Source organism: Eptesicus fuscus, chromosome 15, assembly GCF_027574615.1.
Source record: "Eptesicus fuscus isolate TK198812 chromosome 15, DD_ASM_mEF_20220401, whole genome shotgun sequence".
NCBI lineage: Eukaryota > Metazoa > Chordata > Mammalia > Chiroptera > Vespertilionidae > Eptesicus > Eptesicus fuscus.
In genome coordinates this window covers 59,759,927-60,006,331 of record NC_072487.1, presented here as the reverse complement: position 1 = coordinate 60,006,331, position 246,405 = coordinate 59,759,927, and the positions used below count along the sequence as shown (strand labels likewise).

General features: G+C 42.0%; 7 protein-coding genes across 8 annotated transcripts; 5 read left to right on the top strand and 2 right to left on the bottom strand.

Moving 5' to 3' along the window:
* Positions 1 to 5,145: 5,145 nt before the first annotated feature.
* FRRS1L (ferric chelate reductase 1 like) lies at positions 5,146 to 25,011 on the top strand. The gene is made up of 5 exons (XM_054727360.1): positions 5,146 to 5,401; positions 15,075 to 15,159; positions 17,705 to 17,843; positions 21,007 to 21,253; positions 24,799 to 25,011. Exons 1-5 carry the CDS (start codon positions 5,161 to 5,163, stop codon positions 24,969 to 24,971), a joined length of 885 nt encoding a protein of 294 aa, XP_054583335.1. The 5' UTR covers positions 5,146 to 5,160; the 3' UTR covers positions 24,972 to 25,011.
* Positions 25,012 to 37,767: 12,756 nt separating this feature from the next.
* Positions 37,768 to 104,287, top strand: TMEM245 (transmembrane protein 245). The gene is made up of 17 exons (XM_054726992.1): positions 37,768 to 38,403; positions 46,210 to 46,327; positions 47,792 to 47,893; positions 53,108 to 53,224; positions 56,034 to 56,249; positions 58,123 to 58,292; positions 66,371 to 66,475; positions 68,434 to 68,516; positions 70,990 to 71,080; positions 73,608 to 73,706; positions 75,630 to 75,761; positions 78,526 to 78,648; positions 78,777 to 78,922; positions 85,580 to 85,680; positions 87,260 to 87,434; positions 89,967 to 90,161; positions 99,875 to 104,287. Exons 1-17 carry the CDS (start codon positions 37,804 to 37,806, stop codon positions 99,918 to 99,920), a joined length of 2,619 nt encoding a protein of 872 aa, XP_054582967.1. The 5' UTR covers positions 37,768 to 37,803; the 3' UTR covers positions 99,921 to 104,287.
* A 2,605-nt stretch (positions 104,288 to 106,892) lies between these two features.
* CTNNAL1 (catenin alpha like 1) lies at positions 106,893 to 164,001 on the top strand. Of its 2 annotated transcripts, XM_054727382.1 has the most exons (21): positions 106,893 to 107,110; positions 119,323 to 119,512; positions 123,979 to 124,166; positions 125,937 to 126,056; positions 128,157 to 128,246; positions 129,299 to 129,469; positions 133,521 to 133,721; positions 135,806 to 135,892; positions 138,370 to 138,528; positions 140,600 to 140,692; positions 143,821 to 143,971; positions 149,905 to 149,942; positions 152,220 to 152,270; positions 152,371 to 152,525; positions 157,350 to 157,398; positions 160,079 to 160,135; positions 160,547 to 160,660; positions 161,291 to 161,374; positions 161,508 to 161,562; positions 163,545 to 163,614; positions 163,937 to 163,996. In XM_054727382.1, exons 1-20 carry the CDS (start codon positions 106,964 to 106,966, stop codon positions 163,607 to 163,609), a joined length of 2,265 nt encoding a protein of 754 aa, XP_054583357.1. In that variant the 5' UTR covers positions 106,893 to 106,963; the 3' UTR covers positions 163,610 to 163,614; positions 163,937 to 163,996. The 2 variants fall into 2 exon arrangements, with proteins under 2 accessions (XP_054583357.1, XP_008140042.2); XM_008141820.3 differs by lacking the exon at positions 163,545 to 163,614 and having other exon boundaries at positions 163,937 to 164,001.
* Positions 163,270 to 169,368, bottom strand: ABITRAM (actin binding transcription modulator). The gene is made up of 6 exons (XM_008141821.3): positions 169,203 to 169,368; positions 167,732 to 167,783; positions 166,711 to 166,840; positions 164,531 to 164,607; positions 164,380 to 164,449; positions 163,270 to 164,291 (listed from the first exon to the last, which is right to left on the bottom strand). Exons 1-6 carry the CDS (start codon positions 169,279 to 169,281, stop codon positions 164,154 to 164,156), a joined length of 546 nt encoding a protein of 181 aa, XP_008140043.2. The 5' UTR covers positions 169,282 to 169,368; the 3' UTR covers positions 163,270 to 164,153.
* Positions 169,369 to 169,547: 179 nt separating this feature from the next.
* On the top strand, positions 169,548 to 230,066 carry ELP1 (elongator acetyltransferase complex subunit 1). Its single transcript, XM_008141822.3, has 37 exons — positions 169,548 to 169,804; positions 173,068 to 173,230; positions 181,099 to 181,251; positions 182,831 to 182,912; positions 183,257 to 183,337; positions 185,119 to 185,204; positions 186,924 to 187,020; positions 187,626 to 187,716; positions 188,955 to 189,078; positions 190,055 to 190,148; positions 193,977 to 194,207; positions 195,085 to 195,255; positions 198,788 to 198,887; positions 200,512 to 200,694; positions 203,085 to 203,191; positions 203,745 to 203,848; positions 205,014 to 205,067; positions 205,157 to 205,262; positions 206,318 to 206,433; positions 206,794 to 206,867; positions 207,617 to 207,695; positions 207,790 to 207,869; positions 209,048 to 209,185; positions 209,291 to 209,376; positions 209,654 to 209,802; positions 213,202 to 213,325; positions 214,192 to 214,289; positions 215,411 to 215,612; positions 217,874 to 217,935; positions 219,066 to 219,128; positions 219,520 to 219,580; positions 220,918 to 221,031; positions 221,555 to 221,666; positions 222,995 to 223,122; positions 223,542 to 223,693; positions 225,599 to 225,674; positions 228,492 to 230,066. Exons 2-37 carry the CDS (start codon positions 173,081 to 173,083, stop codon positions 228,557 to 228,559), a joined length of 3,996 nt encoding a protein of 1,331 aa, XP_008140044.2. The 5' UTR covers positions 169,548 to 169,804; positions 173,068 to 173,080; the 3' UTR covers positions 228,560 to 230,066.
* A 2,257-nt stretch (positions 230,067 to 232,323) lies between these two features.
* ACTL7A (actin like 7A) lies at positions 232,324 to 234,005 on the bottom strand. The gene has a single exon (XM_008141824.2). The coding sequence runs from the start codon at positions 233,988 to 233,990 to the stop codon at positions 232,443 to 232,445; it is 1,548 nt and encodes a 515-aa protein (XP_008140046.2). The 5' UTR covers positions 233,991 to 234,005; the 3' UTR covers positions 232,324 to 232,442.
* A 2,832-nt stretch (positions 234,006 to 236,837) lies between these two features.
* On the top strand, positions 236,838 to 238,932 carry ACTL7B (actin like 7B). The gene has a single exon (XM_008141825.3). It carries the CDS (start codon positions 237,601 to 237,603, stop codon positions 238,843 to 238,845), a length of 1,245 nt encoding a protein of 414 aa, XP_008140047.2. The 5' UTR covers positions 236,838 to 237,600; the 3' UTR covers positions 238,846 to 238,932.
* The last annotated feature ends 7,473 nt before the right edge of the window (positions 238,933 to 246,405 follow it).

Sequence of the window (246,405 nt, the reverse complement as noted above, 5' to 3'; positions counted from 1 at the left end):
TATGCACTTAAACAACTTTGCAGGAAAAAAAGGAACCCCCCTCGCCACAAACTAGCCCTCCAAATTGTTTCCCAAGCTTTCTCAATGAATATGCACACCTTTTTTACATAGGTATGATCGGTGTGTACACACTCTTTGGTTGTACTTCTCCACCTAACACATAACTTCTCTTTTCAATACAGATCCTGCTCTCACCCATTTAAATGTCTTTATATCCATATAACAATGGTTAACCTCACTTCTCCCCATTATTAGATAGTTGAGTTATATCCCAAGTTTTTCACTCTTATAAATAGTGCTGCTATGAATGTCTTTGTAAAAAAAATTATCCTTCCTTTGGATTCTCCCCCTGGGAATATCTCCAAAGAGGGATTGTAAGGTCAAAGAGCATGAAGTATTGTATAATTCTTGCTTTATTGCCAGATTGCTTTCTAGAAAGATCCAATCTTTGGGTTGGAAGGACCGTAAAGGTCACCCCCCTCGATCCCCTCTGAATGCTTGAACTCCTACAATTTATGATGCCACCAGCAATGTATAAGCATTTCTATTTACCAATAGCTCTGCCAGTGTTGGGTTTTGCCATTTTAATTTATTTTTGCTAGTTTAATAGGTGTGTACAATTGTTCTTGAAAGGTTGTTTTATTTCATTAATTGCTAGCAAGGCCGAGCACTTTTCCATGTGATGATTTACTAGCTCTATTTCCTTGTGTGTAAAATGTCCACCCATTTCTTAAGACCGCTTGTTAAGTGGACCTGATCTCATATGTTTGTATCAGAACTGTATTTTTATGTTGTGCTGTATAGTTTGCTCTCCTGTCCCTGTACTTAAAAACTGAATGGTGCCAATAATTTGATACTAATGATTATTTAAAAAGAGCAATGCCTCATTTACTAGCGTTGTTGTAAAGGGAGGCATGCAAGCAAATATTCAGATAACAGAGGATTAACCCCTGAAGTGCTGAATCTTTAAAATATTAATATTTTTTGAGGGAAATCTTTCTAAGATGTATTACACACGTCCCTGCCTTAGTAAACAGAGTACACTGGAGAGTATTTCACCTTTTCTTGATGAGTCACGGTCATCATTGTAAACATCAGCCCCTTTTGTACTTGGCGTGGTGCAGTGATGTCGTTAGAAGCTATCAGAATGTGTGGGGCTTGGCTCTGCCTTTCACAGGCTGTTGTGCTCATCTCATTGATGGCTTCTACTGCTGTCTGCTCTGCTGGTGAAGCCATCTGGGGCAATTGGGGTATCTGGGACCTTTTAATCCCTGTACTACATGACCCCTGGCTGTACCTTTAAAACAGCTTCCGCCGTTCTTTATCTCGTGCACACGATGATGCCAAATGTGTTTCTTTCTGTACAATACGGGGAGCTCTCTGTGTCTGGGCTGGTCAGCTCTTGCCAATCCAGCACCCTCCTCCTCCCCTAACCTGTTAGCTTTCTGGGTCTTTTGCTTTTCACCTCCTGCTCTCTGATGGGAACCTCCCGGGCAAAACAGGAAGTTCTCTTGCGGAGGCCAGGAACCCCAGTGTCACGTGGTGTCAGGTTGGCTCTGCTGCTGAGGAGGGATGCATGGGCTTTCCAGCCGCTGTTTTCAGGAGCCTCCGAGTCTCCTGCTTCTTCCGCCCCGCGTCCCCCTGGGTTCACAGATGTTTCAGAAGGTGGATGTCACAGATGTTTCAGAAGTCTGATCACAAACTAATTGGCTACTACTGTGTATGAAAACCCAGTACCTTTGGCAGCTCAACTCTAATCAGTAAAATCAAGAGGATTCCATTGTTTCAGCAGTTGTCCTGGTTATTCGCCTACGTAAATGTATGACGGGTGGCTGGCATTGGGGGCTGAGCAGAAGACATTGGCTTGGGTGGGCTCACAGGGGTAAAAGTGAATTGGTACAGTCACTTCATCTGCTTTATGTACTTAAAACCAAAGCAGCGGCATCATATGGTCACACAACACACATGTTATGTCCAGGGTGGGCAATCAGCAGCACACACGTTATGTCCAGGGTGGGGAAGTCAGCGTGCTGACATCATCACTCCAGGGCTCCAAACTGTGGGCCACTGACTCCTGATGGGCATGGGGGTGAGTGCAAGGGACCTGGGAAGCTGGCGACCCACAGGGCATGTGGACTGTAGACTGTGTAGGAGCATCTTTCTTATGTTTGAAGAATTTTAAAACGAGGTCTTAGAGCATTCAAAAGATCCCACCTGAATGCACCCCAGATTTCATATTCCCCAAATAGCACAGGAATATTCTAATATCTTTACCTTTCTTTCACCATCTCAAAGGTCACTATTTTTTTTAAATAATTCAAAATTCCATTACCATTTTTTAAAAGTGTACAAATTCAGTGGTTTTTAGTATATTTGCAACGTTGTGCCAACATCACCACTAAATCCAGAACATTTCCATCATTCCAAAAAAGAAACTCCATATCTAGAGTCACAGCCTGTCTCCCAGCCCCTAGCAACCACTGATTTACTCTCTGTTCCTAATTTCTGCCTAAGGATTTGCCTATTCTGTATACTTCGTATACATGGAATCACACAATATGTGGTCCCTTGTGTCTGGCTTATTTCACTTACCACAATGTTTTCAAGGTTTATTAGTATTTCATTCCTTTTCATGGCTGAGTAATATTCCATTGTATGAACATACCACCTTTTCATGGCTGAGTAATATTCCATTGTATGAACATCACACCTTTGTTTATCCATTTATCAATTGACAGACATTTGGGATGCCACCACTTTTTGGCTATTATGAATAATACAAACATTTGTGTACAAGTTTTTGGGTGAACATCTGTTTTCCATTCTCTTGGGTGTATAGCTGAGATTGGAATAGTTTGGCCACCTGGGAACTTTTGTTTAACTTTGGAGAAGCTGCCAGGATCACAGTTTTTACTCGTTAAGCCATCAAAAATGGAAAAATCACATTCATTACTAGACAGAGCATGGGCACATCCATTACTGGTCAGATACTGAGATGCAGCACTGATTTGGGAGAGTTTTTATAATGGGAGAAAAAGTTGTCGTAGTGACGTGGCTTTGATGAGAAGAGAAAATAAAGGTGGTTTCTTCTAAAAGTGAAATTAAGCTCAGGTTCATCTCCAGGTCCTTGTGTGAGTAGCTGGCTCTTGCTCAGACAGTGGTCTCAGAATATTCAGGGAAAGTTTCCTCCCAGAAAATGTGCACAAAAGAGAAAAAAAAGGGGGAATAAAACAGCAATAGATAACAAGCTCAGGTTCCCAAACCAGAGAATCAACACTGAAATCAGAAATGTGTGTGTTTTTGGTTTGCTGTGGGTTTTTTTTTTTTTCTAAATGTTGATCCATTTAAAACTGACTATACCTTCCCTGGTGAATAGGAGAAGAAAAGAAAGGAATTTCAATTTTTAAGAAGTAGGGTTTTCGTGTTCTTTTTTTTTTTTTTTTTTTTAGCATTACATGTTTATAGATTTTTTCCATCGATTGCCTCCTTTGTATTTTAGAATTTTATACATTACAAAGCTGTTGTTTTTTTTTTTTGGGGGGGGGGCGCAAAGTCTCTTTGTTTTGATTAAATAGTTGTAGTTCATCTTACCTTTTTTCAAGCAATAAATCTGACTTCTTGCAACAGCTGGTATATTGGGAGACCTCGCGAAGCCGAACGTGCTTCATGAATTACACCTGATTCACCCGTCGGGGTAAACATGTTTAAGTTCTAACTGAACATCCCCCCGACAATGTCAGCTGATACCCAAGAGCAAACACTTGATCCCTGAGTCTCACAGCACTTTTCACTATTTCTCCGCCAGCACTCTCTCCCGTCTCCCCTGCAGTCACTAGTTTCTTTTTGAATGTTTGTATTTCGCAACCTTGTGTATTCATCCATGCCACCAGTAGCCTCGAACCCTATTAATTCTTACCTATACCATCTTATTTAAACTTCCTGGTCATCATGGAGGTCACCACTCCACACAAGCTGACTTCTGGGTCTGCATTTGGAACCTCTCCATGCTTTTCTGTCTCCATCATTACTTTATTTGCTCATGCAAGAAAAATAACGAAAAAAAAAGAAAAAAAGAAAAGCAGACAAAAATGCTGACTCTGCAATACCAGCCTAAAAGGAACGGTGTCCATGTTTTCTAACGGAAGACAGCTTGCTTAGTTTGAATAGGCTGTCACTCCAAAACCACCCCTAGAGAAGAACTCGGGGGCCTGGCACGCAGTGAAGTGCTTGGTGGGAGTAAAGGGACGGCTGAGTAAACAACCAAAGTGAGTTGCAAGCGGCAGGAATGGATCTGAGAGAGCTGAGCGTTCAGCGTGGCCATCAGGCCTGGTACAAAGCTTGCTGCGGGCGAACCAGAGTACCGGCTGCCTCGCTTCGAAGGGGGCGGGTTATGCAGAGGCCCCAGCAGCCTCTGCTGATGCCACACTCCAACAGTCCGGAGAGGAAGCAGGTGCCTCCAGCCCAAAGAGCTGGGCTCCAGTGTCCCCCTGGCTCAGAGCCCCTCGGTTCACCTCGAGTGGGGATCTTGCTGTTTCAATCTCCTCCTGTGATGATGCCAGGGCATAATGGGTTCAGTAAGTGCTTTATCTAAACCAAAACGTGTCTGAACAAGGTGGGGGAGGCAGCAGTTCTGACAAGGTGTGTCCCAGGTAACCCTTCCGGGGGGGCACTTCTTACACCTGCGCGTGCATTTGGGGTCTTGGGGGGACCTGGGTGAAGTGCAGACCCTGACTGCCGAAGCCTGCAGTGCGGCGAGGTTAGTGCCGCTCACACACTGGGGGTGCTGAGCTGCTGAGCTGAGGACCACGTTCTGAAGAGCAAGTCCGGGAGGGCCACCCCTGCGTCCGTGGGAGCCACGCGCAGGGCGAGGAGGCAAAAGGGGGAGGCGGGGAGGAAGGACGGGGGAGGCTGGGAAGGAGAGTGCGGAGCGAGGAGGACGGGATGGTAGGGAAAAGGGGGAGGCTTCGGGCCCAGGCGAGGATGCGCAGACCGAGGCGGGGAGGCGGCGGGTGCAGGCGGTTCCGCGGCTGCGCGGGCTGCGGGCGGGGGACGGGCCGGCGCGTGCTGGCGGCGGCGGAGGCGGCGGCGAGGTCCCGGCCCCGCGCCCGCGGCGCCCCCGCAGCGGCCCGAGCGGCCAGGCTGAGGGTTCGGTGCGCAGCGATGGCGCGGCCGCCGCCGGGGCAGAGCCGGGGGGTCTGGGCGCCGCTGTTCTTGCTGCTGCTGGCGGGGCCCGCCGCCTGTGCCGCCAGCCCCGGGGACGACGGCGCGGGGCCGGGGGGCCGGGGACCCCGAGGCCGCGTGCGGGGCGACGCGGGCGCCGACGAAGCGGTGCGGCGCCACGACTCCTCCTACGGCACCTTCGCCGGGGAGTTCTACGACCTGCGCTACCTGTCGGAGGAAGGTGAGGCTGGGGGGGGGGGGTGCAGGGGGGCGGGAGGGGAGACCCGGGTGCGGGGCGGGGGCGGCGGCGGCGGGAGCGAGGGTGGGGAGTTGGAAAGGATGCGAATGGAGGCAGCTCTAGCGCAGCCGAGGCCGGGCAGAGAGCGCAGCGCGCAGACCCCCATCCGCCTGGCGAAGGGGCCCCACGAGCTAGCTGTCCGCTTAGCAGGTGGGGAGACTGAGGCCGGGCGGGGGAGGGTGCCAGCCAAGTCCTGCGAAGCTGCGGACAGGTGGGCTCCCCCCCGCCCGCCCCCGTGTTCAGCACCTGGCCTCCACCCTCTCGGTCAGGTGGCGGGGGGCGGGGGGGGGGGGGGGGGACGTTAGGCGGGGAGGCTGCCTTCTGGCCCGGGCTGTGTGAGATTGGAGCAGCCGGCGGAAAGCAGAAATCCAGACTTCAAAGAGATGCTGCCTTATTTCCTCCCCGAATCTAGTACTGACCTAGATTCGCAAAGGCGAGCGCCCTGACCTCTCCGTGTTCTGTGCGCGCTCACTGCCCCGCCGCCAGCGCTGGGTCACTTCTCCCTCCCCGCCTCCACCCACTCCTTTTCTACCCGGCCTGTTAGGGTCCCCTGGTGTGAGCCACCATTGTGGGGCCTGCTGGGCCCGGAGACTGGGGTTTGTCAGCCATAGACCTCCCCGCGGGGATGCTTCAGTGAGCACAAAGCCGGTGATTCTGCTCGGAAGGAAGGGAAGCTGGCCTCTTTTCCTGCCATTTGGAAAGTAGTCGTTTTCATTTTCTTCTGCTAGGAGGAATAGTAAAAAAATAAATAAATAAAATAAAAAGTAAATAAATAAATAACTATAATTATATATGTGTGTGTGTGTGTGTGTGTGTGTATAAAGTTAGGATTTGAAATGTGTATCCCAGCAACTAATATGTACTGAATATTGCTGAGGATTAGGTTTAGCTACCTACACCAAATAAAGATTAATAGCTTAAATAAGATAGAAGTTTCTCTGTCATATACAGAAATCTGGAAGTAGGCATCCCAGAACCGGTCATCAGAGACCCTGGATCTCTCTTTTTTTTTAATTTTTATTGATTTTTTTACAGAAAGGAAGGGAGAGGGATAGAGAGTTAGAAACATTGATGAAAGAGAAACATCAACCAGCTGCCTCCTGCACACCCCTAAGGTACATGCCCTTGACCTGGAATTGAACCTGGGACCCTTGAGTCCACAGGCCGACGCACTATCCGCTGAGCCAAACCGGTTAGGGCTTCTTCACAATTCTTAGCGTGTGACTTCATGGGCCAAAATGGCTGCATGATCTCCAGCCATTACATTCACTTTCCAGACAGTAGGAAAGAGGAAGTGGGAAGAAGATCACTGACTATAAGGAGATTATGCAGAAGTCCCATATAACAATCCTACTTAGCCACAACTTAGTCATGTGGTCACTCATAGTTGCAAAGGAGGCTGGGATGTGTAGCCTTTTAGCTGGGAAGTAATAAGTCCAATTAAAAAATTGGAATTATTGTATTAAGGAAGATGGAGAGAATGGATTTGGGAAAATAGTTGGGCAGAGGCTTAACTGCTGAAACAGAGTCCTCAATATACAGTGGCTTAAGTAAGATGGTTTGTTTTTGTCTCACATGAGTCAGGCTGGTCTGAGCTGGTGGGACAGCTCTGATCCACAAGATCATTCATGGACTCAGGTTCCTTCCATCTGATTGCTCCATCATCTCCTAAGACTTGGTCCTCATCTGTGTGGAAGTTGAGTTGCATGTCCTTGTTCAAGCTTGAGGAAAGGAGAAGAAAGGAAGTTCGGGGCAAGCAGTTTCCTCTTAAGCTGGCTGTACAGATCACTGCTGCTCACATTCCTTTGGTCAAGAACATAATTATATGACCTAGCTGCAAAGGAGGCTGGGAAATGTAGTCTTCTAGCTGGGTAGCCATGTGGCTAGGGAGAAGGAGAGAATAGGGGGGAGGGAGGCAGGGGGAGCACAACAAGCAGATGCAGAATCTTTTACTCTGGAAAAGAACAAGTATCCCAAAGTCCATCTGCTTCTGAAAGCATCTAAAACATATTTATTCTGTTCATAGTCAGCCTATCCCACTGCCAGGTAACTCAGATGTGGCACATGAAAGCTTATATTCTCATTGGGCACATGGACCTAACAAATGCAGAACAAGATCAGATGTATCTCCAGAGAGAATAAGGTTAGTTGTATAACCCAGACAGTTTTATGAACGTGGACATCAGGTGGGCGGCAGCCATAGGAAGGCTTTATAGAGTTAGCTGGGAAGTATGAAAGACTTGGGTGAGACAGAAGAGGGAGGACATTTAGGTGAGGTGACTGCACAGGAGCAGCAGGGCATGCAGTGTGTATTCAGATCCTCAGTTTGCTTGTCCCTCTCACCCATTCTGCACGTGCAGCCAGAAGTTTGAATAGGATCTTAGGACTTGAATCTTACCAAGCATCCCTCTTTATCTTGAGGTTCTTAGCCCAGAATCTATGTAGTATTTAGAACAACAGTAGAATGTAAAACAAATTACCACATGATTATGGCTAAATAGCCTATTCTGGTTGTTCTCTCAAAAACAAACAAACAAACAAACAACAAGTGTTGGCGAGGATGCGGAGAAAAAGGAACCCTCGTGCACTGCTGGTGGGAATGCAGACTGGTGCAGCCACTGTGGAGAACAGTATGGAGTTTCCTCAAAAAACTGAAAATGGAACTCCCATTTGACCCAGTAATCCCACTCCTGGGAATATATCCGAAGAAACTAGAAAAACCAATCAGAAAGGATATATGCACCCCTATGTTCATAGCAGCACAATTTACAATAGCTAAGATTTGGAAACAGCCTAGGTGCCCGTCAGCAGATGAGTGGATCGGAAAACTGTGGTACATCTACACAATGGAATACTATGCTGCCATAAAAAAGAAGGAATTCTCATCATTTGCAGCAACCTGGATGGAATTGGAGAACATTATGCTAAGTGAAATAAGCCAGTCAATGAAAGAAAAATACCACATGATCTCACTCATTTAGGGATAGTAAAGAACATTATAAAGTGGTGAACAAAAAGATAGATACAGAGACAGTAAAGCATCAAACAGACTTTCAAAGTACAGGGGGAAAGTTTGGGAAAGGTGGGGGAGTTATGAAATCAAACGAAGGACTTGTATGCATGCATATAAGCATAAACAATGGACGAAAAACTCTGGGGGGGGAGGGCATGTGTGGGTGTGGGGTGGGGGGGTAATAGTAAGATATGTACACATATAATACCTCAATAAAAAATATTTTTAAAAAAAGAAAAAATAAAAAAAAATAAATAAAATAAAAAACAAACAAAATGAAAAAGGAGAACAGAAACAAAACAAACAAAAAAAACAACAAACAAACAAAAACAGGAACTGAGCTGGGTGTTGGCTTAGGGTTAAGTCCCAAGTAAAGCAAGCCTCCTGCTCTCTTCTCCCAGCTGCTAAGACCCATAGGCCAGGCCTGAGGAACAGACCCTGAGTCTTTCCACAGCCACACGGGTGATGGTGGCTGGCCTGTCCTTGGGCCCATGCCCTGTATAGGAAGGAAAAGGGGATAACACCATACTTGGTTGCTATCTTTCAGGCACAGTGACCTGACCACTTGTAAGACATGGCCCCGTCAATGCACTCCTGACCACCGAGTTCAGATCACAATTTTTCCTATCTTGGGAAAGAGCTGGTGGGGCAGTAGAGAGAAGAGCAGGGCCTGGGAGGGCAGAGTTCCCTTTATCTGCTTATATTCTTCCTACATCGACTGCATATTGTATGCAGCTACATAACTCATCGCCCTACACACAAACATATGGGATGCAAATGTTACCTCCATGCTTTCCCCCTTTGAGATGCATAGACAGTTACCATCTGAGAATAAAAAGACCACACACACACACACACACTTTTTCATTTATAGTATCTCTTCATTTGTTCTTTGGTTTGAACAAATATACACTGAGTGGCCAGATTATTATGATCTCTGAACGCATAATAATCTGGCCACTCAGTGTATATCCTCTATAATAAAAGGCTAATATGCAAATTGTCCCCTTGACCAGGAGTTCGACCAGCAGGCAGGCCGGCCAACCATCCATGTCCCCTCCCCCTGGCCAGGCTGGCCAGACCCCACCCATGCACGAATTCATGCACGGGGCCACACACACACACACACACACACATATATATATACACATACACACACGCACACACACACACACTGAGTGGCCAGATTATTATGCGTTCAGAGATCATAATAATCTGGCCACTCAGTGTAGTATCACCTTGCTCAGTGAAAAAGAAAAAGTAGAAACACTATATATATATATATATATATATATATATACACACACACACACACCGTACTTTCCGGCGTATAAGACGACTGGGCGTATAAGATTTTCCTGGGTTAAAAAGTCGTTTTATACGCCGGAAAATACGGTATATTGGACTATATTGATGGGATTAGATATAATGGATTAGACATATTTTCTACCGTATTTTCCGGCATATAAGATGACTTTTTAACCCAGGAAAATCTTATACGCCCAGTCGTCTTATACGCCGGAAAATACGGTACTTTTTATGGGCAGGAGATAGCTTATGATCTCTGAATCTTTTACTGAAACCGAGATAGAAAAATAAAACAAAGCACAAAAAGCTAAGTAACTTATAAAAACCATCTATATCTTTAAAGATAATCTATATCTAATTTATCTTTGTATCCACCATGAATCTAGCCCAATAATAACACTAATTAGAGCTAATTGTTAATAAGTGCTTCCTACGTGCCAGGCACTGTTTTAAGTACCTTTTACATATTAACTTTCATCTTTACAGCAATACTCTGACTTAGATACTACAGTTTTCTCCACTTTACAGTGAAGAAAACTGACCCACAGAAAATTTAGATATTTTAGCTAAAGCCACACAGCCAGGAATTAGCAGAGAGCTGTATGGGATTGTTGAGTGACTTTAAGGAAAAGGTGTGCAAGCTGTCCGGCCCGCCTGGAACGGAGGGTCCCTAGGAAATGCAGAGGGACAGACGGGATGGGATACTTTTCTGAGTGGACTTGAGAAGAGGTGTTTGGAATTGGTAGGTAGGCAGTTGAGAACTGCAGGTTGCTGAGTGGAGGAGTGCCTTGGCGAACACTTTGCTAAACAGGCTCCGTGTGTGCGTGTGTGTGTGTGTGTGTGTGTGTGTGTGTGTGTGTAGCTTTCCATTTTCCAAAGTCCCAGGACAGCTTTACTTCATGATGTGGCTCCGCTGAGCGGAAACGATGACTCACGCAGTCCAGAAAGAGACAGATGCTGGTGCAGGGGCTCTCAGAGATCTGCACAGATAATTTCTGGTTAAAATATCAAGGACTCAAGGACTACATTAATACCTGAGGGCTGTGATCCAAGCAGTTAATTAGAGGCAATAAATAGCAAACCAGAAGCCATTAACCACTCAGTGGAGGATGGCAAAACGGGCTCAAGGGATTGCAGGAAAGGAATAGATGGTATCTGTGAATAAGACAGGGATGGAAACCACAAAACCATATTGAGAACCTGAAAAAAAAAATCAACCACGAAAATAAGTACCTCTTGTATTACAGGGAGAAAAAGTGGCTTCGTTGGTCTCCACAACAGAATAGTTATTGGAAGTTTTTCAGGGCACATGTGAGAAGAAGGAAAGGTGGGGGGAGTTTTTTGCCCTAAACCAGTGGTCGGCAAACTGCGGCTCGAGAGCCACATGCGGCTCTTTGGCCCCTTGAGTGTTCTAACGCCACTTCTTCAAAATAGACTCGCCCAGGCCGAAAACCGACTTCTGCGCATGGGACACGAAGTTTCAATCGCACTGTACGTGCGCGCCCGCATGTGGTATTTGTGGAAGAGCCACACTCAAGGGGCCAAAGAGCCGCATGTGGCTCGTGAGCTGCTGTTTGCCAACCACTGCCCTAAACCAATATTATTTGGTCTCAATCTAAGTTTTTATTTTAGCAAAAAAGAAAACAAATAGCACCAAGCCCAGCCGGTGTGGTTCAGTGGTTGAGCATTGACCCATGAACCAAGAGGTCACTGGTTCAATTTCCAGTCAGGGCACATGCTTGGGTTTCGGATTTGAGCCGGTGTGGTTCAGTGGTTGAGCATTGACCCATGAACCAAGAGGTCACTGGTTCAATTTCCAGTCAGGGCACATGCTTGGGGACATACAGGAGGCAGCCAATCAATGATGTTTCTCATCTATGTTTCTATGTCTCTATCCTTCTCCCTTCCTCTCTCTCCAAAAATCGATAAAAACATTAAAAAAAAAATAGCCATCAAAATGGAGGGAAAGGAACAAGCAAAAACAAACAAACAAAACCCCAAAACCAGTAGTAAAAAATGGGGGGTGGACAATGTAAGGGGAGAAGGAAGAGCTGGCCGTGTCTGGGGGCTCTAACCCATGTATCTCAAGACCAAGGCAGACAAGTAAGTGTAGGAAAGAGAGAATGGTGGGGACGGGGCAGGGGCGGCCAATAAAGGTCTTTAAACAGTGTTGTGACAAGATCAGTTTCCCATTTTAGAAAGCTGGCAGGTGGTGGAAGAAGTGGGAGGGCGGTGGGGGGATCGGAGAGGCGATGGCACAGTGTGAAAGGGCAGGCTCGGGTTTCTAGGGTGGGAATACTCGTAAAAGAATGGTGGGTGAGTGTGTATAGCAGGTGGAGAGACCCAGGACTACGGTTTCAGGGTTGGAAGGCTGTGGTGGGCAGTGGCATTCTTCACCGCCATAGGAAACGTAGGAGGAAGAGCATTTGGGAGGTGGGGGAGCTTAGTGCTGGGCTATGGGATTGAGGTGCTTGTGGACTATCCAGGTAGGAACCCCATGTCGATGGTGGGCAAAGGTCTAACGGCCACCCAAACGAGAAGGCGTCTTTAGACCGCCAGGCAACTCCATCGACCAGAGATGGCGAACCTATGACACGCGTGTCGGCACTGACACGCGTAGCCATTTCTGATGACACGTGGCTGCTGAGGCAGCCGCATGCCGAGGATGAAACATTTGCTGCTCCTGAGGATGAAACATTTGCGAAATAATGTTTTTTTCCTCAAAGTGACACACTACCCGAGTTATGCTCAGCTTTTTGGCGAAGTTTGACACACCAAGCTCAAAAGGTTGCCCATCACTGCCATAGACTGTAACAGAATGTATTATAGGGTAATTTCCCTCGGGGAAGATTGAGCCAGAGGGGACAGACGGCCCAGCACTGGGCACAAATTATTCTCTGCTACCGGACACCTGTTGCAGTACTTTTTGCAATAGTATAACTCGGGGACTAATGATTGACAAGACAAAGGGATGAAGAATGCAGTCGCTCCCAGGGTCGTACCTCCTGGTGGTCTTGTGATAGATGATTGCTTATAATCAATACTTTTTCCAGTTGGATATTTATCTCTGTTGTCATGCCATTCCAATCGTTACTAATAAAAATATTTATGGCTACATTTTATGGAGCACAGATAATCATCAACTAGAAGGCTTCAATATGCTTGCTAAGGACAGGGAGGTTGGTCAAAGGTCACAGCATGAAACTTAAAAATGAAATGAAATCCAGAACACGCAAGGTACATACCCTTGACCAGAATCGAACCCGGGACCCTTCAGTCCGCAGGCCGATGCTCAGCCATTGAGCCAAACCGGCTAGGGCTGGAACCTGAACTTGAGATCCAGGTTCTGCTGCAGGTACTTTTGGTAATTATCTTACCAGGTAGTCATGCTGGAGTTTTAGGATAATGGTCTTGGGGACATAAAAGACTTTTTGCAACCTAGCAGGATCTTAGATGCTGGCATATAGTCCCAACTTATTTTATGCCAAATAGATCATTTAACTCCAGGGAAAATTGTAATATTGAAAAACCTGCTTATATTCTGATGCCAGCCCCAACGAGTATACTGAAGTTTTATTTCTGGCATTAATGACCCAGAGTTATCACAAGTGAAAGGGGTGGCCCACAAAAAGACTGTCTTCAGTTCAGACCAACCGGCTACCAATTCAGGGGCACCCACTAGAATGTCTCATAGAACTCAGGAAGGCACCGCACCTACAGTTAGTATAGTTTTGTTATAAAGGAAGCAGCTCAGGAGCAGCCGGTGTAGACTCACGTAGGGCGAGTCCAGGGGACTCCCGAATGCAGTTGCCGAGCCTTCCTCGTGGAATCGGGGCCTGTCACCCTCCTGGGACAGCACCGTAGTGAGAAATACCAGGAAGAACGTTATATGAAGAGGCTCAGCATAGTTTGTAGCATTCAGCAGTTGTTCAATATAAAGAGAAAAACAAAAATCTCCTCTAAGGCAGGCCTTGCCAAGGTACTAGGGGTGAGTTCATTACATGTCTGACCAAATAGAGCAGGCTAATTTTTTAAGTTGATAATTTTGTATGGCCCGCAAATGGTGTTATAAATATCCAAATGGCCCTTGGCAGGAAAAAGGTTCCCCACCCCTGCCCAAAATACACAGATGTGTGCCAGGAAAATGCAGTCCAGTGGTTTTTTTTTTTTCCTTAAAGGATAATTCATAGAACAAAATAAACAGAATCTCACTTAAAAAAAACAACATTACAAATAAAAAAGAAACGACATCAAAATAATGGGAAAAGAAAAACTAATAAGACAGTCATTTTTTAAAATGGGTATTTATTTTCCTAATGCTATAGGGTGATTTTACTTATTCATTTGTCAATCATTTATTCAGTGGCCAGTGCTAGGCTTGATGCTGGGCAGAGAATACAAGATGAATCACAATTGGCTCCTTCGTACACCGAGGAAACAGTCCAGGAGAAAATTATTTTTGTTACAAACTGGAAGCATAATGCAGGCTTGCCCTTCAGTGTATGTTTTAATGCGTTATGATGCCAAGCAATGTTACAAGAAAAATACACAGCTGTTAGAAATGATGTGTGTGAAGAATTTAGTGAGATATGAAAATGGTATATGCCCCTTAATGAAAAATGGAAGTTCGCAGTGGTGGAAAAATTCTATTATCACATATATAAATGGAAAACCTCTAGTACTGAATATATAAGTGGGTCATTGTTAATTTTTTAAATATGTTTTTATTGATTTTAGAGAGAGAGAGAGAAAGGGAGAGGGAGAGACAGAGAGAATCATCGATGTGAGAGAGAAACATCAGTGGGTTGCCACACCCTGACTAGGGATCAAACCTGCAACCTGGGCACGTGCCTTGACCAGGAATCAAACCAGTGACCTTTAGGTGCACAGGATGATGCCCAACCAACTGAGCCACACTGGCCAGGGCTATTTTTTTTTTCTCTTGGGGCATGTGTATTGAATTAAAACTGTGATTTTTTAAGCTCCCAGGTCACAGTGGTGAGCCAGTGTTCATGTGAACTTACTCCCCCTCTCAGTGCTTCAGTTTCCTTGCCTGTAAAATGAGGGAAAAGTCACTTATTCTCAGCTAACATGTAAGGCTCAGTTCAAAGATGTGTACCCTGTATTCTCCTCTCACGAAGAGGGTGATTAGGCTTACACAGGGCCCTTTTCTGAGGCCTTATATCTACATCTAGATGGGTGTGATAGAAAATAGTAAATGTATTATTTTTTTTTAATTCTCATTGAAAAACTTGTTACTGGACTTTCTAACCATTATTTATTCTCACTGTCCAGGTTACCCTTTCCCTACTGCTCCTCCTGTGGATCCATTTGCCAAAATCAAAGTGGATGACTGTGGTAAAACTAAGGGATGCTTTAGGTTGGTAGACCTGTGAGTTGGGTAACTTTAAGACTGAGATGTTGCTGTATTTCTCAGGATAGAATTGAAATTGCACGCAGCCCATTCTTACCAGGGGCCTGTACTCCTTCAGACCCTCGGCAGGGATATGGCCTGTTTCTGATAGCCACCCCAGTTTTCAGTCTTAAAGGCCTGGAACACTGGAACATGCTTCATTTTGACTGTGCTGCCATTGGCATCACTGTCTATTCCTAACCAATTGGCTGTATGAAGAAGAATCACACAGAATATGTCCACGTTTATTAGGAGGGACATGGCCAAGACAGACAAGGATAAACATGTCTAATACCCAATTCCTTTTCAAATAAATAGTCATGATGTATTGACATTTGTATGATATTAACTAGTCATTAAGCACATGTTATTGTAGCTAGCACTGGTTATTGTAGTGAGGCCTTCCATGATTACTAATAGTATTCTATCATGACATGATGGGCTAGAGCTAGAAAACAGTAGTAGAGACAGTGGGTCTCCCACAAAGTTAGCTCTGGTTTGTTGCAAAACTTCCTTCTCTTTGAGTTTTTTTTTTCTGAAACAAATTGTCCTTAAGTAAAGATTTGGTTGATCACTGTTCTAAAGTTCTGATTTATATTTTTTTGGTCCATTGCTCAAGATCTATGGGGGAGGGGGGGAGCGGGACTGAATTATAGGGGTTTTGAGCTTTTCTTTGGATTACCAGAACATTCTAAGGAATAAAAATAATCCAATAATACTAATATTAAGGATAATGGCCTTTAATGAATAATTCTGGTGACTAAGGGGTATTTTTGAGAAGTGAAGGAATTTTAGTACCCTGCTGGCTTCAGGGTGACCTCTTTTCTGGCCCATTCACTCCTCCTCTAGCTGTTCTTAACCTTTTCCACCCAAGTTCCTTCCTGTCTGGAGCTTATACCTCACCCTGGCTGCTAGAGTCCCTGCCTAGTCCTTGCCTCCCTCCTCAGTCAGCACTTAGTAGGTTTGTGTCTTGTTCCTTCAGATAGCTTCCATCCGAGTTTCGATGGTCACGCCCATTGCTACAATTTTCTGTCACCCTAAAAAGGGTGTAAAAGAGTGTTCGTCAAACTAGGGCTTGTCAGTTCTTAAAGGACCCACAAGTCCTCTGTAAGAAAATTTACATTTCTGTTCTCAAAAAAGAAACAGATCATATATACAAAGGACAGACGAATGGCTGCCAGATGGGAAGGGAGTGGGTGAAAAAGGTGAAGGGATTAAGAAGTACAAATTGGCAGTTACGAAATAGCCATAAGGATGTAAAGTACAGCATAGGAAATACAGTCAATAATATTGTAATAACTCTGCAAGGTGCCAGGTGGGCACTAGATTTATCAGGGACATCACTTTGGAAGTTATATAACTGTCTAACCACTATGCTTACACTGAAAACTAATATATATTGAGTATCAATTGTAATTGGAAAAAAATTTTTTTAATTAAAAACATTGCTCAGGTAAATTAAAAATAAATAAAAAAATAAATTTGTGTCTTTATTTCAATGGTGCTTCTTTAAAAGATCAATGTATGCATAATCTGATTCTGTGGAGAAACACCTTATATTGCTGTATGCTTTAGTGTCTGGATTTGTGATTGTATTAGAACCTATACAGCAAAGGCAAATTCTATAAATAGATGATGCATACATGCTCAGTGAATACCAGATGAAGTATTCAGTGGGCGCATTGTACATGCCAGGGTTTTGCAGTCATTCAGATAAAAGTGCAGGAGAGTGAGTCATGTTTAATAGAACGTGCTCAGTTAAAAGACCCTGCACAGTACAGTCAGACATACCATATGTATGTGAGCGGAATTTTACTTTAAGAGAAACTGCATCATCCAGCACATGAACGCTGTCAGTTTAAATGTTCCTGGTTTTGTAGTTTAATTTATATTTAATTTGCAACTTGGTGTTCATGTAATTGCAAAATTTAAAGTAGAAAGAATTGGTATACATCTAATTAACAAAAATAATTTAAATTATTAACTCGGAGAATTTTCTCATTTAAAAGGGATTCAGAAATAATTCAGTAATAACTAATATTTGAGAGACACTAATATAGTGTAGAGAACACTGGCTGGGAGTTTGGAGGCGCAGGTTCAAGTCCTGTTGCAGCTACTGACTCACTATGCAACCTCCCCATCTCTGGGCTCCTATTAATATGTAGATAAAGTGAAGCAGCTCATCTATGAGGTCCCTCCCAACTGAGTGAAACTGTTTTTTGAAGCAAAGATCTAATTTATTCAGCAATGTCGCTTAGCATCCTGCCTGATCCATCGATGCCCTTTTAATGTATTTTAAATAAGAATACGAAGGAGTCATGTCTGTTTTTTTATTAAATTTATTGGGGGGGTAACACTAATTAATAACATTACATAAGTTTCAGGGGTATATTGTGTAATTACCATCATATTCCATTGTGTGCTCACCACTCAAAGTCTAACCTCTTTCCATCACCATATATTTGACCCCCTTTACCCTCTTGAGTCATGTCTGTTTTGATGTCCCTTGTAGATATGGAAAACCAGGCTGTAATGCAGAGACCTGTGACTACTTCCTCAGCTACCGGATTATAGGGGCCGATGTGGAATTTGAGCTGAGTGCGGACACAGATGGCTGGGTGGCAGTTGGATTCTCTTCAGACAGGAAAATGGTGAGACGCACAGCACGGTAGAAGCTTATTTTTCTCTTTCGTTTGCTGTGTGACTTGAGAGTTTAGAGAGCTCTAGAGTTTAGCGAATGGGCATGGTGACGCTACCATTGCCACTTTTTAAATCCAAGAAGCTAATTTCTGGCATTTGGTTGCTTTTGCAAAGCATCACAAAGCAAAGAAACTCATCAAAGCAGTCTAATGAGTATATTAGTATGGCTCTCTGGGTGCAAGTTAAAATAAATTCACGCTAGCTTAAACAACCAAGGCAGGGTTGGTTTTGAGAACACAAGATGTTTCGTGGTACCTCTCTTTATCAGCCATTTCCACAGACATCCTGCCAGGAAAGCCTCCAAAGCTCCATGGATTTAATAGATGTATTTGTTGCTCATGTGTGCACATTGGCTGGGGCTCAGCTGGGCTTGGCTCCTGCCCGTGTGTTGGATTTAGGTTTTTTTCCCTGATCGTTCTGCAACCGGCAACTACCAAGGCATGCTGTTTTCGTGGCAGAGACAGGAGTGCAAGGGCAACCCAAACTTATTTCAAACCTCTGCTCGTGTTACAGCCGCTAACACTCCATTGCCCAAAGCAAGTCACACAGCCAAGCCCAGAAGGAAGGGGCCTCGATAAACACAGCCCCTACCGAGAGGCCCTGCAAAAGGTATGGGTGTGTAATATAACGACAGGGGGCTGAAGAATTGGGTCTGACAATTCAGTCTTCCACAGTTCTGCTGGGCGAGCACACATCTGGACCGCAGAAAGGACGGTGACCAGGCACAGGCAGGCCACCAGGGACCCAGGCAGCTGCCCATCTCCTGCCTGTGCTCCTCTCTGTGCCTCTGCTGCCGCCTTCCCTCCTTTCTCTGTAGCCCCATCATTTGCCACTTCACTGAGCCAGGGTGCTTTCCAAACAACTGGACTTCCTTAGGCCTCTGCACCCTGGCGCATGCACTTCTCTTTCCCCGGCCTGTTTGAGATCCAGGCAGTGAGAAGAGGGCAGCCCAGACCAGGGTCACGGCAGTGGTGGTGGTGAGAGGTGCTCAGATTCTGGATACGTTTTGGAGGTCAGACAGGCTTCGCTAATGGATTGGACATGGGATGTAGATGGGTGGTAGGAGGAAACTGAGAGAACGGTCCAGGCAGTCAGAGCTCCCGGGGCGTTTTGTTCTTGGAGAGGTCACCAGGAGAGGTGACCTCAATTCCCAGTCCAGGCAGTAAGACAACAACGGGTCCAACTGGTAAGATTGCGCAACTATGAATCTACATCTCTTATCTCCGACTGGGGTGTCAATAGGAGAAACAGCAGGTGTGTGCCACACCAAGGGGCTGGCTTGGGTTGCAGCTGACCATTTCCTGTCCTGGACTGCATTTGCAGGCATGGTGCAGCTGTTAAGATTATGGGGTTCAGAGCTGGGAGGTTGAGTGAGGAGCATTCAAATTTTATGTTTGACATTATGCTGCCTAAAGGCTTTTACATTACCGATTTCTCTTTTCTTCTCCTATTATTTCAATAAGAAGCACAGGTTAATTTTTTTTTTCAAAACCTGATAGACAGGAAAAGCAAAATGGAACCCCTCTTAATAGCCTTTAACTTATTTTGAAATGGTGCATTATTTTTATTAGACTTTATTATTTTTTAATCTTCACCCACGTATATGTTTTTTTTTTCTCACTTTTATCCTCATCTGAGGATATGTTTATTGATGAGAGAGAGAGAGAGAGAAAGAGAGACATCGATGTGAGAGAGAGATATCAATCCGTCGCCTCCCATACACTCCCTGACTGGGGATTGAACTGTACCCTGGGTATATGCTCTGACCAGGAATCAGACCTGCAATCTTTTTGGTGTACAGGACAGTGCTCAACCAAATAAGCCATTGGCCAGGGTTAGGTTTTATTTTTACAGCAGTTTTATCTTCACAGCAAAATTGAATAGCGGGTACAGAAAATTTCCATTGACATACGTAGCCTCACCCATTATCAACATCCTGCACAAAGTAGAACATTTGTTAGAACTGATGAACACCTTTAATATTTTTTTACTTATTTTGAAAAGTTTTTAAACCTACACACAAGGATAGTACAATATAAGAATCACCAATTGATAACTTTTTTATTGTGGTAAAATGTACATTACATAAAATCTACCATTTTAACCATTTTAAAATATACAATTCAGTGGCATCAATTATATTCTCAGGGTGCAACCATTGCCACTGTCTAGTTCCAGAACTTCTTTACAAATGATAACATTTGCCACACATGCTTTATCTCTCTACTGCTACTACTATTATTGTTATTATTGTTGTTATTATTATTTTCTGGAAACTTTGGAGATTAAATCCATTTACTTATTAAATTCAGGAAGTTTAACATTGATCTGATGGTATTATCCAATATATGGTCCATTTTCAAACTGTTCTTTATGGAAATTTTTATTTTATGACCCAGGATACTGTCCAGGAACACCACACCATTAGTTGTCATGTATATTTCATCTTCTTTAATATTAAATAGTTCCTTAGCCTTTTAAAAAAATTTGGTCTTTTATGATTTTTTTGATGATTATAGGCCAATTTTTTCTTTGTAGAATGACCCTCAATTTGGATTTGTCTGATTGTATTTTTAATGATTAGTTTAGTTTCTGTGTTTTTGGCAAGAATACTATATAGCTGGTGACGTATTCCTTTCTCAATATCATATCAGGAGGCATTTGATGTCAGCCATTGTGATGTTAACTTTGGTCATTTAGTGAAAGCTTTTTAATGGCATTTAAAATGATTTTGGGGGTGGGATTTCAAATGACAGAGGTAATGGGATATCTACTTCTCAGTGAAATTTCTGTATTATTTTTTGTTAGTCCTCATCCGAGGATATTTTTCCATTGATTTTTTAGAGAGTAGAAGGGATCGGGAGCGACAGAGAGAGAGAAACATCAATGTGAGAGAGACACATCCATTGGTTGCCTCCCACAAGAGCCCTGACCAGGGCTGGGGATCAAGCCTGCAACTGAGGTACGTGCCCTTGACCGGATTCGAACCCAGGACCCTTCAGTCCACAGGCCGACGCTCTATCCACTGAGCCAAACAGCTGGGGCTGAAATTTTTTTTTTTAGCAGAGAAATTTGCAAAAGACTGACTTTTTTCTTCATTATTTTCCATGCCAGGGTGGTGACGACGTCATGGCCTGCGTCCATGATGACAATGGCAGGGTCCGCATACAGCACTTCTATAACGTAGGCCAGTGGGCAAAGGAGATCCAGAGGAATCCTGCCAGAGATGAAGAAGGCGTTTATGAGAACAATCGAGTCACCTGCAGATTTAAACGCCCCGTGAATGTTCCCAGAGATGAAACAATTGTCGACCTGCATCTGAGTTGGTATTATCTGTTTGCTTGGGGCCCAGCCATTCAGGGTAAGCTTGCATTTTGGCATCTGGATTAAACATTGGACACCGCTGTGCTGGTGTTCGTTATTTATTGGGCAAGAGAGTGATAAGCACTTGGGATAATATTGTAAAAAAAGGAGATATGATCTTGCCTTCAGGTTATAACGGATTTATCATTCACACGGACATGCAAATGGATAAGGTATACAACGTGCGTAGCTTGACTAATACAAGATAACATATGATGAGTTAAGTGCTGAATGAAAGAGATCACCTGACTACTATTTGTGGGGTGTGGCTGTGTTTAATTCTCACCTGCTCCCATTTATTCCTCACCACATCCTTGAGACGTAAAGATATTATATTCTGATTCTGTAGACTAAGGAACTTGCTCAGGGCACTACCATTAACTAACGGAAAACTAATATTCAACCCTAGGTCTGCCTGGCTCCAAAGTCAGTGATAACTCTTAGCCCTTATGCTCTAAATGCAAACAAACAAATACTGAGCAGGAAAGTGTCTCTGGAGATTGACAGGCATTTCAGTGTGCTCACTTTATGACTATCCTGATGGTCACAAATCCACCAAATTATCCTATAATTTAGCCCGTTACCCCTCACATTTTTAACGTGCACAGACATCGTCTGCCTTTATCGTTAAATATGCAATTCAGTGGCCTGGGGAGAGGCCTGAGATCCTGCATTTCTAACAAGCCCCCATGGATTTGATCCGTTGCTGACCTCCCTTTGGGGGGCAAGGCTCTTCCAGCATCTCCCCAACAAAGACCTGAGGATGTCCTGAGACCTTTTAGCAGCTGCTAAAACCAAGTCACGCTGTGTCTTCAGCATTTCCCAGCTGATCAGCCTAATGGCCTGAGAAGCCTGGGCATGTCTTGACTGCAGTCTTTTTTTTTTTTCTTCTTTATTGATTAAGGTATTACATATGTGTCCTTATCGCCCCATTGCCCCCCCCCCACTTATGCCCCCACCTCCCTGGTGTCTGTGTCCATTGGTTAGGCTTATATGGATGCATACAAGTCCTTTGGTTGATTTCTCCCCCTTACCCCCACCCTCCCCTACCTTCCCTCTGAGGTTTGATGGTCTGATCGATGCTTCTCTGTCTCTGGATCTATTTTTGTTCATCAGTTTATGCAGTCTTTGTGTGAGAACTCTTCTGGCTCCTGGGAGTTTCGTCTTCCTTTACTGTGTGCCTATCAACTATATATTGCCCAGTCTGATCTACCTCCCCCTCCCCCCCTTCAAATTGTTTCCATTGATTTGTCTGGAGCGTTCATAAACTTTTTTTTCTGTTTCTAATTGAAAAAACATTGAGATGCCTTCAGATAGATTTTGTGACAACTTTCCCATTTGCGTATGTCCCAGATTAACACCAGTGGATCTGCAATTATGTCTTCTTGTACTTTCAGTACCCTGGGAAATTAATCATATCTTAGCCTGGAGAAAGGAACTCGTTTCAAATGATGGGATTTGGTGTCTACAACGTTGGGTTTGTGCATTGGTTTTGTCCCTTGGTAGCCGTATCTAGCCTTTATCTAAATTCTGAACTCCAATTTATTTATATCTAAAATGGGGACAACAATAATTTCGACTTTATAGAATTATTGTAAGGATTAGATGAAAACAGTATTTGAAATCGCTTTACAAACTGGAAAGTGCTGTACTTCAGCAGTTCATCTTCTTACACATTTGGCATAGTAGCCAGCATGGCAGACCTTCCTGCCTTGCCAGGTAAGATCACTCAGGACTTCTGTTCTTCTCACTATCTCCAAACAAAACAGGCACATTCCTACCCTACAGCCAGGCTGTGCTTTTCCTGTCTCTTGGACGCCCTCCTAAAACCTCTCTATTTTTTAAAAAAAAATGTTTTAATTTATTGATTTCAGAAAGGAAGAGAGAGGGAGAGACAGATAGAAACATCAATGATGAGAGAATCATTGATTGGCTGCTCCTGCATGCCCCCTACTGGGGATCGAGCCCGCAACCTGGGCATGTGCCCTTGGTCGGAATCGAACCTGGGACCCTTTAGTCCACAGGCCGACGCTCTATCCACTGAGCCAAACCGGCTAGGGCCTAACACCTCTCTATTGATGAAAACTTCTCATGCTCTTAAGGTCTCTCAGAGGTGATAAACTTTGAGCTAAGGTTTGAAGAGGGGCATGGATTAGAGTTCTCTAAGGAAGGCATGAACTAGAACTGCTTAGTTAAGCCTAGGAGTCTGCAGGGGACATCAGGTAGGGGAGGGGAGGGATTTGCTGAGAGAAAAATCTCGTGCCAACCTGAGGAGTTTGATTTGTGCTAACAGGAGCCAGCATGGACACTGGAGCAAGGAAGTGACATGTCAAGTTCGGTGCAGCTTCTCTGGCAGATAGGACCTTTACCTGAGCCCTGTTTCCAGGGAGACATTTGCTCTGAAGTCATCATCTGCCTTAGTCTCCCTAACCCAGGTTTAATATGGATTATTCATAGGGCTTGCATACATATGGATTTCAAATGGGTTAGGAGGTCAGGCACTTCTAATCAGCTTATGAAGTAGCCTTTAAACACAGCCTTTTCCTCTTTCCACTTCTAACCAGGTCAAAAACAAGCTTTCTGTTCAAATATTTATTTGGGCCCTGGCCAGTGTTGTTCTATGGTTAGAGTGCTGGCCTACTCACCAAAGGGTTGTAGGTTTGATTTCCGATCAAGGGCATGAACCTGGGTTGCAGGTTCAATTCCCCGGCCCCAATCAGGGCACCTGTAGGAGGCAGCCAAATGATGTGTCTTTCTCACATTGATATTTCTTTCTCTCTCTTTCTCTCTCTCTCTCTCTCTCTCTCTCTCTCTCTCTCTCTCTCTCTCTCTCCCTCTCTCTCTCCCTCTCTCCCCCTCCCTCCCTCTCTCTCTCCCTCCCTCCCTCCCCCTCCTCTCTCTCTTTCTCCCTTCCTTCCACTCTCTCTAAAAATCAATGGGAAAAGTATCCTCAAATGAGAATTAACAAAAAACATTTTTTGGCATTTTAATCCTCCTACTTCCTGTACTGTTCCATCCAACTTGAGCAAGCTACCACTTTATGTTCCACAGACCATGTGAGAGAGGCTTCCACCTGTAAGGGAGTCTGGTGTACTCAGGGGTTGTTAATAATCCATATATAAAATATATATTTGAGGAAAGCAATTAGTAGCTCTTGCTCTTTGAAATCAAAGTATGGTTTTCCATTTGGTATTAATAATATAAAACTCATTAGAGACCTTAAAAGTAAGCATTCATACAATACTAGTAGCAGACTTAAAACTGGGGTGCTGTAGGCAGACCCATAGCATTGTTCTGGTAGTGGGTGTGCAGATTCACGAGAACTTGTCTTTTTGGATAAATTTAACTAACTTCTCTGTTCGTCATTACATGTGCAATTGTAAGGAATTCTGAGAGTTCTGATACCTGATTCCAGATCTTTATAATCACTGCTTATGTATTCAACACGAAAGATTTTTGTTTTGTTTTTCTGTTGTTAGAATATATCATTTTCAATATGTACTTTTCTTTAATTGCCCCTTCCTTTTCATTTCTTTTTTAAAGGCTCTATCACCCGACACGATATAGACTCACCACCTACTTCCGAGCGTGTTGTCAGTATTTACAAGTATGAAGACATTTTTATGCCGTCAGCTGCCTACCAGACCTTCTCCTCTCCATTTTGTTTGCTTCTCATTGTTGCCCTGACTTTCTACTTATTGATGGGAACCCCTTAATCACAGCTGCAACGCCAACACATTCCATGGATTAGAACGTCTTTAGTATATATATATATATTTTTAAAGAATATGTAGTATAATTTTAGCTTCTATTATTTTAAAAATAAAAGGACTCATGATTTCAGCTTTTTGGAAGAAAAAACAAACTTCTTTTCTAATCAAAGAGGATTGTTTAATAATGACCCCATACTTTTGGAAAATACTTAAAAACTTTTCTAAGTTTTCATATTTGAGCTTCACAATATCTCTGAGTTGGTTTGATGAATATTATTATTGCCTTCTTACTGAATGGGGTTTGAGACCCAGAAGGCTGCCTTTTTGTGACTTGGTCAGATAACAGGTAGCAAGGTAGATAAAGAGCTAGGCATGGGATCATGTCCCTAAAGCACCTCTCCTCTTCCAGCCACAGCTCAGGAGACTTACTTGGAATATTACTAAAGAGAACTTTACTGCATGGACATAGTTCACAGTCAGCCTTTTAGGCAAAAGAACTTTCAAATTTCCATGAAGCTTAAGTGCGTTTGGATAATTACACAGCTGATGGGAAGAATGGGGGAGATTACAATAATATGAAAATGGTTCATATTTCTTTGAAATTTCTTCTCAATTAGTGAGTAGCTACGAGAAACCATTTTTTTTTATTGCTGTTGGAAAGCTTAGAAACAGAGTTGACTGATCCTGAAGATGAAAATTATGTTAATGATAGAAAATATGGGCATTGTTAGCAGTTAGAATTTAACCACTGTTTTATAAATTAAGGTACTCATCTGTGGTTACAGCCTATTCTGTTGCCAGAGTAACATACAGTGAGAATAATTACCAGTAAACAGTAATATAACAGACAAATCATCTTAATAAAAATTTAAAGCATTTTGACAATAATCCAACATTTTGCAGATTGTGGAATTAGGGATAGAAACTTTTTTAAGATGAGATTTGTTTTTATTATTATTAGAAAACTAGAGGCCCGGTGCACAAAATTCATGCAAGGAGCTTGGCTCTCACAGCCCCGGCTTCATCCAGAAGGTCTTCCGGAAAGATGTCTGGTCTAATTAGCATATTATGCTTTTATTATTATAGATAAGAAATGACCCGTAAAGTGAATTCACCTAGATTATTCACTCAGACTTGTGAATTGGATTGGCAGTCAGCATAATTTATAATAATGCTTTGACTTAATGGAGTTCCTTTTTTCAAAGGAACGCAAAGGTTCCCTTTGTTCCAAATGTCTGTGTTAGCAGCGCATTTAGAAGAAAAGAATCCATGGATGTGGTTCTGCGGTTGAGGCATTTCCATTGTAGAGCTCTGGAGTCCTCTGGCTTGCCTCATTGCTTTAAAGCTGGCTCCAGCTTTGTGGGTTTTTTGATTAAACAACACTGGAGACTGTGGTTCTAATGCCATCCTTGGAATTCATGTCAGGCGAGAATCCACCTTTTGAGAGAGCTTTCAAATTCTTCTGAGCTGAACAGAAAGCAGAAAACCATCGAGATTTCTGTGACGTTGCACTGTTCACCAAGCTCATCTGAGGGACGTAGGAGAACTAATCCTTGTTGTAGGTGGGGAGAGGTTAAACGACATCAAGTGAGCAAAGGAACTGGGTAGGATTTATGAAGTTTAAGTCCCTGGTTCCACTTGACTACCACTGCCTAACTAAGCCCTCTGGTCATGGCCGAGGCTGGGTTGTAACATCACCTTCGCAGCTATGCTGGTTGTTGAGCAGTGAAGATACTGAGTGTGCAGGCACCCACATTGTAAATAAGAGAGCCAATATTTTTCTGTTTCATTCTCTTATGTGTATTATATCTCAGCTACAAATAGATTAAAACTAAAGAGAGACTTCAGCTAGTCTCTGTAGCTGGCAGGGAAGCAATAAATTAATGGATTTCCCTTCTGCTTACATTTCAAGTCAAGCTACTTATTTCACAAATTGTCTCTACCAGTTTTCACCAATTGGTTACCAGTTTTGCACATTTCTGCTTGGAACCTTCCATGATTGCTCACTGCTGTTAGTGTAAAATGCAAGCCACTTGGATCACCTCCAGTATCTTCTTTTGTCACCACTCCTCACTTGCTATGACCCAGCTCTCAGTTCTTCAGACCTGCTTTCTTACCTCTCATGTTCCCTGTGCCCAAACATTCTCCATCCACTTCCTGTTCTTGACGAACTCCTGCTCATCTTTCAGGCCACAGCTTAACTATTTCTTCTTCCTACCCCCTGGACTAAGTAGATTTAGGTCCCTGCCAAGTGCTCCTAATAGCACACTGGGCTTCCTCATCACACTTGACTGTAATTGCTGGCTCCTCCTCCCTATGCAGGAGTAGCCTTTTCTTGTTACTCATTTTAACACACACTACTACATGGTAGACACTCAGCCAACATGTGTTGAAGGAATAAATAAACTTCTGTGGCAAGTTTCTTTGGAACAGAAGACTTGTATTTCATATATATTGTCAAACTGGCTAACATTTTTATATTCTTCCACCAGTGATCAAACTATAAGTCATCTCTTTAGCAAACATTAAACTCATAATCCAACATTTTGCAGATTGTGGGATTAGGCATAGAAACTTTTTTAAGATGAGATTTTTTTTTTTGAAACATAAATAGAAAGATGGTTAGTGAGAATGCTGTTTTGCCCTGCAAACATAGTTGACATTCTTACCAATGATCATTGTTTAGAAATAAGAATTCACAGAGCTGGGTTGGAGAACAGCATTTAACATCATCTCAGAGAGTCGTCCATTTATAGACACACGGGAGTTAAACCCTGTAGACTCCAAGTTCATTCATTCTTACCTAATGTAAGAGAATCAACTTCTATTTTACCTCTGCATTCAACTTTCTAACATAGTACTTGGTACAGAGGAGATACCCACCTGTGTTTTTGTAGAATAATCTAGCTATTTATATTAAGTGCTGTTCTAAGCACTCTGTGTGGATTAACACATTTAATAGATTAAATTAATAGATTCTCTTAATCCAATTATACAGATGAAAAAACTGAGGCTAGTCATTTGGCACAAATTACCTGTGCTGGCAAGGACATTAGAGACCACTTAATCCAATGCACTTATTTTACAAAGGGGCAGCTGAGGCCTAGGGAGGTGGTACTGTTTCCTACCTATTCATGCCTTCATGCACATACATTAAAACTTATTAAGTGGAACCCACGATCCACGCTCAAATTAGCTAGGTACTTGGTTCCTGAGCTTTTAATCGTGGTTTTTTTTTTTTTTAATTAATACACAGATTGGACAAGACTAAAATGTATTTGTCTTGATTAATTTTTAAAAGTGGCTTGCCTAAAACCCGGGTCTTCTAACTTGGAGTCCAATGCCCTTTCATTGCTCCCCAGCCATCTCAAAGGTGAACTGGTAAACATGATTTCAGACAAAATGCAGGAGCCATGTTTAACTGTCTTAAGTTGGCTTTTGTCATTAAGGAAATCAGGAAGTTTGGACAACTCAAGTGGATTTCCATCCTGAGGGGTTTTTACTGCTATTTCTGTAATTAAGTTTACTGTCTACATAAAGGATATGTGTTTGAGAGAGATGACCACAGAAGTGGTGTATCATTCTTAGCTCTAGCCTAGGGCTCAGCAAGCTTTTTCTATAAAGGGCCAGATGGTAAAGATTTCAGGCTTTGCATTCTCTGTTTCAACTGTTCAACTCTGTCATAGACCGTGCATCAACCAATGAGCACAGATGGCTGTATTTCCATAAACCTTTGTTGACACTGAAATTGGAATTTCACCTAATTTTTACATGTCACAAATATTCTTCTTTAGATTACAAAAACATCTAGTTCTAGCTGGTTTGGCTCAGTGGATAGAGTATTGGCTATGCAAACTGAAGGGTCACAGATTTGATTCCAGTCAAAGGCACGTACCTTGGTTGCAGGCTCCATCCCAAGCCCCAGTTGGGTTGCATGCGGGAGGCAACCACTCAATGTGTCTCTCTCACATCAATGTTTCTCTCTCTCCATCTCCCAGCTCCTTTCCACTCTCTCTAAAAATCAATGGAAAAATGTCCTCCGGTGCAGATTAACAACAACAAAAACATCTAAAAATGTAAACACCATTCTTAGCTTGCAGACCATTCAAAATTAGGCAGCAGGTTGGGTTTGGCCCGTGGACTGTATGTTTCCCTTGCTCTCAGGAGACACGCCCATATATCAGGATCAATTGTCAAGGACACTGCTGGTAATGCATTACTGGTTAATTGCAAGAATATTGAAGTTAGTGAGTGATTTGTTTGTAAGACATAGTTGATGAATTGTTATCCTGATAATGGCTTTCCCCGGCACTTACATTCTGATAGACTTCCCAGAGTTGATGGGAAAGTGGTGGCAGTTAAGTCGGTGCTGGGTAAGCAGTCGTTTTATTTTACCTAAATTGTGGCAGCCATGAATGACTTTCACTGATGAATTGCTCTTCATGGTGGGGATTACCATGTTTCAGAGTAATTTATTTCCCTGCAGACATTTTTTTTTTTTACGTTTTATCACAATCTGCTGCAGCTGCCGGAATGTTTTACACATGTGACAATGTCATCTACCTTATGTATCATGATGGAAACATGTTTGAGAACCACCACAATAGGCCCAAGGCGGAGATGTGTATACTTCGTTGTATATAAATGTATGTCTTTTTGTTCCCTAAACAGAATTGGTTATGACCAGTGAACAGGTTATTCTCGGTGTTTGTATATAGATGTGTACATACAAGATGAGGTCTGTGTGTGTTTATACATAAATGCCCCTATGTACATACCATGCCCATCTGAAGGTCTTTGCCAAGATGGTTTCTGTTTCTGAACTCTTGGATGCTTTAAAACCCAAGAGGTAAAAAAAACATTGTATGTATTACAGGCAAAATGACCCTGGAGTTTATAGAAATTTAGTTTGTAGAGAGGATCCCTGGATCCTTTATTAAGCCTTGCCTCCTCCAATCAACATTGTACGAATTGTTAAGAACGTATAAAGTATCATTGTTGAGTCTGATGTTTCTATACTGTTACTTAAGAAACTGAGATGAGTGTTAACTGAGTACATGGCATGTTGATGCAACCCATACCCGTTTTGTATATAATTCGGTTCTTTCTCTAGTTCTCCAATTATTTAGTTTCAGGTTGGACTTCTTTGTTTCTATGTATAATAGATAACTTGAGTATAAGTTCCTTTTCATAAAAATAGTGGCTATGCTGATGTGATTTCAAATAGGGCTGCAAATTTAAGTGAATCATTCATCTCTGGAGTTTTTCACTTAAAATATACTGATTTTTTGACTAATACTTTCAGCCCACTCCCCCCTGCTCCCCAGATATTTGCTATTGGGCAAGTAGCTGTTCAGTTCCATTCTTCTGGAGAGTGAGCGATTCTCTCGGGTCTCGGGGTGCTGAATGGGGCTGTGGCCTTCACCCAGGTCACTAGAGCAGTTACCATTTCATCACATAGCAAGTCCTGGCCACCTGGAAGAGTGAATGCAGCTTCTCCACATGCCTTATTCCCACAGCTGCGCCAACATGCCGGAACAGTCTGGCTCCAGGAGTATTAATATACTTTTTTGAGATTGTCTATAAAATACTATTTTGTAAAAATGATGCCTTTCAATAGACATTGATGGGTTATATTTGTTTTATAATAATTATGTACCTCATGTTCGATTGTGATTGATTTTTGAGATTTATGTATATTTATAAGCCTGTCCCATGTGAATTTTTACTCTTTAAGATGTGAGGTACCTTACTAATAAATACATGGATTTCTATCTATGTCAAGTAACTGTAGCAATATTCCTAAATGCTACCTAAATGATTGTACTGTCCATTTGCCATCACAAATACTTTTATCCCCAGAGGATTATGTCACAGTTACAATATATTAACTAGATATAAACTTTAAAATATAAATTCTCAACATGGTTTGACATTCGTCCTGTTGATATAATTAAAGGTAGTTTATGATTCCTTATTGCTTTGCTCTCGGGCATTTTTGGTTTTCTGTGTGTTTGCTTTACATCCTTTCCATCAGTAAAGTCTCCCCAAAGTTATAGACGTTAAGAAGACGATAGCCCAGCCTTGTCTGACAAAGGGGAGATCATGTCGCAGCCATCAGGTGAAAAATCACTGTAGAGAAACAATTTGCAAAATAAGTCTGTATTTATAGCTTCAGCTTAATACCTTTCTCAAATAGTAAGTGGGTAATAATCCCACTTAAAGTGTGTTTCATAGTTGATAGCGCAGAACTAGCTGTAAGACTTTCAATGGTCAGCCATATTGGTAACTAGCTCATAGTGAGTTTGGTTGTAGAGCCTTATGAATCAGCAAAGAGGTACTGATATTTGCAGGATGTAATAGCTGAGCGGCTGGTACTCCCAGGGCTAGGTTGGGAAACTCAAGGAATGTTAAGAAAGCATTACCGGACTGGTGCAGCCACAGTGAAGAACAGTTTGGAGTTTCCTCAAAAAACTGAAAATGGAACTCCCATTTGACCCAGTAATTCCACTCCTGGGAATATATCCGAAGAAACTAGAAACACCAATCAGAAAGGATATATGCACCCCTATGTTCATAGCAGCACAAGTCACCATAGCTAGGATTTGGAAACAGCCTAGGTGCCTGTCAGCAGATGACTGGATCAGAAAACTGTGGTACATCTACACAATGGAATACTATGCTGCCATAAAAAAGAAGGAATTCTCATCATTTGCAGCAACCTGGATGGAATTGGAGAACATTATGTTAAGTGAAATAAGCCAGTCAATGAAAGAAAAATACCACATGATCTCACTCATTTATGGATAATAAAGAACATTATAAACTTGAACAAAAAGATAGATACAGAGACAATAAAGCATCAAACAGACTGTCAAATTACAGGGGGAAGGTTAGGGAGAGGTGGGGGAGATAAGAGATCAATCAAAGGACTTGTATGCATGCATATAAGCATAACCAATGGATGCAAAACTCTGGGGGGTGAGGGCATATATGGGAGTGGGGTGGGGGTGGCAATGGTAAGATATGTACACATATAATACCTTAATAAAAAAAAAAAAAATTGAAAAAAAAAAGAAAGCATTACCAGTAGACATTACCACATTCTGCGTTATGGGCTCTAATCCTCACCACCCCTCACGAAATACATTTTGTTGGTGTTTGTGTTTTGTGTGGTATATTAACTGTTCCCCTTGGATATTTATTTTGCAGTATTCTTAGTGGGTAGCCCAGATGTCTGTCTTGACCCTAGCTGATGCTTGACTTGGAAATTTCTCAGGGCTCAGTCCCAGGTGTAAGGGCCAGGGGATAGGCGATAAGAAGTGACAGCTGAGATGGAATGAATAAAAAAGCCACCTGTATCCAGGAAGTCAAGAAGCTTTAATCACTTGTTATTCATTCACTCAATACCCATTTACTGAGAACTCTTAGGTGCCAATTCCTATGGAGGACTCCAGAAAGAACAGCTCTGGATTTCTGCTGCTAAGAGGCTCACAGCCTCATTAGGGAATCAGACACATAAACGCCACGATAATACCCTTTGGTGACTGCAGCCATAAGAAAAAGCTCAGGTGTGGTGCAGACCTGGACTAGGGACCCTCACCCAGCCGGGGGCAGCCTGGAAAGCAGGAGGTGGTGCTGATGCTGAATCTGAAGGAAGGGCCAGGAAAGCAGACGAAGGGTGTGAAGAAGCATCGCCAAGAAAGGGGAGAGCAACCCCAGAAGAAAGACCAGCAGGATGTGTTTGGGGACCACTGTCATTTGGCAAGGTTTGTCTTAATTTCCTATTGCTGCTATAAAAACAACAGATGTGTTCTCTTGCAGTTCTGGGGGCCAAAAGTCAGAATTGAATCTTCTGGAGCTAAAATCAAGGTGTTGGCAGGGCTGCTTTCTTCTGGGAACGGCAGGGGAGAAGGTCCTTCCTCGCCCCTTCCAGCTTCTGGCAGCGGTGGGTCTTCCTTCACACCCATGTCCACCTCTGTGGTCAGATCACTTCTCTTCTGTAGTCTATCCTTAGAGGATTACACCCTCCCACCCCATAAAGATTCTTGTGATTACACTTGGGGCCCATCTGTATAATCCAGGATAATCTCCCCATCTCAAAATCTTAATCTTATCTGCAAAGTGCCTGTTACCGGGTCAAGTGACACATCTCACAGGTTCTGGGGATTATACCCTGGATATCTTTGGGGGCCACCACATTGCTGGGGGATAAAGGACAGGGAGGGAGCAGGGCGAAGGGAGGCAGGTCCCTCATCTTGGACTTTGGATGTTCTAGTCAAGGATTTGGACATCTTCCCACAGGGTATGGAGGCTTTGAAGGGATCAGATTATATTTTTGAGAGATCACGCTGGTTGCAATGCAGAGAATTGGAGTGACCGAAAGGGCAATGACATCAGAGTTGTCAAGAGGGTACAAATAAGTGACTCTTAGGATTGAAAGCCAGCAGGACTTGGTTCTCAGATGAACATAGTTCATTTATAAATAAAGAGGGATTGGTCTGGCCAATTTGAAATGTACCCACCATGCTCTGGTTTTCAGTCTTGCTCTGATTTGCAGCAGGAGGCTGGCTGTTTATAGATGACCTCAGCTTTGGTTGGAGTATTGTTTCGAGTTGAGCCGAGAAAGGGGAGGGCTAAGAATTCCAAATCCTCATTCCTAACTCTTACATTTCAACCATTCCAGATAAAATGTTCCCGATAAAAATCACCCCTGTGAAGATGAGGAGCCACCAGTAAAGGACACTTAAGGCCAGCCACTTTCCGGACCAGCAATTCTGGCTTTTAGCAATGATCTAATCACAAAATTTACCTTGCAAATGCCCTTCTCCCTGCTAACCTCCTCCCACTCTAGAAGAGGAAGGGGGAGTCACTTAGATTGCAGACTTTTTAGAAAAGTATTCCTCCCCTCTTCCTCCCACCAAAGAACTTCCCAAGCTTCTTTTTATTCATCTGGCCCTTTTCTGGGTGCATGGGTCTCAACTGGGTTGGTTGAACCAATTTGAAAATCTTTTCACTGACCCTTTAACACACTGATAGCATTATCCTTGTTGACGTGGGGTGGGAGGTTAGCTGCAGCTGGATGGCACAGACCAGAAGCACAGGAACCTGAGGGCAGGAACTATTCTCAATGTTGTGTCAGTTGCTGGGCAACGGAAATGCAGCAAAGCCATGTAAACCACCAGCTTTGGCTGCAGTGTGGTAAGTGCAATCAGAGGGTGAGCAACATCCTGTGGGAACACAGCCTCCTTGTGTTAGGCCATATAAACGTCAGCCCATTGTCTGGTGCTTCAATCTTCATTTCTGTTAGAGTTCGGTTCTCGACTAGAAATTCTGTCGGAGACGTGTCAGTTCTATTAGAACAGTTGAAATGTTCAGAAATGTTGCCTTTCATTGGGACTTGGAAGCAGACCACCAAGACAGGGCATTTTTGATTTGCTGAGCTGGGTTCCTAACACAATTTAGGCAACATCACCCCTCCTGTCCAATGCATATGTCTGTTTCTGTTTGCATGCACCCATAGATGCTTTTATGTGATACTAGTGGCCTGGTGCACGAATTCGTGCATGTGTAGGGTCCCTCAGGGTGGCCTGTGGGGATCAGGCCCCAGCTTGCACCCCCAGCTCGAGCCCCCAGCCTCACAGCCCCGCAGCCCCGCCTAGCACCCTGCCATGGCCTGGTGCTGCCCCCTCACCTGCTCCACCATCCCACCTGTGGGCGATTGATAGGGGCAGGACCCCTGCCCAGCTCCCTCAGCACCTGGGAGCTGGGAGGGACCCCTGCCCACCCCCCTGCTGGTCACCATCTGTGGGGTGATCTGCGGGGCGATCAGACCCCACTCACACCCACCTTGGCTAGGTGCCGCCCACTCACCTGCTCCACAGTCCCACTCTCATTGGGGCCCATTGGGGCCAGCAGTGCCTCCACTGCTGCCTGCTGCCAGCTCCGAGTTGCCAACGCTCACCATGTTCCGCACCGCCCCCCTGGTGGTCAGGGCACATCATAGCGAGCGGTCGAACTCCCTGTCGAATGACCGCCCCGAGGGGACAATCTGCATATCAGGCTTTTATTATATAGGATGGGATCTTTCAGTGATTAGAGGAAGAGAGCAGAGTCTTTGGTTGGAGGAGGACAGAGACGGGTGGTTTAGTCTTTGTTCCTTCACTAACCCCTTGGATGGGTTTTGAAACTCTGTGGTTAGAGGACTGAAAGTTAGACCTGGAAGGAATGCTTCATGACAGGAGATATAATACATTGGGCACAAGTGACCTGGTTTAGGACTTGGGTAACAAAAGAGCAAAGAGTATGCAAGTCTGGGAGAAGGACTTCCTCCCCACCTGTAAGTGGAACCCAGCTCTGCTTTGGAATCCTGAGGATTAGAAGTTTGGAAGTATCCAAGATCTGGGAATAATGACACAGGCTCTGACAATCTTATGACAGGCACTGAACCCGGCGAGGTGTGTGGGCAGCAGGGTGGACACAGGATGGCTGGTGGTTGACTCATGTTTCTGGATATATGTGAGGCATCCCTTTGAGACTCCTTAGAAATTTACTGAGGGTTTTTTGGGAGGGAGACTGAGGCACTATTGTTATATACATGGGAGTTTGAATCAGTGTAAAATGGATACTGAAAGCAAAGGTGACCATAAGTTGTAATCGTAATCTCAGCAGTGCTATGCAAAGTAGTTAAGAAGCAAAGCAAAATGTAGGACAACTGAAGCAAAATATTTACAGAATAAGTCAGAGTCCAAAGACCACTTGAAAAGCAAGGGCTGTGACCTGAAACCCAAAAATAAAATGGAAAGGAATTACTTTTTCTTTTACTTTAAAACTTATTGAAAACAGGAAAGGGTAAACTTGCAGGGTTTTGAAGCACTCACATATTGGGCACTCGGTAAAGGCTTCCTTCTTTGCGCTTCCTTCCTTCCCTCCTTTTTCTTTATAAATAAAAGTGCTGTTTGAGATAGGGCCAGTAGACTTGGATTGTAGAAGCACCTTGCTCTGCCCCAGAGCTTCCTTTTTCTCTTCTGAGACAAGAGCTTCTATTACCATTATACCCATTGGCGGGGGGGGGGGGAAGCGCTGGCGGGGAGGGGTCCGGGGAGGGACGAATGAGGTTGGGGGCTTACTTGACCCGACTTCAGGTCTCAAAAAGAAATAGTGGCAGTATGAGACTCTGATCTAAGCCCTTTCAGGAGTTTAGATTGCTCCCGCACTGACACCTGCACCAACAGTTATCAACAGTGGTTGCACAGTACAGTTCTCTGAGGAGCTTTAAAAAATATGCCAAAGGTGAGGCCATGCGCCCCTGGATCCGGGTGAGGCTGGGTCCCGGGTCCGGGTGAGGCCGCGCGCCCCTGGATCCGGGTGAGGCTGGGTTCCGGGTCCGGGTGAGGCTGTGCCCCTGGGTCCAGGAGAGGCCACGCGCCCCTGGGTCCAGATGAGGCTGGGTCCCAGGCCCGGGTGAGGCCACGTGCCCCTGGGTCCGGGTGAGGCTGGATCCCGGGTCCGGGTGAGGCCACGCGCCCCTGGGTCTGGGTGAGGCCATGCGCCCCGGGGCCTGGGTGATGCTGGGTCCCAGGTCCGGGTGAGGCCGCGCACCCCTGAGTCTGGGTGAAGCCGCACCCCTGGGTCCGGGCGAGACCAAACCAGAGGGAGTCGGACCTGCATTACCACCATTTGTCCACCATCCAGAGCTGAAAAGTCAGTGCCGACAAGTACACATAAGGAACTGGTGGACATTGAAATTGGGTCTCAAAAGAACTGTTGGTCCAGAAAGAAACTCACTACAGACTGATTCATTTGCCTGTCAGCATAACTATTATTGCTTGTCTCACATTTGGTTCTTATAAGTATATTTCTAGTAACACATGATCTCACTCATCTAGGGGAAATGATGAACAACATAGACTGATGAACAAGAACAGAACCAGAAACAAGGAGGCATCGATCGGACTGTCGGGCCTCAGAGGGAGGGGAGGGGAGGGCGGGGGTAGGGGGGAGAGATCAACCAAAGGACTTGTGTGCATGCATACAAGCCTAACCAATGGTTAAGGACAACAGGGGGATGGGGGCATGTGTGGGGAGGGGTGTGGGATGGGAATGGGGGGATGAGGACAAATATGTGACACCTTAATCAATAAAGAAATAATAAAAAAAAAAAATATGCCAAAGGATCCCTGTCAGACCAGTTAGCAAAATAGTTAAGATAATAGACGTAGGAGCCAGACCCTGAGTTCGAATCCTTCCTCTGTCACCTCCTGGCTGTGTGACCTCGGCAAGGTACTCAACTTCTCTGTGCTTGTGTTCCCCTTTGGAAGGTGTCAATAATAACACCACCTTTTTTTGTGGGGTTGTCCTAAGGATTGAGTTAATAGGAATGAGGCGCTTAAAACAGGGCCTGACATATGGTAATCGCTATGTAAAATCCTGCCAAATAGAACCTGGGGGTCGGTTTTTTATAAGTACTCCCCCTCGGGATTCTAATCTGCAACCTGGGTTTTCAATCTGCGAATAGAGTGCCACTTTTAGGATTCCGCTTCCCGAAAAGTTGACATTAACCAATCGGTGAAGGGAGCTTTTTTTTCCTTCTTCTTCTTCTTCCTTTTCCTCCAATAAGATTTTGAGCTCAGAAACCTGTTACCTGGATCCAGCGGAGCGAAGGGGTTTTCCCTGTACTTTCTGGGAGTTGTAGTTTTCCAAAGGTCCTGTAAGCGCTTGGTGGTCAGATCGGAACTACAACTCCCACAACGCCGCGCGCCGCCCGCCCTGCTTCTTGTTGGTGGCTCTCTCCGGCTTCCCTGTACCGCCTCTCGGCGGCCGCAGCAGAGGCACTATGGCCGACGGCGGCGGCACTCCTGCTGAGACGTCGGGTCCACCGGACTCCCCTGGCCGGACGCCAGCCCCACGCGCGGTCGAGCCGGGTGGTGGCGGTGGCGGCGGCGGCGGCGGCGGCGGGGAGACCCCGCGGACGGCGGTGCTGGCGCTCCGCTTCGACAAGCCCATCAAGCAGGCCTTCTACAACACCGGGGCCGTGCTGTTCGTGTGCCTGTGCTGCGGCGCCGCCGTGCTCGTCTACTTCATCCTGGAGGCCTTCCTGCGGCCGCTGCTGTGGGCCGTGCTGTGCGGCACCTTCCTGCACCCCTTCAAGAGCTCGCTGACGCGCCTGGGCCGCCACTGGCTGCAGCGCCTGCACCGCGCGCACACGCCCATCCTGCTGGCCGCGCTGCTGCTGCCGCTCTGCTTCGCCGACTACGGCGTCGAGGCGCTGGGCGAGCAGGCGCTGCGCCGCCGCCGCCTGCTGCTGCTGCTGGGCGCGGGCGGCCCGCTCCTCTACGGCCTCTACAGCCTCGGCAGCTACCTGGGCGTGCAGGTGCTGCTGGCGCACGCCGGCGTGCTCATCTGCCGCGGGCTGGACTACTTCAGCAGCCTGTGGGTGAGTGAGCCTCGGCCCGGGCCCTCCGGGGTTCCCGGCGGGCACACTGCACCCTTCTCTGCAGCCCCAGCGCCCTGGGGTGCGACTCTGCAACTCCTTCTCCAGGTGCAAGGGCGACCGGAGTTCCACACCTGTGCGGCAGCGGCAGCCTCCGCCTTCCTTCCCGAGCATCTGCGGAACTTGGCACACTTCCTTCCTACGGGAGGGCGGGTGTGGTTTGAAACAGCCTCCCAGCCCTTCCCTCCCCCGCGCCCATCCTAGCAGATTCTCTTGGGGGGACGCGCCCCCAGTTGGGAATCACTGTTCCGCTTTGCAGGTGGGGGCTCCAGAGCGTCAGCAGATGGACTTGGATTTACTCCTGGTCATGGGGATGGGGGCTGGTGGAAGGGACCTTAAGAGTTCTTCGTTTAGCATGTCATGATAGGAGAGGTGACTTCTAACCGGGTTAGGGCTAGTTAGGGACAAGCAGGGGACTAGTTGACTCTAGTTTCTCAAGTCCTGAAACAAAGGTTTCTTAGTAGTCCGGGGCTGCCTCTCAGTTCAGGTGATTTCTCTATACTTTGTGCCAGGCCCTGGGTGCTGAGCCACCTGGGCTCTTCCTGACCACTCTCTACTTCTTGGGAACTACTTACATTGTGCAAGAACAGCTGTACCACAGTACATCTCCTCCTGCTGGATTACTTAAGCAGACTGGGTGGGAGAAAGGTAGATTCCTGATTCTTGGATCACCCTGGGCTTATTCTTAGAAAATTGGGGAGCCTTAGAATTGGAAGGGACTTCAAAGATAATCAATTGACACAATTCCTAACTCAGATCAGATTGTAGACCAGTTAATTCAAATATTTAAAAAACAAGTGGATATTTAATGCACAAGAATGCCAATTTATCAATAAAGTACCATTAAAAAATTTAAAAATATATATTTTTTATTGATTTTTTTTACAGAGAGGAAGGGAAAGGGATAGAGAGTCAGAAACATCTATGAGAGAGAAACATGGATCAGCTGCCTCCTGCACACTCCCCACTGGATATGTGCCCGCAACCAAGGTACATGCCCTTGACCGAAATCGAACCTGGGACCCTTGAGTTCTCAGGTCGACGCTCTATCCACTGAGCCAAACCAGTTAGGGCCCATTAAAATTTTTTTATTCTCTTTTGTCAGTGTTCCTCAAGTTGCAAAACAATTCTCCTTATCTCCCCAGCAGGGTTTTGACTTGCTCTAAGTTATTGGTAGAGTGATGATTGATCCCAGAACTGCTGTCTTCTCTTGCTCTATCAATACCACTTCTCAGGTCAAGTTAAAAGTCGATTATGTTGGGTGCTGGGCTTTGTGAAGGATTTAAAAGCAGGAAGATGAAGGCTCTGACTTCAAGGTGCATATAATCATATGTGTACGTAATCTAATGGAGATGACAGACTCACGGGAATACATATGTTCATTACCCACCAGTTATGGGCCGGCAAGGTATTGGGGAGCACCTCATCCATAATTTTGCGATGCTGCCTGTGCGTGCAACGGCTAAGTGATCAGACAGAAGCCTTGGCCTCTAAGAGGCCTGGACTGTTTCAGTTGCAGGAGGGAGGGGTGTGCAACAACCCCCTCTAACTCTGGGGTCTTGTGGTTGTCGGGTAGAAGTGATCCCAGAGTTAAGTTACTCTTTCCTGCTGGGTGCCTCCTTCTCTTCAGGAGAGGTTTCTGGGGTCCAGAGAATGTGATTGTCCCAACGTCACTCATACTGGGAACAAATCCACGGTTCCCATTTATGGAGTCCCAGTTCAGTATTTTTTCTTCTTTACCTTGTTGTTTCACAGTTCAGTAGAAGTTCATTGAATGCTTCTTATACAGAAAGCAGAATACTATATGCTGTTAAGAAATAGAAAGACTATTTTGGCCTGATTCCTATATCCTCAAGAAATTCAATCCTGTCAAAAGTCAGACACGTTTATAGAGTCTGCTAACAGTTTTCGACTGTTGATATTACAACTTACTGTAAATTACTGTAGCCAAGGCCAAGTATCTTATCCACTGCACTGTAGGAAAGTAGAAAAGAAAGGCCTAACTAACGTATGTGGTGTGTTTTCATACTAGAGTAAGAAGTTAAATACATGGGTAAATGGGCATGATTAGTGGAAAATGAAGCATCTCTGTCAGTCACTCTCAGCAGAAAGAGATGAGGAACTAGATACTTGTAAAAAGGTGTTCTCAACTCAGTGTACTATACAGTATAGGTTTAAATATTGTTTTACTGAACATAAACCCTCATCTTTGTATTTTACTTAAATGCCCTTGTATGGTTTGTGGAGGAGGAGAAGAGAAGTAAGGGCCAAGGTTGATTAGGCTAGAGCAGTGGTCGGCAAACTCATTCGTCAACAGAGCCAAATATCAACAGTACAACGATTGAAATTTCTTTTGAGAGCCAAAATTTTTAAACTTTATATAGGTAGGTACATTGTTATTAACTTAATTAGGGTACTCCTAAGCTGTCCTTTGCTAAAAACTCAAGGGGCCAGCCGAAACCGGTTTGGCTCAGTGGCTAGAGCGTCGGCCTGCGGACTGAAAGGTCCCAGGTTTGATTCCGGTCAAGGGCATGTACCTTGGTTGCGGGCACATACCCAGTGGGGGGGGGGGGGGGGGTGCAGGAGGCAGCTGATCGATGTTTCTAACTCTCTATCCCTCTCCCTTCCTCTCTGTAAAAAAATCAATAAAATATATTAAAAAAACACACAAAAAAATTCAAGGGGCCAAAGAGCCGCATTGTGGCTCGAGAGCTGCGGTTTGCCGACCACTGGGCTACGGGTAGGGAGGAAGGTCAAGCCAATTAATGGTATAAAAAAAGGCTTGAAACTCAGCTGTTTGGCTATAGTAGTAGGGGCAAGGGAGAAGAGGAGGGGGTAAAAAGACCCCCGCCATTTTATAAAAGAGACAATATGAGATAAGAAGTGAGTAGGGAGTGGTAGAGGGACTAAATTGAAAGTAGAGCGGGAGGTTGATCTGAGTTTGAGAGAAACAGGCTTGCAGTTGTGTTTCAGCACTGGAGTGGGGGGTTGGATGCGGGTGAGGTGTACCTGGGAAGCAGAGATAAGGAGTTTTCAGCTCTCAGGCAGAAGTGCTGATTAAGGCCTGACATGACCTGAAAATAGGTCATGTGACTGGGCAGGGGTCCCACGCTGTAACTTTTCTGTCACATAGTTCACAGTCAGTTTGATTTTGTAATCCCAAGCAGGGCTGCCTGTTAAAGAAAAAGAGTCTTTATGCTTTTTGAACAACTTGTAAATTTGAGCCTGTTGCACGTATAGATGGGAGAGGCAGAGGGGAAAGTTACATTTACGCATATCTACATTTGGTGAGTTGACAATTCATACAGTTGAGATGCAATTTTTGAGCCATGACCCAGGCACTGGATTAGGTGCTTTTGTGTGTGTTATTTCATTCTCACAACAATCCTGTGCAGTAGGAGGGGATTTCACAGGTGAGAAGACTGACTAGAGAATAATTTGTTCTTTTTAAAAATCTATTTTTTTTTAATTGATTTCAGAGAGGCAGGGAGAGGGAGAGAAACATCAATGATGAGAGATAACCATTGATTGGCTGCCTCCTGCATGCCCTCTACCTGGGCAGTGCCCTGACAGAGAATTGAACCATGACCTTCTGGTTCATAGGTTGGTGCTCAACCACTGAGCCACACCGGCTGGGCTATTCTTTCTGCTAGTAAATGGTATTCAACAGACCTGTCAGCAATTGAAGTCCCTTTGTCATCAAGACATTCAATAAGGATTTTTAAAAGTTTTCCTCCAATACATTGTGTTTAAATTTTTAGTTTAATCTTTTAGTATGATTTGATTTTAGTTATTAGGGAAAAAATGGAAGAACATCAGGGATTGGACTAACCACATGTGTTCCCCAAAAGACCCCTGGATTCTAGTCATCTAGAAATCTTAGCCTATCTCTCTGTCCTTTGCTTTTATCCTTGTTCATTTATTTTCAATTCCTGTTCAGTTTTCCTTTGTGGTGTCTTCAGTGCCTTTATTTTTCTTTGTTCCCAGTTTATCTTTCTCGTTCTGTTCCTCTTTCCCTCACTTGTAGGCTCTTAGCTCTTTTTTTGTGTCTCCTAACATCTCATCCTGCTTACAAGTGAAGACTAATCATTTACGGTATGAGTAGTTCTTTTTGAACAGTTTCAAATATATTAGGATATTGCACTGATTCAGTAAGAGATTTCTAAACACTTAAAAGGAAATCATTTGTTGCACCATGCTCACATGTGACTCAGTCCTTCAGGTACTTGGCATCTCTCCTAGTGGTAGTGTGGGTTTGTCAAGGTAAATATGAAAAGCTCATGGCTTCCCCTGCTCCACCATGTTTCTTTGCTGGGAGTGTCTTGCGTTTATTCTCTCCATTAATTCAGACTTGTTGGAAAATTTGAAGACCGTTCACAGTGTTTACAGTAGTAATAGCTTTTTTTTTTTTCTTGGTGGTCTCTAATCGCATTATTCTCATTTTACTTCATAAAGAAGCATGTGGTGGAAAGAATAGTGGCTGAAAGATGAGAAGAGTGTAAATTCTACACTGAGCTCTGTCAGTAACTTGCTTCGCGACCTTGAACAGACCAGGGCTCTTCTCTGGTACTTGGAGGGTTTCTAAGGTTCCTTGGTGTTCAGTTTTACAGCTCCCGAGAGTTTGGCAGCATTGCAGGTGAGGCTCTTAGGAAGTGTAAATTAGCCATCCAGGCCTACTCGATTCCACTTCTGAGCCCCCGGTGCCTTTCTGCTTGTCTGGCAACAGTAAGGAGGAAGATTTCCAGTGCTTGCTTAGATTTCAGTGAAAGATTTCGATTTTATAAGATTCTTGACTCTTAAGTTCCCAGACCACAAAGAGAACAGTTTTCAAGTTAGCATTAAGCTGTCTTAAAAGAGAATGAAGTACTTGAAGCAAGAGTTGATTGGGGCTGTGATTAGGGCTGTGGCTCCATAACTTGGGAAGAAGTCTGTTGGTTTAGTCTTTCTTGTTCAAGACTTAGGAAAGGAAGAAGAAGAAAAAAACGATTTAGGAAAGTGTTTTGCAGAAACATGCAACAGAAGCAAGCCAAATTGTCTTTCTAGTTAATGCCCAGATGAAAATAAAGAAAACAATGACTTAGTTTAAAAGGCAGAATCTACTTACGGTTTATGCATTTACTATTTTTTAATCAGAGAAGTATATATGGATAATAAGTCAAGTGAAAGGCAAATGTGACTTTTTAGTTTGCTTTACTGGTAGTGCATTGCCAATTTTTATGCAGTCTTAGTATAGTATCTAGCACACATTATGCAGAGCCTTATATAGTGATTCAAAACAAGCATTGAATGTATATTTTGAAAAGGACATGTTGTTTTAAAGAAAATACATTTGGGAAGGTATGACCTCTTGTGTATACACTTTGCTCATTGATTTATGCTGGGAAGAAAATTCATAGTTGAACAGGTTTGCTCAGAAGCTAAGCATATCTCTTTGGGAGACAGAGAAATAAAAAACTCTCCTAAAGGCACACTTAGGAATCCATACTAGAAATTACATATGGAATTTGAATGTCCAAATCCTTATTTTGAGTTTAAGTTATTTTAAAGAATATTTAGCAAATTAAAAAGTTGACTCAAGTAAAACATGCTTATTATACTAAAAAAAAATTTAAGTCGCATAGAAGTTTTTATGGTAAAAGTGAATTGTTGTCTCTCTTTTCTGCTATCATTTCCACTGTACAAATGTTACTGTTGTTATTGACAAATAGTCTTCTAAATTTATTTCTATGCCTATGGATATATAAAGTTTAGGATTTTCGTTTTTTAAAACATAATGGGGATAACATATGTATAAAACTCTGCACCTTGGACTTTAATTTATCATTGTATTGTGGACATCTTTCCTTGTTAGTACTTACAGATTATACTTCTTTTTTTAAATAGTACTATAATATACAGACTTTTTTTTTTTCTAGATGCCTTTTAGAAAGTGTTCCTACCAGATTATATTAACTCTGAATCTGTATTAGGATAACCTGATAAACATTTTTAAACATCGGTCATTGTAAAGTAATGGTTTAATAAGAACTCTAAGTGTTTTTATAAATGGCCATACTTTTTGCACTAATAATATTCTATGACTCTTTTCTGAGGAAACACTTCAAAATATTGAAGGTAAAAAATCCAAAATAAGGCCAAAGTGTTTTTTGTTTTGTTTTTTAACATTTACTAGTTATAAAAGTAATAATCCTCTTAGGAGAAAATTCAGTATTTGAAGAAAAGCATAAAGGAGCAAATTAACCCCTGAAATCCAACCAGCCAGGGAGAACACATTTTTAGCATTTTGAGAGCATATTTGACCATCATAAATTTTGCACTTGCACAAATTTATAGTGTATCATTGAATATAGATATTCATCATGTTTTTGAAAGTCTGAATAATTGTTCCATTTTTGGAGATACCATTATTTAAATAGTTCTCTATAAAATGACATTTAGCTTGTTACCAATTTTTTAATAGTTTAAACTGCCACAGAATTTGTATATCTGTCTGCACAGTGTACAGTGCTTCTGTAGACAAAATTCCTAGAAGTGGAGCAGAGGTGTCTATTTCAGTGGTCACTTTAAACTGGAATGAGATGATCTGTGAGTTTCAGGTTTACTAGGTAAAAACACATGCTTCACTCTGGACCGTGAGTTTCCCTTAAAAAATCTGAAGTATGTAGTCTGGTTTTTTTTTTGTTTTTTTTTTTTCTCTCTCCCTAATAGTGATACTGATTCCTAAGTACAGATAAAGAACAAAAACTTATTGGAGATTGGTTTTAAAATATCATAGACTTAAAATCTGAAAGTTTGTACCTTTTGTGATCCTCTAGTCTAGTTCAACTTCTCACTGCTGAGGGGCAGATGTTCCTACTTTGTCATTCCTGACTGATGGTCAGCTCTGGCTCAAACACTTTTAGTGGTGGTAGCCTTATTCCAATTTTAGATTGCTGTAGTTTGTTAGAAAGACTTATCCTCAGATTAAGCTGAAGTGTGTTGCTTCCTAATCCTACCTAAATTTTCAGAAAATTGTCTAATGCTTTCCCCAGATGAATTTCCCCACCTATTTAAAGATAGCTGTTAAATCTTGACATTTCCTTTTCTTTTCTAAACTAAAAGTCCCCCTCCCCCCAGCTATATCCATATCTCCAATGTTGTCCTTTCCATTTCCCTCTCCTCTGTATTTATTTATTTTAGCACCACTCTTCTTTCTCCTGGTTAAGAAAGCAGACTCTGGAGCTAGATTTCTGGGTTCTGATCCCTGCTTTGTCACTTTTTAGCTGTGTGACCTTGGGCAAGTCACTTCCCCGAAGTCTCAGTTTCTTTCATCTGTAAAATGGGAATCATAGTACTTATTATTTTAACCTTTTCTTGTTTTTTTTTTTTTTAAACATACATTAATCTATAGAGAAAACTTGAAGAATTCCATAAACTCTATGGCTTAAAAATGAAATATTTTACCTTAAGGATCTTTATGCATATAATAGTTTTTGAACTTTAATATATCTTAAGTTAAAACTATATGTATTTTTGTTTTAAAATATTTAATCACTACATGGGATTTTAAATGCCTGTTTACCTTAAAACTAGACTTACCTGAACAGGGGAGGAACGCCTGCACACGCCCCTTGTAGCAGCATCTGCTTCACTTTATCTGTGTTGTGACCACAGCTCTCATGCGATATAGACACTTGCACATTTTGTACAATTGTATGTATTTTCATGTGTATATATTTTACAACTGTGTCTATATTTCATTTATTTAAGATCTGGACGTTGGTAGTTGGCTATCTGTTGACTGTTTCATTCAAGTGGAATGCAAGCACTGAGCGCTACTTGAGAGCAGTTTCAATTCCTGTCTGGATTATATTGCTTTTTCATTTAGGTGGGTCACTTTTTCTAAGAAAGTTTAGCTTAAGGTCAGCAACGGCAGACCACGCAAATCAAAGTGATTTTTTTTTTGTAGTGTTACATGTTACATTTAAAATTCTTTAATCTTTAGAAAATGTTCTGCTTTAATATTTTATTAATATTTAATGAAAATGTTATGCTTTAAAATGTCTATCTTTTAGTTAAATTGAATGCTCATTTACAAAAAGGCCCTTTTAAAAATAACCACATCTTAAAAAGTAGAGCACACTTGGACTATCATGGCTATTTCTGAGTGTCATACTGAAGAAGGATATAGATAAGCAGTCAGGTATGATAAGAGGTGCTCAGAATCATATGTGAGAAACAATGAAAGGAACCAGAGATGTTTACTCTGGATAAGAGAGGGGACTGGGCTGCAGGGGTGGGGAGAGGTGGAGGTAAGGGGGATATCAGACCTGGAAGCCTGTCCTGTGAAAGTGGTTTAAACATGTGGGAGAGAGTTATAGCAGTGAGGAGCTTCAGAGGGAAAAATCTCCGTTCAACAGAAGAAAGATCAGCGTCAGAGCTGCACAACATAATTCTGTTAATTGGGACTGCACTGTTAGCTGAGTGACTACTAGGTGTTATAAAGTGAGTTTTCAGGGACTCTTTTATTTCCAAGTCCAAGTCTGTGGAAATATTTAGTTCTAATTTTAAAACAACATTAGTAACCAAGAGCAGTAAGTAGCCTATTTAAAGTAGTTTTTAGAGCTACTTATTGTTAAAAGTTGGAAAAAAACTCAAGAGAGCTGATTGAGAAAATACGTCTCTGCTTAGAGCCCAGAGTTGAGGGAAGTGTTACTCTCTAACTTTGCTGACTTGGAATGCTGGAGGAGTTTATCAGCAAGACCCCCTAAAAATGACTTGACTCATTTTGAATTGGAGGAAGGCAGAGGAGGGAGGCAGGCAGGTCCATAAGGCTCTAGACAAACTCAGGGAACTCCAAATGGCTAATGGGTAGACACTTGTTAGCATTATGCACTAGGGAGGGTACGTGGAAGCTTTTTGCAGTGCTCTTTTGGGCCGTGCCCCCCCTTCTTGAGACAGTTCACATCTAGTAGTATTTTTAGGAAATCAAGTGAGGCCGCATGACTTTAGGATCCATGCCTTACGCAGATGCCTGATGCAGGTCATTCTGGGATTACTTGGGGTTTTGAGTTCGGAATAGTCTTAAAACGTGGATGTGCTCCAGAGAGGACTTGGTTCCTCAGGTGATACAAGCCTATTAAAGGTAGGCTGGTACAAGCTCAGTCCTTGGGACCAGGGGCCTCTTAGAGAAGTCCTGTGTTTAGGTTTCATCTGTCTGATGGCCTTTTTTTCTTTTTGTCATTTTCCCTGTGAAACACTTTTAACATATATGCCAAATTGTTCTTTTAAAGTGTTGGGTTCTTTTTTTTTTTTTTTTTAATTAAAAATGTTAACTCTTAATAATTTGCAGCATCTCTGGCTGGCTCATGGAGAATTCCAGTATTCCTGGTTATTGTTTTCCTGATGTCTGTGGGCACCCTCTATGAAAAACAGAATGGAAAAGAATCTTCTGGTAAGAAATAAGGCATCTATTAATATTACTCTTAAGAGTAGCTTTGTTTAAAAACATGCTATGATGACATAGCTTTAAATATACTTAAAAACCTATGGTGTTTTCTGAACAGTAAATTTATTTAAAATATTTTAGGTTGTTAGACTATACCTCATGCCCCCTTTTTGCATTTTTTATTGAGGTATAATTTATAAAATTAACCATTTTAAAGTAACATTTCGTACATTCACAGTGGGTGCAACCGTTACTTCTCCCTGATTCCAAGATACTGTCATCACCCCAAAAGGAAACCCTTACCCATTAAGCAACTAACTCTGTAGTTAGGTTATTTGAGATCTTCGTGTTTTCTTAATGTAGGCTTTTATAGATATAAATTGTCCTCTTAGAACTCCTTTTGCATCCCATAAATTTTGATATGTTGTGTTTCTATTTTCCCTGAGTAAAGATAGATACTATGTGATTTCCCTTTTGATTTCTTCTTTGACACATGGATTCAAGTGTGTTGTTAAATTTCCACCTATTTGTGAATTTTCCAATTTTGTTGCTTGCACTAATTGCCAAATCCATGGTCATGAATATTTACCTGTGTTGATCGTGTATCCTGCAACTCTGCTAAATTTATTAGCTTTAATAGTTTTTTTGGTGTGGATTCACTAGGGTTTTGTATATGTAAGAGCATGTCATCTGCAAAGAGTTTTACATCTTTGTGCTAATTTGGATGCCCTTTGTTTCTTTTTATTGCTTGATTTCTCTGGTTAAAACTTCTAGTACGATGTTCATTACACCAGGTTCTTTTAAAGATTATTTTTGGCTGTAAATGGTTTTATTCAAAAATAGTTTGTTAAAGATATGAATTTCTAATGAGTCGTAAGGGGACAGCTGAGGGTGGAGGAGCAGTAGTGCTCAGGTCATCGGACTGGACTTCCTAGGTGACCAGCCATGTGGAGGCAGCTGTGCCTGGAGAGGTAAATCTGAAGAGCACACAGTCATTCCGGTGACTGACATTTGTTCCTTGCTTCTTTCTGATGGTTATACATAAACTAAAAGAGCAAACAACTCTCATTCCAGCCTGCTTCGGAATAGGTTATTCTTGATCTAGAATCCTTTTATGGACTTCTAGTCTAGACAATCCTTATCATAAAATAAATCTTTCATACTTTTTTTTCCCTAAATTTCTGAGTATTTTTTCTCTCTTGTCCCTAGAACCTGTTTCTTTTAGGCATCAGAACTCAAACCACTTAATCTAGTGTTCCACAAACGGCGGCTCGCAAGCCACATGCGGCTCTTTGGCCCCTTGAGTGTTCTAACGCCACTTCTTCAAAATAGACTCGCCCAGGCCAAAAACCGACTTCTGCGCATGGGCCACGAAGTTTTGATCGCACTGTACGTGTGCGCCCACACGTGGTATTTTGTGGAAGAGCCACACTCAAGGGGCCAAAGAGCCGCATGTGGCACGCGAGCCACAGTTTGCCAACCACTAACCTAGTCCATACTGGGACACAGCCTTTTCCTTTGATTATGGTCCGTTCCCTCCTGTAGATGTCACTGTAGCGTAGTTAGGTACAGGACTGCTTCAGTGTACTGCCATGGCGTGCATGCATTTATTCCTCCCCTGTCATTTCCACTGCCCCATTCGTTGTAGGACCTGCTCTTGTATCCCAGTCACCTGTATAGGCATCTCTCTCAGTGTCTTCTGAGCTTTGAATCTTTTGCTGCTTTGGACGCTTTTATGATCTGTGGTTCACTGGATTCACAGAATTAATTAATCCTTTGGATTTCATCAGAATTCATTACGCCCAGAAAACTCCTCTTGTGAATCATTGCTGAGTTAGTTTTAGAGGCTCCTTCTGAATCCAGGGGCCTTACCAGTGTTTTCTCTTAGACCTCGGGAGCTCTTGGTATTTCCTGGAACCCCTAAGATAATGTAGAGAAAAAATGTTAAATGTGTACCATGCTTTTAAATGCACTGTCTTTTTTTAAGAGTGGTTATCTCCATTCTGCAGGTGAAGACACTTCATTCCAGAGATTAACTGGTGACTGGTGGAGCTAAGAGATAAACCCAGGTCTTTGACCCTAAGCTAGTGTTCTTTCCCTTCGCCAGGCTCTTTGAACAAGCACCAGTCACCCTGGAAAGGTACTGACTGCTGATCTTCTTGAACTCAGTCTTGATTGCCAGCTGCTTCAGTCTTTTATGTTGGCTCCCCTGGCTTACCACAGCGGCAGGACCTAGGTGCTCAGTCTCCTGGATCCCAAAGTCTCACTTGGTAGAAACCTGGAATCCAGCTTTGATGTGTTCCCTCTGCCTGTGAGAAAAGGGGAGCACTAGCATTATTGTTAGTAAGGACAGTATGGGCCAGGCCCTGGGAGACTCTTTAGGCATGCTGTCTCATGTCATTTTACTCATTTAAACTTTTACTCTGAATATGAGAAGTACTTCTTCAAAAGCCAGGCAAACACACCAGCTATATCTTTAATAGCCTGGACACCCAGCTTGAGAAGTACGGGCAAGTGAAGCTGGATCCGTTCCTCCTAACATTGCTAATTGTTTATAAATGACCTTCTACAAGTCTCTTTGCAGGAAGACTTGGTGGTTGCCTGAATTGTTTTAGGACTGCATGCAATATGAGTGAAAAAGTTTGGTCCAGTTAAGCCCAAATTGGAAAAAGAAAAGGAACAAACTGCATTTTTTTACTGTTCATCTTCCACTCCCCATTTCTGACACTGTCAGTTAAATAGACATAGAGAACCTCCTACTGGTACATATCCGCATCCTTGTTACTGGCTAATAGTACAATTAGATGATACTGGAAACCATTAAGAAGGAAATGTATTTTCCACATTAGTAACGGACACACAAGAATAAAGTGTCATTTAGATTGGTTGCAAAATATATTTTCCCTTGATTTAAAAAAAATGTTATTCTGCCCATTGCTTATTAACAGATGATATTTGAACATGTGATCTGTTATTCTTTGACATTTTGCTGATTATAAGTTTCTGTCCCCTGGAGCTAGGCTGCTAATGTCAGTGGCCTGCTTCTTTGGACTTGTGTAGATCCCTGTTATTTGGACCTCTGAATGCTCGCCCTATCCCTGGGTAGATGGACACTTGAAACCTTGGATGCTCTTTCCTTTTTTGTTTATAGTTCTTGGGCCCCAAGATTATGTTCCTTTGTCTGTATGTCTATTTTTGGCTGGGACTTTTTGCCAATACCATGACTTTGTCTAGATTCTCAGTCCTGGAGTTTTTCTGTCTACTTTGTCATCCTTCTGCCCAAACCCTTGGGGTTTTTGCAGTGCAGGTGGATATCACTAAGACAGAAGTCGTTAGAATGCTGTTTGAATAAGATCAGTTTCCTAATCTTACCTCGATAGTTTTCAGATATTCTATGTTGATTTTCTGTGTGCTCTTCTTTTCTTTTTATTTTTTTAAATTTAAATTCTTTATTGTTTAAAGTATTACGTAAGTCTCTTTCCCCCCCACCCCCAATTGACCTCTCCCCAGCTGCTCCCACCCCCCAGCATGTGTGCTCTTCTTTTCATTCCTTTATGAAGTTCAGGCGCTCTAAAAACTTATTAACTAGGATGGTATTGCATAGTTTTCTTTGATTTAGCTATGATTCACTGAATATTTACTGTGTATTTTAGTGACATCAGCAAGTTGGAGAAAGAGTATTTGTAAAGGTTAAATTTATTGGATATGTGTAGTCCATTTGGAGCTCAAATTCATTGGCTTGGCAGAATTCTACATTAATCACATTGAGTATTGGCCTACTAAAAGTAAGGTCCCAGCTGTATGAGTGTAGGTGTATGATTTGTTAACTAGGAATGGTCAGTGTTTTTAATTGTGGACAGTGGAATCTATGCTAGCTAGTCTAAATAGAAAGAGGTTCTGATTGGCATATAGAATTTTCGGGAAAACCAGATGATTAAGCTTACCATAGATTTGACACAGGCAGAAATAACGCAACCAGGAGAAATGCTCAGTGACACCCAAGGACTCTTTGAGGAGAAGTGCCATCCTGCTGCTGCCTGCCACAAAGTTAAAGACCAGATAGCAGAACCTCTGGAACTTCTGTTAAGGTCTGGTGGATAAGCCATGTATGCCTCTGTGACTGTGTTTGACGTGTATGTGGCTTTCAAATTACAGTGAGTTACTTTGGTCTTCAAAGTCTTACACAAGTGTGCCTGTGTGGTAGAAACTGCATCACATGTGGGACCTTAGCTGCCAGGGAGTCCAAGAAATAGTCTTTAGTTTTCTAGTCTCTACAGTGCAGGAAAGCATGCTAGAATCTGGTATGGTGTAACCTAATCTGTGTTGTCTGCCATAACAGATTAAAGGCTGACAATTATAGACAGACCTCATTGGCCAGTAAACCTTTTTAGTCTATTGCAAATTTAATCTTGATGTACTACCTGTTAGGAACTTAACATGGGCATATATAACATAAGACAGAGTAATGATATTCTTTTAGATTTTTAAGTGGTGCATTTTGACTCCTGATTTATGTGCTTTATAGATATATATATATGGTTTTACATAATGCCCATACATTAACATATTCATTTGTGGAATGTTATAATTGAGAGCATCAAGTATGGACTGTGCCATACTGTACTCCGAGCTAGTGATATAAAAGAGAGTGAGACAGTATGTATTCAGGAAGCTCACAGACTTGGCAGTATTTTTCAACAGAGATGTGCATTAAAATTTACCTGTGAAATTAAAAAACCACCTGCCACAGGTATCAATCATCAGCATGAAGTTCCCCAATGAGAAAGATAGAGTCCAGGAACCTGCATTTTTAGCAGACTTTCCTGTTCATTATTAAGTATTCTCCCTTGGCAAATAACCACTAGTCTGGTGGGTCATTAATAACCATTTTGTTTTGCCTGGCTGGTGTGGCTTAGTGATTGAGCGTCGACCTATGAACCAGGAGGTCATGGTTTGATTCCCTTTCAGGGCACATGCCTGGGATGCACCCAGTGGGGGACGTGTGGAAGGCAGCAGATGAGTGACTCTTTGTCATCATTGTTATTTCTCTCTCTCTCTCTCCCCTCCCCCTTCCTCTCTGAAATTAATAAAAATATATATTAAAAAATATTTTTTTTATTGCTAGTAAAAATTTAGGACTACTATGTTTCAATTTGCAAGTTAATTCCCACTTTGTTCATTTGCTTTAAAAAGTTTTAAAAATGCATGCTTGTTTTACAGGGGCAGAGTTACCAGGACAAGTTATCTCCATGGCTGCTTCTACTCTGGCAACCTTGGCCATCTCTATCACAGGGTATGAATCGAGCACTGAAGACCAACCCTCTACTCAGCCTGCAGGTGACTGACCTTATGAAGGAACTAGTGGCCTGGTGCACGAATCGTGCACATTAAAAGGAAATTAATTAGAAGAAATATTTTAATATTGCTATTCGCCCTTTCTCTGTAATAGAAGTGTCAACCAAATTCACGATTGACAATGACAGATGGAAGCACATGCATGCGATTGGTGCCAGCTAGAGCTTTATATGTATTGTACATGCGCGAGTCAACTTAGCCTTTTAAGGATATAGAGCAAACTTGCTTAATTAGACCTGCTTTCTGATTTAGCTAAACTTTTTCCAGCCCAGTGAAGCACCCCAACTTCTCTTTCAGGTAATTGTCAGCAACACAGCAGTAAATATCAATGGAAACAGATTATTATTGTAGATCACTCAGGGAGAACAAAGGGTAAAATATTTAACTGCGGCAGTGTTTGACTATATTCTGCACAGTGAGAAAACCTGAAGTCATTTTCAAGGTCTGCCATTTCTTCTTTTCAGTTGAGTCAAGTTTCTAAACTTTCTAAATCTCCGTTTTCCGGCTAGTGAAAAGAAAATAGGATTCCATCAAGTCTCCTATCTACCTACTCCAGGACTTCTGTGAGGATCAAGTGAGATGAGGCACGCTTCATCAGACGTTTGGTTAAAGTGTAAAATGTTTCCACCTGGCTAAAGTGTTCCTGGGCTGAAGAAACTGCAAGGAGGCTAGTCATTGCTAGGGAGAGGAAGCTGGGCATTGCTATGTGATGTCATTACCCAGACGGAGGGAAGAACACTTAGCATATTAGCCTTTTATATAGACAGATGCCTTCAAAATTATTCTGGAAAATGAAATACACATAGAATATAAAATTAAGAAAGACACTAGCATTACAAAATGCTACCTACTGGTCCTTCATTTTTCTCTCTGATTCCTATTTTTACATCCTGCCCCATCTTTGTTCTCACATGTCACTTTTTTCATATATTTAATTATTTACCTTCTTAGGTTTCTTATCTTGATTCTTCATTTTGTACTGTTTCTCTGGCATTTCTTGCTTTTCAACATTTGCTTTGCATGCCTCATGCTCTTAATATATTGGCCGTTTCTCTTAAAACAGACCCCTCTGGTTGTTCTGGGTTCAGTGCTCCCGAGAGACCCAGCTGGTAGATTTATATCAGCTTTAAAGTCACACCATGCTCACGTGGAGGTCAGGAATGTAAAAGGCCACCCTGCCTGTGCCAGGGGCCCATTAGAGCCAGAGATTTGAGAGTTTAGGGATAATTTTAGTAAGCTTTTCTTGAAGAATTGACTTTAGAAAAGCCTGGAATGAAAGGGTCAGCTAAGAAAAAGGCATTTGGGGTAGTAGGACAACTTATTTTTCTTGCACATTGAGTCATGTTTTCAAAGCGAGGATGGTGTTTTGATTACGGACTTATTATTCTAAATGTCTGCCACATCCACCAACATGAAGTTTCCAAATTAGAAAGATACTCAGAGAGCACAAACAGAAGCATATTATAACTAGCTTTGGCTTTAGCCCCAAACCTCAGGGTGGAATGTTAGTTCTGTGAGGTGGGCTTGCTTACAATAGTGCTGGTTCTATCAGTGGTAAAAATTTACTCACAGCTAAACATTTAATGTTAAAAGGAACACTAAGGACATTATGATATAGCACTGAGAAGGTTACTGTGTAGTTGCCTATGAAAATTTTGAAATAATAGGCAAGGCATTCTTTCAGTAAATATTTAGTGAATACCTACTATATGTCAGGTACTATTCTATGTGCTAGGGTTTCAGTGGAGGGAGAACAAGACAGACAAGGTCTTAGCTCTCTTGGAGCTGACATTCAGCTGAAGGGAGAATGTGGACAAGGGTAGGTGGAACATGGCACAACTATGTAACACTGGGAAGACCATGGGGCAGATAGGGCGCTGGGACTATGGGTGTTCTTGTTTCTTTTCTTTTTCTAGACTTTCTGAAATATGACATACTTTTGTCATTAAATTTTATTTATGGCAGGCAAAATACAAGTTTTAGGATCTTACTCATTTCCATCATCATGGTATATACTAAGTAATACTGCTTTAAGAGTTGTATGATTTCTGATACATATGGTATGTGTTGGTAAAACTAGGAAATAGAAATAATATAACCTTATTTTAAGACATAGTAGTTGCATTATTAGAAAATAGTGCATAATGTGAAATAATTTAGTATGATATCCTTTATTTGAAAATTCCTTAACCCACAGAAATCTTGTTCTATGTCTCATTCTAAGAGGAACACATGTTTCAAAGTCCTGGGTTCTTTTTGTAAGAGTGGTTGGCTCCATTTTAGGTGAAATGACAATGAAAAGCCACATTGTGTCAGAAATATCTACATAAATGCACCTACTATCAAGTTATATTAAAAGAGAACATTTTAAATATAGGAATTCTATACGTTAATGTTTGCTGCTTCACATGGTTTGTTTGAATAATTTTCATGGATTAATTATAATTCTCAGCTGTTTTGTTATTTTTCTTTAGTTTTTTGTTTAAATGGTGTCTATATTAATAAAGATATGTCATAAAAAGCTTGAACAGTGTAAAGTACCCCCCCAACAAATTTAATTAATTTCCCTAGATGTAAACACTATCAGCATTGTTAATTCATCACATATTTTTCAGTGCATATGCAAACATACATCGAAATCTTTTTATTTTTATTTTTTGACCCAATGTAATCATACTGTTCGAGTCCATTTTGAAGGCTTAAAATAGAGTAGCTTAGCCAGTTACTCTGTATTACTGTTCACTGATGTGGACTAAGATGGTGGGTAATTCTTTTTTCTTTCCCTCTTCAGAAACCATGGACAGAGGCGAACCCCCTCCAACATTGTCCTCTTCTTCGCCCTCTTCCCCTTCGCCCACACTGCGCAGGCAAAGGCCTGAGATCGGAGCGTTCCCCAGAAAGAAGAAAACTAGCGACATCTACTTCGTGGCCCTCGTCTGGGCCATCATTGCCGTCCAGCTCTGGTTGAACCTGTGGATCGTGCAGCTGCTGCCAGTGCCGATTGCAGGTGACCCTTAATTAACATCTTATTGTTGAAATTGTTTTCCTTTTCCTTTTGGATTTTAATACTTGGGATCATTTTACTCTCTTTTTAAATTAAATGACCATATTTCTGCATTTAAATAAGCATTATTTTGGAAATTTGTTACTTGATTCCTCTTCAATATTTCTCCTTTCTGTGGAGGAGAGCGTTAGCAATCTGGGTTTAGGGGTTTATGATTGAATTTTGAGAGTTGCTCTTAGTGAAGTGCATTTTACATTGCATTTTTAATTCAATGGAAATGTGGGTTGTGAGAACTATAATGTATGCAAAATCATGATTTGTTTTTATTTGACAGAAAATTAAGTTCTTTGTACAGATGTCATATGTTTTTATCAAAATGGAGTCATATGGCTTTTCATAAATCATTAAGCTAGGTCTTTGTACCTGAATACTATGATTAAAAGATACCTTTAGAGAGAACAACACAATAGAGGTGGGCCTTAAATTACCATGGTATTCAGGTACAAGGACCTAGCTTAATGATTTATGAAAAGCCATATGATTCCATCCTATCTAATAAAGAAGGAATATGCAAATTGGCCGTCACACCATCACAAAGATGGTGGCGCCCATAGCCACAAGATGGCGGCGCCCAGTCCCCTCAGCCCCGCTGGAGTCCCCCAGTCCTTTCAGCCCCGCCTGGTGGGGGGAGGTGGCAGGCACGCGGTGCATCTGGACCCACCCTCATCCCCCCCAGCCACCCAGGGCCGGCCTGCAGCACAGGCAAGCCTCGGATGTCGGCTGCCCAGCTGCCCAGGGCTGGCCCGAGGCTCAGGCAAGCCTCAGATGGTGGCTTCTCAGCCGCCCAGGGCTGCCCGAGGCTCAGGTAACCAGGGCCAGCCGAGGCTTGCGCTGCCGACAGTGGCAGCAGCAGAGGTGTGATTGATGGGGCATCGCCTTCCCCTGATCACCGGGTCGCCTCCTGCCCCTGAGGGCTCCTGGACTGTGAGAAGGGTCAGGCCAGGCTGAGGGGATCCCCCCCCCTCTAGTGCATGAATTTTCATGCACCGGGCCTCTAGTTTTGATATAATATATGTGCTATATGTGTACATAGAATTTAATTTTTTGTCAAGCAAAGATAAAGCCTTCTAGTCCCACCACTTTCTTAGTTGGCCTTTACAGGAAGCTTAACCCCTGTTTGAAGGGCCGCTGCATTGACTAATTGCAGAGGGCACATTCATATTGTGGTCTGGGAATGGTCCCCGCTGAAGGTGTGCAGTGCTCAGCCTTGGGCCATTTGTAACAGCCCTGCTTGTACCCAGCCTGTTTCTCTTCTGAATCCTGGTAAAAGATTCAGATGTATAGCACAACATCACTTAAAGAAATAGGAACATAAATGAAAATGTTACCTGAAGTGGTATAAAATCATGATGTGGGTGGAATACCTTTACTTTTCTGGTCACTAAACAAAAAAATCAAAGGAAAAGAACAAAATTTGGCAACAGCAACTATAATAGCCAAGGAGATTAGAACATGTCAGAGGTTAGTATTCTTTACCCAAGAAGGGGTATGGTATGAGGGGCCTAGGTTGTAGTCGCTTAAATCTTCATGATCAAAATAGGCTGTAAAATAATCCCTCACTCCTCAGGGATTCAGACTCCACAAAGAAGGTGGTATGTGTGGGAGCAAGTGGGGATTGTGTGAAAGGTTGCTTGTCCCAATACCATCAATTTGGAATACCTTGAACTTTTTCCCCTCCTCTCCTTTTTTAAATTGATCTTGACTTAAATGCTAGCTTTACTGTTTTAAAAAGGTCACATGAAGCTAAGGGACCTTTTCTTGTTATAACCTTGTAGTCTGCATTTTGTTCATACATGTATTTCTTACCTCTTCATAGTCTGGATACTCAAAAAGCTCGTCATTCACTTTGGAGTTGTGGACTTCCTGGAGAAGCGCTGCTCCGTGTGGTGGCGGGTCATGGAGCGCTTCCTGAAGGACCGGCAGGAAGCGCTAGCGCCATGGCCAATTGTCGGACTTGGGAAATTCTTGTTAAAAGTTGATAGCAAGGTAATGTATTTTGAGAACTTGGGCTGTTTCAGTGGAATTTATCTATTTCATTGTCTGAAATATTCCATTTTATGGTATTTGGTGTTTATACTGGAATTAAAATCTCATTCTGTGGTAGAATTTAAAGTTTAGAATTATGGTTTATATAAGGATAGGATATCAAGGACCAAATTGAAATCCAGAGGGTTAAGTGACTTGCCTAAAAATTATAGCCAGGTAGTGGCTCAGTTTAGTGAATATTTTTGGAATAATTCCCATGTGTCAGATATTGTGCTAAGTCCTTGGGGGGTAAAACAGATAAATCAACAGAAAACTAGATGGGAAATTTCTGGGTAGGGAGAGACAGCATTCCATTAAAATTTAGAGACAGTGGTTAGATTCAGGTTTAGTGGTTGAGAGCATGGACTCTGAGTACAAATTCTGGTTTCAGATCCCAGTTCAGCTACTTATTGGCTGTGTGATCTTGGATGAGTTTCTTAACCTTTCTGTGCCTTTGTTTCCTTATCAATACACTGAGTGTATGAGCCTGTACCTCATAGAGTGGTTTGTGAGTACTAAATGAGTTAATACCTGTGCAGTTCCTAGATCAGAGCCTGGCACACAGTAACCTCTATGTAAGTGTTAGTAGTTCTGATTTGTGGAGGAAAAGTACTAGTATGTACAAGAAATAGTGATAGTACTCAGCAAAAAAGCGACTCAGTGTTGGTGAGGTAGTGGGAGAGGGACGGTTTTGTAGAGGAGGTGATGCCAGGGCAAATTCTGAAGCACAAGTAGGAGTCGATGTGGCAAGGACAGTGCAAAAGCACAGAGACTTCCACAGCATGGATTCTTAGGGAATGCCAAGAAACTGGTCATGGCTGGGCTTTGTGAACGGTGCTTAGTGGGAGGAAGCCTGGAGGGTCAGGTGGGACTGGATCGAGAAGGTCTTTTTGTGTGCTGCGCTGTGCGAGCTGGACTCTTACCACAGAAGCTAGTAACTATTTCCTTTAACAGGTGTATTCATGACTTAGGTTGAGAAATGCTGTTAGGTGAAACCGGAGTAGATATTGGTGAGAATAATATCTGGAGTGCATGAAGGGGGAGGAAGTAAATCTTTTAATGCTTATTGAAATATCCTGGGTCAAAGGAGAAGCAGGGGATACATTTTCTTGCATATTGCCTGGCTGCCTTCCAGAATGTTTGCCAGTTTTAATTCCCACCAGTTCACCATGTGAGAATACGTATTTCCTTGAGCCCTTGCCAAGGAATATTATAGTGCAACAAAAAGGCCTTTTTAGTTTCATAAAAAGCAGTATCTCACTGTTGTTTTAATTTGAAATTTTAAAAAATAAAAATGAGGCTGACCATCCTTTTCCATGCTTATTGGGTATTTATTTATTTTTTTTTTGAAATTTGCCTCTTTGTGTTGTTACTAATTTTTTTTCAACTTTTTAAGTAAGAACGAATCTAAGACTTTGCATACATTTCAGCATATTTATCACATCCCTCTTGTGTTAGGGTGAAGCTTTATCTTACGAGAACAGATTCAGCACGTCAAACTGTTTAAAGAGGGTATCTTATTTTCAGTTAATGCTTTGTCTTTCCACCGTCAGGATAGAGATTAAACCCTATTTTCAGCGTTCTCATGTACTTGTATTTGGACCCTTCGTTTAGGAAAACTGAACAGTTGTGTCAGTTGAAGTTCCAGGAATCTAAAAGTATTTGTTATGGGGTAGCCTTGTAAAAATTAGTCATTTTTATTCTAACTTGTTTGCCAATCTATTGTTCTTAGGGAACAGAGACAGTAAAATGAATAAAACTGGCTTTTTCTGCTGTACAACAATCAGAATAAATGGCTGTTGCAAATTGAATATTTGTTTAATTATAATTGATGCCAAATTTATGTTCTATCTAGTATAATAATATGTATGCGCTGTTGCTTTGGGGAGTAACTCTATTTTTCGTGTTTCTATTAAATTTTAATTGATTGGGCCAGTGTTTCTGAAATGATTCACCTACAGAGGATTGTTTGAATAATACCTAAACGTGCTTTGGGTATACTTTAGGGAAAACGCTGCAAAGAGCATTTACAGTCACTGATGAAATTACACTTTTTATTAGCCTTTATACTTCTTATAGCACTAATAATGCTCTAAATTCTGTGTTTACCGATATTTAGGTTATGTGTCCACTAACTAGCATTAGTTATTATAGTGCTAAATATTGTGGGGTTTGAATGAAGTAACATTTATGTGAGGGGGAAAAAAAGCAAGGTAATATTTTTGCTTTTATGTAGAAAAATGTGTGCCTAAAAAATTGGGGTGAAAGGAAATATATCATATAGTAACAGAATCTTAGTATGGCCTGCTTTTAGCCAGGTGTCCTCTATTCCAAATGCGCACTAGAATGTTTTTACTTGTTAAAAAATGTGAAATAACTAATACTATAAAGCTGCAACTACAGAGTTCAATGAAAATGTACTATGGGAACATAAACTGGTTTATACAGTGACGAAAAATCCTTTTGGGGCATGATATGCGAAAGGATCTTAATTATTACTCTCATCTTTGGAATTTAGTGTGGTATTTAAGGCTACAAGCTTTCAGGTTATTTTATGTATTTTTAATTGTTGAATTGCCAGCAAAGCTTGTGGTTATCATCATCACTATAATCACTGTATATCTTAAAGGAATACTACATTCACTCGATTTATATATTTGCAATGCAGTGCAGTTTTTTTTTTTTTCTTTCTAGTTTTTCTTTTGTTTGGGATAATTTCCTCCTCATGCTCTCAGTGACTTTCTTTTCTTTTCATACTGTTATTGCATTCTCTAATGATATTCCACTGTTGTTATCTTCTCTTTCTCACCTTAATCCCCATCCCCAAGCTCTGGCACTGGCTAAATAAGAAGGTAAATGAACACACGGATGTTGGTTTTTGCTGTTCAGTTCTGTAACTTCTCTCTGTATCTCTGTTCTCACTCCTTCTGTCCGTATGTCAAACTAAGTTTTTGTTACTAAAGTTCTAATGATAAGCTATGGAAGGTCATGAAGCATTGAGGCTGTCCCAGTACAATTTGCTAAAAACCCAAAGCTATTTTATTCAGGATATTGGTAGTGTCTCCTTGCTCAAGTGTATGTAAGAAGTTCAGTTGTGTAGTCCTTTTGTCCGCTATGATTTCCATTCCTTTTTTAGCTCTATAATGTGGCTTAGCCTGATACTATAGTCTCCATTGATGTGTGAGGACACATAGGCAATAAGTTACTAAAAAGGAAAGCGAATTCTTTGTTGCTAATTTTTCAGTAAGTGACAGGAAGATTTCAGAAGATAAATCTGTGAAGTATTTGTGTAATTCCCTAGATTGGTAATTTTATGTATTGACTAGTATTCCAAAATTTTATATTTAACTTAAAAAAGATGGTAGTCATGTTCTGTGAAGTCTAATTTCATGTTCCCCAAGATACAGTTTGTGTCTGTGGTAAATGGTTTTCATGATTGGCTTGGAATTCTAAAGGTACATTTTAAAAAACTTCAATAACTTTAGTAACTCCAGATATATTAGGAGTGGTATACCTCTAACAAAGTCTGCATAAGTAGTTCTAGATTTAATTTCATTCAATACTTAGGACAGATAACAAAAGGTGACATCATGTACATGTATTGTGTTTAAACACAATAAGACTAAAAGTTTTCAGTGGAAATATTGTTACAGTCTTTAAGAAAGATGTGGTACTTGGAAATACATCCGAATGACACTTCTATGTGTAGAGATTAGGGTTTCAATTTGTTGAAACGGGAAAGGGGAGACTATTGACAGTGCCTAAACTTTGGATTGAAAGTAAACAGTGTGAAGGATAAATAGATACCCACCACCACTGCACATACCCACCACCACTGCACATACATCCACACAGATAAACACACACACGTATGGATGCATATACCTCTGTCTCCTACAAAACTAGTGTAAGTAAATGAGTGTAATCCTTGGCAGATGATAGTGCTGCAAACATATGTCACATTTTCTTATTTTGATGAAAGCAGGTGGTTTAAATGTATTTTCCTAATTTGTATATGTACAGGGTGTCTCCCCAAAATGCGTATATACTTTAACATCTGATAGCTCAACTTTGAAAATGAAATGTATTTTACTAAACATTGCCTTTATAATTATTCAAAGTGTGTGTGTATACATTTTTTGGGGACACCCTATATATTGAAAAGAAAATTTCCTCAAAAGATGAAAGGAGACCCAAAGTCATTAGGTTTGTTTGATTTAAAGCTAAATGAGTTAGATTACCTAATTCATGAGCCAAATTACAGCTAATGAGTGAGTTTTAAATGATTCCTAAGAGATTAAGTAGCTTTTGTCTTTTCCTTGCTGATGCCAAGCAGCATAGATGAAGCATTGGTGTGGAGCTGGAGCAACTGCTTGCAGTTCTGAGAGTGTGTGCTCCAGGAAAACGCTCAAATAAGTTGAAGATCATTTTATTACATTACATCCAAGGTCAGAAATTGCAGCATTGGGTATTTAGCATTCATTCCAAGCTCAAGTGGAGTGAATTAGAAAAATGAGAAGTGAGGGTGAAAGAGAACAAATATTATGGTTAACTAAAATTGCAACCAATTTCTCAAGGCTTAATTTAGTTTTAAAAAAAAAGGCATCATAAAAACCTACATTCATGGCACACTTTTTAATAGCTTGATAAATAAGGCCAGTGAGTTTAGAAATTTATGTCTTTTGATATAACTATAAATTCACCAACATCTCTAAATTTTTACACTTGAAACACCCAGAATGTCACTTAAAATTTTTTTCCTCTTCCCCTTTTAGGAAATAAAGTTTAACAACTAAAATGATTTCGCAAAGCCTAGAAGACTGGGGAAGGTTCTAGGGACTGCGATTTCCGCGAGCAAGGCAGTGGTGACAGGTGGTGTGGTGTCCTTTGCCCAAAGTAGAGCACGGGCAGGTCAGCCTCATGGGACGGCACCTCTGGCATTCCGTCAGGCTTCTCCTCCACCGTCCCCTTCTCCTGGCTTCCTCTGTGTTTCTCTTTCTGCGTCTGAGTTTCTGTTTCCTTGTGAGTCTTGTTCCATTCACTCTTTCAGGGAATTCTTTTCCTCCATGTAAGTTTTGTGTCGGTTTTGTTTGTTTTTTTCTCCTCTTTTGGGCTTCTGTTCTATATACCAATTCCCTCTCCACATTTGTTTCTTCTTTTTCTTGACCTTTCTTTCTCTCGTTATTCTTTTTTATTTTTTTAATCCTCTCCTGAGGATATGTTTCTTTGATTGATTTTAGAGAGAGAAGTGTGTGTGTGTGTGTGTGTGTGTGTGTGAGAGAGAGAGAGAGAGAGAGAGAGAGAGAGAGAGAAAGAGAGAAAAGAGAGAGAGAGAGAGAGAGAGAGAGAGAGAAATATGAGAGAAACATCAATTGGTTGAGAGAGAGAGAGAGAGAGAAATGAGAGAAACATTAATTGGTTGCCTCTCATATGCGCCCGGACCGGAATCAAACCCAAAATCTTTTGGTGTTTCGGGCAACACTCCAACCGACTGAGCCACCTGGCCAGGACTTCTCTCTCTCTTTTGCTCTCTCTTTTCATTGTGTGTTTTGTTTGGTTTTTAAATCTAATCTTAACCACCCATAATGTGAATAGAAGCTCCTCCAACTTTTTTTAGCTTATGAATTGAGCTTCATAAATGATTTTATTTTAAATTTTGAATGAAACAGATAACCCTTACTGTTATCCCTTGAATATAAATTTTTATTTAGGTAACTCTTAGTATGGATTTCTTCCAACCCTTAGTTATACAGCTTGTGATAAGAAAATTCTACCCTGGTTGAAAAATACAACATTTAATTTTGTAATGTTGATGTACATAATGTATTTGTGAATATGCCATATTTTATATGTTAAAAATACCCAGACATAAATTTATTTATTTACTTATTTTAATATATTTTTATTGAATTCAGAGAGGAAGGGAAAGGGAGAGAGAGATAGAAACATCAGTGATGAGAGAGAATCATTGATGGGCTGCCTCCTGCACACCCCTTACTGGCGATCGAGCCCGAAACCCAGGCATGTGCCCTTGACCAGAATCGAGCCCAGGACCCTCCCTCCACAGGCTGATGCTCTATCCACTGAGCCAAACCAACTAGGGCTAAATTTAGATATTTATACTTTGTAAATAGAACATCATTTATGTTTAAAAATACATTTTAGGATATGACTTTTCTAAAAAAAAAATGGAGGCTCGAGTTATTTTTAGAAACTATAATTTGTGAACACAAATCTGGTCTTATTTCTGAAATTATTTTATTTATGCTTGCCTATGTAGGTATATATTAACTGAGCACTGTTAGGTTTTGGGGAACAAAGAGGAGTAATACAACACTAGCCCTTATTCAGGAAGTTGTCTCAAGAACTATGTGTAGAGTTGGTTTCTGATTGTGAAACTTCAGTTTCATTGATTTTAGAACTTACATTCAAAATATGACATTGACCTTCCATATCTTAGAAACCTGTTATTATTTTTTTTTAATCTCTGCATTGTCTTCCATGCTTTGGTGGCATGCACTGAAAATTAACTCTTCTGTTTGAAGCTGTAATAGTTGAGATAGAAGATGAACTTTTTATCTTTGAGTTTACTGTAGCATTGATTTCTTAGTGACAGGATCCTTCATGAAAGATAAAGGGAATGCAAGCTTGTGAGCCTTGAGTGGAAATTAATTTTTTAGAAGTCATGTTATTTTGTGTTGTTGTTTTTAATAATAATTCTTTGCTTTTGGATGTTTAACTCACTGTTTGGAGAGCATATTTCAGATTTAAGTGAAGAATAACTTAATCAGCACCATTGTAGTTCATGTTAGAGTTGAGGGTTGCAATGTAGTGTTTCAGCAGTCACCAGTCTAATTGATTGTATTTTTGAAATGTTAAATACTAGCTTTGCATGGCAAGAATTCTACACATTTATCAGAATGATATATTCTGAAAATAAAAATTTTTATATGTAGGATTATTTGTGATTGTGGAAAATGAGAGAAGTTAAACTCAGAATATCAAATAGCATTGAAGTAGAGCATAATTTTAATTATTGATTTAGGAATAACCATACATTAATGGTTATTTTCTATTTGCAGTCAGTTATAACTTGTCACAAAGCTTATGTTTTAAGAAAAGAATAGAAATTTCCAGTAGAATACCAGATTTTTGTAAGTATTTTAAATAGTAAAAGATGTAAAGAATACTCATATGCCTACCCTCCAATGTCATAAAACATTACTTATATAATTGAAGCCCATTTTGTATCCCTCCCTGACCCTTTCCCCACCCAGAGTAACTATTATTCTGATATTGGTATTTATCATTACCGTAATATTGGATTTTTATTACTGGTTTTGTAACCCTAATGACATCAAAAGGAAAACATACATTGAAAGTAATTACTATTTTAATTTGCTCCTATTTTATCTATATATAATTTAGGACCTATTTTTATAAAAGTCACACTTTTTCTAAAGTCATCTATATTTGCTAATTGACAGTAAAATTTCAAAAGATTTGAGGTTAGCTAATTCTCATTATTTTCTTTAGAAATATTTACCAGATTATCCTACATAATAAAAGGCTCATATGCAAATTGTCCCTTTAATCAGGAGTTCAACCGGGAGTTTGATCAGGAGGTGGGGCGGGCCGGCCAACCGCCCACGGCTCCTTCCCCCAGCATGCCCAGCCCAATCGGCCCCGATCAGGGTGGGCTGGCCGGAACCCAACTGTGCACGAATTCGTGCACCAGGCCTCTAGTAAATTATAATTTGAAATGTAAATTACCATAATATAACAGTTCAGTCATAATGTTTATGTTCACATTGACTGCTTTTTCTTAGATGTGACAATAAAAAGCTCTTTAAATAACAGCAGTAATTAATACCTAATTTTATAAAGTTGCTTACAGTTGTCACTGCTTTAGTCATTATTCCATAGTTTGCTTTGCATTGTTGAATATCCTGTTTTGTCTTCATTATATTTGAATGCATATGTGTTTTTATTAAGTTGTATTTTACAGCTAAGTAATCCTCTCTTTTATTTCTGTGCAGATAATCATCTGGTTGGAGAAGATGTTAGACAAAATAATTAGCATTTTCATCATATTTTTGTTAGTAATAGGAACCCTTCTTTTAGCCCTACTCCTGACTGCAAAGGTAGAGTACAATAATTACTATTACCACTAGTAAACTCTTAATTGTTAGAAGTGTAGTATGGATAAGAAGCTGACAGACAGTATGGAAAATGTCGTTTTGCTTATAAATATGTATAACTGCTATAACATAATTTTTGTATTACTAGTTTTGCCATGAATTTACCTAGTATATTTTTACATGCACCATTATTTTATTATCATCAAAATCCTCAGATGTAAATACAGATACAAAAATTGAGATACAGAGGGACAAGTGGCTTCTTCTGTCAATAGGAAAACTATAATCTAGTTTTATGACTCCTAATCTAGTTAGTACCCTGTTCACTAGATCAGAATTTTTTGACTAACTCTTTCCTTCTTGCCTTATTGGTCTGTCTGCTGATATACCATAGGGTCTTTATTTCTCACTCTCCAGGTTCTTCCAGCTTACATTTCCTCTCCCTTCTTTGCTCAGATTGCTATAAGAGAATGCCATAGACTAGGTGGCTCGAACAACAAGGATTTCTCATGGTTGTAGAGGCGAAAGCCCCAGATCAGGTGCCAGCGTGGTTGAGTTCTTGGTGAAGGCCCTCTTCCTGGTTTACAGATGGCTGTTCTTTTCTTTGTATCTTTATATGGCAGAGAGAACTGTTATCTGTCTCCTGTACTGTATAAGGGAACTAACCCCATTCATGAAGGGTCCACCCTCATGACCTAATTACTTACCAGTGGCCCCACCTCTTAACCATCACAGTGGAGGTTAGGATTTCAGCAAATGAATTTGGGGGAATGCAGACATTCAGTTCTTAACACTCCTCTTTCATCTCAAAGAATTATCATTGTCCCAACTAAATGGTATCTATAAGAGATACATTTTAAATTAAAAGCATTAAAAGATATGATAGTAAAAGGATTTTAAAAAAGATATACCATGAGAACTATAAACATAATAAATCTGGTATGATTATATTAATATCAGACAATTAAAACAAGAAATATTACACACAAATAATGATGAAAGAGTTAGTACAGCAGTAAGATACACCAATTATGAATGTGTATATTCTAACGATAGCTCTAAAATACATGAAGCAAAATATTCAGAATTAGAAGGAGAAATGGACAAATCAAAGATTATAGGTAGGAATTGACTAATACTCCTCTTGCAACAATTGGGAGAATAAATAGATAGAAAATTAGTAAGAATAAACAAGCCTTGAAAAACAGTCAGTATGACCTGACAGTAGCAGAATCCTGTTCTTTTCAAGTAAATGTGGAATACTCGCTAGGATAAACCATATGCTCAGCATGCTAATTCAAACAAAGTAAAAGCATATAGAGCCTGGTTCCTTTTTTAATCCCTCATTTTGCTGATTATTGGCCAAGGTAAATTTGGAGCAGCTTCAGTTTGTTTTTATTACTCAGAAACCTTACTCAATTGCTTATATTTGTTTGTGTATCTTGCATTTAATCTTTTGCACTCGAATGTCGAGTGTGACTCGACACGGTTAGCATCGGTAGCAGGAATCGAGAAAAAAGCAAGCGAGTGTAAAAGGGTTAAGCTCATGTAGTGTTGATACTGCATATATATACATATGTACATACAGACACATTCGTATTATATGTCTATACACATATACTTACACTACACACGTGAACTATATATATTATTGTGTATACGTGTATTTGTATGTATCTGTTTTCATATTTTTTGCTTAAGTAAATTGTTGAGCTTCTTGAAGGCAGGGACCTATTATGTACATTTTATTTTCTATAGTGTGTGTGATAGAATATTATATAGCAGCTATTCAATGCATGTTTCTAAATTAACTGCAACTAAGATGTATAACTCTAAAATATTGCTCCACTAATTATTGGGAGAATAAATAGATAGAAAATTAGAAAAATAAATATAGAAGAATAAATGTTTACTTAGGTTTATTTTTTATTGAGATTCTTTTTATCTCATTTGTGATGCAGGTACATCAAGAGAGTGTGCACATGATTGAAGTCACAAGCAGTTTGATTAATGAAACTCTAGCAAATCACCCTGAGTGGGCAAAGTAAGAATATTGTTTTACAACGACAAAAATAGAGCTGGATGACCTAGGTTCAGTATCTGCATGAAATGGTCTTCATTGATGCACTGCCTTGGAAGAGAAAAGATAGGGTTTGCTAAAGCTTTGATGAAGCTGTCATTTTTGCAAAAGAATTGCAAACATGTAATCTGGGAGAGGGGTTGATGGGAAAGTGCTTAAGATTTTGGAAACAATTTATAGTAAATGATACCTTATATTTGAATTGAGAGTTACACTTCATAGCATGTTTATAATTTACACAGTACTTTCTCCTGCGTTGGGACCTATCTTCCTCACAGTGACTGTGCAGTAGGTTGAAGAGATTATATCCATTTTACAGATGAGGAAATTGGATCGAAGGTTAAGGAATTTGAAATTATAATCTACCAGCAGAGTCAGCCCTCACATCCAGTGTTTCTGATCAAGTACCATTCCATGTAGGAGAGTTTTAAAAAGCTCTTTCATGAAAGGTCTGATTCTTTTGCAGCAAATTAGTGAGGATGAATATGCATTAATAGTAATGGCTTCTTGCATATCTCAGTATTCAGTAGATTACTGATGAAGGCAATTGACCTTGTGAGAAATTCTGTGGATATTCCTAGAGGGGTTACAGTTAAGAATCTATCCAATTACTTTCTTCCAATATGGAGCACATTTTATAAGCCTTGTGTAGGTGCCCTGACTTCCTGTGGATGTGTTTGGTGAGCTGGTGGATAAATTGCAAGACTTAGGGTAGGGTCACCCTAGCAGAGCTTCAAAAAAATGCAGTCAGATCACATCTTAATTCTTGTCTTGGCCAATTCTATTAGTCTGGAACCCACTTTCTACTGACTAGAAAGTATATCAAAACTCGAGGGGCCACATGGTATGTTAGACAGTTTCCTTTACTGGGGCTGTTCTCTTGGAAGTTTATAGTGTGAAATAGATTAACTTTTACCCAGAAAGATGAGGGCAGGCCAGTCCAAAATGTAAGAAGATGGTTTCCACTAAGAGTAGAATTAGTGATTGACTGAGGTAGTGACTATCCTACTGAAGGAGCTCAACATAGAGGCTGTGGTTGGTGTGCGATCAGGGCTCATCCTAGTTGGTCCCAAGGTTGCTCGGTGTTTATGGCCCATGTAGTGTCGATACTGCATATACTGTGTGTGTGTGTGTGTGTGTGTGTGTGTGTGTATGTACACACAGACATATAGGTCTTTGACTTGGCCTCAGGACAGCTCCTCTTACCTGTTGCTGTAATGACACCTGTGTGAGTACGTTGGTGAAATGTTTTCACTGAAACCAGCAAGATTTGTTATCAGGCCTAATAGACGTTTGTTAGTCATTAAGGATCCATCTGGATGCCTCTATGGATCCTCATACTTTTGAGTATCTCTACAGGATATAATCTATAATAATAAAACAGTAATATGCTAATTAGATCAGATGTCCTTCCAGACGACCTTCTGGACGAAGCTGGGGCTGCGAGGGAAGCCCGGGTCCCAGGTGCCTTCCGGCGGCCCGAGGGAAGCCTGGGTCCTAGGTGCCAGAGGGAAGCCAGTGCTGGCAGCTACAGGAAGGAAGGCCTACTCTTGCATGAATTTCGTGCATCAGGCCTCTAGTTTTCCCATAAAAATGTAGTACCGTATAATTGAAAGTATACAACAGACCCTTCAAACCACTATAAGTCTATAAATCCTAGAGTAATTTAAAGCTACTTAAATTGATTTCTCCCAAATCACATCTCTTTAGAGATTCAAATTTCCTGTTCATATCCTTTTTACTGTAAGATTATTATATTTATAAGTATCTCTAAAGTTTTATCTTACTTGCTGAGAAGGACTTGACTGAGAATTTGCAAAAAGCTTCACAAATATTTTGTTTATGTGGAATGTATGATGAACTCGTTAATACTAAAGATGCAAACCAGTTTGTGGATGTTGGCATCTCTAGTACATAATATTGTGAGGAGCAGGTAAGAGGATTGTTTAGGTGCAGATTGCTGTGCTCCAGCCCCAGGGTTTCTTTTCCAGTGGGTCTGAGTTTAGGCCGGGTTTCTAAGCAGTTGTGATGCTGCAGGTCCATGGACCACAGTTTGAAAACCACCATTGTGAATTCCAGATGTTGACCATCAATGTCCCAGAACTATTTCCTCTAGTGCTGTGTGAATCAGGCAGGTGACCCAGGACTGGAGGGACAGAGAAACACAGCAGAGCAGAATGAGAGAGAGATTGTGGGGAAAGTGGATGCAAAAGATAAGGAAGGCTTGAAAAGACATCCCGAATATTAGAATTAGGCCAATTGGGCCTGTAAGTCAAGGATTTCTGTGTGTGATTCATTTGTATTTCTGTGTTAATGGCTGTCCAGGAGTTTGTCAGTTCCTGATTGTTTAAATACATCAAGTTCAAAAAGTTACGGGTGCAGTACACTAAAAGTGTGCTAGTTTTTCATTTTTTTTTCTTTCTTTCTTTTAAATTAGTTGGCTTCCTGAGGCTCAGGTAGTCCAAAGAGCCCTCAATTCTGCAGCTAATAATGTGTATCAGTATGGACGAGAATGGATAACCCACAAGGTAAGGGAAGAGCCTCTCTTTGTGGATTTCTCTTTGCAGGTTATTTATTGGTAGTGATTTCTTGCTTCGATAAAGCATAATTTCTGCTTTCAAGTAGGTTTATATCTACAAGTTGACAGGCAACATACAGTGAAATTAAAGCTTTTGCATGATCATACTGAATAGTGCTAGTAACCTGAACAAACTCAGAAGTTGGCCATTTGCTTTTTGTTCAAGATGGATCTGATTCATTATTTGTACACTAGGAAGGAATGATCACTAAGCTTGGTAGTCAAATAAGGTTCTCAGTGCCAAAGAAGACATAAGGAGTAGCCTGTGAGGTAGGAGGAAACCCAAAATGTGTGTGTCACAGAGGCCTAGAGAAGAAAATGGTTCAAGAAAGACTTGGTCAGCTAAGGCTTCACACAAGATGAGTGCGGACTTGTCATCCCCATTTCATAGGTGAGGCTGTTCGCCTTAAGTCAGTCAGTTTTCAAATGGCATTGTGACTGCCCTTAATGCTTTACTCTTCTTCTTGGGCAAAGAGCATGTCACAAACCCCACACAGTGGGTGTGTTTTAGTGATCCTGTTAGTAGACTGTGCGCTCTGGCCCCGTCTTCCCAGTTTTATAACATGCTGTAAAATTGTGCTGAACTCTCCTTTACTGTTATAGTGTGGTATTTTAGTTATTCCCTGTCATGCTCGGAGTGAGCCTGCTAAAGGAGATGTCAGTTTGAAATGGTATTTTATTGCAGTAAAGGCCACTGTGCTGACAATCTAGAAAAGGGGCTGTCAGTAACCTAAACTGTAGAACTCTTCAGGTTCCAGGGAGAATTCACGGGCTAAATAGGAAAGTGACAGAAATAATTGGGAATAGGAAGTCTGTGAGTCTTTGACAGTCATACCATGCAAAAGACAAATTTAAGGAAATGAAAGGAAGTTAGCCTAGGGTAATTGTGGTTTTTAATTATTTGGGGTAATTTGCTCTATTAGGTGTTCTTTGTTCGTAGGTTATATAGACTTGAGTTGAAAGAATATGAGAGAACTTTTCATCCTGAATCTGCCACTTGTCTGTGTAACTCTGGGCCTGTCATAGATCCTTTCTAAATCTGTTTTCTCAAATGAACAAAGATGATGCCAAAACTATTTTCTGTTTAACTCATGGAGTTGTTGTAAAGATCACATAATGTAGGTGAAAGCCATTTGTAAATTGTACAATGTGATGAAACTTTGATATTCACAGATTTGTGTTTGAATAAATCAATTAAATATAAAGAACAACATTGGGCAGTTGTATTTGCATCAAATATGTCTAAGAACTGGTTTAAGCATCTATAAGGCCAGCATCAAGTGGGCGAAAGGTATGAATAGGCCACACTAAAGGAAATACACATTGAAAACCAAAATGGAAAATGGTCATTCTTGTTACTAAAGAAGAAAAGTATAATCAGTTATCACTTCACACCTTTTAAATTATCTAAAAATCAGTTATCCATAAGGCTTTGGGAAAAATGTTGGAAAGTGTTAATTGGTACAATCCTTATAGTTGACTATTTAACAATGCATAGCAAGAACCATTAAAAATGCTCATTTCCTTTGATTCTTGTACATTTATCTTACTATTAGAAGTAAGGAAAAATACTATGTATAAGGATATTCATTGCAGTGTTACTTGTGACATTAAAAATTGGGAACCATCTATGTGTCCTGTGATTTGGTGATGATTAAATACTATAAAAACTTAATGAAATAGCATGAAACCATTAATAATAAAGTTGAAGGTTAGTGATGAAGGCTAAATATGAAAAGCTTATGATGTGAAAGAAAATACAGCATTCTAAATTATGTCTATGTAAACAGGCAGAAATTGCAAAGGAAATGAAGCAGCCAGTTTTAGTAAGGAAAGTGAGATTACAAATTAATGTTTGTCCTTTTAAAAGTATCTTTAATGTAACCACATGGTTTTAATAACACACAAAATGTGGGGTAAGATATTATAATGAATGACCTTTCTCTAAGTTATCTCAAGTGTACTTGATTCCCATACATCCTGAAGCCAGTCCGATCAGTCATAACTCTGAGACCTGACACCTCTTAGCAAATGGGCATATTTGCATTTATAGCTAGGGTTCTAAAATGTCACTTAAAGTTCTGTGGCAATTCTTAATAATATGATAAATGTAACTTGAGACTTCAGTATAATGGGTGGGCACTGGGGTCACATGGAAATATTTTTTTCTGTGCAGATATGATAAGAGATGTCCGTAGTCATGGCTTTATTTGTACCCTTCTTTTGCATTTTGAAGTAACTCTCCTTGAGACCTAAGGATAGAGGAAAGAAAAAAGAAGCAAAAGATGAGAGGGAGGAAATTTACTGGGAATATTGAGGAGCAAAGTTTATGAAAAGAACATTGTGTGGCTAGAGACAATTAAATAGTCTGGAACATTTCTGTTTGATTTGGAACAAATGTAAAGACCCAGCATGTATTCATTTTACTGGGTTATTGCCTGGAATATTAAATCAGATTATATCTGTATTTCTTCCAGCTTCATAAAATTCTCGGAGATAAGGTGAACAATACTGCTGTGATTGAAAAGCAGGTACTAGAACTTTGGGACAGACTGTATCATTCTTGGTTTGTAAAGGTAAGTTATTTTAGCTAAGGATTTCAATGGTAAACTAATAAAGTCCTTTTATTTTATAGACCCAATGACTAAGTAGGACTTTAGTAATACTGAAATTTCACTTATTGACATTTTTAAGCTACAGGGTCTTAAACCTTAGGCCACAAAAAGTCAGAGTGATTGATGGTTAATCTCCATGGCAGAGTCCACCAGACCCTCTGCTGTATCAGTATTCTGTCATCTGTTCGTTATCATCTACAGCATCTCATCATCTAGACCAGCTCTGGGCAGGAGAAATGTAATGCAAGCTGCCTAATGTTAGTTTTTCTAGTGGCCGTGTTAAAGAAAACAAAAATAAACAGGTGAAATTATTATTATTTTTTTAAATTTCTTTATTGATTAAGGTATCACATATTTGTCCTCATCCCCCCATTCCCATCCCACACCCCTCCCCACTGATGTCCCCACCCCCCTGTTGTCCTTAACCGCTGGTTAGGCTCATATGCTTGCACACAAGTCCTTTGGTTGATCTCTCCCCTTTACCCCCACCCTTCCCTACCCTCCCTCTGAGGCCCGACAGTCTGATCCATGCCTCCTTGTTTCTAGATCTGTTCTTGTTCATCAGTCTATGTTGTTCATTATTTCCCCTAGATGAGTGAGATCATGTGCTATTAGAAATACACTTAAAAGAACCGAAAATGAGACAAGCAATAATGGTTATGGTGACAGGCAAATGAATCAGTGTGTAGTGAGTTTCTTTCTGGGCCAACAGTTCTTTTGAGACTCAATTTCAATGTCCAACAGTTCCTTATGTGTACATGTCAGCACTGACATTACAGTTCTGGATGGTGGACAAATGGTGGTAATGCAGGTTCGATTCTCTCTGGTTTGGTCCTGGGCAACCCAGGTGAAATTACTTATTCACTAGCGTTCCCGTTGCAGGAAAAATCCTGCAATAGGGTTTCCTGCTGCACTCTACCCCTCCCTGCCTGCTCTCCTCCCTTGTCCCCCGGCCCGCCTTCTCCGCCAGCCCACCTGCTTTTCCCTTCTCCCCCGGCCCCGCCTCCACTCCTCCCTTCTCCGCCAGCCTGCCTGCTTTTCTCCCTTCTCCCCCGGCCCCGCCTCCGCTCCTCCCTTCTCCTTCCCCCAGCTTGCTTGCTTCTCCGCAGCTTTGCTCCCTTCTGCAGCTCTTGGCTTCTTTCTACGCTGTCTTGATATGCAAATTAGCTGCCATCTTTGTTGGGGTAATTTGCATACTCGTCCTGATTGGTTGGTGAGCGTGGCTTGGCTGGTGGGCATGGTTTGGGCGTAGCAAAGGTGCGGTCAATTTGCATATTTGTCTATTATTAGGTAGGATAGCTCTTTCAAACCTAGTTATTCCTGCATTCCTGCCAATGCAATTCTCTTCCAGATAGACAAGTTAGACTCCCCTCTTGTTTCTTTTTCATATTCTCCCCGCCCCCCCGCTTTATTGGTATATAATTGATACATACATACATATCACTTCTAAGTGATATTTTAATATTCTTTCTCTCCCCCTCTGCTCTCTTTATCTTGAAAAGAAGATTAATAAGGGAGATGAGGAAAGGAGGAAGAAAGCAAAAATGAGGCCAAACAAACAAACAAAAAAAAGGCAGAGGGATTTAAAAGGGGGAAAATAAAAGTAAATGCTTTGTATACAGTTGAATATACACTGAGGAATAAAGTGTGTCCACAAATGTACTGAGGAGAAAAGCACTCAAGCTAGGCTGAGACTCAGTAACTAGCATATTAACAGAAAAATAGGTCTTGGTGGAATTCTTAATTGATTTTTTAAATAATGCAGTTTTTCACTTTTGTGTATTCACTAAAGTGCTAAGTGGACCTAAAACAAAAGAGGTTATTGATACTTTCTGTTCTTTAGGTTAAGTTGGAGATTTAATGTCTGAACTGGTTTTTCCATAGAACGTAACGCACTCTGGAAGGCACAAAGGACACAAGATGCATATAAGCCGTCAGAACAGCTGGCTGGGAGACATTCTGGACTGGCAGGATATCGCGTCCTTCGTCCACGAGAACATCGAGACGTTTCTTTCTGTAAGGAATAGTATTTATAGTTAAACTGGACTTAAAAGTGAAAACAAACACTCATTTTCAGTCTTCTTTACCCACTAAAAGGTCTTTACTTACCCTGTTTTTAATGCCACAACATTTGACGTTTTGAAAATTCTAAATGCACTACAAAGATATCCAAAACCTGTAGATCTCAGGTGTCGCTGCCCTGATCCTGATGCCTGGAGAGTAACCAAGAGATGCTGTACCAGGGAGCGTGTGCATGATGCTGTGGCTCTCAGATTCTGAGCTAGGTATCCTTGTCCCCATCGGCTGCCCAGAATGGCCCCAGCTGGACCACTACAGGGGGAGCTGCCTTTCTGGTGGGCGAAGCCCTTTTGGCAGATGGATACATGGTTTTCTCCCCCATGCACCATCCACCTCTGCCTTATTATTTTTTTTTTACAAAGGTTAGAAGGTGGCAAGGAACAGCTAGCAGTGCTATGAAGTTTCAGTGACTGCTCTTCATTCTGTAGTGTACTTTGTGGGGAGTCTGCCTGGGGCTTTTCAGAGATGAGAAAAAAGTTACTGTGAAAACACTTGAGCTAAGTTAACAAAATCGATGTTTGCAATGCTAGATTTTTTCAATTTAATTTTTATCCAAATAATAGATGACCATAGTTGAAAAGCCAAAAATGCTTTAAGATTTATTTATTAATATTAAATGCTTTAAGATTTTAAGTGGGGAAAAAATAGCAGTTTTTTTGTGCTTCTCCACTTCAGTCTCATTCTCCAGAAACAGCTGTCAATTCTTTTATTCTGTTTTATTTTATCACTTTATTTTTAAAATGTATTTATTGGGGTGACATTGATTGATAAAATTATATAGGGTTCAGGTGTATAATTCTAGAATACATCATCTATATATTGTACTGTGTGTTGTGTTCACCACCCTAAGTTTAGCTTTTTCTGGGTGTTTACCTCTGAATTTCTAAAATACTGTTTACGCTGCTCTTTCTTGGTTTTGCAATTTTAGATATTATCTTTTGGCTTTCCAATATGGAAGATGAAGGTAAAGATGTGACTTTCTTACGAGTCCCTTGGTGCTCTTCTACTCCTCCTTTGGGGTTTTCGTACAACTCCTTTGGTTCCTACCCTCATTCCTGCACTCACACTTTCCCTTCCTCCCATTCACCTAATAGAGCTATAACAGTTTGAAATTGTATCTATCTATTTCTGCCATCATACTTTGCCCAACAGCTCTTTCTTATATTCTAAACCTTCCCAATCCTCTTGAGTACACAGAGAGGTTATTTGATCTTGGCAACGACCAGTCTACAATTAATGAATTCAGTTAATATCTTAAGAATTACCACAGGGCATTTCCTATCATTGTGACCTAGAAACTATTCAAAACTTTTTTTTTTTTTTTGATAAAAATTCCAGAATGACTGAGGCCCCCAAAAGAATGCCTGTCAAAATCACAAGTAAGGGCATTGTTGGTTTGTCTCTGGAATCAGTGCCATTATTCATTCATTCCTTTATCCCGCAGGGTCAAACAGTCAATCATGCATATTTTTGTAGGCGCTGTGAAACATTTTCAAGATTTTATGTAAGGAGTTTTTGTAAATGAGACCAGCCTGCCAACGTTCTCTTATGAAGACAGAGCTGAGGTTTGCAAGAAATGCAGAGGACAACAAAATGTGCTTTAATAAATGGTACATTTGAGGTAGGAAAGGAATGGGTAGGCCTTTCATAGCACAGATGGTGTAACTTGAACATATGACAGAAAACAGAGCTGCTGTTTTGGAAAGGGTAGACACCAAAATAAAATCAGACGTTCTGAGTTCTGGTTCCACATATTAGCTCCCTGCCCTTGGGCAAGTTTTTTAAAAACTCTGGGCTTCATTTTGCATATCTATAAAATAAACATGGTGTCGTCTGCATTTCTTCCCTTACGGTGTTGTGAGGTTTATGTGATGAAAACTAAGGGTATTTAAAAAAAATTTTTTAAGTTTTTCTGGTCATTTTGCTTCCATGTTTTATATTACTCAGGGAGAATAGAACAGACATCATCATAAAGGAATGTAAGTTTATGAAGAAATAGGAAAAGAAAACATCTAGGTGTGCTATTGGTAATATACATCTTCCTTTAGTAATATTTAACATTTATTAATAAACTTTATTTTAATATCTGGTTCTAGTCAAGTTGCAGGTGATGGATCAACTGAACTCAGTAGTTCTTAATAGAAGGGTCATCGTTTATGTGAGGAACGATTTTCAGCTGCAGATCTCTGCCCCCCGACCCTGTCTGTTCATTTCTTTTATTGTCATTTTAGTGAAGATGCTGCGGTAGTTGTAGATAAAGTGAAGTTGAAGGTGGAAAGGTGGAAGGAAGCTAATAAATCAAATGCTAGGTTTTCATGACCCGCACTTGTGAACCTACATGCTAAGGCTGCACTTTGACATATTCTCCTATCGGTATTACTCCTATGCATATCATTTTTACAGTTGTAATCATGCTGTCTATAAAATTTTCCTATCCTGCTTTTTAAACTTAGCATTATATCATAAAATATGTTCCAATGGTCATAATAGAGATGATTTTAATGGCTAATATTATTTGGAATAGATTCATCATAATTTACATAATAATTTTCTTTCCTAATCAATATTCACATGTTTTCAGATGATTTTTCCCCCCGTTCTTGCCCTTTCAGTTTATGGTACTGTATTAAAGGCACACAGATACCTGGAGAAACTTCTTTCCCGAGGATTAGTTCTGATATTCAGCTTTTCCTCCTCTCAGATCTTGGAGTCTCTGTGGATTGTTATGAGCCGAAACGTGAGCCTGCTTTTCACCACTGTCACCACGCTCCTGACCATCCTCTTCTACAGCGGGACGGCCCTTCTCAATTTCGTGCTCTCTCTGGTATGTACATATAGATAGAACACATCACAGTTCCTTCCATAGGAAAGCATCTTCTTGGCGCCCTTTGTGTTTCCTTCCTGTAGTCTCCAAATGTGATTTTTTAGGAGGTGCTGTCCTTTGTTTTGCAGATCATTTTCCTGACCACACTGTTTTATCTGTTAAGTTCCAGTGATGAGTACTACAAGCCCGTGAAGTGGGTGATATGCCTGACACCACTGTCTCAGCCAGGCCCTTCTTCTAATATTATTGGCCAGTCTGTGGAAGAAGCCATCAGGTAGGGATAAGATTTACGCTATTCTTCTTTCCCATTAACTTCTTTTCACGAGAAGCCCATTCAGTTTCTGTCTTGAGTCTTCCTGGTAACATTCATTGCTAACCTAGTCAGGGAACTGCTGATGTTTAAAACAAACTTTATCTCCTTTTGAGAGGATTATATAAGCAGTGAAAATGTTGCTAAGAAAAAATTTCAAAACAATTCCAATATCCTACTCTCAAGCCCACGGTTTACAAAGATTAATGGCCTGTCCCCATTGGCTTTTCCTTTGCAGACTCTTGCTCTGGGTGCCAGTCATCACGTCACTTGCTCACTCATATACCTCACCTTCTCTCAGAACCCTCCTTCTGTTCTCAGCAATTCCAGCTCTGCTCTGGGAGGGCGTCGATGGCCTCCCGGTGCCTTCCTCTCCCTCCACAGCCAGGCTGTGCCTTCTGCAGGGGGTAATTTGGACACTGGCAGCGCGGAGTTTTGGGTTATCTTTAAGTCATAGTCACTGTGTGCATTGTAGGTTCTGGCCAGAAACTTCCGTCATGTTTTCTGGGATCCATGTATTGCAGGCGTGGTTTCTGAATGAGATGCTTCTTCAACATTTGTTCTTCACATGCTCTTTCCAGGTCACGGGCTCCTGCCCCCCTTTTCTTTTTTCTCATTTCCAGTAGGGAGAGGCCTTTTGAAGCCTCATTCTTGTCCCTCATTGCTCTGAATTTATCATTAATACTTCGTCACATTTTTACTTTTTAAAAAGAATCTTTATTGTTGATAGTATTACAGGTGTTTCTCATCGCCTTTCTTTTTACCGCCTTGCACCCAACTCCCACTCCACCCAGGCCTTCCCCTACATATTCACTTTTTATGAATAGCTACTCATGTTAACTTCTCACGGTATCCATTAGAGCTCCTTTATCCAGTAAGTTATTGGCCAGGTGGTTGTAAGCTCCTCTTGAACAGTGAATCTTGGGCTGACATTTCTACATGCTTGTAAAATATACCATTGCTTGGAACCAGTCTTCTGCAGAAATCTTGATTTGACTGATAATCCGTGGCTGAGCTTGGCTTTTTTTTTTAATGTATTCATGTACCAGCTATGAAGATACCCCTTGGATCTTCAGAAAACCCTCCTCATTTAAATAGGTTGGATGTTCCTCAAATATCTTTTCTCTGGAAACTTTGGTAGGTTTTCTCCCGTTTTCCTACTAGCAAGGCCTGGGTAAGGTCTTCACCAGTATCTTGCATCCTTAATTAGAAATCAAAGTTTTGTTGTTGTTTGTCATTTTGGATTAAAAACAACAACAGTTCTTATCTACTTTGGTGCCCTTGGGTATCCAGGGCAGGGAGGGCATTCGTGTAAAGGCTCTAAGTTTGGGAGCTTTCAGGGTGAAGCTGTTCCTCAGGAAGAACCTCCTGGCCTTAGCATGCCTTCTCAGCCTGTGTGACTCTTGGTTATCATCTTTATTGAGTAAACGAATGATGAAAACTCCAGCAATAGATTAGCTTCAGTTTATCTAAATGCCATCTATCTGCCAACAAAAATTTTTACCAAAAAGGAAAATAACCTTCTGTCTTCCCAGTAGAATAAAGCTATTCAATTCACCATCTCAAAGAGTGGCAGAATCCTCTCGTCAGTTGACTTAAGCCAAGATTTACAAAAAAATTATCTACCTTGTCCATAGAGAACTTCAAGAAATATGATAGCTTATTTTCCTAAAGTTATTAGCACTGATTCTTATTCTCACAAAAGCTTTTCTATCTTTGAATCTCAGTTTTTGAATTTTCCCTTGTTCTACTTTCTTAGTGAACCACTTGCTGACCATCCCCTGAATCTGGGTCATTGAGTCACTGTTTTTTTTTTCTCTCTCTCATGAAAATCAAGTTATCCTTTGTTATGAAAACTAAGTTATCCTTTGCTTTAAATTTAATACTCTAATGTCATGGTTGCTTGTAATTGATAAGCAGAGCTATGTTTTGCGCCAGGATAATGAAAACCCATTATCCTTCTGGTATTCCAGGAGGAGCTGGTTCGGGGAGAAGTTCATGAGTTAACTTTGTGGTTCTGTTGAGACTGTTCAGATGGACACATGAAGCTGATGGCTGAAAATTCAAGTCTTTGGCTCAGGAGGGAATTTGAGATTCGAAGAGTTCAGTCATCTACAGAGATATGAGGAAATCAGTGTCTTTCTACAAATTAGATTTGCCTCATCGACTTGGGTTTACACACACTAATCATGCACTCTAACAGTAGCCCATGTCTTGGTTCCAAAGTATACTTGGACAAAACCCATTCATTTTATCATATTATTTTTAATACAGAAAATTTTTTTTTAACAATCCTTAGTACCATCCTAATGGTCTCAAAACTGATAGGTTTTTGTGAGTCTGAAAATAATTGTACAAAACTAGAGAGTTTGTTACAGCCTGAGCCATTTTTCTAACCACAGCTATATCAGGTTATATAAATTAAAGGATGATTTTTAGCAGTCTTAAGTGCTTTTGGTCTATTTTTTTTTTTCTGGGTCAAATTCAAGACTTAAAGAAAAATGTATGAGTTTTACATAGATGCCTCTGAAGATCCTTCTCATGTATATGAGGGCAGTGGGTTCTAGTTCTAAGAGCTTCTGTCAAACTTTTCATTCTGAAGGATTGTCTTCAAGATGGAACATAGCTCTTCATGGAGAAACATTTTAAGAGGAAAAATATTGTACAGATGATAATGAAAATTCTATTATAGTGTCCTGAGAGTGTAGTTTAGTCTGCAAATTATTAGTTATTAACAGACTTCATAAGCATCAATCATTAGTCATCATCGATGCTGCAGTTAAGCTGCTCATTAAACTCATTTTATGTGATCCATTAGTAAGTTAAAGGTGGAATTGAAATTGGGAGTTAATTGCATGACCAGATAGTGAACATGTCTTTGTTCTTCAGGCTTTGCCTTTTGCAATATGTGGTTACTTTATAATCACTGTCTCATTGAATTTTTGAACCTTAATTGTTACTCACAATTCTGAATAAGCATTCTAAATTAAATGCATTTGTGGTTGGGTTTTCATTTCATGAAGTTTTGCGTCAGTGGCATGCATCCTTCATTCCCAAACCATTTTCCTCCCCTTAGAGCATGTTGTGTCAAGAATGTTTGCATCATACCCTTCTTCCCTGATGCTCCCATTCTGCTTGCTCTGGTGGAGATATTGCACATTACTAAGTTGCATGTTTCACGGCCTCAGTGCAATTTAGTGTGTGTGATATTTTCACATGAGTGCATGCACACGGGTATGGCTCTTGCTTGTGGGATTGCAGCTTTTCAGTGCCAGTGGGTAGGATGTATGTATTGTGAGATTTTCATTTGGAAAGTGAACACGCGTCCCATGTCTTTCCCCCAATTTTGGAGGATTAACAGTATTTGGGTTTTTAAAAAAATCAGTGTTGATCATTTGGTGAATCAGTACTTCCATTTTTTACTTGGAGCAAAGTGAATTTTCATTGGAAAGAAATTCTCATGATTTAAGGTTATAAACATTTATTTGAAATGTGTAAGGGAGAACTTAAAGCTGTTAAGAAAATGTATTTTCATTTATTTGAAGAGATATCTCTCCTAGTATTGGAATAGAGAGATTAGACTTTCTTATGGATAATTGGGAAATTAAATTAGCTAGAGTTCTTAAATAATAACCAAATCAGTAAATATAATGCCTATTTAACCTACTTGGTTAAAGATTGTTCTAATAAACCTAACCATTTACTTCTTTAAGTTTCCAAGGAAAATGACCTTAAAAAACTTTGTCTTGTATTTAGTTTCTCATTGTGTTGCTTTAAAAATTACTAAATTAATTTTAATAGGCTTATAATAGAACTGGTGTTGAGATACAAATGTTTGCTATTTGCCTATATAATTGAAACAATCCCTTGTTAATTTTTTAGTTAGCATCTTCCAATCTCTTTTTCTCTCCGACTTCACTTCTGTCCTCATGTCTCCTTCTCTGACTCTCCTGTAGAGAAGGCAAAACTGTAGTGACAGAAAGTGTATCCAGTGGCTTTCAGAGATCCAGGTGTAGGGAGGGATTGACTATAAAAGGGTGTGAGGGAACTTTTGGGAGTGATAGAAATGTTTTATAACTTGATTGCAGCAGTGGTTATGAAACTGTATACATTTGTCAAAATTTACTGAACTATGTACTTAAAGTTTGTGAGTTTTACTGTTTATAAACTATAGTTCAATCAAGCTGAGACAGAAAAAAGAGAGAAGAAAAATGGCTAGAATTTGAAGGAGTCAAAAATGTTCTTAGTAAATGGTTAGAGGACTTTCCTCTGCTGTTTTATGAAGCTTGGGTACCAGATCGTAAGTGATTCGATAGGGGGAATATGTCTTTTCCTCCCTCAGTGAGCTGCATGAATATGTTTAGTAACTGCAAACAATATATAATGCCTTTAGGGTCCACAAAACTACTTAAACAGTGCCTCAGTGAGAAAAGGACGAACAGTCAATATTCCCAAAGACAGAAGAAAGAGGACCGTGCTGTTTCCTGCAAGTGGTCCTTTTTGGATTGAGTGTTGCCTCCTTGCCACCCCAACAGATGATTCAGTTGTGATATTTTGATGCACCTTTGATGTCAACTTATTTTTGGCTTAACATTTCTTAAATAACATAAGGTTGATGAAAGCACTACAACTATATCTTTTCTCATTGACTCCCCCAGTTCTAGTCAAATTCTGTACTTTTTTTCTTAGACTTAATTCTCATTCATTTCTGTGTGGTATTTGGTCTGTTATTATTCCCTCCTTTTCAAAAGCTGCTTTTTCCCTTGGTCTCTGAGAATACCACACTCTATAGTGATTTTCTTCCTACTCCAGAAATGATTTCGTTATCTCTGGCTGGTGTTTATTTGTCTGTGGGTCCCTTTGAGAACACAGCCCATTGCCCCATTTTCTCCAGGCTTTCCCCTCGGGATAGCTTATCCTTTTCTGTGAGTCATCCGTTCTGGCGTATCTCTCTTAGGCCTCGTCTCTTATTTCCAGCTACCTCACCTTCCTTTTTTTTCTAACCGTTGCCCAAACTAAATGTGTTCCCTTTTCTTCCACGGCCCCTCCATTCTGGGCTTCTCCATGTCTTTGAGGCACTGCCATTCTTTCCCCTTTGCCGTTTTCCTTTTCCTTTGTCTCCTCTATTCAGTTACTACTTACATTTTTTATATTTCCTGTGGGCCATCTCCATTCCTTTCCGTCTTTTTGATACTACTTTAATCCGGGTCCTTATTGTCAGAGGTCACATGGCACTTCTAAGACATTCTTGAGTGAAAGCTGCTGGTCAGGGTGCCAAAGAAGGTTTCACATTTGGGGAGCCACTTTCACCAAATCCGTGTCTCCAAACCCCATTAAATGACTGAATCAGGAGGTTCCAGAGCTTGACTGCTCTGACAGGAAACCTCTTGGGCTACTTTGAAAAAGCTTTCCTTTTGTGGGTTCAGTGCCATCTTTGCTGCGACAGCCTCTGCTTTTTCCATTGCAGAGAGCTTTTCCTTCTCAGGAGTATGTGAGCGTTCCTCTCCTGTGCCCTCCAGAATCCTGATTTTTGTAATTTTGTGATGCCTTGTGATAACTTAAAATTTGCTGCTCCTGACACAGTACTGTCTTAATAATTTTCCACTTGAAAAGCACAAATGGAGTGCCTGAGACTGCCCTTTTTTTGTACTTCATTCCTACTAATCACCGAATATGTGTATCTGTTTTTACCCCTCTTATATATATATACTAGAAGCCCAGCGCACGAAATCGTGCAGCCCCACCTGCTGCCCCGCCACGCTCACAGCCCCGCCCACCCGCACCAGTCTTTGGTCCTTACGGCTTTAGGGCCTCGGGCTTTTTATAGATAGATAGATAGATAGATAGATAGATAGATAGATAGATAGATAGATTTTTATTTATTTATTTTTTTTTAGGGCATATGACTTAGGGAGGTTTATTTTATTTTTTTTCTTTATTGATTAAGGTATTACATATGTGTCCTTAACCTCCCATTGCCCCCCACCTCTTGTATTTTTGTCTCTGATTTTACTTTGGAGTTAATATGTTTGGTTTTCTTTTCTTTTTCTTTTTTTTCATAAATTCTCTCCCAATGACATGCATTCTTTGATAGTTAGCATATGCAGAAGTTACTTTGTAGGCTTGGTTGAATAGTTGAAGAAATGTGGGAAATTTTGTTAACAGAAGGAAGGCTGCTAAGTACAAGTTCTGTTATTCCTCCCTTGCTCTTCCCAAAGGGGAGGGCTACTCACAGCCTAGAGGTCTTAGAGTTTAACTGTATCCTCAGAAATAGGATATTCACACTTAATTTTCTTTTCACCTATTTTGGCAGTAAAAGGTCTGCTTTAGAAGTGAAAAGTTGATTCATTATCTCAGTGACGAGGGTATTTAAAGGTGTTTTAGTCCACTATCGTTTCATCAGAAAGAAATGTAAAGAGTAGTTCAGAAAACATTTCTGGGTTTTAAAAGAAGTCTTTATATTTCTGTAGAACAAAATGAAAACAGCATTCTCAGGCATTGGAAAAATGGAAGCTGTTACCAGATTTGTAATGAAGTAGCCAGAAGCCTAGAAATAGTGATTTTTCTGAATCACAATATACTATGTTTATTTACTTTCCCTTTTATCTTTGGGCCTTCCAGAGGGGTGTTTGATGCTTCCCTCAAAATGGCTGGCTTCTATGGATTGTATACCTGGCTGACTCATACTATATTTGGCATCAATATTGTCTTCATACCATCAGGTAACGACTGTATCATAACTTTCACTGTCCTTTATTTAAGAAAAGTTAAGCCATTTTACATACATTGGGAAATGTCATATTCCCCAAATTAAAAATACTAAAATTTTGAGATCGAATCTAGTCCAAATTAGGAACAGAAATAAAGTTTGTCATGTTAATTTATTGCTGTATCCCCAGTAGCTAGAATAATACCCAGCACATAGAAAGCACTGTGTACTATTTGTTGAATGAATGAATGTCCTATCACTAAGCACCACACCTAGCCCATAATTGGCACTCAATAAGTGTTTGAACTGAACTGATTGGCAGGAAGCAGTGAGTTGGTCAAATAGCTTTGCCCCATGAAGGAGGTTGTCCAATGGGCAAGATGAATGCTTCTGCAGGCCCGTAAACCGTCCTCACACCTCTTGAGGTCTATTCTGATAATACCCACATTCCATATGCACCAGGATGGTTTAACCTTTTGCACTCGGATGTCGAGATTAAAATTACTCTTTGAATGTATCAATAATTTGAAATATAAAAAAATCCAAATAAATAAGTTTGTATGAAAAGAAACTCCAGTTTTTTATTCTACTGCCGCGCTTTGTAAAATCTGGGGTATTTAAAAAATTAAATCCCGAGTAGAATAAAGGAATCGAGAAAAAAGCAAGCGAGTGCAAAGGGTTAATGATCATCTTTTACTTTTCCTCTATGTTATCTCTGCTCCTCTCCTTCCACTTTTTCTACCTTTATTTCTGTGGCTGCTTGTCTTTCTAAATATATTTGCCTCTACCACCAGTTTTTCTACTCGGGTCTGTGCTCCCATCCTCCTTTACATTCCCAAGTTCATTCAGGTTCTTCCTTACTTTGTTTTTCACATAGCCATCCTCTGACATGCAAGCACCCTGAGAGCACATGGAGGTTGTTCATGACAGCCCGATGAGGCAGTCAGGGCGGATGATGTCCCTGTCGTATAGATGAGAAACCAAAGTTTTCCAAGGTCACAGGCCTGGTTCATGGTTAGGACCAGAACTGGAATCCACGTCTGCTTGACTTTTAATCAGGAGAGCCCACATCTTTGTAGAGTGCTTTAATGTAATGTTCTGGAAGGAGACAAGCTTGAGTAAGATCCTCAACAAGCGGGGTGTTTTGTTATTTTTAAATTACATTTCATTTTTTTTATTAGAATCAAGGTAAAGACTATATACTCATATCTGAACTATAGAAACTGATTTGGCTTTGGACTCAGTACAAATTTTGACCAATGTTCTATAGTTACGTTATAGGAGTGTATATTAATTAACTAACCATTGGTTCAAAATAACCACAAGACACCGAAATTTAATTACTAAAGAATAGATTCATGAAGTAGACACACATTTTAGAAAGATTTCCAATATCAACTTTTAAGATTTCAGACCTTCATTTAACTAGCAAAGTTAGTTAAACAAGGACATAGCATTCCCTGAAAATTTGAGTTGCTGTTTAACTTGTTTTGGTGGAAATTTTCAAATGGGAGGAGCTAGTGTTTAGGTTCTGCTGTGTTGCTGTTTTGCTGATGCTGTTCAGTTGCATTTCTTAATTAATCTTTTACTAGCTTTAGCAGCAATCCTTGGAGCAGTACCATTTCTGGGGACATACTGGGCAGCAATACCTGCAGTGCTAGACCTGTGGCTTACACAAGGCCTAGGATGCAAAGCCATCTTACTGCTGGTTTTTCATCTCTTGCCAACATACTTTGTAGATACTGCCATCTATTCTGATATTTCAGGGTAAGTATTCTATAGAACTTCCAGGAATCATGTCCAGGGATTTCTGTGGCATTTTTAAAGGAGAGTTTTTATATTTCTTTTGGAGATGGGAGAAAGGACAGGGGGTGGGAGTTTTTAGTGAAGTAGCCTTCTGTGTTCTCCACTATATAATCAAAGTTTAATTTAATATAATTAATATTGTTTGCAAGGTATTTTGGTATTATGTAAATATAATTTATAATAAAAAACACCCTGAGTTAAAACAAAAATGTGAATAATTTAACCTAGGAAACAAATATTACTAGATGTACATTAAATATTCAAAGTAACAAGTTTGTGATTATTTTCAGAAAGTCTTTGCTTTTGGAGAAAAGACATTATTAAGTTGTATGTCTGGCGATTTCCATGGAAAACCAAATCTCATCAAGCTAAATATTTGACAAACAGCTCTCTTATTTAAGATGTTAGATAGTATGGTTGTTTGATAAATATAGGTTAAATTTAAGACAGAAGCCAAACTTGAGCCACATAATATCAAAATATATATGTGTGTGTGTGTGTCTGTGTGTGTCTGTGTGTGTGTGTGTGTGTGTGTGTGTGTGTGTGTGTGTGTGTATACACACACAGTAGATTTTGATATTTATTTTAGAACTGGCTTGATTTACTTAATAAATCATGCCCAGTCTCATTTAGTTATATATTCAGATTCACATTGTTTATTCGAATCTGGGATGTCACCAGATGTTGAATTTTAATCAGCTTCTTAAATTCAGGATACAGCCTACCGAAGCTATCATACTAGTAGTAAGTTTTCTTTCAGTAAAACTCATCATCACAATAAGGTTAGATGTGGTCTGAGTTTATAGAAAGAGTACACCCTTCAGCTAATTTGAAATTATATAAGGACAAATTGTATGTCCCTTGTTTTCCCTCTAGTAAGTTAAAGTAGAAAACAAATGAAGTAGAACTACTCTGAAGCTCCATAGGTGCAGAGCAAAAAGCAACAAGCAACTCTATAAACAAGCCTCCTAGGAGCTTAAATGCCTAAAACTTGAGATTAAAGATAAGAGAACATCAGAGTGCGGTAACTAGTGCTTAACAATTGATACGTAAATAGTAGGAATAGGTACACAGTTTATATCAAAGTGCTCTCATTTCTTTAAAGTTTACTGCACATTTTATATTAGGTTTCTAGGTAAAATTTAAAATTTATATGTAAATTTTTTCTTAATAATAAAATATACCTTAATCAGCATCATTAGGACATGAAAGGTTTTTGCATAAATTGTTTTATTTTTTTAATAAATTAAGCTTTTTCTTAAAAGCTCTAGGACATTTTTTTTTAAGCAGTAAGCATTTTTGATAGAACTTTACTTAAATGTATCATTTGTTGACATAGCATACATGGAATACTGCCATGTATCTTTTTTTGGAAAAAGATAAATTGTGAATATAATGTATTGGTTTTCTGAAGACTGGCTCACTTCAAATGTTACTTATTGAACTATAATATAATACAAAACATCCTTCTAGGGCAGTGGTTCTCAACCTTTCTAATGCCGCGACCCTTGAATACAGTTCCTCATGTTGTGGTGACCCCCAACCATAAAATTATTTTCGTTGCTACTTCATAACTAATTTTGCTACTGTTAATGAATCGTAATGTAAATATCTGTGTTTTCCGATGGTCTTAGGCACTACAGCAGCGGTTCTCAGGTTGGGGGTCACCACAACATGAGGAACTGTATTAAAGGGTCGCGGCATTAGAAAGGTTGAGAACCACTGTTCTAGGGTATATAGCTATTTGCCCCTCACTAAATTGTTGTAGTCATATGTGTTTAAAAACTAGAAACAAACAACATACCTTTTTCCAGTTCCCCTCATGTCAGTGGCCCTTGTTATCATTATCATTGTGCTGTGTTGCTATAATCTATCCTATTTTGTTCCAGTTATGTAAGTGATATTGTGATATGCTGGAGGACAATTATGACACTCCTGTGAAATAAAAATCTTGGGTTTTCCGACAGATCTTTTCCTCGTGAGGCCTTTTAGCACTACCTACACTAAAAACTACTTTTGGGGGTTGCCAGAAGTCTAACCTATGAGTAACAGGGATGCTCTTTTATGTCATCATCTTTAAAAAAAGCATAATTAATTAATTACTAAATTAGGCTCACTTAATTGTTCTTAATGGAGGTAAACTTAACAGGTGACTGATATAACCAATCCTAAGCTGACATTAACCCACTTCAGGCAGCCACGTAATGCATGCAAGGTACCTGCTAACATTACTGACTTCACTCCTCCAGTTGCTGGACCTATATGAAAGGCAGAGTCAGACATGTTAGGTAGACAAGAAAATTCTTCCATCTCAATGCTATTACAATGTTCAGTTATCCACATTGAGATAATCTGAAGAGAGCTATAATAAACTAGTAGTCAAAAGCCTGGTGTATTGGAGAATGACTGGTGTGTTAGAGAATGTATTACAAATTTACTCCAGGTTTATGTTTGTTAAAAGTCATGAGCCGACCTGTGTGCTCTTTTTTCCAGGGGTGGCCATCCGTACTTGACAGGCCTGGCCGTGGCTGGCGGAGCATACTACCTGGGCCTGGAAGGAGCAATCATCGGGCCCATACTTCTCTGCATACTTGTGGTCGCTTCCAACATCTATAGTGCCATGCTAGTGAGTCCCACAAGTTCAGTGCCCATGGCAAACCAGACTCCGTGGCCTGCTCAGAGTCAGCGGTGAGTTAAAGCGGAATGATCTCTGCCTTCTTGACCCGAGTGGTCTGGCAGGATGGAGGTGTTTCAGCACCTACACTCTGCTGAAGATGGTAGTAGACACTGAGTGCAGAGAAATCACTGCGTTTTGTATACCAGGAACATTTGAAAACTAAGTTGGGTCAGAAGATAGTTAATGTCATGAATGACCAAAAGTAAGTGGAAAATATAAAGGACTATTTTGGGACATGGAATGTCAGATTAAAGATGCAAGGTATAGGATCATCAAATGCAATACATGGATCTGTGGTAGGAAAGCATGCATGGCAGGTCAACTTGGGGACCATGCATGTCTGAAGAGGCTCTTCCTAAAGTCGTAATTAGTAACTTGCCTGTTTAAAAGTGTTTCTCTTTAGATTGTTATTTCTTCACTGTCTTCTACCTCCCACAGTTGTTAAAAGTGTAAAGCCACTCTGATTCCTGATTCTTTGTAATTCAACTGTTTGAAGGCCTGTAGGACCTTCCTTTTTTTTTTTAATCTATTTTTTCTGTTGTTCTGATTGGCACTTTTATCTAGTGCCTTTGTGATCATTAAAACTGGAAATTTATATTCTGCAGTTCTGAAATGTTCCTGAAACATTTCGTTGATGATTTCCTTCTCTCCCTATCAGAAACTTACTTTTATTTAATCCTGAGCCTCATACACTGGTCATGTCATTTTGTCATCTTTTATTTGCTCTTCTATTTCTGTCTCTTTGGCCCTATTTTCTAGGTGATTTATCTTCTAAAACTGCCATAGAGATTTCCATGTCTGCTATTTTATTTTTTTTCAGTCTCGTTTATTGAGGTATTATTTATGTAAATAAAATTTATCTTTTTTAGTATACAAGTCTATATCAGTTTTCTATAATCCATAACAAATTACTGCTCATTTAGTGATTTAAAGCAGCATACGTTTATTATAGTCATCCCCAGGGGTCAGGAGTCCAGGCACAATTCAGCTGGTCTTCTGCCTGGAATCTGACAAGGCCACAGTCAAGGGGTCAGCTGCAGCTGGGGTTTTTATGTGTGGATTGGGGTCTTCCAAGCTTGTTTTTTATTGGCAGGATTATTTCCTTGCAGTTGTAGAACTGAGGCGCGCAGCTCCTGTAGGCCACTTCTCCAGGCCATTCATACATGGATGTTTGCTTCCTCAAGGCCGGCTGGAGAGTATTTTTCTGACTTCTGTCTCTGCTAAAACCATTTTAAAGGGCTCACCTTATTAAGCCTGCCCCACCCATCATACTTTTGATTAAAGCCAACTGACTAGAGACCTTAATTATATCTGTAAAATCTCTTCATTTTCATAGTATTAACACAACATAATCATGATATCAGAGACCAGATATTTTTGGCTCTTGGCTCATATTAAGAGTGCGACACTCACTCAAGAGCTGTGAGTGGGTTATGTATGTTACCATAATGAATCTGGTAGGGCCATTGTCTTGTGCAGCCTTCGATGTCGGTGCTTTGGGGTTCCCTTTTTGGGCTAGTAAATTCCTCAGAGAAAGATCTTCTAATCTCCTGCCTAGAGGTTGACGGCATGTTCAAGATATAAGCATTGACTCAATTACTCTGGACTGCGTATCTGTCTTTTCTTTCCCCACTGTACTGTGGTTGCTGTTACTGCAGGGGCCAGGTCAGTTTTAGTAACTGATGTATCCACAGCACCTGTTAATAGTGTTTTGTACTTGGAATGTGTTCACTTCCTAGTTGACGGAACGAATAGGCTGTGAAGGAATAGTCTCTACTGAGGCATGAGCTGCGGAACGTCTGGCTTCTCCTGGGAATTGATGTTACAGTGTGATAACAGCGGGTGGATGGTTGCATTTCATTAGGCAGACTTCTAGCTGCAGATGCAGGCACCGGTGGCTGAAAAGACCCATTTGCAAGACTCTTTCTATGTTCTGCCATCTGTCTTCAGACGGATGATCAACTGTCCACCTAAGGAGAGATGTAGGAGGGAGGACTCCCTGCCTTTAGTGGCGAATGCAGTGTGTGCTGGTGGTGAATGTCGCGCAGCCTTGGGCTTCCCACGACTTCGGGCTGATTCAGTCAGTAGTCAGAACCTATCCCTTTCTCTTCCCTGTTAACACTGGGGCTGTTTGAAAGGACAAAAACGCGCCTGCAATCATACGGCTTGGAGTACTTTCTTGATATTTGGACAGGATAATCAGACTTGATTTGATGTACGTATTTCACCCCTACCAAAGGCTGAGCAGCAATCTCTGAATATCAAAGCTCAGAAAAACCTTAAGGCGGAAGCAGGAGACTGTCCCAGGAACCCTTCCAGGAATGCTGTTCTCGGCATCGTTTTCCATCGCCCTCTGTCACACCTGACACTCCCAAAGGAGACAATCGAATGTGGTCCTTTAGGAGCTCAGCCTTGTCTTTCTCTAGGGAAGAGTTATTACTAACTCATTGCTGTTTTGAAGAGGTTGTTTTTTTTTTTTTTCATATTTTTGCAAAATGAGATACAAAGATATTCTTGAAAAACTTTACAGCTCCTGCCCTAGCTAGTTTGGCTCAGTGGATAGAGCGTTGGCCTGCAGACTAGAAGGTCCCGGGTTCGATTCCGGTCAAGGGCACATGCTTGGGTTGCAGGCTCGATCCCCAGTGGGGGGTGTGCAGGAGGCAGCTGATCCATGATTCTCTCTCATCATTAATGTTTCTATCTCTATCTCCCTCTCCCTTCCTCTCTGAAATCAATAAAAATATATATATATTTTTAAAATTACAGCTCCTGCAGCCCTTTACATTAAACCTCAGAATTTCAGTCGGGGTGTACTTCATCTTGATTTGGTGTAATGAGGGGGAAAGAGAGAAATCTGGTTACTCGGGAGCTACTGGACTCACCCTCTGCTGACTGTTGCCTCTCCTTTGACTCTGTCGCTGGCACATTTCTTGAATCTGTTCACCCCTCTGTGTTCCCTGTGGGGTGACCCAGGGCTGGGGTTACCCTCAGGGGCCTTTTCTCTGGCCCCTGCCTCTCTAGTCTGGCTCCCCATGTGGTCTACTTTCCATGGTGCGGCTAAGGGAGACCAAAGTTTTACCACCCAAGATATACCTTTTGGGGTATTGATTTTAAGCTAGTTATTAAGAAACAGAAGACTCAGAAAGAACCTTTGACTTTTCCCTCCTTACCAATCTAAAGGAATTCGGATAGAAAAACCTGCTTAAAGGAAAGGAACATCACCTTAGCATCTTATCATAAACTAAATGTGGCAGACAGGCAGAAGGTTAGCAAAGCCAGTGTGTTGAGCTTCCTCTGTGCCCCATTGTCTCCGGGTGGCCCAGCAGGAATTGGTTTACAAGGGGTTTGCCCCCTCTCAGCTACCTATGAATTGCCTGCGTTTCCTTTGAAATCCCAAACCCCTGCCTCCCCTCCTTTGTCCGAAGTGGCATATAATCCTCAGGTGTCCTGTGTATCTTTGGGTCTCATATCTTATGACACCCCAAGTGTACACCTGTAATGAATTGTAGACATGGTTCCTGTTGCTCATTCTTATGTATATTTGATTGTTAGTGCAGCTAGAAGAATTTAGAGGCGGGAGTGTTGCCAGTGGAAATGGGGTCCTCTCATGGACTCACAAGGAAAGCATTCTGGGTGCCCACATGTGGGCGGGTAAGGTGCAGTGGTAGGATGTATTGTAGAAGCAAAATCACTGTGAAAGAAGTCCAGCCTTGTCTTCATCAGGCTCAGAGCCAAGGCCAGCCTCCAGAGGGAGGTGCTTCCTCTGTGCTGTTGGCTCCGTCCCGTTCAGTCCCCGTCCCCATCCCGCTAGGTGAGCATCTGTTCCCAGCTGTGCCCTGGCTGGTGCTTGGAGTCCAGTGGCTGTGGGGCCACAGGTGGCTGCTGGGGCTGCATGGCTGTTATGAAGAGAGAATGTGTAAATAGGGTGAGTGTATGTTGAGGGGTAGGAAGGGGGGAGAGAGAGAAAGAGAGAGAGAAGGAAGGAGAGAGAGAGGTCCCACATGCCTTTGTTAGGCTGATTATATTATCTCGGGCTTGGAAAGGACCAGGCACCCTTTTAGAATAACCAGTCCACTTCCCAGTCTTTCTTGGGCTGGCACTGGGCCCTCCCCCTACCCTATCCATTTCCTAGATCTTGTGGGGTGCTGTGTCCCTTATCCAGTCCAGTCCTTTTCCCAGGCTAGGCTCTGCGGCCTTGTGATCACCGTCTTAGTTCCTACAGTGCATGCCTCAGAGTGGAAGCACCTCCCCGTGCCACCTGGCTTCTGTGCCTGTACCCGGCAGAGGAATGTCTCCTGCTCTTTTTATTCCTCCCCCTTCCCTGGTACCTGTAGGGACTAGGTCCCCAGGGTGTAGGATGCAGAGGTTCCCCGGGGAGCCTATGAATGCTGCTATTTCCAGGTGAAGCAGGCTTATGATCTCACTCAGCTCCTCAGTCTATGATGCTCGACAGTGTTGGATTCCCTCTGCTCCTTTATTAATACCCAGCTACCTGTGCTAACAGGAGGAAAGTTCTTTTTGCACCCCCACAAAGCCTCTCTGGTTTTTCTGAAGCATAAACGTCACGCTCCTCTGAACTTAGAATTCCCACAGTGGCTTACATGGCCTTCCAGATAAAATGGAAACTTCTCATGGCTTCTTTCTGTCTTCCTCTGCAGACTCCTCTCTCTGCTGCCCGCCTTACGCTTTCTTTTCTAGCCATCTTGAACTTGTTTTAGTTCCCTGAAGTCAGTGTCCTCTTTGCACTTGTTTTCCCCTCTGAAAAGAATACAACCCCCTTTCTAGCCAAATCCAGTATCATGGTCTATACCTAAAGTGCCTTTTTAATGAAAAGCATTGCTGGAACTCACTAAACTAGGTAAGATGTCCCTGCTGTGTGTCCCCATAGCATGTTGTACTTCTTCTATTGGAACTTAATACACAGTGTATAAATGTGTGCTTCATTAATTGTCTTTCTCACTAGTTGGTAAGCTTTCTGAAAGGAGGAGCTATGTCTGACTTCTTTACCACTGTTTTACCATTCCCAGCATGGTGTTTGGCACATAGAAAGTGCTCAGTGAAAATTTGATGAGTTAATAGGTTAGTGACACCAAGAGAAGATTTGATAAAAAGAATATTGCAATATAACCTTGAGGTTGAAAAAGACAGACGGAACATAGTAAACCTCAGTCTTAGAAGTTTATTCCATATCTGTTAGAAGAGAAGGTATGTGTAATAGTGATGATATGATATAATAGTGATCACAGGTTTTGTACCTATCTGCTGGGGAGGGTTTAGGAAATACACACTCAGCTATGCCCAGCCAATGGAAGTTAAATTAGTCACTTAATGCTTTTTATTGGTTTTTTATTTTCAAATGTTCAAAGTTTATTCTGTTTCTCTGGGAGGCCAAGAGTCAACAGCTCTTGAGTTGTTAAATCAGAAAAGATTTAAAGATTTACATAAAACTGAATCTTCCTAAAAATCGCATTGAAACTTTAGGGCAGTGATGGCGAACCTATGACACGCGTGTCAGCACTGACACGCGTAGCCATTTCTGATGACACGCGGCTGCTGAGGCGGCCGCATGCTGAGGATGAAACATTTTCTGCTCCTGAGGATGAAACATTTGTGAAATAATGTTTTTTCCTCAAAGTGACACACTACCCGAGTTATGCTCAGTTTTTTGGCGAAGTTTGACACACCAAGCTCAAAAGGTTGCCCATCACTGCTTTAGGGGAAGCAGATCCCCAAACATTTTCCAAGGAGCAAAGGCTTGTGAATGGGAAACCACACTGCACATTGCCCGTTGCCCTTAAAGGAGCTCTAAATGCTCACAGCTGTCCTCTGTCCCCAGCTCATCCTGCATTGCTGTTCCACCACCCTGGTTCTAAGGAGCATAATAATCCTTATGGTTTGGGAAAGAAGACTGTAATTTGGTAGTTTAGATAAGACATTCACCATTTTTAGAAATAATGTCAATGTAGTCTTTATTTCTTTTGTTTCCCCTAATCTAGAGAGCTTCAATTTTATGAGCCCTCGAAATTAGTTAGCTCTGTGCCTCTTGACGAGGCCAGAAAGAAATCAGAGAAAGACAAATCCCTTATGATTTCACTTACATGCAGAATCTAAAAAAAGAAAGAAACCGCCCGACTGGAGTGGCTCAGTTGGTTGAGCGTCATCCTGTGCACTGAAGGGCTGCCAGTTTGATTCCCTGTCAGGGCACATACCTGGGTTGTGGGTTTGATCACCAGTTGGGGCACATATGAAAGGCAGCTGATAGATACCGGTTTCTCTCTCCCTTTCTTTCTCTGTCCCTCTCTCTCTCTCCCTTTTTCTCCCTCTCCCCCTTCCTCTCTCTAATAAGCATGTCCTAAGATGAGGATTAAAAAATAAGTCCTCTTAAAAAATCAAACCAAACTTATAGATACAGAGAACAGATTGGTAGTTGCAGGGGGTGGGACAGATGCAGGGTAAGTGACCTGATTTTGTTTTGTAATTTTAGTTTAAATAAATTCAATTAAAATGTTTTTAAAGAAATTATTTCTGGCCCTGGCTGGTTTGACTCAATGGATAAAGTGTTGGCCTGCGGACTGAAGGGTCCCGGGTTCGATTCCAGTCAAGGGCACATGCCTGGGCTGCGGGCTCGAACCCCAGTGTGGGGCATGCAGGAGGCAGCCAATCAGTGATTATCTATCATCATTGATGTTTCTATCTCTCTTTCCCTCCCCTTTCCTCTCTGAAATCAATAAAAATATATTTAAAAAAAAAAGAAATTATTTCTGCATCTCTAGATTATGGAGTTTGTTTTCCAGGAGAAAATTGGAAGTTGGTTTAATATCAATGTTATGTCTATAAGGTTTTACACACACACACCACCTTCACCAACCTAAACATCTAAAGAAGATATAATGTTGAGATGGAAAACTCTCAGTACCTTAAAAAACTCAGTAACTGAGTTTTCTCAGCTTGCTTAATTTTATTTTCTTTCTTCTGAGTGCATTTGGAGGCTTTCTTGGCCTGGAGGGAGCATTGAACAGTAGGTATGAATTTCAACATTAAGGCTAAGCTTACTTGTCAACAGAAGGCAGTCACCAGGCCAACCACAGTCTTAATCTTATTTCATGCCTCTTTGCCTGAGGCAGGACTTTTCATTCATCGTCTGAGGAATTGTCTCGTTAGAGATTCAGACTTGCAGGTAACTTAGAAATTTGAAAAGATGTCAGAGGATGAATTTAGAAGCTTGTTGGGTGTTGGGAATGCTTTCTAGTATTGGCCAGTTTTTGGTTATTGGTTGTGAAGCCTCTCCAGGGGTTCCCAGAATTGAGTACTGCCTGAGATTGTCCTCTGAGACATTTGGTAGTCATCTGAGCCTCTATACAGGTGTTAAAACACAAATTTGGGGGCGCTATGAAAAATAGGTGTATAAATAAATAGGTATCTAGAGCAATGGTTGTGGAGGGGGTAATTTTGCTCCTCTTAAGGGACATTTGGTAATGTCTAGAGACAGTTCGATTGTCATAACTGTAGTAGGTAAAGGCAGGAATGCTGCTAAACATCTTATAATGCCAACAATGTCAATAGTGATGCTATTGAGAAGCCCTGATTTGATTAATAGACAGATTGATAGATAGTAATATGTATAAAGCATCTATAATAATAAAAGCATAATATGCGAGGGAAGCCCGGGTCCTGGGTGCTGGAGGGAAGCCGGTGCTGGCAGCTGGGGGAAGGAAGGCCTACTCTTGCACGAATTTTGTGCATTGGGCCTCTAGTGTGTGTGTGTGTGTGTGTGTGTGTGTGTGTGTGTGTATATATATATATATATATATATATATATATATATATATATATATCTTAGTTTGGGGGAATTTTTCTCAGAGTTTAAAGTTATTTAAGGAAACAATTCATTTCGATTCCTAGGCCCATCAGCATATATTCAATATGGTGGTTTGGGCCACATCACACATAAACCCTTTCAAAACCGCCAGAGCCAGAGCCAGGAAACTCACCCATTACTCACAGCTGTTCCTTTGGAAGCAGAGCTGTGCTAGTTAGAGGCACGCTTCAGAGGCCTAGGGCCCCACCCATTGGAAGAGCCTTGATGTAATCTCTGTACTGTACCATTTTACCTGTGCCCCTCTTGATTTTGAAGTACTCCCGGCATTGTACAAAAGGGTCAGTCTTTAATTTACCTCTGCCCTCTCTAGCTCACCCTCCTAAATACGTATATGAACTGAAAATTGGGAAGACAAAAAATGCACCTGAAGTTCAAAATTATTTGCTTTGCAAATTTTTAAGTAATTTGTATCTAATGACAACTTTTTGTCATCTTTTGTTTCCATAACTATGAGTGATTTCCTGAAGCTTTGTAACACTTTTCTTATATTCTATTTTAGGTCTATTTCTAATGAAAAAGTTAATCTTTTTAATTATAAGGTATGAAAATAAAAAGGGCTTTATTTGATAAATAATGTAAGAAGGAACAACGTGGTGTAGTGATGTGACTACAAATTAATATAGTATGGCTTGAAGACGTTAAAATTGTTTTGAAAACTAGCTTGTTGAGCTCAGATGTTTTTCTGCGGTCCTAATTGGTGATACTGCTGTGAAGGAGCAAGGTAACTTCTAGCTAAAAGGATGGCAGTGAACTTCTGCTTCACACTTGTACCCTTTAAGATAGATTTAGCTTCATATAGCCCAAAACAAACAAACTCAAAAAACCACTGTCAGTCGAACTCAAATGACTTAAAAGAGCTAGAAGTTGATTTCTCTCCCTTCTCTCTCGGGTGAAAGCGGTCCAGAGGCAGGCAGTCCAGGGCTGGTATAACTGTTCCACAACATCCAGCCGAGCCTCCCTCCTTGCTGTTGTGCCAGCCTTGGTGTGAGGTCTTTTCCTCTAAGGTGGGTGCTTGGGCTCATGTTCATTGATAAACTCTGACCTGGCCAGTTGGCTGCCAGCACAGATGCAGGCCTGACTGGGTGACGTAATCCTAGCTTGGGCATATAAATTATGTAGTAAAGGCAAATGAGCTCCTACAGTCCTGAGGCAGGCGCCTCACAGGTGCAGCACACCACCGCTATACAGCCTACATGTTACCTGCCAGTTAGTGATACGCACTTAGCTTGCCTATGTGGGTCAGACAGTTCAGTACCAGGCAATTTGGTGAAAAGACCTAACCTCATTTCTCCTTCCCTGAACCACATCCCTCAGAGCTTGGATTGGACTCTGCTGGGTCAGGTTTCCTGTTTTGTAATAAAACTTATTCACTTGGCTTTTGATCTTTGATCTTCCAGTGTTTTTCTCTAACATCCTTGTGTACACTTCTCAGCTGGCTAGAGGCGGGGAGGGAAGATCACCCTTCTCTTTTAAGGACACTGCTGAGAAGTCACACTGCTCTTCCACTTACATCCCATTGGCTAGAACATAGTCATATGGTTGTTAATTTCAAGGGAAATAGTTTTGTGGATGGGAGATAATGGACTCAGCAAAAAATAACAACTCTGGAGTTCCTGTTACTAGCATACTTTGAAATAATACTCAAAATATCAACTCGTGATAATATTAAGAAAAATGACTATATAACCTCATCAAGGCTCTCAGATTATAAAAATAAGTTATTATTCCATGGCATTTAATTACTGGTTAGGTGCTGTTTTCCTTTCTTTTTTTAGTATCTCTGTGATTTCATTCTTCCTACCACCTCATTTCCAAAAGCAAAACGAATTTTATTTTTTCTTATAGGACTTTCCGTGACATTTCTGAAGATCTGAAATCTTCAGTAGACTGACATGGCTTCCGCTTCAGTGGTTTCTCTAGGAAGTTCAACCTTGACTGTGAGTTCAGCTCAGCTGTGTCTCCTGTCCTTTCGGCTGTGCCTAGCACACAGAGCCGGGGAAAGAAGCTCCTGGCCTTCCTCCAGAATGCGTGGGCAAGTGCGAACTTGCTGTGAGCTGCTTTGCATTTTAAAGCACAGCTTTAGAGCTCCCAGATGTGGTTTGCTCACCTAACTGTTGCTAAAATGGCTTAGTTAAGAGTTTCAGTGTATGCACTGGTACCATGGCTTGAAATTTACCCCCTTTGCTTATCTGTATTATTATAATATGTATTTATAAAGTTATTTTTTAAGAGCCCTAATCTACCTACTGTTGAAAGGACATACATGTAATTTTTCTCGTGTTTTAAGAAATCTGTTCATAAACTTTTCTACGACGGTCACTTTTCAATGAAAAGGGCTTTCACTTTTGAGTACGTAGTTGCTTGAGCAGGAAAAATGTGTCTGCTTCCTTTTCCCACAATGTATGGTCCTCTCTAAGAAGGAACCAGGCTCCGGTGGAAGGGCAGGTGGCTCACTTCAAGTTCAGTTAGTTGTGTGTTGCAACCCTAGGAGAGACAGTCTGATTGAAGCTCTCTCTCCCCTTTCTTCTGCCTCCATCCCCACATTACACTGTTGCCAAATTTCTAAAACTTGGCAGACCAATGGCATTGAAGTGAAATACATGTCCGCTGCTGTTAATGGTAACAATGTGATAGAATTCATGTTGTGATTTTTCTTTTTTTTTCCAAATGTTTCAAGTGAAAAATCTCAGGTGCATCAGTACTCTGATTTGTTAAATGTATCCCTGTTTCACCTTTTGGAACTCTGCCACTTGGTTACTTACAGACCAGAATTTTATATTTATGCAGTATTTTCCCATCACTTAGCACAGTGCCTTGCACATGAGACTCTAGATGAATGCCTGTTGACATACATTGTAACTTCTTAAACTTATCAGATATCACAATAACCAGGATAGTGCTTTACATTTTACAAAGTCTCCTTGCCTGTAATTATTTCACAACAACTTCACATAACCTTTCATACAGCATTATGTTGTTTTATAACAGTTTCACACAGATGATGAAGCTAAGGTTCAGAAAACTGACAAACTGAAAGTCATAAAGTTCAGTAAGATTTGACCTCCTATCTTCTGACTCCGTAAGTCTGCAAACTCTGCATATGCCGTAGTGTTTCTTCTACTACCTTCCAGTTTTCCGTGCTGTGAGATGCTAGGAGAATAGGTGTCCTAGGACTTGTCCTCCTGTTCCCGAGGGCTGGGACTAGAACCCAGCTCTGCGCTCTGTGCCCTTGCCGCCGTATAAAACAGTCCTCAGGCTCTTTCTCTGGCCCCGGGGGAATGTGGAAGAGAAAGGCTTCTTAAGGATCAGAGGTCACCGCTTTGGAAAACACTTAAAAGTAGAAATTATTTTATCTCAAACACTTTTTCACTAAAGAGCACAGTTAGTATAACTAGCTTAAATTTATTCCGATATTAAGAAAAGCTCCATTTAGAAGAGAGGCTCCCGTGAAGTCTTTGTTTATACTGTAGACTCTGTGCACATCTCTAATTTTCCCTATGAACCCTTCAACAATTACAATTTGATATAACACCAATGTTACGTTTGGCCACTAATTGCTTTCCTTAGTTCGTTGTTTAATCACTTATTCAGTAAAACATTTGCTAAGAGTTTGCCAAACTGTAGGCCCAAGCCAGGCACTGTACAGGGTGCTGTAGGGGATAACTCATAAGCAGGCCTTCTCTTTCGGTAAATCTTAGCCAGATCATGTGTATTGCCAAAATAAAAAATTTGCATTAAAGGGGTTAAAAAAGAAATCGGGTTTGTATCTGTTAATTGTATACTGTAAGTTATAGCTGTAATTTGCACGCATTCACAAGAGGTAAATGTTATACACAATGAGTTGGGGTGCCTATACAGATTATGTCTTTTCAAAGTGCTTTTAGCGGTACAAAGTGATATTGCGAAAAACTAAACTTGAGCTAATGTGTGGCTGTAGCTGATTACAATTATTCATTGGAATACCAGGTTGTTAGAGGGGGGACTCTGAGCTCTAAGAGACTAGGTTAGAGCTGCCAAAATGAGCAGTGATGTAATATCACCCTGGAATAGCAGGAACAGAGGTGTCCTAGTGCTACCCAGTCCTGATCAGGAACTGAAGTGGCCCCAGCACTCCAGCAGCTGCATAAGGACGGGGAGGCTGGCCGGCTAGGGGAGGTCTTCTTGGAACCCTCACAAACATGCCCCTCAGGAGTAGTGAGGTTGTGCAGAACCTTCACAGAGCATAGAGATCAAGTGGTATGAAAAGGTAGGAGTCTCCAGCTCAAGTTTTAAAGATGACCAGCCCTCAGGTTCTCAGTTCGGATCTGATCGATGAAGTAGAAGTAGCTTCAGTAAAAACTGAGTTCAGAAATCCCATCACAATGTCTTGCATTTTACAGCTCGATTAAAGATTAGTGTTAAGTTGGCATTCACTATTCGGTTATAAACTAAATGGAGGAGATAAAAACTCTCCACACAAACGTGCTCCTCTCTTTCTCAGAGAACAGGAGTGTTGTATTTAGCATAAACTCCATATATAAGTCCTGCTTCAGTTCCAAAATTCTTACCATACTCTCTGTTCCTGGAAGTGAGCTCTCTCAGACTGCTTTAGATTCCAGTCTTATTTATTTTTTTCCATTTGCAAGGAATCCTAACACCCCCTTCCATTAGAGGTGGTGAGCTGGCAGAGAGTTCCCTTGACCTCTGAGACTGGTGTAGAGCGACCCTGGGCAGTGGGAGGATACCCAAGAATTGTTATGGAGATGCTATATTTAAACAAATTCCGTAGCTCTTGGAAATGGCAGCTGTTTATTCCAGTTAAAAAGGGCTGCTCCAGGGCTTACAGATAAAATCCTCTGGCTGACCTTGGTCTTAGCAGGAACCCATCAGTGACCCTTCAGGACTTCCTAGTACCACTAGTTCTCACTTACATTGTATTTAGCGTTTCAGGAAGTGTCCCTGCTGGGCAAGAAATACTCAGAAATTCAGTCCCTGAGGGTTAGATTAGAGCAAAGCAATATTTAGGTGAGCTATCCAGAGCTTTCCACCCAGGTTTATAGGAAAAACCCCTTCTGAACTTCCCATACTCTGGTCCTGACCTGAGGGTCTTCCAAGACCCTTACAAGAGTTTTACAGTAGGCACTTCACAGTGGAAATAGCCTCTGACAGTAAACTTCCAAATGCTAGTTCCAGCTGAAAATAAGTACTTTTGTTTTTATTAACTTGTTGCCTTTACATAGTTTGCAATAAAAATATATTCATTTTATTAATTTACCGAGGACCTGCAAAAAATGTGCAATACTATCTGAAACACTGAGCAGTTATTTTTTTATAAACTTGATTTACAGTTCTTTTATTTTTAAACTGTCTGTCTATTGGCATCACAGACATTCTGTGCTAGAATGGGCCTTATATAATTAGGTGGTTCTGTCATTTTCTAGAGAAGGGAACAAATCCAAAGGTCCGAGCGGCTTTTCTAACACACACAGCCAGTTAGTAACAGAATTCAGAGTAGAGTACAGTTCTCTTTTTCACCCAGGCCATTGTTCTACTTCTCTTTCCCTTTTCCTCGTAGTCGAGTAGCTCTTGGAAAAACGTGTTTCTTGTAGCAGTTGTTCAAATGGATGTTATTAGATGGTATCAGAGAATAAAGTGTGCATGGGGGAGGGGACTCCAAGGTCAATTAAAATTGAGACATGCTGGGTTTGTTTTCTTTCTGTAGGACTTCTCAGAGTTTTTGATGTGCTGTTATATATTGTGAATTTATGAGGGGACAAAGACTGTGTTTACTTGGACTTATTTGACCTTGAACTGCAGCCCCATCCTTCCTTTTCTCAGAGCATCTCAAAGTACTACTGGTCCTTTGGGAAACAGCTCTACAGTGAGTTTACAGCTTTTGTAGAAGACATCCTTAGTGGAATTTCTGAAAAGTAAATCTGTTACCATGGTACCCTGTAATCGTTAACAAATCTCAAAGTTTACTGAGAATACTAGAAAGAAAACATACTTGCCCTTCGGAGCTATATGTAAAGTATAGAGAGTCTTACCACCTATGGTACGTAAGATCAGTATTTGTGTTTAGTTTTTTCAAGTTTTTCAAGGATCTGTTAATGTGCAGATACAGTGGTGATATATTGATATTACATTGTAATAATGCTTTTGTATGGCACTTTATAGTTTTCAGATTGCTTTCATAACAACCCTGTAAGATAGGCAGGTGTTAAGTATTATCAGATGAAGCATTGGAGGCTCAGAAAGGTTTTTGTGATTTTTTTTTTTTCCCCCTGAAGTTTATAACACAAAGTAATGGAGCCAGAATTCAGTTTCAGAATTTCTGACTCCAAGTCCAGAGTTATTCGCACCTGGTTTCTTGTTTTTCTTCCAGCTTTATATTTTACAATGAAAGGTGTGGAAGCAATTCTTAAAGTAACATCATTTTGGCTTATTATCAAACACTGTTTCTTCTTTATTGCAGTGACTCAAAATTTAACTACTATTACAGCTATCCCAAAGAAAACCCTCCTTTTGTCCCTTGCACTGCCAATTTGTTTCGGTGACTGGAGTGTATAACAGGCACCATTTGATTTTGAAACCAAAATTGGATATGTAATTGTGATTGCTTATGTAATTTTGGGAAATGTACCATCTCTGCATTCTCAGACAAAGTAGAGATGAGATGGTGTGAAAGTAAAAAAAGAATATTCACATACAATACACCTCTGTTCTCTCACAAATGCTGTTTCTTAGCTTTAACTTGCTTTGACAACCTACTGATGTAAGTACTTTGTAAATGTAAAATATTTATATTTTGAAATAAAATAACTGGTGTTGAATGAATCAGGTGGTAAACGTAGTCTCATTTAAGTTGAGAAATTTGATCTTTTGTGAAGTCAGACTTTCACAAATACACTGTCTCTTGGGTCTTAATCTCCTTTGGCACCACTGCTTACACTGAAGTTTTATGAAATAAGGGTCACTTACAAAAGGAAGGTGCATGTGGGGAGTGGATGCTGGGCACCTTAAAGAGGTAAAAGGATCCAAGGCTGAGTTTGGAGCCCTCGGTACACAGGATAAGGTGGCCTTAAGGTGGGTGGATAAGGAAATGATGAGGTGGATGGCTGAGGAGTAAGCAACCAGAGGGGGGAAAAGTTGTATAAAGGAACTGTACCTTTTGAATGAACAAAATAAGCCTAAGTTAAGGCTATATTCAATACCAGAGACATAGGTGCAGCCCTGGCATCTATGCCAGGCAGCTCCAACCTGGAAGATGGAGCTGAACCCACAGTGGAAGTCCTATGAAACACCTATCGGTGATGATTGCGAAAGAGCTTGCTGACACCTCGAGTTGGTGGTGTTCAGCTCATCAACCTGACATTATGGATGGAGAAATGATCCTGGCTGAGGTGTAAGGGTGACTAGCCAGTAACATTTTTAAAAAAATATATATATTATTGATTTTTTTTTTTTACAGAGAGGAAGGGAGAGGGATAGAGAGAAACATCCATCAGCTGCCTCCTGCACACCCCCTACTGGGGATGTGCTAGTAACCAAGGTACATGCCCTTGACCAGGAATCAAACCCGGTACCCTTCAGTCTGCAGGCTTATGCGCTATCCACTGAGCCAAACCGGTCAGGGCCAGTCACAGTTTTTCTACTCTAATGGTTTCTCGTTGGCAGACGATGCCTGTTCACAAAGCATTTCTACGTGCATCTCAGCCTGTTGCATAAGGCTAGACCCCTTCAGAGCGAGTGTGCTCCTGACAACCTCCTTTGGCTTTGCCCTGGAATCCGTAGGCAAGGGGTATTCAGCTCCCCCATTCCAATCCCGCAGGGGCTCTGTGCTTCTCAGCCTTACCCTTACGCGAGTTTAGTCAGAAGTAAACACTAATGATAGATTCAGGCAATGAACAGCTGTTAAGAAACTGTTCTGTGCTAGGCAACAGGAGAAAAATAATTTGGAAAAGTAGTTTTAAAAAGTAATAGTATTGCCCTAACTGGTTTGGCTCAGTGGATAGAGCGTCGGCCTGTGGGCTGAAGGGTCCCAGGTTCGATTCCGATCAAGGACATGTACCTTGGTTGCGGGCACATCCCCAGTAGGAGGTGTGCAGGAGGCAGCTGATCGATGTTTCTCTCTCATCGATGTTTCTAACTCTCTTTCCCTCTCCCTTCCTCTCTGTAAAAAATCAATAAAATATATTTTTTAAAAAGTAATAGTATTGAACTGTAGGTGAAGCTTTTTCATATGCTCTATTTAATTTCCTTTTCAAGAGTAATTCCGAACAATAGCCTGAAAGATACCCAATACTCCTTAATTGCATAATCAAATATTTCATCTTCAATCCAGCTCAAAAGTATTGTGAGAAAGACACAGTCGCAAAAGGAGCCGCGTGGAGGGGAAATGGGACCTCTGAAGCGCTATTATTAGTGGAATTCCCGCCGCAGGGCAAACGCTCTCCCTTCAGATTGGACTCTGGTTCTGCCCTACTAGTTAGTTTCAACCCCAGCGCAACTTCTACAAATTGTCGCCGAATGGGACTGAGAACGACTCAGCGATCCCAGGACGGGAAGCTTTGCCGGGGACGGTTGTCCATGTCGTGGTCAGAGGCCGCGGGAGGCCCTCAGGTGACCTGTTTATTCCAGTGGGGCGAGACGTGCGTGGGAACCACTGCAGAGCGGTCTCCGGAGACAGACGGGGCGGGGCCCGGGTTAGGGGCGGGGCTTCGGGGCGAACCCGACCAAAGCGCGTTGGTGCGAGGTGGGGGCGGGGCCGTGCCGGGGGCGGGGCTCGGCGGCGGCCAAGCGGGACGGGGCGGGGCGGGGCGGGGCCGTGCCAGGGGCGGGCCCGGTCGGGGGCGGGGCCTCCGGCGGCGCGGGTGCCTTGCCGCCGCCGCGGGCGGGCTGGCTGGCAGGCGGCGGGCCCGCAGTGGCGCGGCGTCCGAGCTGTGCGACCGGGGGATGGCCATGGCCGCCTCTCCGGGCCCCGCCGGCGTTGGCGGCGCCGGGGCCATGCCAGGCTCCGGCCCATCCAGCTTCGGCTTCGACTCGGGACTCGAGATCAAAACTCGCTCGGTGGAGCAGACGCTGCTCCCGCTGGTTTCCCAGGTAAAGTGGCTCCCGGCGCGGCCCCTCGTCTCCTGTGGCCGCGGCCCGCGATGGCGGCGGCGCTCGCGCTGCGGGGCCGGCCGGAGGCAGCCGCTGCCCCACATTCCGCGCCCGCACGACGGCGTGCGTGTCCGACCTCCTGTCGGGGTTGGGGACCCGCCTCGGCGGAGGCGGCGGGAGCCGGGACCCTCCGAAATCAGGAGGCGAGGCCGAGGGGGCTGAGCGCCGGGGAGGCGGCGGGGGCGCGGATCCCAGTGCGGACCGAGTGCCGGCCAGCAGGTGCGCCGCCGGCCTGTCCCACTGGACCCGCTTCGGGGCTGCGGCTCCGGCGTCCCGGGCCCCGCGAGCCCCCCGCGGAGGGAGGGCAGCCGAACCCAGCTCCCCGGAGGCAGAGAGGAACCTGGCCGGGGGCCCCCGCTGGCAAATAGGGACCCTCCTCGTTGCCCCTTTTTAACCCGCTGCCGGCTCACGCTTGCATTCCCAGCTCAAACCTGGACTGTTGGCCGCTCTGGCGGGGGGTCCCTGCCCGCCTCCAACTCCAGCGCGCTCCCCGCGGCCTTTGTCCCTTTCCCCCGCCGGGGTGCGTGCGGCTCGCCCGGCTCCCATTCACCGGGGCCGCCCTGCCCCTTCCCCTAACCTGCCAGCTCACTCCACTGGCTTTTGTCCAGCCTCGGGAGAGTGAAGTGAAGGACTGTCTGATAGTTAATCCGGATACACATCTTTTTTTTTTTCTTTTTTTTTTTTGCCAAATTCCACTTGGGATTTATTGTACTTGCTGGTCCTAACAGAAGTCTGGAATCAGCTAATTGATGCGCTTAGTTTTAGAGAAGTTTTTGTTACCGTGAGCCGAGCTGTGGGCCGCCCGAGGGCTCGAATTCCTCACCTAGATCAGTTGTGTGCCAAGTACTGTGTGTGTGTGTGTGTGTGTGTGTGAGTGTGTGAAGAATTCTGTGCCTGGGGGCGCGCGTTGGCGTTGTGTGACTCACAACTCGAATGCAACGTCCTGATGACTCACTCGTATTGCCGAAATTTTTCGAGGTAGAGGGAATCTTCAAGACTACCTGGCTCTACATTTTTTAGAAAAATCCTTTCTTACAAGCATCCTTGACACCTGGTCGCCAGTCCCTTCTTTAAACGTGTTTCAGTGATGGGAAGCCGGGAGCAGGTCCGTAGAATTTTAAATGCCATCTCTTCTCCATCCCACTTCCGCAGACTCTTGAAGTCAGCACTCACACATGTCCCTAGGTCCCTGTGATGCTGATTAAACGAACAGCTCCATTTTCCTTCCTCATTTTAGCCTGGCTAACAAAACAGGTAATGAAATACACCTGGCGAGCTCCCCTCCCCCCACCCTTTCCATGTCTGAGAGAAGCACTGACTCGTGGGAAGGATTGCTGGGATCACTTCGTTATATCTGCACTGCCCCTGCCCTCCAAAGAATACCACCACCACCGATATATCCACCACCCCCAGTGAGAAATAGGGGAGTAGTTTTAGGAGACACGGAATAAGAGAGTAGAGGGAGTTCAAGTTGACAGGATTTTATTCATTTATTTAACATTAACTCTACGACAGGCCATGTTCTAAGCACTTTATAAATATTAACTCATTGTCATACAATCCTGTGAGGTAGATAGATGTTTATTCTCATTATATGGCTGAGGGAACAGAGAAATAGTGAAGTTAAGTAACTTGTCATGGGACTGAACTATAAACGTCAAACTGGGATTTGAACCCAGGCAGCCTGGCTCTGGGGTCTAGGGTCTTAGCAACTGTCGTTTGTAGCAGTTGGAAGCAGTGATGAGGTCAGCTAGGAGTAGGTTCAGAGAAGAGAGTCTACAATGGAAAAACAAGCTCTGGAAGGCTGTAATCTGAAGAAATGGTAACTTTTCACAGTATCACTGCTAAAAAAACGTATCAGTCCTACAGCTGTGCCTTGTGTAATTCTGGGGTAAAAGAGGGTGGAGGGAGGAGGAGAGTGGAGGAGGAATGTATAAATCGCTGCTGAGAGTTAACTAGAGGTCAATGCCAAAGAGGGAAATGCCAGTTTTTTTCCTTCCCTATTAAAGACTCATTCAGGCCCATAGCTGAGGTTCTGCATCCCACACGTTACATAGCCACAGCAATATCTTTAGCACAATACCATAACTGATGATCCTAATGATAGACTGTACTCAACAAGAAAAAAGTTAAATTATGCTTAACATGAAAAAAAAAAAAAGAGTATAAAGCATAGCCAGAACGCTGTTAACAAAACAGGAACGTGTGGAGTACAATTAAATGTGATTTTTGCCGGCCTGTGTGGCTCAGTGGTTGAGCATCGAACCAAGAAGTCACCACCAGTTTGATTCCTGGTCAGGGCAGAAGCTCAGGTTGCGGCCTCGATCCCCAATAGAGGGTGTGCAAGAGGCAGCAGATGGATGTTTCTCTCTCACGGATGTTTCTACTCCTCTCCCTCCCTCTCTAAAAATCAATAAAAACATATTTTTAATAAAATGATTTTTAAGTTTCGGTGAATGTTAGCATATTAAAGCTGTAGCTCTCTAGAAAACTCATGTCCAAGAATCTCCTTTTCTAAGGGTGCTGCGTTATTATGCAACTCATGCTTCATCATCTTATCTAAAAACATATTTCAAGCATTTTAAGAAAGCATTTGTCGTGTGCTTACTAGTTGCTGCTTTTTGAGGGTCTTGTATTCTAGCTGGGAGACGGGTGTACAGAATAGCACATCAAGTGTCAAATGGACATTGTCAGTAGTAAATGCTCTAGCCCTAGCTGGTTTACTGAGTGGCTAGAGTGTCGGCCTGTGGACTTAAGGGTCCCGGGTTTGATTCCGGTCAAGGGCACATGCCTGGGTTTCGGACTCGATCCCCAGTAGAGGGCATGCAGGAGGCAGCCGATCGGTGATTCTCTCTCATCATTGATGTTTCTCTCTGTCTCTCCCTCTCCCTTCCTCTCTGAAATCAATAAAAATAGATTTAAAAAAAATAGTAAATGCTCTAAGAGCTCAGAGGAGGCATGGATGAGTCAGGAACGATGCCATAGAGGAGACAGAGTCTTGAGGTGAACAAGTAGGGTTTAGTGAGTTTCACTGTACAGTTTAGTGAGTTTCTACTCTGATGCCATCTAACCTCTCTGACTCTCCAAGTGAAAAGTTCGGGATTACTGGCCTTATTCTAGGAATGCAAGGTTGAGTCAACATTAGACAACTATATACAATTTTCTGCATTCACATATTAGAAAAGATGTATTTTCTTATCAGTAGATGCAGAAAAAGCATTCAATTAAATTCAACTTCTAAGCATGATAAAAAGCACTTAAACTAATAACAGAAGAGAACTTCCTTAACCTGATAAAGTGTATTTGCAGAAAATCTTCAGTTAACATCATAGCAATAAGTTTTAAAAAAAATGTTTTTTAGTCCTTACCAAGGATATGTTTTTATTGATTTTAGAGAGAGAGGCAGAGAGATAGAGAGAGAGGTGAGAGAAGTAGCGATGTGCCCTGAAGGGGAATTGAACCTGCAACCCTTTTGGTGTACAGGACAGCGCTCCACCCACCCAACTGAGCCACCTGGCCAGGGCTCGACTGGATTTTTAAAGGTAGAATTCGATAAAGGTAATCCTAAAATTTATATGAAAGAGTAAAGAGCCAAGAATAGCCAGAAGAGAAGCAAAATGGGTGGACTTACTCTACCAGATTTCAAAAGTTGTTATAAAGCTATCATAAATTAAGACAATGTGGGTATAAGGATAGAGATGGACAAATAGAGTAGTGAAACGGAATGCGAACCTAGAAACAGATCCACACATACATGTAAACTTGGTAAATCACAGAATTAGCTCTGCTCGTGGGTGGGAAAAGGAAGAAGTTTTATAAAAAACGGGTCTGGACCCTGGCCAGTGTTCTCAGTGGTTAGAGCATCAGCCCAAGCACCGAAGGATTGCAAGGTCGGTTCCCTATCAAGGGCATGTATCTGGGTTGTAGGTTTGCTCCTGCCCCAAGTTGGAGTGAGTAGGGGAGGCAACCAGTTGATGTGTGTCTCTCACATCAATGTTCCTCTCTCTCTCTTCCTGCCTCCCTCCCTTTTACTCTCTGAAAAGCAATGGAAAAAAATATCCTCAGATGATGATTAACAACAACAACAAAAATAATAATAAAAATAAAAAATAATGGGTTGGGGGCAATTGGTTATTTAAATAGAAGCACGTGAAACTGGATCCATACCCCTAAGAGAAACTCCTATGTATGTGTTAGAGACATGGATTAGAATTTTTGGCCTTTTTTTCCCCTTTACTTCTTATGGCCCCAAACAGGAAACAACCCAAATGTAGGATGTTTAAATAAATTGTGCTACGTTCATACAATGAGATACTCTACAGCAGTGAAATGAATGAACCATGGGTATAATTATGTATATGGATGGGTCTCAAAAAACATAGTGTTGAATGAAAAAAAATTAAAGGTTCAAAATGTAGCAAAACAAAACCATATGTCATTTAGGGATATAACACTTGTGCAGTAGTTATAATAAGGGAAGGATGAGCACCAAATTGGGACAGTGTTCTTTCCCGGGGGAGGGAGTGATATAGAAAGGGAGGGGCCCATGGGCACTTGGGTTGTCCGAGGTACTGACAGTGTTTTCTTCAGCTCAACGGTGGTTGCATATGTCTTCCTTTCATTTCTTCAAACTGTACGTGCATATGTTATACGCACTCATTTGCTACATATTTTCTAACTCAGACCATTTTTTAAAAAGCTCTGGGCTAAGTCCCAAACATATTTTCTGCAGAATAGCTCCCCACCTCCTTTAATAATCACTTTATTCTTCCTGTCAAAACTCCCACTCCCAGTCTTAAAATGTTTTTATGCAAGGAAGGGAAGGGGGGATCTGCCACCCAGCTCCACCCTGGTGTGGAATGTTATTCTACCACCCACTAGTCTTTTCCTGTCGGTGATGGATTTACTTCATTCTCCATTGTGCAGACCCTTCACAGTTCTGAGGAGCTCGCCCTGTCTTCCCATTTCTCTCCGCAGGGTCCTGGAAGCTTTTCAGGATCCTTGTCTCACTAAGCTGGAGATAACCAGGGTACATAAGGGGCCCTCTTTGCTGATTTGTGTATGTGAATATATGTGTGTTTTTAATTGCAAAGATAAAACACACAAAATTCAAACACTGCAGTGGTGTATAAAGTAAGCATAATTGCCCCTTTTTCTTACTCTTAAAGCATCTCCCATGATTTGGTGTATTTTCTTTCATAGTGGTTTCTATAGTCAATTAGCTGATTTTTATGTCTAATGATTTTAAGCATTTACTGATGAGTGTCGAGGGAAGAATGTCCGACCTTAAGTAAAGACTCATAGGAGTTTATTTGAGTCAAAGTGACGGCAATTGCCAGGAAGCCAAACCTCAACAGATTGAGGAAATGCTCTGGAGGATGGCAGTTTTGCAGCTTATTTTATACACTAGTAGCCCATCGCGTGATATTGCGAGCAGCAGGCCGCCCACCGCTTCCATGGGAGCCAGGAGGGAGCCACGCCGATTCCGTGGGAGGCGGGCCCACTGTCTCCTCTCCGGGCCGGGCGCACCCTCCTCCCCCAGAGACCCAGAGGCCGCCCCCCCAGGACTGGGGTACTCCGCTGGGCTGAGGGGACTGGGCGCCACCATCTTGTGGCTATGGGCGCTGCCATCTTTGTGACGGAGTGATGGTTAATTTGCATATTACCCTTTTCTTAGATAAAGAATCAAAGGAGACCCAAGCGGGGTGAGGGTTACATGAAATCCACAGGTTGTAGATTAGGGAGGTGGGAGAAAGCAAAGTAGGGAATCTGAGATTAGATAAAAAAGCAAAACAGAGACACATACTTCTTGTACAGTGGCGGGTACAGGACAGAACACAGCGCAGAAGATTACGTGGGCCACAGGATAACAATGTGGTCTGTGCTTGGTGCCTGTGCTGTGCCTTCGAGGGTCCGGAAGAGATTTTCTGACATTCCAGAGGTATGTTATCTTAGATGCGCAAAGACAAGAGACAGTTTCTTTATCTCTTGTCTTTGCGCATCTTAGATAACGTACCTTAGGAATGCTACACGTGACTACCCACCGTGACCGCTATTAGTTAGGAATTTTACGTTCAGACCACCCTGTGTGTTTACTTTCCGTCACTGGGTTTGTAGGTAAGGCCCGCCATGCAGGCTTCCCCTGAGCTTGTCAGGTTTAGGATGAGGCCCAGGAGTTAAACCCAGAGACAAAGTTCTCTGCCCTGGGCTGGCTTTCTTATTCTTCAGGTCCCAGGGAATTAAGACTTTGTTCTTTTTTAAGTATTGGCTACTGCCTTTTTTTTTTTTTCTTTTTTCTTCCTGGTCTCCGCTTTCTTGCCTCCCCACAAAATCAGTAAATAAACGAAGAAAATCGATTTCACTCAAGAGATTATTGTTAATTACTCTAGGAAATAAAAATAACATCACAAACCTGAGATTCTAGAAGTGTAAACAGCATCATACCCAACAGTCACGAGGTGTTGTACTGTTTTACATTTACTAGTGTATTCCCCACAATGACCTGGTGAGATGGGTGCTCATAGTATTCCTGTTTTCACAGGTGAGAACACTGAGTCATAGAAAGGTTAGATGACTTGCCACATGGCAGAGCCAGAATTCAAACCCAGGCAAGGTGACACCAGAGATCGGGCTCTCGTGCAAGTTTATGCTTTGTTAGAGATGGGTCCTTCTTGACACTGTTGGTTAGAAGGTATCAAGTAAGCCCTGGTTCTTACTCTCTTATTCCACAGCAGAGTTCTTCATTGTATCAGATTCTCTTTCTTCCCCAGGGATCCCTTCTCTGCCCTCTTTTCCGGCTTAACCAGGCATTCTCTAGGTTAGTGTCAGGGCAGCTCCAGGTTGTGACTCCCAATATAAGATGCCTCCTATTTTGCAGAACAGTAGCTAAGATATTTTTTGGTGCATTATATAATTTACAAGGCACTCTCATCAGCTGTCTTTCCCTTGATCCTCAAGACAATCCTGGAGGAAAGAGCAAGTGTAGTGATTAAGAGTGTAGGCAACTTATTGTGACCTTGGGCAAATACTTATCCTCTTCAAATTTTAGGTTCTTTATCTGCAAAATGCGGGTGGTAAGAATATCTACCTCATAGAGATATAACCATTCAATGGATCAACACATGTAAAGCACATCAAATAGTGCTTGCTACTGTTGTGCTTAATGTTACAGGTTACCTATTTTTATTTTTTTGTACGATGAGGAAATTGAAGTTTGATCTGAATTTTGTAAAACTGTGTGTTTAAATGTGTATATGTATATGTATAAAACAAGACTGAAAGAATTATGCCAAAATGCTCATGGGATAGTGGAATTATGAGTGATTTTTATTTATTTAGGCTTTTCTAATTTTCCCTTTTTTTTTTTTTAAACAACATGAATAATTTTTGAACCTCCCTTTTTAAAAGTTTGGTCATTATTCTAGGATATAAGTAGACCTCTTAGTAAGGAATTTTATAAATGGACTCGGCTCCTCTGTCACTTTTAAAGGCATGCCTCTATTTGGGCTGTAACATTTTCTATTCTGCTTGGAGTAAGAGGAAGACAGCCAACCACACCTAATCATGCACCCGGGAGGATGCTTGTAGTGAAATCAAAGTGTGTGTGTTTCAGAACTGAACAAGAGTTGATATTTTAGCCTAATTGCAGGATCTTTTCTTTATGATTGAAAGTTTAAAGCTTTATGTAAATGAAGGGTTTGACAAACTGAGTCTGTTCCCAGGTGGTTGTTTGGAATAATCAATGGTGATCAAGCCCTGGGTACTCCAGGTGGTCTGCAGAGTTCCCTGGTCTATCCGATGTGGAGAAAAACTAAGCTGATGCTAAAGGATTCCTATTTGTCTCCCTGCTTCCCAGCAGCATGGCCCACAGTCACCCGCAAAATTCACCCATAGCAACTCCTCTTTGACATGATAACCTAATGGCTTTAGGTAATATTTTATTTTGAAGACAGTGTTCTGCCACCCTCAAAAAAAAAAAAAAAAAAATATCAGGAAGATTGAAAACCTCCACCAAAGGAGAGTACTGGGTGGGCTTTGGTGTCAGGCAAACTTGGGTTCACATTCTAAACTAGGCCGCTTTTAGCTGTGTGAGCCAATACTTCACTCAGCCTCCGTTTGCTTATCTTTAATAATGCCTGACAATTAAATAAGAGAGCTAATTATAATATACATTGAGTGTTTGCCATAAACTTGGTACTTTGTTAAACACAATATGTGGATCATTTCATTTAATCCTCTTATCAACATCATAAGGCAGATAAGGCATTATGGCTAAATGGTTAAGAGGTGAGGCTCTGGAGTCAGAATGTCTGGGGTCAGAATGTCTCCTTGATGTCCAATTTCTTTACTCTTCATGATGTCCAATTTCTTCATTTGTTAATACCTGCTTCATTGGGATTTTTTTGAAGCATTATAGGGTAGTATCAAGAGGGATTCCTCTCTGCAATGCAAGGATGGTTCAACAAATGCAAATCAATAAATGTGATATACCACATTAACAGAACAAAAGGGAAAAAATCATATGATCATCTCAATATATGCATAGAAAGCATTTGACACAATTTAACATTTTTTCATGATGAAAATGCTCAACAAATTGGGTATAGCAGGACCATATCTCAATATAATAGTGAAAAGTTGAAAGATTTTCCTCTAAGATCAGGAATAAGACAAAGATGCCCATTCTCACTTCACCTATTCAGAATAGTATTGGAAGTCTTAGCTAGAACAATCAGGCAATAAAAATGAATAAAAGGCCCTAGCTGGTTTGGTTCAGTGGATAGAGCGTCAGCCCACAGACTGAAGGGTCCGAGGCTTGATTCTAGTCAAGGGTATGTACCTTGGTTGCAGGCTAGATCCCTGACCCTAGTTGGGGCATGTGCAGGAGGCAATCAATCTTTGTGATGTGTCTCTCTCACATTGATGTTTCTGTCTCTCGCCCTCCCTTCCAGTCTCTCTAAAAATCAATGGGAAAATATACTCAGGTGAGGATTAACAGCAACAACAAAAAGAATAAAAGGCATTCTAATAGGAAAGGAAGAAGTAAAATTGTCTCTATTTGCAGGTGACATGAGCTTATATATAGAAAATCCTAAAGACTCCACCAAAATACTGTTAGAACTAATAAACAAATTCAACAAAATTGCAGGATAAAAAAAGTCAGCATACAGTCAACTATTAATAAAAATAAAATTTTGGCCAAAACCGGTTTGGCTCAGTGGATAGAGCGTCGGCATGCGGACTCAAGGGTCCCAGGTTCGATTCCGGTCAAGGGCATGTACCCTGGTTGCGGGCACATCCCCAGTAGGGGGTGTGCAAGAGGCAGCTGATCGATGTTTCTCTCTCATCGATGTTTTTAACTCTCTATCCCTCTCTCTTCCTCTCTGTAAAAAAATCAATAAAATATATTTAAAAAATAAAATAAAATAAAATAGAAAATAAAGGTTGCCTGTCATCCCTTGCTTTAAGATTCTTCTTGGTTTCTAAGGTAATAGAAAGAAACTAGACTTTTGATAGTGAGCATGCAATATAGTATACAGACATCAAAGTATAATGTTATATACCTGAAGTTTATATAATGTTATTAACCAATGTTACCTCAATAAATTTAATTTTTAAAAATCAATATACAGAAATCAGTTGTTTTTATTTCTTTTCCTTTTATTTATTTTATTTTACAAATATTTATTGTTGAAAGAAATCAGTTGTTTTTATATGCTAACAATAAAATCTCTGAAAAAGAAATAAAGAAAACCATTCTATTTAAAATAGCATCAAAGACAATAAAATACTTAAGAGTAGACTTAACCAAGGAGGTGAAAGAACTGTACATTGAAAACTCTAAAACTTTGATGTCTTCACGACAGGGCAACTGGCTCCCCTAAAGTGAATAATCTCAGAGCGGGAGTGAGACGGGAACTGGAGTATCATTATGACCCGTCCTCAAAAGTAGCATGTTGTCCTGCTTTATTCCAAGTGCAGCCCATGCTTAGGGAGAGAGGAATGAGGCTCTAGTTCTTGAAAGGTGAAATGTCAAAGACTCTATGGACGCACATCAAAACCACTAGAGAGTCTATCACTTTCCTGCTTCTATCGCACTTACAAGAAAATACAAACTCTACTCCAACTCGTAGCCTTCATAGCTGGTCTCTGCCTACCAGTTGGATATCAGTCTTATACTTGCCCTCTGGCGCACCGTTCCTTAACCACTTCTGGCCTTACCTCATTCCTTAGGTGACCCCCTCTTTTTTAAAACAATGATTTCTTTTCCCTAGAATACTTTTTCCCTGATGTTGGCCAGCCTGGCTACTTGATGTCATTTACATTTCAGCTTAAATATCATTTTCTCATGAAGGAAGAGAAATTACTTTCAGCTACACATACTTTCTATCACATTTTCCTATTTTAATATTTGCATAGCATTTATATTTAAAATTTTTTGTTTACCTAGTTATGTGATTATTGTGTCCCCTGACATTAGAATGTAAGCTCCATGAAAGCATGGGCCTTTCTTGTTCATTGCTGTTTCATCATTGCTTAGAATTTTATTTGGCATATGATAGGTGTGCAACAAATATAGTTTATATAATTGAACTAGAGGCCTGGCACACAAAATTCGTGCATGAGTACAGTCCCTAGGCCTGGCCTGTGATCAGGGCCATCTTCCCTGGCTGCCGGCAGCAGGCCCCACCCCCCGCCACTACCCACCCCTGGTTCCCCATTTGCCATCAGGTGATCAGAGCCTGCTGGCCAAGGTGGTCAGTGCACCTCATAGTGACTGGTTGAGTGGTCATTGTGGTTGTTCTGCCGTTTGGTCGATTTGCATATTACTTTTTTATATATAGAGATTATTGTTATTCTACTAGATAGTTAACCAGACAGAGGCAGGATTGTAATGGTCTTATTTACTGATGCATCCTCAGGGCCTGGCATCTGGGAAGTATTTAAAATTTGAAAAACAGTATTATAGATGAGGACATTTAAAGAGATTAAATACATTTCCCTAGGTCATGTAGCTAGTCAGGACAGATCCAAGGCTCACACCCAGGCCTTCCTGATTCTAAACTATTAATACCATAACATAGAACGTGCTTGGCACATAATTATTGCCCAGACAGTGATTCCCTTCCTGTTTTCTTAATTCTCCATTTGGTCTTTGTTGATATATTTATAGAAATCACTTCAAAGTTATGTTCCATGGCCATCTACTATTTAGGATCTATATTTTATGTAACACTCTTTAAATATTTTTATATGTCAGCAAAGTTCACGTGCTAATTTTATAAGACATTTTGAAGATTTATCTTTGTTTCAACCAGCTTAACTTGTCACCTTTTGTATTTTATTTCAGGGCCTGGAACCAAGTGTTCAGACTCTTGGTATTTCATTTACTTTGAGCTACAACAAAACTCAGGGAAGCATAAAACATAGATTATAATGGTTGTTCTCAGTGTCTATTGAATTCAGTAAACATGTATGACACCATTTTGTGCAAGTTCTGAACTTGTGTGAGGCAGTAGAGTGGAATGCAAGGTGAAGATGCTGTCTCTAGCCCTGGCTGGGCAGCTCAGTTGGTTAGAGTGTCGTCCTGATACAATCAAGGTTGTAGGTTCGATCCCTGGTCAGGGCACTTACAGGAATCAGCTAATGAATGCATGAATGGGTGGAGCAACAAATAGATCTCTCTCTCTCTCTCTTTTCCTCTCTCTCTCCTTCCTCTCCCTTTCCTCTCTCTTGAAAATCAGTAAATAATAATAAAAATGGTTTCTACTCATAGTAGCTCAAGTCATAGCAAAAGAAACTAGACCTAAAGTGCTTTGATTTTCTGTGAATTCTTTGAATGTAATGATCTAGCCTCTCTTATTTATCTCCTGTCTCGAAGATTTGTTGAAATACCTGGAGGGCTTCTGGAACTGCATGCCCCAGCTATCTGCCCTCTCATAAACTTGGAATTGTTATCAATGGGAGCATTGTCCTGAGGAGAGATGCAGGATGCTTCCTGGTTCCCTCTGGGTTGAAGCATTAAACTATGAATTTGGTCTGTTAGGTTATCCAGGATGCCAGGATTAATGTACTTGGCCTTTATGATATAGCTTTAAAAAAAAGTGATTGCAATAAAATTTAAACAAGTTGCTTTTGTCTTTTATTTTTAGATTACCACACTTATTAATCACAAAGATAATACCAAAAAGTCTGATAAAACTCTGCAAGCAATCCAGCGTGTAGGACAAGCCGTCAACTTGGCAGTTGGAAGATTTGTTAAAGTAGGGGAAGCTATAGCCAATGAAAACTGGGATTTGAAAGAAGAAATAACTATTGCCTGTATTGAAGCTAAACAAGCAGGTATGTGGATGTTGATACTGAAGTGTGTTGATACCAGTTGTACTGCTTTGGATATGATGATAAATTATTGTCTCATTTTGAGTAAAGATGTGCACTGTGATTTAGCCCAATGATTACAGGTGCCTGGGACATAGAAGGACAGGATTGGCTTCTAGGTCTACAGAACTTCTCTTGGCTCAAGTCCTAGAACTGAAAGTATCATTTATCCATTTATTCTTTTAATAAATACGTTTTATTATTAATTTTTTTTATTCTTTAAAGAGAGAGGTAGAGGGAGAGAGAGAGAAACATTGATATGAGAGTGAAACATTGCCCAGCTGCCTCCTGCATGCTCCCCACTGGGGACCAAGCCCACAACCCAGGCATGTGCCCTGACCTGGAATTGAATCAGCAACCTTTTGGTGCATGGAACAAGGCCCAACGAAGAGCCACACCAGCCAGAGCTCTTTTAGTGTCTACTGCATGCTGGCTATATGCCAGGCATTTTTCTAGGCCATAGGTATCTAGCCATGCACAGTAAAAAATCTGCCTTCATGGAACTCGGATTCTGGTATAGTAAGGGAGACATACCTCTGTCCAGACCATAAACAAATGAATCAATAGGTACATAATGTCGGTTAGTGATAGTTATCATGAAGAAAGTGACAAAGCACAGGAAGGATTAAGAAACCAATGGAATTTCATTTTAGAGAGGGTAGATGCCATTGACATTTTGAGCTGGATAATTGGTTGTTGATAATCCTTTGTTGGGGGTAGTAACTCTCCATTGTCGACTGTTTAGCAGAATCCCTAGCTTCTACCTATTAGCTGCTAGTCGGTCCCCTCAGTCCCCATTGTGACAACCCAGAATGTCTACAGACATCCTCAAATGTCCCCAGTTGAGATCTACTGAGATGGGGGTTGGGGGGTCAAGAGATCCCTCTAAGGAAGTAACATTGGAGCAGAGAGTGCCCAGCTATGTGGGTACCTGGGGAAAAGAGGAATAAAACCAGGTCTGGCCTTCTAGGCAAAGGTAAGAACCTTGGGTTGTGTTGTAAGTGTAATAGGGGAGCTAGTAGAAGGTTTTGTGTAGGGTGGTGATCTGATGTCATTTATATTTTAAAAGGATGACTGCTGGCTCCCGTTTGGAGAATGGGTTTTAGGCGGTCAGAGGTGAAATCAGAGAGACCAGTTGAGAGGCTGTTGCAGCGGTTCAGGTGATAGATGGTGGTGACTTAGACCAGGTGGTAGCCTTTGAGGTGGTGAAAAGAGGTTGCATTTGGTTATATCGTCAAGGTGACACACAGGATTTTCTGACAGTTTAGTGGTGGGATGTGATGGGAAGAAGAGTCTAGGTGTGGAGTATGAACAGCTGGGTAAATGATGGTGCTGTTTACTTCCACGGGCAACCCTGAGGGGGGAGTGGGTGATTTGGAGAGTCACCATGGGGGGGAGGGAGTCGGGGAGATAAGGCCAAGTAAACATGGAGAGGCCAGCCAGGTCAGCCATGGTTCTGTATGTTGCATGACTGACTGCGGGTATTATTCCGCAGATGGTCATCGGAGGAATTTTGAGCCAGATGAAAGACTTGTTGTTTTGTGTTATAAAACTTCTGGTAGTATGGAGGGAATGAACAAAGGAGGGCTGAGAGAGTGGAGACTGAGGCAGGGAAGGGTTTACAGTAAACCAGGCTGCAGCAAGGCAGGGTCCGGGCGATGTAAAGAGCAGGAAGAACGCACAAAACACCCCCCAGCGCAGTTCATAGCTAGAAGTCGGTTGTGGATGACAGGAGAGGGAGGTCCCGGGTGACTTGGATTTGTAGCCTTCACGAGGTGGAGAATAGATGCAACACTAGCTAGTTACACATAAGTTAGAGATGACAACCATGAAGCTGTAAGAAAGCTCTGTGGCTTTTTCAGGGAACTGATTTCTGAACAGTCTACACTTGGAAAGACTTCATAATGTTCAGGGAGCACTGAACCTTTTGGTGGAGCAGGCCAAATGCGACCAACGCACGTACTTTAAGTTCAATGCCAGGGGTTTAGTCAGAAAGGTTAAATAATGCCATATGTGCAGGCTCATGTGTCATGTTTTCGGTGATTGAGAGCTACAGGGAAAAGTAACATTTTCCAGAGGGCCAGAGGAAACGTTTTCGTCCTTTCAGCTCTTGCTGTTAGAACGCAAACTTACACTTTTTCTCCTGCCCCTTTCGGTGTGTATTAGCTTTAATGCTAAATGCTTTTCTCTGTGTTTTTGGCTACATAAAACTTTGTAATAGTTCCCTATGGCTGTGTAACTAATTACCCCAAACTTAGCAACTTAAACTGCAAACGTTTATTACCTCCCATCTTTTCCGAGGGCCAGGCACCGGGGAGGGGCTCACCGGCTGGCTCTGGGTCTGTGTCTCCTGTGGTTGCACTCACCGTGTGGGCTGAGCCTGCAGTGATCTGAGGGTGGACTGCGCTGCAGGGCCTGCAGTCGAACTCCTTCTCAAGGCCGTTGGTAGGCTTCACGTCTTTCTCGACCATTGACCAGAGAGAGAACACCAAAACGGCTACCTCGATGCCTAATAACTCAACGTTGGAAATCACATACCATCAAACTGCCATACTAAACCTCGTATGACGTGGGAGGGACAAACTCAAGGATGTAAATCCCAGGAGGTGGGCATCACTGGGGGCTTGGCGATCACAGACTTCACCTATTAGCAGAGCTTCAGCGGTTGCCATGGTATTTCAGCATCCATATGAAGTGGCGTTCATTTGGGCTTTCCTGTGTCACTTCCAATTCCTGTTGTCTGACACTAAATTTATCCTCTCCCTTCCCATGCCCTTCTGATTTTAAGTAACTTAGGTTTGAAACCTTGAAGCTATTTTTATTTTTCACTTTCCTTTCCTTATCAACTGTTCAGGTACTAATTTTATATTTTATTTTATCATTATCTCCCAAATCTTTTTTTTTAATCCTCACCTGAGGATTTGATTATTGATTTTAGAGATGAAGTGGGTGGGAGAGAGAGAGAGAGAAAATCAATGTGAGAGAGAAACATTAATCATTTGCCTCCTGTACACGCCCCGACCAGGGATCAAACGCAAAACCTAGGTATGTGCCCTGATCTAGAATCAAACTTGCAACCTTTTTGGTATGAGGGACAATACTCCAACCGACTGAGCCACCTGGCCAGGGCCAAATCATCCTTTTTTTAAATAAATTCCCATGGCTTCCATCCCAGTAAGATCCTTACTGCTTTACACCCACAATTGAAATAGTAGCCTGACTTTAAGTCTTTCCTTTCAGGTGTATTTTATATGTTTCCACTAGGCCTAACCTTGACTTTCATTATGTCACACTTTTACTCAGGATCCTGAGCACATAGGCTGGTACATGGTGGGTGTATGTAACGTTATTGACAAAGAGTGAATTTGTGAGAAAATCAATCTATTATACACTCAGGTTTATTTAGGATTTAAAAGATTACCTAGAACATTACAAGGTAATTAAGTGTTTTGGTTTTTTTTTTTTTAATACTCACCCAAGGATATGTTTTTATTGATTTTTAGACAGAGAGGAAGGGAGAAAGAAAGAGAAACATTGATTGGTTGCCTCCCATACGTGTCCCAGCCAGGGATTGAACCCACAACCCTTTGGTGTATGGGATGACACTCCAACCAACTGAGCCACCTGGCCAGGGCAAAAGTTAATTTTTCTAATCTTGTTAAAAGTAAGGTTTAGAAACAATTACACACTGGTTTCATTTTTGAGTAGAACAAATATTTGTATTGTTTTATAGATTGATCATTGCTATTAAAGGTCGAAAGGGCCGAAGCCGGTTTGGCTCAGTGGATAGAGCGTCGGCTTGCAGACTGAAAGGTTCCAGGTTCGATTCCGGTCAGGGCATGTACTTTGGTTGCGGGCACATCCCCAGTAGGGGGTGTGCAGGAGGCAGCTGATCTGATCGATGTTTCTAACTCTCTATCCCTCTCCCTTCCACTCTGTAAAAAATCAATAAAATATATTTTTAAAAAAATAAAAAGGTCAAAAGGTTTTTTTAAAAAGAAAAAATATATATAAAGTTTTTGATAGCAGCAGTGAAGAACTTTTTCTAGAGGGTTGGGAGTTCACTTGGCAGAATGGCTCCGGCTGGTATCATAGGAAGTCTCAGTTCAAACAGCAAGCCTGAGTGAGGGTCGGCCGTGGACTGAATTCTCAGGAGGGATGCTCTCCTTTAGTTTTGCTGGCCAACAGGTGATCTCGCTATTGTTTCCTTTTGCTTATGGCTGATTCTTCTAGGCCCCCTTTTCACTGAGGGTGCCTCTCACTGGGGCCCAAAGCCTTGTCTTCTCTCCCTGGGTGTCCACAAAAACTCAAGTGCCGTCAGGGTATGGAGATGGGCATTGTGATACCTTCAAGATAGGAGAAAAATCTGGATTTTAACTTCAGTGTGTTTAATTCCCAATTTGCCATTTCTTCCTTGCCTTTCTTGTTAGGAGAAACGATTGCAGCACTTACAGATGTAAGCACCCTGCATCACCCCGAATCTGGTGGCCAGATCACCATTTTTACAGACAAAACAGGAGTTATAAAGGCTGCGAGATTACTCCTTTCTTCAGTGACAAAAGTGTTGCTGCTGGCAGACCGAGTGGTCATTAAGCAGATAATAACATCGAGAAATAAGGTACTTGCCTTTCTGTTGTTTCTATACTGGGTCTTGCAGGGTTGTTCACAAAGTTTGTTGTTTTTAGGTTTAGTTGCAGGTAATTTAGCAATGCTTGTCCACGGAACACCATGACAATGTATATAGTGGAAACCTAGTTGATAAAAATACTGAATTTCTCTGTGCCCTTTTTTCCAATTCAGAGAGTAACAATTTAGAAGTTTAACAAAACAATCACCAGAAACCACAATTATCCACACTATAGAATTTTCCTGTGCAAAGTCCCTAAGTATTACTGAAAAATTACAAACCTTTGAGAATAGATTTAAACTCTTCCAGTGTCTCAGATAACAGTGCTCCTTGGTCATCCAGGAACCTGGCGGGGGCGGGGGGGGGGGGCGAGGGAGGGAGGGCACAATCACTTGTTTCCTTGGATAATGCACTAGGCAAGGAGGGCACTCAGCCAGGGATGGGAGGGGCCCAATCGTGTTTAAGGGACAAAGCCACCTGACCAGTGTGGAGTGATTCAGAAGTGTAAGTTTAAAGAGAGGAAGAAATTGGAGAGGTGAATGGATCGGGCAGTGCTAGAGGAATGAAAACCACCTTCCCGTCTCTGAAAGACAGACGCTCTGCTCAGTGGCGGCAACCTGCCTTATCTGTGGAGTCGCCGGGACTTCCTGAGCGGCCCGGGCAGATTAACTCGCCAAGCATCCATCATATCCTCATTAAAGAGAAGGAAACACAGGATATCTGTGTTTTCTTTACTTAGCTTGGTCAGACTAAAGCTAATCCAGCAGTGTTATTTTAGAGAAAAGTATTTGAAACACTGTTTCACATCTATTTACTTTCCTTTTTATTTTTATTATTTTTAAATTTTTTAAATTATTTTTTTAATCCTCACCCGAGGATATTTTTTTCATTGATGTTCAGAGAGTACTAGGGAGGGAGAAGGGGGAAAGACACACACACACACACACACACACACACACACACACACACGCTAGTACATCAACCGGTTGCCTCCAGAACTCACCCCATCAGGGACTGGGGCCGGGGATCAAGCCTGCAACTGAGGCACGCGCCCCTGACCTGGAATCCAGCCCACGACCCTTTGGTCCGCAGCCTGACACTCTAACCACTGAGCCAAAGCAGCCAGGCTGTTTACTTTATTTCTAATGTCAAGAATATGCATGACAATTTCTGTTGCCTCTACTACAGGATCATGCTCTGTATTCACCCCCGGCTGCCCAAAGCTTCTTGGCAACGAATTCATTTAACACAGGCAGTTCCTGACCGATCCACCCTGTTTCCTGCTCCTGAAGTCCCCACGCCTCCCTCTCCACTCCTCACTCAGCAGATTCCTTCCTTCCCCTGTCCTGAGAAAAAGGGTGTTCCCACGCCTGGTTGACTAACCTTAAAACATGTGCCGTCTCTTAGCCTCACCCACTCCGGGTCCTCGGAGGATGGGATTACTATAGTCCTACCGGTCCTCACCTTCTCCAGCATTCTCTACATACACGATTTCTTCTCTTGGATATTCTCTTGAATATTCTCTTGCATATTAGTCCTTTCCTTTATGCTTTTTCCTTTTGATTTTCAAGTGAGCCCAAGTCTCCCCATCCTAAAAACCACTTGTCCCCTCGATAATTCTCACCTTTGGATCTGCCTCTGCTTCTCTGAGCCCTGCTGTCCCCTCAAATTTAAATTTCTCTTTCCCTCTCTCTCCTCAGTCCTGACCTCTTAGTCTCTGTCATGTCTACACCTTAGAATAAAATATTCTCTGGTTTGCAGGTTCTTGCAACTATGGAAAGACTGGAGAAAGTGAATAGCTTTCAAGAGTTTGTCCAGATATTCAGTCAATTTGGAAATGAAATGGTGGAGTTTGCACATCTAACTGGAGATAGACAAAATGTATGTATTTACCACATGTTAAAGTTTTCAAGTACATGCACACTTTTCTGGTGCACAAACAACAGTTATTTGTTCCATCTCACACACTGGGGAAGGTCAGACTTGCCTTCAAGGCCCAACTCAAGTACTTCCTCTTTGGTGAAACTTTCCATTTCACTTTTCGATCAGAGCTCATTATTTATTTGCATTGGCTATGTGTTAGGTACTTAATATCCATGATCTCATTTAATTCTCAAAACATCCCTATGAAGTAGGTATTGTTATCGTGAACGTGAGGAAACTGAATCTGAGAAGATAATGAACTTGCCCATGGTCACTCTTCTAGCAGATTGGGCTCAGTTATGTCTGATTCTAAAACCCATAGTTTTCAAACGAAACCGTAATAGAAGTTCTTTATAGGTCTGTTCCCCAGTTCAGACTGCACGCTCTGAAGTTTAGGAAGGTGGAAGACCCTATTATATTTAGGACTGACGTTTCCTTGTGAGGTTATTTGTGCATGAGTGTACCTTGTAAACAGGTTGAATATGTAGTAATTGACCTTTTCTTGGGGTGCTTTGGTGTAGCCCCACAGGCGGTGGTCTGGGGCGTGAACTTTCAGGCTATGGCTGGAGTTGGGAGGTGGGTATTGGCCTGGGAAGTGCCAGACCAGGTGGTGATGCTTCCCTTGGTGCTTCTTGGGCCACCTGGGATTTATGGAGGCCTCTGTTTCGTCCTGTGGATCAGCCCTCTGAGATTGAGAGGCCATCTTTGCCCATCGCTGGCCATCACCATCCACTGTATGATACGGTGTGTGGCTTACAAGTGTCTTGTGTGACACACGTACTTGATGCATTGTCAGCTAGGCCCACAGGTTGTTTTGCAAGAAGTCCTGTTCAAGATGTTGAAGACAAAGGGGAAATTTTAGAAGTGACCTCAACTTTTATTTTTTATACTCATGATGGATGATATTCACAGGTAGGACACTGTCCTTTGGGATGTGATCTTGTGACGTAAATTAACATTTGGTTCAAAGAAAGCTATATTGGGATACAAGTGAATGAGTGATATTATGGGCATAACTTTGAATCTACTATAATAACTTACTAAAACAAATAAAAGGCAAATGATTCTCAAACTTTGAGTCTTTGTTTTTTGTAAGGAAGGGCTTGTCACTCAACTCAGAAATGAAGAAAGACCGACTAATGTGACAGGTGGAAATTTTATGTAATTTAAATGTCAGTGTCCACAAGTAACAATTTATTGGCGCACAGCCATGCTAATTTGTTTAGGTATTATCTGGGACAGTGTTCACACTACAGTGATAGAATTAAGTCATTGTGACAGAGACCGCCCTATGGTTCAGGAAACCTAAAAGCTTATTATCTGGCCTTTTATTGAAAATATATGCTGACCTTGAATTAGATGGTCATAACCAAATCATTCTAGATTGGATAAGTAATATTCGATACTTCTGTGATAAGCACACATTCCATCAAGGGCTCTATGCAGAGAAATCAAAAGAAAAAAAAATTCAAAATACAGTTTTTGCCTCAGAGTTCATAATCTAGTTGGGGAAGATTATATATCTACGAAACAGCCTAAGAACATTTCAGAGCAGCAGGTTGGTTAAGTGTAGGACAAACCAACCTCATATCGAGATGAATTAGTACTTCGATGGGATTAGTCAGACATGGTCCCTGGAAAGAGTTGACTTGTAAGTATCTATTTTGAAGGAAATGATAGCCCATGGGTGCTCAATAAATAAGCCACTTTTATTTAAGTAAAGCACGGGGTGATCGTTTCTGGTTAGGAGTGAGTGTGTCCATGAGGGCACGGGAATGCCAGGCGTGGCAGGCCACCAGAAAGTGAGCACATGGCAGCACCTCCCTGGGGCTCAGCCCTGACCTTACGAAGGGCAGCTGTTTTATTCCCCTCTGTTCTGTGCATGTCGTCAGACTGAAGAGGGGACACTTTATGAAACTTCATTCTAGTTTTTTCACGTCACTTTTTTAACCATGTCACTTCACTGTTGAGTATTGTCATTATTGAGTAAATATTTTTTCAAGAAATTGAATTGTCCGCATGATCCTAGCATGCTCCGTGATTTCATTCTCTTTTTAGGATCTGAAAGATGAAAAGAAAAAGGCAAAAATGGCAGCAGCGAGGGCAGTTCTTGAAAAGTGTACAATGATGCTTCTCACAGCTTCAAAGGTAAGAACACTTTTTGTTTCACTGTATTGCAGATTAATTAGAGAACCTGATTAAGTGCATCTAATTTATATATTGTACATTTTAAAAATGATCAAAATGATAAATTGGAATATAGGCTCTCATAGTTGAATCTCAGTTATTCTTTGGCAAGAATGCTAACTCTCTTCCCCGGTTCCAAACAGCAATTAATCTACGAGTCAGCTTTGCTTGAGCAACTAAGCAGAAGGTGCTGTATTAGGTGCTGGGAATGGAGGCCTGTCCCACATGGCCACTGCCTGCAGGGTTTTGCCAGTCTCGTTGGGGAGCCAGCACACCTATCTCTAGCGCAAGCTAGGCAAGTTAGAATCTGTTAAGTAACTGGAGTATTAAGTCAGCCATTAGTTTGTTTATTCTGGAAATTCATATCTCTAATTCCTTATCCTACTTTAAACACAATTGTCAATCAAGAGCTTGTAATTCCAAACTGCAGTTGGCCAGCAAATTGGTACAATTCAGGAATGAACTAGTCAACATCTCATTAGCAGTGTGTTTAGAACTGCCTTTTTCTGCTCAGAAATATTTATTCTGCTGGGATCAGTAAAGCCACAAAAACAGATTTATCTGGAGCCTAGATGGAAGCCTCTGTTAGTATCTGGCCCTTGAGGAGTTTTGCATTTACATCATTTTTTGAAAAGGCAAACATACATCCACAGTCATATCTCACCTGTTCATTGTTCCTCATTGTTTTTCAGCTCTTACACACATAAGACAACATTTAAAAATATTTTTAATCATGATAAAGATATAGACAGGGTTTTTCTCAAAAATTTTAAGTAAACTGATTATTGAAGTATAAAGATACAGTTTTGCACTCTGCCTTTTTCACTTAACCTTGCTATCGCTTTTTACTCATCCTGCTTCCACTTTTAGTGAGGAGAAGCAGCTGGGTGAGCCAGGGACCCGGGAGATTTTGGTAAAGAACCATTTTTATTAGCATGACATGTTCTCTGTAAGATTTTGTGTGTTAGGATTTGGATCAAATCTTAAAATAAAAAGCTTCACTTGTTTTGAAGACGTGTCTCAGGCATCCCAACTGTGAATCGGCCCATAAAAACAAAGAAGGGGTATTCGACCGAATGAAAGTGGCACTGGATAAGGTCATTGAAATTGTGACTGACTGCAAGCCCAATGGAGAGACTGATGTTGCAGCCGTCAGTATTTTTACCGGGATTAAAGAATTCAAGGTAAGAATTAAGAGAACATATTTTGATTTTTTTTTTCTTTCCATTTTAAAGGAGCATCGCTCTATGAAATATCTTTGTTTTTGTGTAATATTTTAGAATAGATGCTTCACAAAAGCAGATATTTCTCTTTTAAAAATGCCAGGAGGTACAAACTTAATAACCAGTAGCACTTGGCTTAGTGTGGAATGTACAGAGAGCACTGGTCTTGGGCTATCGCAGCTACTCTGGCCCTGGTTAGCTGTATGGTTTGGCAGTAGCCTCCTGTCATCTGTTGAGGAGTGCGTCCCTAACCAAGACTTTGGAGCAGTGCTACACCATCCACGGATGGTGGCAGACAGCAAATCATTTCTGCTGGGATTTCTGCTCTTCCCTGGGATATAGGACTTTTAATTTGAGATGGTGGTAGTAGTAGTAATAGTAGTAATAGTATTTATGATAACTAAAATTTTAAAATGAACCATCATGCATGCTAACATTTGTGGAGCACTTACTGTGTGCCAGCCCTGTTCTGAGTTCTTTAAATGTATGTGTATGTCTAATTCTCACAAGAACTATTGTTCTCATCCCCATAGACCAGGGGTGGGGAACGTCTGGCCCGTGGGTCATATCAGGCCCACGAAATCTTTTGGTCTGGCCAAGGCGTTAGGGGTGAGTTCATTAAATGTGTGACCAAATAGAGCAGGCTCATTGTTAAGTTGATAATTTTGTATGGCCCACGAATGATGTTATAAATACCCAAATGGCCCTTGGCAGAAAGAAGGTTCCCCACCCCTACATAGACTGTTGGGGAGACTGAGAAATGGATTAAGTATACTTGCCAGCTAGGAAGTGCCAGGGTTGGGATCTGAAACTAGCAAGTCTGACTCCAGAATCCCATCATTTTAGGGCAGAACTTCTCATCAGAAGTCAGAGAGATGGTGAAGCTGCTCTTTGGCTCAGAGCCGTGTCTGAGGCAGGGGGGCCCTAGGAAATCATCTAGCACAAGCCCTTATTCCGCAGATGGGAAAACTAGGGCCCTAGGAAATGAACTGATTTGCCTACGGGTTGCCACCTCTCTGATCAGCAGGGCTGTGACAGGACAGGGATGGCATGGGTTTCATCTGACTGCACTTTCACTTTTCAGGTTGATTGTTCTGTGATTTAGTTGTGTTTCCACTTTGGTTCTGGGAGGAGGTGAGTGTAACTCCCACCTTCTCCACTGCCATCCTGGATCGTCCACTTTGAGTTTTAATTGTGTGAAGGTCTAAGTGGAACATGGGGTGAAAGGTCCTTTATTTTTAGGGGCTGTGCTCTTAATAAATATTATTTAATCTCTAACACCCTTTTTAGGTGAATATTATTACACCCATATTTTTCATGTAATATTTTAAAAATTGATTTGAGAGAGAGAGAGAGAGAGGAAGGGAGAGAGGGAAAGAGAGAGAAGGGGGTGGGGGAAGAGAGAGAGAGAAACATTGATTTGTTGTTCCACTGATTTATACATTCATTGGTTGCTTCTTGTATGTGCCCTGACCAGGTGTCAAACCCGAAACCTTGGCTTATCTGGATGGTACTCTAACTAACTGAGCTGCCTGGCCAGGGCCTATTATTTCCACATTGTTTTAGGAGAAAAGCTAATAAGTGGTGGAGTCCTTTTTTAAAAGCAGAACTCTCTATTCCCGAAGTCCATGACCTTCCAGCTTATACCTCTGGTTTGTTTGTATGCTGCCAGTCCTGCCATAAATCCCTTCCCGAGGGGAAAGAAGCTACAAGGAAGGACCATTCTCTTAAAGTTTTTAAAAGGGATCATATTATTCTAAACCCCTCTTTTTATTCAGGCCGAGGGGAAGATGTCTTGTCAAAGGTCAGAGGATAATGAGGGAAACAAGTAGGGTTGGAGCCAGGCCTTTTGCCCCTTGACACTGCATCTCTGCCGGGCTCACTGGGGTGGGCAGTGCTGTACCTGTGGCCACTGAGCCTGCGCCCGCGCTGACCCTCTCACCGCAGGCATCCGGAGGGCAGAGCTGCTATGAATCCTCAGTCTGGCTACCAGGGGTTTTCTTTTCGGCATCTTACCTATTTTCATAAGGAGAGTATGACCTGTAGAGGGAATATTTTTACTGCATTTGGTACTGTGAATTATATGGACACATCTTCTGAAACCATAAAAATGAATGGCCTTCAACAAAATACCTTTACCAAGTTACTGTTTAAAAACGCATCTTAATAAAAAGAAAAGAAGGGGGTAGGGGAGAAGGGGATCCTAATATGTGGTGACAGGAGAAGATTTGACTTTGCGAGGTGGGCACACAGTGCAATATACAGATCTTGTAACATAGGAACCCACACCTGAAACCTATATGTTCATGATGGCCAATGTCACCCCAATAAATTTAATAAAAAATAAAAAACAAAAATACCCACACCTATATTCTCTCTAAGGGGAAAATAAAAAACCTTAACATAAATGCTGTGGTCAACATGGCTGATTTTTATGAAATTCTCAAATTCTCAGATCCTCATTGTCAATTCCATACCTCACTTTTATCCATGTTCTTTCCGACCTTTTAAAAAAAAACCCTGGCCCTGCCCATGTGGCTCTGTGGTTGAGCACTGACTCATGAACCAGGGGTCACAGTTCAATTCCTGGTCAAGGCATATGCCCGGATTTCGGGTTCAATCCCCAGAAGGAAGTGTGCAGGAGGCAGTCAGTGATTCTCTCTTCACTGATGTTTCTCTCTCCCTCTCCCTTTCTCTCTCCCTCAAAAATATCAATAAAAACATATTTTTAAAACAATCCTGTCCACATATGATGGAGGGATACTGGAGGAGTAGGGACAGCAGGCAGTTCCCTATGGCTCTGGATCCTCCTAAATCTTAATATTGTAAAGATTAACTTGAAATAGTATGAGTGAAAGGACTTGAACGTGCTAAACGGATGTAAGCCGTTTTTCCGCAGCACCTTCACTGTGACACAGTCTGGATCATCACCGCTTGCTGCCTCCTGGCCCCAGTTGTTTCTGTGATATGTTTCATGAGCTAGAGGTGACGTGAGGTTGAGGTGGCGTAGCGTATCTTAGAAAACCGACAGGGAGAAAGGCTGTCCAGGGACATTGTCACACAGTGAAGGAACTCGAAACACCAGGTGGTGAAGTGAGCGTGGGGGTGAGATAGACTGTTAGAGAGAAATATAAAGGCAGGACCCTGAGGATTTTTTGTTTTACCATAGAGGTTTGGACTTGATTTTATAGGTAGTGAGGAGCCAATTAGAGAGGGGTGGCAATATCAGAAGCTTCACCCTTTCAGAAAGATTATCCAGGCCCCCTGGCCGAGGATACTGGTCAGGGAGGTGCTGTTAGGGACATAAGACAAAATGGTCGAGCCAAAACCGGTTTGGCTCAGTGGATAGAGCGTCGGCCTGCAGACTGAAGGGTCCCAGGTTCGATTCTGATCAAGGGCATGTACCTTGGTTGTGGGCACATCCCCAGTAGGGGGTGTGCAGGAGGCAGCTGATGGATGTTTCTAACGCTCTCTCCCTCTCCCTTCCTCTCTGTAAAAAATCAATAAAATATATTTTAAAAAAAAAAGATAAAATGGTCGAGTTTTGCTGAATTAATTAAGGAAAAATTGAATCCTTTCCAAGTTCTTCCCATACCCTCCACACCCTTCCCCTGGGCTCAGTGCATTTTTCTTTTTTGGGTGTAGCATTTTCTAGGACTTTGCCTCAGCATTTCCTCAGATGCAGATCCTTTACGTGGAGGCGGGTTCATGGTTTCTACCGGTTGCTACATGCTAATGCTCTTCCTGCCTTCCTCTCACTGACCTCACAGGAATGTTGTGTTAACAGCTATGGGAGCGAGGCTCTGCCTGGCCATGGGGATGGGGGTGCTCTCGAGCCCTGTGTCCTCCCGGGTTAGTGGAGAATGTAGTCATCACTAGAGGTTGCATCCCCCCTGAACCCCCAGATCAGGCAAGAAATTGCTCGTGCCTCCCTGGGCACTGCTAGAAACCACAGTCCCTTTTAGTTAGGTGGGAACATTGACTCGTGGATGTGCGTTGTTTTTGTTCTCAGATGAATATAGAAGCTCTTCGGGAGAATCTTTATTTTCAGTCAAAGGAGAATCTCTCCGCGACGTTGGAAGCCGTCTTGGAGCGCACGGAGGACTTCACCGATTCCGCCTACACCAGCCACGAGCACAGGGAGCGCATCCTGGACCTGTCGGCCCACGTGAGGGCGGAGCTCCAGCAGTTAGCCTCCGTGTGGATGCAAGCCGTAAGAACCTGCTTTCATAGAAGTAACTTTTGTCTAGTAGCTCTCCCCTAAAGTTGTGAGAGATGGGGACGCTAACCACATCACCAGGAATGTGGATGTGGTCCAGAGGGAGACAAGGGCATCTCACTCCTCGTCTCCCTCCTGCTTGGCCAAAGCACGCTTACCATCACCGCAGCACTCACAGGACCTGACGTCCCCAGCCTGTTCCCCATCCTGGCCAGTCTGGACTCTGTGCCACCATCACCATCACAGTTCCCCCTGTTGTCTCTGCTCTTCCACCAAACTCACCTCTGGAACATTCCTCCCCAGAATGCTTCTTCAGAGTGAGGAGCAGAGGAGACCCCACTTCGAGGGTCTTGGGACCTGAGTCTTACTTGAGGCACTCCGTTGTGCACAGCTCTTCCCTCTGAGGACAGCTGGTTTGCAGACACAATGATTTAGGAAGCTTATTGAGGTCTAGATGCAGTGAAGACAGGATAGATCCAGCTGGCCGGTGGAAGATTTCTCACCCTCGCACAGATTCCCAGTCTGTGGGCAGACTCTTAAAGAGCCTTCATAGGCGAGTGGTCTACGTAAAACATGGGCAGCTCTCAGGGAAGGAGAGGTAAAGGCTGGCAGAGGTGGGACAGCACAGGGAGCAGGTGCCTTATAGAGGGTGGGTTACAACAGTGAGAGACAGAAGCCTGAGATGACACTGGCACCTTTATTCTTAGACCTCGGCTGCGTCAAAAGGGTATTTAACGTGGTTTTCCACATATAGCATGGAGAGAACAAATCTGGAACATACAGCATGGAGTGAACAAATCTGGACGTGTTAAAGGAAAGCTTTGGCAGTGAAGATGAAGAGGAAGGGTGAAGGTGGCTGGGAATGTCTGAACAGAGCAGAGCTTACTTCCTTTAATACATTCATTTGTGAATGAAGATTTCTCTCATATTTTCTTAGCATCACAGCATGGCAAATGCTCACATTAGGAGGAAAACTTAACCTAGGGTAGAGTAGTGTCAGGGATGAAAGCAGTATTTTCTGTCTAGTTTGAATGATCTGTGCGATATCTAATCTGAAGTATAGATTGCTTTGTGTTAAATATGTAAGCCCAACATTCAGGGGAAAACGTTTCTGTGAGGAAATGCTGTCTGTGTTTGGAATCTTATTCTATTAGTACTTAGATTTGCAAGTAGCACCTTTCAGATATTTTACAAGCACTGGCATCTCCAATTCTGCATTCCAGATGTATTGTTCACGCATTCATCTATTTCAGTTGTTACCATGTGCTTTTTATATGCCAGGCACTGGAAATCTAAAGATGAAGAAGATAAAATATTTGCCTGCAAGAGTTTTGCAATGTAGAAGAATGTGGGGTGGGGTGAGGCAAGTACAGAGAGCTGTGTAAGCGTCCAGAGAGAAGGGACAGACCGTATGTTGAGAGGATTTGAAGGGGGATGGGTTTTTATTCAAGGAGAAAAATGAAGATGGCTTCTTGAGGATATTGACATTTAACTTTGATTTATTCATTCAAAGAGCTGAACACTTCCTTCCTTCCATTTGCTGTGCCAGGGATTGTGGATTTAGTGGTGAGCAAATTAAATACGATCGCAGCCTTCATGGAGCTTACCAACGCCTAGTGGGGAAGACAGACATTAAACAAATAAAAAAGTAAACATGTAATGGCATACTGGGATGACGACTTAGACTGAGGGTTAACATGGGTAAGAAGGGGGTCTCATTTAGGTTGTGTGATTTGAGAAGGTGTGATGACTTGTTTTAATTTTTAACTAGGTCAAGAATGATGATGAGCATCCTAGGCACAAGATAAAATAGTTTAGTCTTTGACATGATGAATTTATTTAAGAAAGTTAGATTTTAGAAATTAACCCATTTATAGTTAGAGTGGGAAAATATAACTAAATACTTAAAATTCTATTTTCTATTCTAACCATAAACAGGTGAATTTTTTAAATCTACTTTTCTTATAATGCGCAGAATGATATTAAAAATTTATTATAATTTATAGTTCAAGTAAAATTGGAGTCATCAGATGAAAAAGATGAGGTAACCCTATGTATATGCTTTTTAAATTTGTTAGCAAAGCAAGAGAACAAAAAGCATCGCTGAAGAGCTGGAACTCAGTATATTGAAAATCAGTCATGGCCTCAATGAACTTAAGAAAGAAGTAAGTATAGTTTGAAATCTAGCCTCTTTTAACTCTTTGCAAATTTTCATGTTGTGTATGATACGTAGAAAATGCATTAGTATTTCGCTGTGCACAGAAAATAATTTTTTAAAGTTTTCCTTTGACCTAGTCATTTTGAAGCCACCATTTTATTGGTGCCATCAGTCTTAAAGCTTGTACACGAATGCTCACAGCAGCTCTACTTATAATGGCCTCAAACTGGAAACAACCTAAAATTTCATCATTGGGAATTGATGAAACAGATTTTGGTATGACTAAATGAAATATTGTTCAGCAATAAAAATTATATACATGGTGATCTGTTTCACATCTTACTTGGTACCGACCTCTATTGAAATCTTCATTTTCACATCCTATTAAACATAGAAGGATACCATTTTCTATGGTTTAAACCCTAACCATCACCATTCCCCGCCCCCCCCCAGCGCCTATTCAATTTCAACTGAACTATTGTTAGAAATGTGACTATCAGAAGAGCACAAAATCCCCGAGGCGAGTGACTTTCCACAAGCTTCATTTTTCTTACCTCTGAAATGGGTATAACAACAACAACCTAGGATCTTGTAAGAATTACGGGCGATAACGTCTATAAAGCTGTTGTCAGTACATTGCACGGGGCAGGAATTGATGTTATTCCCCCTTCCTCCCTCAGGCTTGGTCATAAATTGTAAAATTTACGTGGCCTTGGACAAGCGACTCCACCTTTTCATAGTCTGTAAAATAAAAGCTGGCATTAACTATTCTCTAAGGCCCTGGTGGCTAAACAAAGTCTTTTAGAATTCTCATGTGGTATTTTGTTTCCCCAAAAAAGGGGGGGCATTTTAATGTCTTTGTTTCTGACTAATTATTCTCACTTGATTGCGTGAATGTGGACTGCCTATTGTTAATTTCATAGCAAGTCCTGTAATTTGAGTTGACATTGGATTACTTCCAGGGGGAAAAAATCACTTCATTCAAATAGGATCCACTCAAGGTCAGATTTTTTTCTGGGGACAGTGTTATTAAAAGTGATCTCTTTCTGGAGAACCCCAAAATAACCTGTCACATTATTTTAAAATTTATAATTTTATTGATTTCAGAGAGGAAGGGAGAGGGCGAGAGAGATAGAAACATCAATGATGAGAGGTAATCATTGATTGGCTGCCCCCTGCATGCCCTCTACCCGGGATCAAGCCCACAACCTGGGAATGTGCCCTTGACCAGAACTGAACCCGGGACCCTGCAGTCCACAGGCCGACGCTCTATCCACTGAGCCAAACCGGGTAGGCCTATCACATTTCTTTCTTTAAGGTCAGCATAAGAACACTTTGGAGTTAATAGTACCCAAAGAGATCCAGTGTGAGTGGGCTATGCTTAAAGTGCACTCCAAAGTCAAATATAACCTTGGAGGTTTTGTTACCCTTTTATGTATCGTTTCTCCTGCGACCCAGATGTTAAGAATAAAGTTCTGGGTAACAACTATAGATAGACTGTAACCCCACTGAGGGGAGGTTGTGTCCTATTTGTCATGTGGGCCCAGGCTCTAACCCAGTGCCTGCCGTGGTGTAGGTGTTCAGTCAAATTGTGGTGACTACTTTACTGACTAAATCCCACATTGATCCTTTTTCAAAAGTCTGATAAAAAACTGGCTCAATGGATGAGTATGACCTATGAACCAGGAGGTCACAGTTCTATTCCTGTCAGGGCACATGCCTGGGGGCAGGCAGGAGGCAGCCAATAAATGATCCTCTCATCATTGATATTTCTCTCTCTCTCTCCCCCCCCCCCCCCCCGCTTCCTCCCTAAAGTCAATAAAAATATATTTTTAAAAAACACTCACTCGTGCCGAAACCGGTTTGGCTCAGTAGATAGAATGTTGGCCTGCAGACTCAAGGGTCCCAGGTTCGATTCCGGTCAAGGACATGTACCTTGGTTGCAGGCACATCCCCAGTAGGGGGTGTGCAAGAGGCAGCTGATTGATGTTTCTCTCTCATCGATGTTTCTAACTCTCTATCCCTCTCTCTTCCTCTCTGTAAAAAATCAATAAAATATATTTTAAAAAAACACTCGTGATCACAAACTACCATTGATGTTTTTTCTTAATACTTTGGATACCATGCTGTAATACTGTTCTATTCCTCACTAACTTGAAGAGTAGCAGGAGCATTTTTTAAGGTAGGAGAGGAGCTGTGTGGGAAAGAGCTGATTGATAATAGAATGAACAAGGGATCGAGTTCATTTTTCTGCAAACAGCATTACTTCCCACACAGGGGCCTCAAAGATGTTCCTATCACCCCTCCCAGATCTACACAACTGCTACCCTTACCACGGCGAACTGTACACTTCCCCCTGAAAGGTCCCACTGGGACTGTGTTGAGGTCACTACTCTTTGGTTTTATAGTGATTCTGAGCTGCTTGGCCACAAAATCTGATGGTTTGTTGTTTGTTTTATCACCCTTCACCCCCCACATCTGCAGCTTCACAGTACAGCAACTCAGCTGGCAGCAGATCTGTTAAAGTACCATGCTGATCACGTGGTTCTAAAAGCGTTAAAACTTACGGGAGTAGACGGAAATTTAGAAGGTTTGGCTGAATATGCCTGTAAATTCTCAGAACAGAGAGAGCAGCTTGTCGAGGTGAGTGATCGGTTTACTTGTTCAAGAAATGGTGGTTTAATGGTCGCTGTATATCATCAGGGAATGTTAACGCAATGCAGTTTCGGGGCAACTTTTGTGAGCATTTTCTCTCTCGTTTGGAATTCTAAAGGTATTATGTTTATCTGTTCCGATCTTACAGCGAGCGGTCTGGCTTCTAAAACAAAACAACCAAAATTGCTGGAACCCACAAAAGCACTTCTTATTAATCTTTTCCTTATGCTCCCCGGGAGCTCAGTCTCTGAGTAGCGCTATGGAGGCAGAGGCACTGTCTGACCTTGTTTCTGTTTGAACCTGTGGGTCTCAGCAGGAAAAGAATGGCACACTCAAATTAGGATCCTCTAAAGATGGTTTAATAAAGGAGCTGTTTACAGTGGCATACATAGGGGGCTGGGGGGTGGACCATGGAAGTGCAGTAACTGGGGTGAGTGAGAGCAGAGCTGGTGTCACCCCCACGCCCACCCTGACAGGGGAGGGGAAGGGGAGTGGTTACTAGAGACTGGAAGGGCATGGAGTCTTCCAGAGAGACACCTTGAGAGGTGGTTTTAGGACTAGACATAGAGACAGTCCAAGGTGACCCTGCAGGGAAAGGACATGGGAATAAAGGCCCTGACTCTCCTCATCCCTGCTGGTCTATTGCTGGGGGTTCCCACCGGCCAAACATAGCTGCAGACCATGTAGGTCAGTGTCCCAGGACAAAAAGCAGATTTGAGAGAGGAGGAGGGTAAATATGGAGGGACAAGGAGAAGCCATCCAGTACAAAATGCCTTCTCTGAACCTCTCCTGTTCTTCCCAAATCTGTTACGTGTTACCGGGGCTTACCTGCCACTTTTGTTATAATTCCAATTATTAATTGATATTCTAAGCCTTCCACCTATTAAGAATGTCTGACATCTGATCTGCTAGTAAAAAATACATACTCAATCCATGTATACCTCGTATATAAAAAGTATGACTTAGCCCACATGTGTATAAATGCACAAATATGAGCCATCTAGCTGTCTTTAGATTTTCTAATATACCCTGCTCATCACATCTCAAAGCCTAAGGGCTGAAGAAACCTTTAGGTCAACTGGACTACCTTCCTCTCCTTCATTTGGTTATATCTTAAAACTGCTAAGGAGCTTGCTTTTTTTTTGTCAATCCTTACCCAAGGATATTTTCCCCATTGATTTTTTAGAGAGAGTGGAAGGGAGGGAGGAGGGAGAGAGAGAGAAACATCAATGAGAGAGAGACACTGATTGGTTGCCTCCTGCATGCACCCTGACCAGAGCCAGGGAACAAACCTGCAACCCATGTACATGCCCTTGACTGGGAATAGGATCCGAGACTCTTTGGTCCGAGGTCCGGTGCTCTAACCATTGAGCAACCGGCCAGGGCAGGAGCATTCTTAAAATGAGTGTAGATTCATCTCCTTTTAAAATAGTTTTGATGCTGTTTTGTTTGTAAGCCATATATTATGACTGTAAGCAAACTTGGTAATTATAAGATTCCTGCAGCAAATCATTTTAGAAGATGAAAAAAAATATTTTTTTCTAACTTTGTTTCAAGCCTCAAGGTTTTCAGTAATTTTTGCTGATATAGGTAGGCTCTCCACTCATTACATCAGTCTTGCCTAATCCAGTGTTATCTCCAATGAAAGGTGTGTTAATTAATTTCCCATGAAGGAAAGTGGTTTTTGTTGACAGGAGGAATACTTAGCTTTTAGTAATTGATCTAGTTTAGCCTAGAGACCTTGGGCAAGTCACTTCTCTGAGCCAGGTGTCTTTATACATAAAATGTGTGGGCACTGCGAGATCCTTTCAAAGGCTGCTCCTGGTCCGAGAAGTCTGTGAACACCTTGCCATGATCAGATAGGACCCAAAAACAATACTCTGTACCCTTATTTGCTCCTCGAGACTCTGTAGTATTATATAGTATTATAATTTCTCCTTGATGTAAAGACTTGTTTGTGTGGGTTTTCATGTTTTATTGTCGTTATAAATTATAAAATGAGTCTGCCTTGTGAAGAACGAGAACGTGGAAGTTGAACTGTAGAAATGCTCTCTTGCAGACCTGTCGATTGTTGCGACATGTATCTGGGACAGAACCTCTTGAGATAACATGCGTCCATGCAGAGGAGACATTTCAGGTGACTGGCCAGCAGGTACGACCAACAGCAGATTGTTCCTTCTGTATTAAGTCTTGTCTGAGTGTCGTAACAGATCGTGTGCAAGGAAGAGAAAGTGGTTCTGCATAACTACAGGCCAAACCTACCGAGAGAAATGCAGACTCTGGAATTTTCCTAGGTACAGCGCCGGAACATAGCTGACATTCCACTGGGTTATCTGGTCATCTGCCAACCTGGAGATTGGCTCATTCAAGGGAAGCCTAGTTTATATCTACTTTAATGAAGCTGTTGGCATTGTGGGTTGTTGTAACATGTTTGAAAAGTAAGCTATCTCTATGTAACAAGCCATAAAAATATTCACATTTTGACCCCGTAATTCTTAAGGACAAAGGAGATAAACAACTACAACAAAAAACAAACAAACCGCCCTACCTGGTTTGGCTCAGTGGGTAGAGCATCGGCCTGCTGACTGAAGGGTCCCAGGTTCGATTCCAGTCAGGGGCACATGCCCGGGTTGCAGGCTCAGTCCCCAATGTAGGGCCTGCAGGAGGCAGCTGATCAATGATTCTCTCATCATTGATGTTTCTATCTCTCCCTCCCTCTTCCTTCCTCTCTGAAATAAATAAAAAATATATAAAACAAAACAAAACGAACAAACCAAAAATGATGTTTGTTACAACATTACTTATAATAAGTTCCACTGGAAACAAAATAGCTATCTTAAGTTAGGTAAATAATATAACTTAAAATAATAACTAGAATTAGCAACATTGAAAAATGTTTTGTTAAAATGTTGGGGCATAAAAGTATTATACAGATTTGTATATGTACTATAATTGCTGTTATTGAAAATGTACTTATATATATGAAAATGACTCTATGGGAATATGCAGAAATGAAAGGTCTTGTGTTTGTTTGAGAAAATTGTGTTATTTTTTTCTTGACTTTCCTGTACTAATTTTCAAAGCCTTTTAAACATTTACAGCCCATTTAATACTGTCCCTGTCAAATCAATCTAAGGGGAAAAGTGAGGGACAGAACTTCCTTTCTAACCCCCAGATTACAAATACCAGGTGTGCTTGTTTCATTTACCGAGGTCAGCCAAAAGGGCTTGCCTTTTAATTGCAATATTGAAGGTGGATGCCACGCCCCTGGATTTATGGTTGAGAACAGTGAAAGCAACTTGGTAGTACGTTCCCTCCAGCAGAACCACGTTGGATGTTGGAGGGATGATTATATGCTCTCCTGTAGGGAACAGTGGCAAAGGCTTATCGTAGAAGCAGTAACTACATCGTTATACGTGGACTTTTGAGTGTGCAGAGGTCAGGGCCCCTAACCTATGCATGGTTTAAGGGACAGCTGTATATGAGTGACTCTCACCAGTGGTCGTTTTATTATAACCAGAGGGCCTCTGTTTATTGGGAGAAACCAAGGCTTCATTATTTGCTGGTGCAGCTGGGTGTCATCCTACTACCTCGGCTGCAGTGTATTTCACTAGAACTAAAGCATGTGACCCTCCTGCCGTGTGCAATCAGCTGGTCGCAGTCCTCTGTTTACTGTTTCTACTGCAGCAATGATTAGGAAAAGCCAGATTTTCTTCCCCACGATGATGAATAGAGCCTGTTGTCAACTTCTAAACTTGAGAAGCTTTTTCTGTCCCCATCACCTTGGCTTTCACCTAGTCTTTGCCATCTGTCTCTCAAAGGGATTTTTAGGAAATCTGTTTATTTAGGAAATAGAGCCTGCCTCTTGGATACTTTATATTTATTTCTGGAGCTCTCTGCTTTAGCAATGCCATTTTTATATTTCCTTTAAAGTGTTAGGCACAGTGAGCAGGTTGCACGCTGTTCAGTAGCTCCGGCGAGGAGGGCAGCAGTGCTGAAACCTGGCTGGCCAGCCCAGGGTTCCACCTTCCCTGCAGATGGGGACCGTGTTCTGCTCATAAGGCTGCCACCAGCTTGTCAGCCCTGTGCCCGTGTGGCCGTGGCCCCCAGGAGAAGCATCTAGTTCTAGTTTCCTTGAACGTAGCATAACTCTGATATGCCAGTCTCTGGGAGCTCTCCAGTGACTTTCTTCCTTGCTCATAAAGTCCAGTCCTTACTGTGTAGGCTTCACCATCGCATGGCCACTGGTGACTTTCCTTTTTTTAAAAATTTAATTTTTAAATATATTTTTATTGATTTCAGAGAGGAAGGGAGAGGGAGAGAGAGATAGAACATCAATGATGAGAGAGAATCATCGTTTGGCTGCTTTCTGCACGCCCCCTACTGGGGATCAATCCCACAACCCAGGCATGTGCCCTTGACCGGAATTGAACCAGTGACCTCTCAGTGTGTGGGAGGACACTCAACCAACTGAGCCACACCAGCGAGGGCTGTTTGTGTGTGTTTGAGAATTAATATCAATGTATGTCAAACACCTAACATGGTATCTCAAGAATATATCCACAATGTACTCATAGGTGTGTGCATGTTACTACTACTACCTCTACCACTAATAATATCAATACCGCTACCACCACCACCACTGCTATCTAGCTACAACTACTACTCTCACTACTATTGATACCGACACTACTGTACCACCACTGCTATTGCCAGCACCACCAATGCTACTGCTACTACTACTACTCTAAAGGTCCCCACCAGACTGGCAACCAGGGGAGCAATGGGCAGTGGCAGCTCGTCCCAGGCTAACCCCCTAAATCTGCCCCCAAATTCTCCTTTTCTAGGACTCCAGTGAGCTGACAGCAGCCCCGCTTGGCTCACTTCTTTCCCATAACCTTTCTAGAGAGCCACAACAGCCCACCCATTCTCTCTCCTGTGGCTTCTTCTGTCCCAGGCCCTTCCTGGTTTCACTGTCCCTCGCTTTAATAAACATACTCTTGAAATAAAAAACAACCCCCCCCCCCCAAAGATAATTGCTAGCGGAATCAGGTTTGTATAGAATAACACGTACTGTTTGTCTGTAGATAAGGTTATAAGAAACAGTAAGTCTTGTTCTACCATGTATCTCACATTGGCCAACATGAGGCTTATCTGTGGAAATTACTTCATAGTTGTGTATTGAGTTGATTTGGACAGTACAGACTTAAGTTTGGTCTTGCATTGATTCTAAGAGCTAAGATTTTGAAAATCACACTTGTTTATATTGTATTTCTTCAGATAATTTCTGCTGCTGAAACATTGACATTGCATCCATCTAGTAAAATTGCTAAAGAAAACCTAGATGTATTTTGTGAAGCATGGGAATCCCAAATTAGTGACATGTCAACATTGCTAAGAGAAATCAATGATGTGTTTGAAGGAAGACGAGGTGAGAGACTGTCCACATATTGAAATATATTATTATTTTATTGTAACGCTATTAGTTTTTCAATTTCACACTTCAGATGCACAATGAATTATCTTGTCATATCCTGAGTTATTTTTATAGTAAGATATCTTCCACAAAAAATCATGAAAATAATATTTGTCCTTTATTTAGTATCAAAGCAGTAAACTTTGTTCTACAACAGTGTAGTAGATTTCTTTGAATTAATATTAGCATTCTAGTTTTCTTATTGACATTAAGCCATTTTGTTTCTTCTAAATTGTTTTTTAGTTTTAGTACAAATTTCTTCTGCAATGCAGTGATTATCTGATTTATTTCTACTAATTTCATAATGAAATGAATGTAGTTGTTTGATTTTTGAATTGCTTTCCTTCCACTTGGATGGAATCGTTTTCCTTGATGACCACCTGACCTGGGAATATTTCCTATGGTGGGTAAGTTCATTATTTCTACAACATGTAGAATAACACCGTACAATGTGCAGGAGGGCATCATTTTTACTTTTTATTTTAACATCAACTGGGATTTTTGTTTATTTCCCATTGTACTGTGTGTCCTGTCATTTGTTTGTATTTTTATATATTTTTCCCTTCAAATGGCTTCTGTTAGTGTCAAGCATGCTTAGTTTTTAAAATAAAATGCATTTAAAGTCACAATAATATCAAATTAGATATTTTTTACTGATTAAGGACATTTAAACATTTCATATTTTTTGAAAATATTTACTTAGAATAATTGCTGATATGCTTAAAAATCAGAATGGTATAGACTTTATAGGTATATCATAATTTGTAAAATATAATAAAAGTTTACCATGCTTCTTCATTTAAAGATCTCTGTGATAGCTGGTCTGAATGGCATATCATTTTGATGCTTAGATAAAGTATTTATGGTTACATGGGTTTTTATGTGAGGCAGGTTTCATACATTAAAAGGTAAAGTGAGGTAACTGATCCGCATTTACAGGAGGATGATCGCTTAGCCCTAGGACTTGGCTAGGGAAGGAAGAGAAGTGGCCTCCCAGCCTTTCTTAGCACTCGCACCCACAGCGGGTAGACCAGACTTGACACAGGAAAAGTCATAGACTTATTTTAGACTACATGGTCACTGTGGTTTCCTTGACTTTCAAGCTGGATATTATGTAATAGACCTCTTCTTTAGGTCTTCTTTAGGTTTGGGTAATGTATCCTAAAAAATTCAGGATTGCCCTGGCCGGTGTGGCTCAGTTGGTTGAGCGTCGTCCCATGTCCCACGCACCGAGAGGTGGCTGCTTCAATTCCGGGTTAGGGCACATGCCCTGGTTGCGGGCCCGATCCCCAGTAGGGAGTATGCAGGAGGCAGTGATCGATGTTTCTTTCTCTCTCATCAATGTTTTCTCTCTCTCTCTCCCTTTCCCTTCCTCTCTGTCTAATATCAATAAAAACATATTTTTGAAAAAAAATTCAGGATTACTTTAACCTCCTTAGGGTGGAACGGAAATTTCTTTTTAGGAGGAAAAAACTCTGCTGCGTTCTATCCATGGAACACCCACTGTTTAACTGGTAAAGATATCAGATGACATCTTAATGTGAGGTTAATTGAGATAGAGTTGATTTCTTACAGTGCCTTTCTTTATCCTTGGTTTTTATCATGAAGCTCTTAAGAAAAGCTTTTTCTAGGAAGTCCAACTCTGAGTTAGCCGTTATTGATTGGGCTGAGTCCGTGTCACGGGGCTGCTCTCCCTGCTCTGTGGTTATGACAGACCTGCCTGTTCACCTTGCACCTGCCCACTGCTTGCCACCAGCACTGAGGGTATTCTTCCGATCCCGCTTCTCTCTGCTGCTGTAATAACTCACGTTATAACTGTCGTTGAAAAGCCTTTGCTGTATTCTAGCCCCCTGAGCTCTGCCCCGCATATGTTGACTCTCACAATTGGGAAAGTTATCAGATATATTTGCAACTATCATGGAACCAACCAATTAAGTGGCAAACAACATGCTAATCGATGAGAAAGTGTTCTCATACTTGAAGTCATTCTGAGAGTTCGGTCATTGTTCTCTTTACTCAAGACACTCACATTTCATAGTTGGGCCTCAAGGGATTGTTTTAAGAACTCGAAAATCAGCCTGACCAGTGTGGCTCAGTGGTTGAGTGTTGACCTATGAACCAGGAGGTCATGCTTCAATTCCCGGTCAGGACACATGCCCAGGTTGTGGGCTCGATAGCTAGTGTGGGGCATGCAGGAGGCAGCCAATCAATGATTCTCATCATTGTTTCTATTTTTCTCTCTGAAATAAAAATATATTTTAAAAAAAGAATTCAAAAATCAATATTTGTCTTCTGGTCTTTTTAAAAATATATATATATTTTATTGATTTTTTTACAGAGAGGAAGGGAGTGGGATAGAGAGTTAGAAACATCGATGAGAGAGAAATATCAATCAGCTGCCTCCTGCACACCTCCCACTGGGGATGTGCCTGCAACCAAGGTATATGTCCTTGACCAGAATCGAACCTGGGACCCTTGAGTCCACAGGCCGACGCTCTATCCACTGAGCCAAACCGGTTGGGGCTGGTCTTTTCGTCTTTTCACCAAGCTTCCGTAGCCTTCATATTAGAAGGGACCAGATAAAGACTTCACTTTCCCTTAGTGGTGAGTATGTGGCAGCATTTAGAACTTGAGATTATTTTAGACAAATGTCAGGAAGAAGCCTTCTTTCCTGGCTTGCAGACTCTATCCCCCCTTTAAGGAAGCTGCATTTCCTTGGTTCTGTTTGACCCATTTTAGAGTTCACATGACTAAGCTCAGTTTTTAAGGATGTGTGGTAGCTCTGTTTCATAGCCCTGCATGTAATTCATCACCTGGCAGGTTGGATGCATGGGGTGCTGGTCAGTGACATGGGGAGTACAGGAAGAGGAACATGCTTGTGGATAAATACAAGCTTATTTGGGGAACACATGAGTCTGGAACATGGAAGCGATCCATCCAGACAAGAGATGATGTTGCGAGTGTAATAGAAATGGAAATAAGAGGACTGATAACAGAAGAAGTTTACAAATAATATTGGTAGGATTTGGGGATTGAATGTGAAAATAAAGAAGGGGTTGAGGTTGATGATTGGGTTTGGATTTGAATCTGTCAATCCCACTCCTGAGGTTAGATAATAATCTGACTGTCCTTCAGTGGTTAGGGATTCATTTTAAGTGGATCTGGGGACATGGTTTCTTTTCTGATCAAGCATGTCATAGAGAGCCCCTCTTGAGCCCAGAAAAGCTAACTGACCTTCTCATAGGGAGTAATGTAGCACATCTTCAGTGAAATGAAATGATGAGGCTTATATGTCCCTGGGGAATTTGTTTTATTTTGTAGAGATGCAGAAAAGCTCTGAATATTGAAAACGGGAACAGTACTTCTCATTTAGGTTTTCAGAAGAAATCATTTTGGTACTCTCGTAAGATGAGAGGGCCTTTGGGACTTAATGGTGAGCTTAATTGATCTTGAAGTATAAACTCAGAAATAAAGATGGCACAATTGTGGTTTTGATTTAGAGGGTATTAAACAAAGGATTTAGCGCTTTGAAAATAATTCTGTAAAACAAATATCTGTACCAAGTATGTGCTCCCCAAATATTTGTTTTTCCAATTATTCCTAATGTTTATAACATGTTTTCATCAGAGACAGCCTCTTTAATTTGATATAATAGCTAAACATAATTGAGTCAATATATTCTTGCTCTGCTTCAAATTAATGGCAATAATTAGACTTGTGTGGAAAAAATTATAAAATGATTCAGATTCATCTTTTTTATTTTATTTTATCAACTTATTTGGCAAGAATGATCAGTTTTGCAATGATCGTCAAGCATTCTGAGTCTCACTGAGGGCTAGGAATGTGGAGCAAAGCCAAGTACAGTAGCTGAAGAGGGCCTCAGTGAGTGGAACTGCTGGTGACTAGGGACTGGTGAATGGGAATGTAGCAGACCCGCCTATATAAAGGCTCTCTTATGGGTTTATTTATCCCTACCTTCTGGCTTCTTTAACTCTGTTGTACCTTGGAGAAATAAGAAATACTGAAACAGTTGGCTATTTTTTTCCCTTTTGGAGAGTAAATGTGAACATTTCAGGATCATGGGCACTACAGGGGGTCACAAAGGAAGATAACACAGGATTGTTCCCCTAAGCTAATTATCCTTAAGTAATGATTATGCCCTCTTCTCTGGCTTATTAAGATCACTTTTTAAGAGGTATTATGGACAGGATTCACACTTTGAATTAAGATAGATGGTGAGTTTTGAGGTTCTGAGTGACTTGAAGACAGTCTTCTGTTAATCTCACAGCTAAATCTGGCACTTTTTATATCAGGGTTAGGAGATAAGGCATTGAAATTACTACTTCCTCTTTAAGGTTTTATTTTTCTCTCACAAGTTTGAGACCAGAAAACCATTAATAAAATCTCCTTACAATTCTGCCATTACAAAGAAATGATTTGAATCATAAAGCTATTTCCACATACCATTAAGGCTAACCTGTAATGACAGGTCATTTTCTAGATCAGCTCCGTTCAATGGAAATACAGTGCAAGCCACATATGCAATTTAAAAATTGTGGGAGGCAGCCCTCACTGGTTTGGCTCAGTGTATAGAGCATCAGCCCAACGGACTGAAGGGTCCCGGGTTTGATTCTGGTCAAGGGCATGTACCTTAGTTGCAGCCTCGATTCCCAGTAGGGGACGTGCAAAGGCAGCTGATAGATGTTTCCTTCTCATCGGTGTTTCTAACTCTCTATCCCTCTCCCTTCCTCTCTAAAAATCAGTAAAAAATATATTTAAAAAAAAATTATAGGAGGCACAAGAAAATTTTAAAAAGAAACTAGTGAAATTCATTTTAATACTATTTTTATTTAATCTGGCATACCCAAAATATTATTTCCATTTATAATCAATATTTTTAAATTATTGTATTATTTCTTAAAAATCCAGTATGTATTTTACTTACAGCAGCACATCTCAATGCAGACTGGCTATATTTCAGTTGATCAATAGTGATATGTGGCTAGTGGATTCCATATTGAACAGCACAGTTCTAGATGAAAATTTAAATATGTTATGAACAAGTTTGCCCTATTTGTGTAATAGTCATTCCATAAGGAAGGGCGTGATTTAGTGTTTTTACATATTATTGCCTTTAATTAGGTAAAACTATATGAAATTGCTGTTTTTATATTTCAAAGTTGTTGAGTATCAGCAATTTTATATGGTTTCACCTAATATATTATGGCTGAACACAATTTCCTTGAAATCAAAAGAAATCACTGTTCAAATCTTACCTTGAATTTTTACCCCAGATAAAACAAACTAGCTTAAAAGGAAAATCTATCATTCATTGTAACCTGACTTTATACATGATCCAGAAGCCAGAACATGAGAGGGCAGGGATGAAGTGGGCGTTACACATATTATTTCCTTAGTAGTTGTGCTTCCTGCCGCATGTCAGTTCCCAGCAATTGTTGTTTGCTCTTTTTCATCTTCCTTTCTGTACCCTAGAGCTGTCTTCTTCCCTGACTGGGAGGACATGCTGGGGGGGTAGCTGTGCTTGGTTTGGTCTGGTACTTGCAGGAAAGGAGGCAAACACTGATAGCTGGTACTGCAGATCCGGTTTCATTAGGGCGGGCTGCGTGGAAGCACTCCCTGTGAGTGAAATGGGTGGCTGTTCCACCGTGTTCGTGGAGGAGCTGGAGAGGGCCCACATAGGTGCCTTAAAGATATGGCTGCTGACAGTCTGTGTTCACCATCAAATTACACTTTTATTTCTCAATCATATGTGATTAATAGCCAACATTTTAAAACTAATAGACTGACATTCCTGTTTATTTAATAATATTTTTAAATTAGATGTGAATAATAGAAAATTTGTTTTAAGTTATATATGTTGTTTGTAGGAGAGAAGTATGGCTACCTTTCACTTCCCAAGCCCATGGTAAGTAGTTTTGTACATTTCAGAATGTTTTTTATTCAGAATTCAGTTATGCTCTTGCTGCCTGTTGCTACCCAACCCCCAATAATTGATATTAAAAATAGGATATTAAATGTTGATTGCTCATAGTTGTTATTCTGAGTAAAATCTAGTTTCAGTTCATATTATGATTATTTGTGTTGGGTTTGGAGGTTGAGGGAACAGGTAACAGATTGCATGATTAATAAGAAGCCATAATCTGAAGTCAGAGGTCTTTTTGTTCTTTAATCTTTTATCTAATTCACATTGTCATGTTGGAATCATTTTCTATAGACGAGGTACTTTCTTAATGTTTCCTACCTTGATGAAATTATGCCATGCTATTTATATTTAGAGACTTGAAATGTACAGCTTTATATAACTGAAGCTGAGGTACCCGACTGCATTCAAAGTAGTGTCCACTAGATGGCAAGCTCGGTTGCATGAGTAAGATGGTTTCTGTACCTTTTCAGGCAATTCCCTTCCTGTATCTTCATAAAATATTTTAACAATAATTTGTAAAAGTAAACCTAAAAATAATGAAAACAGAACTCAATTTCAAAAAAAAAACAAAAAACATGGAACATAAAATTCTAAATAAAATAAAACCTAAAAACCTGTAGGTATTCTTACCTTTCCTAAATGCATTATTAATTGCTTTGTAGTCTACTAGGTTAAGGAAGAAGATACAGATGATGCAACTTTACAAGGAGGAGCCAAAGAGATCATTGATCATCTCCATTTATTTTCTAATGAACATAAGAGGCAGCTTGTGTGTGTGTGTGTGTGTGTGTGTGTGTGTGTGTGTGTAACCTTATAGTTTCCCTGTACTTAGTTTCTGTCCTTTAACTTCTCCCAATTCTTCTATAGCAAGGAGCATTAGAAAATCTCAAAAGGGCTATATTAAATGAGCAAATATAAACTATGGAGTAGAAAAAAGGGAAAAGTTGAGGATGTTTAGCTCTACAGTAAAATTGGTGACACAGTAGCTGGCTAGAAGTAATAAGTCATGGTAATAATGAGGGCAATAAAAACAGAGAGGTACACCTATACCTCAGAGGTGTTTGTGATTATCTGTTTCTTAAGTGGGCATATGAGTGTTTTGCTTTATTATAATTTATGTACTTAGTGAGAGAGAGAGAGAGAGAGAGAGAGAGAGAGAGAGAGAGAGAGAGAGATTGTGTATCTATATATAAAAGGCTGATATGCAAAGTGTTCCCTCAGGAGGTCGACCAGGAGACCGGGAGTTCAATCGCTTGCTATGACATGCGCTGACCACCAGGGGGGCAGCATAGAATGAAGGGAGGCCCTGGCCAGCAGCCAGAAGGCCCCAATCGGCCCTGATCGCCAGCCAGGCCTAGGGACCCTACCTGTGCATGAATTTTGTGCACTGGGCCTCTAGTTGTTTAAATAAATGTTTCCTTAAAAAAAAAAGTTTCCCTGCATTTTCTGGACCCTTTATGTCCATGAGCCCAGTTGTTCTGGAACTCCTGCCCCAACCATGGGAGCTCCCAGCAGATCTCAGCCTGAGAGGGGTGCCCAACCTGGTCTGCCATCACTGAGAACTTCTGAACATATTTTCCAAAGGACCATTGCTATGGGTAGTGCTTTCCATCCGTCTAGTCAATAGGCACCTGCGGGCAAGCCTGGTAACCTAACTGGTGGACAGTGTTTTCTGCTTTCCCGGGGGAAGTAGATTCTGAGTTCCAATAGCTCACATAGAAACAGATTTGCTGTTTCAAATATAGGGGCGTGTCCAACATGTTGGTTCAGATATTAAACCCTAAATTCTGGATATAATCTTCCATACAAGCTGGGTGAAGGATTGGGAACCAGGATGTCAGTGAAACAAGGGTGCTGAAATTTAGCCCTCAAAGGGCACATTGGGTAAAGGCGTTGAATTCCAGTTATAACGTTAGGGGCAGATGGACCTCTACAGAGGGTGGCTAATTTTATTATATCATTTCAGAAGAATAATTATAATAACGACTCTGGGAAAATGCCAAAGTCCTTTGGTCCTTCTGCTCTGTTTCCCTCGCCCCAGATTTCTAACTACCTACCTGTTCCAAGCTGAGCTCACAGACTGGTAGGGTACTTGCAGTCAGTTCTTTGTTTTAACTTAAACAACTTAATATACTTTAAGTGTATGCTGAAAATGTTTAGGTTACAACTTTATTACAGGTGTTTTATTATGCTTTCTAGTACTATTGTATTTCCTCACAGTGACCTTAATCTTTTATCTTGATCTTTTTAATGTCACAGAAGAATAATGCAAACCTGAAATCATTAAAGCCAGAGAAGTCTGACTCTGAGGTAAGACCTTTTTCTTTGTCATAATCTTACTTCTAATCTCCCTCTTACATCTGTAATAACAAAATCATTGTGATTACAATATCTTCTCCATATTTTATAGGAGAAAGCCAAGATTGCAAAGCTTGGACTTAAGCTGGGTTTGCTCACCTCCGATGCCAACTGTGAGATCGAGAAGTGGGAGAATCAGGAGAATGAGATTGTTCGATATGGGCGGAACATGTCCAGGACGGCCTATTCTCTATATTTATTTACTAGGTAAATATATTTTGATCTTTTAAAAATCAATTTAATATCTAGTGTAGAGAAAAAATGCCATGTTAAATCACTGATAGGTTGAGTCAGTTTCGTATGCATGGTAAAAGCCTATATATGTCATTCTTATGTCAATTATGTGAATGCAACAAGAACACATTTAATTAAGACTTAGATGTAGTAGGGATCCTCTTCTAGGTTTACATCCTATTCTTTTCATAATTTTGTATTCTACTTTTTTTATCCTATACATCAACCCAGCCAGCATCAGTAAGTTTACAAATAATGCCTTTTAAATCATTATACAAATGATTGATTAGAAACAGATAAAAGAATAGAACCATTAGGCCTACCACCTCAACAGAGTGCCAAATCTCTATGAGTCACTGTTTATTGTATAGCTCAGATTTTCAATAAATTTACAATTATCTGACCTACATTCTTCGTCTTGTCATATCACAAGACTCTTGAGCAAATGCCTGTTGAAGTCAATGTTGATCACATTCCAAAATCTTCCATTATAATAACCTCCCTATCCTATCTAATAAAAGGGTAATATGCAGATTGACTATCACTCCAACACACAAGATGGCTGACCCCATGTGGTCAAAGATGGCCACCCCCAGGTGGACACAAGATGGCCGCCACAAGATGGCCAGCAGGGGAGGGCAGTTGTGGGCAACCATGCCAGCAGGGGAGGGCAGTTGGGGGGGACCAGGCCTGCAGAGAAGGGCAGTTGGGGGGGACCCAGGCCTGCAGGGAAGGCAGTTGGGGTGGACCAGGCCTGAGGGAGAGGGCAGTTGGGGGGTAACAGGCCAGCAGGGGAAGGCATTTGGGGGGGGGGGAACCAGGCCTGCAGGTGAAGGCAGTTGGGGGGGACCCAGGCCTATAGGGAGGGCAGTTGGCAGGGACCAGGCCAGCAGGGGAGGATAGTTGGGGATGATCAGGCCAGTAGGGGAGGGCAGTGAGGGGGGGACCCAGGCCTGCAGGAGAGGGCATTTAGGGGTGACTGGGCTGGCAGGGGAGGGCAGTTGGGAGGGACTAGGCCAGCAGAGGAGAGCAGTTGTGGGGGACCAGGCCAGGAGGGGAAGGCAGTTGTGGGGGACCAGGCCTGCAGCAGAGAGCAGTTGGGAATGACCAGGCTGGCAGGGGAGGGCAGTTAGGGATGACCAGGCTGACATGGGAGGGCAGTTAGGGGCAATCGGGCCAGCAGGGGAGGGCAGTTAGGGGCAAACAGGCCTGCAGGGGAGGACAGTTAGGGGTGACCAGGCCTGCAGGGAAGGGTAGTTGGGGGTGACCAGGCCTGCAGGAGAGGGTAGTTGGGGGTGACCAGGCCTGCAGGGGAGGACAGTAAGGGGTGACCAGACTGGCAGGGGAGGGCAGTTAGGGGTGACCAGGCCAGCAGGGGAGGGCAGTTAGGGGTGACCAGGCCAGCAGGGGAGGGCGGTTAGGGTCAATTGGGCCAGCAGGGGAGCAGTTAGGCATCAATCAGGCTGGCAGGGGAATGGTTAGGGGGTGATCAGGCTGGCAGGCAGAAGCTGTTAGGGGCAATCAGGCAGGCAGGCAGGCAAGTGGTTGGGAGACAGAAGTCCTCGATTGTGAGAGGGATGTCCGACTGCCCGTTTAGGCCTGATCCTACCGGGATCGAGCCTAAATGGGCAGTCGGACATCTCTTGAGGGGTCCCAGATTGGAGAGGGTGCAGGCTGGGCTGAGGAACACCTTCCCCCACCCCACCCCCCATGCACGAATTTTGTGCACCGGGCCTCTAGTATGGTATAATAAAGTATACTAGTATGTGTATATGATAGTAATACCATGTTGCTAAATATCAGTTATCTGCTCAATAGTCTGTTCTAGAATTTTCTCCTAGAATGACTTCAAACATTTCACTAATTTTCTGAAATCTATCTTTTTTATAATATTGAAAACCTGGAAAGTACTTGATCTATCCAATGTTATGGCCCCTCTTTTACTCATTTTGATTTTGAAATATTGTCAGCAGTGGTTCACACCTGCAAGTTGTTTCAGTATCCTGAAATGTAATCCATTTAGTCTGGAATCTTAAGCTTGATTAAAGTACGTAGGCCCTCTACTCTGTGTGGGCATCAGGGCTCAATAAATAGCTCCCTTTTCCTACCCAGCGTCTGAAGAAAATACAAAAATAAGCAGAAGACTAGGCAGATGGGGGGCAGTTACATTTATACTGGTAAAGCTGATATTGGACAATGTAATTTATATCCACAGGCCGATAGGTTTTAACAAATGATCTCTAGAATTAAGAAGTCTTACTCCACAGGAACAGACTTAAAACCCCTGAAAGAGCAGGAATCTCCACAAGGTAGCTTTACTTTCAAGAGAAAAAGAAAAGAAAGAGCTACCATGTCCCATTTATTTTCAGAAAGTCTGAGAAGATAAATAAATGTCCACCTCTTCAATGGGATGGGAACATGAGGGAGGGATGTGTACCAGTGGAAGGAATTTGAGGACTCAGCATTCATTAGGAAGAGCATTCATTTCCCTTTTGTGTGTGTCTTCTATTTCTTTAAGATAAACTATTCTTCTGGAGGGCGAAGGAAAAATGACAGTTGAGCTATTTTTTCTGTGTTGAGCAGTCATTTGTTAACACCTTACCATATTTTCCATCATTGGTGACCTTTCCTCTTTGGTGGTTTCCTTCCTTTGTTCTTAATTGTTTTAGCAAGCTTCTCCTGGGATTAAGTCTTCCCAGCACTATGACCTTCTTTAGTTCATATCTTTTAAAAATCTGATAAGTCAAGTCTACAAAAGAAAGTAAAATGGAACTCCTTTGTTTTCTCAACAAGAAAATGTGCACAGATGAACTGAAATAACAAAGATCTTTACTTTTGGCTGGAATCATGCTAATAATCTCATGGTGATAAAAATCAGATCTTTTAAAAAAACTTTATTTTGACTGATAAAAACTGGAGAAATACATTACTAATGAACATAGTCAGATATATAAAATCTGCCCTAAGTTTCATGAGTAGATTTTTTTTCTGTTTGTCATTCCCCTTTTATTTCTTGTTTCTTATTTCAGAATGGTCAGCATTTTTTTGCTTCAGAGTCAGAATAGTGGGTTTTGATAAAGGATGACATGCACCCCACAGAGATGGGAAGCATGAGGGGTTGCATTATGAGGAGTAGGGAAAACTCAAGTTCTGTGGAATGGGACTTGTTGCTAGAAGATGGTTATTGGACAGGAACACTGAATCTCAGGACAAGGAAGTCAGTTTCTGTGATGGATAGGTAACACCTTGTGCTGTTTGGGCAAGTCTTGGCTTTGTTTTCTACCAGCATATTTAGTAGACCTGTTTTTTTCTCCAAGTCTTTCCTGTTTTCCCTTAAGACTGTGTGGTTTACCAACCTCATCTAGTTGCTTCTTTCAGAGACTTATCTGTTGGACCTCGCAGTATCCAGTTTTGTAGTTTTCCTGGGTAATTTTATAGCTCTTCCTCAGGCTATTGTTTAATGTTGTCCTAACAGTTTATATAAATTTTCTTAGTAATTTATATATAATTAATATTTCTTAATAGTTTATATTTTTACATTTTATAATTTTCAAAAATTTCAGCTTTACCAATGCATTATACATTTTTTGTTGTTGCTGTTTTTAATCCTTACCAGAGGATATGTTTTCCATTGATTTTTAGAGAGTGAAAGGGAAAGAGGAGGCGAAGGGAAGGAAGAAAGGAAGGAGAGAGAAAGAGAGAAATATCAATGTGAGAGAGACACATTAATTGGTTGCCTCCTGCACGTTCTCCTACCGGGGCTTGGGATCAAACCTGCAACCCAGGTACATGCCCTTGACAGGGCATTGAACCTGTGACCCTTTGGTGACACTAACCACTGAGCACATTGACCATTGCAGCATGTGATAGTTTTTAAAGTGGTTCCTGCTTCATAATTTCTTTTATTTCTTTTATTTATTTATTTATTTATTTATTTATTTATATTTTAAAATATATTTTATTGATTTTTTACAGAGAGGAAGAGAGAGGGATAGAGAGTTAGAAACATCGATGATAGAGAGACATCGATCAGCTGCCTCTTGCACACCCCCTACAGGGGATGTGCCCGCAACCAAGGTACATGCCCTTGACCGGAATCGAACCTGGGACCCTTGAGTCCGCAGGCTGACGCTCTATTCACTGAGCCAAACCGGTTTTGGCAGCTGCTTCATAATTTCATTTGATTCTCACAAGTTTGTCTGAGAACAGGAAAAATTTGCTCACATGTCACAGTTGTTAGGAGGCAGAACTGGTGGCTACTAGATTTCAGGTCTCCTGACTCATGCCTTGTGAGTCCAGATTCATGCATTGTGTTGCTCTTTGTGGTAATTCACTTTCATTTGTAGGATCTAATTCTTCTTGATGGTTTTCAATCTGATACTCCCTAACCTTCTGATGAGATAGGTACACAAATATTATTATGATTATTTTACAGACTCAGAATTGAAACTTAAATAACATACCTCATCAAAGACAACTGACCTCCTCCTTAAGTTGAAATTGGAATGAGAAATGAGAAAAATAGGAAAAATAAAACTTTAATATAACTTGTGAGATATAAATTTTTTTACATTGTAAAATTAAGATGTATAATGTTTATTTAAAAAATTTTAAAAGTGTCCAAGAAATAATAATTAAAGTTGCTTTAAGAATAAAATCATAATATTATGAATCTATTCCACAGTCTTCAAAATTTGGGATCTCTTAATATACAAAATGCTTTATAACTTTAATATTGCAAAACCAATTCCCAGGCAATGACTTTTTCTTACCTTCTTATTAATTCATTTATTTCAGGGGAGAGGGGCCACTGAAAACTTCCCAGGATTTAATTAATCAATTAGAGGTAAGTTTTATTTCCGTTTTTTACTTCAATTCTGGGCTAAAATAGATAATAACTAATTTCTAAATAATTACGGTATCATGTTTGTATGCTTACCTATGCACACATGTGTACTACAGAGAGTGGAAGAAAAGTAGAGGGTTTGCTGTAACTTATTGTGGAGCTTTTTTGGTTATCTTTTTTTGGGGAAAAACACACCCTTAAATAAAATAGGAATAAAGTAGAATGGGCTTTGATAGTCAACAGGTGAAATAATAAGTTTTAGGTTTTCCCAAGTAGGTGAAACTGTGCTGTCAGCAGATGCATTTCTCTCATACTTTCCTGAATGCTCAAAGGCTTTTTGGCCTCTTCGTTATTGATTGGATGAATGCTAGTGATTAAATGAGATAACACACAAGAAAGTATCAGTCATAGACTTGAGACTATCAGAGGGGACTCGGTACATGTTAGTCTCTTTTTTTCTTCCTTATTCTTGATGATTTGGGGCATTCAGGGAGAGACAGGTATACCAATACCCACGCTTGTGCCCCGTGTGTGTAATGGAACTGCACATAGGCCCATCTCTAATTCTCCTCGCTTAGGTAGATGCTTTAGAATGACAAGCAGATGACAAGATTCCTTTTTATCTTCCCGACTCTCATGTCAGTCTGTTTGCCCCTCCAGAACCAAGAGCATTCTTGCTTCTGTCATTTTAATCACCTTTATGCCACTTTCTTTGGCATTCCCATGCTTCCACCTGGGCCTCTCGAGGAAAGGGAGGTGCAGCTTGAGAGGATGTTTGTCAACTGAGTCAGAAGAATTGTAGAAATATTTCTCAGGGTTTTTCTGTAAAGTTGACTATAAATGAGCTTTTTCTCTTGAAACAGTTGGAATAAATTCTAGATTCATTCCAAGTTATACCACAGCATAGTGGGTATTTCACTGCCGAAGATCCACCACTCACCTTCTTGTGTGAGCTCGTTCATGACACTGATGCCTGCTGAATTGCCTACAAACTGCTGAACATAAACTGTTCATCGAATATTGATGGAGTTTGTACCATGTGTCAGACCCTGGACACATGGGTCAGACTCTATGGACAAAAGTGAACAAAACAAAGCCCCTGTCTCCATGGAGCTTACATTCTAATAGGAGGAGATAGACAATAACGAGTATATAAGGCCCATGTGTAAGGACTTAGAGATGAAAGTGTGTAGGATAAGCACAGAGAGGGGATAGAGGGGCCATCAGAAAAGACCTCTCTAAGGAGGTAACATCTGCATAGAGATATTGAGAAAGTGAGATGGATGGATATCTTGGGATTGACTATTTGAGGCAGACAGAACAAGTATAAAGGCCCTGCCTGAGGTATGAAACCAGGCTGGGGGAATCTGAGGAACTATAAGGAGGCCAGTGTAGATGCCATGGAGTGACCTGGACAGAAACTGGTAACATATGACATCTCTAGCCACGGAAGAAACTTTTTCCCCCCAAGTATGAAGGAAAACTCATTGGGGGTTTTGAGGAGAAGTAGCATGATCTGACTACATTTTAAAGCTTTTTTGGCTTGATCAACAGGGTAAATGGTAGGGCTCTTTGCTGAGATAGGGGACACCAAGGGACTACACCAGATCTATAGGGTGGAAATTGAGCATTATTTTGCTAAAGACTGATATCAGGGTAGTTCAGGAATGGAGAGAGAGGTTTGGAAGTCATCAGCTTTATGGTGGTTTTAAAACCGGGACACACTATGAGACAGACGTGGATCTTGCCCTCAAGGGGTTTACCGACTAGAAGAGGAGATAGGTAAAATAGAAAGTGGTAATGTAGAATGAGGAGGAATATATGAGTGAATCAATCCATTTGTTTAGAAGCTCAGTATAAAACTCATTGGTCTTCCTTTTAAAGGAGAGGGAAGGATGCAAAGGATGATTTGACCTTGAGGTCAGTTTATCTAATGACAGCAAGGTGATAAGGCTATTGGACAGAGGAGTGAGTTATCCCTAAAATTATTGCCTCCTTCATATTTTTCATCTATGGTAATTTATGAGCAAAACCTGTTTTTTTCCTTCACAAATCATTCTCAGATTGCTCTGTTCACTTCATTCTTACTGCTGCCATCTAAAATTAAGTCTTCATTTTTTTACTCCCCTAGTATCTTCCACTTATACTGAATGTTCTTATCAGTCCAACTCATTTGTCACTGTTTTTTCCCATCATCCTGTTCCCCTACTGGGTTGTGAAATGTGTGGTGAATAGGCAAAAACCAATCTGAATTGCTCCTCTCGAGCGGCTGGTTAAAGAATGTGTGTGGGTGACAAACTTTATCTTGCTTAGCTGGAAGTAGGGATGTTCTGAGCCTTTTCGGCTCATGTTCTAAAATTCGTCACCCTTTTATAATTGGGGGTATTACAAGGTGAGCTTTGGATCCCTCCAGAAGTTCAGACACAATTTGTATGGCTAAGTATCATAGGTCCAAGGACCCTCGAGTGCTTGGAGGCGTCCAGATGTAGAGGCGCCTCCTTAGGCATGGATGCTGCAGCAAGTCGGGGAAGCCGCCTTCTGAATACCATTAAAATCTTGTGTTTTCCTGGGTGCAACAGAAAACGTAGGTGCACCATGACAGGCCTTTTATGAGTAGTTTTCCTTCCAACTATCCAGAAGATGTACATCAAAAGTAGTGTTATTTCTTTCTTCCCACCAGGTTTTCGCTGAAGAGGGCTTAAAGGTTGCTTCAAGTGCACAAGCTTTCTCAAAACAGGTAATGCAGGTCTACCTGTCTGGTGTTGGTGGTGATGTCATGAATACCCACTTTGGGGGTATATTATTAAGGTGTAAAGATTTAAAGATAGAAAGATTGATATTTAAGATTGAAAGATCGGCCGAGGCCGGTTTGGCTCAGTGGATAGAGCGTTGGCCTGCGGACTGAGGGGTCCCAGGTTCGGTTCCGGTCAGGGGCATGTGCCTTGGTTGCGGGCACATCCCCGGTAGGGGGTGTGCGGGAGGCGGCTGGTCGGTGTTTCTCTCTCATCGGTGTTTCTGGCTCTCTGTCCCTCTCCCTTCCTCTCTGTGAAAAATCAATAGAATATTTTTTTAAAAAATTAAAAAAAAAAAAAAAGATTGAAAGATCGAGTTTGTTGGAGTTGTTATAACTTCCCAATTTACATTTCAGCTGAAAGATGACGACAAGCTTATGCTTCTCCTGGAAATAAACAAGCTAATCCCTCTATGCCACCAGCTCCAGACAATAACTAAGACACCTGTGCAGAATCAAGGGCTTGTAAAGGTAAAAGTGAGGGTGGGTTATCCAGGTAGGCACTTGAGACTTGGACACTTCTTTAGGTTAGCCTCCAGCCCCTTTTTCTTCAAATAAAGAGCTAATAACCACAGAAGAACAATTTATTTACATTTTTCTTGCCATGAATTCGAGTCACCTATTATCTGCATTTATAAATGACCCCAAGAAGTAGTAGGTTCGCCAAATAAATCAGCTTTTTTGACATGATTAATTCCATAGCATTAAGTCACTTCCCTTAAATCCTAACGTCAGCACATGTCTAAGGCACAGACTCCTGAGTAGGGGATCCATTCACAGGGAATTAATTGGAGTGCCACAGAGCAGGATGCTGGAGGAATTGCAAAGTAGGGGGTTCATGGCCACTATTTGAAATGCTTAGAGAAGCCCCAAACAGCCTAAAGTAGAACGGGTTGATTTTCCATCCATTCTTGGGGATTCATGAACTGGGCACGAGAACCAGCAACAATCCTTGCATCTATGTTCTAGGGCCTCAGGTTATCAAGAACCCTTAGAGTTCCATAATGGAGAAATGTTATCATTTAAAAATTAAATGGCGATGAAGTCTTTTGAAGTAACCCTTGTAAAGGAGTTTGATTTGCTCACCTTTTGTCACTATAGGTTGATAAATGTATTACAAAGACAAGATCCATGATGGCTATTTTGGTCCAGCTTCTCTCACTTTGCTTTAAACTACTGAAGAAGGTGAGATAGTTTTCTATCTTCACTCACATTTTAAAAACTAGTTTAAAGGACAATGCAAAAGAAAATAGTTATTTAATTTTACAAATTTTATTTTGAAAGTAAATAATAAATTAACTATGTTAACTCTTTCCAGCTTCAGATGGAAAACAACAGATGGGTCTCAGTCACGAATAAAGACTCCGTGGATGGTAAAACTTGAGAAGTTTTTGAGGACAGATCTCGGGAACACCATATGGCAAAGCTGACATTTTTAAAGCAAATGATCCTTTATATTTTTTGAAGTTCAGTCATTTTATAAAGAAAATAACACTGAAGTACTGCTTTATTTTCTGATCATGAAACCGATTGTGGCTTTTTGACAATTAAGTGCTGTGGTAGTTGCTAGAATTCTAATTGCAGTGTGATTTTAAAATGAGACATTGCCACCAATATTCTTTAAAAATCAAGCCAAATATCCCAGCTGTCTTAATGACAGTTTAATCCAAAGAAGCTATTTTGAATATGTGCTCACCTTTGGTATATTTTACCTTTCTGTTTTCCGTTTTTTATTTAAGCTTATCATCTAGAACACTAACTTAAGCCTGAAATACACAGTAGTCTGGTTGAAAGCAGTTTTTCTTAAGCCTGTGGACCCTTCTTCAATCCCTCTGTCCACCAAGTGTGAGTGGGCCTCTTGGCCACCCGCTGTCACAGATCATCCATGCGAGGAGCACACATTTGTTCTCTAACAAGCATTTCACAGGCTGAGGCCATCTGTTGTGATGCATAGCCCTTCCCCACCCCCAAAGCTGGGTCATGGAGCTCAGGCCACGGAATTCTGGAGGAACTCACAGGAGATGACTTTTAGTTCTAGTTGTAGCCGAGCAGCCTGTCTACCCTGAACACTAGCTGGAATCCTGAACCTATTGTGCTGGCTTAAATAAAGTAGTTTTTAAACTGTCTTCATTAGTGACTGATGGAATGGAAGATGCAAGACAGAGAATGATAGAACTAAGAAGCTGTTTAAAATAAATTCTGAACCATACATTTTATATATGTGCCTTTGGAATGTTCATTGTAAAACAAATAAATGTCTTTATTCTTTTTAATTTCAGGGTTTAAAGCCTTTCTTGTTTTTGTGGGGTGGGATTTGATGGAAAGTTTATAGGTCCTGCCTACCTGATATAGTGCAGTTAACTGGTTTGGACTTGTGATAGTGCTTGTATCCCAAAGCTCTGAAATCTTAACAGGACATGCCAGTTGCCAATTTGCTATCGTTTTATAAACTTGTCTGATGACTTATCTGGGTTAGCCACCACAATAGTCACAAGATTCCAAAGACCCACAGTACTACCAATTAGGTAGTCAGTATTTTATTGAAGGAAACTTGAATTGTATGGGCCTCTTCTTTATAAAAATCATGAAGCATGATTTTTATTCCCTGAAACCAAAATATTTTAAAATTTCAATAGAAATAATGAATGATGAGAGGTAGTTATATGTAAAATAGATACAATTTTTTTTACTATCATTGTGCTGCCCAAACCGGGGCCTGCTGGTTTGTGATACACTCTCAGTGCCCGGCACAGTCAGCGGAGATGTTTGCAGAGTTACCACCTGGGTCATGTCTGGTGGGTGTACCTGGGGACAGTCATGCTGGCACCTAAGTTACAGGAAGTTTTTCCTGTAAATGAGAATAATCTTTGAATTTTATTTACAAAATACTTTTACAGACCTGAAATAAGAATATTCTCTTATTTAAGTTCAAGTCGGGTGGGGAAGGGATGACTTAGGACTTCTACAGCATAAGATAGGGAACCAAAGGAATTTACATGTCAATTGATTGCTTCTGTACTAAACAACTGTTTGGATTTAAAAACAGATATTTAGACATACGTGTTTCAGCCCTTAAAAAATAACATTTTTAAAGTCTTTTATTTAAAATTAAGTATAAATAAGTATACAGTCTTAAAACATAAATTCAGTTTTGTTTTTTAGTTCAAATGTGAAAGCTTTTGTTCTATTCAAAGGCCTGTCTTTGAATTACAGTAATTTCTCCTTTCTTGTTACCCGGTAGCTAGTGTGAGACTGTTACTGTATTACTATTAATGTATGTACTGTATTATAATGCTTCCATAAATTAGGAAAGCCCTTTGTATTTTTCAAAGCCTTTTCATGTTGTCCCTCATAGAAGCCACAGTGTCAGAGTTCCGCTTTGCCTCAGAGAGGAAGGCCATCCTGTGGCATAAGGACTAGAGAAGGTACATCTATACACAGGCTCTTACTACAGCCTGGAGAGGACTGGGGGCAGAAGGGGTGGGACTAGACTTAGAGTCACAGTGAAGCACACTGGGTAAGAAAGGTCAGCTGTTGTTTCCTTTACCATCAAACTGATGGAAGTTTGAGCAAAAACAATTAACCATGCCATAACATTCAAACAGAAGTATGTCAAAATGTAGTATTTACTAATGAGTTACAGGATGGGTAGATTATTTATACTTGTTACTTTAAAACTTGTGTCTTCTTTTCCAAATTTTCCCCAAAATGCTCTGCTTGTTTTTAATCAGAAATGTTGCTTGTCAGTTTTTAGAAAGAGAAAAGCAAAAGAGGAGCAGGCTGGGTCCATGGCTGGGCAGATCTGAGAAGCTAAAGACAAACCAAGGCTTGTCTTGCAAGAGAAAGGGGGAAAACAACAGGCTTCCCTGCAGAAGGCTGGCTGCGGAGGATGCTCCTGCCATACGGTGGTACTTCTTCAGTGCACGGATCGAGTGCCGCATTGCTTTTTATGCCATCTCAGTCCTCACGGTGTGGCTGTTGCGGCATTACTGCGTTTTACCACAACTTCTTCATACTGTTTTTGTGTCAGTAACCCTTCTGTTATGCTTTTACTTTCTTCAAATTTGGGCAACACAACTGCAATGTAACCTTCAGTGGATGGCTAGAAAGGAAATAGAACATTTAGTACTGTCATATGACAAAAATCAGATGAAAAGTATGTGGATGGGATTATACTTCTCCCCCTTTACCTTCTCTTGAAGAATAGAAGGCTTATGGAGAATATTTTCATTCACTTCCATCAGCCGTCCTCGAACACAGCTATTGAAAAAAAGAACTGTTTTGAAAAAAAATATTATCTCCTTTTTTTATCTCCTAAATTGTGGTTAAAAAGTAACTCACCTAGATATAGTATATTCTTCCCCATCAGAGCAGGAAATCTTACACAGAGGTGCAAGTTCTGTTAGAAACTGTGCTCCCTGAAAATGAAAGGGAGGAAGTAATTAATTGATATACATTTTCACTTTCCTTTGAGAGTTAGCCCTCAGTGTCATCATAGGATATATTCATGGAATTAGTGTTTTAAAAACCATTTATTCAAACATATAAGGGTCTGCTATGGGCCAGGTACCAACCTAGGTTCTAGGGGAAAAAGCAAACTAAGACACATGTGATAACAGGTAGTTTAAAGATTAAGAATATATTTTTTGAACTTCAAATGAGAAAGCTGCATATAGCTAAGTATAAAGATTTCAACAGTGTAGGAAAGTCCATCAATAAGCAATAATAGAAAATTCAACATGAGAGTGTGACACCAATATTGTACAAAGTTAACTTCATTAAGATTCCGACCTTCTCTAAGATGGTTTGAAAAAGGGATGTTTTTCTAGTTAACAAGTAATGAACTTGGAGGAAAATTTGGACAACAGGTAATTTATAAGTAGCAAATAAGAATCATTTACCCATTATCCTATAACCCAGAAGTAAATACCACATTTTAAAAATATATATATTTTTATTGATTTCAGAGAGAAAGGGAGAGGGAGAGATAGAAACATCAATGATAAGAGAGACTCATTGATCAGCTGCTTCCTGAACGCCCCCTACTGGGGATCGAGCCCACAAAAGAGAATCAAACCTGCTACCCTTCAGTCCACAGGCCAATGCTCTATCCACTGAGCCAAACTGGCTAGGGCAATACCACATTTTGACATATCTGTTAGAATGCTAAGGCACGTTATTGTTTCATGTACTCCACACTCTATGGACATATCTGGGGAGTTTCTGACAAAAATCTACAAGGAGGCTCATGGGAACTGAGGCAGCCATGTCTCGTGTGTTGCTCTTTTTCCCCCCTCCAGGAATTTTTCCCAGAGTGAACATAGACATTTGAAGTCAAGATGCTCTGCCTTATGAGCTTTACCCCTCAAAACATTATTTTACAACATTCGTATGTACCACATTGGCTTCACTCCTCTGCATGTGGATACTTCATTTCAAAATACTAGTCCGTGGGACTCCCCACCTTTAGAAGGGTGGGGTACTCATCCCAGAGGGTTGGTCTACCACTGGGACTATGTCAAAAGAGCAGAAGTGTTTTGACTCCTTTTTATCACCTCCCTTGGAAGATTAAATGACGGGCAGTGCTGAGATCTAATTAAAACTTATCTGCAGTGGTTCTATTTGCAGGTCTCTCTCTGTTCTTCAGTAGTAACAACAGTGTTACTATTTTGGATAAAGATTTATCACAGGACTTTCACAAGTACTAAGTGTTTTTACTTGTAATTTGCAGACTTTGTCTTTTAAGAATGGTCCATGCTTTTCTAAGTCCATGTTTCCTGAGTGAGGAAAAATATCAATACTCATAAGCCACGTTGTTAGGGGATTTCAGGCCAACAAAGGGGAGTATAAACAAGGGTCTTCTGGCACAGTGAGGGTTATTGGCAGAAATTGTTAGTATGCACTCAGTACATGAAGGACCTAAATCATCCTCTGTGACGGATCTACTAAAAGTGATCCTCTCCTTTAATGTGTTCATCCTGCCTAGGGTTGTAGAGGGTAGAGATAGCATTTTGTACAACCGAGCGTTATGTGGAAGTAGAGGGTGTGGCTATATGTGTATGAAATAGGCAATGGAAAATGCTAAGGAGCAAATACTGTACTTATTTTAAGATTGCTTTTTTTTTCACACCTTAGGAAATGTTTTCTTTTTATTTACTTGTGGAAATACATGGTAGAGTTGGTCACCTAAATTTTACAGAACTCAAAAACTGGTTTAACAAAACTGGAAGGGACAAAATATATAATTATAGTGGTATTCGAGTTGTCCTTTCAAAGGCCACCTTCCCCTTCATCCTGGGGATGACAGGTGGTGATATAGAACCTGAAATGACAGATCCTATACCTCCTGAAATACCTCATTTTTTTGGTCTGAGAATTTCTCTAGGGTCAATGTTTTCTTAAGATCAGCATCTCAAACTGCCAAGGAAGGATGCTGAGCATACATCACTGGATTATAAGACTGAGTGGACCTATCTTTACTATGAAGTAGAGGATTTAAGTAGAGAATTATAGGAACATACCCGTTTAAATTTCCCAGAAACCTTGTTCTGAAGTCTGCTACAGTTGGTACTGATTTGATAGGAAATGCTTTTAATTGTTTTTCCACTTTGAAGAACTGGATGAGATTCTGCCAATGTGATGACACATATTCTACAAGGAGCAAAAATTGGTCCTGTATTACTGCTTGATATAATTTTTCCTCATATAGCACAGTATTCCTCCTGACCAAAGAATATCTGAACTGACATTTGTTTAGTCAAACTATCATTTCCCTCATTTTCCTCTGATTTCTGTAGAAAGGAATGCAATAATAAAATGGGAGAAAATGGGATTTTATATACTTCCCAGAGAAGAGAAGAATACCAGGTCTTCAGGTAGCACTGAGGTAGAAGAGAGAGTAGTCAGGAATGCCCATATACACTAGTGGCCAGATTATTATGATCTCTGAACACATAATAATCTGGCCACTCAGTGTATATACTATATAATAAAAGGCTAATATGCAAATTGTCCCCTCGACCAGGAGTTCGACCAGCAGGTAGGGCGGCCAACCGCCCATGTCCCCTCCCCCTGGCCAGGCTGGCTGGACCCCACCCATGCATGAATTCATGCACTGGGCCTCTAATACACACACACACACACACACACACACACACACACTAGTGGCCAGATTATTATGCGTTCAGAGATCATAATAATCTGGCCACTCAATGTATACAGGATACCACCTAGACCTCCACCCTAGCCTTCTCCAGGGGCTCTGGCAATTCAATGGTTAAGCAAAGGCTGGTTACTTCAGGACGTAGTAACTGACTAAGGGCATGGTGGTCCATTTGGATGTTTGGATGATCACATTTGTTTAACGTGAGTAGGCACTGAAAGGCTCATTCTTGTCAACCTAACTCCTATCATAAATAATACTATTTCAACACAGTGAAAAAATAATCATTTATTGAACATTAGTTCAATCCAACACCATACCAGACTACTATACCAGAAAAAAAAATTTTTTTTTTAATTTAAAATTCCCAATGTGCTTACCGGTTGGAGTGCTGTAGTATACAGTGGTCCTCACAGGGTTTTCCTTTGACATCTAGAAGAATGAACAGGTCAGGAGGTTGTGGAGTCAATATTTACTACTTATTCTATAGCACTTTCTTTGGTTCATAGAGATAGTAAATTATGAAGATTGTACACATACCAATCACTTGTATCCTTTCATTACTCGAAAAGATATGCCTAAAAGGCTTGCTATAAAGTAAAGAGATGTGGCCCAGATGGAATCATTCATTCATCATTAAAGTGATTACCCTTTGCTTCATCTTGCTTTATCCTCGCTTTAAAATGAGTACACATTTCTATTAGAAAAATGAGACTAGCAATACATTTTTTATATAATACAGTAGTGTATGTTTTAGAGGTACCAACTCCTGGTTTGCCTAGGACTGTCCTGAGGTTAACGCTGAATGTCTCGGATTCCGGAAAACCCCTCAGTCATTGGTAAACAGGGACAGTTAGTCATCCAAAATTTGGCTAATTACACCTATGCTACAATATTTTTAAAAATGAGTACACCTGTTATCCCTGAATGCAATGGAGCAAGTATGGGGCTAGAACAAGGTCCCCAACGATGTTTCCACCACTGATATTCACTGCATACACAAACAACAGAATACCCAATTATTAAGTGGCAGATGTATATAATGTCGGCGGCTTCTCTTTTAGTAAAACTGTTGGATTCTGGCTTGCTACCCCTTCCCCCACAGGCCTGATCGAAACTAAGGGACCTCAGGAGACTTGCAACCAGGGGAGCAATGGGCAGTGGCAGCTCATCCCAAGCTAACCCCTGGACCTGCTCCCCAGGCCCCCTTTTCTCTGATCCAGTGAGCTGACAGCACCCCGCCTAGGCTCACTTCTCTCCAGTAAGGTTCCTAGAGAGCCAAAGCAGCCCCGCCTATTCTCTCTCCTCTTGCTTTTATCCTAAGCCCTTCCTTGTTTCCCTGTCCCCAAATTTAATAAACCTACTCTAAAAAAAAAAAAGGCAACACACAAAATGGTTAGATTCTATTTTCTAAATGCCTCTATTCTAACCCACCTTCTCCCCATCTCTACAGTCTCTACCTTACTTCCGACCAGATCCTGTAAGTCCTTTTCTGTAGGGCCACTCCCTATAGGATTTGCCGCTCTAATCCCTTCAGGCACTCCAGGAGATGGCCACCCAGCCCCTGCCTACCTCGGCGCCTCAACCATCCTCCCGCCAGCAACCCACCCAGGAATTCGCACAGCGCTCGCCAGCCCCAGAATGCGCTCTGCTGGCATTTTAGCCTTTGCAAATACCCATTCCCTCCTGCTTAAACAAAGCAAAACACAAACACACACACACACACAAAATGGTTCGATTCCTTCCATCCTGGGGCTGAAGCACCGGAGAGAGCGCGCGTGGCTGTCACCCTAGTCCCTACTGCATCAGGCCTATATGGCTCAGGAGAGACCGACATTATCCCCCACTTACCCGCTTTGTACCAGCGAGTGAAGTAACGATCCACAAGTGAAGGCACCGCGGACTCCACGGCCACCGGCTCGGTAGCCATGGCGACCTCGGGCACCGCTCCCTCCGCCCCCGGAGACCCGAGCACTTCCTCCAGTGCTGGCCCGGAGGAGGCGGTCCTTCCGGCGCGCGGCCTGCGGCGTGCGCGTGCGCACTGCAATACTGGCCTGCAGGCTCCGCCCTCCGACGCCAACCATTGGGCTTTGGGGTTGACGTCAACGTGAGGATCAACTACAATAGCATTTCTCTGTCTTTCTGGGGCCGCTTGCGGAAAAGGCCGGTCACGCCCCTTCAGCCGAGTGACGTCTTTCCCGCGCCACTCTGCCTGTGTTCGGCCTGCTTCGCTTGCCAGTCGTTGTCCCATCGGCTGCCTCTGCGCCGGCTTCAGCCACTAACTACCTCGGGCTCCGGGGGCCCAGTGGCCCGGAGGCCCAGTGCGCGCGCGAGAGCTCGGAGCCGCGGACGGAGAGGCGCGTGCGCAGCCCCGGGCGGACTCCGGGAGGCCGGCTGCGCGTGGCCCGGGAGGCGAGGGACGCCCCGTTGTTTGGGAGTGAGCGCGGCGTCAGGTGAGCGTTCCAGTGACTCCTGGGGTGGGGGCTCGCAGCCCGGCCCGGTTCCGCCAGGTCCTGATGCCGGGAATCCCCAGCGCGCACCTCTGCCCGGTGCAGGCCCAGGCGTGGGGTGCTGCGTGACCACCTCTGCCCTCGAGCCTTAAGTTCTCTTTCTGCAGGTTTGCGTCCACCTGCGGCATTGGGCACGGGGGAGGGCCCTGCTCCCCAGCTGCACACTTTCCTCAGCCTGCGGATTCCTTGCAGGAGTGGGCAGTACCGCCGAAAGCGAATCAATTAATGCGCGATAGAAGGCGATGGTTATTAGAAGTTCAAATACGGTGGCGGGTCCCTTCTCGTGTCTGGGACTTTTTCGTGATGTCCCCTGTGTTTCTCCGTCTAATGTGGTATATAGTATATGGCCCTCTATACCGTTAAGCTGTGACCTCTTGGAGGCAGTGACAGCATCATTTCTTGTCTTTCAGATTGGAGCACTTACCAGGTTCTCATTCCATGTTTTGTTTTTAGTCGTCACCGGAAGATATTTTTTCCATTGATTTTTAGAGAGGGGGAGGGTGAGAGAAAGAGAGAGAAACATCTGTGTGAGAGAGACACATTAATTGGTTGCCTCCAGCATGCTCCCCAGCCAGGTCCAGGAGTGAACCTGCACCCATGTACAAGCCCTTGACTGGGAAAGGAACCTCGATCCTTCGTTGTGCAGGCCCATGCTCTACTACTGAGCCACACGGCCAGGATGCTTTCCGTGTTTCATGTAGGCCACACACCAGTTCTTGGGATTGACTAGGTACTTACTGTATAAAGGACTCAAGCTGTATACTGACAGCCACGGAGGTAACCAGTGAATAGTTTAGAATGAAAAGTGTGAGCAAAAAGTAGGCAGTTTTCAAGTTGGGGAACAGAGAGAGTAGAAATGCCAAGTCCCCAAATAGGGAAAACATGTGGTGGGGAAATAGTAAGTACTTCATTTTCCAGGTTGCATTGATGTGTTTGTGAGACATTCTTGTGGTAACATTAGGAGGTTGAAAATGTGGGTTTAGTATCCAGTTTAGGGAGGGTCAGGGCTAGACGGTTCCATCTCGGCAGCATATTAGTGAGCTGCCTGGCACTTGTAGTCAGGGGCTTCATAATTAGCTGAGAGATGTACAAAGGAGCAAGGGAAGAAAATGGAGTTGTCAGACATTTTGGAGATCAGGATTGATCTCTAGTGTAGAGAGTTCTTGACTACATATAAAGACAAAAAAGTTGAATCATTGAGGGCTAGGAGTTGGAGATTGCAGATGTAAAAGAAAGGGTACTAGTAAATTGAGGTCCCGGGGAAGTTTGGAGGATACTCCTTTGCTGTCCTTGCAAATTGTGGGGACACTTGGAGAAGATAAGGGAGTAAGGATGATGGGTGTGAACATTCCGAGAAGTTCTTTTTGAGTCGGGGAGTGGGGAGATGAATGATGAGCTCACCTTGGCAGGTGATTCTGGAAGCTCAGTGATTTGAGAACCGGTTGTTGGTTGTATTTGTCAGTCAGGGTCCAGTTGGAAAAGTAGAAATCACATTATTATTTGAACAGGATTTAATATGAAGAACTAGTTAAATAGCTGTTGGAGGAACAGAAAGCAAAAGGTAAACTGATGGAAGTAGCTACAACACTTAGCTAGGGCTGGGGATCAAAACAAGGGAAGCCCTTGGGATTATCATGGCCTAAACTTGGAGCAGAGGCATTCATAAAGCAAGGACTCAGACTTCTGGAATTCAGAGGAGGAGCCCTCCTATGGCTGGATTTCAGACACCTGGAGGGGCCTGGTTATTGCTGGTACTTCTAGGGATGGGGGAGATGAGGCTGGTCATGGGAGTACTAAAGACTGGAACCAACGGCCCCTACAAGGATGAAAGCCCACTGCTGGGGCAGCAGGTTTGGGAACAGTAAGCTAACAGGAAATAGTGAGTTCCTCTCAGCTCTTACTGCCTTTACCCTCCAGATTCTTATCCTTCAGTACATGGACTCAGGGCTCCACAGGTTATTGGTGAATATTCACAGGGAGGGATGTGAATATATTTTTATGATCTGATCATGGCAACAGTAACAATGATAATTATTATTAGGTGAACCAGAATGGAAGAGCCGGGAAACTACACATCTGGTCCCCCTCTTGTCTGTCCTTACCTCTTGCTACTGTTATCACCCGTTTATTCCCCTCTAGTCAGACATGCCAGGCAGTCTCTCATCTCAGATCTACCAGTCCTTTCAGATATATACCAGTGGTCATCTCTATGTTTAATGAAAGATCAAGGATGTAATTTTTATATGCTTTGGAAAGTCTAAACTTTCTGTGCAGAATTAAACTTAAAACCTTTATGGTATAATACAGGTTCAAATAATTTCTAGAAGTTCTTGAATATAAACATCACCTAAGCTTATAAAACCATTGTTTACCTTGATTTTTTTTTTCTTGCTTCCACCATACATGGTTTTGCCTTTCTCTTAAACCACATTTTATATATTATATCTTTCATATTACACTTAACATTATCTGCTGTGTAGGAGAAGGATTACCTCATCTTTTTCAATGTCATATGTATGAAATGCCAAGATGAGAGAATTCATCTTAGAATATGGTGGCTTTAGGCCATTGTGGTTTGTGTAATTGCCACTCCTAACATAACTTAGGGATTTCCAATTATAAACCTTAGAGGGATCAGAATATAATACCCAGCACATTAATATTTGTTTTCCTCTTACTTAGATAATATACATTAAAGCAAGTCTGATTTTGCCAGATTGAAGTAGGTTTCCTATTTATCATTCTTTTCTCTCCTTACTCTTGCACTGGCAAAAACCAGACCAGGAAAGCTGAATTACATGAAGTAATCATATCAAGTCATTAAGCAACTCAAACATTGGTTATCATTTTGAAGTAAACTGTTACAATTTTACAGGTCTTATTTTCCCTCTTAGAATGGTATGTACTTATATTTACTTCTACTTTTGATTTAAATTTTAACTTTTTTAACGGAAGTATATCCCAGCTTATAAATAAATGTATTTAGTGATATTAAAGGAATTTCATTCCAGATTTTCTTCAAATATTTATATGTATTTTACATGACTTTATAAATCTATTGGATTATAAAGTTATCCATATATTAAAAAATGAAATGTTTTTCCATTCATTTTCTTCTTTCAAATTTACAGAGGAATAACTGATGTTAAATATTTTTGTTTTAGAACTGAGTGTTTTATCAAGGGATATTTGTACTTTTCTTTCAGGAATTGCTTCACCATGAGAAATCTGAAGTTACTTCGGACCCTGGAGTTCAGGGATATTCAGGCTCCAGGGACACCTCAGTGCTTCTCTTTCCGAACTGAGCGGAGCACAGTGCTCATTGGCTCAGAACATGGACTGGTAGAAGTGGACCCTGTCACAAGAGAAGTGAGTTATTGTTTGAGAATGCAAGCATTTGGCATGACCGCTGACTTGTTTTTTTCCAAACTTGCTTCCCCCAGATAGTCTTTAAATCATACTGATTTTTTATACTCCTAAATGAGAACTCCCTTTGTTTTACAGTGATGTCATATTAGGTGTAATGTAAGTAGTAACCTACCTTTTACTTTACTACTGTTTTAAATATGAGTTGGCAAAACTGTGACTTCATATTTTATGTGGGTACCCTACTTTTTACCCTTTTTACCTTGTACTTTTTGTAACAGTGGTTCTCAACTGGAAATTGAAAATTGCCATTTTAAAACTGTTTCAGCCTCCATCTCATACCAATTAAATCAGAATCTTCACTCTAGGATCTTGAGCATATATGTATATAAATATATATATATATTTGTATATGGTGGGTCAAAAGTAGGTTAATGGTTGTTATATGGAAAATAATACAATTAATAAATAATAATACAAGAATAAACTCTGGACGGAAGAAAGATGGTGGAGGAGTAGGAGGATCTTTCTCCTACCTCCTCCCGGGATCTAACTGGAATTAGAACTTAAGTGGGAAATATTCACCCTGACATACCTGCTTTAGACAGAGGGAAGAGACTTTTAAACAAGAAAGGCCAGAAACCACCTCTAGACTTGTAAGAAGGGCTGGGTCGAGAGGCCATTGGCTGAGCTTTCAGGAACCATGGGCCAAGGGTGAGGAGGGTTCCCTGGGAGAGAGTCTAGGACAGCCAGAGAGTTGAGCCACTGGGCAGTAGCTGCCCACACAGCAACCAGGGGTGGAGCTTCTAACAGAGCGCTGAGCAGCTTGGCAACAGCCACCCACGTAGCAACCAGCGCCTGGCTTATATCAGCCAGGGAGCAGAGCCGCTGGAGGCAAAGCCACTTTTTTTAGACGGCTAGAGCTCAGGAATTCTGTGCCCAGTCTCTCACCCAAGTTTTGTTGGAGTGGGAGGTGCATACTGGAGTTGCCTGAGGAAAGACAGGGGTAGAAGGGGTTAGGGAGCATGGCAGGGAGGACGGCCGCCGGGATACCTGTGCTGTCACCCCCTTTCTCCCATATTACAGCGGTATTTCTCCTGAGACACACAAGCCCCTCCCTGTACCAAAAGCCTGGGAAAAGGCAATTACCCCACCCCTTGGGATACAGCTCAGGAGGCGGGAATCTCAGGAAGCATTAGTGGCTGGCTATCTTGCATGAATATTCCCCCTTTTCTCTTTCCCTTTTCTTCCTCTTTTCTAGTATTCTTTAATTTTTATTTTATTAGTAGTAGTATTATCTTTTTTGTTTATTATTCTTGTTGTCTTTTCTCTTTCCTAATTCTCTTTTCTTTTGGGGTTGTTTTTGCTGTTGTTGTAGGGTTCTTTTGTATGTTTTGTTTTGTTTTGTTCTGTCAGCACCTGCATGGCATTGTCTGGCTTGAGCATCACAGTTATCCAGCCTGAGAGGACATCTCACCCATGAATGGAAAACAATGGTCAAAACCCAATTACAACAGAAGAGCCCAAATCACATAAGGGTCACTACTAGAGCATACAGCTCAGTAGTTCAGGGAGTCTGCACCACTGGTTCCAACAGGACATTTACTACAAAAGACCACCTTGCTAAGACCAGAGTCATAGCAGGTATTTTAATACATAGAAACAAACCCAAAGATACAACTTAAAGGGGAAGACAAAGAACCCCTAAATTAAAGAAAAGGAGGACTCTCCAGTAAAAGACTAAAAGAGATGGAGGTAAGCAATTTACCAGACATAGAGTTCAGAGTAATAGTTGTAAAGATGCCCAAGAAACTTAGTGAAAACTACAAGGAACTTAGTGGGAAATACATTAGCACGAAAGACTATAGAAACCATGAATAAGAACGAATTGGAAATGAAGCATATTGTATTTAATATCAATAATACACTGGGAGGAATTAAAAGCAGGATTGATGAAGCAGAGGATTGATGAAGCAATTTGGAAGACAAGGTGGAAAGACACTCAGAGAAATAAAAGGCAAAAAACATTTAAAAAGCATGAGAAGAGTTTAGGGAACTTTGGGACAACCTGAAACAGAACAACATCTGCATTGTTGGGGTACCAGAGGGAGAAGAAAGTGAGCAAGGGATAGAGAACCTGCTTGAAGAAATAATGACAGAAAACTTTCCTAACCTGGTGAAGGGAAAAGTTACACAAGTTCAGGAAACACAGAGAATCCCAGTCAAGAGGAACCCAAAGAGACCCACACCAAGACACATCATAATTAAAATGTTAAATATTGCCCTAGCCAGTTTGGCTCAGTGGATAGAGCGTTGGCCTGCGGAGTAAAGGGTCCCGTGTTCGATTCCAGTCAAGGGCACATGCCTGGGTTGCAGGCTCAATCCCCAGTGGGGGGTGTGCAGGAGGCAGCCAATCAATGATTCTCTTTCATTGATATTTCTGTCCCTCTCTCCCTTTCTCTGTCTGAAATCAATAAAAAAAATTTTTTTTTTAAACAAAGGCCATAAGAGACAAAGAAGGTTACTATATAAGGCTAAATGGATCATTCCAACAAAAGGATATAACCCTGTTAAACATATGCACCCAACATAGGAGCACCTAAATATATTTTTAAAACTACTGGAGACTGTAAAGGGAGGTAGACAAAAATACAGTCATGGTAGGGGACTTGAACACTCCATTGATATCATTGGGTGGATCTTCCAGACAAAAAAAAATCAACCTGGAAACAATGACCCTAAATAATGCACTAGATCAGATGGAGTTAATTGATATTTACAGAACATTTCACCCCAAAACTGCAGAATATACACTCTTAAGTGTACATGGAACATTGTCAAAGATAGACCACATGTTAGGACACAAAACAAGTCTGTACAAGTTCAAGAAAATTGAAATCATGTTAAGCATCTTCTCAGATCATGATGGCACGAAGCGACATCAACTATAATAAAAACACCCCAAAACATTCAAACACATGAAGGCTAAGGAGTATGTTATTAAGTAATAAATGGGTTACCAATGTGATCAAGGAAGAATTAAAAAACATCCTGGAAACAAATGAAAATGAACAAAATCTATGGGACACAGTGAAAGCATTCCTGAGAGGGAAGTTCATAGTATTACAGGCCCACCTCAAGAAACAAGAAAAGGCTCAAATAAACAATCTAACCCTATAGCTTAGAACAACAAGAAAAGCCCAGAGGAAGTAAAAGGAAAGGAATAATAAAGATCAGAGTGGAAATAAATTACATGGAGGCCAAATAAACAATACAAAAGATCAATGAAACCAAGAGCTGGTTCTTCAGAAAGATAAAAGATTATAAAAAAGATAAATACCTTAGCCAGACTCATCAAAAAACAAAGACGTGATGACCCAAATAAAATCAGCAATGAAAGAGACAAAGTAACAACTGACACCACAGAAATACAAAGGATTGAAAGAAAATACTATGAACACCTATATTCCAACAAACGGACAACCTCAGTGAAATTGACAAATTCCTGGAAACATACAGTATTCCAAAACTCAATCAGGAGGAATCAGAAAACCCTGAATAGGCTGGTAACAATTAATGAAATTGAAGCAGCAATAAAAAAACACACCTCTCAGCAAACAAAAGAGATGGCTTCATAGGGGAGTTTTACCAAACATTCAAAAAAAACCTAACACCTATCCTCAAAGTATTCTAAAAAATTCAAGAGGAGGAAGGCTTCTCAGCTCCTTTTTATAAGGCCAGCATTATCCTAATTCCAAAACCAGATAGAGACACTACAAAGAAAGAAAATTAGAGTCCAGTATCTCTGATGAACATAGATGCTAAAATCCTAAACAAAACTTTAGCAAACCAGATATAGCAATATGTTAAAAAGATTGTACACCATGAGCAAGTGGGATTCATTCTGGGGATGTGAGGCATGTACATTGTTCACAACTCAAATGTGTTATGTCACATAAACACAATGAAGGATAAAAATCACATGGTCATATCGATAGACTCAGAATGGATTTGACAAAATCCAGCACCCATTTTTTTATTAAAAACTCTGCAAAGTGGAAATAGAAGGAGCATACCTCAAAATACCAATATAATAAAGGCCATATATGACAAACCTATAGCCAACATCATACTCAATGGGCAAAAACTAAAATACATTTCCCCTAAAAACAGGAACAAGATAAGGTTGTCTGTCCACTTTCACTGCTCCTTTTCAACATAGTACTGGAAGTCCTAGTTACAGCAATAAGACAAGAAGAAAAAATAAGCCGAAACCAGTTTGGCTCAGTGGATAGAGCATCGGCTTGCGGACTGAAAGGTCCCAGGTTCGATTCCAGTCAAGAGCATGTACCTTGGTTGCGGGCACATCCCAGTGGGGGGTGTGCAGGAGGCAGCTGATCGATGTTTCTAACTCTCTATCCCTCTCTCTTCCTCTCTGTAAAAAAATCAATAAAATATATTTTAAAAAATAAAAAATAAAAAGCATCCAAATTGAAAGGAGTTAAGTAAAACTTTTTATTCACAAATGAGATGATATTGTACATAGAAAATCCTGAAGATTTTTACCAAAAAACTACATTTATTTCTGCAAAGTACGTAACAAATTAACACCCAAAAATCGATAGCATTTTTATATACCAATAAAGAACTCTCAGGAAGAGAAACTAAAAAAACAATCCCATTTACTATTGCAATGAAAAAAATAAGAAACCTAGGAAAAAATTTAACCAAAAAGGTAAAAATCCTGTACTTGGTAAGCTATAGGTCATTGAAAAAGCAGAGGAAAATACAAACAGTAGAATATACCTTCTTCATGCATTGGAAGAATTAATCATTAAAATGCCCATACTACCCAAAGCAATCTGTAGATTCAATGTAATCCCCACTAGAATACCTTCTTATTTCACAGATCTAGGACAAATATTCCAAAAATTTATACAGAACCAAAAAAGACCTTCAGTAGCCACAGCAATCTTAAAGAAGAACAAAATTGGAGGGATCACAATACCAGATATCAAACTACTAGTGGCCCGGTGCACAAAATTCATGCACGGGGGTGTGTCTCCCTCAGCCCAGCCTGCACCCCCTCCAATCTGGGACCCCTCGAAGGATGTCCGACTGCCTGTTTAGGCCTGATCCTACCTCTGCCGGCCTGGTCACCCCTAACTGCCCTCCCCTGCAGGCTTGATTGCCCCCAACTGCCCTCCCTTGCAGGCCTGGTCCCTCACAACTGCCCTCCCTTGCAGGCCTGGTCCCTCCCAACTGCCCTCCCCTGCTGGCCATCTTGTGTGTTGGAGTGATGGTCAATTTGCATATTATTAGATAGGATAGAGGCCTGGTAAACCGATGGGGGCTGGCTGGTTTGCCCTGAAGGGTATCCTGGATCAGGGTGGGGGTTCCCTTGGGGCGTGGGGCGGCCTGGGTGAGGGGCCTGTGGTGGTTTGCAGGCCGGCCACGCCCCCCAGCGACCCAAGCAGAGGCCCTGGAATCTGGGATTTATTTATCTTCTATAATTGAAACTTTGTAGCCTTGAGCGATGCCAAGCCTCCTTCCTGCTCGCTTATGGCCGCAGCCATTTTTGTTGGGATTTATTTGTCTTCTATAATTGAAACTTTGTAGCCTTGAGTGGAGGCCTGGGCCCACCGGAAAGCTTGGCTTCCTCCATCGCTGGGGCAACTCAAGCCTCCTGCTCACTCCAGTTCCGTGACTGCTGCCATTTTTGTTGGGATTTATTTATCTTCTATAATTGAAACTTTGTAGCCTTGAGTGGAGGCCTGGGCCCGCCAGGGCAGGCAAAAAGCTTGGCTTCCTCCATTGCCGGGGAAACCCAAGCCTCCTGCTCTCTCCGTGGCCGCAGCCATCTTGTTTGGGTTAATTTGCATACTTGTTCCTGATTGGCTGGTGGGTGTGGCTTGCTGGTGTGGCGGAGGTATGGTCAATTTGCATATTACTCTTTTATTAGATAGGATACTACAAAGCCATTGCAATAAAAGCAACCTGGTACTGGCACAAGAATAGGCATATAGAGCAGTGGAACAGAGCAGATACCCCAGAAATTAGCCCACGCCAATATGGTTAATTAATACTTGATAGAGTAGGCAAGAGCATACAACAGAGTAAAGACAATCTATTCCATAAATGATATTGGGAAAATTTGATAGGTACATGCAAAAAAAAAAAAAGGAACTAGATTATCAACTTACACCATACACAAGAATGAATCCAAAAGGGATAACAGACTTAAATGTAAGTTGCAAAAATCATAAAAATCCCAGAAGAAACCATAGGCATCAAACTCGGACATTTCAAGTAGCAGAATTTTTGCTGATACATCTCGTAGGGCAAGAGAAATGGGTAAAAAATAAGCAAATTGGACTATATCAAACCAAAAATTTCTACACAGCAAAGATATCACGAAATGAAAAGGGAGAACATATTTGCCAGTGATACATCTGGTAAGGGGTTAATTTCCAAAATATATAAAGACCTTATACAAAAAAGGAAGAAAATACAATTTAAAAATAGGCAAAAGACCTGAATAGACACTTTTGCAAAAGAAATAGACAGTTGACCCAGAGACATGGAAAAATGCTCAACGTCACTAATCATCAGAGAGATGCAAATGAAAATGACAGTGAGGTACCATCTTGCACCTGACAGAATGGCTACCATAAAAAAAAATCAATGCTGGCGAGGATGTGGGAAAAGGGAATCCTAGTACACATCCTAGTGGAAATGCAGACTGGTGCAGGCACTATGGAAAACAGTATGGAGAATCCTCAAAAAATTAAAAGTGTAACTGCCGTTTGACCCAGCAATCTCACTTCTGGGAATATATTCTAAGAATCCCAAAACACCAATCAGAAACAATATATGTACCCCTGTGTTCATAGCAGTGTTATTTACAATAGCTAAGATCTAGAAACAGCCCAAGTATCCATCAGTAGATGAATGGATAAAAAGGCCATTGTACATTTACACAATGGAATACTATGCAGCTGTACGAAAAGAAGGATCTTTTACCCTTCGTGACAGCATGGAGGCACCTGGAGATTATTATGCCAAGTGAAATGAGCCAATCAGAGAGAGACAAATATCATATGATTTCACTTATATGTGGAATCTAATGAACAAAATAAGCTGATCAAAAATAGGTCCAGAGACAGAAGCATGGAACAGACTGGCAGATTTCAGAGGGAAAGAGTGGGGGGAGAAGTGGGAAGAGATTAACCAAAGAACTGGTTATGTATAGCTTATGGATATAGACAATAGTATGGTGAAGGCCTGGGGTGGGGTGGGAGCCAGGCGGATGGGGAAAATGGTGGGACATCTGTAATACCCTCAACAATAAAAATTTAAAAATAAAATAAAAAAGAATAAGCTGTGTCATGTACTCACCTATAAACCTACTTTTGCCTACCCCTGTATATATTTAAAAGCTATTTGGATTGATTCTAATATCTTCCCTTAATTATATTTTGCTACTAATGTATTTTAGGTGATTACATTCTTAGTCCCCTCCCTCCATCGATAGAAATCTCAGAAAACCATAGTCAAAAAAAGAAAGAAAAAAAAAAAAGAAAGCCATAGTTATTAACTTCATGTTTTATTGGATATTTTTTAAGAGACCAGGCTTTTTGCTTTTATGTTTGCTTATCAAAAATGTTGCATAAACTATTTTTCTTGTTAAATATAGTAGGGTTATGAGAGTCCTTAAGTGAAAGTTTGGATTTTTATCTAGAAAAAAAATTTTTTTGAAAGCTTTTATGTTATAAATGAAGCATTAAAAAGCATTTTATTTCTGGAAATGTTGTCAGTTGTTCTTGTAAGTAGATTGGCTTAATTTGCTTATGTGTTTGTTTTGATGGAAGGTGAGAAACGAAATTTCTTTAGTGGCCGAAGGCTTTCTCCCAGAGGATGGAAGTGGCTGCATTGTTGGTATTCAGGACTTGCTGGATCAGGAGTCTGTGTGCCTGGCCACGGCTTCTGGAGATGTCATACTGTGCAATCTGAGCACACTCCAGGTAAGTACAAGAGTCAGTGTAGAGGAAGTCTCAAGCGTCCTCCAACAGAACCTTGTTTTGCATAGAAGTTTAAATATTCAGGCGATGTACTATTTAAGCATTTTATAAATTACAGTCGTTGCAATATATATTTCTTTACAAAAAATTGTTGGCTTTAGCTATATTTCAAGATTCTTCTAAAACTCAGTTTTGTCTACTGCATTTGTTAATCAGAACAATTACAACCTGGAAAAAACACACCTTGGCCATTCTTATGTGGTGTAGTTCACCTCTTATCAAAATCTGATCCTGAATTGTAATTTATATTTCTCAATTAGAAAATCTTTGAAATATTTAAGATTGCCAAAGGAGATAGATTTCAACCGTTAGCCTCTTTCTCTACTATAGCATAAGGCTGACTTTCCGGATTTCTGTCTTTACCTTTTTAACAGCAAGGGTTTCACACTAAAATAGTCTAAGTCTTTTTAAACTTCTTTGATTACAACATGAGTTGTGATCTCTTTAATATTGATTGTGCAATGAGACTTACAGTATTACTAATAATATAATGATAGTAGTAGCAGACATTTATTCAATGTTTACAATGTGCCAGGCACTTTGTCAAGTGCTTTTCAAGCATAATCTATTTAATATACAATCTTATGAGATAGATAGTTTTTCAGTTCTTTAGAACTAGAGGAAATTGAGGCACAGAGAGCTTAAGTAACTATGCCAAAGTCATCGTTTTCAGAGGGGATATGTACCTTGGCTGTCTAAATCTGATACCTTTGCTTTTAACCATTCCATTTAGTGCAGTAATAAATCTTACTTTCAGTTTATGGTAAGAAATACCAAAGACATCAAGTCCAACTTAAATAGTGTTTCTCATATTTAAAAGGTATGCTTTTATTTTCAAAACTTCCTGTAGCGATTTTTCCTGATTACTGAGCTCCTCCTGTCCATTAATTTAATCAAATGATTTTAATCCTCCCTATTTGTGGCTTTTCAATGTATGCAAGACAGAATCCATGTTCTTATTGTACCTTATAGGAACTTTCACTATGTGTTCCCCAAATTCCTTTTAGCCTCTCCCCTCCCCCATCATTCCTGTGTGTGTGTGTGTGTGTGCGCGCGCGCGCGCGCGCTTATGCTCTACTTACAGCTGTTATTTAACTGCTCCTTTTTTTAAAATTTATTTTGTGCCTCAATATTGCATTTCCCCCTGATGTCTTTTTCCTGGCCCTATTATCACCCTTCAAGGCACCTTTCCAGAAAAGCTTTCCTGAATTCCTGGGCCACTAGTGATTTCCTGCTTTGAATCTTAACTTAATTCCCAGAAACCTCAATTATATCTCTAATCCCACTGTAGAGTCATCTTTTCATCTCCTTCGTGAGATAACTCTGGGAGGACTGGAATGTCCATAGTCACGTCCACTTCCTGTGCCCTGTGTCATGCCTAGTCTCTCAATACCTGATACTGAATAAATGTTTGTTGAGTAAACTCATGGTTGTTTTGTTTTTAATTATTTTGATTATGGTTGTAGTAAATTTTCACTGAGACAGTGGGGTTTTAATCTCTTATTTTTTCTGTCTGTCTCAGCTGGAATGTGTAGGGAGTGTAGCCAGTGGTATCGCAGTCATGAGTTGGAGTCCTGACCAAGAGCTGGTGCTTCTTGCTACAGGTAAACTTGTCATTGATCTCATCTGACTTTTATCAAACATGGCTCCTAATATCTCACAGGGTTAAGCTGTGTAGGTTTCAAATTTTTCTTTTAACAATTATACCAGTGTTATAATTTAGAGAGGACTTTTATGTTAGCCTTACAACATAAATAGCTGAGAATAAGCATCACGTCAGAAGCTCTTTGCATTTATGAGAGTCAAACACTTAGAATGAATTCTCTCTGTCTTGTTCTGACTGTAAACTCCTTCACACCAGCTCTGCAGCTTCCAGTGCCATTGATACTTATGGAATTGCAAATTTGTTGTATGAAAATGAAATCATTCTTGTTTGTGCCCCTTCAAGGTCAACAGACTCTGATTATGATGACAAAAGACTTTGAACCGATCATGGAACATCAGATCCATCAGGATGATTTTGGTGAAAGTGAGTATAGCTTTGTTTGAAATGTCTTGTGACCTGCGTTCCACTCAAGTTTGATCATTGTCTTGCGCACTAATCTCCGTGTCATAACCCAAAGGACTATGATGTTTGAACTTCCATTCATTAAATGTCTGATCGCCCAGTTCCTTTGACACACTCCCAATCTTGAAAGGCATACATCAGAGCCTCTCCCAGTCTGAGAGTTAGCTTTGTCAATAACCTGGGGAATAGAAAACTATGCTTAGGGTCAACTTGATAATTGTTGCCCAGGAAAGGGACTACACTAGCTAGACAGAGGCGGGGAATGTCCAGCCCATGGGCTGTATAAGGCTGCGAAATCATTTGGCCTGGCCCTGCCAAGGCATTATGGATGAGTTAATTAAATGTTTTTAATTAACTCATCCCTAATTAACAAAGATTTTTAACGTTTCCTGAGGTCTAATTTCATGCCTTCTTATTCCACCAACTCTGAGAAGTCATTTAGAAAATGGCTATTCATTTATTCATTCAAAAGTAATTTATTTGTTCAGTAATAATTTTGGGATTGGTATGAACCCAGCAGTGTTAGGTGCTGTAGACAATTTGGCTTTTCTCTTAAGGAGTCCCATTAGTTCACTGATAACTTGATGTGCAGGTATTCGAGTAGCATAAGGGGAGGAAGGGAGTTATGGAGAGGGAAGGCTTCTCAGACGTGGCTACTTCAGCTGAGTCTTGGCTGAATTGGTCTTGGGTAAATGAGGGTGGAGGGTAGGGAAGTGGTTCAAACAAGTGAATAAACCCATTCCAAGGCAAGGTGTTTCCCAGAAGCCTTTGACACATCATAACTTTTTCAGACAACTGTGAATACTTAAGCATCGATGGTTGGCAGGACGTGAATGTGGAATGAAATAAACAGGATGAATTTTGATTATGTTTGGTAGGAAGGGAATTTGGACATTGAGTTATAGGTGATCAGCCATTAAAGGTTTTGATGATACAAGATTGAGTGATTGGTACAGAGGGAAGAGTAAGGGTGACCTGGTAAGAGGTTGCCAGAGGAATATAGGTGAGGGATAAAGAAGGTGGGTGAGGGGCCAAAAGAGGGAATAAATTCAGGAAAAATTTGATTCTCAACAAGGATGGGAGTACATTTTTTGGAATTATCTGAGCAACTATTTTGGAATATGTGTGCATGGTTCCTCTCCTGCCCTAGCCAGTTTGAAAAATACCAGTTTAGAAAGTACAATAGAGGCTTTGGGTATGTAAGGTGAAGAGGAAAGTTTAATGGGACTCCAGCCTGAAGCTCAGATGGTGGGATTAAAGGTACCAGGATTTGAGAGGGAAGGTGGGAATTGCTGGACTGTAAAGGGGTAGGTGGTGAGTTATGTTTTTGGTTTGTTTCAGGGATACATGGTATTACTATGTGAAGTAAGCAAATGTAAGGGGCCAAACCATTGGCATGTAGGAATCTTTACAATCTTGGGAGTGGATGAACTTGCTCAGGGAGCAGGTATGGTCCTGGAAGAGGACAGGATCCAGGATGGGTCTCTGGGGCATTCAGCTTTGAGGCCAGTCATAGAGATAGATAGTAACCAGCATACCTTTGCATGGGGAAGTGCCCTGGGTCTAGCTAATCCCACCTACTTTTTCTTAATGTTGACTGCTAGTCAATTTATTGAGAGGTCTCAGAGCACCCAAGTAATTACCAGTCCCTAACTTCTTGGAAACTAGCAATGAAACTGCTTTTATTTCATTTCATTTAGCTCACTGGCTGTCTTGCATGTTCTCAATCATTTGTTCTCTAGACAAGTTTATCACAGTTGGATGGGGCAGGAAGGAGACCCAGTTCCACGGATCAGAAGGCAGGCAAGCGGCCTTTCAGGTGCAAATGGTAAGGTTGATCTGATGGATAAAGACACTTAGAGGCTAATAAGGGACAGATATCTTGTGCTTTAGTAAAGCTGACACTGTTCAGAAAACCGCAGGGAATGAGTCATCCTAGGACAGTGGTTGGCAAACTCATTATTCAACAGAGCCAAATATCAACAGAACAATGATTGAAATTTCTTTTGAGAGCCAAATTTTTAAACTTAAACTTCTAACGCCACTTCTTCAAAATAGACTTGCCCAGGCCGTGGTATTTTGTGGAAGAGCCACACTCAAGGGGCCAAAGAGCTGCATGTGGCTTGCAAGCTGCAGTTTACCAACCACTGTCCTAGGAAGATCCTTCTTCCTTTTTTAATGCCAGTTGCTTTATCTTTTTTATTTTTCAGCATATGGAATAATTATAATCAATATTCAGTGTAAAAAATAAATCACAGATAGAAGTAAAACACTCTGTCTATCTCTTCCTGATATGTAGAAGAACTGTTTTTATACTTTCCTACATATGGAGATATTAGATATTTTTTCCTGCTTTTTCCTTTTGGATGAAACTTATTTTCCTTCATTCTGGATATATTTTGAAGGTAGATCTATCAATAATAGATTAGGTGTGGGGTGTAAGAAAGTGGAATTCAGGATAATTTGGGGCCTGAGCAAATGAAAGCATTGTGTGTATATTATATGTAGAAATTTCCATGAACTGCCCTTGTAGTATAAACCAGAGGACCAATGCACGAAGATTCGTGCAAGAATGGGCCTTCCTTCCCCTGGCTGCCAGCACCGCCTTTGGTCCGGCCGGGAGCCGCCTTTCTACCTTCCCACGCTGCCCAGAGGCCTGGAGTGGCTGGGGCGCCTGTGTATGCAAATTAACCCACCATCTTTGTTGGGTTAATTTACATACTCCTGATTGGCTGGTGGGCGTCGCGAAGGTACGGTCATTTTGCATCTTACTCTTTTATTCGTGTAGATGAGTCAGTAATACACTGCCTGCCATGTACCGTTTTTCATCTTTCATTATTTCTAGCTGCATTTTGTGAATCGTATTTCATCTTTTAACCCTGCACCTGAGGAAGTTTGTGTTCTGTACCATGGTTTCATTTCGCCTAGAATGAATCTGGTTAGGCTGCCAGTGTATTTCCTGGGGTACAGACTGTGGCACCATTCTGACTTAACCTGTCACAGGAATGGATGATGGCTGCTCAGGCGGAGTTGTCCCCAACCCCGAAAAGTTGGTTTCTGTCTTGAAGGCCTTCAGGATTGAGATGCAAGTGGCACTGGACTGTTTTCACCATCGCTGCTGCCTTGATTATTGCTGGCTCGGCTCTTCTGTGCACTGTTGTGAAGCTTACACAACAAATAGAACTCTCTCTTTCTTCTATTTATATTTAGACAAACAACAATTATTTTCTTGTCGAAGTTACGTGGTAGATTCCTCAGCTCATTGGTGTTAATATCTCGATCTGTAGCTTTTTTCCTGTTGCTTGAAGGCCGTTTTTTTTAATGCCCAAAGAAGAATTTTGTTTTGTTAGAAATTCTTTTCTCTTCTACTGATGATTTCTGCATCTAAGGGTCCTTTTATTAGAAGAGTTCCTAAGGTTTCTATGAAGCTGGTTTTTTCTAGGTAGCTTAATAGCATAAGAAAGATTGACATTTAATAGCCTGAGGCTTGTTTGATTCTGGGCCACTGAAGGTCCTCAGTGACATTTGTCTTTCCTCATCTCTTTAGATTGAGTCTGCTTTGCCCTGGGATGACCAGAGACCACAAATCACCTGGCGTGGTGATGGACAGTTTTTTGCTGTGAGTGTTGTTTGCCCAGAGACAGGTATGGAAATAAATTGCAGTTAAACAAACTAAAAGTTTATCTTATTAAGTTCAGGAAAGTTTATTCTCTCTTTTTTTTAGGTGATACTCAGCATTTTAAAGATTTTTAAAAAATTGATTCTTAGAGATAGAGGAAAGGATAGGGAGAGAGAGAAAGAAACATCAATGTGAAAGTGAAACATTGATCTGCTGCCTGCTACTCAATCTCCACGGGGACTGAGCCCACAACCCAGGCAACCTTTTGTGTATGATAATCCAACTGGCAACATTGTGTTGCATGGGATGTCGCCCAGCCAACTGAGCCGCACTGGCCAGGGCAATTTTTTCTTTCTCATTGAGAGTTTTCTTTTATTACATAAAGATATACTTTAGATGTTAACGAATTTAGAACTAAGAATTCGATGAGTTCTTTGAGGCAATTTTATCCACCCTCCTATGTGTTGGACACACATTTTTACCAAGATTAATCTAATTTGTTTGTAAAACTATGACAGTTTTTATTAATAAAGGGGGGGGGTGTTTGAAAAGTTCCGACTTGACAGTGCTTATCATAATGCTTTAAGCTTGTTTGTTTTTCGTTTTGTTTTCTCTCTACCTACTGCATAGGGGCTCGGAAGGTCCGAGTGTGGAACCGTGAGTTTGCTTTACAGTCAACCAGTGAGCCTGTGGCAGGACTGGGCCCAGCTCTGGCCTGGAAGTGAGTAGGAGAAGAAATCTTTTAACTCCTTCCTCAGAACTCTTGGAACTAAGGGTGGGGGTGAGGGAGAGAGATCAACCAAAGGACTTGTATGCATACATATAAGCCTAACCAATGGACACAGACACCAGGGGAGTGAGGGCATGAATGGGGGTTAGGGGGGCATTGGGAGGATAAGGACACATAGGTAATATCTTAATCAATAAAGAAAAAAGAATACACCAAAAAAAAGGATTCTTGGAACTGGGGTAGAGGTGGTACCTATTGAATGTGGGTGTTTATATAACACAAAAAGAGAATTACTTTTTTTCATTTGGCTGTAAGCCTATATGTTTTTTTCTTTTTTAGTTCCCTGAAGTCTGACTTCAATTTGAATAGTAGATTCTGAGTTTCTTTGCAGATCTCACAATTCCGAGACCCATATGTTTTGTAGGTTATAGGCAGGGTCTCCATGAAGCCATTGTATAAAGCAGAAAATGGTGCTTAGAAGGGAAGTCGCTGTATGCACAGCTCAGTGGGCAGTGGAGTTCTGGTGAGGACTAGGAGGAGGGCTTCCTTCCTGTGCACCATCTCCCACACCAAGGGAATCTGTCTGCTGAGGAACGTGCAGGGTGGATCCAGCCTGATTCTCTTGGCCCAGCACCCTTGTGTGGTCACAGTCTGCTTGTGATTGTGGCTGCCCTTAATATAGAGAGAGGATGTGTCCCATCCACTGTCTCAGTAGCATCTGTTATATGCAAAGCCACTAGGTCTGTAGGTTTTAGATATCTCATTTCCCACCAGTCTTTGAGTAGCAGTTGGATGATAGAGCAAAGAGAAAAATGTATTTGAATTAAAACCTATAGATGAGGTGATTGAGAAGTCTTTAAAATACCTTCCTGAGCATCGAATATTTGCTGAAGTTATCTACTTGAAGGAGAAAAAGGTTATGGTGTTATAGGACATTATACATGCAATGATTTAAGTAAGGTATTGACTTTTTAAAAAGTCACCCAAGTGCATTCTAAATCTGAGGCTTTTGGGGCAAGTGGAGGCTTTGTGCAAATTAGGAAAAGGCACTCTTTCCTCTGGGCAGGCATAGTCTCACTAGGGTGACTGCTTACCTGGTGACATGGAATTTAAAACTTCCTTGGATGCTTTTTGTTTTTGCTGAAAAGAATCATTTCTCCTAATTTTATCTCGTTTAAAGCCAGCTGCATGTACTTGCGGGCCTTCTAACACTCTCTGTTTGCTTTAAGGCCCTCGGGCAGTTTGATTGCATCCACACAAGATAAACCCAACCAGCAGGATGTGGTGTTTTTTGAGAAAAATGGACTTCTCCATGGACAGTTTATGCTTCCTTTCCTCAAAGATGAGGTGAAGGTAGGTGCCTGAGTTGTTTCAGAATAAAATTTAGGGATTTCCCACAGCTATAGAGAAGGTTTATATCGGATGTGGGCATGCGTGTAAATAGAAGCTCCCATGTACGTAGTAATAGAAATAGTGGCTTCTTATAACTAAGTTCATTTGTGGGGGTTTTTTTCTTCTTAAAAATGAGAAATTATTTTTCTTAGATTTTTAAAGAATAAGTGGTACTTCTTTCCCACCCTACATAAAACATAGACAGGAAATAGAAATGCTAGTTTTATTGTTTATTTTGACAAAAGTACAATTCTTCCAGCAATAAAGATGCCTTTCATTCATAACATTGAAACCTTAAGCAGCTTGTGTACCATTAGGATCTTTGTTGGAGCAGATACACATCCAAAGGTAAACTTTAAATAAAGACACTCAAAGTGGAGAGAAGAGGTGGATGAACTCTCATGTACCTATTATTTGTAAGATACCAACATTTTGCACAATTATTTTATCCCCTCTCTCTGGCCCTCACACACAAACATACATACACACACATTTTCATTTTATTTCCTAGGGTTTTTTTTTAAAACTCTAGGAAATGAACTTTTAATATTTTTTTCTAACAGTTAAGAACATTTTTCTTTAAATAACCGTAAGTAACCACAATTACATAATCATACCTTACAAAATTAGTAATCATCCCTTAGTATTATCTAATCCCTAGTCCATATTCAAATGTCCCTGATTGACTAACTATCACTTGCATTTGGTTGTTAAATCTCTTTTAATCTTTAAGTGTAATGCATTTTTTAGAGTCCTCTGCATATGAGGACAGATTACACAGATTTGTTTAATGACTCTGTAGGTTAATAATTTATAGCCAGGGGTCTGCTCCAGGAGAGGATTGTTTGGTTTGTGAGAGCAGGGAATTCAGGTATCATAAAGATTTTGAAGTAAATACATAGTTAAAGGACAATGACAGGTCTGTTTTCCCTACTAGGTAAATTACCTGCTCTGGAATGCAGATTCCACTGTGCTTGCAGTTTGGTCGGAAGACCTTCAAAGGGAAGAAAATTCCACTCTAAAAACGTATGGTAAGACAGCACCATTTCAGCCTTTTGCCCCATAAAATATAGTTGAAAGTAGATGTGGAGTTGCCCTTATCCCTTCTACTTAGTCCTGTGGTGGAATAAAAGATGGTAGAGAGGGGTAGGTGGAGATGGGCCAGTGGTTAGGTTTTGATTATTTATGGTTTCAGCCATGCATCAGTCACGGGTCTTTAGAGAAACAGAATCAGGGCAGGCCAGCAGGCTGGAAATTCAGGTAGGAGTTGATGTTTCAGTCTTATCTGAAATTTATAGGACAGGCCTGCAGTTTGCAGACAGGCAGGATCCTACGTTACATGTTTGAGGTAGAATTCCTTTTTCTCCAGGAAACCCTTGCTCTTTAAGGCCTTTAATTCATTGGATGAAACCTGCTCATTGTGGAGGATAATCTGCTTTATTTAAAGTCAACTGATTGTTGTAGGGCGAAATGGGTAAGGGGATCAAATCTATGGTGACAGGTGGAAACTAGAATTTTGGTGGAAGCACTCTACAGTATTTATAGATATCATATTATAATGTACACCTAAAAAATTATATAATGTTACTAACCAGTGTGTCTCAATAATAAATAATTTTTTTAGAAAATTGAAAGAAGAAAAGTCATCTGATTGTGTATGTTAGCCACATCTACAGAATACCTTCCTACCTTCCCAGCAATATCTAGACTAGTGATCAGCCTGGCACCATAGCCTAGCCAAGTTGACATATAAACTTGACCATTAAGGTCACCAGTAATTTCTTTTCTTAGATGGTATTGCTACAGGAAGTCACAATGTTGACCAAAGGAATACTACACTGAAAGTGAAAGAGAAATTGGATTAGATATAAGAATCATCTCTATACCTTTTAAATTGTGTAAATAGGTATTTTTTAGTGTATACATAATAGGTGAAAACATTACAAAATAAAGATGAGAAGGAAAATAGTTAATTCATAATTCTGTCTCTTTAATAATCACTATTGAAATTTTCTCATCTTCCAGATTTTATTGATATGTTTCAGTATAGCCATGACCTCATTTTTGTTATGTATATAGATAGGTATATATAGATAGGTATGATGCATCAGTTTTTGTAACTTATTTTCTGCTGCGACAAACATATTTCTACTTCAGATATCCATCTATATTATTTTTAATTACTGGATAATATTCATTTGTGCCGCAGTTTATTAAATCCCATTCTGTTAGACTTTTAAAGTTTTGTGCTTTCTCATTATCAATAATAATGCACTGAATATTTTTTCATTCACTCATTCATTCATTTGACCCAGTGGCTTTCAACCCTGGTTGCAACTTTATTTTTTAAATATATTTTTATTGATTTCAGAGAGGAAGGGAGAGGGAGATATAGAAACATTAATGAGAGAATCATTGATTGGCTGCCTCCTGCATGCCCCACACTAGATATCAAGCCCGAAACCCGGACATGTCACCTGACTGGAAATCGAACCATGACCTTCTGGTTCATAGGTTGAGCTCAACCACTGAGCCACACCTGGCTGGGCAACCCTGGCTGCACCTTTAGAAAACAAAACAAAACAAAACACTTTCTAGGCCTCATCAATATTGGATTCATTGTATCGGAATGAAGACTATCTGTATTTAATTTAAAAAACAAAATGCTTCCAGATAACTTTTAATATGCAGCCAGGGTTGAGAACCACAGGGTGTCAAGGGCAGGCAAGGCACTGTGATATGCTCAGGATATGTGTTACATAACAACAGCCATGATACCTGTTATCACAGCATGAGCAGAAAGTCTAGCTTACCAACTCACTGCTAGGGACAGTGATGGCGAACCTATGACACGCGTGTCAACACTGACACGCGTAGCCATTTCTGATGACACGTGGCCGCATGCCGAGGATGAAACATTTGCTGCTCCTGAGGATGAAACATTTGCGACTAGAGTTTTGGAGTTAGTTTTTTCCTCAAAGTGACACACTACCCGAGTTATGCTCAGTTTTTTGGCGAAGTTTGACATACCAAGCTCAAAAGGTTGCCCATCACTGGCTAGGGAGATGTATTGCGATAGCCAGGTTAGAGAACTAGGTTAGATTTGCTGTGATCACTGAATTAAGAATTAGTGAGCTGGGAGATAATTAAAGAAAATAAGTTTCTTAATATAATCAAGAACTTCATTTATGTGTGTCATCTGTTTAATAAAAGTTGGTTTTGACTTGACATGATTAGGTCTTTTTTTAACTTTATTGAGATATAATCCTACCTAATAAAATGGTAATATGTAAATTACCATCACTCTGCTACGCCCACGATTGGGCCAGAGGGAGGCGCAGGGGGCGGGACTCGGGGTGGCCAGGGTAGCCGATTGGGCCAGACGCTGAGCTTGCATCGCCAGTGGCGGCGCAAGCTCAGCATCTGCGCCATGGCTGTGCTGCAGAACAGAAGGGGCCTCTGGGGCAGCAAGCTCACGTCCCACCTCGGACCATCAAAAGCTGGGGAGCTGGGTGCCTGTCCGCTGGTGCACCAGCGGACAGGCACCCAGCTCCACCTCGATTGAAAGCGAAAGCATGTAGGGGACCCTACACGTGCATGATTCAATCATGCACTGGGCCTCTAGTTGGTATATAACTGTGTAAGTTTAAAATGTACAATGTATGATTTGATACATGTATATATTGTGAAAATTTTATCACAATGAGATTCATCTCACATAATTACCATTTTTATTGTTGTTATTGTGAGAACATTTAAGATCAACTCTCTTAGCAAGTTTCAAGTAAACGTTACTGTATTATTAGCTGTTGTCACCAAGCTGTACATTAGATCCCTGGATCTTACTCATCTTATAACTGAAAGTTTGTACCCTTTGACCAACATCTTCCCATTTTCCCCACCCTCAGGATTAGGTCTCTGCTTTTAATAGATGTTGGAAAAGATAATTGCTTGCTAATCTCCCTTGGACTGCTGAATCATAGTTAATACCAGAGAGCCTTGCACCCAGTTGCATGCAAAGTACTTGGGAGAAAGTAATAAGCAACTTAAGCTTAATAGAACATAGTGGTGCTAGTCCAGTACTTTTGAATTGAGTGTTTTAATACTTTTAATCTTCCTTCTAATCTTACCTTATAATAGACAAATATGCAAATTGACCGCACCTTCGCTATGCCCAAGCCACGCCCAACAACCAAGCCACGCCCAACAACCACGCCCACCAGGAAACCATTGCAGGGACGCTGGGTGCGGCCAAGCCCAAGGCCGGGAAAGCCGCCCGAGGCTTTCCCGGCCTTGGGCACCAGCGGGGAGCCTGCACCGATCGCAGGAAACCACTGGGGGTCGGCTCCTGCGATCCTTAACAGGGATGTTGGGTGTGGCCGAGCCCAAGGCCACCGCCTGGGGCCAAGCCCCGACCCTGAAAGAAGGCAGAAGGCGGTGGCCACAGCCAAGGCCTGGGTCCCCGGTGCCGGCAGAAAACTGGTGCAGGCAGCCAGGTGAATGAAGGTCTATTGCACGAATCTTCGTGCAAAAGGGCTACTAGTTTTAATCTTCCTTCTAATTCGTTATGAAAAGAAAAACAACTGACTAAAACACTGTCTTGTCTTAGCCTTCCATCCTCATGATTAAAAAGTTTGAAGGTAGAGGCAAAAATAAACATATGTTTCTGACTTTATTGAGCTTGACATTTTGTCTTCATGGAAAATTGCCTTTTACCAATTATTGTTAATATTATTTTAATGGAGAGGCTGAGCAGGAAGGGTCATTCAGAAAAGAAAAGATTGTCCCATCCCCCTCTAGCAAATGGTATGAGGTCTCGTCCTCCAGCCTCTGAGGCCTCCTTTCATTCTCCCTTGCAGTTCAGCTCTGGACTGTGGGGAACTATCACTGGTATCTCAAGCAAAGTTTGATCTTCAGCGCCTGCGGGAAGAGCAAGATTGTATCTCTGATGTGGGACCCGGTGACCCCGTACCGGCTGCATGTTCTCTGTCAGGGCTGGCACTACCTCTGCTATGACTGGTGCTGGACGACCGACCGGAGCTCGGGGGATAATTCAAGTGACATGGCCAACGTGGCTGTCATCGATGGAAGTAAGCAGCTAGAAAAGGTGTCTGTGAGCCTGGAAGGGGCCCCTGAGCTGGTGCCTGCAGAGGTGGTGGTTTGATTAAAACCAAATATTTATTTGGTTGGTCGGTTGGTTTATCTTGACTTATTTGTTGTTTTGTTTGGATGAGAATTCCTATAGCTGGGGCATGTACTTTCCTGAGGACCATAGTCCCTCCTCCCCACATCCACCTCCCACCCCAATTCCTCGCTGTGCAGCATCAATGGTCTTCACATATTTACTGGTCCGCCTTTGAAGACATTGAAATTCTGACCCTGGGCAGAAGAGGCACAGTCGTGTTAGGGTTTTGAATGTGTTAGCCTTGTCTTTGCCCTGACTCAGATTTTCATTGACCTTTGCTTCTAAGATTGTAATGTGAGTTGCTGTACTAATTCATGTTCTATATAGTTGTCATAATACTGATTTAATAATCTCATGATCTGTGTAGAGGACTTAATCATATATGCCTTATTACCAAATCCATGCAGAGGGAAGTGCTTCAAGGATTTTAAAGGCATTGATTTCCTTGCATTAGTCTGGCTCGGTTGCAGCCAAACCTAGAACTCTGATCTCTTGACCTTGTCCTAGCTCCTGGCTCCTAAAACCTCCAAGACAAGAGATGGACTTCTCCAGGTCTGGAGGTGACAATAGCCTGATAGAGACAGATATTTCCATGATATTTCCTTCCCCCCTTACACGGTGTTTAAGCTTATTCATGATAAAACACCAAAAATTATTTTAAAGAATTGCTGTGTATCTCCTACCACCGTCATTTGTTAGTGGTACTGTGCTGTTCTGATGCCTTAATTCACAATTGAACATCCATGTGTCTGATCCTCCTTCTCCTTCTCTGTCACATGCAGACAGGGTATTGGTGACAGTCTTCCGGCAGAGTGTAGTTCCACCTCCCATGTACACCCATCGAATGCTGCTCCCAGAGCCTGTGAATCAAGTCATGTTCTCTTCATGCTCTGAAAGGAGTAACGACCTCGCTATCCTCGATGCCAGCAACCAGATTTCTGTCTATAAATATGGTATGCTCAGAAATGTTACAAGGTGTTCTGAGTCAGGTTTCCCCTCTAAAAAGCAAGTTATGGTTTGATGTTGCCTTCGCTCTAGTGTTTCTAAAAATTTTGAAGTTTATAATTAATATCTTTATCGTCATGATATTTAATTGGCTTGTGGGGGTCTTTTTGGGGGAGTTTCAGTCTTACTATGGCTTATAAGAGCTATTCCTTTGCTTTGTTGAACTTGAAGAGTCAGTTATTTAAAGAATAACATTCAACCCTGGAAATAGGATGGTATCTTATTACACCTGTAATGTGTTTTACAGTTTTCATTGCCTTTGCACAAATTTTCAGTTGATCTCACAGCACTCCTAGGAGCTGTGTCACAGATGGACTTCTTTGTGTTGTGTTTTTTTAAAAAACGTTTTCATTGATTTTAGAGAGGAAGGGAGAAGGATAGAGAGATAGAAACATTGATGAGAGAGAAACACATCCATCAGCTGCCTCCTGCACGCCTCCTACTGGGGATTGATCCTGCAACCTGGGCATGTGCCCTGACCGGGAATCAAACCAGTGACCTCTTGGTTCATGGGTCAACGACACTCCATCACTGAGCCAAACTGGTTGGGCTGGATTTTTTCTTTTTTATAACAAAGGACAGAATGCCAGCGAGTTTGCAATTTGCTTCAGCAAAAATGGACAGGGAGTCCAATTAAGGTGTCGTAGCTTCTAATCCAGTTGTTTTCCACAGCCCCATTGCTCTCAGTTCCTAGTTGCTTTCCTGATGGGCTGGGAAAACCTGACACTTGTTTTTAGTTGTGAGTTCTATGTTCATGTCATGAATTATACAAGCAAATGGCGCTGGTGGCCTTGTTTTCAAATAACTTATGCATTCTCAGAGAACAATCTAGATAGCTGCTAGGATAGAATAATCAAAATTAACTAATTTGGATTGGAATTCCCTGCTAATCAGCTTTTCTGTTGAATCAGCAGGCTTCTGTTTATACTAACAATAACAGTGGGCCCGCCTTTCCTTCAGTGTCATTTTCTTGGAACGTTGATGAGGTGCTTTGTAGGAACTCTTGTTTATTCCAGTTACCATATGATAAAACAGATTTTGTTACATATCATTTTGTTTAAGGTCACAGAACCCATTGACGGTGTTAGGTAAGGACTTACTGTACTTGAATATGTCTCCAGCTTCTCTGGTTTTAGTTTTACTCTGTAAATGCTATCACAGTTCTCCTTAAATTTTTTATTTCTTAATAGCGTTAAAAAGAAGTAATAGTAATGTGTTCATTGTTAAGGAAAATCAGAAAAAGCAAAAATTAACTTCTTTTCGAAGTAGATTTTTTTTATCAACCTGTAATATAAAAAGTAAACAAGTGATTGTCTTTATACTCGACTACTGTTACTGCTGGTTTTGTTAGCTTAAAAGAATCAGATGTAGAGTAAGCTTTTGTGGTGCTTACTAGATGATACTAATTTAAGATTGTATAATTGTTTATTGTTTTACTATGTACAGAATATTTTATCCTATATTCACTTAAAAAAATAACTTTATTCATACCACTCATCCATTTAGGGTGTACAACTCTATGGTTTTTAGTATATTTGCAGTTTTGCAACCATCACCACAGTCAATTTTAGAGCACCTTTATCTCCCCAGAATGAAACTCTGTAGCACCCTACATTCATGATATTGACACTTACAACTCCATGATCAGATAGGGCAGGTTAGACCTCCGCTCTCGGGCGACATGTCAGGTGTCTGTGTGTGGGCAGGCCATGGTGTGGGCACCTGGAGACATACATACCAGTGAGGCTGTTCAGTGTGACTAGGCAGGAGATGGTGAGAGTTTGAGCCAGGGAAGTGTCTGTAGAAAAATACAAAGTGGGGAGCTGGAAGCCTTTGAGAGTTAGGAGAATGTTGTAGCGTATTTGGGTATAGGAGTCTGGGAAAAGGTTGTGGGCGTTGTTATTAGAGTGTAGGATGTAGAGATTAGCCTTTCAAACATGGAGCGATTGCAGACGATGGCCCTGGTGTGGACAGCTCACCTGTGCAGGGAGCACAGCAGGAGGGAGGGTGGGTGGGAGAGTCAGGATTGCTGTGTAGAAGCAGCAGACATCAGCTGTTGTGCAGGTGACAGTGAACGTTGAGGAATAATGCATTGTATTGGGATTAAAGGAAAGATTGGCAGTTGATGTCAAAATCAGAATATTCCAGTTTGCGGTCTCGGAGTGGACAAGTCAGAATACTGATAAGGGCTACTGAACCGAAGGGAAAGAGCTTGTGTTCCAAATGAACAACTTGGAGGTGAGTAGTGCACATCTGAGTCCAGTGGAGACATATTAGATGCCAGAATTTGCATAGGAGACATTTGATGTGTCCCGGGTATTGCTCCTTTTCCCCCTCCATGTTTATTGATTGTCTCTTATATCACACGTTTTATTCTAGTCCATACGATTGTGGAGTTTATCTTCTAGTTGGGGAGAAAGATAGTAAATAAAAGTTGAAGTCTATGAGATGGTAAATGCTGTAGAGAAAAATAAGCAAGGTCTGGGTATGGGAGAGCATGAGGATAAGGGCTGGCAGGGAAAGGTGGCTTTGCTTTTAGGTGGTCAGCAAGCCTCTATGTGAAGGTGACATTTAAGCAGAGACCCAGTGGCAATTGGAGAGGGAGCCATGTGAATGCCTGGGTTAAAAACGTTCTAGGCCAGTGATGGCGAACCTATGACACGTGTGTCAGCACTGACACGCGTAGCCATTTCTGATGACACGCAGCCGCATGCCGAGGATGAAACATTTGCTGCTCCTGAGGATGAAACATTTGCGACTAGAGTCTTGGAGTTAGTTTTTTCCTCAAAGTGACACACTACCCGAGTTACGCTCAATTTTTTTGGTGAAGTTTGACACACCAAGCTCAAAAGGTTGCCCATCACTGTTCTAGGCAGAGTAGAGAGCAATGGCTAAGGTGCTTGTCTCTGTGTAGGAAACAGCCAGGATTTCAGGGAGGCTGCAGCAGAGGAGGTAAGGGGAGGGTGGTGGGTGGAGTCAGAGAGGTGACAGGAAACAGCTCTTGTCGGCCTCGGAGGCTCTGGTAAGACCTCAGTGTTATTCTGTGTGAGACAGGAAGCCTCCGGAGGGTGTAGAGCAGAAGAGTGTGGTGTTCTGACTCAGTTTTTTAAAGGGTTGTATTGGCTGCTGTGCAGTGAATAAACTGGATCAAGAATGGAAAGAGAATATCTTTTGATGAAGGATGCCAGGTTGGTGAGAGGTGGTGGTGGGGCAGTGGAGGAAGTAGCACTGGCGTGAGAGGGCAGCCCTTCCCTGGTCTTGCTGAGGCACAGCGAGGATTGTGACTGGGGTAGTATGAAGGGGAAAGAAGATTTGGTTAAGCCTGAAAGGTAGGCAGAGATTTTAAAAAGAGATTGAGATGTGACTGTTTTCTAGATTGCTTTATTTGTAAAGTAGTTTGACTTCTAGAACCTCATAAATTTAATATGAGGAGAAGTGTTCATAGTGTGATATGACTGAATTTGCAATTTTGTTTTCTAGGTGATAGTTCAAGTGTGGATCCCACGGTGAAACTGGGAGCTGTGGGTGGAAGTGGATTTAAAGTTTCCTTTGAGACACCTCATCTGGAAAAGAGATACAAGTAGGTGGTTCTTAGTTATGGGAATGTCTGGGAACAGAAGGAGCCAGCATTTACTCCTAAATTACCCAGTTGTTGTCCTGTGCTTGTTGCTGAGTGGAACAAGTAGATACCACACCTGGTGCTAGCTTTTAAGCCCTCTTGGGGAAGCCACTTACCTGGATTCCGAATGTCATGTAGGATGATGGGTGCAGGAGAGCCCAAGTGATAAACCAGCCTAAAACCCATTCTTCTCAACAGTCCGTGGTTCTCCACGGAAACATTGCATGGGAAAGATGGAGATGAACGACAGGGCAGATTGCATTCACGTACCTAAATGAGGATGTCTAGGTTATTCACATATGGCTGACCTACAGCAGCCTGTCTTTGCCTCCTCCTACACTCCAAAACCTCTGGGTGCTGTGTTTTGAGGCTCTCAGTTTGGAAATCAGAATACATTTTCCCATGGAAATAACACTAGAAATGACTGGGTATAATTGAATACCTCAGGTATACTATAGGCATTATAAAATGACCCAGAAGCCAATTTATAAATTATAATGCCATTCCTGTGAGAATCCAGGATTTGAGTCTATTCTTGATAAGTCTGTGCTCTTAATTCCTGCTCTATTCTGTCTCCTGGGAGCATTTATTCCTAAATTAATAGTAATAATAAACTAACTAGAGCAAATAACTCAATGTTTCTTAAATGTATGCAATATGTTTCATAAATGTATATATATATGTATCTAACCTGTGTATGATTTGGGGGCTGCCTATATAATGCTTAAAAGTTTTCAAAAAACATTTATATGGATGATTTTATTTCACAGACATGAAACTACTAGAGGAAGGAAGTGTAAGGCAATGTAGAATATAGTTTCATTTAGAGAAGACTTCATGAAGGACGCGAATCCTCATCAATCCTTGAAGAAGGACTAGGACTAGGTTAGGATTGCAGAGAAGGCTTGGGAACATGGGGTGTGGTGGGCAGAAGAATGTCGGCAAGAACCAGGTGGGGATGCTCCTGCATGGGGCTGCGTGCAGTGGAGAGGCTGAGTCCTAGGAGCTGGTCGAGGAGGAAGATTGGGCTAGAGACCCAGCTCCTTCAGTGCACGCTGAGCGTTTGCTGCTCAAACTCAAAGGCAAGAAGTGATCGTTATGAGTTCCTGCATGAGGCAGCAAAAAGTGCTGTCCTCTGCTGCATAAACACTGCAGAAGATGTTAGAGGCAGGGAGACTCAAGTTAATGTATTCATTCTGGTGTGGGATGCTTGGGAAAGGACCCATTCTATTGAAGTCCAACTAGCTGCTGCAGTTTGGTTTGAATGCTGGTAAATGGGACAGCGGAAAATCTCTGGGTTTATTAGTGTAGGGTCAACCCGGGGCAGGCACTTTTCTTGTGTGGTCAGATTCATAAATCTAAAGCTCTCAGAGAATAAGAAATAATATTAAGTAATCAGAAACCACATTTTCGAACCAGACAAACAGTATTTTGGGGGTTTTTAGTATTTGACATCACTTCAGGTTTTGACCCTACAAATAACTAGGTGTTGACTGTATACAGGGTGCTTCATTCTTCCTTCATTCAGGCAAATCTCAGTGGTATTAAAGTTTCATTCTTGGATATTCTTCAATATTTAAAACAGAATTCAATTTGAGAATGGGGAAGATCAAGAAGTAAATCCACTGAAGCTCAGCTTTCTCACCTGGATCCAAGAAGACGTCTTCCTGGCCGTACGCCACCGTCAGTCCAGCCCACAGTCCGTCATTCACCGTCTCACCGTGGCCTCTGCCGAGACAGATGACCAGCAAGGACAGCTCACTATTAGGTATCACAGCTCTTCTGTGTTCCATGTGGTAATAGGTAGAGTTATGCTTTTCTGTTTTGTCCTTATGAGCATAGGACTTTCTTTAGCTTCTAGTGAGGTAGGTTAAGAGGCAGTAGCTTCCTTGTCAGACACACTTGGCAAGAGGTTAAGTCTAGTTTTGAGTCATGTCAAAATACAGGCTGAAAATGGGTTAAGAAGTGGTGAAAAAGAGGACAAATACCAACAGATGAGGCAAAACATTTTGAAGTGTGTTAAAATTTTTAATTGAGCATATGCTTACATTCCAACAAGGCAATTGCTAGCCCATGAGAATCAGTCACTCTGATTACCCTTGTTAGTTATTAAAATCAGTTATGTTATAAGACCTATTTATATGTGCTGCATTTTGATGTCTGGCCTCTTTCTCTTTACATTCTGTTTGGCACATGACGCATTTACTACTGAAAAGTCTCCTCTATTTTTCTTCTTTTTTTTAATCATCTTTTTGTTTTTATTTTTTAACTTTATAGTTTCACTGAGGTATAATCAACACACAACAAATTACACAAATTTGTGTGTACAATTTGATAACTTTGATATCTGTATGCATCCATGAAGCCATACAATCAGGAAATAGAACATATACTTTCCCCACAAACGTTTCCTTTTGCCCTTTGTGACATACCCCTCTATGTCCACCACCATCCCCAATCAGTGAGAGATCTGTTTTCTGTCATGGTAGATTGCATTTTATAGGATTCCTTTATTTTTCTTTGCTAAATTTCACTGCCCCCTAGCCTTGAGTTTCATTTTGATCCCTGACTGCGTCTTTGTCATGTAACACCTTCTAGTTCATGAATGCTGTTTTCTGTAAGGCAAGCTCTGTTGTGCAGTAGATAGATAGTATTGTCCGGGCAGCTCTGGGAAATCCTCAGGTTTCCAGTGTCACCCTGGGCACCATGGGCCTACACTGATATTACTCGCTAGCTTCATTTGTAATGGAAGATCTGCTTAGATTTAAACTCTGAAAACCCTTATTGCAAAATTAGGAACCTTTCCTCATTGTATACATCAAACATTCTGATGCAGTATTGAACTCCTAATCTGATTCATAACTCTTTATATTTTTAAAAGTTTTTTGTGAATATGTCTCGATGCAGAAAATGTTGTAGCTACATGTAGCACTTAAAGATTTTTGAAAAGCAGAGCAGTTTTCATTAGATATGTTTAAATTATGAAATTTCTACTTTTCAAAATTTAAAATTATTTTTTAAGAAATTTTTATTTTTAATTACACTTGACAAACAATATTATATTTCTGGTGTACAACATAGTGCTGAGACATAAAATTTAAAATTATTTATAGAAAAAAAGCTAGAGGCAGTCATTTCATTTACTGAAAAGGTAATGAGAAAGTCATTTAAAATATATTTCTGTTGCTTTGACCTTTGTTTCTCAAAAGAAGACTGTTTGTTCATATACAATATCAATGTTTTTGAGGAATATAAAGTCCCTTGATTAGCTTGCAGCTCTTAATAGCTTACATACTACAGTTTGTCTTTGTAAAAGGTACTCTTCTTAGTGCTTTACCAATATTAACTCACGGATTCCTCACAGTGCCTCTTTGGAATATGTACTGTTAGCATTTTACAGCTGAGACAGCTGAGGCACAGGGCATGTAAATAGCTTGCCTGAGATCCCAGTCCCAGCAAGACTAGCTCCTCAGTCTGTTCTCTTAACTTACAGATAATTTATCCTCACAAAACTTGGGACATTTTGGTATTTCATAAATTGGTTAAAAAATCTTTGAATAAATGTTAGCATTGGAATCATTTTTTTTTTTAAATCACTCTCTCTTTCACTTCCTTTAAGACATATCTAGTCTCTTTAAGATGTATCCGTTCATTGACTCAGGAAAAAATACAATGGCAACAGCACATTTTTCCTCTCCCCATGAATGAAGACCCACAGATTTCCATGAACGAATATGATAGTGATAGGGAGTGTTCTATATTCCTACAGACTCACTGCTTCATTAATGTAGTTTATATTTTAAGAATACAGAAATAATATTGGTACCAGGTATGTCTAATGAAGGTGGTAAGTGGCAATAAGTTATAATGAGTTGCTGCCAGAATAGGAATGATGGACTTCACAATGTAGACTCCAGTTTATTTGTATTGTGGAAAATAGTTTGATGTGACAGGTAATCGCTTTATCTGGGCTTGTGATTGCAGAAGTTTAGTGTGTGTGTGTGTGTGATGTGTATATTGTATTGAAACAAGCAGAGTAGCACTGAAAGGAAATTGCTTGTTTCTTTTTCTGTTTTGCAAAATCTGTGAAATGTCACTACTTTTGAGAAAAACTAGATCTGTTCACATCCCCTTTCTCCCTTTGATTACTTTTGTCAGTTCATCTGTGACAGTGGATGGGGTCATAATCAGCCTGTGTTGCAATTCCAAGACCAAGACAGTAGCATTGCAGCTAGCTGGTGGTCAGATACTTAAGTACCTTTGGGGTGAGTATCACAGTTAGGAAAACATATTTATGACTTATATGATGCTTCATTGTTAAAAACATGACTTGTATCTTGTCTGTGCCACATTGACTGTTAGGTCTTTTAACTACTCTGGAAAACCTTAAGCTATAGCAAGGATTGGCAGGTGTTTTCTTTTTTTTAAAGATTTTTTTTATTGACTTGTAGACAGAGAGGAAGGGAGAGGGAGAGAGAGAAACATCATTGTGAGAGCAAAACATTGATCAGTTTCTTCCTTAACGCCCCCTACCAGGGATCAAGCCTACAACCTGGGCATGTGCCCTAATGGGGAATTGAACCAGCAACCTTTCAGTGCATGGGATGATGCTCCAACCAACTGAGCCACACAGGCCAGGGCGGCAGGTGTTTACTACCTGTTTTCTCTTGTAATGAATTGGAATACCCTAATGAGTTTCCAGAATACATTTGGAAAGTAATCCAAATTGCATGTTAAGTGTTTTAGTAAGTATTAATGGGACCGTTTTTTACAAAGAGCAGATCAGCTCTTGGTAAACCTCATCTGCTAATCCTGCAGATTCACCTTCTCCAGTTGTTGAACCCTGGAAGAACCCGGGTGGATTTCCTGTTCAAATTCCTTATGAATGCACACAGACTGAATTGGCCATGATTGGAGGGAAGGTAAGTGATCACAGGGCAGAAAAATTTACCACTTAAAAGTAGGGACCCAAGATCTGATAGCATTAGGTACAAAGTGTATGGGCTTTGGATGTGAGCCTGGGTCTCCACTAAATTGTAAGGCAACACTGAGAAGGTACAGTTCCCGGAGCCCCAGCTTCCTCTGTAAGATGGAATTAAGAGGTTGCCTGGTAAGCAGGCTTTAGTTAATCCCTTCCTCGGAGCTATAAATTTAAAAATAGAATGCAGTTAGCAAACTTTCATCCCCAGTTGTACAAAGCAGTCAAAGTTAGTTTTATTAAATACCTTTTGGGAACAACAGAAATGTAATCTTGAAAGTAGTATTCAGTAGGCTGTCATTCATCAAATATTAAAATGCCTATAATTGTGGTGGGTGGTAGGATACATTTGTTATAAAGCAAAACAGCTGTTCAATCCCTTATTCTTGTGGACTTTATAATCTATCAACAGATTATATGATTAGCCCCTCCAATGGGAGAATGAAGGAAACAAGCAGGGTGTAATGACAGAGAACGGTGAGGTACTGGGGACTAAGTGGAAGATGGTTGCTGTGAGGATGGGGGACCTACTTTGGTGGAAAGCTCTATGGTGGGGTGTGTGTACTGAGCTGTGAAGGAAGAGAAGGCTCCCTGAGGAAGGGAGAGTGTTCCAGGGACAAGGAACTGTACACATCTTGAGCTTGGAAAGAGCTTAGCTTATTCGAGGAACTGAATGGAAGCAGTGTGGCTGGGACTCAGTGAAAGGCCATAGGAAGGAGTGTGGATTTTTTATTTATTTAACAGAGGTAGGAAGATTATTAGTAATTTTAAATCAGCAGAATAATGTGATTTGCTTCATGGTTTGAAATGTTTTCTGGCTGCCAGGTGGGAAGTGGGTTGGAAAGGAACCAGATCGGAGTGACTGTTGGGGTGGAGGCAGAGAGGGCAGAAAGGTGGCATATTTGAGATGCAGGTAGGAGATAGAAATGACAGGGCCTGCAGATGGGTTGGATGGCGTCTGGACCAACCACATCCAACATATCTGTATTCAGCCCTGATTACAGAGACTTAGATGTGAAATCACAGGTCAGTAGAACTGTGTGATTGAAAGGTTAGGTTTAACTAGTTTGGTTAGAATTGTTTATAATTTCAGTTTTATTTCTTTGCAGGAATATGTCCTTGGTCTGACTAACAGGTGTCGCTTTTTCATCAATGACAATGAGGTATAAAGGCTTGGTTTGGTGACGGATCTTCTTCAGTGTTGCCTCCAAGTAATAAAGCTAAATTTCCCCTTGTCTCCCTTGCCTTGTAGGTTGCTTCCAATATCACATCATTTGCAGTATATGATGAATTTTTGTTGTTAACAACTCATTCTCACACCTGCCAGTGTTTTTGTCTGAGTGATGCTTCATTAAAAAGTAAGTTCTCAGTGTGTAAAATAGAAAATGGTCCCGCTTCTGCTATCTTTTGTCCTTTGAGGTCTTGATGAGTTTCAAATTCTTCACCTACTTTGGCTTTTGACTGTGGAGTCCTGGACAGGAGAATACCATTAGAGTTTAGTTCCTTCGTCCCTAACCTCAGCACAGCATCGCAGTTCAGTCATCCTGCACTAGTTAGCAAAGACTTCCAGAAAAGGAAGTCCTTCCTTAAGCAGAATATTCTAAAGTTAAAATTGTTCAGGAAATTTCATTATGTAATTAATATTTTACTTTGAGTTACCAGTAAATACCAAACGAGCAATATGCTGTGACTTCTTTGTAATCTTTTCTCACTGTGGCCACCCTCCGCTGTACCCTCTGAAGGACTTTGGGGCAGTGGTTGGCAAACTCATTAGTCACCAGAGCCAAATATCAACAGAACAATGATTGAAATTTCTTTTGAGAGCCGAAAACCGACTTCTGCGCATGGGCCACGAAGTTTCAGTCACACTGTATGTGCACGCCTGCACATGGTATTTTGTGGAAGAGCCACACTCAAGGGGCCAAAGAGCCGCATGTGGCTCGCGAGCCGCAGTTTGCCGACCACTTGTCTGGGGTTTGTAGGAAATTGGCTCTGTTATTTCTTCTATTCCTTGCCCACCCATCCCCTCACCTTCAACCCCACCCCCCTTTGTGTGTGTGTTTTCCTTATTCTGAAAATCCCCATTTATTTTCCTTGTTTCTAACTTGGAAATGGAATCATTCCCTGGTATGATCATAGTGCTAAGAAAGAGAGAAGCTGCCCATTCTCCCTGTGTCTTCCAAGTCAGTTGATGAGTTGTGTGTGAGAATATGCATGAAGGCTCTGAGAGAGGGCAAGTTCGAGGGATGAGACTGTTTATCAGAAAGGCTGATGGTCTTGAGGTTGAGTGGGAGAGCAAAGGAGCCTGGTTAGTAACTGCTGTCCTGTATTTCAGATAACATGCAGTTTCAGCTGCAGGTAATGGAGAGTGCCTGGTCATGACAGTGATTCTTAAGGCCCATGTTGTCTCTAGCATTACAGGCAGGTCTGAGCAGCAGTCACGCGTCTAATGGGGAAACACTTCGGATGGTGGAGAGGGGTTCACGCATTGTCACTGTTGTGCCCCAGGACACAAAGCTGATATTACAGGTAAGCTGATTTTTCAGGCTGTGTTTCTGATTGCCATTGGACAGTCAATACCAAACAGTTCTTGCAGATTGTATTTTAGGCTCTCTTTTCATTTTCAGTAATTTACTCTAAGTCTTTCCTTGCCAGGTTCTGTTAGCTTTACAAAGGAGTGTTCATACAGGCTCTGCCTAGTAAGGCTAATAGGGAAGCTTTTCTGGAAAGTCAGTATAAATATTGAGCACAACTAGATTATGCTAAAAGTGGGCTCATTTTACCTCGCGTGGTAGTTCACTGTGAAGTTAGGTAAAGTTGTGTAGCCTGGGTATTTAAATGTTTTCTATTTAATTTAAAACATTATTATTTTGATTTATATATTTTAAGATGCCAAGGGGAAACTTAGAAGTTGTTCATCATCGAGCCCTGGTTTTAGCTCAGATTCGGAAGTGGTTGGACAAGTAAGTACCGCGTACAGGACTAGTTAGCTTGTTATGACTTATGTGTGAAGATCATAAGTATCCTTTCAAGGTTTAAAACCTAAAAGTCTGGAAAACTTTCATTACAGATGCATCAATCAGATTCTCAGAGGCTTTTTTTTTTTTTACACTTTGATTTTTCTTTTTAATGTTTATTAATTAAATTGATTGTGGTGACATGGTCCACACTGATTTTAATGCCATATGGTATAGTGACATTTCCACAGAAGGGATCATGAAGCTCATCGTGTAAGTCAGGGCTTCCTAGCCTAAGGGGACCCGTGTGGCTTCAGATGGCCTGTAAACCTGGGACACTGCACCAACTGTGTCTGCATGTCTTTCTAGGCAGGAGGCCCAAGGCTTTCAGGTTCGCAGGGAGCCCATGACCCAAAGTGCCTGAGCCACCGTTAGGAGGGAAATGATTCATTGTCTGACTCGGTACAGGAGAAGCTTTGCATTATTTTGTTAAGAAAGACCCAAGTTCCATGATGAGTGTGTCTGTGAGGATGTAGTCCTCACCCTGCCATGATGATTAAATCATTCCTTTTCAGAAGGTAAATGAGTTTGGTAGCTGATTTTTTATTCTGTGATTTCAGAGTGAAAACCCATTAGCAGTTGTTTGGCACTTGGACTGTAATCTCATTAGAACTGGTTTGTATCATAATGAGAACATGCTGGGTCCAGGGAGCTTAGTTTTTGTGAAATGCCTTCTCTGTCCGTTCTCTTCACAGGCTTATGTTTAAAGAAGCATTTGAATGCATGAGAAAACTGAGAATTAATCTCAATCTGATTTATGATCATAACCCTAAGGTAACTTGCTCATGCTGCTGTTTACCCTAGCTTACTTTAGACTTGAACTAATGTGATCTGAACTAAAATGTTTTGTCCTTATTTTTTTGGGTAGGTGTTTCTTGAAAATGTGGAGTCCTTCATAAAGCAGATAGATTCTGTAAATCATATTAATTTGTTTTTCACAGAATTGAAGTAAGTATTTTGAATAATTCATGAGTATCATAGCCATGATTTTCTCTCTTCTAGTTAAAGAAATCAAATAGATAGATAGCTAGAGGAGAAAAATTAATGTCTAGTATTTTTTTATCACTATAACTCTTAACCATATGTACTGGATTTTTCCTTTTTAAAACAGTCTATTTAAAACTAAGACTTTAAGTATGTAGGTCAGAATTATTATTTGACTTTATTTTTAGGTAGACATTTAAAACTGTTTGTTCTTATGAATTTAAAAGAAAATGGTGTCTTCTTATGTCTGCATTGACCATTTCTCCAACTTTTTAATGAGAAATTTGAAACAGAAAAGTTGAGAGAATTGTCACATGAGCATCCTGTACCTCCACCTAGATTCTAGATTCATGTTTTTCTCTATTTGCTTTATCACTATTTGCCACCGGTTCATGCATCATCTATTTTTAGACTAATTTCAAGGTAATTATAGACATTAGTCTACCTTTACCACAGTATTTCATTTTGCATAGCATTATCTAGAGTGCATCGTTTGCATACAGGGTCCCGTTGTATTTATAGTGAAATGCAACCATCAATGTACCCTTCAGTGAGTTTTGACAAATGTATACTTCCATGTAACCTGAACCTCGACCAAGTTCCCCCCAGTTCCTTCTCAGTCAGTCCCTGACCCCTAGGCAGCCACTCTTTGGAGTTTTACACCCTGGATCAGTTTTACATGTTCAGGAATTTTATAAATGGATTCAGAATATTTACTTTTCTATGTAAATAAAGCTCCTTTCCCATAGTTTATATTATCTTGAGATTCATCCATTTTACATGTATTCAAAATCCATCTTATTTATCACTCAATAGGATTCCACTGTATAAATATACTAGTTTGTTCATTCATCCCCCAGTTGATGGACACCTGGTCTGTGCCTTGTTTGGGCTGTCTGGATAAAACACCTATGAATATCACTGTACAGGTCTTTTTTAGACATGTTTTCATTTCTCAATAAATTTCTCCATTTTTTTATCTTATATGAGTATTTTTATAATTAAACTTTTCCAGTAGCTTTTTTTTTTAAATAGCTATCTATTTTTATTTATTGTCTCATCAGCACACCTGGATTTATGTGAATGGTTTGAGGGGGGACACATATTCAGTTAATGACTTTTTAATACACACTTGTTCTTAGGGAAGAAGATGTCACAACTACCATGTACCCTCCACCAGTTCCCGACACTGTCCCACAGTCCAGGGGTCTCGAGGGGAGTAAAGTAGACCTTATCTGCGATGCCATGCGAGCTGCCATGGAGAGCATAGACCCTGACAAGTACGTGTGCCGCGTTAGGGGCGTCTTGTGAATGATACAAGCACATAGCTGTCCTTACTCTGTTCATCCTTCTCATCCTGTGTTGCTCTTTGCGTCTGACCTCAGGTACTGCCTGTCCATCCTCACCTCTCATGTGAAGAAAACAACCCCAGAACTGGAAGTTGTGCTGCAGAAGGTACACGAGCTTCAAGGTAGAGACCCGTTCACAGAGAGAGTGTTTTCGGGGCCTGATTGTCTCAGCCTTCCCAGCTCGGGAGAGCGCACTGAGCGGACCAGTGTCACAGCATGGATTTAACGTGTGGCCTTTGACTGGCCATTTTAAGATCTGTGTCATTCTTTTCAGTGCTGCGTGTACAAAAGACTCAGAAATATCTGTCTATTGGAAAATGTGTTTCTTTGTCGTTTGGTTATGATGCCAGGTGTGTGGGTTTTTGCCCAGATGGTTTGTTCTGTTTTGTTTTCTGACAGGAAGCACTACCCCTGTTCCTGATGGTGTGAGTGCTGAAGAGGCCCTGAAGTATTTGCTGCTGCTGGTGGATGTGAATGAATTATATGATCATTCTCTTGGGACCTATGACTTTGATTTGGTCCTCATGGTAGCTGAGAAGTCACAGAAGGTACGTGGAGTTGCTACTTTGCCATCTTTTTGGTTCTCGTTTATGTAATCATGGCAGCATGAATCCCTCTCCTAATGGTTCAGTGTTCTGCCCGATGTTGTCCTGGGAGCACAGGCCTGGAGGCAGATCTGAGAGTCTCCGGGCCCACGCTTCTAAGCGCCATTCTCTATCATAGTTCTTTGCTTATCAAAGTGTTTTGATTGCTAGGTTGAGCAAGTGAAATAAAATTATGTGGTTATTTTTAATATTATAGGCATATGTGTGAACAAATTCTCCTCTTATCAAGGAAATAGAACAAGTGAATCGTATTTCAATTCAGGTCTCTATTTTGTAGCTCATTTACTAGTGGAAAGTAGAACACAGAGAATAGAAAGGTTCAGGGCCTCTGTCCCCCTTAGCATGCTACAGTCAAAATGTTTGAGCGCCCCTGGCCTGCACCTTTTTTATCTATTGTACAGCCTTGGTTTCATCCCCTACCATTCCTTTCTTTGCTCTTGTCAGAGTGACCTTTCCAAAAAGGAAAACTTGATCCTTTATTCCTCTGTTTAAATACTTTATAGTCCCCATGGCCCCAGCATGAAATCAAAGGCTGTAATATTACTTAAACATCCTCTGTGATCTGTTCCCTGGGTATCTCTGTCCTCATCTCTTCACGTTGTCCCCTTTTCTCTGCCCGTGGAGGAAAGGCAGTGCTTTTGTTGCCTTAGCCACCACACACCTTTGTGGATAACATGACTTCTGCCTCCCCTCTCACCCTCCCCATTCACCTGGCTAATTCTCACTTGTCTTGGTCAAAGGATGTCAAGGTGGCATCTGCCCAGTAAGCGGTTCTTTTTCTTTTTTGGTGCCCTGATGGGATCGAACCCATAATCGGGATGACACTCCAAACAACTGAGCCACCTCAGCCAGGGATTCCAGTAAGCCATTTTTGCCTCCCTGCCCACCGCCCAGGGACTGGAGGAGATGGCCCCCGTGTATTCCACTGCACCGTGTCTACCCCTGCATCCAGTCTGTCCTCTTCTAGACTACCTTTCCTGAGCTTCAGGGTTATGTTGCATTCCTTGTACATGATTGAATGTTTTGGCCTGTAGTCATCTCCTACATCACATGCATGAACATTAATTATTTACTCTTAATATTTTTCCTGTATTGTTCTTACGTGTCTGCCAGTGAAATTGAATTAAAAACAGGAAGCATCTCTCCTTCAGGAAGAAAATAGTTTTTTTACAGGGCATGGCACCGAGCTGGAGAGGATCAGTGCCAACAAAAACTTGGTTGACAGGGCCTCAGAGTTTTGTGTCCAACTCAGTATAACTTTGCCTTTGCAAATGGAGGGCTTGACGTGTCATGGAAACAGCTCTAAACACAGTGCCTTGCACTTTTAGGAGAAACTTGGATGCATTTGTTGAATATCTTACAGATTGGAACCTTGTTTTCCTTATTAGCCTATGAAATAAGTGTCTATTGTGAGACTTAGGTAAGAAGTAGTCATTATTCCTAATGAAAGCTAATAACACCCATATATGTTAAGCATTTTCATCAAAAGTATTATGATGGTTTGGCTCAGTGGAGAGAGTGTTGGCCCTCGGACTAAAGGGTTTCGATTCCAGTCATGGGCATGTACCTTGGTTGCAGGCTCAATCCCCCGACCAGGTCTGAGTGCATAAAAGAGGCAACCAATCGATGTATATCTCTCACATCGATATTTCTCTCTCTCTGTCTCTCCCTGTCCCTTACACACTCTAAAAATCAATGGAAAAGTATCCTTAGGATTAGCAAAACAAAAATAGTTGTATTATATAGTTTAGTTTTTTCTACTTATCTATATATATAAAAGCCTAAGTGACCATTATGACCGAACAACTGGTTGCTATGATGTGTACTGACCACCAGGAGGCAGATGCTCAACTCAGGAGCTGCCCCCTGGTGATCAGTGCACCCCAACAGGGGGAGCACTGCTCAGCCAGAAGCCGGGCTCATGGCTGGCGAGCGTAGCTGTGGTGGCGGCTGGTAGGGCCGGGATGAGCAGCAGTGGAGCTGCGCCCGGCCAGGCTGGGGCTCCTCCCTGGCCACCTGCCGCTTCGGCACTGCTACATCCCTCAGGGAGATGTCAGACTGGATCCGGATTGCAAGAAGGCACAGGCCAGGTTGAGGGACCCCACCCATGTACGAATCCGTGCACCGGGCCTCTAGTATATATGTAAAAGGCTAAGTGTCCATCTGACTGGTAGCTATGGCACGTACTGACCACCAGGGGGGCAGACGCTCAATGCAGGAGCTGCCATGATGCGCACTGGCCATTTACAAATAAATGGCACCACGGACCTGGTGCCGACAAACCAACACTCAGTTTCCCCCAAGTGGGACATAGGCCCTGCCACCACCCTGGAGTGACACCCCACCAAATTGCAGCCAATGCTGCCAAGACCCCATGGTGCAAAATGTGGCCCACAGCCCAGCCCAGCCCAGAAACGGTCACTGTGGGCACCGGGTAATGACATCATGTAGCGACGCCTGGCTTCTTCTCCCTAGTAACTAGCCTCCTTGGCGTTTCTTCAGCCCAGGAACTCGACTTGCTTTATAGCCAGGTGCAAACATTTCACACTTTAACCAAATGTCTGTGAAGCTTTTTCACGTGCCTCATCTCATTTGATCCTCACAGAAGTCCTGGAGTAGGTAGATAGGAAGACTCGGTAGAATCCTATTTTCTTTTCATTAGCCGGCAAACGGAGATTTAGAAAGTTTAGAAACTTGACCCAACTGAAAAGAAGACAGACATGGTGGACTTTGAAAATGACTTCAGGTTTTCTCACTGCACAGAATATAGTCAAACACTACTGCAGTTAAATATTTTACCCTTTGTTCTCCTTGCGTGATCTATAATAATAATCTGCTTTGTGTTGATATTTACTGCTGTGTTGCTGACAATTACCTGAAAGAGAAGTTGGGTGCGTCACTGGGTTGGAAAAAATTTAGCTAAATCAGAAAGCTGGTCTAATTAAGCAAGTTTATTCTATATATGTGTGTGTGTGTGTGTGTATGTATGTGTATAAAAGGCTCAGTTGACTCGTGTACACACAATACATATAAAGCTCTCACTGGCGCCAATCACACGCATGTGTTTTGATCTGTCATTGTCATTAATTTGGTTGACACTTCTATTATAGAGAAAGGGAGAATAGTGATATTAAAATATTTCTTCTAATTAATTTCCTTTCAATGTGCAGGAATCCGTGCACCGGAACACTAGTATTATATAAAAAAGTAATTAATATATTAATATGGTACCTATTTTTAAAATTATGTAGCTTTGGATTTACTGCTGTGATTATTATATATTTATTTTTATAAGTAAATATGATCACAAGCAATAAAGTTCTATTTATAATTTTTTTTTAGGATCCAAAAGAATATCTCCCATTTCTTAATACACTTAAGAAAATGGAAACTAATTATCAGCGGTTCACCATAGACAAATACCTGAAACGGTATGAAAAAGCCATTGGCCACCTCAGCAAATGTGGTGAGTATGAGGATTACTGTGCTTATTTCCACTTCGGATTTTCTTTGGCACTAGGCAGGTATAACTTAAAATGTTAGTTAAACACACACTGCTTCACTCTCCACTCCTGAAATCTTCAACAATTACAAAAATACACCTGATTTTGTATGTTCTGAGAACTGAGGATAAAGCAAGTGTCTTTTAAAGAGCTGAGGGGCTCTGCAGCTAGGGAAATAGAGCAGATCCTTTTTGGGTTAAGAATGATTGCCTCCAAAATTCACTTCATTGTCTCAGAATCAAAATTAGTAGATAACTCCCTGTTCTCGTGGTGTTTGCAAACACCTGAAGGAAGCTTGGCTTGTCTGGAGCGAGGTGCCCACTGCGGTGCCCTGGAAGCCGGTCTCACTCATCAGTGATGGGGTGGGCCAAGCGCAGTGGCGGGTGCTCTGATCACACCCCCTCTCCACCCCCGGCCCTGGCCTGGGCTGCAGCCTCTGGCTTCAGCAGTTGCGATTCCTTCCTGAGGGCTGGGAGGGGGACAGGGAAGAGTCACTAGGGCTGGGCAGTACTTGGCGTGTGTATGTTTAATACGCATCCCAGGGGATTCTTAAGGAGGTTGAACCAATTGGGCTGGATGGTCATTGATCAGGGGTAGTGTGAAAAAGTTCTGTAAAGTAGAACTCTGATCCTAGGCAGTTCTTCTAATACCTCAGAATCTGCAGTGGTATTCATTAAAATTCAGATTCCTGGATTCATTCTCCAGATTTTCTGATTGTGCAGGTCTTGGAATCGTCCCTGTTGATTTTGTTTAGAGACCGTTAGTGAAAATAAAATCCTTTCTGCTTCCAACTCTTAAGCTTGTGTATGTATGAATCTTATTCCTGCAGGACCCGAGCACTTCCCAGAATGCTTAAACTTAATAAAGGATAAGAACCTGTATAATGAGGCTCTGAAGTTATATCCACCAGACTCGCAGCAGCACAAGGTGCGTGGTGTATGAAACGCACTCCTGGTTTTGCTTTGTGCCTTAGTTGGAAAGGGTGAGGGTCCTGGGTCCATAACACTGTACTTGGTTTCAAGGTTCATCTTCAGACAAATTAGCCTCACCTTGAACTTCTTATCTGAGACAGTGGTTCTGCCCTGTTCCTACTCTGAAGAACTTGCACAGGCCAGAAACCTAGGTATTGTCCCAGATTCCTCGTGGGGAATACCCACACAGCCTCCACGTGGGCCCCTGCTTCCACCGCCCTCCGCAGCCTGGCCTCTCTGCCCCATAACTGATCATCCTGCAAAGTGCAGATCTTTCTCATTGGTGAGCTAAACATATAATTCCCATAAAAACGTGATAGTGGTGTGCACAGTTTATAGATGAGAAAACAGCTTGCCTAAGGACCTGGGGCTGTGAAGCGGCTGACCTAGGCTACGGATCCCGTGCTGTTAACCACTGCTCACGGTGCCGTCATCCATTGCCATCATTTCCAGTTCATCTGCAAATTGCTCACATCTTTCTATGATCTGGCTCCTGACCGCCTCTTTAGCACCCACTGCCTCTGCCAGCCCTCTGCCTTCCCCTTCCTTTAGCCCCACTGGTCCTTCAAAACGCTCAGGTCTCCTCTGCCAGGAAGCCCATGCTCTTTGCTTGTCACACCAGCCTTCGTGCGTATTCCTCCTGTGTATTCCATACATGTTCCTGCCCGGTGGCCACGGTGCCTTCCTGCCCTCGGCCTGCAACACTCTCTCTCACTCTTCATGTGCTTTATTGTCACTGCTCCCCGGGCCTTTACCGCTGCAGATCCTTTCTCTTAGTTCTAGAGCAGGAACTTGGTGGTGGTTCTTGTTACTGTTTGATTTTTTGCTGGTTTGGTTTTATTTTTGCACTGCAGCATCTTTGTCACTGTCCTGAATAGTACCCAGTAATTATTTGTTAAGTGAATAAATGGCACATCATCAGTAAGGTTTTGAATGGAAGAATGATTGGATTCACTGATCAACTGTAGGACTTTCCTAAATTCAAGAGTTTCAAGTATAGCAACTAAGGCAGCCTACAATGGAGACTTAAACATTGATTGTCACCTTTCCTCACCAACCCTACATCTCTTGTCACAGGATATCAGCATTGCTTACGGGGAACACCTGACGCAGGAGCACCTCTATGAGCCAGGGGGGCTGGTGTTTGCCCGCTGTGGTGCCCACCAAAAAGCTCTCGATGCCTTTGTGGCTGCTGGCAGCTGGCAGCAGGCTCTCTGTGTGGCGGCCCAGCTTCAGCTGAGCAAAGAGCAGCTGGCTGGCCTCGGCAGAGCTCTGGCAGGTAAACACACATGTTCCCCAAAATGAGAACTTCTCCAGAGGTTTTTCTATTCTTTTTTTGTTTGTTTGTTTTAATTGGCAATTTTGCAAAGAAATTTAGGGCAGCATACTTTAACGCAGTCCCATACTCAATAAAAATTAATTTGGAATGCTTTACTAAGTAGAGTAAAGGTTAAACTGCTATGACAGGAGTCCTAAGACGCAATGGTGTAATAAAATGGTTTATCTCTCATCTGACTAGTCGTCCTGTTGAATGGCTCTGCCATCTCTTGGGCAGAGAGCTGTAGCTGGGTTAATCTCATCTTCATTCCATTCCTTGGGGCGCACACTTACCTTTAAGTTGGAAATGACCTACAAGTCACACTATTACTTCTCCATCTCATTCACCAACACTAACATTATGTGGCCACGCTTAGTGGAATGTAACTGGATGGCCATATGCCCTATATAAAGCTAAAGATGATTTTTGAGGTGAGGCTATTCGGAATAGAGAGTAGGTTGTTGGAAACCATAATAGCAGTTTTCAGAAATGAGGTAAAAGAAGAGGCCAAATGCATAAGCATTTGCAGATTAGAAACGAAGGCAGTTTAGGTGTTTCAGGGTCTAAGGACTGATCGGACCAGAGGCGAGGCTATGCCAAGTCTGACTTCTTAGAGCAGAGGAAAGGTTAAGGTCTGCCTGTGAGAAGAGGTGAGGAGAGGGTCTGGTCCTCTCGCCAAAGTAAGAGATTGATTAGTATGTTTTCCCCTTTCCCTTCCAGGAGACTTGTACATATTACTTCTTTATTAATTATTATTGTTTCTAAGGGGGTAAAAATCATTCCTAAAAAAAACAAATTATATCCTGTTAAATGTATGTACATATTTGAATTATTCTTTTCCTTGGAAATATAAAAATGTGTAAGATTATCACTTTTCTTTTTCTGGCATTTTCTGGTTATTAGATCTGTATGTAGGTTCTTCAGTAAGCCCTCTCAATTTCCAAGCTGAACTCTTTTTATAAGTGTGAGAATTTTTTATTTTAGCCCTTTTACTTATTCATTCTGGCTCCATTGTTACTTCTGCTTTAGAAACTGGTATTTTTGGTAGTTTATACCTTCTAGCTCTATGACCTATGACCTGTTATTTTTTTTAAATTCTTTACAACTCTTAGCTTGCATTTGCCTTATGGTGAACACCTAGTCCTCCAGATGTTTAGCAGAAAATGGTGGGGAAAGCAGTGGCCAGAAATATTTGAGAAATATTATATAGTGATATTTGAGAAATGTTATATGGCAGAGTTGCTTCATGTGCACATTAACTTGATTAATTAACATGAGCCAGCAAAATAAAGAAAAGATAGGTGACTCTGTTTTTGTCAGTCATAATGTGGCCTGGAGTTAGCATGAGACGGGAGGCATGAATCTTCCACCCCCTTAGCCTCTGGTCCTATGTGCCTCTCATAGTGTGATTATCTCAACTGGGCTGACGGACTATGATTCTAGGATCTAAAAACACTGCATGACCCCAAGCATAAGCCAACTAGCTCCACCTAGTGCTCAACCAAGCAAATAGCAGTTTTTTCCAATACGAAGACAAAACAGATTAGTGAGAGTTACTAGGTCAGCTTCCCTTATCCATGCCTTTGTAAGCATTTTTCATGGCTAATTTTGATTATACATGGTTTTCACATCTCATGCTAAATTTAGATTATAACTTCCATTCAAGATAAACTCCATGGTATTCCTGCCTCTTTCCGTTAAAGCAGTGGTCAGCAAACTCATTAGTCAACAGAGCCAAATATCAACAGTACAACGATTTAAATTTCTTTTGAGAGCCAAATTTTTTAAACTTAAATTTCTTCTAATGCCACTTCTTCAAAATAGACTCGCCTAGGCCCTGGTATTTTGTGGAAGAGCCACACTCAAGGGGCCAAAGAGCCGCATGTGGCTCGCGAGCCGCCGTTTGCCGACCACTGCCTTAAAGAAATTCACAAAGTACATAGTTTGATACATAATGAAGACATATTAATGAAACACTTTAGCAGAAAAATCTGTTTAACTTTGTTATTATCCTCTGGAACAGTCTTAGCACTTATGAAAATGCTGTTTTAAAGCAGGTAGATTGGAATGTATACTTTTACTCTGTAGAGCTCAATCTCCAGTTTGTATGAGACCATATTTACTTAAATAGTACTACCCAAAACCATTTCAACTTGGGTTTTGGTAGAACTGTTGTTCCGTATAAGCCAACTGTGGTCAAATGCTTCTTGTTACCTTTGCAGGAAAGCTCGTTGAGCAGAGTAAGCACAGTGAGGCGGCCACAGTTTTGGAACAGTACGCCCAGGTAAGCTCACTTTCTCCTTTCTAAAAGTGCCCCATTATCAAGCAAGGACTTTCTAGTTGTACCTCACAGATCATGAAAATTTAAAAAACTATGGTAGGCCCTGGCCAAGTAGCCCAGTTGGTTAGAGCATCGCCCCGATATGCCAAGGTTTTAGGTTTAATCCCCAGTCAGAGCACATATAAGAATCAACCAGAGAATACATAAATAAGTGGAACAAGAAATTGATATTCTCTTCTCTCTCTTTCTCCTTTCTCCTCTCTCTTAAATCAATCAGTAATTTTTTTTTTTAATGTGATAAAAAAGAACAACTGTGGATAATTAGGACGTTCAGAGATAGTTTGCCCTAATGTCTCCCATCTTGACTTGGAAATCTAAATTCAATATGTCTCTATGTGAGTGCTGGGATGTAGAACACCAGAGAGCTGTACTATAATATGTTCTAGTGGTCTGACCTTGGAAGAAAGTACTAAATTAAATCTCAAGGGAGTCGTACTTTTTATGTTTATTTGGCAAACTAGAAAGAGTGAGAAAGAACCACTCTCAAACAAGGTGATTGACTTTAAATACCTTTTTGGCTTTTACACTCATGCTCTCTATTGGAAATATCTCTTTTACCTCAGCAGGTTTTTATCTCAATACAACACACACACATGTAGGTCAAACAAAACACATCCTACTATGTCCCTTTGTGAATCTGTGGTGTGGGCCTGTTACTGTGGCGCGTACCAGCTGATCCAGTGGGGTCTGGGAAGAAAAATTTTATGTTTTTAATTAAATTAACTTATTTTATGCATCCTGATGAGGGATTGAACCTGCACCTAGGTATGTGTCCTGACCCAGAACTGAATCCGAAACCGTTTTAGTGCACAGGACGACGCTCCAACCAACTGGGCCTTTTTAGCAGACCTGTTCGGTGGTTTTGATGCTTAGGGAAATAGGGAGATGATACTTACCTTGTGCTCTTTGCAGAATGCATGCCCTCCTTTGTGTTTCGGATCAGTATGTACTGAGCATGAGCTCTAGGCCAGGCCAGGGATAGAACTGGGACCGGAGGATAGCTGGGAAGGCAGAGGGGCTTCTGACATGCTTTCTCCCTTAACCTGCTGTTTGCCTTGATGTTCCTTTGTCAGGATTATGAAGAAGCTGTGCTCTTGCTGTTAGAAGGAGCTGCCTGGGAAGATGCTCTGAGACTGGTAGGGGAATGTTTACAACCCTCCCAGCATTAGGTGCTGAGCAGAAAAGAGCAGGCGTGCAGGGGGGACGGTCAGCTGCAGTGCCTTCCCTCTGAGCTCGTGAAGTGAAGTGGTAGTTCAGTTCCCACCCTAAGGACAAGCAATGATTTTTAAACCATTTAAAAATTTATCCTTAAAAAAAAATAATAATAAAAAATTTATCCTTGATGTTGGGAATTAGTTGTTCCTCTAAGTGTGAAATATTGCTGTATTCTACTGAAATTAGTTGCATTTCCAATGGTTGTCTTATAGGAGGCTCACTCCTCTGAAGTGATCCACTTCTTTCTAAGTGTCTGAACTTTCTGGCAACTTGAATGTATCCTGCCTAAAATTACTGTCTGTTTCCTCTTAGGTTTACAAGTATAACAGGCTGGATATTATAGAAACCAACATAAAGCCTTCCATTTTAGAAGGTGAGGGTTCCATTTAAATAGAATTTCTCATTTTGAAGTGGAGGGGTGAGTTGGGAGTGCGTTCCTGGTGTTATTACATCCTTGGCTCATGTGTTAAATGGAGTCCGTCAGAATTCTCCACTGGTGTAGTACTCAATTCTGACCAGGGTTTTTCACAGGCTAACCAGTTAGGTGGTAGCACATGAAATATTTGAAGGTTAAAGTCTGTGATAAGATAGGAGTGAGAACCTTTGCATTTGGGAGTAGTTGATTAACTTGAAAGGAATAGTATTGTATCAATGCACAGTTTCCACATTTAATCATTATATTGTGTTTATATTAGGTAATATTAGATAATGTCTTTATCTTAAGAAAGAGCTGCTGAAGTATTAAGAAGGGGTCATATCTGCAACTTATTCTCAAAAGTTTCTACAAAAATAATGGTGAGAGAGTGTGTAGAAACTGGAAGCCCAAAATATGGCAAAATGTTAAGAATTGGTAAATTGAGGTTCTGTGTGGGATTTATGTATGTATATTGAACTATTGCAACTTTTCTGTAGGTTTGAATTTTTTTCAAAATGAAAATAAGAACCTTCGCAAATGAGGTTGCTGGTTCCTAGAGAGCAGATAGGTGTTTCCAGGTGTAGAGTACTCTGTGTCACTGCGACCCTCCCAAGCTCAGCTGAAAAGAAGGACATCAGCTTGACTGGTGGGAACTTTGGGAGTGGGGGGTTGACTTCCAGCGCTGCCATTTTTAGTGCAGGCTAGTGTAAGTAAGGTCTAGTCTTCCTGACATTGACATGTGTTCACGTTCCTACCGGCCTGCTCCCTCCTCCCATTCTAATTAAAACGAGGAGGGTTCTTTCTGTACCATTCACTTTGGGTACCCGGATCTGGGTACTGAAAGCACCCTTCCTGGCCCCACAGCGTCCATTAGCCAGCTCTTAAACTGTCTCCACTGTTGAGAACGTAGGAAAGCGCTGACAGTTCATCTGCATAGGCAGCACTCCTGTGTTTGGGACGCCTGTCAGTGACTTTCCTCCTGTTTGTGTTAACAGCTTCCTGTGCTCCTTTGGTTTGCCAGGTCTGTTTTGGGTTAGGTATCAAGTCTGTTCAGGTGATTTTGTATGTTTAGTGGTAAGAGTATTCTAGAATGATGTCGATGAGTTCTAAGATCTGGAATCTCAGTTTAGTTCATTTTCCTAAAACGGTGTAGGTTAATACTCATTAGGAAAAAAATCATCCTTGGAAAACCTAGTAATCTATTTCTTTTTGGTAAATTCCAGCTCTCGCCTTTCCCCTCTAGTTTTCTCTTTGCTTAAGCATCATGCTGAAATTATTTTCCATCTTCACCCCAGCCCAGAAAAACTATATGGCTTTTCTAGACTCTCAGACAACCACTTTCAGTCACCATAAAAAACGTTTACTGGTGGTTCGAGAACTCAAGGAGCAAGCACAGCGTGTCTATCTGGGTGAGTGTTAATGGAAACCATCGGTGCTGGGATTGGGGAGGGGTGGTCGGCTGCTTATTGTGCCTCCTGCGGTGTGGGTACTGTGTCGTGGGGAGTCTAAGCCTCTGTGAAAGCCCTTGGGGGCTGTGTGTCGGTGTGTGTGTGTGTGTGTGTGTGTGTGTGTGTGTGTGTGTGAGGAGGGCTTGGGAGCAGCACCGAGCACGAATGGGAGGCACTCTGCCAAACCTCCCCGTCGTCCCACCCAGCCAGAGTGTTTGACCATTGTGTTTTATAAGATAAGTCTCCTCATTTCTAAAAGTTCTTTTGCTGTAATAAAAAGGAAGAAAAGACTAAAGAGGTTTGGTACTGGTGTACTGGTATATAGTAATAATTGTATTTAATATTATCTCATTTCATTTTGAGATCAACTTTGTAATAATTTTCATCCATCCTTAGCTATGCCCTGGTTAACTATAACCCACCTACCCCACTAAAGGTAAACCCTTAGCAGGAAGTTTTCATTCCGCATCTGGTTCTTTTCTAGATGATGAGGCGTCCCGCGGTCAACAGTCTGACCTCTTCTCTGAAACTAGCAGTGTCATGAACGGCAGTGACATGAGTGGCAGATATTCCCATAGCAACTCCAGGATATCAGCGTATGTATCATGTTTACCCATCACACCCACCGTACCCTGGGCAATAGAGAAAGTCCAAGTAAATGGGTCGGTTTTCTACCAGGATGTTGCTGCAGGAACCGGAGAACATTCAAGGCCACGTGGAAGTTGTGCAAGGCCTGTCCCAGCACATCCAATAGGTTATTCTTGGTGTTCACATGTTTCCCCTGCAGCTTCATGGCCTGTGTGCTCACCCAGTGCCCACACGAACCTCACACTGCGTATCAGTTTATAAAACATCTGATTTTATTCACTTAATAAATACTATGTGACTATAATGGGTGGGCACTGAAAAAATAAAAATATTATAAAGAAAAACGATTTTAGGCTTCAGTTCAAGCTAAGGATTGGAAGAGGAAGTAAATATGTCATCACACTTTTACTCAGTGTAGCAATTTGTAGAAGTGTTACTGAACACCTATAGTTGTAGTGAAGGTTGCAGAAAACTTTTAAGGAGATCTGAGTTGTAAGAGTTAGAGCCTTACTTGGGAGACCAATACAAGATTATATAATTCAACTGAATTGATCTTGAGGATGTGGGGAGTGATCAGAAACTGTAAGAAAGGTGACTAGAACTGGGTGTTTAAAAGTTGGGGTGAGCCCAGCCGGTGTGACTCAGTGGTTGATCGTCAACCTATGAACCAGGAGGCAGGTCATGGTTCCATTCCTGGTCAGGGCACACGCCCGGTTGCAGGCTCAATACCCAGTAGGTGGTGTACAGGAGGCAGCTGATCAATTACGTTTTCTCATCATTGATGTTTCTATTTCTCTCTTCCTCTCCTTTCCTCTCTGAAATCAATACAAATACATTTGGAAAAAAAAGTTGGGCTGGGAGAGCCCCAGACAAAAGAAATGGCATATTAATGACCCAAGGCAGGAAAGACTATCGGATTTGTATAGATTTTATTATGTTCAGATTCCAATCTAGTATGTCTTTATCTTCTAATTTAAGTTTTATTTTGTTGCCTTTAAATTTGTTTTTTATTATAAAATTCAAGTTCAGTGTTCTGTATATTGTTTAGCTCTTATTATCAGATGTGACCTCATTTTCATCTGTATTTCAATGAAAGCATCAGGCCAGATAATACTTTTTAGGGTTTTCCTTATTTCTGCCTATAAGACTTGCCTCTCCAAGTTTTGTGGGTTTTTTTTTTAAGTCACTTTTAACAGCTCATCACCATTTCTCCCAAGTACAGATACCATCTGTAGATGCCTGGTTTCTCAGAAAGTTAGTGGCCAACAGGTACATTCATTTTAATATGTTCAGCACAAGAAGAGCCCTTTATAAACAGCTCTCTAATTTCTAACAGGCGATCATCTAAGAATCGCCGTAAGGCAGAGCGGAAGAAGCACAGCCTCAAAGAAGGAAACCCCCTGGAGGAGCTGGCCCTTTTGGAGGCTTTGAATGAAGTGGTGCAGGGCATTGAAAAATTGAAAGGTACCTGCTCAATACTGACTGACAGTTCCTGCCCACAGGCAGATAGTAAATGGACAGCACAGACAGACAGAATTTCTCCAACTGGAGGAAAGACCAAAACTGTCAACGGGAAGTGTCATTTAGGGACATTCCTGAAACAGCCCTTCCCAGCCGGTCCCCAGAAGCCTCCTTCTATTGGCATCCCGGTACCTGCGCTGGGAGAGCTGAGCACTGAGGCAAGGTGAAGGGCTGTGGGACACTGCTTCCTGCCTGGGCCCTCAGTGTGGTTTTTCCTGTTGTAGTAGATGTGTCAGATTACTCCAGCTTTGGGGAGGAGAGAAGAAAACGTGGGAGATGGCAACTGCAGTGTGATATTAAATGTTTTTTATATGAGAGAGAAACTGGACACAACTGAGCTCTCCCTCACGTTTCTGTCCTAGATGAAATACACTGCATTTTAAAGGTGCTCTTTCTCTTCGAGTTCGATGAGCAAGGAAGAGAATTGCAGAAGGCCTTCGAAGATACCCTGAAGCTAATGGAGAAGTCCCTTCCAGAAATTTGGACTCTCAGCCACCAGCACTCAGTTACGCCTGTAAGTTTTCCTCAAAGACAGAAGGTGCATTTTTTCATCATTTCACAGGTTATGTCACTCACACAGTCTCTTACAAGTCAAAGCAAAAGACTTTGCTGTCCTTAAAACATACTTTGCCACAGTTCAGTTATCTGAGACTTATGATGAAGCGATCGCTAAGATTTTGTTTGACTGTACAGCGACTGTTACACCGTGGCTGAGGTTGCGTTCCCTTTTATTTCTCCTCTCTGCATGGAACACTCCTGCAGAATATGGGAAAGTCAGACAGTTGCCCCTGGCCTTCGATGAGCTTGGAGTGGGGGTGAGGAGTGTTCAGACTTAGGGGTGGTATCAGAGTTCTCTAAAGGAAGCCCAGACAACTGCTCTTCCTTCTGTTTGATGTTAAATCTGACTTGTTACTTCTGATTATGCTGAGGGGTGTGTGTGTGCCATCAAGAATGACAGTAACCGTGGGAAACTGCTGAAAGAGCAAAAGGGAGAGTTTGGGGTTGTTAAGATTTAGAGGTTCGCAGGCTGGGCCCTGCTGAGCTGGTTCCTGACCCTCTGGGAAGAGGGAGCCAGCTGGCTGGGGCTGGTATATCTGAGGGGGCATAACGATGCTAGTTCTCAGTATCGAAATGAACTGACACAAATGAGCAGCTGCTGGTGGTGTAAAGAGCTACTGTGGAGTGAAGGGAAGCGGACAAAGGAGCAGATTCCTCCTCCCTCCAGCCCTGCTCTCTCCCTCTGGTGGGGAGCAGCTGACAAGGGAGTGTCTTCTCAGGCTCCCAGCCCCAGCAGTGTATGGAAGGGTGGGCTTGGGGCTCTGAGAGAGGTTGGTAGAAACACACAAGTGTACTGGGCCTCGACTCCTCACAAAGGGATAATACTTCCCCTGTACACCTTATGATATGTTTTGACTGTTAAATAAGAGGAGAGATGTAAAAGCATCTTACAAACCATAAAAATAAAAGCAACTAAAAATCATTACCCTCAGAAATATTTGGATTTACTATAATAGGTCTTTCCTAGAAGAAATGTGATCACCTTTAAAACTCTAGTGATTTCAAAGCTAGCAGTTTATAATGCTTCTCTTCCCCTCTCCTCCCCTCCCCTATTCAGATCATACTAACTTCTAAGTCACCAACTTGATGAGTCTTTTAGAAAAAATGACCAAGAATATTGTGGTTTGGTTTTGGTTGCTAAACTATGGTAATGGCTTAAGTGCCGGATACCGTGAGTCACATGGGAGTGCTTGGAGCATGTCATCGCTGCTCAGGGTGCCACCAGGGGGCGCTGCCTGCACTTCACCCTGCAGAACTGAGTGGAGGCAAATGGAGGGCCTGGCATGCCCACCCTCAGGCTTGTGCAGCTCTGGAAGTCCCTTGTTTACCTTGAACACATGCAGAATTTTCACTCTGTCCCATGGTACGCACCTTTTTATCTTATTGTAAGAATTCCCACAAATCTCTGAGTACAATTTGATACTCTGTGTATTCTATAGCTTCTTGTACTATTCCCTCTCCTTCAGGGTCTGGCTTGCTCATGTGAAAGGATCAGGCGCATATTGTAGATTTTCTTTCCTTTCTCTTCAGCAAGAGAAAACAACCAAACTTAATACAGACATATGTATGGGAACCCCGCACACATGAGAGAGTCAGACTCCACATGAGGAGAGGTACCTAGATTTTCTTTTCTTTAACCCCCATCATTACCTTGTTCTTCTGGTAGAAAGGAGATTTAGAGGTCTGAGTTGCAAATGGAGAAACAGGCGAATTAAAATCACATAGGAAAAGAGAATTACTGTATTTGCTACTATCCAATGAAAATGACGGGCTATTTGCTGCTGGCAGAGTCTGGCCTTTGGTACCGCAGTTGTCAGAAGTATAAGGTCATCTTTGCTGATACAGTCTACTTTCTGCTTAGGTTCTGGGTCCCAATTCTACTTCCAACAGTATCATGGCTTCTTATCAACAACAGAAGACTTCAGCTCCTGTTCTTGGTTAGTATTTTTCCCTCTGAATTATTACAGTACTAAGCAGGAGTATCCTTCTGTATGTGTTGAGAATTCAGCCGTTTAAGGTGAGAATCTAAGACTGCATCTTTAGTAAAATGAGTTTAATGCATCTAATGGTGGGAAGCTGGGGGGTGGGGAATCCAACATGACTTTAAACGTATAAGTGTTTTTTTCAGTTGTTCTATTGTACACTTGTTAGTACAGTGGCATATTCTTACCTGCACCAGCACACCACAGTTGAAATTTGAGTCTAAACGGTTGAATTTACACATACAGTTTAAGGATTCTCTTGAATCATAATTTTTGGTGATTGGAGTTTCACAGTTGCAACTTTGGGATGTTTTCATAATCCTAAGAGCTGAACTTCTTGATCATCTTTAGGATTGACAGTGTAATTTGAAAGCAAATCCAAAGACCATTAATATCACATGTGGATTTCCTTTTTACTTATACCTAAAATGTTTTGTTTGATGGGGGGAGGTGATTCTCAGTTAGATTACATATCTATCAAAGTTAAATGTCCTAAAGGCTTTCTTTTGAAAGTTGAATGGAAACTTTTGACAGGTCAATTTGGTACCTGAATATTTGCCTTTCAGGTAGATTAATCAAGGATACCAATCTCTTAGCTTTGAAAGGTTAGAGATATGTTTAGAATGGCAGTTTTTACTATTTATATTTTTAGCATGTGAGAGGCAGCAGTCTGAAAATTTTTCAATTAAATGCTGAACTATAATAGCATTTTTATGACATTTGAAGTAGCCTGTGAGGGTTCAAATTAAGTTTAACTTTAATGGCTTATGTTGCTACTAGGAATAAACCATTAACTACCTTTCATCCCAGCTAAGCACATATATATGGATAGTACCACTGCATTCCCGGCAAGCTGCTTATGGTATCGATCCCAAAGCATACTTATTTCTGAGGTGCTACAAATTCATCTTAGACCTGAAGCAGGTTAATAATTACTTAGTTTGTACTGTGACTAAGCCAGTTGTAATTTCTGTCCCATTTTCCTTCTTGCCAGCCTGATGCTGACCTGCAGGTCACGTCAGTCACCCCTTTCCCTGGAGTAGTCTAGGTGGCTCTCCTTGCAGAGCCCTTCCTTTCCAGCTGAGCAGTTTGAGGCTCCTCATTATCTGAGTATGTATTATCTATGTCCTTGCGGCTACAAGATTATGTAGGAAAAGAGAAGATGAACTACTCACAAAAGTAGTTCCACTCAAATATTTGTCAGCGAGTCCTCTCCAGCTAACAATACTGGTTAAGTACATTCATACATCCCAGTGGGACCAGTGGGCATTTTCTCTGATTGTTTCATGTTTGCAACGCAGTGTAACATCATGCAGATCGATTGCAAGTGTTGCAAAAATTCACGATTTTATAAAATGGATTCAAGTGTTATTGGAGGAGTGCTTAAGTCATAATCTAGTTGGACTTGTTAAAATTGATAACAAAATAAGTGCTTCAAATGAGAGTGATTTGACTCTCAAATAATTAAGAGAAGTCCTTGGAAAAATTGATAAAGCCTTTGGTATTTTTGTAAAAGTTGCTGTGAAATCAAACATGAAAACATGAAAATCATCATGTCCTACTGTCATATACTTTGTCAGTGTAATTATTTTCCTCCAGATTCAGTACTTGGTATTTATTGTTAGTTAAGTCTAGGAATCAAATATTATTGTAATGCCTAAGTTTTTAATAAGATAGAATATATTTTCATAACTTTTTTTCTTCTTTGAAAAACATATAAAGTCTAGGTCAAAGTTTATTAATCACTATTTAATATGAAATTATGGGCCTTATTGACAATGGACTTATTTAAGTAGCCTTTTCCAATATCTATTCTTAAATGAGTAAAACCTCCTGTGGTCTTTGTATCTATATAGTTTTTGTTTGGGGGGAGTAGAGAGTAGCAATTGTATGTGAAATTATAAAAGTGATATGATTAGTAGAGAAAGTCTGTATTGTACAGAAAAGTATGTTAAAGAAAATTAAAATTTGATGATTTCTAGTTACATGTATAGATACATATATTTATGTATAATATTAAACCATGTTTTTAAAAACTTTCTTGAGCATTTTTCTCACATTGTTAAATATTTTTGAAAATAAGTTTTAATGTCTAAATGGCTCATATGTGCAGACATACTGTTGGAAGTTTATCATGAATCCTGCTAAGATAGAACATCTTTTAATGGACATATTTCTCATATCTCTATTTCCTGTATATGATTCACACTTAGATAATAGATTCCACAAATCTAACTGGAAAAGGGTCTGGGAGTTTTATCTAACAATGACAATGCTCTCTCACCCATTTCCCCCCCTCTACTTTTTTTAAGTAGGGACATTTTTATCAATCAGTGTGCTTGTAGAATTTTTTTTATCATAAAGTATTTTCTGTCCAGTATCTTTACTTATTGAATACATGCCCCATGTTTCTTTACTCTTACAGTTGAGGTAAATTTTACATAGAGTAAAATGTACAGATTTTAGGTGGATGTAGTCTGATGGGATTTAATAGAATATAATATGGCCTTATGACCACCACCCATTTGAAATATAAGACATTGTTTCACTTGGAATCACTTGGTGGGCATTTTCCTGCTACTCCCCATGTGCCTGGAGTTGTAATGGAATCCCCCGCAGCGTTTGCTCTGATCGAGGTTGGAAGGTAACAGAAACATTAACTCGCTTCTGATGGTTGCCTTGTAGTGGCCCAGTTTTAGATTAGAGTTACTGCCTCAGCTCCCACCACCAAGAAAGAGTGTGTCCTGTCACCATCTCTCTCCTTTGTACTAGATGCTGAGTTTTTGATACCGCCGATGATCAACAAAAGAACCCAGTGGAAACTGAGCCTGTTGGAGTGACAGCTCCTCGTTGGGAGGGCTCGGCAGAGAAGACGTTTTCTTCCCACCCCTCCGTCCTCCAGGCCTGGAGGCCTGGCTGCCGAGAACCGGGAAGAGGAAGACTATGATCTACCTTCGCATTGCCGAGAGCGGCTCCGTGCAGCAGACCTCTGCACACACCACGCAATTCTATTTTATTTTATTTTGCATAGAGTTTTAATTCACTAAACTTTAATCTTTAGTTAATATAGCATCATTTTGTAAGGTTTAGTGTTCTTTTATTTAGTGCTGTTTGAGAGCATATTTCTGGTATTTATGATAAACAGGAGCTGGGGTTTCATGCCCAGTTGCAGGTCTAAGTCATATTGGGACCTTAGACAAGTCACATAATTAATTTGTGCCTCAGTTCATTGGGAATAATGTTTCATGGTTTCTACCTCAAACATGTGAAGAAATGTTTTTAAATTGCTTTATGTTCCTGGAGGAGAACATTGTATATCAACAACATGGCTGTTAGTGCTACCAACAGTTAGTCACATTTCGTCACTTCAATGGTTTTTTCACCTTGACCTAAAGCAGAATGAAAAGCTAGCTATATCCTTTGAAATTCAAAGCTTTTCCCTGCTAACCTGTTATTTTGCAGTATCTTACCTGATTATGTGCTCCCAGTTATAACTGGGGTAAGCCTTCCATCACTACAGTGTCCACAAGGACTATTTTCACTGCCTGTGAGTTTTCTGCTAGAGACTTAGCAGAACAAAGTAGACTTTATGAAACGCATCATGCAATTTGTTACGGTGAACAGTGTTCATCAGATGGCATGCACGGTTGTGAGTTACTCCTTTTTCTCCAAATACTGCAGCTTTTAACAAAATGTTTTTGTCAGTGTCTAGACCATTTCTTTTTCTTTCTTTTTTTTTAATTTTTCTGTATGGTACCTAACTGACCTCTATCTTTTAGTTACTTTCTTTGAAAGAAATGAGAATATTTTCTCTTTTTGGTCAGTCTAGAAAAAGCTCATGTCATCTTGATGCTAGTTTTGGGGCTCTTAGGTAAGATTAAAAATTTCTTCCATGCCTTTAGTGCCAGACCCAGATCTTCATCACTATACATAAACTAACTGGAAATGCTGCTTTTGATTCTGAGTATAGGTATATCCAGAATTAGAATTTCAGACTTTTCTTAATATAGCAAAATGTTAGCTGTAGAATCTAGGTGTGTTCCCTGTGTAATTCAACTTTTCCGTGTGTCTGAAAATTTTCACAAAATAAAACAAAAAAGAAGAGATAAAGATATGTATATCCTGCTTAAGGAGAAACTGGCTTTTTGGTTCATGCCCATATGGATTTGCTGTAATTAAGTTCCCAATACTGATAGGCTACAAGTGCTTTGTGGCTCCACTTTGGCATGGAAAAATGAGCATGATAACTGCTATGACATTTTAATAAGTTTCAGTGCGCTTGGTATGGGTCATAGTAAAGGGACTTGCTGATGGATTGGAAATACAAGTAAATGTGTGTCTTGATAATGGTATGATTTCGTGGATGGTCAGTTTTCTTAAAATAATGTAGTGAAGCAACAAGAAAGAATTTGTGTGAATTCTTTCAACTCAATTTACTATCAATTATTATCTCTCATCGGAGCAAGATGGAATTTTGTTCACTTTGAGAAGTGGCAGGCGGGAGCAGAACTTCCAAATTAAAGGCAAAGTTGAGGAGGAATGCTGTATGGAAAAGGAGGAACTCCTGCGAGTGGTGAATGCCTCATTCTGGGGAAGGATTCCGTGAAGTTTTAGGAAAGAGTATATAGCTCTTCCCCCCAAATTGGACTGTGTCCCAAAGCAAGTTCATGCCACAACCCGGGTTTGTGCCCTGACTAGAAATTGAACCCACAACTTTTTTTGTGTGGTTTACAGAATGACACCCCAACCAACGGAGCCACCTGGCCTGGACAGCCTTGGCACTTTGACACTTTGGGGCATATCATTCTTTGTTGTAGGGAGCTGTTCTGCGCATTGTACGGTGTTTACAAATTCCTGCCTCTACTCTCTAGATGCCAGTATTTCATACTCCCCACTCATGTTATGACAACCAAAAACATCTTCAGACATTGCCAATGTCCCCTGGGGGTCAAAATTGCCCCCATTTGAGAACCACTAGTCTAAGATAATTTCCAAATACTTAGTAAAAGTATTCACCTCTTTCTTTAAAAAAAAAAAAATAATAATATAAATATATATATAAATAATTGATTTCAGAGAGGAAGGAAGAGGGAGAGGAGATTAGAAACATCAATGATGAGAGAGAATCATTAATCGACTGTCTTCAGCAAGCCCCCCACTGGGGATCAAACCCACAACCCGAACATGTGCCCTTGACCGGAACTGAACCTGGAAGCTTTCAGTTTGCAGGCTGATGCTCTATCCACTGAGCAAAACCGGCTAGGGCAAGTATTCACCTCTTTATGAGGAGTATTCTTTTTTTCTACAAGGCTGATTGTGTAAGGATCAAGTGAGGGAATTCATAAAAGTGCTTTGGAAAAGACTGCAGGTGTTTAGCCTTACATTTTTTCATTTTAAAATACAGCATAATGTTTAGGCCTAGGGAGGCCTGGAGAGGGCCATCCTCCAGAGCTACCTCCCCTGCCTCCCCTTCATCAAGACCCTCACTTTCCAGGGTTCTTGACTTTAGTTCCCAAACCCTTACAGGATTTGAAGATAGTATATTTCTATATGATTGTTTTCCTCTGTGATCCCTATTTTATTTTATGCATTTTAAAATATTACTTAGAGGAAGGTACATAGGCTTTATCACCCTGCCAGAGTGGTCCAAAGATTAAGAATTAACCAAACTTCAACCTGCCCATCAGTGAACGTTCATGCAGTGTTGACACGTGAGTGGTTTGGGCAGAAACTGACATGAGCAGGACAGTGTACCCAACTCCTAGCTGATTCCCAATGCTGCAAGGTAAGGCTGTCATCCTTGCTGAACTGTAGGCACTCCAGGTGCCCGTGTGGGGCTATCTTTGCTGCTCTACTCCAGCTTGCTGGTGCCAGCCACAGCCAGCAGTGCTTCGTCACCAGGCCAGGACCCAGGGTCTGCCATGTAGGTCTTTCAGGGGAGTCTAGGCAAACCTGGAGGCTCTGAGGGTGGTTCTGGAGAGCTTCTCCCTGGGGGAGGTAGAGTGCCATAGCTCTCCTGTGAGTGCTTGAACGTGTGCCTTTGTGGGGTGGGAGTGGGGGACAGTGAGGGTTACAGGAGACTCAAGACCATAGTAAGACTTTTGGGCTCCTGTGAAAGAGAGAGAAGTCTAAGATAATGCTAGCAACTCTTGTGATCCCCTCCTGGAGGCCGGACACTGGTGTTTAGGTGCGTTGTGGGAGACTGAACCTTGACAGCATACTTCCTATTGGTGTTCATCAGAAGGGATCTTTGTGAACTTAATATATGCATAGCCCACAGACACAGTAGTGCAGTGAAGGCCTGGGATGGGGCAGGGACTGGGTGGAGGGAGGCAAAAGAGGAAATGGGGGACATCTGTAATTCTGTCAATAAAAAAGGGGGGGGTCTTATATGTCACAACAGCATATAATCTACCATCATACTTCCCCTTCCAAGCAGATCTTAACAATATATTAGTTCCTAAAGTGGAAAATAAAATGAGAGAGCACCATTTTAGAGCTAGTCCCTCCACCCCCCACCTCCAACTTTGGGTGGGCAAACGTATATTTTAAGGCAGAGCTGCATGTATGGAGTTGTTCTCATTAAGTCAGGAAATAGACACACTGGAGGGGAACAGAGTGTTTAATGCCATCGGAGTGAACGTGCCGGGCCTATGTGTGGGGTGGGTGCTCACCCAGCAAAGCTGACACCTGGCAGCCACAGCGACCATGCTTCATCCGCGTTCAGAAGCACCTTCTGTAGATGAAGAAAGGCCCGTGTTCCTCATACTCAAAGCGGTGGACCCACAGTGGCTGGAAGCCATGGAGCGATGCCAGGATGGAGCCACCCGTCCACACCGCAGTCTCTCTCTCGGGCAACACGTTTACCTGGGGGGTGTCATTGGGACACAAGGTGCTCAGCTCCCTCTGCAGACGGTTAGGGAAACCACTGAGCATAGTGCTCCCCCCGCAGAGCAGGATATTCCCCATGAGGTCCCGTTTGAGGGCGATGTCGCACTTGTTCAGGCAGGACACGGTCTGGGTGTGGAGGCCCAGCTGCATGGACCTGATCAGGGAAGGCTTGAAGAACATCTCTGAGCAGAGGAACCTCTCCTGGCCCAGGTATATCTGCTGCCCATCGGGCAGGGTGTACTGGATCATGTGCTTAGTCTCTGGCACTTTCTTCTCTTCGATGGGGTCCAGGGCCACGAAGCAGCATTTCTTCTTGATGTCCTCCACAATGCCCTTGTGGGCCTCGGTGAAGTGCTTCCCCGAACTGTTCATCAGGCCCATCAAGTAGTTTGTCAGGTCAGAGCCCGAATAGTCCAGCCGCCCCGTGATGCTGGGCAAAGGGTAACCTTCGTAGATGGGGACGACGTAGGACACGCCGTGGCCCACCTCCACGACCAGGCCGGAGGTCCTCCCATAGGAGTACATGGACAGGCGGGACTGGTAGGCGATGTGCATGGCAGGCGTGCTGAAGGTCTCAAACAGCATTTCAGCATACTTCTCTCTGTTGGTGTGCGGGCTCAGCGGTGGGTCTGAAACCAAGACCGCATGCTCCTCCGGGGCGATCTTCATCTCCTTATGGAAGATATATTCCCAGATGCCCTGCACCGAGTCCCAGTCCACGATGACGCCGTGCCGCAGAGGATTAACTAGCTTGAGGCGAACCTCCGGATTGATGAGCTCCTGCCCCACGAAGGTCTCTTTGCGTTTGTCCCCCGTTTTGGTGGTCTCCATGTAGGGCTTGCCCACCGTCGATGAGATCTTGTGGGTGGGCCGTGGCAGCCCAGCAAAGCCGCATTTACAGTAGCCCGTGCCGAGGTCCACAACCACCGCTTTGGTCACCTTTACCTGGGGCTTCTCCCTGGCCTCTCCTGGTTTCGTAGGCTCTTCTGGCTCCAAGCAGTTCCGGTGGACCCACACCGCACGCTTCGCTGGGCCACATTTTAGGGAGGCAGTCTGGAGGGCCTCTGTGTTCAGGGAGGCCTGTTCGCCCTTCCCCTTGTCAGGCCCGTCCCCTATGAGCCCTGCCTGCGGAGCCCACGTGCTATCAAGAGCCATCTCGCTCTCGGAAAGTTCCTTGATCCCACGGGCTTCAAGGCCGGAAAGGCTGAAATCAGAGGGCAGCTTGAGAATGTCCGCAATGATGACATCACTGATTATGACATAACCTAGTGACCTGAGGCTTTCTGGATCCTGGGAAACTTGGTCCCATGGTAGGGTTGATTTGGGTAGTGTTTTCTGGAGATTTACCCTTTTCTCGACTTTGTAATAAGCCTGAGTCATCCAGTCAGTATTTATTGAATGCTTGCAGTGTTCAGGCAGCTGAAAATACAAGGCAGAATAAGAAAAAGAAAATTATCCACCCTTTTAGAGCTTATATGCTAATCAGTGGGAGTTGGGGAGACAGACAATAAGCAAATTATATATAAAATAAAGGCACTGTATTAAAATACATTTCATTGCTGTGTCTGGGCAGGGCTCCCTGAAAGTGACTGAGTGAAGACCTGCAGGAAGTGAGAGAGAATGCCGTGTATATGTCCGAGTGGCAGACGGAGAGGACTGGAAGCAGAAGTGCCTCTGATGCGTTAGAGCAGGGGTCAGCAAGCTAGGGCCTGCAGCCTGTCTCTAAATTTTGATTGGAGCACAGCCACTGTCTATGGCTGCGTTTGCTGAGTCATTGCAACAAAGACTGCAATGGCTCGCAGAGTAGAAAGTAAATATTGACCACCTGGCCCTTTACAGAAAAAGCTTGTCAGCCCCCAAGTTAGAAGATCCCCAAAAGATGAGTGTGGCTGGAGTGGGAAGAGTGAGGAACAACACATGAGATGGAGGAACAAGGCGGGTAGGGAGGGCCAGCAGCTCACATTGGGCCTCATGGGCCAGTGCTAGGACTTTGGCTCTGGTTCTGCATGAGGTCAGGAAACACTAGAGAATTTTGAGCAGGGAGTTGACACCATCTGACTTAGATTTTAGCAGAAATAATTGCTGTTGTGGTGCTTGTACCCAGAACGTATGTCTCATTTGTTCCTTGGGACAATCTGCAGAGGAATTATTTTTGGACACATATTTGTACACATATTTATCCTTTATTTAGGCCTTTGGTTCAGCAATGAAATTTGACCCTACAGAGTCCCACTGATGACAACATTGAGGCTCTTAGGTGCGTAACTCACCCAAGGATGGTCCAGCCAGCCGTGGCCAAGCTCTCCTAACTACGACTTCTTCCCAGGGGTGTGCTGTGGACACACCTTGATGGGACCCGACATAGGTCTCCCATGCCATCTCTGAAGCTGGGCATGTTGGTGCTGACACCTGCCACCCTCAAGGCTCCCAGAATCCAATCTTACGGTGTGCAGTCACGTGCTTTTCATAAAAGAGACGGTCACTGCGATGGTGGGCTTTCTCCTTTAAGACGGTCACTGGGGGTGTTCTTGGCTCTTTGTGGGCTGTGTGTGAAGAAAAGGACCAAGTCCAGTCTCATGAGCCTTATGACTGTCTGATGGAGGTGGCTGAGCTGCCATCTCAGAAACAAAATCTCAGCTTCTTAGTTCATTGACTAGAGGGTGAAGAAGCACAGAATTTTGAAAGGATAGGAAAGCGCTTTTCTGAATGCCTGGCTACCTGAAAAATAGTTTACTTGCTTCTGCTATTCAGGGATTTCCATGGCCAACTTGGATTGTTGGACTTTATTTCAGAACTTGCATGATAAGGCGTATTCAACTTAGAATGATCTATTGTCCTTCTCCTCACCCCCCTCTTGAATTTTCAGAAATTTGCAGCTACTCAGTACATTTCACTGTCCTGGGTTTCTGGAGGGGCCTGTATTGCTGCTGTAATGAATGATCACAAATGTAATGGCTTAAAACACAAATTTATCATCTTATAATTCTGAGATGGAGGTTAAAAGTCCACAGTTGGTCTTCGTGGGATAAAATCAAGGTGTGGGCAGAGCCCTGTTCCTTCTGGAGGCTCTAGGGCAGTGATGGGCAACCTTTTGAGCTTGGTGTGTCAAACTTCGCCAAAAAACTGAGCATCACTCGGGTAGTGTGTCACTTTGAGGAAAAAACATTATTTCGCAAATGTTTCCTCCTCAGGAGCAGCAAATGTTTCATCCTCGGCATGCGGCCGCCTCAGCAGCCGCGTGTCATCAGAAATGGCTACGCGTGTCAGTGCTGACACGCGTGTCATAGGTTCGCCATCACTGCTCTAGGGGCTCATTCATTTCCTTGAGGCCCTTCCTTCCTTCATCTTCAAAGACTTCTCCGACTTCTGCTGCTTTGTCACATCTTCTCCGGCCTGACCCTCCTGTCTTTATCTTATTAAGATCCTGTGATTCCTTAGAGCCCACCTGGGTACTCCAGGGTAGTTAACCTCCCCATCTCAAACCCCTTAACTCACATCTGCAAAGTCCTGTGCCGTGAAAGGTAACATAGTCACAGGTTTCAGGGATTAAGGATGTGGACATTTGGGGAACAGGGAGAGGGGCATTATTCTTTCTTCCTCACTCTCCACATCTGATCTGATAATCTAATGCAAATGCAGTTTGTGAGGCTAGCGGTGGCTCAGGAGCCAACCAGAGAAGGCCTCAAATGCTAGAGTAAGAGCTTGGATTGCATTGAGGGTAGTTGGGGAACCAACCAGTTAGATTCGCTTCTACCTTCTCAACTTCTCTAGAACCTGTCCCTTGTTCTCTTCCACAGGACCACAGCCCTAGTTTAGGCCACCTTCAAGTCTCACAAGAATTTCTTCAATTCTCTTTTCAGGTCTCAGAGTTTTGCACCTTTATTTTATAGCTAAACACAGATCTTCCTAAAATTATCTAGAAGCCAAATCTGACCACTCCTCTGCTTGGAGTCTTTGTAGTTTCCAGCTGTCTTCAATTCGATCCAAGCTCCTTCTCCTAGCGTTTGAGCCCTGCCTGGTTGCTCCGTGACCCTCTAGCTTCATCCATTTTTCCAAACACCTGAACTACAGGCAGTTCCCCACCGTGGCCCCCTCTGAGCCTTTGCTCAGGCTCTCCTTTCTGCTGGGGATGCCTTTACCGCCTCTTAACTACCTGACAGATACCCATGTATCTTCCAGAACTCGACTTAAGCATCACCTCTCTAGGGGACCTTCTGACTGCCCCCCTGCAGTGAGTGCTCCCCTCTGTGCACCTCTGCTCTCCCAATGGACTTTAACCTGCAAACTCCTCTGCATCCATTCCATCTTCTTCCCACCTAGACTGGGCTCTGGTTGTGGCTGAGTTCCTATCTATCACCAGCAGACTGTACGGGGCTGGACCCACCACAAACCCCTTCAAATGTTGGAGGAATGAAAGTGCTGTTGGGGCCCTCACACTCTTTAGGAGACTTGGTGCATTGAAGTTGCATGAACTTGGGTTAAAGTACAAACACTCCAAAAGCTGTCTGTTCATGGGCAAGTCATTGGAATTCTGAGCCTCGATTTCCTCAGCTCTGCCTACCGCATGGGATTCTGTGAAATAACATGTGAGGTGTCTGGTACACTGCCTGGCTTACTGTAAGGGCTCAAAAATATGCATCATCCTTGCAGCCAAGAAGCAGAGGAGGGAAAGGTGTCCAGTCAGTGAGTAGGAGAATAGGATCAGGGAAGTAAGAGAGCAGGAGAAGACACCTCTGAGACCCCAGTGTGCTTGGGTTTCTAAAACTGTGCTGGCCACTTAGTATGTCCTGTGCAAAGTCAAGTTAGGCAGATGGGGGTGGGATGACAGATCATGGAGCCAAGGCCAAGCCTCCCCTGACGGCTGGAATGGACCAGCCTCCAGTGACATCACAATCCTGAGTGGCTGCTGAGGCACTGCTGGAGGTGGACCCTCATTGCTCTCCACTGAGCACTACGATGTGGAAGCGAGAAAGGTGAGCAAGGAAGGCAGATGGCAACGAGGAACAGCTCAAGCCCCATGCCCACGGGCACGGCTCAGGGTGACCCCGGAGAGACAGGAACGCTGTCAGCTCCAGATGCTGGCATTCGGGACAGAAGTTCAGCCACTCAGCTGAAGGCGAAGCCCAAGTATGCGCGCAGGGTCAAGGCGCTCATCATCGACCTGGGCTCGCAGTACTGCAAGTGTGGCTACGCAGGAGAGCCGAGGCCCACCTACTTCATCTCCTCCACGGTGGGCAAGTGCTGCTCCCAGGTGGGCGACACCCGCAAGAACACCTACGTGGGCCACGAGCTGCTCAACATGGAGGCGCCGCTGAAGCTGGTGAACCCTCTGAAGTACGGCGTGGTGGTGGACTGGGACTGCGTCCAGAGCATCTGGGAGTACATCTTCCACACGGCCATGAGGATCCTCCCCGAGGAGCATGCCGTGCTGGTCTCCGACCCCCCGCTCAGCCCCAGCAGCAACCGGGAGAAGTACGCGGAGCTCATGTTCGAGACCTTCGGCATCCCCGCCATGCATGTGACATCCCAGTCGCTGCTGTCCATCTACTCCTACGGCAAGACCACGGGAATGGTGGTGGAGAGCGGGCACGGCGTCTCGCACGTGGTCCCCATCTCCGAGGGCAACGTGCTGCCAGGCCTGGCAGGCCGCACCGACTACGCCGGGGGCGACCTCACCAACTACCTGCTGCAGCTGCTCAACGAGGCGGGCCACAAGTTCACGGACGACCACCTGCACATCGTGGAGCACATCAAGAAGACGTGCTGCTACTCGGCCTTGCAGCCCGAGAAGGAGGTCTGCCTGGCCCTGGAGGAGCTGCGCGTGGACTACGAGCTCCCCGATGGCAAGGTCATCACCATCGGCCACGAGCGCTTCCAGTGCGCCGAGATGCTCTTCAAGCCCACGCTGGTGGGCAGCAGCCTGCCCGGCCTCCCCGCGCTCACGGCCACCTGCCTGGGCCACTGCCAGGAGGCGGGCTTGAAGGAGGAGATGGCCGCCAACGTGCTGCTGTGCGGCGGCTGCACCATGCTGGACGGCTTCCCCGAGCGCTTCCAGAGGGAGCTGAGCCTCCTGTGCCCCGGGGACAGCCCCACCGTGGCTGCGGCTTCCGAGAGGAAGAGCTCCGTGTGGACCGGCGGCTCCATCCTGGCCTCCCTGCAGGCCTTCCAGCAGCTCTGGGTCAGCAAGGAAGAGTTTGAGGAGCGGGGCAGTGCCGCCATCTACACCAAGTGCTGAGCGCGGCCCGGCAGGCCAGGCCTAGCGGGCAGGCGACCTCGGGCCACTCTATACATTTACAGAGTTTCACATAAACATTTAACAATGGCTCTTGTCCGGTCTGGATTTCTTGCTTTAGGAGGTGATGGGGAGTTGGGTTTAGAGGTAGCAGCACCTTTTGCTCTGCTGGGTGGGGAGCAGCAGGGGTGGGAGGTGGGTGGCCCCTCTCCTCATGAGGGTGACATCATCTCAGAGCCCCAAGTATGGCTTCCTGTTCCATTAGCTCCTCAGGGCTCAAAACCCAATTCAGCAGACACATTGCTTGCTCATCTGTCCAGGAACCATGTGGGACATGAAGGCCTGGATTAAGGGACCAGCTTGGGTTATGTAGTTAAGTGGTGGGGGGACCCTCACAAGCAGGTGTCTGACTTCATCTCCTGTCGCCTGCCCATAGCTGCATCGTTGCTGATTGCCCCAGGCTCCCTCCCTGCCCTCCCCTCACTGCCTGCCCTCTTCAGAGGCGCAGCCCATAGGTGTGCCTCTCCTGAGTGGAGGGGCCATTTCTACCCGTCCGCCTTCCAACTTCAGCCAAAATTGCAGCTGTTTCTGCAGTCACTGAATCCAGAAGATGTTGGAGGAACCAGAGGGTCCTTTGGAAATCACGTGGTTCTATCCCTCCTGTACAGGTGAGGAAGCTGAGGACGGGGAGGATGGGGACCGTGGCAATGGATGAGTCCAGGTCTCCTGACTCGGGGCGTAATTATTTCCAGAAAGGCAAACACAGTTACTTTAGCTTGGGCTGCTATAAAAAAAAATCCACAGACCAGGTGGCTTATAAACAGTAGAAATTTATTTCTTACAATTTTGGAGACTAGAAGTCCAAGATTAGGGTGCCAGCATGGCAGGCTTTTGGTGAAGGCCCTCTTCTGGGGTGCAGACTGCTGACATCTTGCTGTGCTCTCACATGGTGGAAGGGGTGAGGGATATGTCTGGGGCCTCTTAAGCACTAATCCCATTCCTGAGGGCTCTACCCTCATCACCAATCATCCCCCAAAGGCCCCACCTAATACCATTACCTTGGGCATTGGGTTTTCAACATATGACTTTGGGGGGAGGAAGTGGGAGACACACATTCAACCTATAGCAATCATTTCTTTTTTAAAATCTATTTTTATTGATTTCAGAGAGGAAGGAAGAGGAAGAGATAGAAACATCAATAATGGGAAAGCATCATTGATTGGCTGCCTCCTGCATGTCCCCTACTGAGGATTGAGCACACAACCTGGGCATGTGCCCTGCCCAGAATCAAACCATGACCTCCTTGTTCATAGGTCTACACTCAACCACAGAACCACACCAGTCAGGTTAGCAATGATTGTTAATGATTAGTAATCATTAAGCACTTACCAAGCATCTACCATGGCTGAGGCCCAGAGCTGGAGACCAAGAAATGACCAGAATGTGGCCCTTCCCTTGGGATCACTCAGACCCAGCCAGCAGGGATTCAGTGGACAGCACATGGGTAAGGAGACGAGGCCTGAGCTCAGTGTTCTTGGGGTGGGAAGGTGGAGGTGGTGTGTTGGAAAGCTGAAATGGGGAAGTGCTAGACGTGGTGGTCAGTTAGCGACTTTGGGGCTGAGGGGGAAGTTTCTGAGTCTTGTGAGATTTAACCTCCTGATGGATCCTGTGACCAGGGGCCCATCACCAGATGTCCATGGGATCACACATTGGTGAGCTGTGTGACCTGATGGGCTACCAAATGTCTCTGAGCCACCTCTGACCTTAGACCTGCTTGGGGGCACTCTGAGGTGCCTCTGTCCTGGGCCCTGTACTGGGGGCTGCAGGCTTGGGAAAGAACCAGACACAGTCTTAAACGCCTAGCCATTACCCAGAATTGGGCTTCTAAACTGGAGTCTGAGATCCCCTGAGCTGGCAGGGACTTGAGCTCTTTCCAGGAGAGAGGGGTTGCAGACTGGAGGCCTTTAGGCTGATGGTGCCAGTAGATACATCTTGTTTGGCCAGTGCAGCATATAAGTTTTTTTCTTGAATGCACTTTTTTTTCAGGGGGGCCTACATTCTTCAGGTTGCCAAAGCCTCTACTACCCTGATGTCTTTATATGTACTTGCTGCTTCAGCCTCGTTTGCTTAATTAGGCAGCATTCATTCTATTGGTTGCAACCTAAGAACCGATGAGCAGTACTAATCCTAAAAGCCTGATGAGGTACAGACAGGGAAACAGGCTTGTCGAGGGGAAAGTGATGGGCCCCAAATCACACAGGCAGAAAGTTAAGAGCTGCAGGTGAACCCTCTCCCACACACTGGTCTTGAAGAGGCGGTGCTGGTACAGGGTAGCGTAGGGGAGCCTATGAAGACCAGGTATGAACCTTGCCTGCAACCCTTGGTCCCTCCCCTAAACCTGGAGACATGCTCAGGCCCAGCTAACATTCCCCAGGTGGAACCTGCCGTTCCTGCCTCCATTTCCCCTCATTCCTTCCCCGCAACTCCCAGTTTCTTTATGGGCATCAGATGTGGCCCAGGGCTGACTGCCACGAGGAGCATGTGACTTAAGCTAAGCCAATCAGAGCAGCCCATCTGTTTGGCCACATGATTGGCTGGGGGTGAGCGTGTGACTTCAGTGCACAGGTGCGGAGGGAATCACAGGCTTTTTACTTGGAAGGTGGACATAAGCTTGGGGCGTGTGGCCTCTCACTGTTGTAACCACATTTGTTACCAGGACGGGAGCCAGCTGGAAGCTGACCCACCAAGGAGTGTAAAACTCAGTGGGTACCCTGACGACAGTGACCTCCGAGTGAAACCACGCCTAGGGAGCCCTCTCCTGTCAGACCTTGTGTTTCCTCGAGTCCTCGCCTTCAGCCTCATGGCTCACCAGGTGGGTGTGAGTCCCCCGCTTGCAGCTGAGCACTTTGTAACTGCGTCTGTTTCTCTCTCAACAATGCTATTCCACACGAGCATTTTCCGACGCGGAGGGACCAGGCTTGGAGAGGCCTCTTATAATTGAAACATTAAGACCAACATTTCATTTATTTCCCAACAAGAAGGCTACTACACATGACGGATTTTTATCAAGATATTAGTGTCAGATATCACACTAACGCTCAAGTACAGAAACCTAGCTAAGAGGTGGTCCTGTTCTGTTGTTTAGATATTTGTTCTGGAGGTTGGACTTGGAGCTTCTTAAGGGCTGGAGCTTCTATTTCTTTGTCTTAGCCTTCTTCGTGCCCAGTGCAGACCCTGGCAGAGTGCATGCTTAGTGCATGCCAACTGAAACCACCTACTCCTACTCTGTGAGGAGGAAGTCACCGTGTTTTCTCCCATCCATACGTATAAAAGCCTAATATGCAGAGTATCCCCTCGGGAGTTTGATCGCTTGCTATGACATGTGCTGACCACCAGGGGGCCTCTAGTATTACAGATGAGGAAACAGAGGTCTGGAGAGGTTAAGAATCTTGTCCATGTTCACCTGCCTGGGAAACCAGTCTTGTGCTAAATCAGCGTTTTGTGATTCCAAAATGCCTCTTTACCCTTGTTGCCTCTCTTTCTGCAAATTATCAATCTCTTTTGCAAGAAAAAAAAAAAGATGTAAAAATTGCTTTTTAAGTCATGAACAGTAAATATGATGTAACTTCACAATCAGCCCGAAGTATGAAAGTTAAGAATGCGCCGAGACCGGTTTGGCTCAGTGGATAGAGCGTCGGCCTGCGGCCTGAAAGGTCCCAGGTTCGATTCCGGTCAAGGGCATGTGCCTTGGTTGCGGGCACATCCCCGGTGGGGGTTGTGCAAGAGGCAGCTGATCGATGTTTCTCTATCATCGATGTTTCTAACTCTCTATCCCTCTCTCTTCCTCTCTGTGAAAAATCAATAAAATATATTAAAAAAAAAAAGAAAGAAAGTTAAGAATGCCAGTCTTTTAGCAAAAGAGAGACTTATCTTGCCCCAGATTTCCAGAGACATAATAAGTAAGCAAGTACTAGGGTGACCTCATGTGGTGAAGTCCTACCATTTAGACATGGCAGGAGGCCAGTTGTCCCCACTGCCTCTTTGGACAGCTTGATCTCTCTCCCCCAAGTGTTTATTTACCAAGTTTTCTCTAAGAGTTATCTGCATAAAGTGGGCTTAAGCAACTAATGAATTAGTTTAATCACAATACAAACTAGTAATGGTGTTCTGTTTGATGAAAGGTGCTGCTTTTTTTTTTTTTTAATATTCTACATTTTCTTGGAATGTAGCGGTTCTTAACCAGTGGGAAGGGGGACTGTAGGGTATTGGTTATGCTGGGGCTAGTTCTTAATGGCTCGTAAGAGCCTGTTTTTAATATTCAGGAATCTTGCAAGCCAATTGTTAAACCATGTTATAGCTTGAAATTGGCCATGGTGGGAACATTTACCCCCACAGAAACCAGCAAGAATTACAAATCATGTTCCCCTAACCCTGAGAATTTGTTTAAAGGCGGGACAGGGGAGATGGAGAAAAATGGTAGGTAACAGAATCATCTGGGGAGCTATTTCAAAACCCAACCCAACCCATGTGTACCTTCTCCCCAGAGTGAATCAGTAGATTGGGAAGCACCGAGGACTCTGCGATTGGTGAGTCCCCAGGTGGTTCTTATAGACCCTCTAGTAAAGAAGTTGCTCAGAAGAGTGCTGGCGCGACTGAGCGCTGAGCAAGCGTTCAGAGTGAACCAGAAGCTGTGGCATCGTGTGGGACAAGCCGTGGCACCGAGAGACTAAACCGCTGCTCCTTTGGGTCAGAATGTCTGTCACCGGCTATCTAAGCTCCACTCATCCTTCAAGGCGCTGTTGCATGGCTGTGGCTTTGCACGGCTGCCTTGGCTGTCATTGTCCACCCTCTTGGTGGAAAGGAGGAGACTGTGTCTTTTCCCTCTTCGTGTTCTGGGGCAAGCTTGGGCGTGGCACTGAGCAGGTGCCCTGGGGAGGTATGCTGCATTTGTGGCTCCTAGGCTTCTCGCTTTGTATTTCCTAGTTCTTGCCTTTTTGCTGTTCTTTCTTCCCAGAACTTGGCAGGATCCCTGGTTCTTAACCCTTCCGCCCTGGCTGCCTGTCAGAATCCTCTGGGGAGCTTTTAAAAAATCCTGATGCCCAAGCTCACTCCCAATTAAATCAGAATGTCTGAGGTCGGGGGAGGATGGGAGCACCAGTGTGGTCTCCAAGGCCCGCAGTGATTCTGATGTGCCCCTCAGGTGAGACCCGCTGCTGGGGGAAGCCTCAGGGCCCTTCATAGGGTTTCATTTTCACGGTCAGGAACGCCAAACAGCCGACTAGGCAGCGCACAGTCTATAACAGCGTTCTTTTTCTGCGGTAGAGCTCTAGAATCTGCCAACGTTCTGAGCCTTCAGCGTTCCAGAGGCCATGACACTGCTTCTGAAAGAAGTGCTAGCCCACTGGGCTGCTTCTGCATTCGCACAAATATGTAAAATAACAATTAGGAACCAAGTGAGTCACAGAAGAAGCAATAGAACTCTGCTTCATGAGGTCTGGGAAAGTCAGGCAAGGAAACGGTGCTTTAGGGATGCCTCTTGGGTAATTGCACAGAGACTGAGCGTTACCTCCCTGGTTTCAGGCAGGAAGTGTCCAGCAGAGAAAACCATGAGAACCGGAAATGGATCAACAAGATCTTGCATGACTGACTCCAGACCCACAGGCTTGAGAACACCCCTTCCACTTTCTTCGGGCCAAATAAGTGGATATGGAGTTGAATTCAACCAAGGGGCATTTCCGTGGCTCTAAGCACTTTCTGTCTTCTTGAGGGGACCAGGCCTCATCTCTACCCTCACCGGACACCACAGAGCCTGCAGTCTGCTTAGGGGAATTCCTTTCTTTGTTAAGGGGCATTCAAACAATGGAGGGCAAAGTTCTCTTGTTGGCCTTGTGGTTCTCAAATTTTGTTTTATGTTAGAATCACCTGGGGAGCTTTGAAAAATCCTAATAGCAAGGACTTCTGGTTCTGCCAAGATGGAGAAGCCTTATTCTGTCAGGTCCTCCCTCTTACAACTAAAATCCCCGGGACATTGGCAAAAATGCTCTCCTTGACCAAACTCTAGCCAGGCTCCTCTGAACCCCTTCTCAGGTAGGCCTCAACCTTGACCCATAAAGACTTGAACAAAGACTAACATAGTGTCTAACAGCTCAAGGCTACATCCCTAGAATGACTCTATCACCCTTAAAGTGACTGCCTGAGAAACACAAAGATGCCAAAAGAATTTCTTGTTTGTTCTGGCCAACACCGGAAGGAAGATGGGGTCCCTGTCTCCTGGTGTCCATGGGAGGGGAGGAGCCTACCTACTTCCTGCTGTTCATGATTTTTCCCTTCCCTGACTCTAGTGAGCCTCTGCTCACGCCACCCCCAGGCCTCATTCTCCCTTTAAAATGCCCAGTCACCTCTATAAAGTGAAGTTGAACTCCCTTCCCTGCTGTAGTGGTATTTTACTGGTTAAAACCTATCCTTACCACTTTAACTAGTATCCAGCTTTATCTTTGACTAGTGGCCCAGTGCATGAAATTCGTGCACGGGGCGGGTGGGGGGAGTGTCCCTCAGCCCGGCCTGCACCCTCTCCAATCTGGGACCCCTCAGGAATCTGGCCTAAACTGGCAGTCGGACATCCCTCTTGCAATCTGGGACCGCTGGCTCCTAATCGCTCACCTGCCTCCCTGCCTGATCGTCCCTAACCACTCTGCATGCCGGCCTTCTCGCCCCCAACTGCCCCCCCCCCCAGCCTGCTAGCCCCCAACTGCTCCCCACTGCTGGCCTGCTTGCCCCCATCTCCCCCCCCTCCACCAGCCTGATTGCCCCAACTGCCGCCCCCGCCAGCCTTCTTGCCCCCAATTAACCCCCCCCCCTGTTGGCCTGCTTGCCCCCAACTGCCCCTCCACTGGCCTGATCACCCCCAATTGCCCTCCCCTCCTGGCCTGATCACCCTTAACCACCTCTGCCTCAGCCCTGCCACCATGGCTTTGTCCAGAAGGATGTCCGGAAGGTCTCCCAGTCTAATTAGCATATTACCCTTTTATTAGTATAGATAACCCAACAGGTAAGCGTGAGAAAACTCTACAAAGTGAAAGATGTGCTCAGAGCAAGTTGTCATAACCTTTAGAAATTAATTATATTAACTGTATTTTTTTAATTTTTTTGTAAGACTCCCAAGTGCCAGAGCATCAAGAGCACAAAAAATAAGAAAATATAGTTAGTATAATTGACCCTGCACTGGATGGATGTCAAAACGAACACAGAACCTAAGGAAACACAGAATAGGTTTTCATGGGGCTGATGGTGGAGTTGCTCTCCCATCCCGCCCTCCCACTCCATGGAAGTAGGTGCCATGCTCAGATTCCCCCAGTGGGTAGTTTTGGGGGGTCAGAGTCAAGCTGTGCCCCCATGCCCACCCAGCAGCAACAAGGCAGAGTAAAGGGATGAGAGATGGGGCTAATTGGCACTTTCCTCCCTCTTCCTCACCACTGGGGACAGTGGGGCTCAGTGAGGAGCTAATCTTCTCCTCACTTGGAGGCAAGTAATTTGTGGATATCAACAATCAGATTTAAAGTTTAT

Bases quoted from the DNA above. Each gene is read 5' to 3' on its own strand.
- FRRS1L (XM_054727360.1), top strand. From the start codon at position 5,161: ATGGCGCGGCCGCCGCCGGGGCAGAGCCGGGGGGTCTGGGCGCCGCTG. The intron at 5,402-15,074 runs GTGAGGCTGGGG...CTCACTGTCCAG, and splicing joins GCGCTACCTGTCGGAGGAAG to GTTACCCTTTCCCTACTGCT. The intron at 21,254-24,798 runs GTAAGCTTGCAT...TCTTTTTTAAAG, and splicing joins TTGGGGCCCAGCCATTCAGG to GCTCTATCACCCGACACGAT.
- TMEM245 (XM_054726992.1), top strand. From the start codon at position 37,804: ATGGCCGACGGCGGCGGCACTCCTGCTGAGACGTCGGGTCCACCGGAC. The intron at 38,404-46,209 runs GTGAGTGAGCCT...CATTTATTTAAG, and splicing joins ACTACTTCAGCAGCCTGTGG to ATCTGGACGTTGGTAGTTGG. The intron at 75,762-78,525 runs GTAAGGAATAGT...TCCTCCTCTCAG, and splicing joins ACATCGAGACGTTTCTTTCT to ATCTTGGAGTCTCTGTGGAT.
- CTNNAL1 (XM_054727382.1), top strand. From the start codon at position 106,964: ATGGCCATGGCCGCCTCTCCGGGCCCCGCCGGCGTTGGCGGCGCCGGG. The intron at 135,893-138,369 runs GTAAGTATAGTT...CCACATCTGCAG, and splicing joins TCAATGAACTTAAGAAAGAA to CTTCACAGTACAGCAACTCA. The intron at 143,972-149,904 runs GTGAGAGACTGT...TGTTGTTTGTAG, and splicing joins TGTGTTTGAAGGAAGACGAG to GAGAGAAGTATGGCTACCTT.
- ABITRAM (XM_008141821.3), bottom strand. From the start codon at position 169,281: ATGGCTACCGAGCCGGTGGCCGTGGAGTCCGCGGTGCCTTCACTTGTG. The intron at 167,784-169,202 runs GTAAGTGGGGGA...TCATTCTTCTAG, and splicing joins CACTCGCTGGTACAAAGCGG to ATGTCAAAGGAAAACCCTGT. The intron at 166,841-167,731 runs GTAAGCACATTG...TGCTCCTTGTAG, and splicing joins ATACTACAGCACTCCAACCG to AATATGTGTCATCACATTGG.
- ELP1 (XM_008141822.3), top strand. From the start codon at position 173,081: ATGAGAAATCTGAAGTTACTTCGGACCCTGGAGTTCAGGGATATTCAG. The intron at 181,252-182,830 runs GTAAGTACAAGA...TGTCTGTCTCAG, and splicing joins GCAATCTGAGCACACTCCAG to CTGGAATGTGTAGGGAGTGT. The intron at 182,913-183,256 runs GTAAACTTGTCA...TGCCCCTTCAAG, and splicing joins GCTGGTGCTTCTTGCTACAG to GTCAACAGACTCTGATTATG.
- ACTL7A (XM_008141824.2), bottom strand. From the start codon at position 233,990: ATGACTCAGGCTTATTACAAAGTCGAGAAAAGGGTAAATCTCCAGAAA.
- ACTL7B (XM_008141825.3), top strand. From the start codon at position 237,601: ATGGCAACGAGGAACAGCTCAAGCCCCATGCCCACGGGCACGGCTCAG.